Source organism: Lepisma saccharinum, chromosome 8 (assembly GCF_977018435.1).
Source record: "Lepisma saccharinum chromosome 8, izLepSacc3.1, whole genome shotgun sequence".
Lineage (NCBI taxonomy): Eukaryota > Metazoa > Arthropoda > Insecta > Zygentoma > Lepismatidae > Lepisma > Lepisma saccharinum.
The window spans coordinates 69,550,813-69,839,170 of NC_139236.1; the positions used below are offsets into that span (position 1 = coordinate 69,550,813).

General features: G+C 39.0%; 2 protein-coding genes across 3 annotated transcripts; one reads left to right on the forward strand and one right to left on the reverse strand.

The window, feature by feature from the left end:
• Positions 1–3,134: 3,134 nt before the first annotated feature.
• Positions 3,135–36,562, reverse strand: LOC145991101 (cilia- and flagella-associated protein 206). Of its 2 annotated transcripts, none has more exons than XM_083126839.1 (13): positions 36,402–36,562; positions 35,682–35,810; positions 34,624–34,798; positions 28,988–29,176; positions 28,341–28,499; positions 26,653–26,857; positions 19,717–19,846; positions 18,924–19,028; positions 17,936–18,112; positions 16,002–16,150; positions 13,721–13,819; positions 4,708–4,843; positions 3,135–3,831 (listed from the first exon to the last, which is right to left on the reverse strand). In XM_083126839.1, the coding sequence occupies exons 2-13, from the start codon at positions 35,790–35,792 to the stop codon at positions 3,610–3,612; spliced, it is 1,857 nt and encodes a 618-aa protein (XP_082982965.1). In that variant the 5' UTR covers positions 35,793–35,810; positions 36,402–36,562; the 3' UTR covers positions 3,135–3,609. The 2 variants fall into 2 exon arrangements, with proteins under 2 accessions (XP_082982965.1, XP_082982964.1); XM_083126838.1 differs by having other exon boundaries at positions 36,397–36,562.
• Positions 36,563–36,589: 27 nt separating this feature from the next.
• LOC145991100 (uncharacterized) lies at positions 36,590–230,180 on the forward strand. Its single transcript, XM_083126836.1, has 18 exons — positions 36,590–36,731; positions 189,805–189,902; positions 204,608–204,684; positions 205,153–205,228; positions 206,999–207,081; positions 208,721–208,836; positions 210,046–210,104; positions 212,243–212,407; positions 214,803–214,972; positions 215,641–215,856; positions 216,395–216,493; positions 218,200–218,359; positions 219,529–219,669; positions 220,274–220,446; positions 222,174–222,375; positions 222,881–223,070; positions 223,703–223,841; positions 226,237–230,180. The coding sequence occupies exons 1-18, from the start codon at positions 36,638–36,640 to the stop codon at positions 229,637–229,639; spliced, it is 5,661 nt and encodes a 1,886-aa protein (XP_082982962.1). The 5' UTR covers positions 36,590–36,637; the 3' UTR covers positions 229,640–230,180.
• The last annotated feature ends 58,178 nt before the right edge of the window (positions 230,181–288,358 follow it).

A 288,358-nucleotide genomic window follows, 5' to 3' on the forward strand; every position in this document is an offset into this window, starting at 1 on the left:
AAACTACTAGTACAGAGGGTGCTATTACATATGGCTGAAGAGATGGGTAGGTTTATGACTTTATGATGGCAATTTATGTACAAATATTCCTTCAGTTGTTGGAGGACATCCAGCATAGCTCAATATATGTCCACAGTGATTCTTCAGTTGTAGCAGGTCGAGTTGAAAGGATCCCAAGGAAATCGGTCAGTTTCCTGTGGACATGTTACATCAAGGATGTCCTTCAACGATTGCAGGAATGTTTCTGCAGAAATGGTCATCTACTTGACGTCATCTTCAAGTCATAAACCTGTCCATCTCTCTAGCTGTATGTAATGGCATTCTCTGTACTATTCATTTTCATTATTACATCTGTTACAATTATTTATTCACTTCCGTTTCAAAATTTTCCATCTTTTTGAGACACCCTTTATATATGTACAAAAAAAAATCAAACTGCAGTCAGCAACACTACTTTCTGACTACATTTTTTTAAAAAATTAACAAATTACAGATTAAGATAAAAAAATTACTTTTACTGACACTACTGGCTATTTCCACCCGTTATATTACTGTACATAGATTATTTTTCAAAATGTAAATTGGAATGTCAATAGGTGATATTGTTTATTATTTATTGATTTTTCTTAACAAAATAGAAGCTAATAATAAACTTGACAGGTGAAAATTCAAGGCCAAGCAGACAACTTGGCAGTGTTACTATCTACATTATCCCAAGTATTAGTTCAACACACTAAGTTCTTACAAGAACATTGATGATATTAGTCATTGTCACACAAAAACATTTTATAAGTGCTTCGTTTCTTCTCTAACCTAATCTTCCTTTTTATCACTAGAAATCAACAGCATTCAGTGATAAATTGCCGTGCGTTTTAACATTTTAGGAGATTTAAAACCTTATGGTCGTGTTATGATCAGTGCAGGAGGGTGAGCGGAATGGCAGGACTCCAGTTTCACAGAGCATTGGGGTCATCATTCTTGGACACAGACAAAATAAACCACTTCTCCAAGGAAGGTTGTGGCTAGATGTGAATGGTGGTAGCAGTGCACATATTTTTACAAATATACCCGATATAATAGCTACTTAGGTCACTGCCTCCTTACAGTAATTTCACCTGATGTGAACGTCGAGTCTCTGAGGTTAGTGAAATTATCCTGGAAACAAAGCTGTCTTGTCAGAACAACCAATCTACAGGGTGAAATAGAAGTCGCTTTCCCTAAAAAAAAAAAGTACAATGCTCATTTCCTTGGGGAAATACTTTTATCCCACCCTGTGTCTTTGCAAGAGCCTTCAGCAGGCACGTGATATGCTTTTTGAGATGAGATGTGACTTGGCCGAGTCTCTTGTCACGTTGGAAGTGCCTGTGTTGTTCTTGGTCTCATTTTTGGTCTAGTACCGATTTGTAAACATACATCTTATTATCTCGTTCTCAAATACATAGTACTATACCTGCCGCAAAATTAGTTTGGTATTGACGCTTGGGAAGCACGTGTTGAAATCGGGTCTACGTCACTGCGGGAGGGTGGGTTGCTGGCATGCAAGCCAATCAAAATCTTCCCAGGGCTTCACCCAAGCCCTGCTTACCTAGCAACAGAAAACGTTTATCTCGGTGTTGCCGCTTATCGGGCGATTCTTCCTGCGATCAGATTTCATGTTGGGAGAGGACGTGTTTGTTTGTTGAGTTGCGTTGCTGTAATATTTTAACCGGTCCGTTTGTTTAGTGTTTATTGTATTTAGAGTATTCTTTGTTGTATATAGCGTGTTGTTTTGGTGTGTTATTTTTTGTACATAATTTTCTGTGTTCTGCTTGAGTGTCTCGTGAGCTTGTGTGAAGAATGTCATGCACAGGAGGCAATACTCGAGGAGTTCCTCTCAAAGGGAAAACGTTTGTTCTGTGCGCAAATATTTTGAGCAAGAGAGAAACAATGGGGGTCCAATCATTTCTGTAAATAAAGTTCTGGACAGGACTGCTGCTGCTTTCGGTGTGTCTAAGAACACTATTGTTACCATAGGGAAAGAAAAAATATAATGTGGTAGAAATAAATAAATAAATAAATCCGAGGCTTCAAAATTGGAAACACCAGGAAAGAAGAGGAATATCAGTAAACGCGTGACAAATTTAGATACCTTTCAGCAAGATGCTATTCGTCGCCATATTTACTCTTATTATAGGAGGAAACATCATCCCACTGTTGGTACTCTGCGCGTTTCGTTGAAAGATTCAGGACTTTTTCAAGGTGGGGAAACATCTTTAAGGACAGTCATAAAATATCTGGGATTCTCATACAAAAAAATAATGGACGCAAAATAAATTAAAGTATGGAGGCATATGGGGATGTGGAGGTAAGAGCTCCACACATTCTCGACCTAGGCCATATTATGGAGGTGATGCGGTGATGTGCTTCACCAACCACCTTTACAGCAGGTTTGCCCCAGGTACTCACTTGGGCTGAGTCGACCCCGGAGCCAGCCGCTCGGGATATTTGAAAAAGTTCCACAAACCACTGCGGGTCTCACACGTGGAAGTCAGACGACCCACCAACTGGACTTTGTGCAATTCAGTTGCGGTATAATTGAAAGACGGGCAGACTTTAACGGCAACTTCGGAAAGATGATTATTGAAAAGGTAACCTGTAAACAATGCTCGTTTTGTTAATTCGTTCATGTTGTAAGGGAAATGGAAATGAAGAAAGGAAACAATAACACATTCATCATTGTTGTCATCATTGTTATTCTCTTTTCCTCGAAAAACAATAACACATTTCATCATTGTTGTTCCTTTTCATAACACGTTTTCCTCGACACAGCGTCAGACGGCTGCACTGCATACCGTACCGCATGATATGGCAACACCGTGATGCGTGTTCCTTCAGCTCTCAATACCAAACTAATTTTGCGGCAGGTATAACCAAATATATAGCATATTTTCAATGCAAACGGCTTTTTAAAAATAGTTTCAAATTATCCACATAGCCACATTAATCTTTAAATAAGTGTTTCTTTAATTTGCTCAGTGTTTCAATGAAACAAGTTCATATTGTTTTCTGTTGCAGAAGATGTACTTAGTCAACTAAAGCAGGTATCACACCAAAACAGCATTGCGACTTCATGATTTAATACAAAATACCTGTAGCATTGTTTACCCAACATGTATTGTTGATATTCTTTTTTGTCCATTATATTTACAAATCCTAACCTAAATACTTCAGTGTAATGGGAGTGCTCCAAAATTGTAGGATTTTCGGAAGTAATTCTTGTACAGAAATTATTTACAGCAGCCATTATTTTACTGGCCTAATGCTGCAATACCTTTTCATTTTTACTTCACAACATGAAATATATTAACATAAAACATTAACAAATACATTTAACAAGACAATATAAATAATAGGACAACTTGTAAATAATTTTCCTTTTGTACAGTGGGTTGTAAAGGAACCCTTTCCTGGAAAAAACAATAATAATTTACAAAATCTAACAATAACAGTTTCACTATAGAAAATACTGACACGTAGAAAAGGCCCATAACAAAATGGTGCTCAGTACAGTAATAAAACGTTTCTTTCTCTTTCTGAAATGGGTCAATTTTCATAAAAGCAGCAGAGTTGTTACTCATCAAATGGACGTGTGAGATTTATCACATGTTGTTTGTTATCTTTACGGCCACGAAGACCAAATATGTAATTGGCTGGCTTTGGTACATTAGAATATCCATCCGCTTTGGTTTGAGTCCTCTGCAATTTAGGTAGATAGACCTGTGTGTGGACTTCTTGCCGGAAGTGGCTTTTTAATGTCTGCATGCTGTGGGTTCGTCGCGAACAAATGTCAGCCTACAAAGAGAAGCAAATTTTCAATATTATTTAGTGCTTGGGAAGCTTTCACATGGAAGTGACAATGGTATATGGCACCGAGTAATAAGTGGTGAGCAGGCACGTAGTCAGGGGGATGGCTAAGAGGCTGAAGCACCCCCCCCCCCCAAATTCTACAATTATCTAATTTAAATAGTGTTAATTAATTTTACTTCCTTACCAGGATTAAACATTTTGTATAATAAGTTGTAATGCACTGAGAAACAAAATAAAATTCTGGCTATGGACCTGGTGGTGTGACAATTCATCACAAGAGAGACATCTCATCACACCAAACATTGTAAGTCCCGGAATCTTATGTAGCCAAAACGTGCATAAATAGGTAGAAAAAGTACATACACACTGCACCATGCCATAAAGGCACAGGTGGGAGCATGGAGGTATGCCATTGTCTATCTCTACCTCGGCCAGTTTTGGAGGTGACGTGACTACCTTTACCCCCACCAGGCACTCATTTATTTGATGCTGGTTGACTCCCAGAGCCACTTTATGCAGGGACAAGGCTGGGAAAATTTTGACCATGGATCACCCACCCCAGAACTTAAGCCCAGGTCTCATATGCCTTCCAACTAGACAAAGTATCTGCCAGTCTGGAAAAACCAAGCATTAATGAAGAGAGTTTGCTTGTTAAGTAGTGGCTCACTTCTTTTGTTGTTTTTTTAAAAAGGGCGCTAATACATTGCTTAATAATAATATGCTTCCTCCTTGCTACATGTGTTTGAATTTCTGAGGGATTTTAAGGATAATTTGGAAGTACCAGATCTTCATACTTATCACATCCATGGCATCATTCTCTAAGTACATAACAAAATCAAAATATAAAAGATATTTATGTACCAAGTGAAGTGCTCTTCTCCGTAGCTCCCACTCATTCCACGTGTAGTCTTTCTCAATGTATGAAGGAATGGGATGAAGTTCTGTTTGCACCTCGCAATCCTGCTTTATAATGACATCTTGCTTCTTGCTCCAAACACTGTAAGGAGTGAGCATATAAGCATCAACTACAATATGAGAACATAACTTGTTTACACACAATCTAGATACTGTTTACCCAGACTAGACAATTAAAGCTATGTAAGAAAGTTGCGTGGAATTCAGTTTTTAAAACTACGTGACATTTTAAATAATATTTGTTAAATAGAAAGAGCTGTGAAAACATATTTCAGACAAGTAACAGTTGGGCTGAAAAGTTCGTAGGCTAACATAGTAAAATATTTTTTTGACAAAATTTGATTTTATTATTCAATATAGTTGCCTTCGAGGGCGATACAACGATTATAGCGGTCATACAATTTTTCGATGCCATTTTTATAGTACGATTTCTCTTTAGCCTCAAAATAGGCCTCAGTTTCGGCGATTACCTCTTCATCAGTGCTAAATTTCTTTCCAGCAAGCATTCTTTTAAGGTATGCAAACAGGAAAAAGTCACTGGGGGCCAGATCTGGAGAATATGGTGGATGGGGAAGCAATTTTATTACGGTTGAATATCGCTAAACATTGCTCCGAATCATCAAAACGTTGTTGCTTTTGATCGATTGTGAGCACGTGCGGCACCCATTTTGCACACAGCTTTCGCATGTTCAAATATTCATGCACAATATGTCCAACACGTTCCTTTGATATTTTTAAAGTCTCAGCTATCTCGATCAACTTCACTTTACGATCATTTAAAATTATTTTGTGGACTTTTTTGATGTTTTCGTCGGTAACAGCCTCTTTGGGGCGTCCACTGCGTGCATCGTCTTCGATGCTCATTTCGCCTCGTTTAAATTTAGCAAACCACTTCTCAACGGTTGATTTTCCTGGTGCAGAGTCCGAATAATGTTTATCAAGCCAAGCCTTGGCTTCAATAGTATTTTTTTTCGCCAAAAAGCAATGCTTTATTAACACACGAAATTCTTTTTTATCCATTTTTTTACAATAACAAAAGCTGCTTCACTCACAATGCTATATCTCACGAACTAATTATCCGGCAGCTGTGAAATTTATACACGTATCTTTTGAAGGTTAGTACTAAGTAAAAATCACATGGATTTAATTCTAGTAACGCCATCTATGAGTCAGCCTACGAACTTTTCAGCCCAACTGTTATTAGTGGAATGTTGTTTTGCCCAGTTATATATATACATATACATGGTGTGATTGAAAAATTATTAGACAGGACCAGCCACTGTTAACTGGTTAGTTTTTGTGGGGGTTATGTGTGAGGAAAAGAAAGCTTGTTTTATCCTTGAAGGATCCTGAAAAGGTCACGGCTCTATCTTTGTTCAGATGCGAGCTACAGCCTGTTGAGTGAGGACGTGTGTAGTGTTGTCAGCAGATTTTTGTATGTGCAGAAAAATGGATGAAAAACTGAACAATGTGTGTGTGCGTAATATTTTGCTTGAAAATCAACTTCGGAGACCTATGAACTGTTGAAAATAACTTGCATGTAGGGCAAGTGTTTTTAACTGGTATAGTAAAATTAAAGATGGCCGATAACAGTCGAAGATGATCCTCAGTCCGGTCGCCCTTCCACTTCAAATTCTGATGATAACATTTCCAGCATTCTTGACTTAGTACATTCTGATCGTCCACTTACGGTCAGAGAGGTGGCCAGTGAACTCAATGTTTCTATACAGTTCAGTTAATTTTAACCAAAAAATTAAACATGCGTTGTGTGTGTTCAAAATTCATCCCCAAATTGTTGATGGAGGAGCAGAAGCAACATCACTTTGAATTGTGTCAGGAATTTTAAGTAATTGGGCCAAAAATGATCTGGAGTTGTTAAATGAAGTCATTACGGGTGACAAGTCATGGGTTTGACCCAGAAACTAAAGCCCAATGTTCACAGTGAAAAAGTCCAGGTTTGCTGTGCGTGAAGAAAATGCCAATGCTTGCTTGCTTTTCTTTTTCTCAATAGTACCAGTATTCAAAATTCATCCCCAAATTGTTGATGGAGGAGCAGAAGCAACATCACTTTGAATTGTGTCAGGAATTTTAAGTAATTGGGCCAAAAATGATCTGGAGTTGTTAAATGAAGTCATTACAGGTGACAAGTCATGGGTTTGACCCAGAAAAAGTCCAGGTTTGCTGTGCGTGAAGAAAATGCCAATGCTTGCTTGCTTTTTTATTCTCAATAGTACCAGTATTGTGCACCAGGAATATGCCCCTCAGGGGCAGACAGTCAAGTTCCCCAACCTCCCTATTCTCCAGATCTAGCCCCAGCAGACTACCTATTTCCAAAATTGAAATTGCTGCTCAAGGGGAAGCAGTTTGAGTCAGTTGAAGAGATCCAGGCTAATATGGCAATGTGTCTTAACACCCTCAAGAAGGAGGACTTCCAGGAATGCTTCCAAAAGTGGAAACACTGTTAATCAGTGTGTTCAATCAGAAGGGGACTACTTTGAAGAGGATTCATCACAATAACCTGTAAGTACTGTAATCTGAACCAGCCACAGCAGCTGTCATTAGGGCATCTGACTAATATACAACAACAATGAAAGAAGGGAAGCAGTTAATGTCACTGGTAAAATAGAAACTAAGAACATTGACAACAGATTATTTATAAATCTTACGGATATTGAGGTACCTGATGAGTATATAGAAATTTTTCAATTTGGAATGAAATTTTCAGTTGGTTGTGCTTATATACACAAGGAAGATTTTATGATTTCAATAGAGAAAGCACTGAATTTCTTAGATGATGAGGAGGAAAAGAGAAAATTACGAAGTCTCACACATGATGCTCTTGATGAATGGTTAAGTTTTGAATACAACAGAAGAAATAACAGAGGTTCAAAATACACAGAACGGGAGAAAGAGCATATAAGGTTGGGGAAATAAGTTCATGGTTTCAAGATCTGGTTGAAAGAAAACGACATTTTCTTAATATAATCGGACAAGGAAAATAAACCTGTCTTTATCCAAATTAAGGACTATAAAGAAAAAATGGAAGAACGTTTCAAAGTAAACAACTTCACAGAAACCTCTCGAAACCCTATAACTGAAATAATAAATGAGGTAAAGAAAGTAATTGAAAGCAGTATCACGATACCAAGAGAAATGAAGAAAAAACTCATTGTCAAAAATTCAACCCTGCCGATTGCCTTTGGACTACCAAAAACTCACAAACCAGGAACTCCAATACGACCCATCATTGCAATTTTCACACATCCTGCATACAAACTATCCAAATATTTAGTTGAAAGACTGGCTATAATTAAACAACAAACATCATTCAGTGTTAAAAATGCATATGAAGTGAAACAGAAACTAAAAAATATTGTTTGGAATAGTGAGTATCGTATTGCAAGTTTTGATGTTGAAAATTTATATCCTAGTGTCCCAATATAAGATGCCACAGATGCATTACACAGATGGCTTGTTGAGATGAAGGTTAACCCAGTAGAATCATGGGAAATGGTTCGATGGTTTACTGTATGTGCAAATTACAATTACTTTATATTTGATGGCAAAATCTATCAGCAAAGTAATGGTCTATCAATGGGAAACCCAGTAGCCGGAATCATCTCCAGCATTTTCCTTCATTACATAGAATCTCCAATTGTTAATGCGATAGGTGCGGACATCAAACTCTACATCAGATATGTAGATGATGTGCTAATTATTGCTAAAAATGATAACACCATCATGGACGTATTTAAATTGTTAAATGAATCACATCGTCGCATAAAATTCACTTGCGAACCCATGAATAACAATGTAATTTCTTTCCTTGATCTGCAAATTAAGACAACTGACTCAACAATTCAAACATCAGTCCATAGGAAAAAATTAGCGGGGGAAAAATACATCCATGCCAATACAGAACATTCGCGTATAACAATGGATAACATATTTTTAATTTTTTTCCTGAGAGCACAAAGACTATGTTCTAATAATGAGGGTATCAAAAATGAAGAAGAAAGGCATTTAATATAGCAAAAGAAAATGGCTTTCACACTAACAGAATAAACCAAATAAAAAAACAAGTCGCAAGAAAACTAAAGGAAAAGAGAAATACAGACAAAGATAAAAAATCTGTTGAAAAGAAATTTGTGTGCATTCCATTCCACAAGGGATTCTCACATAAATTTGCAAAAATTTTTAGAAGTTTTAATTTCAAAATTGTTTTTAAATCACCAAGAAGTTTGGAATGTACATTTAATGAATTCAAAATGAGGAACTCTCTACCAGATGTGGAAACCACAGGAATATATAATATAAATTGTTCATGTTCAAAGGATTATGTGGGACAAACAGCAAGGAAAATGGCAATAAGATGGCACGAACACGATTTGGACATTATAAATCTAAACCCAAGAACTCATATCATCGAAGAGAAGCATTTGATTAAAAAGAGAAGGGTTTTAAAAAGATTAATGGGAAACACAGAGTTGAATGTCTGGGAAGCTTCGTTCATTGCAGAAGAACACTGGAATAAATTAAATAATGAAAATGGTAACATAGATCCAGTATGGAGTTTTCTTTTTCACAAATGGAGTAAGCCACCATCTTTAAAATTTAATGTAACAGAAAACATCAAGAGACTTTGTGAAAACAATGATGAATTTGAATTACCTGATGATATTTGGGATTCATCATTTTTAAAAAAAATCTGAAATAAAAATAAAACAGACGGCTTTTTTCACAGTTAAGTTGCTATATTACAACAATGTAACATTGACAACATCCATTATATAACGGATTCTTTTTGTTTAAAAAATTACTAACCATTGTTATAACTAGGGCTAGGATTTTGATGACCTAAAAATTCGTAAAAAAATGCCCTTAAAAATGCATTTATGACCTAAAAATTGCCAAAAAATGACTTTAAAAATGACCTAAAAACCGTTAAAAATTCCAAAGTAAAATTTTATTTGCACTTCAAATTACAGCAACTCTAGTATGCAACTTTTGACAAATTATGAGAGGTTACTGTTCAGTTTTGAGTTGCAGTGTGTAACGAATATTTTCTGTAAATTTTCAAAAAGAAATGAATGACGATTGTCAGCTAGCACACTTTTATACATAGAAAAGCTCCTTTCAACATCAACAGAGGTAATAGGGGCATATTTAAAACATACAATGTCACTTGGTTCTAATTCGGTTTCAGAGTCTGGCAATGAAAACGTTTTCCCACACAATACGTCACGAATAGAACATATTATTGTGTATCCTGCATTTTTCCCTAGCACTTTCTGCATCTTTTCTCTCACTTGTATTCCAACAGTACCTGGAACTGCTTCCAAATTATCCTGAACTTTGTTAAGGACATTAACTTGATCAACCAATGTAGCTCCAGATGTCTCGAGTGAAGTTATGGCAGAAGGTAGGAAGCCAAAGTTGGACTTTATATAGCATAATTTTCCCTCCATTTCGGGATCAGCCAAGAGTTCCTGTGCTTGTCTTATACACAATGCTTCACTGCTGTCAAACGAGGTTACAACTTCTTTCACAACTTTATAATTTTCACAATAGTAACCACAAGCCTCTAACCATGAACCCCATCTAGTAAGAATAGGAGCTGGTGGCAAAGGCACATCAGGTGCATGAGACCTAAAAGCTAACACTCGTGATGGGGACTTGAGGAAAATCTTCTTAATGTTTGCAATCAGTTGGTCTACATCAGGAAAGTGACTTCGCAGTTCTTCAGCAATACGGTGACACGCATGTGCAAGACATGTTACATGTACCATTTTCGAGTACAGAGCTTTCAGAGAATTCCCTGCTTTAACCATGTACGGTGCCGCATCTGTTACGAAAAGCAACACCTTGTCATATTGAATGCCGTCGGGTCACAATAACTGCATCGCGTTATTGAAAACTTTGCTGATCGTTGAATAATTCACTTTTTCTAGATATTCACAATTTATTAGAAACACTTGAGTAGACTCGGATTCCTGCATTGTACCAATCACTACATTTGCAATGTACCGTCCGAGTGAGTCGGTACTTTCGTCAATAGACACCCATATTTTTTTACCATGAATTTTCTGCCGAATTTGATCCATTGTTTGGTTGTAGCATTTCTTGACATAATTTTTCCTTAGCGTGGAAGAATCTGGTATCGATTTCCCAGTATGTTTTTCCAAAAATGCTCGAAGTTTAGGATTATTTAGTTTACTTAGAGGAATGTCAGCAGAAATAAAAGCGTAGCACAGTTCTTCCGAAATAACAGAGGATTTGGAGGAACACTCACCCATTAACAATTGCACCGTTCTCTTCTGATCTTGAATTTGCTTCAGAGCTGCCTTGTGTTTTTCGCGGTTGACATTTTGCTCCACCGTGAATTTCTTTTCCGCAGCAACTCTTACACCACAAAGCTGACAGAATAATACTGATCCGTCCGTACTGAACGTATTTTCACCATACTGGGACACAAACTGTTTTAATTTGTACTGTGTACTTTGCTTGGTTTTTGGCATCTTGTCCAATGCTTCGAAAACCTGCTCTACTGAACACTGTACCAAAGTAAATTCTCGCAATAAACAGGAACTTCGACAATGGCCAGATCACACGTTCCATCCATTCACTTTCAAGGAACACAACAATTGGTCTGAGCAGATTAGAAGATAAGATTAGGCAGGGCAACGACTTTCTTCTCCTGGGGCAAAATTGCAAGCTGTTTTGAACTTCTAACAATTGAATTTCATTGTAAGGAAATCGTTATATTCGTGTTGTTTATTTTCTTCTGAGACGGATGGAAGGTAGCTGCGGTTTCATATATTTTAAATTGTCTAGGGAAGATATGAAAAAATAGGATATTTATTCATCTTAATCCTTTCACGTTAATGCTGCCCATGCACTCGCAGCGTACAAGTGCTCTGGAAAACTAAGAAAATAAAAAAAATGACCAAAAAATGACTTAAAATGCCAAAAAATGACTTATACAACCCATAATGGCAAAAAATGCAAAAAAATGCCCCAACAAATAGTGCTTAAAACCTTCAGCACGACATGAAACATATAAATATTAAAAGATTTGGGTTTCTTATTCACCAGAAAAAAGATGCAATTTCATCAAAATCCTAGCCCTAGTTATAACTGTATCTTTAGTCAAAATGAAAAAAAATGTCTGATGAAAGGAGCGTGTGTTCTCCTGAAACGTCACAAAGAAAAACTGTTTTCTTATGCTTGTAATAACCGTAAACTACAGGAAAATAATACTATGTGAGAGACCTGGGTTTGAGAAGGGTGGAGGGAAATGGTCATAAAGAGAGTTTACAGGATTCGTGTTTGGAAACCTGGTGAGAGAGACATGGATGAAAGGACAATGTTTATATGAACCACAAAGAAGCTGGCAAGGAAGGTGAAGATTGGATTGATCTAGCTCAGGCGATCCCTACCATCAGCAAAAAGAAATTGTTCACCTGTAGGTGAGTAAAAGGTACTCTCTTGAAATGTAGTGTTAGGCAGAAAGAAGTAGAAGTACTAGACAATGGATAATATTCAATTAACACTGCATGCTAATAACCTGTAATTATGTACAAAATTCTGCCATTTTGTTATTTTTAAGAATATAAATGTATACTTTGTATGTTCTGTTTCTACATAGTTAAAGTTCAAAATTTTCAGCCTCGGCTGGACCTTTGGCCGATGCCAGGGCAGATGTTCTTGAATTTTCCTTTCCTTTCGAAAAGCCAGTATGATATGTTAAAATCTTAAAAAAGATACATATGCTTAGAATTCCTTCTAGAGCAATCATGTCAATCTTCATTGGTTTGTTTTCACTGTTGTCTACATATTATCAATAGTTTAATAGGAATACATAGCCACAAAATATCTAAACAGTGAAAGCAAACCAAATGAAGATTAACACGAAAGCTCTAAGCATTCCAAGCACATGTAATTTTTTTTCAGATTTTGAATATCAGCAATTTTCGGAAAGAGGAAAATTCAAAAACAGTTGCCCTGGCATTGGCCAAAGGTAAAGCGAATGCACGGTTGCTATGCGTTTGGAAACAGGGAATTGTCACGGAATTTTGCAGATTGTCTGGAATTTATGTGCATTTCGGAGTCTGCAAGAGAAAAAGTTGCAAAATGATCAAGCAGTTTACTTCCACTTCTGGATTCACTCCTTGTAATTCCACTCCCAAAAAAGATTCAGTTTAGAAACTTGTTTCATTCATTCTTATGATTCTCAGTCTTGTGCAAAATTATTTCCTTTGAATTTCTGTAATAAATTTTCACTTTTATAATATTAGTTGTTAGAAAGAATATCAAGTAAATCTTGCAGTCCAGATATCTGATTGATAACTAAAATACATTGACAATATGATCATAATTATCGGGAAGGTTGGTGAAGATGAGGTTATCTTAGTCTTGTTGGCATTTCCTATATAATTCCTATATACAAGAAAAAATTCTCCAGATGCTATGTACTTATAAATAAAAGCAAAAAAGCAGCATTTTTTAAAACACTATAAATCAACCAGAAAATAAAAAAATGTGTATGGTTTATGAACTTTTATATTTTGGAGATTTGTTATGGTGAAATAATGTACCTCTTATACCTTAGTCTGAAGGCTAGATGCACGTGATTGTAGCATCCAATGCATTTGATGCCGATTGTAATTTTACATTTTGCTCTTCAAATTTTCATGAGTTCTTGTGTGTAGAATGAAACTTGCTAAAAAAAAAAAGTTGTGAAAGTGAATATTCATAATATAATTAACTGATTATATATTTAATTGAAAAACACAAAGTTCAAAAGCAAAAATCATGATGATAAACATGTCTAAAAAAAATCATTCTTGGACTGGAAAACCTGGAAATGTCGGGGATGTTCATAATAAAAAATCCGTAGCAACCCTGCAATGGCAGTCATCTAGTAATAAATATCACCTTGTAATCCAAAATTACTTACAGTCCCTGCTGTGTAATTTTGGAAAGTTCGTTCTCCATCTCAAGGAATGAAATCATTGCTGGGGTCTTCCTTATGGCATCAATGGCCTTCATGTTGTTGCTACAATAAAAATTACCCACGTAAGTAACTTAATATACCATCAAAATTAAGGTACACTTACACCATCCAACTATGAATGTGGCAGTATCCAGAGTAATGATTTTAGTGTTTTCTATGTGTAGAACAAAGAAGGTAAAGCTATGCTGGTTGACATTCATAAGTTATTTTCCTGTAGTTTACGGTTATTACAAGCATAAGAAAAACAGTTTTTTCCTTTGTGACGTTTCAGGAGAACACACGCTCCTTTCATCAGACATTTATTTTCATTTTGACTAAAGATACAGTTATAACAATGGTTAGTAATTTTTAAACAAAAAGAATCTGTTATATAATGGATGTTGTCAATGTTACATTGTTGTAATATAGCAACTTAACTGTGTATGGAATGTACATTTAATGAATTCAAAATGAGGAACTCGCTACCAGATGTGGAAACCACAGGAATATATAATATAAGTTGTTCATGTTCGAAAGATTATGTGGGACAAACGGCAAGGAAAATGGCAATAAGATGGCACGAACACGATTTGGACATTATAAATCTAAACCCAAGAACAGGTTTGTCAACTCATATCATCGAAGAGAAGCATTTGATTAAAAACAGAAGGGTTTTAAAAAGATTAACGGGAAACACAGAGTTGAATGTCTGGGAAGCCTCATTCATTGCAGAAGAACACTGGAATAAATTAAATAATGAAAATGGTAACATAGATCCAGTGTGGAGTTTTCTTTTTCACAAATGGAGTAAGCCACCATCTTTAAAATTTAATGTAACAGAAAACATCAAGAGACTTTGTGAAAACAATGATGAATTTGAATTACCTGATGATATTTGGGATTCATAATTTTAAAAAATCTAAAATAAAAATAAAATAGACTGTTTTTTTTTTGTTTTTTTTTCACAGTTAAGTTGCTATATTACAACAATGTAACATTGACAACATCCATTATATAACAGATTCTTTTTGTTTAAAAATTACTAACCATTGTTATAACTGTATCTTTAGTCAAAATGAAAATAAATGTCTGATGAAAGGAGCGTGTGTTCTCCTGAAACGTCACAAAGGAAAAAACTGTTTTTCTTATGCTTGTAATAACCGTAAACTACAGGAAAATAATTTTATCATGCAAGCAATACGTACATACAAGAAAAACTATGACATTCATAAGGCTACTTGGAACATGTCTTTGCATAGAAACAAACTGTTTTGTATATCAGATTAAAATAATATTCCTTATCTTTCAACATAAAGTGCAAAATGAGAGAAGATATAATGGGATATGAAGATGTTTGGAAGGGTAGTCAGTGCAATGCACTACAAAGCCAGAAGTCCCGGGTTTCAACTGTGTATGGCTTGGGTGTGTCATTATGTGTGATTTTATTTATTAGCATTCATTTCACAGATTAACCTGTTAAGTAGAAACCAATGTAAAATAAAAATAGAAAGAAAGATAATTAACATGTGGAATATGCATTTTCTAAAATAAGTATATATTGTTTATTTAATTAAATTGCATGTTCCTGTAAATAATAAGTCTGCATCCCCTATGGTGGTTGGAAATATTTAGCCCATACACATATACACCTATGTTTAAAAATAATTTACTGGAACCTATCCCACAGCAACATGTCTTATGTGGTCAAAAATGATTGTCGAAGCACACCATGTAATGTACAATGACATTCATGTGAATAACCCCCTCCCCCTCCCCTAAAAACTTTCTGGGTGCTCTTCTTTTGAAGCATAGGTATATATGCATCATTATGGGTATGAACATGGTTCAATAATTTTATTAACCTATTTTTTTCAAGCATAGGTACACTATGCACTATTTTCTTACCCATTCTGTCATTCAAAAAGCTTTTTTCTCCTTCAAATGTTGAACACCCGTGACTTCAACAGTGTTTCAAAGGCAACAGATCCCATTGCAGTAGCCCTGACAGACAATTCCACACAGGTTAACCAGCGACAGTGAAAAATCAGGTAAAACCAGGGCTGACTCGGTAGCTCAGTTAGTAGAGCAATAACATGGCATGCCAGGCATCCGGGTTCAAGTCCTGGTCAAGCCTTCATTTTTCACTGAAATTCCTACATGTAATATTCCTCTTAAGAATAATAACAATGAGGCCAGACATTAATGACCTAAATGCTGGGAGAAAAGTATTATATTTCATCGTTACCAGTCAATGTCTCTGGAGAATTCCTTGGCTGCTTCTGGTGAAGAAAAGACATAGTAAGTGTCTTTCCACTGAACCACGCCCATGTTTGGATTTGCTGGAAGTAGAACCCCTTCTCCTCTTGCAAGAGCCCAAGCGCAGAAACCAAGATACTGAAATAAATAGGAAAAAAATGTGTATTTTGTGTCTGTCCCATGTAAAGCCAAGTTTTTCAATCAGATTTCATCAGAGTATTGTAACTGAAGTGTAGTTACAACATTTACAGATAAGTTGGTAGGACTATTAATACATTTACAGCTTGTTAATGGCAATAGGATTTGTAATTACATGAATATAAACTGGAAGATAGTAATTAGTGACAATGGCAAATTGGGATGTTGGCTTTAAAACAAAGGTACCAATAGGTATAATTCATATTATAATTATATTTCCATAATAACTATTACTGAAGTTCAGAATTTTATCATTTTTGAATTATTCTTATGAACGCATCAAATATTCTGTTAATTAACTTTCTTATGAACATAAAAATTAGCCTCATCACTGTGAAGGATTTTCATTCCAGTGGAAGCATCACACTATTGTTGGAAACAACCAGTCACAAAATTCAACCCTTCGGGATTATCCGTGATTAAAATCATGTGTAATGGCATGCGAACTTCTCTCCCTAGACGTCAGTATGATCTTGATGCGCTACCGATGCATTAGAGCCATTTTAATGCTTTTATCTTGACACCTCGAAAAGGACCAAATTGGTACAATAATTCATTCATAACTTTGTACTGGTTAGAGATACGTTGAAATAACCTTCACTACTGCATTTCTCGGGAGATTCTAGCCTGATTTGATATATCATATCACCCCACTCTCATTTAACATTTTGAAGTTGAATTTAAGATGGCGGCCATCATCGTCATATGCCCATAACATTTTCCTCCCACCCCCATTACAAACCTGCAGTGTTAGTTTTGTGGAACACTATGTCATTCAACTTTTATTCGGTTGTCTCCACACTCTTGGACGATCTTGTATATTACAATGAATGCAAGAGGGGGAGACCTTCCATTTTTCGTAGAAAATACCTATCTGGTAAGATTCAAGTGGTATTCCCAGTATGGTGGTAGGGGGTTGTTATGGTCACACCCCCCTCCCCTGTACAAAAAAATCTGGGCATACTACTGTAAGATATGTTCTGGAAATATCTCAATTAGACATAACTCCTGCAATAAATACGATCTTAAAGTTGCCAGACAAAACTTGCATTTATAATAGTCAGAGACTTAATTGATTGATTGATTGATTGATTTAGTTTATTTTACTTCGCGTTTTGTGCCTCTTGGCTAATTTGCGAAGATGGGGATGAGTGATGAAATGATGAAATTGATGAATGGACATTCACAAACAACCAAGCCCGACCAGGATTCGAACCCGGGACCCAATCATTAATAAATGATTATAAATATGTGGAAATTTCTTTAGTTTTACTAAATTGTAAAAATAAATTGACTTATGTACTTGATTCATACTAATTACTTTTTTGATGCTTTTTGTATTATTTTTCATTGTACTTTTTATGCTTACTACCTCTTCTTAGGGGCCCTAACTCCACATCCCCTATACGCCTTAATGGCATGGTGCAAAAGCACAGGGGAGCACTTTACTTTTTTACCTATTCTTATAATTTTGATAATGGCTAGGGTTTAACCCACGAAGCCAAAATGCATGTTGAATAAAGACCTGCCTATATTCTTCTTTTGTGCATTATCTATTTGTTCTGCTACAGAAACTCAATCACATTCCTTTCATCCATTTGTAGAAATGTATAAACTGCAATATTCTCAAGATCTTGCAAAAATAGCTATCACCCTCCTTGCATAAAAAAATACTCCCAAAAATTGCTTACTCAGCGTAATGCTTCATTTGAAATACTATCTAACCTGAAGTGAAAGATGTTCAAAGTCTTTGATGTTGGCTGGGTCTATAACCTCACCATCTTCAATGTCAAGTTGATCAATTATAATCCCAGTTGTTTCTTCCAGTCTCCTTGCATCAGATAACACTTCCGTGTCCTCAAGTAATTCTTCAATGAGGGTCTTGTCCATATCATCAGCTTGCTGGGAAGAAAAAAAAATGCTTTCAAGATGTACACAAGTTTCAAGTCTTAACAAGATGCTTCCAGTCAAGTTAGAATATGAATATCTCCTACACATGTATTCATATGATACCCAACTACAGACTGGCCAGGTTTTAGCGTGTTAAGGTAAAAAAGAATGTACTCTCATGTGATGATGGCCATGTCGATTTGTCTGTCAGTCCATGTCAACTACTGGTATCTCAAGACTAGCAGAGCTATAAAGACAAAAATTTGTGGACTGATAGCCATAGCAAATAGTAGCTCGATGCAACATAAAAAACTTGATTAGGATGTGCCAACCCCAAGGTGGAGTGGTTATCACAGCATACTACAACACCAGGGGTCCCGGGTTTGATTCCGGGATGTGACATGAGTGTTCTTTTGAGTGCCCCTTCATCAATTTTATCATATCATCACTTATCCTCATCTTCATAATTAGTCAAAATTGGCAGAAATGTGAAGTAAAATAAATCGATTGGGATGTGTGTCTGGCCATAAGGTAACCATCGATCAAAAATGATCTATCGATATTGAAGGTTCCAATGTGAAGTTAAAGATCTACCAGAAGTTAGTATCGCACTATGCAATGCTGTCCATTGGATTCAATAAAAAATCAACAATTATTAAATTTTTAATGTGATAATATATCTGAAACCATTACAACATTCTAATCAATAATCAAAGCCAATGGACACAACTTCTCAGAAACTATTCAAAATGGAAACAATTTGGTGGAATGAAATTATTTGATGATAAAGAAAACCTAAGATGGAAACATGAAGATCACTCACCTGCATGTGGGTTTGAAGATTCCATGCCAAGTGGTTGATGTTGCTCAGCAGAACAATCTCATCCTGCATTCTGAACCAGGACTGTGATAAGTCAATGAATTGAGGCTGCAAGATGTACAATAAAAGCAATGATGTTCACTATACAATATTCCATACACCTATGTTTGCAATGTGTATAACCGTACCATACCACAATGCTTGCAAATATTTAAAAAAAATGTAAAAGAAAAGGCTTTCGTAAATGTAAATGAGAAAATCGTGACTCAACCAGGGATCAAACATGGGTCTTTGCCATTCCTTATCGATGGGAATTTTCAGTGAACATGGATTCTATATTATCAGGAGGCTAGAGGTTGCTTTGGCTCAATGGTAGAGCTCTGGTACCCAGCTTGATTTCTGCTTGAGCCACACAGTTTTTCAATAGATTGATGAAAGTGTAAAACTGTTCTGCAAAGCAGCACACGCAAGTCCGTCGAAGCTGCATGTTAACAAAAGCAGCACACACAAGCCTGTTGAAGCTGCATGTTGACAAAAGCAGCACACACAAGCCTGTCGAAGCTGCATGTTAACAAAAGCAGCACACACAAGCCTGTCGAAGCTGCATGTTAACAAAAGCAGCACACACAAGCCCGTCAAAACTGCATGTTAACAAAAGCAGCACACACAAGCCCGTCGAAGCTGTATGTTAACCAAAAAACATTGACCAGGCTACAGCTCAGGCCCATAACATATGGTTAGAATTTATGCTTGTTACAAAAACAGGAAATAGTACCAAAGCAGAGAAATTACTCACATAAACCTGTATTGTAGGAATAGCTGTTCTGTATAGAACTGTCTCATTAATTTGTTTGAGTCTTGTCTGGAAATGTTCATGAATTCTTGAATACTCTTCATTGCACAACTCAACAGCAGAGAGCAGCTTCCTGAAACACAAATTTCAATGTAGAGAGCTGAGGTGTATTCTTGCCTTGTACATGGTAACAAACATTTTACAGTAAATTGCTAATCATTTGTCACACCATATCACCTTGGCGTTGTTCAAATTTTTAATCTAAAGAAAAAAGCTGGATACATATATGAAATAAATATGGTATGTATTTGCTCAACAGCATTGCTGAATTTCATACAACTCAAGATAAATTTTTATTTGATGTTGTACATATTTCAACTGTAGTTATCTAATAATGATATTCCCATGCATAATTTTGTTCAAGACATTGCTTACTTTTAATGATTGCAATTTTCTTTTCAGTTTGTCATTATCTTAGATTAGCAAATAACCATCCTTAATGCCTCAGTGTTTGATGTTCTGAGCAACCAGAAGTGTCACACCTTTTTTTATTTTTACTCCTCTTATTTGTGTAAAGTGCATAGATATGATTTTATTGCAGTTTTAATGCACAATCAGATAACAGCAGCAATGTGATGAAATGTGGCAACCATGCATCATTTCATGAAAGAGCTGCTTAGCAGGCTCTGTCCCCCCAAAGAGTTGTTCATAGGCTTCAAAATTGAAAATAGCTATAATATTAAACAAATAAAAAATGGAATGTTGGACATCAGCTGGGGCGTTACCCCCACACAGTGGCGGCCGGCAGCAACTATGATGGGTAGTGCCAACGTGATCAAGTAAATAGAAAAAAAAACCTCCGCAATGCCCCTCGCCCCCTCCTTGAGGTTGCGCCACTAGCCAAGATGTTTGTCCTCGTTTGGTAACGTGGAAAACAACATGTGTTTAAGTAATAACGTACTAATCCGATTCATCTTCACTCACTAACCTATCTTTATACACTACAGGAAACTTCCCTAAAAATATAACAATAGTTTTTCTTGTATGTACGCATTGCTTGCATGATAAAATTATTTTCCTGTAGTTTACGGTTATTACAAGCATAAGAAAAACAGTTTTTTCCTTTGTGACGTTTCAGGAGAACACACGCTCCTTTCATCAGACATTTATTTTCATTTTGACTAAAGATACAGTTATAACAATGGTTAGTAATTTTTAAAACAAAAAGAATCTGTTATATAATGGATGTTGTCAATGTTACATTGTTGTAATATAGCAACTTAACTGTGAAAAAAAAAAACAGTCTATTTTATTTTTATTTTAGATTTTTTAAAATTATGAATCCCAAATATCATCAGGTAATTCAAATTCATCATTGTTTTCACAAAGTCTCTTGATGTTTTCTGTTACATTAAATTTTAAAGATGGTGGCTTACTCCATTTGTGAAAAAGAAAACTCCACACTGGATCTATGTTACCATTTTCATTATTTAATTTATTCCAGTGTTCTTCTGCAATGAATGAGGCTTCCCAGACATTCAACTCTGTGTTTCCCGTTAATCTTTTTAAAACCCTTCTCTTTTTAATCAAATGCTTCTCTTCGATGATATGAGTTGACAAACCTGTTCTTGGGTTTAGATTTATAATGTCCAAATCGTGTTCGTGCCATCTTATTGCAATTTTCCTTGCCGTTTGTCCCACATAATCTTTCGAACATGAACAACTTATATTATATATTCCTGTGGTTTCCACATCTGGTAGCGAGTTCCTCATTTTGAATTCATTAAATGTACATTCCAAACTTCTTGGTGATTTAAAAACAATTTTGAAATTAAAACTTCTAAAAATTTTTGCAATTTTATGTGAGAATCCCTTGTGGAATGGAATGCACACAAATTTCTTTTCAACAGATTTTTCATCTTTGTCTGTATTTCTCGTTTCCTTTAGTTTTCTTGCGACTTGTTTTTTGATTTGGTTTATTCTGTTAGTGTGAATGCCATTTTCTTTTGCTATATTAAATGCCTTTCTTCTTCATTTTTGATACCCTCATTATTAGAACATAGTCTTTGTGCTCTCAGGAAAAAAATTAAAAATATGTTATCCATTGTTATACGCGAATGTTCTGTATTGGCATGGATGTATTTTTCCCCCGCTAATTTTTTCCTATGGACTGATGTTTGAATTGTTGAGTCAGTTGTCTTAATTTGCAGATCAAGGAAAGAAATTACATTGTTATTCATGGGTTCGCAAGTGAATTTTATGCGACGATGTGATTCATTTAACAATTTAAATACGTCCATGATGGTGTTATCATTTTTAGCAATAATTAGCACATCATCTACATATATGATGTAGAGTTTGATGTCCGCACCTATCGCATTAACAATTGGAGATTCTATGTAATGAAGGAAAATGCTGGAGATGATTCCGGCTACTGGGTTTCCCATTGATAGACCATTACTTTGCTGATAGATTTTGCCATCAAATATAAAGTAATTGTAATTTGCACATACAGTAAACCATCGAACCATTTCCCATGATTCTACTGGGTTAACCTTCATCTCAATAAGCCATCTGTGTAATGCATCTGTGGCACCTTCTATTGGGACACTAGGATATAAATTTTCAACATCAAAACTTGCAATACGATACTCACTATTCCAAACAATATTTTTTAGTTTCTGTTTCACTTCATATGCATTTTTAACACTGAATGGTGTTTGTTGTTTAATTAGAGCAAGTCTTTCAACTAAATATTTGGATAGTTTGTATGCAGGATGTGTGAAAGTTGCAATGATGGGTCGTATTGGAGTTCCCGGTTTGTGAGTTTTTGGTAGTCCAAAGGCAATCGGCAGGGTTGAATTTTTGACAATGAGTTTTTTCTTCATTTCTCTTGGTATCGTGATACTGCTTTCAATTACTTTCTTTACCTCATTTATTATTTTAGTTATAGGGTTTCGAGAGGTTTCTGTGAAATTGTTTAATTTGAAACATTCTTCCATTTTTTCTTTATAGTCCTTAATTCGGATAAGGACAGGTTTATTTTCCTTGTCCGATTTTATTAAGAAAATGTCGTTTTCTTTCAACCAGATCTTGAAACCATGAACTTTTTTTCCCAACCTTATATGCTCTTTCTCCCGTTCTGTGTATTTTAGACCTCTGTTAGTTCTTCTGTTGTATTCAAAACTTAAACGTTCATCAAGAGCATCATGTGTGAGACTTCGTAATTTTCTTTTTTCCTCCTCATCATCTAAGAAATTCAGTGATTTCTCTATTGAAATCACGAAATCTTCCTTGTGTATATAAGCACTACCAACTGAAAATTTCATTCCGAATTGAAAAATTTCTATATACTCATCAGGTACCTCAATATCCGTAAGATTTATATACAACAGATTATTTATAAATCTTACGGATATTGAGGTACCTGATGAGTATATAGAAATTTTTCAATTCGGAATGAAATTTTCAGTTGGTAGTGCTTATATACACAAGGAAGATTTCGTGATTTCAATAGAGAAAGCACTGAATTTCTTAGATGATGAGGAGGAAAAAAGAAAATTACGAAGTCTCACACATGATGCTCTTGATGAACTTTTAAGTTTTGAATACAACAGAAGAACTAACAGAGGTCCAAAATACACAGAACGGGAGAAAGAGCATATAAGGTTGGGAAAAAAAGTTCATGGTTTCAAGATCTGGTTGAAAGAAAACGACATTTTCTTAATAAAATCGGACAAGGAAAATAAACCTGTCCTTATCCGAATTAAGGACTATAAAGAAAAAATGGAAGAATGTTTCAAATTAAACAATTTCACAGAAACCTCTCGAAACCCTATAACTAAAATAATAAATGAGGTAAAGAAAGTAATTGAAAGCAGTATCACGATACCAAGAGAAATGAAGAAAAAACTCATTGTCAAAAATTCAACCCTGCTGATTGCCTTTGGACTACCAAAAACTCACAAACCGGGAACTCCAATACGACCCATCATTGCAACTTTCACACATCCTGCATACAAACTATCCAAATATTTAGTTGAAAGACTTGCTCTAATTAAACAACAAACACCATTCAGTGTTAAAAATGCATATGAAGTGAAACAGAAACTAAAAAATATTGTTTGGAATAGTGAGTATCGTATTGCAAGTTTTGATGTTGAAAATTTATATCCTAGTGTCCCAATAGAAGGTGCCACAGATGCATTACACAGATGGCTTATTGAGATGAAGGTTAACCCAGTAGAATCATGGGAAATGGTTCGATGGTTTACTGTATGTGCAAATTACAATTACTTTATATTTGATGGCAAAATCTATCAGCAAAGTAATGGTCTATCAATGGGAAACCCAGTATCCGGAATCATCTCCAGCATTTTCCTTCATTACATAGAATCTCCAATTGTTAATGCGATAGGTGCGGATATCAAACTATACATCAGATATGTAGATGATGTGCTAATTATTGCTAAAAATGAGAACACCATCATGGACGTATTTAAATTGTTAAATGAATCACATCGTCGCATAAAATTCACTTGCGAACCCATGAATAACAATGTAATTTCTTTCCTTGATCTGCAAATTAAGACAACTGACTCAACAATTCAAACATCAGTCCATAGAAAAAAATTAGCGGGGGAAAAATACATCCATGCCAAATCAGAACATTCGCGTATAATAATGGATAACATATTTTTAAATTTTTTCCTGAGAGCACAAAGACTATGTTCTAATAATGAGGATATCAAAAATGAAGAAGAAAGGCTCTTTAATATAGCAAAAGAAAATGGCTTTCACACTAACAGAATAAACCAAATCAAAAAACAAGTCGCAAGAAAACTAAAGGAAAAGAGAAATACAGACAAAGATGAAAAATCTGTTGAAAAGAAATTTGTGTGCATTCCATTCCACAAGGGATTCTCACATAAAATTGCAAAAATTTTTAGAAGTTTTAATTTCAAAATTGTTTTTAAATCACCAAGAAGTTTGGAATGTACATTTAATGAATTCAAAATGAGAAACTCGCTACCAGATGTGGAAACCACAGGAATATATAATATAAGTTGTTCATGTTCGAAAGATTATGTGGGACAAACGGCAAGGAAAATGGCAATAAGATGGCACGAACACGATTTGGACATTATAAATCTAAACCCAAGAACAGGTTTGTCAACTCATATCATCGAAGAGAAGCATTTGATTAAAAAGAGAAGGGTTTTAAAAAGATTAACGGGAAACACAGAGTTGAATGTCTGGGAAGCCTCATTCATTGCAGAAGAACACTGGAATAAATTAAATAATGAAAATGGTAACATAGATCCAGTGTGGAGTTTTCTTTTTCACAAATGGAGTAAGCCACCATCTTTAAAATTTAATGTAACAGAAAACATCAAGAGACTTTGTGAAAACAATGATGAATTTGAATTACCTGATGATATTTGGGATTCATAATTTTAAAAAATCTAAAATAAAAATAAAATAGACTGTTTTTTTCACAGTTAAGTTGCTATATTACAACAATGTAACATTGACAACATCCATTATATAACAGATTCTTTTTGTTTTAAAAATTACTAACCATTGTTATAACTGTATCTTTAGTCAAAATGAAAATAAATGTCTGATGAAAGGAGCGTGTGTTCTCCTGAAACGTCACAAAGGAAAAAACTGTTTTTCTTATGCTTGTAATAACCGTAAACTACAGGAAAATAAATATAACAATTACAAGAGGAAAGGAAAAACAAATCCACTCACCTTCTCCTCCCCCATGCACACGTACTCTAACTGGATGTCGAAAATATCTTTGTTATGAAAAGAAATTGTTGAAATGCCAAAGGAAACTCGCATCATCACAGGATATTTTTAAAAAAGTCTGGATGGCCCTCTTGGTGCATCTATCTATTATCAAAAATGTTCATTTAACTTTGGAAAACTATTAGGTTCGTTTCTCCAAAAGTAGGCAGAAATTACTTCTCCAATGGGTCTTACAAACCAGTCGTATTTAGCAACTTTTTTCTGAAGGTGGCAACTGTGTCGTGTCAACACTGCGAAAGTTCCCTCGCCAGGCCAGGCTAAGACTGGCATGGTTTCTTATGGGCTAACCCCATCCCCTGCCACTTTGTTCTCGGCTCATGGTGGAAATGTTCCTCGCTGAGACTTCTTCAACCCTCTGCACGTGTGTCAACTTGGTTAGGTCCATGATTAGGCCAGCTCTTCCGTGGCACGGACGCGAGGGTACGAACGAAACAGCTGGCGATGCAGTGAGAAGGTTGGGGCGGTCGTCACGTCAGCTTGACCGATTGTAAGATTCAAATCTCCTTCTCTGTAAACTATCAATGTATTCATTTAACTTTACTTGGCGACGTATGAATATTTTCTGAGGGTAGTGCCATGGCACGGTGGCTCTACCCCTTGAGCCGCCGCTTCCCCCACACCCCCTATATGCCTTCATGGCGTGGTGCTAAGCACAGGGGAGCACTTTACCCTTTTTTTCTGCCACTTTTGACTAATCAAAATGATGACACACACGCACACAAAGAACACCATATTCAGGCAAGGATTCAATTTCAGAACTTTTGGTGATAGAGATTGCAAGTCCTCCACTCATTATTGGCCATCAAAGCATCTACCATGTGAATTATATGGATCCAATTTCTTATGGGGCCTCCCCGATGGCTTAGTGGTAATGTCATCACCTTGTAATCAAGGGATCTCAGGTTCAATACCTGGTGGAGGCACATTGTATATTGGTTCGGATCCCACTTTAAACTGTAGGCCCAGTCTCTATTAGCCTATCTGTGCATAGACTTAAAACAACAATTAAATCAATTCCTTGTGCAGGATAGATAACACACATGGAAATATTTTATTGATTTTAATGTACCACTGATCAGAAACATAATGAGCAGTTAAGAGAATTAAGTTTAGAAATACTACCTAACAAATACTTCATGCTGCCTAGACAGTACAAGATACTCCTTCATATAGTTGAGATCCTCTCCTGATGGCATTGTTTCAACATCCTGCAGGCAGTATTTCTCCAGAATGGCTGTCAGTAAATATGCTTTCATCAAAGTTTTCCCCAAAATCGTATGCAGAGATTGCCTGGTAGCTTCAATTGCATTGCTTAACATGGCAGGTACTGTGGGAAGCATGGGGAGAAAATAGTTAGAACTGACTCAAATACGAATTTTTACCATGATGCATATAATTTATCAAACAAAGCAGCATACTAAGTTACACTGATACAGTTTGGTATAAGTTTTCTTATCTGTAGTTTGCTTTCATTCATTTTCACTGAAAGAGCACATAACAACACAGACTATTCTATTTGACAGAACTATCGTTATAATTTTTTGAAGTAAAAAAACTATCATAATCGTATTATTTAAAAAAATGAACTCAAATATAAAAATCCATGAAATGAAAGCACTACTTATGAAAGAATTAATGGTAGTCAGAGAAACAAATACAAAAAGTAGTATAATAACAAAAACTGCATTTGATATGTTCAGTATTTTTATTTAGCATAATAGTTTATACTCACAATGTGAAGAAAACCCACTGATATCCAGGATAAATGTAGACATACTTGATTTTGGGCCTCCCCAGTGGCATAGTGGCAATGTTGATGGCTTGTAAACCATGGGACGCTGGGTTTGATACTTGGGGGCACATAGTGGTTTGGATCTTACTTTAAACTGTAGGTTCAGTCCCGATTAGCTTATCTGTGCAAAAAATGGACTTAAAAATAAACTCGACAAAAAGGGCATTATCTCTTTTGCAGTTTAGTTTGAATAATGTTACAGTTATAACTGTAACATATTAAAAAAAACTAAAAATAAGTGTTTGATGAAGGGAGCATGTTTTCTCCTGAAACATAAAGGTAAGAATTGTGTTTATTGTATATCTGTGTATTATTATTATAAAGCTTTTTCACATTTGTGAAAATGAAAAAGGACTTGTTTGCTTCAGTGGTATATTGTGAACGTCTGACCTGGTATACCACAACAATTCTTATTTATTGTATACGTGGTGTTTCAGATTTATTGCAAGTAAAATATTGAACTTACATTAATGAAACTAGTCCAGAACGAACGAGGAGCTCAAACAGTTTGTGTGTGTATGTTTTGTTCAGCTGAGAGTTTGTATCCCTGCTACTAGGTGACACTCAAATCACCCACAGTATTTTGTGCAATGTTTTGATCCCCAAGATCACCAGATCTTACACTGTGTGACTTCTTTTTGTGGGGTTTCATCAAAGACAAGGTATTCGTCTCACTGATGCCACGTGATATTGCAGCCCTAAGGGAGTGTATCATCGCAGCGATCGACACTATTGGCAGGCCCATGTTGATGCGAGTGGGAAGAAGTAGACTATCGTGTCGATGTCTGTCGTGTCACCCGTGGTGCACACACTGAACATTTGTAGGTGTAAAAAAAACTTGTTTTGAGTTCCTCGTTCGTTCTGGACTGGTTTCATTAACTTATGTTCAATACTTTACTTGCAATAAATTTTTGTAACCCCTTCAATTATTTCTAAAACACCTGATATATTTATTACACAAGCCATCTAGATTAATTAAATATATTCCCACAAAGGGATAAAAATTGAAATCACTTACCATCCTCAATACCTTCGCCCCCTTTCTTAGCATCTCGGTTATACAGCCTTATCCCTGCAGTGATCTCAGTCAACTCCTGAATCTGCTGCTCCTTGTCCTTATGCGAAAGGGAGATAAACTGACCAAGCTCCGCAATAGGAAATACACTCTGCATTGCAGCTGAAACAAAGACAACATGGTATCATATTTTAATTATTTAGTGTCACTATTCGAGATTTATTGTGATGATAAAAAGATGAATGATGAAATTGATGAGAGAACGCTCGTGTCTTGCCTGAAATTTGTCTATCGGAGTCCTCTGGCTCCACATTCCTTTATGCTACATGATTTGGAATGTTATATCAGACAGGAGTGTCTCCTCAAGACATGGCATTTTTCCATTTAGTTTCAGAATAATGTTTTTAAAAAGCCAGTAACTAATGAAATTTTCACACTTCACTGTTCACTGGAGAAGTGACTCAATCCCACCTACATATTATATCGATCATAGTCCTGAGAAAGTGGAGTAGCATGTATTGTCAACATAAAAGTGGGTCATTAAAAATTCATAATGCATATTCTAATAATTTTGCTACCACACAGGATGGAATTAAAATACAAACTCACGGCAAGTACTTTCCATATTCATGTGAATGAAAGCTGCTTACCCGTCGCTTCTCGCATCACAGGACCAACAGTGGGGTTTCCAAGCCTCGCCCTTAGAATAGCAGAAATAACAAGTCTTTTGTATAGTTTCTCCAATTCTTCTTTTGTGTTTGCGTCTGCTTCCATGATTTCCTTTGTTATTGGTGCAATACGCTTTTTGAAAGATTCTCTGTTTTCTTGAACTATTTCTTCTGAAAATCATTAAAAAAATATGTTATAATTTTAAGGAATGTTGATATCAAGGCTTGGGTCTGTGCCTTCAACATGGCTACCTACCATGTGAAAGTAAATACACAAATTGTTTTGGGTTTTTATGGTCAAAATGGCTGTAATTCTATTGCTTCAACCTGCTTTTCAACTTTAATCATGTCTCCTTTCCTCAGTACTTTTTTAAATGTGAAGTTATTGTGGTATTTCCACGAAATGAATGACTTGGTTTAAGTGATTTTTCTGCTTTCCTTTCTAATATGTGACCTGGTAAGGATTCTTGGGGCAACTACAAGCTTATGAGAGCTGCCTACTCTTTTCTTCACTGTACTTTTAGTTAAACTATGTTCTGATTTTTCAAGTCATTTCTCAGTGAAAGGGCTAAATTGCAAAATCATGGATAAGAAAAAATATAATCAGGACAAGATCAATATTGACCAATAAAAGTATTCTTCTTTATTGTTAATATTGACAATAATAATACAATATTTTTCCAAATAAAAACCATAAAGCAATACAGATAGAGCATGATGCATGGACCCGTGTGTCATGCAATGAAAAGTTAATTTACGAGGTGTATTTTTTTTTTAAATTCCACCGCTGTAGCGCTGCGGTCAGTGTCCCGTGCATGCGCACTGTGTACCTACATCTGTTGGCAAGCCACAGACGCCATTTCGGCAACAATCGATTGTGTATACATTTGCATTTGCGTATTAAAAATGCCTCTGCCGATTGAGAATCCTGCTGACTGTGAAATACGCGCTGTTATTTGTTTTCTTAGTGCTACAGGCGTGAAAGCAGTTGAAATTCACCGTCAGATTTGTGAAGTGTACGGACAAAACATTATGAGTGATGGAATGGTACGCAAATGGGTAAGAGCTTTCAAAGATGGCCGAAAGAATGTTCATGACGAGGAACGGAGTGGGTGACCCTCAGTGATCACTGACGATTTGGTGCAGAAAGTCGACGAAAAAGTGAAAGAGAACAGACGCTTCATGGTTTCTTCGTTATCAGAGGAGTTCCCTGAAGTTTCAAGAAGTGTTATCTACGAAATTGTTACCGAACGCTTAAACTATCGAAAATTGTGCTCACGATGGGTACCAAAAATGTTAACTGAGGCGCACAAAAGCGTTTAGGTAGCGCCTTGACTTTTCTTGTCAAGATCTCATCGCATCATTTGGCTGGGAACAATTTGATCATCCTCCATACAGTCCCGATCTAGCGCCCAGTGACTACCACGTGTTTCTGCAACTGAAGAAGCATCTCGGAGGTCAGCGCCACGATGATGACGATAGCCTCAAAATGGCCGTGGTGCAGTGGCTGTTAACTCAGGTGGCAAACTTCTATGATGACGGAATACAAAAACTTGTTGTTTGATATGATAAGTGCCTTAATATTGGTGGCAATTATGTGGAAAAGTAGATAAAAGTGGGGGTCTTTCATGTAACAATAAAATTGTTACAAAAAGTTTACTTGTTTTTTTGTACATATCAAAACTGTTATTTTCCTGTAGTTTACGGTTATTACAAGCATAAGAAAAACAGTTTTTTCCTTTGTGACGTTTCAGGAGAACACACGCTCCTTTCATCAGACATTTATTTTCATTTTGACTAAAGATACAGTTATAACAATGGTTAGTAATTTTTAAACAAAAAGAATCCATTATATAATGGATGTTGTCAATGTTACATTGTTGTAATATAGCAACTTAACTGTGAAAAAAAAAACAGTCTATTTTATTTTTATTTTAGATTTTTTAAAATTATGAATCCCAAATATCATCAGGTAATTCAAATTCATCATTGTTTTCACAAAGTCTCTTGATGTTTTCTGTTACATTAAATTTTAAAGATGGTGGCTTACTCCATTTGTGAAAAAGAAAACTCCACACTGGATCTATGTTACCATTTTCATTATTTAATTTATTCCAGTGTTCTTCTGCAATGAATGAGGCTTCCCAGACATTCAACTCTGTGTTTCCCGTTAATCTTTTTAAAACCCTTCTCTTTTTAATCAAATGCTTCTCTTCGATGATATGAGTTGACAAACCTGTTCTTGGGTTTAGATTTATAATGTCCAAATCGTGTTCGTGCCATCTTATTGCCATTTTCCTTGCCGTTTGTCCCACATAATCTTTTGAACATGAACAACTTATATTATATATTCCTGTGGTTTCCACATCTGGTAGCGAGTTCCTCATTTTGAATTCATTAAATGTACATTCCAAACTTCTTGGTGATTTAAAAACAATTTTGAAATTAAAACTTCTAAAAATTTTTGCAATTTTATGTGAGAATCCCTTGTGGAATGGAATGCACACAAATTTCTTTTCAACAGATTTTTCATCTTTGTCTGTATTTCTCGTTTCCTTTAGTTTTCTTGCAACTTGTTTTTTGATTTGGTTTATTCTGTTAGTGTGAAAGCCATTTTCTTTTGCTATATTAAAGAGCCTTTCTTCTTCATTTTTGATATCCTCATTATTAGAACATAGTCTTTGTGCTCTCAGGAAAAAAATTAAAAATATGTTATCCATTGTTATACGCGAATGTTCTGATTTGGCATGGATGTATTTTTCCCCCGCTAATTTTTTTTCTATGGACTGATGTTTGAATTGTTGAGTCAGTTGTCTTAATTTGCAGATCAAGGAAAGAAATTACATTGTTATTCATGGGTTCGCAAGTGAATTTTATGCGACGATGTGATTCATTTAACGATTTAAATACGTCCATGATGGTGTTCTCATTTTTAGCAATAATTAGCACATCATCTACATATCTGATGTAGAGTTTGATATCCGCACCTATCGCATTAACAATTGGAGATTCTATGTAATGAAGGAAAATGCTGGAGATGATTCCGGCTACTGGGTTTCCCATTGATAGACCATTACTTTGCTGATAGATTTTGCCATCAAATATAAAGTAATTGTAATTTGCACATACAGTAAACCATCGAACCATTTCCCATGATTCTACTGGGTTAACCTTCATCTCAATAAGCCATCTGTGTAATGCATCTGTGGCACCTTCTATTGGGACACTAGGATATAAATTTTCAACATCAAAACTTGCAATACGATACTCACTATTCCAAACAATATTTTTTAGTTTCTGTTTCACTTCATATGCATTTTTAACACTGAATGGTGTTTGTTGTTTAATTAGAGCAAGTCTTTCAACTAAATATTTGGATAGTTTGTATGCAGGATGTGTGAAAGTTGCAATGATGGGTCGTATTGGAGTTCCCGGTTTGTGAGTTTTTGGTAGTCCAAAGGCAATCGGCAGGGTTGAATTTTTGACAATGAGTTTTTTCTTCATTTCTCTTGGTATCGTGATACTGCTTTCAATTACTTTCTTTACCTCATTTATTATTTTAGTTATAGGGTTTCGAGAGGTTTCTGTGAAATTGTTTAATTTGAAACATTCTTCCATTTTTTCTTTATAGTCCTTAATTCGGATAAGGACAGGTTTATTTTCCTTGTCCGATTTTATTAAGAAAATGTCGTTTTCTTTCAACCAGATCTTGAAACCATGAACTTTTTTCCCCAACCTTATATGCTCTTTCTCCCGTTCTGTGTATTTTGGACCTCTGTTAGTTCTTCTGTTGTATTCAAAACTTAAACGTTCATCAAGAGCATCATGTGTGAGACTTCGTAATTTTCTTTTTTCCTCCTCATCATCTAAGAAATTCAGTGCTTTCTCTATTGAAATCACGAAATCTTCCTTGTGTATAAAAGCACTACCAACTGAAAATTTCATTCCGAATTGAAAAATTTCTATATACTCATCAGGTACCTCAATATCCGTAAGATTTATAAATAATCTGTTGTCAATGTTCTTAGTTTCTATTTTACCAGTGACATTAACTGCTTCCCTTCTTTCATTGTTGTTGTATATAACTTGTTCTTCTTGAATTAGCTGGTAAAATTTCCTATCAAGTCTCCTTTCTGAAAGCTTGCTGTAGTGTTCTACGGCAAGGAAAATGGCAATAAGATGGCACGAACACGATTTGGACATTATAAATCTAAACCCAAGAACAGGTTTGTCAACTCATATCATCGAAGAGAAGCATTTGATTAAAAAGAGAAGGGTTTTAAAAAGATTAACGGGAAACACAGAGTTGAATGTCTGGGAAGCCTCATTCATTGCAGAAGAACACTGGAATAAATTAAATAATGAAAATGGTAACATAGATCCAGTGTGGAGTTTTCTTTTTCACAAATGGAGTAAGCCACCATCTTTAAAATTTAATGTAACAGAAAACATCAAGAGACTTTGTGAAAACAATGATGAATTTGAATTACCTGATGATATTTGGGATTCATAATTTTAAAAAATCTAAAATAAAAATAAAATAGACTGTTTTTTTCACAGTTAAGTTGCTATATTACAACAATGTAACATTGACAACATCCATTATATAACGGATTCTTTTTGTTTAAAAATTACTAACCATTGTTATAACTGTATCTTTAGTCAAAATGAAAATAAATGTCTGATGAAAGGAGCGTGTGTTCTCCTGAAACGTCACAAAGGAAAAAACTGTTTTTCTTATGCTTGTAATAACCGTAAACTACAGGAAAATAATTTTATCATGCAAGCAATGCGTACATACAAGAAAAACTAATATCAAAACTGTACTTACTTAAAAAGTACGCCTCGTAGTATGTACTCAAAGAATAAACTCGGACTATCGTGGCCAGGATTTTCGAAAGGGAGGGGTTACGTACACTATTTTTGGTAGCCATCCCTATTTTGCCACTTTTCCTACATTTGATGTTCTTTTTTTTTAGGAATACTGGGCCAAAGGGGGGTTATAACCCCCACTACCCCCCCCCCCCCTGGGGCACGCCACTGATCGTGGCACAAATGACTACTCAAAGGGCTGTTGAAACACAGCTTTTATAAGTCTGTAGTCTACCATTTTATTTTTGTTTTAGTGAATATAAAAGCATAATTTATGTACTCTGGTTTTGTAAAATAAAGTTCCAATAAGCAACAACCCTATCTAGAGCAAAACATGTATCATTCGATAATTAAGGAAGAGAAAGAAAAATTAAGGTCTTCATGAGATACTACATCAGATCAATAGACTGGTGATTATTGGTTAATTTCCTTCGTTAACTTCATCAGGATTGGTAGAAATTTTATACAGGTCCATACCTATTACAAATATAGTATGTATTTCATATATGAGGTTTCGAATTTCTATTGTTACAGCCTTAATTTTATTTAAAATGATCCTAAAGCACAAAACTGGTGGTGAAAATAAATCTTAAAAGAAAAAACTTACTGTGTGTAATTTGGAAATTGAACTTATATGTGTGGATACTTGTAGGGTCCTATCAGTGATGTTGGGATGTGTCATCTCCAGATACAGGACTACTGTATAGCAGGCTTAGTGTATCGTGTTTTTAATTAGTGGTAAATACCTCTAGAAATCAAGTTGGTCTGGAAAAACACCTGCATCTTCAACGTGACTAGGCTGGGTGAACCTTCCTTGATAAGCATTCCGACACACAAATCTACCAATCGCTGAATGTCTTGTCGGCCCAGAGGAACATTTGGTTTGAAAGTGCTGTCAGGACTGAGCATCATAAGTTTCACCTGCAAAGAGAAGATTCATAACCCTGTACCTGGGATCTTTTGTGGCTAGTATGCTAATGAATATTTCAGTGGTGTGCAGAATGAATTACTATTTAATTCTCAGCATGCATTGTGAAAGCTTGGTAACAATACTGAATGTAAACAGCAATGAATAGACAGCAAGCACCATACTTTACAATTGAATTTTCATAATATCAGTATTGACATTAGAAATAAATAGTTTAAATGTTTACCTCCAGGTCCTGTAAGTAGCTACTTAAATTTAACAATAGATTTTACCTGATCTAGGCTACCAGTTGTTTTCTATACAGGGATCGTTGGTTATACATAAATGTTTGATTTGATTTAGTTTATTTTACTTCGCGTTTTGTGCCTCTTGGCTAATTTGCGAAGATGGGGATGATTGATGAAATGATGAAATTGATGAATGGACATTCACAAACAACCAAGCCCGACCAGGATTCGAACCCGGGACCCTTGGCATTGCAGCGCGATGTGCTAACCACTCGGCCACAGGGTCGGGCATTATACATAAATGTGTCTTTTCTCCTTGACACAGGATAAATAACTAAAACGTACATCAATTTCATAACAGTAGGGCGAGGCATTATGCTGTTCTTCTTTTTTATGACTGTTCTCTATATAGTATTACAGTTTGTGTTTTTTTAATATTTTTGTGAGCCTGAGTATGCTACTGGCCACTTTGTATTTACTATTGGATATTCAAAATGTTTCATTTTCACTTCAGGCAGTGATTAGCAGAATATATTGCAATCATGTAAATGTACAAATTCTTTTGATTTCTAAATATTAGTTTTTCAGAAGTTCATTAAAAAAAATAACTGTCTACTAATAAAACAAAACATTATTCAAGGCTGCTCACCATGAATGCTACACATGCCTCCGTCACATTTACACCTTTAGATGCACACTGCTTGGTGATTTCTCTGATTATTTTCTTCATTATACATTCTGTTTCCCACGATTTCAGCATCTTCACTGTTATTTTATTCTTAAAGAGAGAAAAGGAAAGATTATTACATGTCAACCTGTAGCTTGGATTGATTAGATAGGTAACTCTCGGCTGTGTAATTTCTATATTGCACTTCAATTATAGGCCTATGTAAAACACTATTATCGAAGTGATGTGATTTCATTGTTACAAAAGAATGAAGGTTTGCAAGACATTATAATATGACTGATAGGACAAATAACTTACGTTCAAAAAATGCACAATTAGCTCTGTAGCTGTTTTAGTTATGGTTATCATAAAATATCCACAGTTATATATTTTACGATCTTCTGTGTGAATATATCGTAGCTTATTTAGGTTTCATTATAAGTGGGACTAACGAAAATTTTTGAATGAAGTATAGTGTAATGTTTATTACATTATTGTTTCAAATTTTTACACATGTGCACAACTGGAGAGGACAGGGTTTTGGTTATGTATAGATACCCATGAAAAACTTTAGAGGAACCTGCGACAATGAAAGAAAAATCGATATTTACAATAATAATCTCATTCTAAGAAGAATTAGTGTGATTAAAAATAATCTATACAGTTATCATATGAACTTCAAAAATAAATACTCTACCTAACCTTTGGGAGTACACAGACAGTTTTGAAGAAGTTTTTGAGCGTTTAGAGTATTGTCTGCTCAGGCTTTTACTTTACTGTGTTTGTTTACGTTTTTGCACCATCTTGTATCTAGGAAGTGACGCAAGCATTCGGGACACCAGTTACACACAACGCCCATTGGCTGCAGCCGCCCTCTATATGAAAACAGCAGGATCGAGACGAGGAAAAATCGAGTCAGTTGAGGTACATGGAGGAATATGGAGAGTGTAGTGAAGTGGTTAGTGTTGTGTAATGTCTTCGTTATCATAATTCGTGTAATCAAGAGTGAATATGTGGACTTCAAGAGACCAGGTAAGATTAATTTGTTTGTGAAATTATAATTTAGTTAAACATTTCGTATGCACACACTGGATTATGTTTGAGTGGTTTTATTTATCGACTGTGACAATGTCTGCAGTGTACGAAGTAACTTTTTCAGCCTTTTTATGTAGATAACAAAACGAGTCACAGTTATAGCAGGCGAATATGTGAAAACAGTGTGTTAATTGCTTCACGTGTGTAAGAATCGTATTCAGACCGCGCCTTGTTTTTAACGAAGACTTGTTTTCTGTTTGAAACAATAACAGCATCCTTTGCGACAGACATGCGCCAAGGATGACAGGGGAAATAAATAACTTCTACTGTAGGCATCGTTTTTCTGAGCTTTCCTACTACACATGATCTGTTTCGGTGTGCTACATGAAAATCTTACATGCCAATCCGAATTTCTGAAAGTTTTCACTCAACCCAAAATCAGTTTTTTCAGAAGAAACTTCCAACATATGTATTTTAGAAGTTGCTGAATTATAATACACTTTGTTAGCCCCAAACATTGTGACAGTGATAAAATCGCGAAAATGAGTAGCAAGATCTCTGCTCCCAGGGTTAGACCCTATTTAGAAATCATTTTGCTAATATTTTGACTACTCGTACGTACTGTCGAAATAGTTGTACATCACGTAGAATTTTGTTACTATATAACTTGGTGATTGAACCTTGATTATTTTTATTTCTCCGCGGGTAAACTTAATTCATAATGTATATTATTCTGGAGTGCTCAACTGTGCGGTTGGTTTGCTCAATCTCAATTTTTCTATCAATTCCAAAATTCCATTCCCCCATTTTTTCCCTGCTCACCGCGTATTTCGTTCTTTTCTTGTTTCTTAGTTCCATTAGGACACATTTACTTTCTTAGTTTATCTACATGCTATTGGATGTTGTAAAACTTTCGCTTATTCCCATTAGAGGGCAGGTTACTCTGTTCAAATTATAATTTGTGTATTACTTGGAGAACGTTTATTTATAACATTTAATGGCATATTTGCCTACTGATTGGTATGCTTTTTCGAATTTCACCTCTTATGATAATCTGCTTAATCTTTATAGCAATTATATCCATTGTTCTATCTTGTTTTGTACTCCCATTACTTTAGGAGATATTATTTACATTTTTATCAGCATCCAAATGTGGAATGACTGATACTTGATCATGTTACTTATAATTAAGGTGTCGTTAATCAAATTGAAGGACCCGGGGGGGGGGGGGGCATAAAGGATTAGCGCATTAATGCACTTTTTGAAAGTGTTGTAATGTCAGTATGTGGCATGTTGTTTTGGACTGTGTGGTCTGGCAAACATGTGAATGCATTTCCTATTTTTCTGGTATAAGTAGGATTATGTAAATTTAAAATATATCAGGAAGTATGCATCAGATTCTGTTATCAATTTTCCTGATAATTACGATTAATATGAAGATATAAAAATTGGCAAAATTATTTGGAATTTAGCATCAGTGCACATATTTCCAATGCTCTAAGAAACATTTTTGTTATCCAAAAATTAAATTATGCACAGAATAATCTTACCATGAGCACTAGAAATGTATAGGAACGGTAAATTTGAAGTTTTTCATTTCATGCATACACATTATCTATTTTTAACATTTAGATAAGTTTTGTTATTATTCTGTAAATACACCTAGCTTTCAAGAATAACCTTGTTTCTCAAGTAATGTTAGTCTTCTACTCAATATTGAACTGGAAGTTGCATATTATTTGTATATTAGGTTATTTTGTTACTATCTATCTATCTATGTACTGTAGTGGTCCAAGAATGGTTTCAACCCTTGAGACCCGTGAAAATAATTCACAAAGCCTGCATGAATGTGGCTGCAAGTTGAATTTCAAATGAATCGGTAGCCGGTTACACAAGATAGCCTGCTACACTTTTTTCCCCTCTTTCTTGTAAGTTCATTGTTTATGACCTGAAACAAGGCCAATCAGGGGTGCTGCATGGAGAGGTTTTTTTTTAATGCAATGTAAAATTTAAGGTGTATATATTTCTGTAAAAAAATTATATATGTGGGATGGGCAGGGGAATCAGAATATATTTCATTAGTAATCCATTTAATTTAGCTGGTTCCAGGTCACTTTTGTTACTGGGTGCAACATAAACTGTTTGATGAAGAAATGGAAGAATTGAGACTGGTGAGGCAGATCAAGGAAAACATTCAATAATAGTAATAGACAGGATGTTATAATTAAATATTTTATTGGATTACGACATGATCTGGGAGGATCCGCCATTGGCCTTGGGAGAGGGGGCTGGATCCCCGTGACACCAATACTTACATAGTTACTTGTGAAACCATGTAAAATAGATTTGCAGCAATTTTCCATTGAAACATTTTCATGGTCACTCATGGCAAGTATTCACTTCTTTAATCTGCCTCTTCACAAGGGTCGAGGTAGTGAATCACATCTGTTGATATACGGGTTACCGATATATGTGTATTTTATCCATTCTTTCGACACTTTTACTGTAAATAACTCGTCCTTGTGCAGGGAAAATGCACGACTTAATTTTAACTCTAGGAACGTGCTTAAATGTATAAAAGGCTAAAAGGTTAAGATATCTCCTGTGGGTTGCACCATAGGGAATGTTGAAGTAGAGCCCCACACATTTCATCTAGGTCATACTCTTTTAGGATTGACATTAGGTACAGAGGCGCCCGCAGTGTTTTTTTCTCAGAGGGCAGCAGTGTTCAAAGTAGAGGATCAAACCCTCCAGTTCAAAATTAAGATCTTGTTCTTCATTAATAAGAAAAAACTCCTGTATTACCTTTTATATTGTTTTGCAAGTCATAAAATTGAAATTGGATTGAAAATACCTGGACATTGTTGTCAAGTTCAGACTATTTAAATTGGATTCGACTTACTTCATAAACATTTCGTTGATGTACTTTTTCACGATGCACAAGTATCAAACGGAAACTACAAAACTTGCAGTCTTTCATGGCACTCTTCGCCCTACACGCTACAATTTAACCATTCGAATTATGAGAAGTTTTCCTGGTGTCTCGGGGGAAAAGTTCCCCGGCCCCCACCTGTGTGCGTCCTTGATTACGCGCAACGGGAATTTTTAATTACCCTCTACCAGATTTTTTCCCCCAGCAAATACAATCGACTTGTATGTTCTCAGCAACTCCCGAGGTGCTTCGGATCTCTCTTTATACTTTAATTCTAGTCCCGGTTAGCCTGTCCGACAAACACATAGGTTCTCCTAAATACTCTCTACATGATATTCGTAAGGAGACGTCTAAATTAAGAATTTATAATAGCCACTGTATTTCTTCTGAATCGGAGATATTTTGAAAAATAATAATTTGTGAGGTGCGGTTGCAGCGGAACTCTGATGATCGCACACACACAAAAAAAACGCAAGGTCACATGTAGACCAGCGAAGAGGAGACAATGAATGAGGATGTGCGTTGTCGTGTTGGAAGAAATTCGTCGGGGAAAGAAAGCTTCGCAAATGCATCGTTGGCGAGGGAAAAATGCCATAGAGGTTTCTTTTTTTTCCAGTTGTCAGAACGGCACAGCACGCCCTTCGAGCAGAGAAACGGACAAATTGAATAACATTAGACAGTTGAGCATCGAATTAGGTTAACTCGACGCTGCTCTCGCTTCGGGCGGTGGCATTAGTTTGAATTAAAACCAGTGAAGGATGCGACTCCGCGTTTGGGCCCCGCCCAGGGGACTGTACTCAACTGCATGCTGCATTTTTCCTCCATTTTTCTTGAAGAGAAACGTTTGGGAATTCTTTTTTTACTCACTGTCATATTTCACTTAGTAGCCTGATTCTGCTCTGCAGATATTCGAAGGAGCCAGAGAGTTCCACACACTTTCTGGTGAAGAAATATTGACTGCCTATTTTTTTGGACTAATTACATTACATATCAATCCCCCCCCTCAACCTGCTTTCGTAGAGGGATGTGGGTAGCGAAACTTGACATAAACATGATGAAGACAATACTTAGACTGATAAGAGTCTATGATTAACGTTGCCAAACTTTTGTAGATGAAGTGGTTAAACCATGACTATGCGAGGATGGATCAGTAAGTAAAAGGACTACAGTGCAACTAAATATACTTGCACCTGCCAAACGTTTGTTTCGCTCTGGTTCCGAGGTTCAGAATATATAATAGAAGCAATGTATGTACTCGTGGGCAGAGGGCCCCCCCCCCGCTCTTTTATTTTTAAATTATGGAATTATGGTGATGAGAATCTGACTAATGCTTGTATAAGTATGTCTTTGGCCTATCGTTACTTCGACTTGAACCCTTTATGTATCTATAGAGTTCTTTCACGTCCGTGACATGTGGGTTTAATCCCCTATTTGCCCATCTTGCGCTAGAGGTTTGCCACGATATGTGTATGTGCTGTAAGCTCTTGCACAGTCCAAGGTCGAATGGGAGGGTCTGTCAAGAGGATGGATAGATAAAAATAATAATAATAATAAAAAAAATCCGCTTACACACTCCTCACAAGAAGTTTGGAATATTGTTACATTAGACAATAGGTGATAGACTCGGCCTTGGAATGCAACAACACATGGTATCTGTCTGATGGAGGTTCTCGTCTTTTCGCCAACATATGCCACCGTGCCTATCACTTATTGTCTAATATAATAACATATTCCAAACTTTTTGTGAGGAGTGTATTAATAACTTCCAGACGGTCTAATTATTATGAAGCGGAGGACGACGGAACATGGTTGATTTATTTTAGTAAAGAAAATATAGAAGTGATGCTCTAACTGAATTGGAGCGTGTGATATATCTTTGGAAATTTATTAAGAGACAATTTATTCACTTTTCAGGCGAAGAATTCCTCTTCTGATCTGGATAACAAAAGAGTAACGACGAATGTAACGCTTACTGCAGGACATTCATCCTCCGCACGTTTCATTCTCTCTCTCTCGCTTTTTTTAATTTCGCCTCCACGATCGGAAACACGTGTTCAATTCCACGAGATTTTATTCCCAAATTACTGCTATCGATTTTGGGCTTAAATTTCCTCCGCGTTAACTCTTCAGTTTTCGTTACCATGGTGATATCGGCAGAACTTCGACAGGGGGTGTTGTGCTGGGTTGCTAGGCGACGTAGCGGTAAACAGTGCCTGAAGTCTGGATGACAGTAACCAAGGGATGTGGTTTAGTTTTGTTCTTTCCAACTTCCGGTTCATTGGCATTTCTCTAACGCTCTCTTTTTCGTTCTTTTTGCATCGCGGTTGTTTGTAGTTATCCTTTTACCCCTCTTATGGTAATCGCGACGATGATGGTGATCATGAAACTGTTGAGGGGGACTAAGAAGGAAGAAACATGTATTCCCCGCAAATCGAAGCTAGGAAGTGCGATACATTGGACATTCAGCCATGCAGTAGCTAGCTGTTCTGGAACTACTACAGATAGAAAAATCCTATTTTATTCCTCTTTCCTTACACAGCCAACTCTACCTCTAGATTATGCGCGTCCCAGAGGAATTTTGACAAGTAGTTTTCCTGGTATGTGATGTGCGAAATAGTTTTGTAACATTAAAATGAAACGCTCAAATTGTGAAATATCGATCCTTTTATCGGTATCTTGAGAGTTTTTGATACTATACCATCGACTTAGATTATTAATATCACCCCCCCCCTCCATGTCCCGCATGTAAGGTGTGTCAGAATAGTTTGGTGAATGGCATTGTAATAATGAATATCTATTAATATCGCATGATATAGTCTGTGCATTACGGTAACATGTAAATGCCAAATCTACTATGAAGTCCTCCAACTGTAGACGCTCATAAATTGCGTGAGGCCGAATTTTGGTCCAAACCAGTTTATTCTGCACGGCAGTTCGATGTTTAGGCTTTCCTAGTGCAGAGAAGGGTTGCAGTGCTGAACCGCCCGTCCTATTCGCCAGATCTGGCTCCGGCAGATTAGTGCTTGTTCTCATTGCTAAAGTTGTCGAAGAGTACAAAAATTGTCGAGACATCCAAGTTTGACGACTTTACTGCAGTGGATATCCAATGAGTACTTTCACCAAGGCTTCCAGCATGTCTTATTAACAATATCCAAGGGGTGTTGCGAAGGGGATTAAGTGAAGGTCATTGAAGTGAATTTCCTGGATTGTTGCTGTACCTTTCCTGACGCCCAGTTCTGGTAAGAGCTTGACTCTCAGTATTTGGTACTTCACTGGGCAGTGGATTACTGGCACCGCTTTCTTTTTCTCTAGTACATACACTTCTCAACGTCCTTCACCTCTCCTGTCGCCCCCTTTTCTGAGAAACGTCGAGTGACCCATGGGGTCTTGAGGCATTGAGCACCACATATCTACGTCAGCAGACGCCTGAGGGCAATTATAGCTGGAATCAGGTTTCAGTCTTGCTTTCCACTGGACGGAGAGTGGAGACTGGAAAGCTGAGGATCGGATATTCCAGAATTGTTCTGTTTGGATTCTGTGAACTGAAGGCGATTATCGTTTACATAATCATGCAGGTTGTCACTACACATTAGTCATCACTCGGCATATCTTAGGGCAGGGCCTTTGGGTTTGAGTCCCGCTAGTCTCACGTGCACGGCCCCATACCTAGGAAAGTACATGCTTAAGAACGCTCTCGCCTTACGATTGAAGGTTCCCGGTTGAATTCCCGCCGGAGTCGTTACGTCACGGCTTCGTTTCCAACTTTAAGTTGTAATTCCAGTCCCGAGGATTAATCTTTGTTAATAGAGCTTACTTTACACAAACGTTGACGGAATAATTTGGTTACCCATCTTTGGTGCAACAATGCCAAAGGGAGTTCGCACAGTAGTTAATCGTTAATTTTAGGTCTCGAGGTGTAAGGAAATTCTTTTCGAGGGTTGAGTGAGCATTTAACTAATCCACCACCATATCTGGAGCTCTAGCCTGAAAGCAGTAACTTTGATGTCGATTGTGTAAGGCATGGGGGAGAAATTCTTGACGTGTTTCTTCCATAACTCAAGGGTACATTTCACATATAGTATTTTTATTGTTTGTCACTCCTTGTATTGTTTTTCTGTGTTTGAGATTGCGTGCATTTATCTTCTTCATTTGTTGGCGACAGGATTGTCCAGGGATATGTCTCCGTTAATTGTGTATAATTAATTCCATACACAATTCTAGTTATTGACTGCAAATAAATCGGTCTTTGTGGGATCCATAAATACAGAGCTTTAAGTAGGAAAATGCGAAAGTATGAATTTTTATACGTACTCACTATAAATATGTAGAACTTACTGGAATGTGTAAAGCGTTAATAACGGCGCCCTGCTAGTGTATTTCGTCGATGTTTCAGGTTTTTATGCAACCAAATACGCCTGAATAAAATATATCTTTGCTTTAATTATTAACAAATCTTCCTTGAAGGGAACACCCATCATAACATTTCAATAAACGCATGGAATTCAAAATGATTTAAGGACTGTCTGGCTGAACATTCTATCCCCACGTACATAATCCGCGTTACGCAAATAATTCATATCCAGATGGCCTTTTTCGTGTTATTGAATTGGGACCCTTGAGGTTTCGCGACCTCAGTCACGCCATGGCGATAAGATCGTCCCCTGGAAGCATGCAACCACGATTTACCTTCTGCGCGTTTTACAGCCCCTGGCTGGGTAGCCTTCACGCTCGGCATCTCCAACGTGCATGCGGCTGTGGTGGCAGGCAGGTGTTGCTTCTTCTAGCAGATGGACACTTAGAGGAATATTTTTTTTCCATAAGTTTTTTTGAGTGTTTTCGTTGTTTTCAACAATGTTAGGAAATATTGAAATGATCTATTTCCAGTGACAGACAGATATCGATAAGTGATGTTAATATTATTCATTGGTTACACCCCCTAATTTGAATTAAAGGGATTTTCTGTTTTGCATTACATTCTTGCCAAGTTTGAGTCTTCCTGTCTTTCACTTCCAATACTGACCGGTTTGAAATTCCGGGAAGAGTAAAAAAGTGAATGCAATCGAGCGTACTTAGTGGAAGATTGATTGATTTGGTTATTTTATTTCGCTTTTCATCCACTTTTGGCGAATCACGATGATGAGGATGAGTGATGGTATAATGAAATTGATGAAGAGACACTCATGCCCAGTACGGGATTCGAGGAAGAGACTCTTGGCGTCGTATTACTCATGCTAACCACCCCCACGGAGGTCGTCTGGTTAAGTGGAAAAAAAGGCTACAGCTTTAACTTCACCATAAAAATCAAGACGAAATAAATCAAAATAAACCTATAAGGAAATCTCATAAAGATAGAAAGTTGAGGCATTAGTGTTGTATAAGTACTTCCAGTGAATATGGATTTTTCGCATATGGTAAACCTTAATTTGATACAATAGGTTTCCTGGATGGAAGAGGACACGCACAACTATGTTTTTTTTTCATATGTGGATATGTAGAGTCGTTGCTTCCACGCTAAACATTATGCTGTAAATAGAGTTTGCGGACAAAGTAAGTTAAAATTTTAAGAGAATATTCTTATAAATTTATTTCAAAATAAATGCAGGGAATTTGGTTTGGGAAAATGATTGGGAACCCCTTTGAAACCACGGTTTGTTGCCTTTGAATTTTGGCTCCGGCGTCCAATTCAGGTTGCTTGTGATCGCAAACGCCTTTTGAATTGCACATGCGTAGCCGACGCGTCTTCCACTGCATCCCAAGCAAGCCCAACATGGCCTAAATAGCGCAGTCTGGGAGGCCTCTTTTCCCACCGGCATGCTTGCAGGACTCGGGGAACGATTCCAACTTCATTCTTTGCACGTTCGAGCAAATCCAGTTACATATCTTCCTTTGCGTGTACTTTGACGTCGCTGTGTGGTATGCTTTTGTTTTGTATGTATACTCTTGGATCTGCTCCTCCGTAAGCCAAGTCGCTGGCGACTCAATTTTGTCGTTCACACTTATGGTTCGATTGTTGACATATACAGACAAATGAAGAGAGCATTCTGGAAAGTTTTCTAGATTTGAGTTGTTACGTTTTTTATACACACACTACCGTTTGTGTAAATTTGCAATATCAGTGCAAATCGCTGGTAAGTGAAATTAAACGGTTAAGTAAAGATAAACAAATGAAGCACCGGATGGGGCAGTTTTGCCGACGCTATACCCGCGTTTAATCTAATTCTGAGCCTGTTCACAGAATGATGACTTGCAGGATGAATGAATATGATAGACATGTTGAAATGCAGAAAACTGAATATGCTATAATGGTTGATGGTCACATTACTGGCAGGTGTTTGGTTACTCGCAAGACTATTCTTCTTCCACCATAAGAACGAAGTTAATATAAACTAAACCACGTGGCTTGTGAGGGATGATACCTTTCCTATATCCTAGTTGTGGTGTTATTTTGTCCCGCAACTTCAATATAGCTGTTACGTTTTGTGGAATGGCTTTATCACATGCACAACATTCCTGGCCATCTGGCATTGGAACAACCAATAGAATTTCTCACAAGCCATGTGTTTGTTTACGTTGACTTCGTTTCCGCTGCGGACAATATGAACGGGCTGCACGCTAGTGATGCCATTGCAAGTCCTGGAAAACGCATTCGAGGCCTGTTGCTGGGTGGGATTCTCGGTTGAGCGATATGAACAGCGGCTGGTGGTCAGGGAGCAACTATTGTTAGTGTGTTTTTTTGTATTCCAGTCCCGTTCCCCGTAGAGACAGGCGCGCATAGCGTCACAATTGGGACATGAGTCACATCCGCGTCTGCCCCTGCAAGGATGAGTTCAGCTACCTCCTCTGTGTTAGCGCTGCGAGCCGAACTGAAAGTCAAGTGCATGTCTTAGTTTCCTCTCTTCGTGGGGTCAAATTCATGAAGAGTGCCCGTCGCTCTTTCGTACATCATTTTTATTTATTATCATTCATTTTCTGTATATATAACTGAAAAGCTCATGAAAGATCCCGGATAGCGATAGGCTTTTGAGTGTAACACTACCACAAGATGAAGAACAAAAGGAAAGTCCTCCGACTTCCAATATGGAAACTTGCTTAGCAAAGAAATATACTGTTATCAAGAAGGCTAATGCACTTCCCACGTGTGTTAAGATATGGCCATCAGTTTGTCGTAGGCGTCAAGATGTTGTGTTCTCTGCGGGAGTATTGAACCACTTCACCGTATGTTGTGGTTTGGTTGCAACAGGATTCTTACTTTGCTTTCTTCTTTTTTTAAAAAAAAAAATCTGCATGTTGTTCCAATTTTAGTTACGTTTTGGTGTGTTCTAGTTCCGAGAGTGTAAGGAATAAGTACCCAAATATCATGATTTGCTGTTAGAAATGATGAAACAACCTAACATGCATAAAGTTGGCTCAAGATCAAGATACTAAGTGCATAACCGTGGCGGAGTGGTTAGCACAGTGCGCTACGACGCCAGGGGTCGCGGGTTTGATTCCAACCTGGCTATGAGTTGTTGTATTCCATCAGTTTCATCATATTGTCATCACTCACCCTCATCTTTGCAAATAAACCAAATCAGTCAATCAATTAATCCTAAGTTCTGAAGGCTGTGTGTCATCTATCAATTAATAATGCATTATCCAACGTATAGCTGCAGCAATATATACTACAAAAGGTAGTAGAGAAAATTTATCACGCATAAATCGTATATGATCTTTTTCACTCGCTGTAATACGCGATTGATATTAGTAAATTCCCTTATCACAAATTGCCTGCATACTGTATATATTTTAGAGGTGATAATGAAATACTATATTGATGGCATTGTATCTGTTGCATTGATGTTTTATGTGTATGCTGCATACGGTACCCAATGTTTTAATTGAGATTTGTGAGCCTAGAATGCTTGCGAAAGACCAACTGCTTGGTACTGGGCGCATGCGCTTGAGGAACGAAAAGCAATGGTTGGGCGATCGTTTCTTTTGCGTCAGATGCAAGATGCGCAGTATATTTTCACGCCTGCGCAGTACAATTTCTACGGGCGAAGGAGACTATGGCATGGTAGAAACTCGAATCGAGCGTTGAGTGATATATGAGCAGGGAGAATATGAAGGTGATCCCATTACCTAATTTCCTGCCACACACTTGTTCAAAGGCATATTCCATTCACTTTTGTTGTTTTGTGCATTTTTCCCGAGGGATACTAGTTCAAGTTAACCCCCAGTGGAAGCAGTTATATTCAGTGACGTGCACTGAGGAGTAGCTAGTGTAGCAGAGATAGATCAATCAATCTCACATCTCGAATTATATTCAAATCACAATATTTATTGTCTTGTTAAAGCCACCACAGCTCATACGCAACACTTTCTTTTCCACGCGCTTCTCGTCCATCGGTGTTCTCCGCGGGCAAAGCTGGCTGGATACCCTAGCTCGCTCTTCTTCCGCCAGACCAGTTTTCAGGTAGAAACGGCCGGCCCAAGGAAAAGGAAGATTTCTGCCTCTACCTCTCTTGTCCCCTCGCCCCCCGCTGCAATGGTTGAAAGCCCAGGCTTTCAGGCCCCCCAGTCTATCTCCTATAGGACAGATAGGGGATTGGTTTCTCATAGATTTTTTGTAAATCTTGTAAAGAACTCAGGGTAAAATTTTCTGCAGTACTTATGTTCTCTGTATTTACACAACCTTTTACACGTTGTACAATATGTGCGTATGTATAATATGGGACGTAGTTTTATTATTTATGAAATGGGAACGTGTTATGTGCAGACAATGATGTTTTGCTTTCTTTCTTTTTTTCTTTTACAAATATGGAATATATAATGATTAAATTACAAATATATGCTCAGGCTCTATCTGACTCTCGTTTTAGTAGTGTTTTATACTACTCTTGGTCTCTAACAGTCATAAATACGGATGTATTTATTTGGACAAGAGAACGCGTGTTCATATTGTTGTTGGTTTCGTTTATTTTACTTCGCTTTTCTGCCACATTTGGTTATCGCGAAAATGAGGATTGAGTGATAATATGATGAAATTGGTTAAGGGACCTCATATGAACAATCCAGGCCAGGATTCGAACCCGTGATGAGTGCGCATTCTTGTCCTATGTGTTGCAGTGAATAATGAAATAATTTGGAATACAAAATGTATCTCAGAACTCAAAAAGTCAAATGAATATCATTGAAGAAACTACAAAAAAGTGTGTTGTGTTTTGTTACCTGTCACCAAATCAACCAAGCGTGGGGGACTGGTTATCATAGCGCGCTACGACACCAGGATTTCCGGGTTCGAACCCCGACCCAGGCATGGGCGTTCCCTGTGCTCGTCCCTTCATCAATTTCATCGTATCTTCGCAATTAACCAAATGTGACAAAAAAAGCGACGCTAAGTAACAAAAATGAAATCAAATCATTGATTGATTGCTCAATTTGGTTAATTTTACTTCGCTTTTCCGCCACCTTTGGTACAACAAAATAGATGAAGGAACACACACAAAGAACACAAATGGCCAATCCGAGATTCGAACCCAGGATCTCTGGCTTAGAGTCAAATCAAATAGTTTTTTACTTCCGAATGTGGGTGGGGGTTACGTGTACTTTTTTCTGGTACTCATTCATAATTTTGCAATCTTTTCCTGTTATTGACATTCTTCTTTTTTGTAGGAATACTGGCCCTAAAGGGAGGAAAGGTGTGACCCACACCAACCACCCCCTTGAGCACGCCACTGACTGCTACCTCAAGTATCGACGTCACCGCACGTCACTGGTTATATTCTTACTTGTTGCATCAAGGCCGCCAGCAAGATTTTTTTCTCTGGGAGCGGGGCAGCACTGCTGAAAGTGAGGGGAAGGGGTGATACTTTCCCCCAGTTAAGAAAATTCTCATAAAGCACCCCCCCCACTAGGATAATTTACGTAGATATTCCCCACCCACTGAATTTTCTCCATATTGATCCATACAAGCATCTCCATACCTTTTCCCAAACTGGACAAAGTATACCCAGCTAGGGATTTCCACTTCGCAGAGCAAAATTTCATATCTTGCCCTTTAGTCATAAAACTCGTATTATACCTTTTATTGTTATTGCTGTTTTACAAATCATTAAATTGAAAATACCATTGTGTTGTTGCCAAGTTCAGACTCCTGTGAGTCCACTATTTAAATAGAAACTGGATTCGACTTGCTTCCTCTCCATAACATCTATCAATTTTTTGTTGAACAGTTCTTCTTTTTGAACTTTTGACCATGCACGTATCAGATGTTTTTCAGACACACCCTGCCCATTTTTTCACTCTACAGTTTCACTATTCGAATTACATGAAGTTTTTCCAGGTATCTTAGGGAGACAAGTGTCCCCCTGGCCCGCCTGTGTGGACGTCCTCGTTCTGCATGCTACAGAGAAGACTGAACTGAACGGTGCAGATCCTGTCTACCTCATTCTTTCTCGTGTTGATGGCGTAAGTGCGCGTCGTCGATATAAAATAACGATTAGGGGAGAGGGTCCCCTGCACTTCTCGTGGCGCTACTGTGGAATTGATAGCACTTTGGGGAAGTGGTAGGGGAAGGAAGGAAGGAGATAGCGTTATCTTCCTTCTGCCTGTCCGGAGCAAGGAAGGAAGGGTCTTTGCCAGTGCTGTCATCTGTTAATGAATTTACGTGGCTGTTGCATGTTTACCCGCCCCATCGAATCGATCTGATGGCCTTAATTCGGTTATTTTTTCTTCCGTTTGTAAAATAGGGGAAGAGTGGATTGTTATTGAGTGATTTGTTTGTATTGCTGGGAGAATTGGTAGGAGAATGGTACGTTATTCTTTGTAGTTACAGTCGAAGCTCAAAGGATCAAATGTAAATCCTGAGATAAGGATACCATGAGGCTACTGGTGAGCGTACAGAGTGACTAAAATCTCAAGTAACCAAAATTTTGATCCTTAATAACTTTGAATGTGTAACCCCCTTCCCCTTTATACAGCATCGTCCGTGTACTTCGTCATCTTGCGCCGCACGGAAACTTCCACTAATTTTATTGGAACTTGAGATGCATTTTGCAACACGACTAATTCGTGGTGTTGTTGCTATTGCTCAACGAGATCCAAGAAAGTAGCCGGGATTGCCTGTGTCACATCTAATTCCTTTCTTTCTTTTTATTTTTAGGAGAGATTGTGTGGTCAATACATGCTGCCTTAAACTGACATACACATTTATACTCTGTTACAGTAGGCAAATTATCCCATTGCTATTTTCATTTTGGGGGGGAATGGGTATAAGTTATTAGTACGACTTTGAAAAACTCAATTATCCATCAACGAAGTCGATCTTCAACTATCCTATCCCGTTCCCGGCTAGGAAATAATTGGGGGTTATCAAATCCACCCCCACACCCTCCTGAGCACGTATTGGTGTTGAAGGACTCATTTCATTGTCACTTCACTTCCCTGTCGCAAATATTCTAATGGTACGAATGAATCTTACTAATTAAAGCATCCAGCTCACTTGCAACTTTATTGTCCAAAATAGAGCTTTGTTCAAGTTTTCCTTCTGGGGGCGGGGTGTAAAGCTTGTGTGTAGGAGACGTAAGTAATTTGAGTACAAATGATCATAAACTGCGTCTTTTTTTAAAAAGAAAAAATCAGGGTGTGTGTGAATAAATCACTGGTCCAAATCTGTTCCAGTTTGTACTGCTGGAAGGGGAGGATATTTGAAGCCCCACTTTACAGTTTTGTCAATACTACCGTAATAACTAGTCGAAGGATGGCTCTCAAGTGGCATTCTATGTTTCTTGCCCACTAGTCTTCTCCCTAAAGTCTCTTTCCCCCCTAAAAAAAATGTGTTGGTTGGCTAAATTTAGACTCCTTTCTCCCTTCCCCAAAAGACCACCAGATGTCCTTCCTCTCTGCGACTGACGCTCCTAAATAGTAACGGAAGTACCAGCCTCCACGTGTTGCAGAGAAACTGTAGATCCTCCAGTTTGGAAGGGGAGGAGCCACTCGCCTTTCCCAGGACCCCGATGACACACATGAGACACCATATGTCATTAAGCCCATGTAGTGCCAGCCTGACAAATGCAAGCCAAGTGCACCTGCTTCGAACAGAGGATTTTAAAAAACTTACAGGATCCTGTTGTACAAAAGAAGAAAAAAAAACATGCGTAGGGCCATCCTTGTTGAGGTACGCTATACTCAAGGCGAGCAGTGGCGGCGATTTGGGGGGGGGGGTAATATGGTCTACCAAGAAAAAGTAAACTGTCTTCCGCCCCTTCCCCCAGTTGAGGAAATAGCAGGTGAATGGGAGAAATTGTCAGATTCTTGTAAGGAGTTTAAGCGTATGTATGATTTCACGATTACACGTTAAATTGTTGCTGGACAATCGCACTTCCTTTTAACTGTGATTTCGGTGTTTTGCCATATTTTCGCCAATTTTGTACCGGAGAAACAATGTTAAAACTAGCCTTAGAAGTTTATTAATAGGGACTAGAATATATTCTGCCAAGAATACATCATCTTAGGAAGGGTTTGAGGTTACCACCAGATTACTCGTTAAGGTTCTTTCATTTTGCTTTCGCCGACCTCCGTGGCGGACTGGTTACGAATCCCGGCCTGGGCATGGGTGTTCTTTGTGAGTGACCCTTCATCAATTTCATCATATCAACACTCATAATCATCGTCGCGAATAGCCAAAAGTGACAGAAAAGTGACGTAAAATAACCAAATCAATCAATTTCTTTGTTTTTCTTCTATACGCAATGATATCCGTACACCATTTGCAATACACGATAAAAATAAGTAATCGTTTATCACACTTGGCTCTACGACTGAAACACAGTTGTGCTAGTAATGTAGGCTTCACATTGATAAAATCGCAGTTCATGTGATTTGTCTGACGCCAGTACTTCCCTAACATTACTGCAACCGCTGTAGAAGCAGAAGGCAAATCCGTTTTCTTGTCAGCCCCCCACCTACCCCTACACGCGCATCATTGCATTTGCTCCATTTACCAAGCTTTCAGGAAGCCACAAAAAGAGAAGGAGGCGGTGGTTGAGCGATTTTTGGGGCCACCTCGCGCCGTGGATAAATGTGTTCCTACTTTACAGACCCGTTTTCCATTCACGTGGTTCGATGAGGCATCACTGGAGATCCTTCTCAACGTCTTTCCCACAATTACGCAACTACCACCACTATGTTAATTATTGAGGGTGTGTTTAGGTTTGAAATGGGAGGAATCTTTGGAATTCAGAAATACGGGATGTTGGGCGTGACTTGGAAGACACACTGCATACCTGCTCCATTGTAGCAAGGTGTGTAACTAGTCTCGATGTTGGCGTCTGCCTTGATGTAGGGGTTAGCGAGTTCCTGAGCTCTCAATAATTACAATAGCCCAGTGTATTTCGACTTTAATCTGAACCAAATTCATAATAAAATGAAACTTCTTGCGACGTATTCAGCCTGAACGTACTTTCAACATGAAATCTTGAGGTTTCCAGGGAGCCTTGAAAAACACGCCTGAAAAGGTTTCCCTCCATTATTTTGTACAATTTTGTTGCAAGAACATATCCAAATGCACCGGTCTATGACAAGGAGATCTGAATGTGTACTTCTCTCTCCGTGAGTGTGCGTTTTCCTGCATTTTACAAGCGGCTACCGACAGTTACAGCAGCCTGGAGATTTACGTATAGTCAGTATTGACTCATGACGTCCCGTATTTATTGTGTGCTGTAAAAAATAAGCTAACGCACCAAACCCAACCTGCCTAATCTACTCAAGGATGCATCTAATAGCAGAAAAAAACAGGTCAATAGGTTAGGCAGGTTTGATTTGGTCCTGTTAGCGTATTTTTTACAGCAGACAATAAATACAGGACGTCATAAGTCAATGTTGACACATATCTCCCGAGTTGCTGAAGATGTCGCTAGCCGCTTGTGTATATTTTCTCCGTTCTGAATTCCTTTTGGATTATTGAGATGGGTTATGCCGCCGGAAAACGTAGAATAAATTGTCATTACTTTAAAGTTAACGGTAATAGCAGCGCCCTAACCCCTTTGACACCTAAAATTAAAATTACCCTAGGAAGCACTTTATCTAGCCTTCGTAAATCGAGCTTTTTGAAAGTTAGTTTTAACTCAATTTAATGTAAAATTTAGTTCCTTTATGCGCAATCAGGTTTGGCAACACTAGCAGGATGGCCGTAGGAGGCAAGGAGAAATGCGTTGGGCTTATGGGGGTATTACTTGATTTGTTCTCTTTGGAATATCAAACTTCGGATGACATAGAAAAAGATATGAACGGAAAGACGTCAGTTTGATGATGCTTTTGACCAGCGAAAAAGTCGAAACTTCCATTTGATTAGCTGCAACTTGAAGTTGTTGATTTTTTTGTCCATAAGGAATGCATGGGATTCTGAAACTTTCTACTCATATTTTTCAAGTTCCGTGTCCAGCTTAATAATCGACGCAAAAAAAAAAAAAAAAAAAAAACCGCTTCCACGTGCAACATGGGGAGAAAATCATACTCTTCCATACGCCCAGGTTTTTTAGTGGCATTGCCCATTCCGACGATATTGAAATAAATGCTCACATGGTACGTAACTGTAACTCCTCACCTTTAATTTTTCTTATATTCCTTGTTCTCGGTTTTACTGTTCTGTCCTGCTTCCACATTTTTTTCTTTTGTTCAATATATTTCCTTCACCTCATGTTTGCTTGAGTGTATTGACTGCAAATCCTACATTGTTACATAGTCGAACCCCAGAGGGAACCACTGACACTGAGTAGTGATGATGTGACGTTGTTTTCTACCTTGGACATACATTCCACATCGCATACATCAAAGTCACCTACCAGCGCATGAGAGACGAGGAAGGGAAGCAATAAATACCAAGCTCGTGTCACTGCTTTTGTTTCCGGTAAACGTAAATTTGGAAGCACCCCACTCGGTTTCGGGACAGCGTGTTGTATTGGACATCGGATCCCGTATCGTTCCTATTGTGTTCGTGTTGCATGCCTGGAGGTGCGGGGAGAAAGGGGGACGGCGCGTTGTTTAAGCCACGCCCAGTGTGTTTGAACAAGAGGAGGATCGATCCTTGTTTATTTATATTGTTGTTTGTTGTTCTTCCATACCGGATTACTCGGATGTTTCGTGTTTTCGTAACGTTGGACTAATAATGTCTGTTGTATTTGTATCATTATCATTCTACATTAATTATTATGCAATAGTGCTGTCGGATTGTTTGGGTATGCTGTAAAACGCTATATATGCCATTTAGTACAATATATTTCCCTATTCAAGACGAGACCGACATTTTCAACTCGAGACGATTTGGTTTGATTTTTGTTATTTTCTGCCACTTTGGCTAATCGCCACGATGTGAATGAATGACGATATGAAATTGTTGGAAGAATACTCACAAAGGGCCGGGATTCAAATCCTGGGGTCGTAACGGCAACTAGTGTCGAGACTAAGATTCTGCACTATCATTTCTGTTCCTATTTCCATGTATTCAATTTATTTTCAGTTCCCATTTCTCTCTCTACCATGCATTTACATTTCCTAATCCCTTATGTTTGCATATTTTTAAATTCCCGTTTCCGTAATCTTCTTATTTTCCTTACATTAAATATCTTAAGCCTTGTATTGATTATATTGTACTTACGTGCGTGGTGGTAGTGTTCATGGTGCAACCATTTCGCCCAGGATAATGAAAATAGTTATGAGAAGGGACTGAGAGGGAGAGTGAAAGTGAATGAGAGAGGTATACTGAAATCCTCATCAGTAGGACTCGCATTTCTACGGCCTAAAATTTTCGCAAATGTGCTTGATTTTATTGCCCAAAATTACTCAAATATGTCTCTTATTAAGCATTTTACGAAACAATTACATATTTTATTTTATAGTTGATGCCCTTCACTAACAACATATTCTTTGATTGATTGATATGGTGTTTTAAGTCCACATTATGCATAGTAAGACTAATCGGGACTGGACATACAGTTTTAAAGTGGGATCCGAACCACTATGTTCCTCCACCTGGTAACGAACCCGGTACACCTTGATTACAAGTCGACGACGCTACTACCACTGCGTCATCTGGGAGGCCCCACAACATATTGTTGACCCTATAAAGGGATAAGATACAAACTCAATAACATTTTTTTGGGAATGGTAAGAGGAAGAAATTTGAGATAGATTTTGTATACTCCTTTTCCGGAATGTCTGGAGTAAGAGAACGCGTCCTAGGCGCACGTTGCGGGTGTGTGCCTCGTTCAATCAACGCGCGGAGGGGGGGGCGCCTCGACTGGTAATTCGCGTTCCTGTAGTTCTGTAGTAAACATGACAGCTCGCAAGCCCGCACCCTTCCCCACCTAGCTCGCAAGCCTGCACCCTTCCCCACCTAGTCTGGCCCCGCCCACAAGCATTCGCCTCTGTGCGTCGCTACTCCAGACATTCCGGAAAAGTTTGTAATGGTCGGATTGACTATTACTGGTTTTTGTATATTGTAATAATTAATTGCTGGGTTAGGGTGTAGGGTTAAGTAATATCTTTTATGTTATTATTGCATGTAAGTGTATGTGCTTATTGGATTGTGCTTTACTGGATATTAGATTCCCCTGTTTTTTATCCCCCCGGTTGGGGGAGCTAACTGTCTGAAAGAAGACCGTTGGCAGTGGAATTTTTCCAACGCTACGGGGTCCACGTCCACGTACGTTTACCCCGACAATAAAAAAGACCAGTGGGCTTTAGCAAAAAACAGTGTTTCCCCAAGGAACGTCTCCTCAATTTTAGTCCATTTTTAGTGGCTGGACTTAATATAATAATGTAGCATTTGGTGTAAGTCAACCCTGTTGCTGTCCCAAGGCCCCTTTAAGAAAAAGCTTTGAATATGTGGATATTTCCGTATTGAATAATTGATGCCCATAAGAAAGAGTGAAGGCGCAAGGAAACGCATTTGTAATGAACGGAATATCATTTAAGCTGAAGGTAGGCCCGCAGAGATAGTTACGCTAACCCTGCGGTGAAGGAAGTGCCGATGGTGTAAGCCACAGGTGCGCAGTTATGTTGAATTAAGGAAATTGGTTGATTATGGAAATGCAGTATGTAACTATGTATATATATAACAACGTATAATAAACCAATATATCCTACTAGAAATGTTAACGATTCTAAGAACTACGGTATTGTCCTTTTAAAACCAGTTGTTTATTCACTCGCTGTACACGTGTAAATGAACCAGGGACTAAAAAATGTAAATTGTTATGTTAAACTCCCCTTTCGTAATTTCGGCGCAAATATAATCTGCTCGCTTGGCACCCAGGGTGAGGTAAAAGGACAGATTTGAGGGATTAAAGTAGGAAGTAATCCAGGAGGGCGGATTAAAGCAAGGGACAGGGGGGGGGGGGCTGAAGCTTTCACAAGTTGTATAGTTACAAATTTAATATCCATACCTTCAGCCAAAAATGTGCTTTTATACCGTAGGATTTCTATGACCAATTAAACCAGCATCATCGTGTCCACAAAGCTAGAATTATGTTTAAATTAACTCAGACATGGAAAAACAGAGCAGAAAGAAAGAATGGCGTCATAAAATCCTACTAATTAATGAACGAGTCTTCATAACAGAAGTATATAGCATACTAGAAAAGAAGTAGATTGTGATAAACGAATAGGAGAAGGGGAGGAATGGATAGAACTACAGTTTACTCTATTTATGCTGTAGGAGTACACATCCCTGTGTTTTGTGTATAATAAATGCCTGTTATTCGGTCTCGAAAACCAGAAAACAGCGGCGAAGGGACTCGATGAGCTGACCGCGGGTCACCCAATAAAAAAATCGCTTGGCAGTCTTTGGACCACGAAGGGTTGTTGCCCCACAGAGTGAAGTAAATTCCCTGTTCCGTTCTTCAGATTTATATTTCCCCATGGTTTTTGATCAGAATTTCGCTATCTTGTTTTGTTGGCGACTTTTAGCAGTGGAGGCGGTGAGGCCACTTCCCCGTCCTTGAGTCTTTCGGGGGCGGAAGGATCTACGGAACTTGTTTGAGAGGTTTGCAATCGCGGCACGTTCGGCGTGTAGGAAGGAAGTGTGTGATAGCCGCCGCAACGTTCTTCCGGTCGTTGATGGAGGAGGCCAACAGAAGTGTCTCTTTTCTGCCATGTCAAACTCTGTGGCTGAGCGCGTCGAGTGGTCGAATCACGATATCTCCACTCATGGACGTCCGCAGAATTTTTTCCCGAGAGGCAAACAAGGCACATTTTCCCCAATAATAGTGTTGTTCCGTCAGAAAAACATTGCCACGCCCCCCCTTCTGAAAGCCCATGTGTTCACTGTGTTCGAGTTCCGGCATGAGTGTGTGTGGGGTTTCTTTATGAATTATTCCATTCATCAGTCCCATGTAATTATCATTCATCCTCGTAATGAAAGCCAGGAAATGCATCCCTTCTGAATTTTTTTCCCATTTGAAAATTTGTTCAGACCCACAAAAATACCACCGTTTGAGAATATGTGTACTAAACGCCATTATTTTCCACCCGCTGCAAGAGCTTGCTTGGAGGGGATCAGGCCATTGATAAAACTTGAATAGTAGGAAATAATAATAATAATCAAATGGTCATGACAAGGATTGTAAACTGATAAATATACACAAATTTATTCCATATTATTATTATCATTGTCGTCATCATCCTTATTATCCTTGGGGGCATTCTTCATTCTTCTACTCAATCCACTAGAGGAGTGGATATGTAGCACAACTGTTTTTTTTGTTATTTCATACAGTTATTAACTTTTACACTATACGAAGACGAGGCCCAACATAATATATGTTCATTTTGGGTCATTGTCCTTTTTTGCCTTTTTCGGCGTTTTTTGGCTTATTGATTCTTTTTTAGCCTTTTTTTTTAGGTCTTAACGGCTTTTTTTTGCAACTTCACCTTCTTTCGACTACGTTTTTACTGCCCATTCTCAATTCGAATCATCATGAGTTCATCACCTCTTAAACATCCCTGAAACGAGAGAAAAACATTTTTGGACTGAAAGTAGATGCATTTCATTCATATAGTTTTTTCGCACTGCGTGTTGTATTTTACACTTAATTTTTCGATCTAACACAGTTTTTACTTTGGTTATTCCGTTCAAATACTAACCAAGTGAATTACATTTTTTATTAACAATAAAAATATGACTTTTTTGTAACTTGAAAAGAACTATTCCTATTTCCAGGGGGGGGGGGGTCGACGCCATATTTAAGTTGCCATATTTTTTCCAAGACTGGATATTTTTGTTGGACATAAAACTCTCTTTAGGTCATGCTACTTTTTGACGTGTCACAGGTGGGATCTTTCACCCCCCGTACCCTTAATCCATCCATTGCTGCATACAACAATATGGCGACGACAATTTGTCTACTGCTATCGTTGCGAGCAACCACACCAAGCGCACATTCTCCCACAGACAGTGTTGCTACATGAAGGAAAGTTTCCCTTTTGAAGGGAAATTCTAACAGAATTTTAAGCCAAAAGGGAAAAGGGAATTTCGATTAAAAATACGAAAATTTCAGGGACATTTCAAGATATCAGACTGAATAAAACACATTATATTAAGATCTACTTCCACATTCACAATTATTATTATTTTTTTCTGTCACTTCTTGTTTCTACTTCATTGAGTTTAAGCCTTTATGGGCCAGGCCTGATTATGTAAGATTTCAGGATTGTTTAACATTTTTCGTTTATACTTACATGGACCAATGAAAATGCTAGCCACTACCTGTTATTTATTATTATTATTAAACATGATTTCTTAGTTGAAGGGAACAATTAGTCGAAAAAGGGAAATTTTACCCCTTGCAGAGGGAAATTGTGCCAAGAGATTGTGGCAACACTGCCCACAGACCGCTGAACGGGATACATCCTCCTGCATCTGTGATTTTCCGCTCCCTGTTTTCTGTGTCGTGGGATCCTTCCCGAAGGGTACACGGCTAACAAAAATTCCCTGTTTTCACCATAAATTCCAAAACCCTTGTGTCTGTCAAGCTCGCTCCTGAGCTGCAAGAGAAGCCAGGAACGAACAATGGTCCTTTGTTGATTGTTGAAGCTACGCGCCCTGGATAGGCTGAGATGGGGAGAAGTCTGCTGGAAAATTAAATGGCAGGGTTTGTCTGCCTCCGTCTCAAATCACCTTTGTTCCGGAGGAGTGGCTGTCGAGGAACGGCACAGCAACGCGTTTTGTCCTTTTCGACGCATTTCGGTTCTGGTTGTTGCAGGAAAGTCTTTCTCTTCTCGCTGTTTTGGAGAGAAAACTATTCTTCCGAGAATCTTGTATTTACTTTTTTCCTGCCTCATATGTGGTATCTCTGGAAATGGTCACTTGATGGAATGCAATCGCTGCTTCCTAGAGTCCCTCTCTTTATCTCTATTCTCCACCCATTGTAAACAAAATCACACGACTTCCGAGAAATAATTTATATCCATCATGATGGTTCGGGTCATGTCTCGGTCATAAATATATTGCTGGTAACTGCACAGCTTATTGCCTTTACCATATGCACTATCAGTGTGGTATTTAAGAAATTTCCAGAGGGGGGAAATTCTACCGACTGTCTAGAGACAGATAATGCTTGTATATTGTTGCGTGACCCGATATAATATATATGTAATAATATTAATATAATAACAACCGGTATATATATTACACGTATGTGTATTTGTATTTTTACATTTTCCTTGTGCGAGCTGTACGCTGTACGCACTACATTAATTTTACATTACACACACTTTCTCTTCCCTCAAAGTCATGTATTAATATTGTACCTTCTTTACGTTAGTATACAAATAGCTCTTAGCAGTTGATCAGATACAAAAGAAAAAATTAAACATAATTAGTATATGTTAACAATCGAAATATTGCACATGCAAATAAAGTTGTGTGTCCGGTTCATTCGGCCTCCTGTCTGGAGACTTACTTGAATTTGAATTTCTTTGTTGAATAATGTGAAAAAACAAAACAGAACAGAACAAAACAAAACACATATACATTGCACACTGCTAGACCCACAGTACACGTATTACACGCTCGGTTCACTTTGTGCGGTTTCTTCGTTCTTATCGCTGTCCGCTAACGCCTTTCCTCGGCGCTCCCTCACCTCCCACAAATATCTCCCCACTCGTTGCACTATCTCACTTATGATTCCTCTTCTGTCTTCTACCACTTCCATTATTTCCCTCTCTGTTACGTTCTCAACCCACTTGTCTCGTAAATCACGCGTAGCGGGGCAGGCAGAGAGCAGATGCTCGCCCGTCTCTCCCTCCCCGCACAAAGAGCATATAGTTTCCCCTGCTTCATTCTTAATTTTTACTTGTTTCCAACCCCCCAGTCTGAACCATGCTATCCCTCCCCTTTCTTTTTTGCCTACCAAGTTTATGTATCTTGCTTTCCCCCAATCCCTTGATTTCAAATGATCTCTTAGTGAAGTCTTCGTCTGACAGTCGGCTAGTATTTCTTGTCTGTCTATGTCCATAAGTCTCCCTCTAATTTGATTTTCAACTGATGTATCTACCCTCCCTCCTGCTTCCCAAACCCACCCCATCCCAATAGAGTTCAACATGTTTTTTTATATCCCTCGCCCAGTTCCGTGTGTTTTCTTCTCTTACTTGCATTATCAGACATTGACCCTTAAGTGTCGTGTTACCCTCCCTTGCTAGCTGAAGCCAATACTTTAAAGTTCTCATCCTAGCTTGTACTGTCTCTTTGCTTAGACCTAATTCTTTAAGTACCCCACAATTGGCAGTACTTCTACTTACACACAACACTTTTTTGTAGTATTCTGTTTGAATGCTTGCGACTGTGCTCCCTCCTCTTGCCCCCCACAGTTCAACCCCATAGTTCAAAGTTCCTGTTATTATTGACGTGTACAAACCCTGAATCACTGAGAACGGCATTTGCGGTACTTTACTTATGGTACGTATTACTTGGTCTATTGCGAGCTTTGCTTTGCTTTTTCGTGTCTGTATATGTTGCGTCCAACTTCCAGTCATAGATAATGTTACTCCTAAGTACGTGAAACGCTTGACAGGCTCAATTACTTCCCCCCCGTAATTCCATTTTTCTTGTTTGCTGAAAGTATACCCATTTTTGAAAGCCATGATTTTAGTTTTTTTAATGTTAACTGTCATTTTGTATTTTTGGCACCCCTCGTATATGCTATTTAGTCCCCTTTGTAGCCCCTCTATTGTCTCCGACATGATGACTATATCGTCCGCATACAAGAGTACAGGTATCTCTTGCTCCCCTATAGATGGGGTTGCGCCCTGCTCCCATGATACTTCGTTCGCCACCCAATCAATGAAGAGAGAGAATAAAATTGGCGACAGTATACATCCTTGTTTTAACCCGGAATGCGAGGGTTGTAATGATGATACTCTGTGGCCATCGCATCTCACACAAAATTGTACGTTTTCATAAATAGCTTGTAGCGCCCTTATCATGCGCGCCGACATTCCTTTTTCTTGCAGTTTCCCCCACAAAATACCCCTGTGAACTTTGTCAAACGCCTTCTCGTAATCAATGAAGCACGCGTACAACTTTTTTCGTTTCTCTTTAATTCGCTCAAGTACTAATGTGTGCAATATGAATATATTATCTAGGGTACTATGCCCTTTCCTGAATCCTGCTTGTAAAGGGGAAATTTTATCAAATATTTCTGACCACTTTTGTATTCTACGGTTTAAAATATGCGTATATATTTTGCTCCATATTGGAAGCAAAGAGATACCCCTAAAATTGCCCGCGTCGCTCCTATCCCCCTTGCCTTTATATATAGGGCAAATTATTGATGTGGCCCAGTCCTTCGGGAAATGTCCCTCTTTGAAAATCTTATCTAGTATTCTACGGATATTTTCTAACATATTAATGTCTTCCCCAATTGCTTTAAAGAAGTCCGTTCCGATATTATCCAATCCAGCCGCTTTCCCTTTTTTCAATTTCCCAATCGCCATTCTTAGCTCATCCACTCGTATATCCTCATCAAGTATCGGTATGTAGTCCCCTAGGAAGTAACGTTCCCGTGCAATTTCTGTTCGAGATGTCTCCCCCTCCCCTCCAAGTAAAGAACGACAGTGAGATTCCCAAATATGTGGCTCAATATGCACCCAGTTGTTTTTCTGACCCCTCAATGTGCGTAGAACTCCCCATAATGCCGAAATATTCCTCTCCGAGATTGCCTTTCTAATTTCTTCGAATTTTTCAACTTGCCATTTTTCTTTTTCTTGCTCTAAAATGTTGTTATACGCTCTTCTGACCATGAGGTAGTTATTTCTGCCCTCTTCGCTATTTGTGTTTCTGTAGAGTTTCAAAGCTCGGTCCAACCTTTTCTTCATTATTTTGCATCTCTCGTTGTACCACCCCCCCTTAACATGTTTGCCCCCCTTCCCCTCTCCCCTTATCATATGCCTTCCGGCCCTTTCGAGAATATGATATCCTAATCCCACTGCTTCCTGTATATTATTTCCCTCGATGGCTGTTTTAAAACGCTCTTGCAACATTTTTGTTACGTCATCGGTCATAATTATCTTGTATTGTTCCTCCCCCTCTTTAGTCCACACGTATTTGCGTAATATTTTCTCGGGCTCCAACGCGAGTTTGGGAGTGTCTACGTTACTATGAGTATCCCACTGAACGTCGATTTCAAGTGGCATATGATGCGATTGCGTTTGCGCCTGGACGTGAAAACCCTTGATTCTTTGTAACAGTTCGAGGGAGCCAATAGCATAATCAATAGTACTACTACCCCCCGCCCCCACGTATGTGAAGTGCCCCGGACAGTCTGTGAAAAATTTCCCATTTAATATTTGGAGCTTATGTAACCCGCATTGTTCTAGGAGCTGCCTCCCTCCCGCGTTTACTATTTTATCCCTGCTTTGTCTAGGTTGTCCTAAGTACATGCCGTCATGAGTCGTTTGGTCACTATCTTGCCCCCCATAGTCGTCCCAGGATACCTCCTCTTCCCCAATTCTGGCGTTTAGGTCACCAGTCACCAAGAAATTGGCCCCAGGATGTTCTTCCGTCAGTTGTTGAATAGTTGCCCCTAAATTGTCAAAATGTTGCTCTGAATAGAACTTGGAGCTTGGGGGTTGTCTGTAAACTGCCAGCACGATTAAGTTCAGGGACCCCGCTGCAAAATGGATCCCCAGGATTCCCTCCTTATCTATACATATCTGTTTTATAAACTTTTTCCATTTTTGTTTGAAAATGATTGCCAAGCCCCCCGGGTACCGCCCTCTACTGGCCCTTCTACGCGTGATTTTTGAGAACCCCTCCCCCCATGACTCTGGCATGTTATTAGAGCTTCCCCACGTTTCTACGTAACACCGTATATCAAATTGCTCCACATACTCCCTAAAATTCTCGTCACAAAATCTTTTTGCTAGCCCTTCTACATTCCATACTACCACCCGTAGCCTGGGATCATCGTTCGGGTAAATTTCCTTGGGACCCTCCCCTTGAGACCCGAGTAAACTGTTCCTGCACAAACTTTCCCCCTCTTTAGAGACATTGACCCTCTTACCTTCTCTGTCGATTTGGTCACTCTCTCCTGCCGCCTGCAAGTTTCCAAAATTAGACGCCCCCTCCTCCTCTTCTTCTACGTCCGGCGATGGCCATCATATGTGCAACCCTCCGCGCCCCCTGCGGGTGGCGGGTGGGATCCTTTCTCCGTCATCCTGTCTTCGTTCCCTGAGGCGAGGGTCTCTTTGCGAGGCACTCCTTCTTTGTCCCTCCCGCTGTGAGGTAAACTGTCCACTTGATGTCGATCTCCCGTCCTGGTTGCTCGGCGTTGCCACATTGCAGTCCAGCGTCGTCTCCTTTGCCTCTTTCGTAGCTCCTCCAGAGTCCATGGCCGGCCGTTTATATATAATGTCCTGTATTTGAGTTGCACTTTGCTGCCTTCCTCGCGAGCTTGGGTCATGAATGTCTTGAGTTCCCTTCTGTGCTGGCGCGTGTCGTACGAGAAGTCCTCTGCCACGCTCACTCCCGCCTCCCGGATATCCTTCGCTCTTCGTAGCACCGACGTCCGGTCCTTGAAATGTCCGAATCTCGCGATTACGGGCCGCGGTTTGTCCTTCTCTCTTCTCCATCCCAGCCTGTGGACACGTTCGAAGACCCTGTCGTCCATGGCGATGCCCAGACTGTCATTTAGTACTTTTTTCAGGGTTTCTTCGGACTCCTCCCATGTTTCATTTTCCTTCTCCGGCACGCCATAGAACACAAGGTTCGATCGTCTGCTCTGGTTCTCCAGAGCATCCAATTTCCCCTCCATCTCGTGAACTTTGTCGAACAGCCATTCTGTTTGCCTCTGTGAAACCGCGAGTTGTTTTTCTAGTTCCCTATTCCTGTCCGTCAGTGCCTGCACGCTCTCCCTCAGCTTCTGAATTTCCGATTTTAGGCTTTCTTGACCCGATTGGACAAGGTTGTAAATGTCGTCCAACGACCTCTCCGGGCCCGGATTGGGTTCCACGCCTGCACACAGTAAGAGCACAAGAACCACCACGCCATACGCTCGAAAACAGTTCACTTCCTTTTGACCCTCTTTCTGTCGGCCCTTTCGCCCGAAGCCGCATAGACCGATTCGCATCCTCCAAGTGTTGAGGTCCACCCCCATCACGAAAACTGGCAACGTCGCACTCAGGAGCACTTTTCGAAACGTCCTTCTCCTTCCACCGCTAACACTCGAGTCTCCCACGTATGTGTATATATATATATATATATTATGTGATTGGTTGATTTGGTGTTTTAAGTCCACCTTGAGGCATGCACAGTAAGGCTAATCGGAACTGGACCTACAGTTTTAAAGTGGGAACCGAACCACTGTCTCTCCACCGGGTATCGAACCCAGGACCACTTTATTACAAGATGACAATTTTAATTTGTAAATGGAGTCACTCCACACTTCGTTTTATGTCGCTGAACTTTTTTAAGAAAAGCTTTATGTCACTGAACTTTTTTTTAAAAAAGCTTTGAACAAAAGATATTTTTAATAATATGAAAAATTGCCGATGTAAAATTGTATCTTGACAGAAATAAATGGCCAAATCTACTTTATGATCAAGACAGTTAATCGAGACTTTGCCTACACTTTTTAAATTGAGATTTTGACACCCACCGCCAGAAATCTAGTCTGGGACCTAACTTTTGGGGGGAGGCAGAATCAAAAAGTTTTCTACGACATAAAAAAGCGCCCAAGGCTACTTTGCTAATTTACCGTTACATTTGCCGAATCATAAAAATTGCATCTCAGGACCGGAGCTTAACATAAGTTCTATTAGCGTGTTAATTCTGAAAATTTGGTAGGTGAGCAATGAAAGGTAATGTAGCGGCCACGTAATTTTCCATTTGTTAAATCTCTCATGGGCAACAAACAAGGAAACTCAACACTTTACTGCTACCTCTTCCTTGTGTAGATGCACTTGCAAATTTTCAAAACCGATCCTTTGATCAACACAGCCTTCACTGCCACCAGCTTTATCAGATTTCGTTCATTTTGAAGGCAGATTCCTGATATAGCAGAGTCTGGAACTCGTAATGCTCACTTTTCCCACTAACATTCTAGCTTCACAAAGAAATCTAACTCATTATTAAGAAAAAACACACTGTTCCTTAAACAATGACTTCGTAAAGGGCTATCGCGCTTGCGTCAAAATTCCATGTAGGGTATCTTCGTGTACTATTGTTCCACTCATACAACTTGAGACGTTCTGAGGTGACAAGTTCGAGTCACGTGACAACTAGATTGTAACTTTCATATTCATTTTCCTACCAAATTCCGTGGACAAAGAAAAGGAAAGAGGGGAGGTAATCTTCAACTCTGGCCACTTGTTTGACAGTTCCAGGAATAGATCAGCGCTTGAGGCCACATCTGTGTTCGCCAAATGTAGCTTCCAGTTGTCTGGCATAAAATGTTGCAATTGAATGGCGACGTAGGAAAAATAACTAAATTGCCAATAATTTCTTGTTTCCCCCCCAACACCATTCCCCCCAGGGATAAAATTTATGAAGCAGAGAGGGAGAGACAAGTATCCTCCGTTCCCCTACAAATACCACACTGTGCACTATACAGGGTGATTCTAAAGGTATAGTACAAACAAAACCACAGATACCTCCCATGAAATAGAGACGAAAGTTCCCCTTCCACTTTGCCGAGAGATGCCTCCGTGAGGAGCTAGACAACGCCGAAAACGTGTGAAAATGAACTTCACACCTCTGTACAGCCAGTACCAGTGAAGGTAGAAAGGCGGAACAAACGAAGTCAAAAGGAACACCAAAGTCGCCCATCCGAAAAACGCTAGGCGGCAGCTGCGCAACGCATGCGCATGGGGTTCCACAAAGGAAATAGGAGTGTCCCGCAAGACAAGTGAAGGGAAAGGGTAGCGATCGACAACGGTAGGGAGAAAAGAAGCTATGAAGCATGAAGTAACAATTGCACAGCGGGAAACAAACACATGCAGCGCGTGGGGAGTCCTCAAACACAGTGGGGAGACACCGCAGCAAGAACAAAGCACGGTTCAACAAAAGAGAAAGAGGACCGGACGGGGAATGGTACCTGTCAAGGAGACAACAAATGCGGGACGAGGTATTCCCCGTAGCAGCACCTAGGGGATGTCGTGCGCCAGCAGGACAAACACAGCAACTACGGGCACAGGAGGTTTATTGCCACGCAAAGGTGCACTTACAGATAGGAATAGTACGTAGTCGTACCCCGGACTGACGTTGTTACAAAAGTTGCTCAAATTGACGACCACCACATTCAATGCAGGCATTGCAGCGTCGCAGGAAATTCTGGCGAACCCTATCAAAAATCCCTGGCATGGTACACACCTCGGCCGATGCTGCAAGTATCCGCGCTACCAATGTTTCCTTGTCAGGCACCGGGGTCTCGTAGACGAGTGTTTTCACATGGCCCCACAAGAAGAAATCCATTGGTGTGAGGTCAGGCGAACGGGCGGGCCAGGGGACGGGGCCCTCTCTGCCGATCCAGCGCTGTGGGTAGGTACGGTGCAAAAGGGTTCGCACTGTGCCATCAAAATGTGCAGGCGCTCCATCCAATTGAAACCACATACGATGTCGCACGTTGAGGGGTACATCTTCTAGCAGCTCTGGAAGGACTGATGCAAGAAAGGTGCGATAGAGGCGGACATTTAAACGTGGTGGCAGCAGGTATGGACGATAATCTGTTCATCGATGATACCTGCCCAGATATTCACTGCAAACTGGGTCTGATGGTGCACCTCGACTGCTGCATGTGGATTTTCATAATCCCACACATGGCTGTTTCGGCAATTGAAGATGCCCTCACGGGTGAATGTTGCCTCGTCCGTGAAAAGCGCATGGCGCAAAAAACGGGGATCGTCGGTACAAAACTACAACAGTCATTGACAGAATTTCACACGTCGTGGGTAATCCCCAGCCTGCAACGCGTGGACTCGCTGTGGATGATAGGGATACAGCAGATCATCATGAAGGACACGCCACACTGTCGACTGTGATACTCCCACTGCACGTGCAATGCTACGGGTGCTAGTGGACGGTGTGTCGTCCACGGGAGCAAGTACGTCCTCCTCGACCGCCGCGGTGCGCACATGTCTTGGGTGACCGACATGATGGCCTGCACGTAACACACCCGATTCACCAAGGGTACGGTGCACGTTCGAAAACAACCTGCTGTCGGGTTGTCGCCTCTCCGGATACCGTCCGCGATAAAGGCGTGCAGCTGCTCGGCCATTGCCATCTGCAAGGCCGTAGACAAAATGCATGTCCCTCAGTTCTACAAATGTGTAGCGTTCCATGGTACGGTGAGGATAGTGCCAATTATGGAATACTGTACTGCAGTGCACAGGTGGCACACACACACACACACTGGTCACAACGGCTTCGAAACAACGTACTCAATTGTACGTCAAGCACACCACCACCGCACCGGCTCTTTCACTGACACGCTCCCTGACGCTGCACTTCCAATCAGCCCACACGTCCGCACAGCGCTGTGGTACAATCAGCTGACGTTCCTGAGCCACCCGTGCCTGTGCTCTTCACTACCTGGCCACTGCCGTCAGGTGGGGCCATGTACTCTGGGGCCTTGTCATCGTGGAACACATGTAGCGTCCTTCATTCTTGCCCCATTCACCCACAACACGTACTTGGTCCGTCTTGCTCGAGCCGACGGGGAGCACTACGTACGATCGTGTGGTGTTTGTGTACAGCAATGTTGGGTAACCCAGAAGTTGAACAGACGTTCATACCCCCACGTAGCTTCATTACACGATTGTCCCACGCAGTTTATCTGTCCACCCTTGCTCGGCCCGGTCTCACACCCACGCGGCAGTGTGCGGTTGCGGTGGTGTGAGGCCATGCTTGGTTTCGGAGCGGAAGGCTGCGGCCGAGGAGGGACTCGAGTTGTTCGGCTGGGGTTGCGCTCGGAAGCAAGCAGCCGCGTCAGGTCTGGGAACGGTGGACCTGGTGATCGGGATGGAAACATTCCGACCTCGTCCATTAGTGTCGTCCACCGTACGGAGTGGTGGGGTCCGTACGACACTCCAGCAGCCTTTCGCCCGCTCACACCCAGCGATGTGCCTCCGGCTTCATTTCTAAGAGGCTGATTGGGCCCCATCACGACGTTTGTTACAACGTCAGTACGGGGTACGTGGTCCTATCTGTACGTGCACCTTTCATTAGCAATAACCTCCTGTGCCCGTAGTTGCTGTGTTGTCCTGCTAGCGCACAACCTCTGTGTGACATCCCCTCGGTGCTGCTACGGGGAATCCCTCGTCCCGCATTTGTTGTCTCCTTGGCAGGTATCATTCCCCGTCCGGTCCTCTTTCTCTTTTGTTGCACCGTGCTTTGTTCTTGCTGCGGTGTCTCCCCACTGTGTTTTGGGGACTCCCCTTGCGCTGCACCGCCAGCGCCGCCATTTCTGCCCCGAACCATGTACGCGTCTGTTGCCTGTCGAGTGTCACGGACCACTTTGCTTGCATTCTCGGTGTGTTTTTACATCCTACGTCGTCCTCCCGTGGTTCTGCAACCCCGCACTACTTTTCTCGACTGCACTGCTTCAGTCATGGTGTTTGTTTCCCGCTGTGCAATTGTTACTTCATGCTTCATAGCTTCTTTTCTCCCTACCGTTGTCGATCGCTACCCTTTCCCTTCACTTGTCTTGCGGGACACTCCTATTTCCTTTGTGGAACCCCATGCGCATGCGTTACACAGCTGCCGCCTAGTGTTTTTCGGATGGGCGACTTTGGTGTTCCTTTTGACTTCGTTTGTTCCGCCTTTCTATCTTCACTGGTACTGGCTGTACAGAGGTGTGAAGTTCATTTTCACACGTTTTCGACGTTGTCTAGCTCCTCACGGAGGCATCTCTCGGCAAAGTGGAAGGGGAACTTTCGTCTCTATTTCATGGGAGGTATCTGTGGTTTTCGTTTGTACTATACCTTTAGAATCACCCTGTATACTGGGTGAGTCTTTTAAAAGAGGCCCCGTGGAAAATGCGCTCCTTGCATGTAGGCAACCCTGGTACACCGAAGAGAAGAGCGGGTTAGAGAACAGTCCAGGATATCTGTGCCAAGCATATTCGACAACATGACGACATTATACAGGGTGTCATTTTAATGGCGCCCACGGACCACAGATTCGTATAGAGGACATCAAAACAAACAACTTTTCCCAGTAACATTTTTCTCGTTGGTGCGTCGATTCGACGCTACAGCCGTTCAAAAAAGACCGTTTTGCCGCCTGGATGCTGGCAACCCAACACAACATTTGATCGTACCTGTGACGTCATATCCTGCGACGAAACAGCGCACGGCAGGGTTGCAAGGAACACACAAATTTTGTGAAAATGACAAACTACTAACCACATTATTAGCTGTAAAACGAAGCGAGAAACGCGTCCAGCAGACCGAACACCATAGCCTACCAGCCAGAAGATCAACAGTCATCTCAGGGGAAGGGGGAAGTGAACCAACGGTATGAGAAATGGTAAAAAAACGTATTCAAAATGAAATGTCAATGTCGGATTTTGTCTCAGCCTACATCTAAAATATCAACAACAATACATTTTATTGGACTTACAGCTTACACGTGGCTGTTTACGCCCAACTACATGTCAAATATTTGCAAATCTCGTTGCAAAGTTGATATCTACAGGTTTGTGTCCAGATGCCATGCGGTACTTTTGTGCTGATAACGGAAGTATCCGAGGTTCACGTTGTTACATTACGGCTAAAACAAGTACAACCACACTAACCATCTAATGATGAATCAGTAGCGAATATACGTACTTCCCTGTTCACATTTGCAAACTATTACGTGTGTATCCGGTGCATTGATAAACACATAATCGTCTTAGAGCTTGTATTGCTACAACTTATATCCCTGTATTTTCAATCATTTTTGACACTTGCCTCATAATGCTCTGAATATATTTACATTATATTATCTGTTGCTTACCTTTGGAATTTTGAGTTCTTTCATTTCTATTTTGTCATCTGTTCAGTGTGTCACAGACAACTAGTATCAGAAGGACAAAGTGGATAAGACTAAATTGTAAATGAAAACTTGGTAACTAAATTTGCAAATATTTGAGATGTAAGCTGAGACAAAATTCGATATGACCACTTCCACTTGAATTCTATTTTCTTTCTACTATTTTTCGTATCGTTTGTTTACTTCCTGTTAGGTTACAGAACGTGTTTTCTCGTTTTGTGTTACGGTACATATGTGGCTGATTGTAGCTATGTCATTTTTCACAGAGTATGTGTGTTCCTGGCAACCCTGGAACGCATCGCTTCACGACGGGATATGACGTCACAAATGCAATAAAATGTTGTGTGTGGTTGCCAGCATTCAGGCGGCAAAACTGTCTTTTTTGAACGGCTGTAGCGCCGAAACGATGCACCAACTAGAAAAATGTTACTCAGAAAATGTGTTTGTTTTGATGTCCTCTATACGTTTCCGTGGTCCGTGGGCGCCATTAAAATGACACCCTGTATATATATAATGTCTGTGTGTGTGTGCTTGTGGAACCACAAGCAAAAGAGCCTGGGCAGACACGCGGCACCTGTGCACCGTACGGGGTGATGGCCGTACTCCCGTCAGGAGGGGAGGGGCAGATTGAAGCATGCTTCCTTATGGCCCGAGTTGAACGGAAGAAGGGGAAGGTGCGCGGAGACTTTTCGCAGAAGATTTTTTCCCTTGTGGTCGCTCTATACCTAAGCGCAGGCATATCTACAGAGCTGTCATTGGAATGACTAACTGGATTTCTCAAGCCGAGTGAGAAAAAAGAATAAATATCTTTCATGGGCGTAAGCAACTCAGATACTTTTGTGGCTATCTGAGGTAGGGATGGCCAGATCCGGATCCTGGCGGATCCGAAATCCGGATCCGGTTGGTATAGTACAATTTTTCGGATCCTGATCCGCGGATCCGGAATTTTCAGATCCGGATCCGGAATTTTCGGATGCGGAACTTTCGGATCCGGATCCGAAACTTTCGGATCCGGTACTTTCAGATCCGGATCAGGTACTTTCGAATCCGGATCCGGATCTGGAATTTTCGGATCCGGATCAGTTTTGCCATCCCACATGCGCTTCTTTGCAAAGTAAGAATGTGCTTATAACATATTGTTACCTGCTAATATACATATATATATAATATACATACACACATATATATAACTTGTGTGTGCGCGTGCGCGATTTGTAATTAATTAATACACTTACTAGGGAGGTCTAAGTCTCCCCCTCCGATTTCCATGAAACTTGGCAGGTGTATAGAGCCCCCCCCCCCTCAAATGTCAAGATGAGGAGAAATTGAAGTGGGGATCTGACCCCGAAACCACGTAAGTATGGCATATGAAGAAACAGGGGGCATAGGGCCTCTCTATACACCTGTCAAATTTCATGGGAATCGGAGGGAGACACAGGGGTCAGATGATTCCCACGTCAATTTGTCCTCATCTTGACATTTGAGGCGGGTTTTGCCTCCTAAAACAGTTTTTTTTAGCCGAAACAAAAAAAAACACGCATTTCTTCCTTTGGGTCCCTCTTTACACCTGCCAAGTTTCATGAAAATCGGAGGGGGGGACATAAATCAAATGCCCACTTAAATTTGTCCTCGTATTAACATTTGAGGGGGGTTGCCCCCTAAAACAGTTTTTTAGCCGAAACAAAAAAAACACGTATTTCTTCATTTGGGCCCGTTTATACACACACCTACCAAGTATCATGGGAATCGGAGGGGGACACAGGGGTCAGATCCTCACTTCAATTTGTCCTCATCTTGACAATTCAGTGGGTTTCGCCCTGTAAAACCGTTTTTTAGCTGAAACCAAAAAAAACACGTATTTCTTCCTTTGGGCCCCACTATACACCTGCCAAGTTTCATGGAAATGGGAGGGACACAGGGGTCAGATCCTCACTTCAATTTGTCCTCATCTTGACATCTGAGGGGTTTTTGCTCCCTAAAACAGTTTTTTAGGTGAAACAAAAAAACACGTATTTCTTCCATTGGCCCCCACTATACACCTGCCAAGTTTCATGGAAATCGGAGGGACACAGGGGTCAGATCCTCACTTCAATTTGTCCTCATCTTGACATTTGAAGGTTGCCCCCCTAGAACAAATTTTTTGACGAAACAAAAAAACACGTATTTCTTCATTTAGGCCCGTTTATACACACACCTGCCAAGTTTCATGGAAATCGGAGGGGGACACAGGGGTCAGATCCTCACTTCAATTTGTCCTCATCTTGACAATTCAGTGGGTTTCGCCCTGTAAAACCGTTTTTTAGCTGAAACCAAAAAAAACACGTATTTCTTCCTTTGGGCCCCACTATACACCTGCCAAGTTTCATGGAAATCGGAGGGACACAGGGGTCAGATCCTCACTTCAATTTGTCCTCATCTTGACATTTGAGGGGGTTTTGCCCCTAAAACCGTTTTTTAGCTGAAACAAAAAAAAAAAAAACACGTAATTCTTCCTTTGGGCCCCACTATACTGCCAAGTTTCATGGAAATCGGAGGGGGACACTTAGATAACCTCCCTTGTTAGTCTTACACTTTGTAATTATTTTACACTGCATATATTATAATGTTTTATTTTAATTTGTAAAACTGTAACTGTAGAACAATTGTATAATTTTTGTATAACATTTCTATCTTGTTATATGTGTTAAAGGTTTCATCCTGGAATGGAATATCTCACATTTATGTGTGTTTTCATTTCCAATACATTCGAATGAATACATATTCGTTTCAATGGCATTTACAAAATCACCTCGGACATTTGTGCACGAGTGTGTTAGCCGATGCGTAGCAAAGTATTTTAGGAACAACACTTGAAAAAAATTATTGTAGGACTAACGAAAAATTTCTTTGTAATCGAAGATCATAATACCTTTTAAGGTGTGGTAATATTATAATGGGATTGAGATACGAAACTCTCCGATCCAGATCCGGATCCATATCCGAAATTTTCGGATCCGGAACTCTGGGATCCGGATCCAGATCCGAAACTTTCAGACCCGGATCCGAATGGATACGGATTTTTCGGATCCGGATCCGTTTGGCCATCCCTAATCTGAGGTAGGTTTCACTAATATCATAAAACTTGATTAGCTTCTTTATATTCGTGTGAATATTGAATTTATTCAAATTGTAATTTTTGTAATTTAGGGAGATTTCAGAACGCACCGTACCGGTATGACAGGCCGCTCAAGCCTCCGTTCGACATGTCCTACAGCTACGTGTCGCCTGCCGCTTCGGTGTGAAAACTATATCTGATATATAAAATAAAGAGCTCCCTGTGTTTTGGACCACGCTATGAAGGCGTATAGGGGGTGTGGAGTTAGGGTTCCATACTTTCTTGATCACGGCCGAAGGTGGGGGTAATGTGACAGCACCACGCCCGCCTTTACCCCACCAGAGTTTCCTCCAGATACCTTACTTTATAGGATGCTGCAGTGCTTGAACAGGTACAAAAGAATCCCGGTTCTCCCCCCGCCGGGATCGAACCCGGGTCTCTCGCGTGGTAGTCAGACGCCCTAACGACTGAATTACCGCGGCTCACTATCTCTGATGTTCAGTAGAATAACGTGGAAATGCCATTATTGACATTCGTTTAGCCCGAGCAAGGGGAGGAATCCTTTACATCGTGTTTTTTGCCCTGGGAAATCTGGAATTATAGTGGCTATTGTCCCGCCGCGAGACCGATTTCACAATGTAAAAATCGAGACAAAAACAAGACTGTACATGATGCGAATCCAGAGGCCCCGGGTTCGAACCCTGGTGTTTTACTGTGTTTGCCCCCATCTCCCAGTTCATCCTTTACGTCACGATTAACCCAAGAGGTAGAAAATCGATGTAAAATAACAGAAACGGGAAATAGAAGACGAGACAAAATCATTCGACACTTGTCGAGAAAGTTACTACACGACAAAGTTATTTATAGAGAGGTTGTATGTGTTATTTAATGTGATCGTAAAATGAAATGGACAAATTGGATGTGTGGAGACAAGAACGGTTTGCGTCGCCATTTTTGACTATTCGCGACAATAAGGATGAGTGATGATATGATGAATTTCTTGAAGGGACACTTGCAAAGACCGCCCATCCCCAGGCCGACGTTCGAACCCGGGGCACCGAACGTGACAAGAACGAGACAGGGTTTAGAAGTGGAGGATGAGACAGGTATTGGAAACTCGAAACTTGCCTGAGCCAAGATCCAAGAGTCGCTGCTCTGTTGGTAAACTTTTGATGATAGTGAAAGGTCGATACCTTCGTGCAAGAAAACCGTGGCAATGTCGAAATTGGAAGAAAAAGTCATAAAAGTTACATTATGACAGCACTATCGCCCTCAGAATCTGTTCTCCTCCAGCGCATCCGACAGTCTGGAGATAAGAATCCAGTTCCAGCCACGAGCGCAGAGACAACATGGCGTGTTTCTGCACTCCACCCCAGACAGTCGAAAATTTCCAGTGTGTGGAGCTGGTGACAAGCTTACAAGGTACATCCGTGTTCCCAACCTCACCCTGACGATTCGCGTGCTCATCTCGTGGTTCCTGTTCATCCCACCATGCCCGTGTCTTATCGTCCGTCTGTTTTATTACGGCGTGTACTACCATGACGTTGTATTGCGGGTGGCACTTGGGCTACGCACGCATTCACTCTTGCTGTGTTCTTTGTTACTGGCTTTTCCTTTTGTACCCTTTTGATTCACAATGATCTTCCATCGTTGTTCTTTTTCAAGGGACGAGACCTATTAATCTGTGCTGTATCTAGGTATATCGATTTTGTTATTTTAATGAAAGCATTAATGTATAATGTGTGTCCTTTATACATTCGTATGAGCGTCGGAAGCGGGCTGAACCTGTTCGTCAACCCCCTGAAAATTGGCACATTCATTTCAAGTTACAAGTTATTGTTAGTAACATAAATAATGCGCACTAAGTATTCGAAGTTCGAACAGAATAACCAAAGTAAAAACTGCTTTAGATCGAAAAAAAATATTACATAATACAGGTAGCAGGTAATGTTTTTATATTCAACCGTTTTATCCAAAGAACCGCAGTTTTCAAAATTTCAGAAATTAGTTTTATGTAAGAAGTTGCACAACGAACTTTGAGTATAATTTCCGTCAAACTTTTAAAGCTTTTTCTTGAACGAGGTGTGTAAATGTTAATAACAAAGTGTAATCAGTTCACTAATTGTATGAAACGTGGAGAAATAACGAAAAACAGTTGTGCTGGATATTCATTCATCTGGTGGATCGAATACAAAAGTTTCCCCAAGGATATAATGTAACAATAATAAATTAGGAATAAAAATTGTTTACTTTTATTAGTTTATAGTAGTTTTTTGTTGTATGGTAATCATTATCGTCATATTATATTATGTATACTGTTCAAGTTTTGTCAATGGCCTGACCTCCGTTCCTACGAAAATTTCTGGCGACGACCATGTACTGTAATAATCTGTTACATACGTGGAGTAAAGGATGTTTTTGATTAATTAATTGTTGACCTTTAACAAAATATATTCGAAATATTTGTCATAAGGAATGACCACTCATATAAAAAAATGGCCATTGTTTAAGCACTATTAAAAATTACTCGCCCTAAAAAAATGTATTCCTTGTTACAGACAAACGACGCTGTGCTAAACATAAGGGTGAGGGTATGAGCTGTAGGAATTTCTGTGTTTTTTTTTCAAATTCTCATTTTCTTCCGGTTCCTGGAAAGAGCCTCAGCCTTCCTTAATCTTCCACGATCCTTTTTTGGTTGAAAATCAATTTTTATCCCCTTACGCTGTTTTCCGTATAAGTGCACGACGGAAGGAAATATGGTGATGATACTGCAGCAACCTCAGCCAGTTTATTAGGCTCTTACCATGTCCCGCCGACAGCTTACAAGTGCCATTTTCGTGAGATCTACCCGAACGACTGGAGGCTATAATTATTTTTACGCTTCCTCCAGGATTGTTTGCTTTGCCCTGTCATGCGAGACGCTCGCACATTCGCAGCAGCATGAATGCAGCAGCAGCATCCTGTTTTTCATTATTACTTGTCCAAAGTGACTTGTCTCGAGGCGGATCAACTTCTCTTTCGGTTTCTTTTTTTCAAAGGAAAGTTAACCATTACTTAACCTTCCCCTTTTCCCACATTGATCCGTTTGATTCATTGTTGAAATAATTGTCACATTGTTTAATATACTGTTCTCTGCCTTTTTATTACAGCTCCTTTAAGGTATCGTTTATTTTACAGCTCTTACTTTTTTGTACAGGAAAGCCCTTTTTGTATACATAAATAATGGCTTTGAATAGAGTGATTGTAATTTGCAATTTATTCAAAGCGTGCGCAAAAAGTAAACTGTCCAGATCCTGCTGTTGCAGTGTAGCCAACTAAGGAAGTTTCCAGGTTCCGGAAAGGTGCAAAGTTCATTGATACTCTTCGTTTGATTGTTTTATTTGTTCCTGGTGGATTCCCGATTAGCGTAACTTGGGGGTGAATAGTGTCGGGCGGGGATCCTCCGTTTTCTATAGCTGGCATACGTCTGAAACATCTGAAGAGTTTTGTTCCGTGGCTAGCCATTGGTGGAAAACGCGTCGTATGGTATGAGCAGTGAGAGAAGGTGGTATGAGCATGTATTATAACGTGCGCAGTAGACAGTTTCGCTTACGGAAAGCTGTGAATGGGAGGGACATCGTGTAGGAGGTCGTGATTACTATAACCAGTCCATTCAGATGCACTGTTATATGTGCATCAAGATTGGAAAATTAAATCTTCATTTTTCAGTGGGGCTTTTATTTTATTGCATTCCCCATAATTAATAAGCACTGATTCTGAAATTTCATCATTATCGGAGTTATATTAAAAAAGTTATTCAAAATTAAAATATTGGCTCGTATTTTATTTATTTTCATGCTCCATTGCAAGCATTGCAAAGAACGGGAAATTTTGTAGCAGTAATTCTTGCATTTTGTAAACAAGATTTTTCCATACATTTGCAATGAAAAAAGGCACAATTTGAAGTTAATTTAATATTTTTATGAAATTCGTCCAAGAAAATGCATAATTATGGTTGATCTTAGTATATGGCTATTTTGCAGTGTTGCCAAATCACTTTGTACAAAGATCGGAAATATCGCAAAAACATAAGGGCAATAAACATACAAAATATATTCTTTTGGGTTAGTAAATAATAGAAAAATGTCTTAAAATTGTATGAAACATAACTTTATTACATATTTGAACTTGTAAAATAAGTTTGCAGCAGTTTCTACTATTAAAAGGTACATTCGTGATGTAGAAAAAAGTAATGATTCGATAGTCTGTGTGTCCATATCACAACTTGAACGTGAAGGATACCCGGTTCTAGGCCTCGTAAGGAAAAATGGCTGCCAAAAGGGCGCGCAGATAAGTGTCGGGGCCATAAATTTGGCCGACATAGTCCAAATTAGCTTGAATAATGGACCAAAACAGAAATAGAGGTTCTTAAAAAGTTATATCATTTCATACCCTGGAATCTACAAGACAAGTGGTGGTGTATGAGTGATCTTTATATTTTGAAATCGGACAGATAAGTATTTTATAGCCAGCTCCAGGTAAGGGAGGCTGAAATCATCTGGTGACCTATTGAAAACTTCAAACAGTAACTACAATGAAAGGAACAAGTTTAACATAAGAATACAGATCCTTCGGATAGTACAAATTATGGCCATTTAAGTGTACCATCAATATTTAAGAAACTTCAAATATTGGTACGTTTGTGACGTACTCATAACATAGTACAAAAGCACTTGTATTCACCAATTATGTGAAACAAAATGTGTTGTTACATGCTGTGATATTATTGTAAAATTACACGTAGGTGTGGCCATGCAATAACAATAATCCTTATAATTTGTGACGAATATAATCTTCTTTAAAAGATAAAATACTGTTTTATTTGTGAATATATTTAAGGAAGCATTGTTTGGGTAGCTACATAATTCATCTGTTAACTTATTTTGAGAAATATCAAACTTGAAGCATTCGTATATATGATTGTAGCATTAAGTATGTGGTGGCAACTCACTTGGCATTAGTGTCGCAACGTGCTAGCTATTGTGCAAAATTTTATCTAGAACTGAGGAGAGGAATACATTTTGGTAAAGATTTAATACTCAATTAATTGTATATCCAACCAACCTCATAAATCACAGGGTTTCCCCCTGCGGTTGATGTAATATCACATCTCACATTGCGTTTTGGCATAATAGCAGTTTTTTTAAATTTTGTCGGAAATAAGTCACCTATAGCTATGAAGCTATTTGGGGGGGGGGGATAGGAGGGGATTTCTGTTTTTAAAGCTACACATAAGAGGCTCAGGAACTCCCATGTGCTGGCGAAGCGTCGTCATTTAACGAAAGACTTCGAAACGCCCACCACTAGATATATCCTCTGGTTTTGTTTAGTTTTCATATTTCTGATTTTTTGCGCACGACAAACACCGCACTGATAGTCATGATTCATGAATGATGCACGTGGCGTTAAGAAGCGAAAGGGAAACAAGTATAATGCCTGAAGAGAGTCCTTAATCCAAGGGCATGCCGAGAAGGGTGCCGGGCTGGAGGTTGGAGATTTATAAACTCCCCGAATCGGCCACGAAACATGAAAAATTGGCAATATTTAAATTGCAAAACTGTACGTTCTTGAGATATAATATCGTGGATGATCCACTTCCCCTTCAATTTTTTTCGTAAGTAACCCTCACGAACTTGAAAGCAGCAAGTCCTTTGTACTCTTGTACCTGGTGTCTATAGCCAAACATATGTCGGTTTTTGCAACATTGATGTTTCGTAAAATATTCCATTGTAATAAAATGTATCCTGTTAATTTGAACAATTTTGCAACCTGCGCTCTTTGATGTTCATAAACACGCCAAGTTGCTGTTATTTTGCCTGTCAGTTTTTTTCAGACAAATGAACCTGTGATCATAAAATTCTCAAGAAACTAGTTCCAAGTGACTTAACAGCACAAGTGCAAGAATACATTAATATCTCGTTTTGTTTTCCTCTTTTCTCCCTTCCCATCCCTTTTCTGCAACGAACCGTTGCAAAACATTCCACCGTAATTTAGCGTTAAAATACTGGCAATTTGAGTACCACGTAACATCACCCTATAACAGCGTCAAAATTAACTGCACTTCATCGCAACCAACATAGTACTCCACCGTAAGCGAACTGAAACACCATTTTATTGAAGTTGTGCATAAATTTAAGATATCAAACTAAATTGCAATTTAGCCAGCCTCCATAACGTACTGGTACCTGCATAACGCAAATCCAGGTAATATTTGGTTAATTTCTTTCATCACTCATGTTCCCGGCGAATAGAAAAGTGACGAAAGTAACCAATAATGGAAGATTTAGGCGACGTGATTGGCTGTTAGAAGGTGGATGGGACAGCTAGTCAGGCGTAAAAAGGGCTTAAAATACAGGACAGTCTGTAAAAAAACTGAAAATCACTAATAAGCGAAAAATATTTTAAATAATAATTAAAATTTCCAGTCATTAGTTTAGAAATAACATACTAATTTTGATTATTGATTTCTTTTACTTCGCTTGTTTGCCACATCTAATCACGAAGACGAAGATGAAATGGATGAAGGATATTCATAAACACACAAGAACAGCACATACACGTGCCCCACGCAGTATTATCCTGGTCGTGAGTCCACGCCAGAGCCTCGCTAGTCTGCAAAATGCTGCAGTTCAGTGGCAGGGAGGTTGACATTTGGGTGTTTTTTGCAAAGGGTCACTCACCCCTTACACCCTTAACTTTGATTGTTATATCTCCTAATATTTTATCAATTTTGCATGAAAAACCTTATCCCCCTCGCAAAGAAATTCTGGCCAAAAAGGAACATTCTACTTCCTCTGATGGAAAGCGATCCTCATTTTTTTTTCTACCGATGCCCTTTGTCCTTGGTTCGATCCTCGGCAGAGAAATATTGCACAGAGGCCTGTATGAGCATAAAGTGGACGCAAGACAAGCTCTGCAAATGAATTAGCTGTTCCACGAACACGAACGGCTCCCGGGTTCTTTAGGTAAGGCGATTGCAGATCTAACAAACTTTGACGCGGCATTCTGAATTCTTCGGTCAGACTTTTTGCGCGTGATTTATGGCGTAGGGGCTGGGGAGCCATGCGAGACAGTGGGTCAATGCTCCCACCCGAAACGGCGAGGCGAGCGCTCAGAATAAACCGAGGTAACGAGCTACGACAATAAAGACCCATCAGACAGACACGATGAAATGCATACGCGGTTGGATCATTTCCTGCCCGCTCGTGAGTCAACGGGTAAAGCCTGGAGATCATCGTGGTCCGAATCGAGAGCACACGCTGGAGAGAAGGATGTTTTTCTGGCTAATTATAGTAACAAATTAACTTCGACCATGTTGAAGTTCTGTGTTGATGCGCTAGCTTCGATCTCATCTCATGATGCAACTAACTCTACCGTTGAGTTTCCTCGTTGAAGAGATCTGAAGATTGTTCATCTTTTTTTGTTTTGTTCCCTTCAGGCTAGGTCTGCCAGACGTCCTGCTCGTCTTTCAATGGAGAAACAGAAAATTTTGAGATTGATCTCCGCGGGGGGTCAATTCCAACCTCGACTTTGGGACATACGTTCATGATTTTTGGGACCCTTAATAGAAATTTCAAATGCTCATATGTTAAAAATGTTTAATTTCTAAAGTTTTCTCGATACTGTAGTAAGTGTCGGAAATTTGTTGGAAATAACAAGTTTCATCCCAAAATTACAAAAATAATCACCTTAGGTAGAAGTTGCGCATAATTCGAAATTTTTCCAGTGTTTGAAAGTCTTCAACATTTCCCGTCCCGAACATCAGGTTCTTAATTTTGAAATTATCTTCTGTCCCGCACGCCCCGGCAGATGGAAAAGGCAGGATTTTCTCAATCACTTACGCCTCTTCCAAGATAGGTAACGACATATGCAGTACAACCCACGTTTTACACAAGGAAATAATAAACATTTCTTAAGTAAAACGTCAAACTCGGTAATCTGTAGAAATATAAAGACTCCAAATTAACCGAGAATGAGTAACGGACATCTTATATAAGAAAATATATTCACCTGGACTCAAGGAAGCGTTTTTTCATGATTGAATCATGCATAATGCCCATTATAATTGCACACCAGTGACGTAACGAGTGAATCAGGGTGTGGAAAATGTTCGAATGATCATTGTTCACGTAATGTATTTCTCATCATTATCTGAGGGAAAAGATTTGCACACGTAGATTTTATAAACGTGATTTTTTGCATTACATCGAAACTACTGACTCCTCAGAAGTAAACGAAACCAAAATCCATTGATTAGAAGGCAACCGCAATAGCCTTTAAATAATGGTCAGTTGATTTACTAAATGTACTATAGATTCACATGGCACAGTTTAAATACTATTTACTTAGTTATTAAACGATACAAAGTGATTATCGGCCTAAATATTTGGTGATATTTACCGATCTTGTGTTTTTAGAAATAGTCTCCCATTCTACAATTCTCATGATGTGTGTGTGTGTGTGTGTGTGTGTCTGAAAAAATTTATGATTCTATGTGAGTTTCCGAACATTTTTACTTCGTGTGCCTCCATCGGGTACCGAACCCGAGGCTCCTTGATTACAAGGTTGCAGAGTTACCACTTCGCCATCGGGAAGGCCCTGAATTGCAACAAATATGCCACGATCCTGTTCTCACGATGGCAGGGTCAAGATGAGAATCCTTAGGCCATTACCTTGATGACGTCAAGTCGATGACATGCACAAGGAAGAGTGATGGGTTTCCTTTTCTCCTCGCACTTACTCAGACGACGGTGATTTCATCGAAACGAAAATTTCTCCTGAGTGTGCGCTCATGACAAGAAGCAGATTCCAGCCACGAGCTCCACAAATATTTTAGACGTCATTTCCTGTGAACGGAATACGTTTCTTTAGTTTCACGACCTGGGTGCGAAGTGATTAGCGTTTTACGGTTTATGTCTAGCTTTGTGGCTCCATGCTATGTAACTGTGGAGGCTGGGTTACAATCAAAACTATACATTACAAAGTATATCTTCAAGTAAAATAAATGCAGGTTATTTCATTCAGTTTTTAACAAACGGTAACTCTGTTAGTATCATGTGCGTCCGGAAGGGCGGGGGTCGTGCCCCCTCCTGAAAAATGAAAATCAACCAAAAATTATGTATTTCACACATATAATTTCATTTTAGCCACAATAATGTGTATTAATTATTGCATGAACACCATAAATTCAAATGTAAGCAATTTTTTTTAGTGAACAACACTATTTTTGGGGAAAATGTGCCTTCTTTGCCCCCCCCCCCTTTCCGCCTGCAAAAAATACCTTCCTTGCCCCTCCCTGGAAAAAATCTTTCGGGCATCCATGGTTAGTATTAATATCAGTGCTCGAAGTGCGGGAGGGGAGGGGGATGGTATACCCCCGGCTGTCTCATTGTCACCATAGTATCCCCCCCCCCAGCTGGATCCAAGATTCGACCAAACATCCCCTCAGATAACATTTTTCACTTCATGGGGTGATTGATGTAGGTCTAATACAAATCTTGGTCCTACGCATTTTTCGAAGCGTTCAGTTTCAATTTTGCCGGCCTCCGTTGCGGAGTGGTTAGTGTGAAGCGATACCAAGTCAAATATGTTTTTGCCCTCGTCGCTTTCCATATTATCAGGTCACCATTCATCGTCATCGTCGCCATTAAACCGAGAGGTAGGAAAGCGACGCAAAATAATCGAAATATGCATTTGCTTTATAATCACGACAATGCTGTAAGGGTAGTAAACGTCGGCCATGCGGAAGAATAATATGGAGACAATATACTCTGTCTTACGAGTGGAGTCTGTGGAGCCAGGGAACGAAATCAAATCCTCTGCGCAAGTATTGTCTCTACCAGTGAGAGGGGAAGCGGGTGTATGGAGGGGGGGGAAAGGCTGCTGCAGATAGAGTCCGAGTGAATTCGGAACATCTCCAGCTGACTGCGCGAGTCTAGCCAGTGAGTTTACGAGCAGTGTACAGCGTGAGCAATAGAGTTAGCTATAGGCGCAGAGTAGATATGACGTCAGCGGTTCACTTCTTGATTGGAGGCGTCGGGAGTTATGATTCGCTCCCAAGGTGCAAGCGCAGAAAGGCCAGAGCTGTTCGGAAATAATCTCACTCTACCAACAGTTTGCAGCAGCGAGAAATGTTTTGCTGCGCAAACTCTCTCTCTCCCTTGCTCCACAGACGTAGCATAATTGAAGCGTTTGCGATGTGGATTTGGCCAAGAATGGAAATAAATAGGTGAATCGGTATGGAGCGAAATGAACAAGAACTAGAAAAAAACAAGACGGACTTCAAAACGATGGAATGAAAACAAACTGGGTAGAGTATGTTTTGAGAAAGAGGAAGGAATACAGAGACGGCAGGAACCTGCTTGCGAGTAGGATCCCAAATATCACAATATAAAATACAGCAATGCAATTTGAGAAATGGTGGTAACATATGCAAATACTAATGTCGTGATTATATACTCTACTGCCATTTACATTAACCGTGCCCTTTCGAAGTCTCAGTTTTTAATATTGCACGACCAGGAAGATTAGTGTCTTGTTTACATGGTGATTATTCGCACTCCACATTTCCCAATGTATTTAGTTAGTAAACCATGAAAACAAGAATGGTAGATGCAAGATAATATGGAAATTTTCTACGGCTCACATAAGCCTTATGGCGCATTTGCTGAAGGTGCGGCCCAGCAGAACGGGGGAAAAATGGTAGCTCATTTTGCTTTGTGCGGGTTTGTTTCAAACTGTGGTGCGCCGGACCCTGTGGCCGAATGGTTAGCACATCGCGCTGCGACGCCAAGGGTCCCGGGTTCGAATCCCGTTCGGGTTGGTTGTTTGTGAATGTTCATTCATCAATTTCATCACTCATCCCAGTCTTCGCAAATTTAGCCAAGAGGCACAAAACGCGAAGTAAAATAAACTAAATCAATCAATCAATTAAACTGTGGTTCGCAATTTTTGTTTTTTTAGGGAATGGAATGGTTCTGGAGCAGAGGTTGTCTGCTTATTCGTGCTTGTTGTTTCAATTCTGAAGCCTACATTGCGGAAACATTATGGAGATGCGTGTTTTCCATTGTAACTTCTGTCTTTCGCTATCAGCTGATTGTTTTCTCGGACAGTTTTCCCGTCGATCAGTTCTGTGAGCGGTTTCTCCTTAGCCAGTATCCAGCTTATTTCTTTTGTTGGTTCACTTCCAGCATTGCATTTTTCCCTCACCAACTGTTTCCAACAGAGGTTCATTTATTGCTTTGTCCATTTCACGCGCCCCACTTTTCGTAGGTTTCCAGGTTTTTGCGCCGCATTCCACACAAAACACCTCGCTATGTACTCCGTCCCAGGATTCTGTGGAGCGACCCCACGCATGACAGTAGAGAAGGGGAGAAAGCGAGTGTGCGGAACAAAACAGGACACGTTCCTGCAGTCGCTTTGCCTCTCCACATGCAGTCTCTTTCCCTCGCTTGTTCATTGGTCTACCCCTCTCGAGTCACTATCTGCGCAGAGAACTTGTTTTCGTTCGCTTGCTCTACAGATCCTGGGGCAGAGTATAGTCTCTTACTTAGGTTCACAGCCATTGCTATTCTCACTTTTGACTTCCTGACAACAGCTCATATCTTTCCTTATGTAGATACAACCTAGGTATCTGAAGCTATCATTTTGTTCAATTCTATGTTTCTATTCTTTTAGTCTCGGACAGTTAATTTCGGTCTCGTTCTTGTCTATATTTTTAAATTAAGGTCACCGTATCATCCACGCTAGCTGTGAAAGTATATCAAATAGACCAAAGAGAGAATTTTTCTACCTGGATATCCTGGTTTGTTTTTATACTGTTTTTTAGACACGTTTTTTACCCGTAGTACCTACTAATCCGACAGACTGCTTTTGTTAACACCGAAAAAATCTGAGCGTAAAGAAGAAATTTTGATCCGAACCTTGAGAGCGACCTAGAACCGCTGCCACAGAGCAATTCACCTTCGATTCCAATCAGTTACTCCAACGAGGTGGATAACGAGTGACGTCACTCGTGCGTGAAACCACAACAATGCTGTTTACCCAGTGATACATTACTCGCAAGGGCACAGTAAATGAGGAACCAGGAAGAGAGAAAACTGCGATTAAAGAGGTGGCAGATAAAAGGCTTGGTAATGTTTCTAAGATCCTTATAGAGGTCACAATGTAGGTCAATTGTTCCCAACCCTTTTTATTGGTATTCTTTCGCGTCACTCCTAATTAGGTTTTTATAGTGTGCGTAGGCGTGTCCAGAAATGTAGTTATTTGTAGTTGGATGTTATATTCTCGCTCTTTTGGTCCAACGTTCGTTCCTCTTTGCGAAAACTACCAAATGTCAAGGTCCCTCCCCGATTACGTATTGGTAACGCTGAAGGTTTGTGTCCCGGGTTCGATCCCCGATAGACACATATTGCACAAGGTTCGGACCCCACTCTAAACTGTAAGTTCACCCTGATTAACCACCTGAGTATAAAGTGGACTTAAAACTTTCACAGACTTTTTTATACACTAATACTGCGGAACATCGGCTCTGTTTTCAATTTTGTTTTTTTAAATTTTGTTCTAATTTTTGTGTCTGCACATTTAGCAAGCATTTCTTCAAATAATATAGTTACAGGTATTGTAAAACTGTTAGGTGAAATTTGAGACATCCTCGAAATATTTAATGATTCTGTTAGCAGGTCGTCATTATCCAGATTATATACACCCATTCACACACAAAATTGTAATAATAATATAAAGCACGTAATTATACACAATTATAAAAGCATACTGTCTCACGACAGAGGTTCCGAATTCGAATCCTGGCCAGGGCACGAGTGTTCTTTGAGTGTCCCTTCATCAATTTCATCATAAAATCATAAAATCTTCGCAATTAGACAAAAGTGGCAGAAAATAAAAGTAAAATACAAACCAAATCATTCAGTCAAAAACATGCGGTTTGTCACAACAATGCAAGGTAAACATGAAAATCAGTCAAAATCGTTACTAATTTTGCAATTCGACGACATTTGTAGTTTTTCCTTGGCCACATACAATGGAAAATATGTAATTACATGATAATCCTGTCCCTGCCAATAACTTGCCAACGAAACTAAGAACTATGTGTGTGCTAACTTGCATACCAGCAAGGGAGTGGGGCACCTTTCCCCGTCACGGTTACTTTTTCTTCAGGTAAACCAGCCCCGCTTTGGAGTGATATAAAGGTAAAAAGCCTGCGTGAAGCTCTCGTAAAATCGGTCCAGCAAGCGAATGACTCCCTCGTTAAAATGGCGGCACAAAGGGACGTCGGGTTTTAATACCCTTCCTCGTTGAGGACCACGTTATGTATACCAAAGTGGTTGTTTCTTCGGTTTTACGGTTTCCTTACTTGCGGCAGCCATCTTTAATGGCTCTGTTGCAACCACGCCATCACGTCGACTGCTGCTTTTATACACGTGATATCCATCCTTTCTTCAATTTTCCTCTCCTCCGCAACTAACTCGCGTATGTATAATATTACTTGGTATCAGATTACTTATAAGGTGCGCATTTATTTCAGTTTTATTGAAATGATCTCGGGTACTTAACAGAGCATCCGATATATTATAGATTATGAATTTCACCACATGTAGCAGTTTCACGAAGCCCCTTAAGTCGACTATTAAGCTAAATAACCTTTATTAAAAACGGAATTTTACGAGGCGTATTCGGAAAGTAAGTACCGAAAGGGTGTAAAGAATAAAGTAAAATTGTTTCGTACCTTTTTTATTTGCATTGCATTCTGCAGACGTTAAACTACTTTTCTATGTAGTTTCCACCATTGTTCAAGCATTTGTCGTAGCGTGGCACTAGTTTTTGTATCCCATCATCATCGAATGTTCCTGCCTGTGACGAAAGCCAACCATGCACTGCTGGTTCGACGTCGTCATCCTCGTCGAAACGCTGACCAGCAAGAAACCTTTCTTCTTCAGATGAAGAAAGAGATGGAAGTAACTTGGTGTCAAGTCAGGGCTGTTGGCGGATGAACAAATTGTTCCCAGCCGAATGACGTAATGACATTTTGAGTTTCTTGGGCCGTATGCGGACGAGCATTGTCGTGAAGCAACACAATGCCTTCGCTAAGCATTCCGCGTCTTTTGTTTTGAATTGCACGACGCAGCCGGATTAATGTGTCACAGCAGGCATCTTTGTTGGTGGTCTGTCCTCTAGGCAAATATTCTACCATTCTTGCATTGAGAAAACAAATCACAAACCGGACTTCACAGTTGGCGGGCCGTTTGAGTTTCTTGAACATTTCAAACCTTCAGAAAACTACGAAGAAAAATCATGACCTGCTCCCACGCGTGCCTGTGGCTAACTAACAAATGAAGGACGTCAGAGAGAACTCGCACGGTCGCGACTGCATCTCTACAGCGGCAATATTTGCAAACGGTACTTACTTTACGAATACGCCTCGTATTTTTTCTTGTATGTACGTATTGAATTGTAGAATTATTCGTCTTGAAGTTTACGGTTGTTACAAGCATTTAAACACACTTTTTTGATGTAACGTTTCGGGAGAACACACGCTACCTTCATCAGACTTTTATTTTTGGTTTGATTAATGTTACAGTTACATAACAATGGGATAAATCCAACCAAAGAAACAAAGAGAAGCAGTTATGTAATGAATCCTGTATTAAAACGACGATATTATTGACCCCTTAATTACGAGGCGACAACGTTACCACCAGGCTATCGGAAGGACCCGTGCTACGTCTCAACCCGGTACTATTCCCAATTGAGAGGACAGAAGATATATTTCCGATATTCATGTGCTGTATTTCTTAGAAAACAAAGAAACTCCTGTCGTTGCCTTGTAATGAAGGGGTCCGGGGTTCAATACTTGGTGGAGGCACATAGTGGTTCGGTTCCCACTTTAAACCGTAGGTCCAGTCCCAATTAGCCTTACTGTGCATAAAGTGGACTTAAAACACCAATTCAATCAAACCAACAAACAAACTTCGCGATTCAAAGTAGTCCGTGCCAAGCGGCTTTTAGTTGAGTTGGGTGACAGGTGGTCAGCGTATCGAGTCCCGTCGCCGTTTTCTGGCTTTCGAGACTGGATCCTGCTACTTTTGCTTTCAGGTAGCTTCCCAATTGCCGTCACGATGCTGGGTAAATACCGAAATTTTGGGAATTGAACACGGGACCGCTCGCGCCAAAAGCGAGATGGCTTAGCGGGAACACTTCTTGGAAAACAGAAATCCCGATATCCGTTATACAGATTTCTTGACCATTCATACACAGAGAAGAGAGTTTATTCAATACCCCCCCCCCAAAAAAAAAATCCGCCAACCACAAACAAATTATTGTTCAGCAGCACCAAATTATTTCAGTAATTGTCCATATTTGTGTATAGTTGGTCAAAATTACGAAATGTAGTCAAGGCTACCAACAAATCAGTTATTCTATGTAGAATAATCCTGGTGACCCATTGCACCCCTTTAGGTAAGGTGGTAAAGAAATTTATTAAATCTGGTAAGGAGGTGAAAAATACCATTGCTTGCATTGGAGTGTGTCAAGCTGGGGATTTTCCAGTTCGTCGCTCAGATAAGGCAAGAAATGCCGACACAGTGCTTTAACCTTGCGGAACCCGCTCCAAGGGTTTTTTGTTCGGGTCTTTGAAGCAGTTATCTGAACCGAACAATGTTTTTTTTTTCTCCTTCCCTCCTTCCAAAGCACAAATTCGTTCGAATATCTCTCATGTTTATTATCCTCCCAGCATTCCTTGTCGCTGCGTGAGGAGATCGAGCGAAGTGCGTGCTTTACCATTACGCAAGTGCGTTCCCGCCTATCGGGCCCATATGAAACGCAATTTCCCAGCAATCCGGTCGAAAATGCTTCCAATTTTATCGTTACAGCGGGATTTCTGCTGTTATTTATTTTTGCAATTAAATTAGGGGAAATGGCTCTTCGCTTGGAACGCTGCTCCTTTTTTCTGAATACATCTGAAAACGTCAGATATAGGGCGCAATTAAGCTCTTGTTCCCACGATGTCGAGGATGTTGGAGCTGAAAATACAAAGCCAGAAATGTCGTTGAACGAAAGCGAGCATAAAATCTAAAACGACATGGCAATGGATTTTTTTTTGCGTCCGCTTGCCTCGTTGTGTAGAAAGTTATTTTAAACTACTATAGTGTTGTTTGGAACAATCTGGTGTGTGAGGTGCATATACAGAAAAAAAAAATGCTCAGAGTTAAATAGCGACAGTTTTAAATAGCTATTTGATTTGTAAGCCGAAAGTATAGACGCTGTATAAAGCACTTTGAGATATCTCCAAGAAACTTACTCTAAACATTTGCTTTGTGTGGGATTTCCAAGAAACTGTGCCCTAAACATTTGCTTTTTGTGGGATTTCCTTGAACCCGTAAACATTTAGTTTTTGTAGGATGTCAGAGAAACTCTTGCCCTAAACATTTGCTTTGTGTGGGATTTCCTTGAAACTGTGTCCTAAACATTTAATTTTTGTGGGATCTCCAAGAAACTCTTGCCCTAAACATTTGCTTTGTGTGAAATTTCCAAGAAACTGTGCCCTAAACATTTGCTTTTTATGGGATTTTTTTGAAACTGTGCCCTAAACATTTAATTTTTGTGGGATCTCCAAGAAATTCTTGCCCTAAACATTTGCTTTGTGTGGGATTTCCAAGAAACTGCCGTAAACATTTGCTTTGTGTGGGATCTCCAAGAAACCCTTGCCCTAAACATTTGCTTTGCTTGTGTGGGATTTCCAAGAAACTCTGCCCTAAACATTTGCTCTGTTTGGGATCTCCAAGAAACTTTTGCCCTAAACATTTGCTCTGTGTGGAATCTCCAAGAAACTCTTGCCCTAAACATTTGCTCTGTGTGGGATCTCCAAGAAATTGTTGCCGTAATTATTTGCTTTGTGTGGGATCTCCAAGAAACGGTTGCCATAAACATTTTTCGTTATATGCGATCCGCAAGAAATTGTTCACATTAATTTCTTTACGTAGTAGAAAGCTGTACTACGTAGAAATTTAAACGAAGAATACAGGCTTCAGCAGGACTCGAACCCGGATGCCAGAGTCCAGTTACCGAGTGCGGGAATTCATAGGCTTCATCGACTGTAAACAACCGACACTTGTGGTAACTGCTAAATGGCTGTCGTTTTTCTTACGACGTGATAGCAGTGAAATTTTATAAAGTAGCCTTTGATAATTTTCGCTTTGGCCAGTCGCAACAGTCGACGCTTTCACATTTTCCTTGCTAGTTGAGACTAGATTGACCTGCTATGGAATGCCCGAGGACAAAGAAGAGGAACAAAATTGGAATTTTTGTTAGATCTTTGTGTGTTTTTACGGCACGCTTAGTTTATTTGCACCAAACGTTGGAAGAAGGCGGATGTTTACATTCTGGCGGATATACAAACACGCTCGGGATATTTGCAAGACAAATATTTCTCAGTGGAATGTTAGAAGGCTCTCATTGTTTCCTTTCGGTAGGCTTGTAATTAATGATGGATTATGAACACAGCCATAGTCAGATTTTTTTGTAAATGGGGGGAGAGCGTGTCACGCCATTGATACGAAATTGAATAGTAGAAATATAATTAACATTTGTTGTAAATTAATAACAAACTTCATTAATTGATAGTGATAGTAGATAATAATAACAATAATAAATCCTTAGGTATATAGTACTCGACACACAAGATCAGTGAGCCGACCACCGTGGCGGAGTGGTTACCACGTACCACGCTACGTCTCCAGTCGTTCCTAGGTTCGAATCCTGGGCTGGGCATGATTGCAATTTCATCATATCATCTCTCATCGTCGCGATATCCAAAAGTGGCAGAAGAGCGACGCTAAATAACAAATTATAACAGGCACAACTGTTTTATTTTATTTTTTCGCATTTCATACCGTTAATATAATGAAATGCAATTACATATTAGTAGTTTTTTATTAATTTTTACATATCTTGTTGAGCGAAAATCTTTGAAAGATAGAAAACTCTAGTCCCCAAGTTTTGTGTTGTGTGACCACTCACATTTTTTTCTTTGGATCAAGTGGTGTGAAATCGTGAAGTTTTCAAATACTACCACTATCAGAAATGATTAAAATTCAAGTAGCATGTGACGTGTTTGTTTCTAGTACTTTAATATTGCGAGAAAGTTATTAAAATTCGAATCCTAGACCATGGAAAAGTAAAGTTGAACTGTTCTCTCTCACGCAAAGAAATAACGAAGATTCAAACTAGGATTTGAATTGAACTCTTAGATTCTCAGCACATTACATAAACCTCATCACAGAGGGAGGCTCGTATTGAGTTGCAAGAAGAGATTTGATGGGGAGGCAGTCATATTTATTATGCCTCTAAATATTAACATGAAAAATGATCACCGACATTTACCTACCGTTTTTCTTGTCTTCAGGAGAGCGAACACTCTGACTTTGCGGGGGAGGTCCGACTCCCCGTCTGGCGCCCTCGCTGAGAGCGTGACCAGCTGTTGGTGACCACAAGCTAATCACCTCGCAAGGGCAGGCACTTTGCGCAATTACAAAAACCAGTCACACATGATGTTTGTATCCTTCTGGCTGCGAACTCGTCGGCCGTCGTGATTCACGCAGGAAGTGACGTCAAGGAACTCGAATGCACTTTCCACTGGCGATTATATCCTCGGCTTTTGAATTGGGACTACGTGCGATGTGCTAATCCACAGTACGTGCACTTGCAAACTCAATGCAGCTAGTCTTAGTCACTTCGTGTTAGCCACCCGCTAAAAAGAGCGAAGCGATACGTCATATCCTACCTCAGCATCCGCCTGTCTGTGTTTTTTCCAATTGTAACCAAGGTCCTTCCATGTCGACTCTGGAATAATCATTTGAATCGCTGCTTTGAATGGCAAGAATTCCTTGATAAGAATGATTGATTGATTTGATTTATTGTACTCAATAGTATGATGAAATTGATGAAAGGAACTCACAAAGAACACCCATGCCCAGGGTGTCCGGTAAAAGTTTCCAAGTAAAATTGGCAAACGGGGAAAAAAATGGCAAAAGTAAAAATGGGGACAAAAAGAAAGCAAAAGCAATTGATAAATAATTGATATAAATAATTCACATGTAAATTGTAAAGAAGAAACATTGATGCTGTATTAATCTAACAATATTCATCTTTGATTTCGTCGCTTTACCATACTGTATTTACAATATTTATTCACCTTTGATATTGTCACTCTACATGCATTGCAACTTTAGGATGTGTGCTAATCCTCGTAAGAAATCCTGCATTGTTCTTTTGTTAGCACTGTAATCAATTCTGCACAAATTTCGCAGTCTGTGTTGCATGTCGGCATAAATTTGACTTTATGTTGCAATCGACTAACAGCCCATAAGGAAATTCAATTAGAAAACAGACAAGTGTATCGCCTCAAGTATATTGCATGAAATGTTCTCTAAATGCCCAAAAACTAATCTTCTAGTGTTATAGGCTCACTTGGATTGCACGGACGTTGATTTCTCATAGTATGCTTACAGGTATTTTCCGGAGGCAGTCGTGCAGAAACACAATCTTGTTGCTCTTGAAGAATCTCTGCATATATTCGCGATGGAACACCGGCCGTGAGTTTAGCTCGATTCTTCTTATCATTACGACACTTTGCTATCTTTACAGCATCGTAATCGGGGCGGGGGGGGGGGCTGTTTGGTCAGGAACACGCAGGATTTTGGTTCAATCAATTTGTATTTAGAATTCCTCGCCACTTGAATTTGTTCCTGTCGGCACACCTCCACCTTATAACATTTTTGAGATTACACTGTTTTGTACTCGTGTAGAGAGAATAGCTTCTATCCAGCTTTCCGAGATTTAACAGTTTTCAGTTTTCATGTTGAAGAAAGAAACAAGTTCGTCTCCCTGAGCGAAATTAGTGGGAGGGAGGGGAGTAAATAAGGGCTGGGCTGGATTGAAGTCCTACTAGTAACAAACACGTGTGATTGGTCAGCAGGTGAGCGGAAGGCATAAACTTGTTTTTAGTCAATATGAAAACCCATGCTATGCTGTTCCACCCCTCCCCCCCCCCCCGAGTTTCATTACACATGCTTCAAATTAAATACAAAGGTTACCTTTTATTAACATGTGATTCTATAGCGGCAGTAACTCCTGCCAAAAAAATAAATAAAGGGCATGATAATTATTTTTGGAAACATAAAATAAAATGTATCCATTCAAAGGCAAATTAATGTTACATTACATTAAATTTTAATTTCGAACTGTGAAATGCGATATATATATATATATATATATATATATATATATATATATATATATATATAATTTCTCAATTTTCAAGTAAAATCATAATAATTGTATTTGCCACTTTTATTCTCGCCATTTCTTCCGTTGCCATTTTCACTTTGCCATTTCTTCCGTTGGCATTTTTTTTCTTTGCCATTTTTACCTAAATTCATGGCCAGGAGTCCTAGGGTAAGAATAACTACTGATTACTGTACATCTCTGCCGTGACGTTGTTTCGGCACATGTCCTACAATTAAAATCCAAAACCAATCGTCCATTATCACACTTTTCAAATCTTTTCTCTTCTATTCTTGAAGGCCGCTTTCCTCGGGCATGGAGCGCTTCTGGATGCGAGGCTGAGGTGCACACCCATAGACTCAGACCACCAGCCGCCACTGGGTCGTGTGTGTTGTTTAATGCTTAGAAACCAGGTTTTTAAGTCTACTTTTGTGACTCTTTTAATTCTAACTCCAGGCGAGATCTGAGAAACGAGACAGGCTTAAAGCCGCGTCTTGTCTCGTCACCATCGATAAACTTCGTTATAATATCGTCGTATGAGAACCAGAGGAACTTAACTCCAAAAATACGGTTTTCGATTTTGTTTAACGTATGTCCTCTGATGAGTTATTTAGAATTAGGCGTCATATCCACCCTTAATCCTTAGCAGTAAGTTGGTGTCACAGTCACGTATCTCCAATTTACAGAAATACGATTCCTCTAACACATTATTTCCTCTGTCCTGTAAATTTGGTAAATTGGAGTTACGTCCCCCTAGTTCCCACACGAATGAGTGAATGTAACGGAAGAAATTATTTTTGTTAGAGAGTGAGAGAGGTGGGAAATTGTCTTGGTAATAAAAGTGACTGTAAGGTTTGATCGCCACTAAAAGATTCTATGAGTTTATTGCATGTAGCTGCATTTCTTATGCGTAATAACTACAGTGCCGCTAATGGAGACATTCTCATGCGAAATTCCATGTTTACGTCACGAACACATCAATTAATTACGTACCGAACCAATTTTCCACGATCGAGACAATAAAATTGGTTTTATGTAGCAGGGCTTGCCCGATAACGATGTGATCGTGGGGTTAAGGAAGCCGCCGTGAGTATAGGAACGATTGCAAATACTTGCGGTGTTTTTTACGCAGTTAGCTCCAACTTTCTTTTACTGTTCCTCGGGTGAACGTCCAGTGTATGTTTTTCTCGAACTGGTCGTTCACTGTTCATAACGGGAAGCCTAAGAATGTAGCTTTTTTTATATGGCTTACCGTCTCAATTAGATCACGTTGTTCTTTGTTTGTAATTAGAAGGAAGATGAAATATCCATGTAGAAGAGGTCTTACGGAATTCAAATAAAACCGTGTAGATGTAAAGCTTTGAATACAGGGAAGTTGGTTGACCAGACTATATTTTTGGAAAGTGAACTCTGTGAAGGCTAAATCTTTATAGGTAAATTCCTTGTAGTCTCCATTTTTTAAGATTAAATTATGCCTGGGCTACATTTTGGAGATTATAGACCAAAACAGACGTGAAATCTAGGCCATCAAATCTATGGCGTAGCGGTAACGTCGTTGCCAATTAAGGGGTCCCGAGTTCGATTTTCGATGGAACCCACAGTGGTTCGGATCCCACTGTAGGTCCAGTCCCAATTGGCCTATCTGTGCTTAAATTGGGCTTAATTCTAAGCCATCACTTAAGTTGCACAATTTTGTAGTAAACACTTTTAAAATAGAGTGGGTAGTGCAAATAAAGCAAAGTGACAAACCTACATGCTGTAAATTTGTAACTTCGAGTTGAATTTTTGCGGTGCTTTTGATTTCCGACCTGTTCTCCGTGCAGTGCCAATGAAGCTGTGCATTATCTATTAGTATTTCAGTACTACTAGTAAACTAGTAGTATAGTGAGTAGGGCATATAGTGGAAGAATTGATTCCAAATAAAGAAGGGGGAGTGTGCGCTACAGTCTAAATCTCCTTACAGACTTAATAAAGTATGTTTCGGAATGTTTGTTCTGATTAGTTTCAGTCCATCCAGTGTGTTCAGATCCATTTCTTCTCCCCTTCTTCCGTAAGGTTGGACTGTTATCGCGTTTCCCCTCCATTGGATGCTCATTTCTTTGCTTCAACTGAGATACGAGGAACAGGTGGTCTGTTACAAGAGCCGTGAATGTGTCATTGCCACGAAGGTATCTGTAGTGATTTTGCAGTTAACGGCTCATTGTTCGGGAAGTTGTTAACAACTGAAAGTTAATCATTCCTTCTTTGTCAAGCTTTAAAAACACTTTCCTTGGTGGTTTCTCGTTATTATTGTTAACCTCTTCCTTTTGTCATGAAATATGATGTATTGCTTGTAACTTGGAAACTGAGTCATGTGTCTTTGTGTAAGTAGATATGTAAATCATTCAGCTAATGGTGCCCAATTGGAAGAATGTTTGAGTTAGAGACAGTAACACAGACGTGTGGTTAGTCGATGGTAGAAAAGATATAAGGAAAATACTGATACATGAGTTTGGGTTTGAGTTGGTGTTTTAAGTCCACTTTATGCAAAGTAAGGCTAATCGGGACTAGACCTATAATTTAAAGTGGGAACCACTATGTGCCTCCACCGGGTATTACTGATAAATGAATGGAAGGAAAATGTGTTTAATAGAAATGAATGCCAACACAGATAAAGACCAGTGCCTTTTCCCACCAATAATTTAGTTAGCTCAAGCTCATCTAAAACGGAACAAGTATTTAAAAATGATGACGTCTGTACGTGAAGCGGTTGCCTAAGTCTAAACTTGCAGCCACGCTGGGAACTATTTGCTCTCACCCTCCTTTAAGTTATCCTATTTTTCTTCACGATAGTAGTTTTTCAACTCGTGAATTTGCACAGTTTCCAAATTTGTATCGTCCATGTTTCCTTACACTGTGTGAGCAGGTGTGTGTGTGTGTGCGTGTCGGAAAATGAAGTGTGCATTGGAGAAATAGCAAGCGAATTAGTTTCCACGCTGCAGAGGGCTTGGTCGCTACTCTTCCATCGTGAGAATTGAGAAAGTGTGTTAGGGCGTTGGAGGAAGGGACGTAGGGGGGGGGGGGTCTTGTGTTCGACCACAGCACCGAAAATCAATAGACACTCTGAATTGGTCGCTTGGTTCGGAGAAAAAAAGACCGTGGCAATTGAGAGAGAGAGAGAGAGGAAAAAAAGAAGCGAGTCCCTGGTTTCTCGCGGATGATCCCTTTGGAAGATACCGAGCGGCGATCGCTTTCCCAGAGCCGACATTGTTTCCCGTGTGAGTCCGTAAGCAGGCCGAGGTCTTCACCATATGTGATCGCTGGCGCGTCGCTGTAAACGCAATTTCCATCCGCAAACGAATGTTTTAGACCGTGGGACGCAACTACTTTCATCTTCCCGCCGAAACCTCTTTCTGTTCGCTAATGCGCCTGTGGTAGCACGAATCGGAGCACGCCTCAGACGTAGAAGTAGCTGATTTGCTGCTTGACTCACGTGCGCACTGTTACATCAAAGTTTTTGGCGGGAAAGTGAACAAAGGCGAGGTGAAATTGGGTCACAGACAAAAACTTCCTTCCCTTTGTGCTGTTAGGCGGTGGGGGTTCTCTTGTAACTGTCCCTCATTTTGTAACCATTTCTGACATTGTTCCCGTTCAATTTTGGTCTTTCGCTTGAGTTAACTTATTTGTTTGAATTACTCAAAAACGTTTGCTCTGCATTGTTTTTATTATTTTTTTACTAAACAAATGGGCTTCATTTGGTCAGCTCAGAATCACTAATAAGATAATGGCTGCTGGTGAAAAAATTTTCTTTTTCGCTTATTGAAAGAAATGTATGGTCACCAGAACCTACCTGCCTTAGCCCATTCAGTTATCCCATCCCCCACTTCGTGCCCGAATTCTTACTCAAATAATTTGCATCTTTAATCAAACAACAACATAGGTAATAAACTTTTTTAAAATCACCAGAAAGGCGAAAGATAATGTTTTCTGTCTTTCAGAAATCTATAAGTGCTATTTATTAATCAGGGTATAACTTGGAAGCAAGTTTTCTTTTTGGCGACTAACTTTTTAACTTTGGCAACTAGGTTGATGTATTGGGGGTAAATGGCGCCCAAGTCTCAAGGTTCAGTTTCGAACACTGGGACGGACGCACATTGGACATTTTGTTTCACACCTGCCAGTGTGAACCAGGCCAATTCAGTTACGCGACTCGCAACCATCAACGCTCTCATTGATAACTATGACTGGGAATTAGGACTTTCTGCGACATCGGCAGTTCAATCGCGAAACATGTGCGTTCGAGAGGAAACATAGTGAGATTTGTCGTGGGAAAGACACACAGAGCGAGCGATTCATGTTTATGTCGTCACACGATGTCGCGCTTAATATTTATTCAGGTTGATTCAGTTCAGGGCCCCTGCCTTGGCATTCTTTTACAATCGACGCGTTTGTCATTTGTTTCCCACAGAAGGTTACGGAATGCGGGATAAAGCTTGAAGCTTGTTCGTCATTCAAGTATCGCCAGCAGAAGTTTACACTGTAAAGAATGCGGTCCCAGGGAACACCACGATGGTTTTACCAATATTCATACTTGATCTTTTAGCACTTTGTTAGAATGGACATTTCCGTGGGTAGTCGGTTACCAACAGTTTTGATGGTTTTTCAGCATGTTTTTTGAGGTTTAAGTCCACTTTATGTACAGGTAGGCTAATCGGGACTAAACCTATAGTTTAAATTGGGGTCTGAAGCACTATTTGTCCACCGGGTATCGAACCCGGGACCACTTGATTTACAAGGCAAGTACGCTATTTGGAAGCCCCTTTTCAGTGCGTTTTTGGCAGTAGCAGGGTGGCTACTCACCGGGAATTCCTTGAATTCCGGGAATTATGCGTGAATTATTGGCTCCGGGAATTATGCGTGAATTCTACTTGAATTTTTCTCCGTAGACGTGAAAAATTACAACTTTTTCTAATCCAAACCTATTCACATTTTATGCAAGTAAAAATTGTTTTCGTAAAATTTTCTTGCTCGCTTTGCTCGCAATTCCTGCTTTTCTTAGTCTTATCAAGTTTATAACCATAGCTAGGAGGCGGCGGGAGTCGGTTCTGGGCACCGAACTATCTAAATGAAAAATGTTGTAAAATTGATTGATTGATTTGTGGTTTTAAGTCCACTTTATGCACAGAAAGACTAATCGGGATTGGACCTACAGTTTGAAGTGGGATCCGAACTACTGTGCCGTGTGGAGGAAAATAATTGAAATCGTTTGTTCGAACACAAATGCTTTAGCACCAACTTCTACCCCCTTTTTGCATAATTTACGAGGATAATAACGTCTTTGATACTACTAGTACTACTACTACTACTAATAATAGTAACAACAATGTTGGTCCCGGCGGGTTCGAATCCTGGTTTGGGCATGGATGTTTGTGACTGTCCATTCATCAATTTCTTCATATCACTCATCCCCATCTTCGCAAATTAGCCAAACGTGGCACAAGAAGCGAAGTAAAATAAAACAAAGCAGTAATAATAATAATAAAAATGTTATAATATTATTATTAACACTATTATTCTTAGTAGTAGTATTAGTACGTTTATCTTGGCACTTTCTCCCCGCCCTCTCAGACAAAAATGTGTGGTTGCGCCTCTGATTGTACATACAAACTCAGCACCTTAAATTAAATATTTTAATTATATTACGTTTAATTGAATTATAATTTTTGGATGTTGGAATCACATAGACCCTTTATATTATTAAGATATTTGTGTGTGGATGTTGAGAGGCGGTAATACGTAAGGTTGAAATGGAGAATACGTCTGCTTCAATTTTTGGAAAGTTCGCCTTGAAAACCGGGAATTATACTTGAATTTTATCATGGTCCTAGAGTAGCCACCCTGAGTAGGAATGTAGTAAATAAATTACAAATAATATTTTTAAACGATGCACGCATGCTACGGTAGCTACCGAGGTGGACGTGCGCGTTGAGTGGTTGATCTCAGCACCGAAGTTTCCGGATTCGAATCTCGCCATGGGCATTGGTTGCTGGGCCTTCATCAATTTCATGTATTCATTATTTAGGTGCAGAAAATCAACGTCAAATTAAAATGGAAACAACAACACTGCGCTGTCTTGTACCTCGTAGTTTTCTGTCCCTTGGACCAATCGTGATGTTTCTCGGTGTTACCAGCTCGTCATCAACAATAGCATTTGAGCCGGTAATGGTTATCTTCGGCTGTTCTGCACGTGGAAACCTGAAATTTCGGCGTTGACTCATTGTACAGGATTTCATAGGGGATTTTTTGGTATTCTTTTTTAGAAGCTACTCCTAACATATCTTCCTGTATTATTATTATATTCATATGATACTGGACCAAAAAGGGAGGAAAGTTATCTCCACCAATCCTGTCACGTCACTAATCCTGAAGACCAACTGTAGAGGCTACTAGGAAGCCAGATAATAGTGGCTTATATAAGAAAAGCTGATAACTTGTATATTTAATTTGGATGTTACGTTATGAACTTTGGTGTATTAATTAACGTGGGCGATTTGGAAAACGAGTTCGTATGTTGCAAAATTGTGCTCATGTCCTCCAAGAGAAAACGTGACGAGAATGAACGAAGGTTTCACTATGTTCGGTTCAGAAGACTTTCATTCAAACGGTACACAAACAGACTTTTCTTAAGAAAAGCTCCTTTTGATCATCCTCGGTTGCCTCCGCCGCTTGATTAGTTTCTTTGGAGACTGAGCGGAGAAAGCCTCTTTCTCTCGCTTCTCTGCAAGAATAAGCCTTTGTTTCAGCGGAACACAAAGAACGCGATTTGATTGACGAAGGAAGAAAGTTTGAAGACATTTTTTCGCCATGTTCTTTACTTTGCACCATGTTCTTTTAGAGCAACTGTTTCTAAGAATCGCTTCATAAAACCACAATGAAGGCGGGTTTACTCAAACTGTAAGTTGGTCCTCGACCTCATATTGATTACAGATAAGAATGCACCCAGTGTGACCCTAGCCCGACTGTTGTTCATGGTTTCTTCGCGGTTGAATTTATGAATAATCGTTTTCGCGGTGCGTCTCGAGCCTAGTATTTATACGTCGTTAATGTTGACGTTGTTTCCGATCTTATCTTGAGAGTTTTTCTATGGACATCGCGCACTCCCTGCTTTTATTTCTGCGCAGGCGGTTGTGCGCATACTTAAAATGAAGTTCAACCCTTTTTGTTGTTCTGCGCAGGTGCAGAAGTCTCCAGCGCAACTTCCAAATGACAACAGGATGGAGGAGGATACTTGCCCACAGCCTTTGGTTCATTGCGCATGCCCAAAAGCATTCCGTTATGGAAACCGATCGGTATCGGCCATGAGGAATATTAAAATAAACCAAGGAAGAAACTGGCAGTAAGATGGCATTATGTGGTGGAATGGAAGTTGTTCATAAGCATCGTACGAACAACCGATAGTCCGTTACAGGAGTCTGTGGAGCAAGCGAACGAAAAACAAGTCCTCTGCGCAAGTAGTGACTCGAGAGGGCTCGGTCAATGAACGTGTCAGGGGAAAGGGATTGCATAGAGGGACAACGCGACGGCAGAACCAGCTGTTTGCAGCAGCGCACACTGTTTTGCTCCGCCCACAGGCTTCCCCCCTCCTCTACCATTATGCGCGGCTTTGCCCCACAGACTCTTTGGACGAAGTAAGAGTTTTCGTTCTCAAATTATATCTATATCCAGCATCATTGGACAGTCACGGTCACTGCCGGGTTGTAATGAATACACTGACTTTCAATGGAATTGTTACAACCCGGCAGTGTCCGTGACTGTACATTATTGGTGTCCGCTATTACTCTCTTTTTTTTATGATGTTAGTGTAATTCGCACATGCTGCGCACAGAAACACTCTTATCTTACATATATATTTGCATAAACTGGGACAATGAGTATATCTGATGATCATATTCATATAGTTAAAATATAAACCTCCTACGTAGTCGGTTGATTATCGTCCTCGCCTTTGGTGAAAGCTGTCCCGGGTTCGAGCCCCTAAATTTGTTTTCTTTCCTTCTTTCTTCTTCTAATATTTCGGTTATCTTTCCGTCGGTTTTGCTCCCTCTTGGGTTGATCGGGACGGTGAGGGTGAATGATGAAATGGTTGAAATGCTCTAACCAGGATTCGAACCTGAAACCTCTGATTTCGTAGCGCGTCTTGCTCAATACTGTGCCGGCTCCATGTCGGTATTTAGATTTACCCACCATCGCGAGACAGTTGCAGACTAATGCCGACAAAACCAATGATGGAACGTCAAAAAGAAAAAAAAAACACTTTGCATACGGTTAATGGACAAACTCAAATGCTGTGCTTCACCAGTGGCTCGAACTAAAGAGTTCTGGTTTGCCTGAGCTCGTGGGTAATGCAAGACAACGGGAACCGATAGATTCTTCTTTTGCGTGGACAGCGTGTAACTCTTACGCAATCCTTCCAAAAAGTGCGTGGAGGGACCACTTTCTTCTCTTCAGTTTTACCACATAGGCGTTTGCTAAATATAGAATTTATCGCTTCGAAACCCTTGTTCGCTTCGCTCCGGAAATGCATTTCCTCTGATCCACGAGTTCAGGGTTGCCAACTGCGTTAATGTAAAGCCCTTGCCTAGTACACATCTTCTCCAATTAAGTTTTCCCCAAGGAAATTCCTCAAACGTCACCATTTTCTTGATGATCCACTAATTGGATCGTTTCTTCAACCAGTAATAGTGCGTGTGTGTAAATAATAGGTTGTTCCCGTGTCAGTCTTCCAAACATTTCCGCCGGACCCTGTGGCCGAGTGTTTAGCACATTGCGCTGCGACGTGAAGGGTCCCGGGTTCGAATCCCGCTCGGGCTTGGTTGTTTGTGAAAGTCCATTCATAAATTTCATCACTCATCCCCATCTTTGCAAATTAGCCAAGAGGCACAAAACGCGAAGTAAAATATACTAAGTCATTCAATCAATCCAAACATTTCCAAAAATTATTTGGGTATCATCGCGCAAAATTTACAATTACTTTCGTTCGTTGACAGCCATGTTTCATGAAGTATAAAAATTTTCAATTTCTTTCTTAAAGCCAAATGGCATTTTGCGGTACTGAATTGTCATGGACTTATTAGCATAACTAAGAAATGTTTATTACAAAAAGCCATGGTAAATATTAAGATTATATATGTAGTCACTGCTTACGCTGGGCCCCACAGCTCAATTTAACAATTTAGGCTTATTCTGTAGGTTACTTTCTGTCTGTTCTGTGATTATGCTAATAATGATATATTTAAATGGTAGGACCCTTTACCATTCCCTAGTAGCTTGCTTCAGCCAACACCTGGACGCCACTATCCAATAACATCCTAAGCATGCGTAGTTTCCACTCAAACATAGCTTTTGTTTCTTTTCCGCGGGAAATTGAACATTTGTACAATATTTACGTGAATTGTGTTTTATTGGAAATCTTGATCTCTTGTTCGAGTGTGTAAAATTTGATGATTGGCTTTAGGTGTATGTACCAAATGTATTCGGGCTGTTACTACGTACTACTAATAATAAAAAAATCAAAGATTGTTAAATCAGAACCGTCATTCTTTGTATTTATCATAACGAGATAGGAATTTTTGTATTCGCTCTCCTTAGATGTTCAGCTTAAATCAAGTTGAAGAAGATAGATCTGCATTGCACTGCTACATGAATGCGATAAAGGCATTCTCGATCTCGGCCTAGGCAGAGCTGATGTGATCAGCACCACGCTTCGAGCACCTTTAAGCTCCCGAAAGGTTACTTCCAGGTATCCATTGTTAGGGCTTGAATGAGCCCCAGCGCCGCTATATAAGCAAGGGCATTATGGGCGAAGAATCAACGCCTCGTGTAAGCAATTTATTAAACATCTGTCTAGGATCATTAATAATAAATGCTCCATATAAACTTAATCATCTCGATGAAAAACGTTATAATTAAGCCACTTCTGGCAACCCTGGCTGAATTAGGCGGCCCGGCGTAGATTATGTGCAACAGAAAAAAGTGCACCCACCTACGACTGAGCTGCGCGCAATAAAATATTAGCAAGAGTTGTTAATGCGCGTGGAACCCGACAACGCTAAAACAAGTTCCGTCTCTTAATGTGTCACTTCCTTATCGCCCGCAGTCGGGAAGCGGCGCTGTTCGATGTTCCGTTTTAACTCCAAGTCACGTACCGTACACTGCAACGGGAAACCACAATTTCAGTTACCTACACACACACACATACATATATATATATACATGCACACCTCCCCTCATGCCCACTGCCTCGACGGACGACGTTTTTATTTGCTCTCTGTGGGCAGTTCGTTGCATCAAGCATTTCGGAGTTAATGGACTGGTCTTAAACGGTATCTCCGAATTTAAATGGTAAATTGATGCAAATATTATGGTATCTTTGCTTGCCAGTTTACATTGCTCTTTCTTTTTCGTCACTCGAGTGGTGAAGACTTGAAGTATAATCAGACCTTTTTTTTTATTATTTTTTTTAATACTATGTACTTTTAAACTGCATAGTAGTTGTCCTGTCTGTACACCGAAATATGCAGTCTTTGGTGAAGATAAAGTTCCGCTTTACAGTGATGCGTATCAATAAAACCTACAAGGTTAACCTACAATCCCCTTAGGGTTCAGGATAGCGACCATTTTCCAAAATGATGGAAATATTTTTTAAATTTTATGAATAGCTGGTGTGGGCTTGCAACGTAACTAGGCTTGTAGAACCAGTCAAAATCTCAACTGTAAAGTTAATATTAAAAGAATAAAACCGTCCCCAAAATAATGACAAAAATTAATGTATTAAGTGGACCAAGTATTTCATGACCCTCATATCATCGAAGCTGCCAAAATGACAGTTTGAGATATTCAGTACGCAACGTGTGAAGCTATACCTTTTTTCATCAGTGTCTGTGTATTGCTATTTTTTTTACGTGTGGCACCTGACTGGCTGCGGGCCTGGCGTTATTTCCTCTGATTGGCTTATCCATCCACCTGCTGTGACGTGCTTCCATAAGGGCCAATCACCGTATATTAATAGTGCCATAGCCCATGGCTGGGTGCGGCCGAAGCTGGAAGGGAGGTTTCACGCCAGTAACTAACGCGACACTGGTTAATTAGTAAATGTGCAACAAAATATCGTAATATCACCATAACATTGATTTTTGTTTCTGACAACAAACTGTCCGTTTTTTCTAGCCATTCTCCATTATGACTCCTAATTGGCTCTTCGCAAAGAGTTTTTAGAAAAAGCATTTCTCTCGAACAATAATATTGATATTCTAAATTGTGTTTAGAATTTTTCGAGACAATTGTGAAAAATCCTCGTGTGTCCTGCATTCCTTTTTCGTGTGTATATGTATTTTTAATACACCTAGACAGTAGGTTTACTGTCCCACAAACTGATTATAAATATCGCATCATCGCTCAGATTGTCATTTTACTTATTTCGCACGCTACTTTTTCAAATATGTAACAATTCGATTTTTTTTCCTTAACAGATATGTTTACAGATACAATTTGTTGTCTTTAGGCGACGTTCAGGCGATATTTGCAGACAATTTACATTTCAGTTCGCGAACGAGATGATAGTCCCGGACTTTCGGCGTCTCGGTCTCGTCTCGAACAGACTAGTCTGGTAATGGTACTGGTCGATCTCCGTGGCGGAGTGGTTAGCTACGACGCCAAGGGTCCCGAGTACGAATCCCGACCTGGGCATGGGTGTTCTTTGTGAGTGTCCCTTCATCAATCTCACCATCTTCACGATTAGCAATAGTTGCAGAAAATAAACAAATCAATCAATCGTAATGGTACTATCCGTGCTCAAGTAACAACTTGAGCTGGTCTGATTTTTTATAATTTACAACAGTTGTTTTGTTTCAAATTATAGATATTGTCGACAAATATCTTGCTGAGATAGATCTGAGAGGTGGGCAATAACTATCATTTATATTAAAAGATTGGTTCTCCTGTGACGAAAGCATTTCTCTTTCGATCCTCAGGGTGACGTTCGGAGGATTGAAGGTTTTTCCCGATGCGTAAGCAAACAGAAGCCCCGACGTGTAAATTGCCTGAGCCCTTCACCCAAGGTTAAAGAAGGCGACGTGAGAAGGTTCGCAATGTTCGAGGGCTCCGTGGCCAATAAGCCGTGAAATCGAATCCTCTCCTTCTTGTGGAGATAATTGAGTTCCGGGAAGCGCCAATGGAATAATCAACCGCGGTCGAAGGCGCCTTCATCGTCTGTTTCCTCATCGCTCATCTTCGTAGATTTCTGCACTCTGTTACCCAATCCCCACTTAAACAGTGTGAATGTCGTATTTACGCGTGTACAGGCCACATGAAGTAATACCATTCGAAATAAAATACGTATTTGGAATTTCGTCAAATGACAAATGCATGAACAGAAGTATTGGGATATAAAGCAAACTCAAATTACTAAGCTCACATCTGCCAAGAAAGGGTACGGGGTGGAACTAAGGGGTTGAAGCGATGGTTTCTTGAGTTGGCCGGTCATTGTGAAAGAAAGCTCAACAAATGAGTTACACCTCGAGATTTAAGTTCCATGTGCACACAGAAAACTCAATGCATCAATGCATTTGTTGCGTCAGAAATACATGGATTGGTGGGTGCACTGTAGTAGGTTTTTGGCCCTTGTCAAAAATCAGATTTTCACTTTGATGCACATTTGTAAAGTTAACGCCAAAGTGTATCACATGATGCAAGTGAGTATTTATATTCCGAGATGTACTTTATGCATCAGTTGATGCGGTTTTTTATGCACCTTAATGCATCTTTCTCGATGATTATCTTGAACATTGGGTCTGAGCTACAGAGTGTGCATTTTTTTATCTGATGCATTTACTTTTCTGTGTGTGGTTAGTGTTGTCCACGGGACGAGACGGGATAGGCTTTTAAAAATTCGAGACGAGACGAGATTGACCATGTGTCATAAGACAAACGAATATTTTCGAAACGAGACAGCATTTCCACGAGACGAGACAGGCCAAAGTCTCGTCTCGTGGGCAACACTATGTGTGGTGCATTATGCTGAAGAAAATTACTATTATTAGTAAGTGTTGTTCGTTCACAAATTAAAACATTGGTTATACTAATAGTTTTTACAAAGTAAGTAGTGCTAATTAAGAAAAACGTTATTTTAAAATTAATTATGACTTTTAGTTATCTCGAATATTGGCCTATTCCCACTTTTTAAAATTTTATTTGGGTAAAAAGTCCGGCCTATACATGATACGTTAGTCTTTTTACGAACAAACGGACAGGGGTCCAAGGTTCGAATCCCTGCCTGGACATGGGTATTCTTTGTGAGTGTCCCTTCATTAATCTCATCTTCGCGATTAGCCAAAAGTGGCAGAAAAGTGAAGTAAATAAATAAATCAATTTTCTGTGGAACAGAAACATCGTGTTTTATTTCGTTATTTATATGTATGTGGATGTTGGTTTTTATGTTTAGAAAGTTATCTTCCCTTTCTGATCTGACTCAACAATTTTCCTCTCGAGGTACGAAATCAACTTCGCCAACTTTGTTTCTGAGCCGCCATCGATATATCGGCTGTGAGGAGGTGGAGAAGGTAACATTTCAGAAAATGGCCGAACATCTACAACTGAACTGGACTGTAGGAGCCAATGGGGAGCATTAGTGGGCGTGTTTTCTCACGTGTTCAGCACCAGTGCCTCTTGGGCAGCCTGATCACAAATTGGAACCATTAAGAGTCACATTAAGGCTTATGCTATTCGTGATTGTTACTTTTCACTTGTTCTTCCTTTTTTTAAGTCACGTGTGATTTTTTCCTCTGATAACGCACACATTTACAACCCTTGCGTGACCGCTTCCGTTTTCCATTATTTTCCTTCGCTTTCGTCGGGCCCCTCTCCCCCCATTTAAACAAAAAAACCGCTTGCTTAGAGAACTCGCATGCGCCCCTAATAGCCATACAGACAAGTATAATTGTCAATGCTTTTTAACATGTGAATTTGTGGTGAGATTGCTGTGATATAGCTCCCAATTTCGCGATAAACCTTGATAGCTTTATGGCTTGCTGATGCCCGACATGAAAAGCTTGCGAGTTCCGTTAGTTTTTTTTCCGGGTGTATAGAGATAACTTTTTTCCTGCCTCAATGGGATACATGGATGGACTTCAGAATCTCACGGAGATAATTTGAGGCGCCTTTTCTCGCGGCGGTTTTCCGTGCGTGTAGAAAGGGTTTCCTGTGTGAAGCGTGTCTTTATGACTACCGTGTCCGTTTCCTGACACCTTTCAATGTCCTTGCCGCTATCTGAAAATATACGAGGTTTGATCAATAACTATTTGAAGGTGATCGTACTGGGAAATGCTCAATGACATTTCCCTTTGGGACATATTAACTCGTTGAGTGCATTGGGGGGGGGGGGCGTTACGGATATTTGCGTTACATTTTGACCCTGCTAGAATAATTGCAATAACGAGAGCGAATTAAGAACTGATGAAATACATGAGAGTGATCACAAAGAAACAGCCTAGCAGAACCTGAAACACGTGTCTTCTCAGGATATCACGTTAAATTGCTAGAGCAGGAAGAGTGGCAATCACTCAGCTGCCCTTTTTTAGAAGATACAGGACTTTTCATTTTGCCTAATCCCACTTTCTGCGAAATACGTTCCCCGCCCCATTTAGTTGACTCGGATCTTATTTTTTTCTCTAATCTCCCTGTTTTGTTTTTATTTCTCTCTCCAACAAATATTGGTCATAGTAGACAAAGAGGAGGTGCTTTTCCTACCATGCTCGGGACATAGACCAACCTTATTTACTTTATTTATTTATTGAGAAAGTTTCAGATATAGCACTTATGGCCATATTAACTACATTGAAATTGTCAACAATGAAAGTAACAAGATCGACAAAAATAAGTCAAAGATGGTATTATTTGATATTATTTAACAACATTTGTTCTAATGGAAGATCGAAAGGCATACTTGTCTAAGGAAACTTCATGGAGCCTGTATTTCAAATCTGGGTTTTTTTGAATGTAAGAATTTTGTGTTACGTGTTGTAAGCATAGGCACTCGGAAGTGGAATTTCTGGAATGCGTTGCAGCGTTCTTTTCCGTTGGCAATTTTGTACAGATAAATGGAATCATTCAACAAACGGTGCCGATATGGAGTCTGTAAATGTAGAGATGCATTGTTGAAAAATTTCGTAATGAGAGATCCTGTAACGAACTATAGCAAGGAAAAAGTGGAAAGCGGAATATACAGAACTGAGTGGGAGAGGGCATGGAGCAGACTGGAGAGCATGTATAGTCTTGAGCACCGAAAGATCCGAGTCAGTTGTAACACATTTGATATATCGTCTGGAGGTTATTTCATTCTGGGAACAAGTTATGCAAGAGCATTATCTCAGTTCGATTGCCTGTGAAAGTGTAGATCGTTTTGTTGCTGATGTATCACCCGGCTCCGATTGTGTTTCGCGGCGTCAGCTCCGTTGTGAGGAGCTTTATGAAACATAAGCTTTGCAGACCATGCATTTTTGTGAAAACACTTTCTGCCTGTGCATGTGCACAACGCCTCGTTAATAGCCTTTCGTATCAGCACTTAATGTTGGAAATAGAATGCCTACCATTATGTGATCGCTCCTTTTCGGAACAGCACCTGACCTTTGCAAGGATGGGCGGTGCCAGAAATTTATTTTCCGGTATGTCCTCAGTAAGGTCAATTTTTTCTTGGCGCTTGTTCTTTTGTCTGTTCCGTCAATTTATCATTTTTCTTGTCCTAGGGCTTTATACTTCTGTACATGAATTGCCTCAAGAGGAAGCTGGCCAAATCCTGCTGCTATTGCAGGAATTCAACATCTGTCTCTCCATCTGTCATTCCTCCATCTTCCCTAAATTATCCACATGTCAAACCGATTAGATACGTACCTGTATGGAAGTTGGCAACACGTTTAGCCATATTACACGCACTGCAACTGATTGATATCTTAAATTCTAAGAGTTCCCGGTGTTGCGATCGAGTAAAGGATAGAATATAATCAGATATAAGATACGCACGCGCGTGTACACGCACGCACATACACACATACAGAAAGAGAGAGATAATAGTCGAACAATTTCTATCCGAAAGATAAAATTCATCACACTCTACTCATCCAGTCCTAGCCAGTTAATTATTTTTCTTTCCTTACTAGCAGTTTCCTTTGCCCCATTTGTTCAAGAACTTCCCCCTTGGATACGAAATATGGCTATTCGTCCCATTTCCGCCCCCATGCCTGAAATAGATTTATAGATTCACACGCATAGTTGTTGATTTGGTCTATTTCGCTTTTCTGCCTCGTTTGGCTAATCGGGACGATGAGGATTAGTAATGATATGATGAAACTGATGAAGGGACACTCACAAAAAATGCCCAGATCGGGATTCGATCCCGAGAACCCTCGCGTCATAGCGCATACTATAAGAGGAACTATTTATAGCCTCTCATTGTTTGATATGTATTTTCATATTCCAAGATACATTTTTCACATTTCAAAATGAAGTTTTTTTGCTTACTTTTAATAGTTTTAACACCACACCTATCTATTCATATATTGATAATATAATTGTTTCTCTATCGTAGACAGTTTCATGTTCTGACTCTTCCCCTTGTACCATTGGAGCCCCACGTCTCTTCGGTGTTGAAACATTTACTTCTGAAGGAAACCGTAAACGGTGCGAGTGCTTCTGAGCACAGTGTATGGTGCTTGTATTGTTACACGTGCGCAACGGTGGAATGATTGGCGCATGCAGCAGCCAATGCGGAATCGCTCTATGAGAATGGCTTTCGGTTGCTACTACAGCACGATTGTTATAGTCTCGAATAAGAAATATATGTTTTACTCAGTCGTTCTCGAAAAGTTAATTTACAAACAGCATTACAATGACTGGGAGTACCATTGCACGTTTGGTAGAAATCTTCTGCAACGCTGACGATAACTGCGAATAGTCAGTCTAGTCCCCCCGAGTTGCCAGCAACCAACGTCTGTTGCACAGAAATACCCAAAGCGAAGGGGATACGCATGTAACATGATCCAACTCGCACTTGCATCTTGCTTTTCCTGCTTTTTATCCTGCGCTCGGTCATGGGAACATCCTTCAGTTGTTCAAGCCACGGAAGACGAAATGAGCGTCGTTTATATTTTTACCCATCCGCAAAACATCGTTTTGTACTCGTTCCGTTTCCTTCAATGTGTGTGTGAGTGTGTGTGACCTCTTTGCCCTCCGGCATGTGTCAATCAGAAATGAATGGGAATTCAAGCGGGAAGACGTTACGTCATGCGTGGATCTCAGGACAGTGACCCGTACTATTTTTTGTACATCGTGATTGAGATAATGTCTTGAGACTGCTTCCAAGAGCGCTCTTTTCGTTAGTGGGGTCCAAACTTACCGAATTGTTGCACGTAATGTGCACTCCCCTATTACAAGTAAGAAAAAAATAATTAAATAATAGTAGCTTTTCCTGAACGTAAAACATACAGAGTTTACATCAAAATTTATTCTTGATTTGAGAAACAACCATCTCGATAGTTTAGTGGTCGACTCACCATCTCGCAAACAAAGGTTCCGTGTTCGAGTCCCAGCTTGGACATAGGTGTTCCTTTGAGGTTAATGAGTGTGAGGGTCAGAATTCCTTTATTCCCCCCCCCCAGGAAAATCGTCAATTAAGGAAACTCTGGCAAAATAGAGGACAGATTTGTGAAAAAGAGAAAACGCATACATCTACGCAAATGATGACTATACAAATAATCGATGCCAATCGAATGCGAAAGTACCCGAAGGGAAAGATCTGGTTGACATAAGCAATTAGCGATCACCGAGTACGTAATTTGCGAATGTATTTGCAATCGTAATCGCATTCGTGAGTTCATTTTTCCAGCGAATATAGTCACTGATTCAACTGGACATTTTCCAGAATAATTCATGCTCTTTCTAGACGCGAAGCAAACTTTTCTCTCGCTGCAACCAGGTGTCGCTAGTCCCGCTACCCGACGCTCGGTAATTATAGCAAGGGAGATGGAAATGCCAAGCGACGGCATTTTGTCGCCCTTACGTCATATCCGCTCGCCCTATGATCTTGGGAGGAGGTAGAAAAAAATCGCAATTTTTTTTGTTTTAGTGAAGTGTAGCCAACCCGTGTAACAAGTTCATACTGCTAGTAAGAAATTATATTTTGAATATTGAACGAGTTTGATTTCAGTAGTGAAGATCGTTACTATTGTTATTATTACGCATCTCTCCAAAGGGCTAGAATATGGCAACCATACCGCGGGATGCAGTATCCGGAGGAATTCCCACATATACCCCTGTACAAATAACGCCCTGGTAATTGGCATTTTGCTTGGAGATATTCCATGTAACAATGTATTTTATTTATTTCTCGTGAGTTTATTACTTCATTCATTTGAATAACATGCATAACTATTTCAGTAAGACTTCCATTGCATTTTTGAAATCGGACAACTGATATTCTTTGCATTGTTTCCCTATTTTGTGTTTCTAATTTATCTTTTATCGCTTCTTGCATTCTCTCTCATTCTCTCACACGCTATCTCCTCTATTTCTCCAACATTATATCTTCTTATTCTCACACAGAAACTCTCTTTCTCACAAACATCTTTCTATCTCTCCGTCTCTATACCTTCTATATCTACGTTGTTGCACCATCTCTCTCTTTATCTCTCCGTCTCATTCTCATTTTCTTGCTCAGTCGCTCTCACTTCCTCCTCCTGCATCACAATAAGGATAACTTTTCGAATTCTGCGAAATCAGGTGCTGCATATTCCGCACAAGTTGAGCCGATCGAAGGAGACATTGATTTCTGTTCCGTGTTTCGCCATAACCGCTATAAGTTGCATCCAGGTTCGCTTCCAACGTGGAGCAGCATGACGCTTTGGGCAGATGACCTTCGGAGTGAGTCATTCACGTGTTTCGATCGCTCGGCTCTGGAAGGAGAGGGGAGGGAGACAGAAAACGGACAAAAAACTGAAAGCCAGAGCCAAAGTAACGAATCCCCTGGTGATTGGCATTCCCTGAAGAGACTTCTCCTTGTTGTTCACGGGTACTTTTTACCCAGAATCCACTGCATCTTGGCTTTTCCTCGAACCTTATCAACTGCATGTGATCCTGGGCGGCTGAAATGGGATTTCAAAAGAGCGGGCTGATCTTGAAATCTTATGATACCGCTGGACGTTGGCCCTGCCTCAGCTATAGCTGTTTCCAGAATGACCTCACTTGGAACTTTCAAGTTAATACATGTATTCCGAAATCTGATAAATTACATCTTTGCATGGGACGTTCATTGATCGCTTTTCTGCCACTTCTGGCTTATCGCGAAGATGAGGATGAATGACGACAAGATGAATTTGATGAAAAGACAATCACGAACGCACATGGTCAGCACACAAGACAAGGTCCACAGAGGATTATACTGGCTGTGAGTCCAGACGCCAGACCCTCGCTAGTTTGCAAAATGCAGTCCAGGGTGTACTTACTACGTGGAAGAGAGGATGACGTTTGGGTGTTTTCACTAACCCACTATGGAAGATAAGAATTTCAACCAGAGCACCGTAAGAATGACACAACTGAGTCACTTAAGGTGACATTGCATTTTTTACTTCAATTCTTATGATCTGTAATTTTTTTATGGCGTAAGCTTATTTATAATTTTACTCTTTAATATCTGTGAGCAATGCTAAAAAAGGCCCATTTTTGAGTTATAGTTAATAAGAAAATTATATACATACACAAAATTTATAAACTGAATTGAATAATTAATTGATATTTGGGATCTATAAATTAAGTGCTCGGCATGTTGGATATTAGAATGAAAGGTGTCCCGATATAAAACGTTGAAATACTAGTTATGTAAATAACTGCAAAAAAAATCACAACTCTGCAAATGTCTTATATGCTTTCTTCTCTTTCCATTGCAGGTGAGTGTAACAGCGATGTTGAATCTTGTCTTTGGATTCATCGTAGTTGTCTTGACCATCTCCCTTCAACATCAGTATCTACAGCAGTGCTTTGTCGCCCTCAATCCTATGTACAGGTATTGTACTGATAATTATAGAAGATCGAGTGTACTAGCGAAGCAAACAATTGGATGCATGGAGACTACTTTTTGCACTAAGTACTATACTCAAAATGTTTATCGTGGTGCAGTTCTCGCCACTGTTGTCTACTGGACGACCTTGACATCCATCACGTTGATTCTTCCACCCACAGATAAGCAGCGCTGGTGACAGCACGTGGTTTCTTCTCTGCCAGTCAGAGCTCGGCGTTCCCTTTGAGAGGGGAATTTGAACACTTGATTGCCACTTCACACCGCAGGGGATGGGAAGGCAACCGACACACAGGGAGCAGATGGTTACAAGAAAACCTACCAAAGAACTCATGTAACAGCACGGCCAGTCGCCATGTTTGCACGAAATGTACGTTTGGCATAAACCTTTTAGCCTTTTCGGGCTGCGCATTTTTTCCAGTCAACTTGTGAATGCGGTTTCATCTCTTGCTCTCTGATTGGCTGTTGGAAAGTTACGGTGCTATGATTGTGAGAATATCTTCTTTGTGCTGTACGTTAGGTTAGGTTAGATTACGTTAGAAATCAGCAAATTTGCGCTGAAAAATAGGAAATAAGATATTCTCACAAGCACCGAAACTTTCCAAAATACAATCAGAGAGCAAGAAATGAAACCGCATTCACAAGTTGACTGGAAAAAAATCGCTTCCGGGCTTTCTGCGTAGAAACAGTGTTGCTACACGTTACATCCTTGACATTATGCAACCCGATATTCATTAGTGTTGTGCGTGGATGCATAAAGCCAAGGATATGTACATTCGTGATTTCACCTGCCTTATTTATTGATTAATGATTACTAGGGACACAAATTTATGGTAAATAAAAACTGAGGAAAGCGGTAAATAAAATGTTAGATCAGCGGTATATACCAGCGGTGAAAAAAAATTGCACACACTTTTTCATTATGAGAGGAAACAACATACAAAAGAGCTATAAATTGATAAACTACTTCATTTTTATATAGTGTACACATGCACAAGTAGCTACTTAGCTGTCCAACCAAAAAGAAAACATCAACACAAAATCACTTCATTTCGAAATTGCATATCTCAAGTGATTTATTCATTGTATGTATTTAAAGGATATCCTTGCTGTCCAACAAATAAAATAATCACTACTGCACATACACAAGCACATGTTAAAAATCACATGATGATAAACAAAATTCATTCATGACTGAACACCAATGACACCATTGTTTCCCTTGATGTGCGGGAACAGACTAATCTTATCGCTGCTACAGCTAGCAAGTTCAATGAAAACGGAAGTTGAGTAGACATTCGGCGGAAGAAAGGAATGCAGTTTGACAGGGAACGAAGTTTTCGAACTGAGATTACGTGAATGAGAAATCCCAATTTGCAGCGTCTTCCTGATGTGATCGAAGATAAAACGTTCTTCAGCTGCTAGTGGTAGGAAACTTTAGGCAAACGTTTCCTTACAAATCGACAGTTTGCGCGCGCAACCTCGATTGCCGGTTTTTGCGTGTTTTCTACTTACTTTGATGATATTTCACGGTTATTTCGCGAAAAAGCGTTCATTTCGTGGAAAAACACACATTTCGCATTACTTCGCGAATAAAACTCCTGCATATTTCATCATTGGGGGTGTAGTTACGTGCAGAATGTTCAAAATTGAATATTTTTTTCATATTTCGCGATTTCGCGCATCGCGAAAATTCAATGTCCCTAAGGATTACTATGGCAACTTGTCTCGTCTCGCATTCGAATCGAAAGTTTCCGAAATAAAAGCCTGCCGTTTGTTCTCTCATCTAATTCAATCGTAAGCCTTCTTTATCATTGTCCTTATGAATCTCACTAAACACGCAGGAAAGCATCGAGAAATAACAAGGACACAAAGAAGTCAACATACTAGGTCCACTGAAGTGTGTGTGTCTGTGTGTGTGCAAACACAATGGCAATTTACATATGTTACTTTTAACCAGTGGCGGCCGGCGGCAATTATGATGGGTAGTGCCAACGTGATCAAGTAAAATGGAAAAGAAAACATCCGCAATGCCCCCCCCCCCCCACCCACCTCCTTGAAGTTGCGCCACTGGCCAAGATGTTTATCCTCGTTTGGTAACGTGGAAAACAATATGTGTTTAAGTAATAACGCACTATTCCGGTTCATCTTCACTCACTAACCTATATTTATACACTACAGGACACTTAACCTAAAAATATAACAATTACAAGAGGAAAGGAAAAACAAATCCTATCACCTTCTCCTCCTCCATGCACACGTTTTCTAATTGGATGTCGAAAATATCTTTGTTATGAAAAGAAATTGTCGAAATGCCAAAGGAAACTCGCATCATCATAGGATTTTTTTACTTTTATATTTTTAAAAAAGTCTGGTTGGCCCTCTTGGTGCATCTACCTATTATCAAAAATGTTCATTTAACTTCGGAAAAATATTAGGTTCGTTTCTCCAAAAGTAGGCAGAAATTACTTCCCCAACGGGTCTTACAAACCAGTCGTATTTTTTCTGAAGGATGCAACTGTATCGTGTCAACACTGCGAAAGTTCCCTCGCCGTGCCAGGCGAAGACGGGCATGGTTTCTTATGGGTTTACCCGGCCCCCCTGCCACTTTGTTCTCGGCGGCTCATGGTGGAAATGTTCCTCGCGGAGACTTCTTCAACCCTCTGCACGTGTGTCAACTTGGTTAGGTCCATGGGTTAGGCCAGCTCTTCGGCGGCACGGACTGTTGCCTCGCGAGGGTACGAACGAAACAGCTGGCGATGCAGTGAGGAGGTTGGGGCGGTCGTCACGTCAGCTTGACCGATTGCAAGATTCGAATCTCCTTGTCTGCAAACTATCATTGTATGCATTTAACTATACTTGGCGAGGTATGCGTTTCTTCTGAGGGTAGTGCCATGGCACGGCAGCTCTACCCCTCTACCCCTTGAGCAGCCGCTGCTTTTAACATTAATCTTTCGGAAAATGTACATTTTCAAATTATAATAAACTAAAATTTCAACTCTTAGTAATTTTGTAATTTGTTGTTTTTTGACTTCGCTCTTCTACTTCTCCATCTTAATCGCGACGATGAAGATGAATGGCGAAAAGAACCGGCTCGGTCATAGGTGTTGTTTCTAGATGTATCCTCATCAGTATCATCTAATCATCACTCATTCACATCGTCGCCATCGGCAAATGGTGGCAGACATGCGTCGTAAAATAACAGAAACATGAATGGCGAAATGACTGATTAGCTGAAGGAGTAAACTAGATGATGAAGCGTCCATTTCTTGCCCAGGATTCGAACGTAAGAAACCTGGGGTTTGTGGTACGTCACGATGGCCACTCTGCTACTGACGTAACTCCCATTGCGATTGGGCCTTCCCGATGGCATAGTGGTAACGTTCCCCCTTATTAAAGGGTTCCGGGTTCGATACCCGCTGGAGGCACATAGTGGTTCTGCTCCCACTTAAACCTTGAGTCCAGTCCCGATTAGCCTATCTATGCATAAAGTGGACTTAACAGTTTTTTTTAAAAAAAAATGAAATCAACTGGTTCCATTCGAGGATTCGTGCCAGAAAACCACAATTCTTAAAAACTCCTTTCCCTCATCACAACGTGTGACGAATATGGTTCAACGACATGATTCAAAATTCGCGTGCACAAACCATCAACACTGAGATTACATTTGGCAATTTTTAAAGTTTAACGCCCTCCAAAGACAGCCTACAAATCGCACACAACGAGCTGAATACAGCTTGCTTATTCTCCCTGAAGATGGCGGCCGTGTCTATGCAAATGAGGCAGGCAAGGTTCATTGTTTTCCCTTTCTTTAATAAAGAGACGGTTTTATCAGTTGCTCCGTGCTATATTATTGTTATACAAATCCCTTTGTGCTGTGTCTCTCTCTCACGAGAAAGTGAAGGACATTTAATATGCAGGGAAAATGATTATTTCTTTGATGCCACCGGCACGAACTGCATGTTGCGCAATATGAGAAGCAGGGTTGCCAGTGGTTATGTAAATGTTGTACTGAACTGAATTTAGAATGGGAGTTTGTCGGTCCTCCATACCTCAGGATCTTATTATCACTTTTAAACAATAACGTGTACTGTCAAAAGTCTTAAAACAATAATTTGAAACGGTTTGATTCGAAAATCATGAAAAGGAATGTGGCGCTTGATCAAGGTCCATGAGAAGTCCTCCATTACATTCTTCTAATATTAAAAGTCATGATGAATGTATCGGTATGTTGAAGCTATTAGATATTTTTTAATGCTTATAAATAATTCATATAGTAAATGCAATATAATTTTCAGATTAATATACTGTTCACACAGGCCTTTAGAAATTTTGAAAAAGTCATGAAATTAACTTATGAGTCAAGGATTAGAGAAAGAGAACAGATTTGACTTTCCTCCCTTAATCTGATTCTTAGTGGAATTGATTTAACATAAAAGATTTTATTCTTTGCTGATTTGTACCTGTTTTGAATAAAGCCTGATTATTTTGAATCCGATGTAGTCCAGTCAGGGACACGTCTGGGTTGTAATGATCCAATTGACTTTCAATGGAATTGTTACAACCCAGAAGTGTGCGTGAGTTGAACGTTTTAAAGCATCGCACAATGTCACGAAATTTGTTTAGAAATATGGAAAAGTCCAGGAGTTTGTTTTGTCCACCCTTTGAAAATTACACATTTCATACATTTCAGCGACACTCCACTGCATTTATGATAATTATAAGCAAGGTTAGGATATGTTTGCTACATAAATACTCCTTTGCCTACATACAGACCCCATAGACAAGTCTGAGGTGACGAAGATAACCAAGTGGATCTGATAAAGGGTTTTATTCTTGACAGAAATAAACTTGGGTACACAGAACCAAATATATGCACTTGCACGAGTCACCATTTTTGAGGTACGTTTGTACTTTGACGATGAACTTTTAGTTCTCGGTGCTTTCTAATAACATGGACAAGACGTAGAAATCCCCCACCCTATTTTAAACGGCTGTCATCTTCGATAATGACCATCAGAAAGAGAGTTATGGGTAGAACGAAGAAAAATCGTAATTTCCGACTTTTCTATGGGGATCTATGTTCCGACCATTTTTCATTGTTCCTTGATAAGAATACATTCCTATTTCACTCCCCCAGTCGTCATCGCACATCCACTTTTTCTCTATAGGACTTGTCAAACGGTACTAAAGTTATCTACCAGCACGAGAAATTTCAATCGCGCCCCATAATTTTCGTACACCTTGCAACCTTTCGTTGTGTTCGTCAAAACACAGGTAGTAATAAGCAGGGCGCTTTGCAAATATCCATTTCACACGTATGTGGAAGCAGGCATTTTTCACAGCCGCAATTAAGCAAGGGAAAGGATGGAACCACTTTACATAAGTACATTACATGCGACTTTAATCTCGTTGGTGAATGGGAGCTTTTAGTTTCGTTCTGGTGGGATTTTTCCTTATGCGGAGGTTAACGATTTGGTCGACCTGGAAGTCATTGCTTGAAAAATTGTTGCCTTAGACTCTTTTATTTTCGTGTCCTTCCCAGTGATACATGAGTGAAATAGAAGTTTTCGTCTGAGGCATTGTGGTAATCTGATGGTTGTGTACTCACACCACTGTGATCTCACGATCTCGCAATCAAATATTGCAGGTTCGAGTCTCGTCTTGGGGATGGGGGTTTTGTGTGTGTGTGTGTGTCCTCGTCACCAGTTTCATCTAATCATAATCATAACCCTATCTTGGCTATTAGCCAAAAGTGGTAGATAACAGTGATGGGCATTAGTCGACTAATATGAATCAAAAGATTGATTGACTCGGTGTTTTAAGTCCCCTTTGTGCACAGTAAGGCTAATTGGGACTGGACCTACAGTTTAAATTGGAATCCGAACCACTAGGTGCCTCCACCGGGTATCTAACCCGGGACCTCTTGATTACAAGGCGGCGACGCTACCACTGCGCCATCGGGGAGCCCTTATTAATCAAACGATTAGAAGAACTTTTTCTTTTAATTTTGCAGATGCGGTGTGGTACGTACTTATAGAGCATTCACATAGATCTTCATGTGGTTTTGCTTTCGCTATTGTCTAGATATTTTCAATAGTTTGGCGTACGTCATCACGAAACTATTGAGGATATCTAGGCAACAGCAAAAGCAAACCACATGAAGATTTATGTGAATGCTCTATAAGGAATTCTAAGCTGATGTAATTTTTCGGATTTGGGAATTTCGTAGCGGTTTTTCTAAAGGAAAGAAAATTTTGAAGAAAGTTGTTTTCACGTCGGCCAAAGGTTCAGCCGAACCTTAGCAGCACCTCAACAGCAAATCTTCTCTCCTCCTTCGCGACATCCATGGAAAGTACTGTAGAGTCGAATTACTTTCGGAACATCTCTAGCGGACTGCGCGAGTCTGTCTAGCGAGCCTAGTGGGCGTGTAGAACCTTAGTAAGGGGCTTAGCGATAGGTTCTGGGTGGAGATGACGTCAGCGGCTCGCTTGGTTAATTGGCTGCTTCGAGAGCTGTGACTCATTCCGAAGCTTCAAATGCATAACTGCCAAAGATGTTACGGAAATAATCTCCCTCTAACAATATACATACAATGCGTTTCCATCCTCAAAGTGTGACTCTTTCGCTCCAGCACAAAATCTCAGAAGGCCAAGCGCAAAATTTCTCAATTTCGCGATTGTTCCAGCGATTCACACGAACTGTTCCTTTCGCTCAATTCCCATTGATGCGTTATTTCACCCTAAGATCACAGACCACCCTCCTCCCGCCCTCAATCTGTTCAATGATCTTCCCCTCTCTGGTCAAACTCTGCCGTGAGAAGTTAAGTGCTGACATCTGGCGACTGGATCGAAAATTGTAATAAATCTAGGATGTGCCGCAGCACAGCTACTGCAAGGTCCTCATCTTTGCTCTATTGTCTTTTGATCTCTTTCTACGTCAGTTAATATTTCCTCAGTTTTTGTTGCAGAAAGGAGGAAGAAAGAGAGAGGAACTTGGAAGTTTTCTTGGAACTGTGCCAAGATTAATAGGTCAGCTCCTGCTACCAAGGGTTGCACATGACGGAGGGCTGGCTTCATTGAGTCCACGTCATTTATTACGACCTGCAAGAAAGAGGAATATGCTCCTCCTAAGTGGAAGCCGTCTCCATGGTAACCTGGAGTCTCTTTTTCACCATTCTCAAAGATTCTCTTCTCTAGGAGTGCCTGAAGAGCTTCTCGGATGTATCGTCAATGTCAAATGTGGCAGAGTTCAGATAAAGTTTCACCTTAGAAGATAGGCAACCCGTGCCAAATTAGAAGCTAATATGGTTGCATACTATATAAGGATGTGGAACTTCGAATGGAGCCAAAGCATGTGTGCGATACCACAGAATTGATATATTTAACTCCCATGTTATTTATGTGGCCAAAGTAAAGAATGTTAATGCTTTTTTTCCTGAAGCAAGTTTATCACTGTACAGAATGCGTGAGGATTATGAATACAATATTCCCAGAAAGATATATTTGTTTAAATTGAGAAGATACTATAGATACTACCGACCAACCATTTGTTTACATAGGTAACAAAGAAATTATTGTCTGTCGCACCAACATTTTGTCGTGACTGATCAAATCAGGCCTATCTCTTCAGAATTATTGAATAATTTAGTCAAAATTTCGAAATGTACCGTGCACCAATCTCCGTGGCGGAGTGATTAACACAGCGCGCTAACGTCGCCAGGAGTCCAAGTTTGAATCCCAGTCTGGGCATGTGTGTTCTCTGTGAATGTACCTTCATCACTTTTTTCATATCACTCATCCTCATCTTCGATTGGATTGGATTGATTTGGTGTTTTAAGTCCACTTTATGCACAGTAAGGCTAATCGGGACTGGACCTACAGTTTAAAGTGGGATCCGAACCACCATGTGCCTCCACCGGGATCCTCATCTTCGGGATTAGCCAAAAGTGGCAGGCAGAAAAGCGAACGAAAATAATAAAAATGTACCGTGCGTATTTGTATATGTTTACCAGAAAGACTAGCCATTTTTAGTTAAATGATGCCATTTTTTTGTACACACGATTTTATTGGCAGTCTTTACTAGCTACATATTTTATTTCCTTTATTTTTAGGACCATCACAATATGTTACAATCATATTATCATTATCGTTTCCATACGTAATATGTATATATGTAAGACGAACCAGTAAAGATGAGGGTCCCTATAAAATATCCCTGTGTTACGGTATCTGTACTACTGTTCATTTTATTACATAATAAGAATACACATTAAAGCAGTACGAGCGTACATATTACCTAAGACTTCGCTCTTGCACAATGCATGCATGCATGGTTCGTGTGAATAGAGTACTGTTATATTGTCGAATGTTACATTCCCTCCCCCACTTCCTTTTCAGTTTCTCCACAAACAATTCGATACGTTCTGGTGTCAGCGGAAGTGCGCGCTATCTACAACTTATTAAAAGGTCATGCATCGAATGAAATCGTCCATTGTACTTGGCTATATCTGGGTCAGTTTTTCCTCCGTCCCGTTTTATTCAACTGCTGCAAATCCAGAAGCGACTTCTGCACGCATGGGGGAAAGTGAAGGTGTTGTAATAACAGCAAGGATTGAAGGAGCTCAAGTTCCCAGAGAAAGCGGGCGCTATCCTTGACCTAGAAATCGGTTAAGATTCTGCAGGACTGTCTCAAGTGGCTACTGTGGTCGTTACGTGCGAAGGAGCTAATTGGTTCGATAGAAATGACCATGAAACGTCGGAATATATCAGACAGTCACTATTTTGATGATTGAAGCAGGAAGTGTGAAGGTGTGTTCTTCGATGTAAAGCTGATATAGTATTATGGCATGTACATCCTGCAGAACTGAGGAAGGGATCCTATGTAAATCGAGTTTCATAACTTTTCTCTAAAAGTTCCTAGTATGTAAAGTGCCATACTACTTGATTTTGCATGTTATCACGATGACGCCATTGATATACAATGGACTCTTTTTAATTCGAACTCCACGAGGGCACGAAAAAATGTTCTAATTATATAATACAAAACAAAAATATCATGTCATTAAAGATGTTTTGAAAGGGAATGAACTTCTAATTCAAATTATCCAAGTTCGAATTATATAGCCCACTGTACAAGAAAATTCGAGTAGACCCTAAATGAAGAAATAATAATATATATGATTGCATATTGGACACATTTGAAAATACAAAAATAGCCTGGTGGTGTTTTCGACATTGTGAAACAAAACAGCGCACTTTCTGTATGCCACTTATTTTGCAAGATAATGTACTGTATATATTAGAATTGTTTGTTTTTTGTAGTTGTCATTGATTTGACTCCTCAAAAAAATTGGAACTCCTTTTTTAATTAAGGCTTTCTTCAACTACAGTGCCAATGATGTCTAATATGAATTTCTATTCTTTGCAATCACAGAAATAAGTTTCATGCCAATTCTTTTGTATGCTGATTATTAAAGCATTGCTGTGCACTTTATGGAAGTTTCTGTCACACCTTTCAACTCCCATCATTTGAAAAATCAATATCTTTTTTACATAGAAAATTGCCAATGGTTAGAGGAAAGTTACGAAACTAACCTTTTAAGGGAGCCTACCGCACAGGTACATTTTAATCTAGGGTTGACCCGGGTGAGGGCATCCCAGTTTTCCCCACGCGGGTTTTTTTCAGAAAAAAAACACCTTGAAAAACCCACCAAGAAAACCACTCAAAATGTGTTTTTTTTTTCAGAAAATGTAAATTATTGCTTTAAATAATTGTGAGGTTCTAGAATTGTGAACAGTTTTAGAAAACTTGTAAAATAAAGGCTTAGCCAAGCTTATAATACTCAAAATAATTAATGTGGTACAACTCACAGTGGGTTTTTTCAAGGTGGGTTTTTCTCAAATCATGCTAGAAATAGACTTTTAACAGAAATAATACGAACATTTATCCAAGAAACAAAAACGAAAAGGGTCTGAAATATTTAGATAAAACATTGAACGAAAAACTTATAATTTTGAAATGTGGTAGCACTTTATCTATCAGTCACTTTTGTACGTGGGCAAACCACATAGTGTCACCTGTGACGATCAACTTTTACAATACATTTTTCCATGTATAAAACATTATAAACGAGAATTGAGTACATTTTATTGAAGTGTCGTGAAAGTAGAATAAAGTTAACTGTGGTATAATTAAACCAAACACTTTTCAAATGATTCATTTCATTTCTCAAAATTTAGTATGTGTGCAAATGTTCAGTCTTCTTTCCAATGCTCCAGTTCAGTGCACTGATTGTGCTAACCACTCCGGCACGGGGGCCGGCCCTCTGTATTGTCATTGGGACAAACGCAAACAACCACGTCCAAACCTGGATTCGAACCCAGGACCCCTGGCATTGCAGCGTGTTGTGCTAACCACTCTGCCACGGAGGTTGACTAAACCAAGGCCCGTCGACATTGTTTGCGGGGGAAACTAACGGTCGACGGACCTTGGACTAAACCACTACAGCTATCAAGTATTAGTATAGTATTTCAATGCGCAACCCTGGGAACTGATCACAGATCTATTAACTGTTAAGCCATCCAGGAAGAGTAGAATCAAACTGTTGGTCAAATTTTTCAGAACATGGTATTTTAGATAATTTAATCATTTATCCCGCACTGTGGCTGTGCTGTCATGCTTTGGCTCCGTCAATGGGACGTGTGCAGATTTGAGTCTCCTTGGGGAAATGTAACAGCTTTTCTCCTGATATTTCGGCCTGTGTATGAGACTGATGAACACTCACCGTCATGATTAAATTGGGGAGTTACGAATAGTAGCATAACCTGGTTATGAAAACCTACAACGACCACACGTCATCCCGTAAGAGTAGGATCAGGTGGGAGTGCGGGCGGCAGTCTATAGGTAGGCCTGGGCTCTCAATGGTCTGTTGCGTCACAGGTTATGTATGTTTTTAGTTTAATTATTTCAAGCTGAGACCTTGATTGTCAATTCTTAACAATGTTAACAGAAAATATTAAATAGTTTTTGATTCAGTGAACTAAAACAATACGAATTCAATGTTCCAATATATTACTATCAGGGGAAAATATATTTCATTTCTAAAATATATATATTTATAAACATAACCTGAAAAAAACAAAACAATAAAACCCAGTTTTGCCCGGGTTTTATTGGGTTTTAACTGAAAAAAAAACACGAAAAAACCCACCCGGTTTGGGAGACACGTAGTGGTTCGGATCCCACTTTAAACTGTAGGTCCAGTCTTGATTGAAGTGGACTTAAACGAACACACAAGCATATATTCAGTCTCGCACACTTTGGATGTGGTGTGATCCTTGGAGGATCACTCAACCGCCGGACCCTGGCATCCATTATACCGGGTTGCAAGTGTTACTCCTGAAATTTGTCATTTTACTTCGCGCAGCAGTTTTCATTAACTAATATTTTGCAGTGGAAATAGTCTGATTAATTGGATTTTTTTCGGTGTTCAAAATGGTAATAAACATCGGCGCTTACTAAATTCATTTAATGATGTTTCCCTCAATAAAGTACAAGGTTCCATTAGTGCCAGGGGTTGACAATTAATTGAATCCTAATTTTATATTTGTCAACAAGCCTCTTTATCCCATAATTTATTTATTGATATTTGATTTCAAGGATACTTATTTATTCACTTATGGAGCTTTTTTTTTTTTTTTTAAAAAAAAGCAAGCAAGAAGGAAATATAGAAAACTAGTAAAATTGTTGGGATCGGAGCATCGACTTTAAAAATAATTTACCGGGTCTCTGTCTGTGGAAGGTTGAGAACCGCTGGATGGAGGGTGGGTGATCCCTAGGGCCGTTGGACACGTCGGAAAAAAAATCCTACCCGAGATCACCCATGTGTAAAACGAACCCAGCTTTCGGCGAAGTGGACACGTTACTGAACAAGTTGCAGAAAAATATCTCAACAAACGAAATTTTAGTGACCTGAAGGCCACTTCTTTTTCAGTAAACAATAGCAAGCAAACACACGTCTCCCACTCGGCAGTCCAGTACTAACAATGTTGCTTCTTCTTCCTAAGCACTTGTGTAAACAGAAAGTGTGTTTGTCAGCGCTGGGTTATCAACCCTCTTTGTTTGAGGAAGCGAAATCGTTATGATAAGCTGACGCAGCGTGTGTAAATCACACACCTGCAGCGTTTCTCTAATTGCAAGTGCAGCTATTCTACGTTTCTGCGCATCTGGTGGTGAACGTTACATGATGCTCCCTTTGGCGCATTTGTTTTGACGTGCGTTAGCAACATGTACCTTGAATACACAAAGAGAATTGTTAATATTGTAACCATGTGCGGGGTATGTATTAACAATGTGTGTATATCGTTTCCTGATTCCCTTGCTTTAGGTCATTCAAAGTCTATGTGTGTGTGTAATTAATTTATATATAAGATGTAAGAGGTAACCCTTTCTGAAAATATTCAAATGTCAAATTACCTTCCACGTAGTACACCCTGGACTCACAGCTTGTATAATCCTCTGTGAGACTCATGTGTTGTCAATGTATATTTGTGATTGTCCTTTTATGTATCTCATCATATCACCATTCATCCTAATCTTCATGAATAGTGTTTAGCACAGCGCTCTACGGCGCCAGGGGTCCCGGGTTCGATTCCCGCCGTTGGTATGAGTGTCCTTTCATCAATTTCATATCATTATACATTCCCATCTTCGTGATTATCCAAAACTGTCAGAAAAGTATAATAAACTAAGCCAGTCAATTAATCTAAGCATGTTCTGCTTTTCGTTTTATCTTTCAGCTGAATTGTAGTACAAATTCACTTTTTTTTAAAAAAAAAACAATTTTCAAGGCGGTGTGCTTTAAAATGCTTTACCTTTTGAAATGCTGGTCCGGTAGGGTGTGAACACATTTTAAAGACCTTCAGAATACGGGAGCTTTCAGACCGAAGCGACAGGCGACAAGTGACACACGCCTCCATCAAGTCTTTAGAAAAGCAATCACTCCGCGTGCTCTACCAACAGACTGAGGCGACACGATATTCACGTGCAGCTTGTCGTCTTGATCTGAAAGCTTCCTACCAGTTTCGTGTTAAAACCACCAAACGATATCTGTAAAACGCAATTTATGTTCTTTTACACCTTTTGGTTACCCTGTTTTAGTTTCTTTGCATTTCTGTTATTTGACTTCGCCTTTTCTACCTCTGTACTGAAGCACCATCGTATTTGAAATCCTAACATGAAAACAATAGCGCTAGTGCCGGGGGTCACACCTGAGTGAAAAGCGGGCTGAAAAATAGAAGAGGGGAACCAGGAAGCCTGCAGTTCTCATGTTTTCAGAGGTTTTACATATATTGGCCCTAGTTAGGTTAATCACCTAGCTTTGTTTTTGAGTCTAAATTTTTGTCTTTAAGTCCACTTTATGCACAGATAGGTTAATCCGGACTGGACCTTTAGTTTAAAGTGGGATCCGAACCACTATGTGCCTCTACTGGGTATCGAACCCGGGATTCCTTGAATTACAATGCAATGACGTTACTACTTCGCCTTCGCGGAGGTCCCGTTGTAGTGTAGTGGCTAACACTGTTGATATGTAACAAAAGGGTTCGATTCCTGGTAGAGGTAATTTGGATTTCACTTTTTAAACTGTAGGATCTCCGGAATAGCCTATCCGAGCAGAAATAACTGCTTTGCCAAACTTCGTTTGCTACACTTGCATCACCACCGAGAAACTTCTGACCCGAGATTGTAAGTCGAACTCTCGGAGCTCTCGGTGACAGCCCGTTCTGGTAGCTCTGTAATCCGCAAAGGGAGTGTTGCTCCTGCAGCCTTTACCTCAGACCGAGCATTACGCCGAAATCCTAACGTGGGAATTAATAGAACAATCAGCCCTTGATAAGCCGCCGACATCGCCGATGGAATTTACCTACAGAGCGAGGAACGCGCGGAATCCGATTGACGCTTCCCGCCGCAGCGCGAGGATAGATTTCCAGCGGAGCATCTGGGTTTTCGCGCCGACCGACGGAATTGCATTACGAACTTGCTCGTAAAAATTTTCCCTTCCGCCGGGCGAAATTCGGTTGAGATTCCGGCAGGCAAGAAAGATACAGGCGTTGATGGATGGGGCTCGGGAAAACAGAGGGAAGGGAATTCTCGCAGGGGAGCCATCCCTGGCCGGCGATTTTGTGCGACAGTTAGAACTCTTGCTAGGTCTACAACACTGTTACGATTTGCGCACGGGATATGTATTATGTAGGGATTTCAGCAAAAACTTCAATCTCGACCAGTACTCGAACCTGGGTCCTTGGATGCCGTGCTTTGGGATGATCTTCTTGTAACACAACCTTACTTCCCCATAGTACGCCCCGGTTACTGCTTCTTGCAAGCCAACGAGGCCAGCATAATCCTCTGTGGAGTTGTCTTGTCCTGTTTGTCCTTGTGTGTGCTGAGTGCCCCTTTATAGCCTCGGCTTTTAATAGGTAAGGATATTTTACTCTTAAAGCCAAATTTAGCCAGGATCGCCAAATATTTTGTTTTCGGTTACCAAAAAGCATAACCAAGCGTATTGTGTTAATTGAAACAAGTAAATTATTTTTCGGTGTTCTGTGTCCTGTGTTTGTGACTGCCACCTTCAACAGTTTCATCTCATCATTCATCGCCGCTATTAGTCAATGGTGGCATAAAAGCGATATAAAATATTTTAAAAATTAAGGAAAGTTAGCGACGATAAACAAGAGAAGAATGCTTGAAATACACTGGTCAAAAAAATGTTGGGCTTTCCCTCAACAGATATAGTTATTTTATGAACAATTACGGCTATGGCAGAGCCCAAGAGGGTGTTTATGCTAGTGACATATGATACGACGTATTACAGGTGAGTATATCACGGTCAAATAAGTTGATACAAACCGTGATGTTCACAACAGAAACCGACCAATAGCTTACACTGCTGCACACTTGTTTGGCATAGAGTCAATAAGATTATCGATAAGTTCTTGGAGGGCTCTCCAGAACAGACATTCCCAGCCATTGAAGAGTTGCAGGAGGTCCCGGCCTAGCTGATATCCATCTTTCCAGGGCGTCCCAGACATACTCTATTGGCTTAAGGTCTGGGGAACACGCTGGCCAATACATCCACTCGATGCCATCATCCTGAAGCATGTCGTTCACCATCCACTCTCGGTGGAGGCGGGCATTATTGTCCATACAAATGGACGACTTGACAATTTCTGCAGCCAGAGGCAGAACATGAGACCTGAGGATGTCCTTCGATACCTCTGGGCTGTCAAGGTACTGTTCCAGATAACAGGAGGTCTGTGCACTGGGCATTGTTGATTCCTGCCCACACCATAATTCCACCGCCATACTTCATACACATTAGCTGGACAATGATGGGTTCCATATTCTCCCCAGGTCAGCATGCGTCTATTGTCTGACTGCAGACTAAAGCACAACTCATCGGAGAAGAGAAATGACCACTCAGCATGCCCCTAATCACGGTGTTCTGTGGCCCAGTTTCTATGGTCCCGACATGTTGTGCAGTCAAATGGACACAAACCACTGGCCTTCGTGCATAGAGAGCACCTTGCCGCAGTCTATTGTGAATGGTTTGGGTTGATATCCTGCATGCTGTTGCCGTGAGAAGCTCACGTTGCGGGTTATTTCAGTGTGTCGCCTATTCTGACAAGCCGTTAACAGTAGGGTATAGGAGGGTAAGTTCGCCACCAAAATGCTTTTCATTTTTTCCCTTCTAAACGAATCGGGGGAGAAGGACAAAATTTATACGATACAAAGAGTAGTCATTGCGGATTATGAGGAATATAACATAAATACTGTGTTACTTATACTTATGACGTAGCTAATATTCAAAATACTAAAATGAGAAAAAGTGGCGAAATTCCCACCACAGCTGGGAAATTCTATTTATCATTTTATCGTCAGTTTAAGTGTATGAAATACCAAGTTGTTGCCAATAAGTCAGACAACGGAGTGTAAAAGACCAACAAATGACAATACAAAACTGCTTAAAAAGATACAATACAAACATGTTTAAGAAACTTAGGCCTAAATGTTCATATGCATTGTGAACAAGTTATGTGTGAAAGATCGCCTGTAAGAAGGGAAATACGACACATTTTCTGTTACTCTGGCGAATTTACCAGCAAATGCATAGTCGAAAGAAAACAACTTATGTTTACTTGTACATGCACATTTTCCAAAGCAAATCTTTTCACGACATTCTTAAGGTTTGAGGTTACGATATCAATAATTAAAAGGAAGAAAAATAATTATTATCTGCCACGAAATGACAATTTCCAACATAGTATTGAAATTCAGCACCTTTTTTTGCCTTCTGTGTAGACGCAACTGCGCATTCCAAACTGTACTGCTTGCTTGCTAGTTCGCTCACCACGCTCATCACTCTGTAGTTTTCAGTGGAAACAAGGCACATGTTACTTGATTTTTTACAGTCATCAGTGAGTGTTTCCAACTTATAGTTTCTATCTACGATTACAAAACCACAAGTACGGCGAAATTCCCAGCATGGCGAACATCCCCTCCTCTTTTACCCATGTTTCTGGCTTCCGTAGCACATTTCCCGTCTCCTGAAAATGTGTCCACAGGCAAGAAATGATACTTCGAGACACATCAAGGGCTTCTGCTACCTGCCTTTGCGTCAGTCTCACCTCCCCTCCAACCATTCTTGTAAATTGCACTGTGGTGGTATTGTTGGGATTGAATTCTCCATTATTCAAGCCCACACAGTCTCTTATTGTCAGTATCGCACTACTCGGGTGCCCGTGTGGCTGGTTCATATATCACTTTTTGTGAGTCGTGCCTCGTGGCGTCACTCTTGATGCTGCTGTGCCCACACTCCAGTGTGGATTGTTACAGCAAGGACCATCGAGCACAAATAAACCATAGTTGCACAGTTTGCTGGGTTGTGTATGCAGTTTCTGAATTGCCCCCCTATTTTTTTTTACTAGTGTACAATGTGGGAATGTTTTGTGTGATATTCATAATTGTTTCTTCCAAGTAGAAATAAATAAATAAATAAAAGTCGCCAATATTACGAATTTTCATATTCCCCCGTTTGCTCGGGAAGTTCTTTCCCCGTCAGTGTTATTTTTAATGTAAAATCTCCGTAAATTACACTGGGGATGGAAACACTGCTGGTGTATTTTCTGACATTAGGCACAACGATCCTCCTCCTCTTGGCGTTGCTTGATCGATGAGTTCCTTGCCATCAGTCGCTATCTTCCTCTGCTTCTTCTGAAACCCACTTCTCACGGAATGAAGAACTGAGAAAGAAGGAGACACCCCATGCTTTAACTATGTATTACAATGAACCATTGGTTCTCTTCTGAATGGTTCTCAGCACACGATAATTATAAAAATAGCCCAGACATTTGAGATTGTTTGTGCCGAGTTAGTTACTTTCGACCTCCCCGAAGAGCAAATCTCAAGATCCAATGTTTGCTCCGACCGCCATGGTTGACTTAAATATGGCGACCGAGAAACTACACCTTTCGTCTTTTACATCCCGATAAAATTATTCATATTAGTAAAAGTACAGACTTGACACCAACAGCAATCTAAAGCTAAATCTTTATAGTGCTTAAGGATGACAAATTGATTGTTTAATTTTCCTGTACAATTTGAATTATGTAAATGGATATGTTGGAAGCAGAGCTGGTGAAGTCGGTAGGGCGTCTGCTACACAGGAGACCCGAGATATGTGATCTAAGATCGGAATGTTTGCCATGTCTCTGCATAAAGTTCCTCTGAGGGTTCATCTTGCCTCTAATAAATGGGTCCCTGGTTACAACCCTGGCGGGTGAAGGATGTCCGAGCGCGGTGCTGGTCACATTATTTCGTCAAATTGCAGATATCGTGAATGTGTGGAGACCCCCCCCCACCCATATGCTGTCATTGTTCGGTGCAATGAACACGGGATAATTTTACTTCCATTTTTTATTTATTTTTGAATTTAATCTCAGCAATATATATTTTTATATAACTACAAATATTGACGTCATCAAATACAAACCTGCTACTCAACTTTAAAAGCACACATCCTTGAATATCGTTTCAAGACATTTGAAGAAGTTAACTTTGCAAGTGTGACGGTTATGTAATGAGATATACATATAATGGAAAATTATAGTTAATTGCTCGTGAAATGGTGACACATATTATTAGCATAACATGTGTCACAGTCAAACCCTAAGTCACTGCAACGCAAAAAGGGAACTTGAGGGAACTGCCGCACTAGTCATGAGTTTGCCTCCTCTACCCATCCCCAAAAGACAAGGAATAGACGTGGTAATAAACGGAACTTTTCCTGAAAAGGTACATTTTATATGTAGTATTTAGAAGTACGTATAATGATTATGAGCTGCACGCACAGACAGGGTTCACACTGACCAAAAAATTCTGGAGAAGTTAGGAAAAACAGGAATGTAAAAGTTATGGCATTTTGAAAATACACTCCAAAACCAGGAAGGTCTCGGAAAATAACAGGATAATAAGAATTAATTCATTTTTATTTTTCTTGAACCAGTTCCTTGGTGGAACGCAATATAAAAACCCGTGGCTCGACAACCCTTGAAGGGCATATTCCGATTTCCCGACTGCCAGTCTCCCTCCCACAATCCTATCTATGCCCCGTGACAGGTTAAGTTTGCAGCAACATTTCACGCGCGTAGACCCAAACGTGCGCGCAGAATATAGTTCTGCTGCAATACTGTCGGTTTTCTCGCTGCCTGTGACATGAACAGCTCGGTAGTTGAGGCAAGATTGGCACGGGAGATGCTGAGCGCCGTTCTCGCGTGGATTAATACATAAAACTTGCTGCAAACTTAACCTGTCGCGAGGCTTAGAGGTGAGGAGATCTTCAACCGTAATGGGGTGACGTGGGGTCAGCACGTCGAGCCCCCAGCCGTTATAGGAGATTTCAGAGACCGGGTTACGCTACTCGCTCGTAGCTCCCCATTTTCCTCACGATGGTGGGTGGGTGCCAACCGGTCCTATACACAGGCCGAAAGCCCAGAGACTGAACCCATGCCGTCCCGCAGTCGGAGCCCAAAGCACAGCACCTTAGACAGCACGGCCACGGATGAAGACCCTTAATGGAAGATATTCTACATAATTTTTTGAGCTGAATGAACTTTATTATCTTGAATAACAAGGGAAGTTTAACACTTAAATCATAGTTATTACCATATTAAAGCACCACGGAGTGGTCTGGAAACTTTTATGAAAATTCCTGGAAAATCTTGGGAAGTTGGGGAATTTTTTGCCACAATATTTTTGTCACCACTTTTTTTTCTGACCACGCGATAGTAATGGATTTCAGGAGAGAGAAATGTACGAGAGAGGGAGTAACCCGCAAAAATAACGAACATTCCGCTTTCGTCCTTAATCTCTTGTGCGGTTGTTCCATTGAGAGACACCAGCTAAACAACCCGCCACGCTGGTTTTGACTTGCAGATCTCCGCGGAAGAGGCCTTTTAACGTGATTGGTGGCTTCGTCGATTCCCGCCACTCGCTCCTAAAGAGATTAGCCTTCGGTGGATGTCGCAGCGCATCAATTAGGCGGCCGGGGGAGATTTGTCCTCTTTCACTACAAGGGCATTTAGCATCGGTTAACAATTTCTGCTTCCCTCTTCACTGGTATGGTTCTTGCTGGAGTGGCGTTCCTCAAGGAGTGCGTTGCGAAAGCTCTCTTCTGTCGCCATCGTACAAACTTTTGAAGTATGTTCTACAATATACGAGGGCTATTCCATAAGTGGCTGCAACTATTTATTTTTCTCGAAAATGCAGCATCCGTGCATGTGCTGTGTTTGCCAGTGTTTTGCCGGCAACGACGAAATGAAATGTACTTGTGTAATGGAATAAAAGGGTGCAGTAATTTATTTACATGTACACAAGCACAGTTGTTTTCTACTGTGAAATTTCTGACAAATGGTTTTGTTTGTAAACAAGCTCCCCCCCCCCCTCCCCGCGCCCTTCCTTGAGCCCTCCCTGAAGGTTAAATCACAGATATGCTTAAGTGATGCTGCAATCCTGCTTCTCTCCGTAACTGATTCAGTAACAATATTGGAAAAAAAGCAAGATGATAGAGCGGGAAGGAGCGACATTTTTTTTCTGCACGAGCGTCGCATACATTCAATTGTATAAAAGCTGAGAAAATGCAATGTTCAGATCAATATATAGAATTTATTGAAGGAGGAACGTAAACATACCATGTTTTCGTTCAATTTCACAAATTTGTTCTGTTTTTTGGTGTGAGCTGATGACGAAGATGATGGATAATGTACAGGTAAAACTGAAGAAGGGACACTTCAGAGAAAACTCACATGCCCAGGCGGGATCTCGAACCCGTAACTTTCGATGGCGTGATCATGAATCGAGCACTCCACCCAGTCGTTCACTGAGGCTGTTCTGTAGCCGAACGTATTTCCCGAGTTCGAGTCCCGGCCTACGCCTGGGTGAATGTCCATTCATCAATTTCATATTTTTTTATAACCCATCCTCATAGTCGAGATGGGCGTAAGACGATACCAAAAGTACAAAGACATTTCTGTGAAGGCGATTAGATGCAAGTTATTTTGTTTGTATTGTGTTGTGGGAGGGGTTTGTCTGCTATAGGTAGGAACTCCGTCTGCCTACAGAATGCACATTCGCTTGAATCGCCTCGTGAGACAAAAGACGTTAAATGGGTCCTTGTAAAGTTTCCAAGTAATGTGTCCTCTCGGGCGGATGCATCCCAAACCTTGACTCGCTGTACAAGGCCTTGGGGACGCAGCGCGCCTCTTCTTCCTCTGCCACCAGCGTGCATACTTGAATGGAAGCCAGCTTGTGCGTTGAGTTGTTGCAAGGGCTGTGCAATAAGTTCCGAGAACGGCAATGCTCTCTTTACCTTCTACAACACACGACCAAACTGTTCAGACGTCCGTATGCTCTCTGTTTTTTTTTCTTAACCGCTTTTTGGCGGGCCATTCTATCTCAAATCATAATCATTTAACCCACCATCTCTAATTTTCTTCAAATTTGCTAAATTTGTTCCTCATGTGGTCCTTAGAAAAATGCAAATTTTTATATTCTTGGACATTTGGCTTAGGAGGGTTGTGAAGTTGGCCGAAACACATCCGACAGTTGCTGCTTACTGCATGCTTAGAATTTGTTGACATTTTGTATTTGTCGCAAGAAGTAGGCAATAGAGCACTGCATGAGACCACATTCGCTCTCTGGTACTAGTTCGAGTCTCCCTCGCTCGAGCGTATACAATTGAAGATCATTTGAATGTGACAATAATTGTAGACACACATATGTAAAATTTCCGTCTTGGTAGTTTCAGCCCATGATCATCTATTTCATTTTCATATATCACTGTGCATTGGTATTATAAACTGAACTATAATGAACATGGAGATGATGACTATGCTCACTTAAGTTTCAATTTCACTGCGTGCGTCTTTCACTTCACGATCCATATTGGATGCCTACCACAGACAAATTACAGCTACACGTGTACTACTAGGCTTCGAGTGCATACCGCTTGTTTTACCTGCTCGAGCGAAGAAGCTCTCAATTCGGTATGCTATCCAGCGTCTTCCGTGCGAACTATTTTGCGCTCGAGCGAAATCATCTCCTTCCTTGCAGCACTCTAGCAGGCAAACTTTCGTGATAACAAAGGAAACACCTGTCTAGGGTTAAAAAAATAAATTTCCAGTGTTCTTCCATTTTCAAGGTGAAAGGCTCATGGTGAAATTGTATTTTTCAAACTGACCTGTAAATATTTGGAAGAAAAAAATATTTTTCATTCCAACGTTTGAATTCGAATTTCAAGTAGGAGAAACAGAGGATCCTGTTGCTCCTGAGATAAACGAAAACAGGAATCCAGAACACAATGGAGGGAAGTGGTTGGATCTACAGTCCGTAGTTCTCAACCAGCTTTCATCTTATCCAGGAACCAAATTAAGCGGAATGAATGGTTCTGTTGCATTAATCACGTGCAAATTAAGTTAAGCAAAAGGTAGTTTATGAGGTCCATTGTCAATCTCAATAATATCGGCACTGTCGACAGCGATAATATCGGGTCATGGTTTTTTCTCCTGCAGATTTCCTACAATGCTACCAGTTCATAGAACTAAGCTTCGTTTTTTTTTGTTTTTGGCGCCAGTGTAATTAAGTTGTCGTGTGAATTATCCACCTCTAATTCTCGCAATCTGACTACTATCTACACATCTGCCAAAGTAATAGCTTCTTGCTTGTTATTATGTTTTATGTTTCTGCTCCTCAAGGTTAATCGCGACGATAAAAGTGGATGATCAAGTGACAAAATTGAAGAATGAGGACGCTCTGCTTACACGAAAGTCTCATCGTTTCCCACATAAGACGGCGCTGCGAGCCGCACCCTGTGCCCTGGCCTTGCTCTCATCAGCAACACATGTATCTCCATCTGCAACCATAATTTGAGTTTCTCGCTGCAAGAGAAAAGGACCTTGAATGGAGCAAAAACAATTCACATAGCGGCTGTCTGTGCATTCACTTCTCCACTGCAACCGTCTAGCTTTACTCCTGCAGGCAACAGTTTTACTGACACAATAATTATGGTAATTTCCAGGTGCCGAATACCTCATATGAATTGATCTTAGTGCTGCAGTTCTAACAGACTTTCGTTTTGTTCACTGGCTCTCCCATCCTATATCCCTTGTGCATTGCCCTATGCCTTGAAGGTAAGGAATGTGCACGTAGTCGATCTAGACATGTAGGGGGTTGGGAGGAGACAAACTGTTGGCGATGTGAAGATAAGATTAAAACAATAATATGAGTGCAATGTCTTGGCAATGTTTGGTACATTTGAGCTGTGGACACTGTAAGGTTTCGCAATAAAGTATAGAGGAGCATTATATATTTTCTGCACCAGCATTTATGCTTAGCTCTCTTCGCTTCTTTCCCTTTACGCTTTCCTTGGTCTGCCCCCTTCAGGGGAAACATGGAAATCCTCTTTCTACAATAGCAATAGCTTCTTCTCTCACGCCCTTCCAAGCCACCAGCATGATGCATTTCCTACCAAATGCATCGATCACGCGCCATGAATTATGACCAGAGTATACATATTTGCGCGATGCGTGGGCGGGACATATTTCCTTGACGATCATAACAGCCCTCCCCCTCGTCGATTTTCGCAGCGGAAGTGTGGAGGTTCCCCGTGAAGATAGAAGAGTCGCGAGACACCTCGGCAGTGTACACAGAACCAGTCTGGATCAACACGTACGGAGCGTGGCGATGCATATATCTGTCGTGCTGGTTTCCTCGAAGGAAGGAAAAACACGCGTTTGCGTCTCGTTTCTCTCGTTTAGTCTCTTCTGCGAAGTTAATATTGCTCCAGGAACGGCAAGGGTCTTCCCGTCGAACGATTTTGGGCCGAACAATTTCGAGCTATAAATATCTAGTGCTCGTTAATTCTTCCCACACCGTGTCGCTTTGTTTTGCCTATCCATGTTCACACTTGTGTGTGAATTTGGGAAATCAGAGAAACGAAATTTCATTCCTGAGTGAACCCGAAGGAAATTGACGAAGAGTATAGAGTAAATTGATCTCTATAAAGGGCCGGATAGATAGATTGAAAACTTATGTTGCTGCGGTAGTGAACCTTCGGGTTTAGGTATGCCAGAGCATTAGTTAGTACGGGACGAAATTATTTGTGAGGGAAGACCGAGACAATTAGCTCAAAGAGTCAGACGATTTGATGTTTTCTAAAATATTTTAGAAGTCCATATTGCGTTATTAACCGCATTTTGAATGCACCAGTTGTTAGTTATGTGGGATGCATAACTATTGCTCGGTAATTTGTCTTCGACTATTTTCGTGAATTTTTTCCCTTGCATCCTACTTGATTTTAAGCTTCTGGTTGGGCGTTTTATTAAAATTCTTTAAGCTCTCATTGACTAAAACAAAGAGAAAAAATATGGCTAATGTCAACTTGCTTGGTAATACTTATGCATCTCACTGTACAAGCTACTGATACGGCGACCTAGTGGTTAATTTTAACATAGCAGCATCTCTATCTCTCTCTCTCTCTGTCTGTGTGTGTGTGTGTGTGTGTGTGTGTGAATGGGCGGTGGATGTAAGGAAAGAAAGTAAATGACATCTTACATCTGACAACTTGTTGAAACGAAGTTGACTCAACACCACCAAATCGTACTGCGCTATGAAGCTGCTGTTGAATCAGGCTGATACATTGATGCTTCTTTGTTCTCTTATCTACTTCATCCACTTTATTACCGTCAGCAATACGAGAAGGTATACTGGTGCCACAGGCAAAAGAACCTGCGCAGAACCTCGTGTACTGTGCATCGTACTCGCGCAAGGAGGGAGGAGTAGAGTGAAGCAGGGTCTTTATGGCCAGAGTTGAGCGGATGGAAGGGAATATGCGCGAAAGCTTTTGGCCGAAGGTTCTTTGTTTGTGGTCGCTCTTTAGAATGACAGACGGAAAAACAGAACATTTAGGTAATAGCAGAATACAATCTCCATACTTCTATTCAACATAATTAAAGTAGGCCCTATCTATCCTCAATATGGATTTTGGTCTTTAGTTACCCCTAAAAGCTTGAGCTGATGGAATCAACAGTTTATAAAACGCTATTATTAATAAGGTGTAGAAAATGTAGTTTATTGCAGCAACATTGTTTACTTAATAATATTTATAATGTCGTAAGGTATTCTCTTGTTGAGTAATAACATTGCGTTGTGGCAGGTAACATTGACAAAACTTTCAAATGTTAAATCGAGTTACGAATTTTGTGGGATTCAATCGGATGGCCATTTACGCAGTTTCGGATGTGGTATTATTGTAACAGAATTTTTACTCTATTGAACCCAAAAGACAAGCAGAAACGCTGCATTAAGAGATTGAAAGATGAAACGAGAAATTAACTATGATAAATTTAGGTGCAATTTGCCTAAATCATAAGTAGAAAAAGGATTTTGAGGTGCAAATTTATGGCCGGGAAAGGAGGAAAAAAAAGGTTCTTAAAATGTTTTTAAAAAGGTGCTGATAAAATGCCTTTATTCAATGCTCTCTTTTTCTGCGCCTTCTGTATATAATGCGCGCGGACCGCATAGAGAACTGTGATTCTCCCGAATTGGTTTTGTTGAAGTTTGTGTTTTCTCTCGCGGGTTTTGCTACATTATCTTGTGAACTATTGGGGCTACAATGATTATATTATACCATTTTATAGCTCTCGTTCTGCTCTACAAAATGAGACTATAGGGTAGCTCCTCAAGAAGAGTGAAAATAATTTATTTTTCTGTCCAATTTTTTAAAATAAAACCTTAAAAAAATGAAGGAAGAGAGTGCTGAAGCATCAAAGACGAGGTAAAAAGAGTATAAATGTGCTAATCTCACGAGAAGGTGCCACGAAGTGTGTAAATTTTACTTGATTTCATGTCCTAAAAGATCTCAATCGATCGGTATGAAAACAGCTATATTTTTGGAAAGGTGCTGCACCTTAAAATCCGTTCCCTAATCATAAGTAATACTTGTTTTGCATATGCCAAGATTAAGAAAATAGTTTCATAGTGCGTATTGAATGCGAGGATTACATGAACGTGAAAATACCGCCAATTCAACTCTTGTAGTGTTCTGTTGCTAGCAGAGAGTTGGGTCAACTTTGCAGCTACTCCCAACCCAGGCAGGCTCTTTGTGACTCATGTTGCTATTTCTGCTTCTTTGTGTGCTCGGAGATTATTGACCGTGATACGGCGCCCGCACGACATCCATGCAACGCGGGGTGCATGCCTTCAGGATACACGCGAGGTACAGCTTGCGACAACTGTCACTCCAGTCGTAAACTATTCGTATTGGACATTCTGCCATCTAGGTAGGAAATTTTGTTGGTTACAGTACAAGTGGCGGCAGTAGTGGGTAATACTCGCCTAGGTTTCAAAACCGACGTGTCGTGACTAGCACTTTTCTTTAAATATTGGTTACATTATCGACGTGTCAATTATTATTGAAAGTTTTGATGCATTTTATTTATATACAGAATGTTTTGCTAAAGCGTTATTCTTTTTTATGTGCATGTTGTAATGAGATTAGATTTTTTCATTACGCAACACTAAGGATCAATGCGTGATTGGATAAATTTAGTCACGCGTTTTTAATCGGCTCTGTGATTGGTAAACTGTTGTTCTATGTGAACAAGTGTGAATATTTGATTGAAAATTCTATTCTGTTCACATGTGTATATTATATCCTTAGATAGTGGAATTTTGATACGAAAATCTATATGCTCACCTTTACGGGCCTAGCAACAATTGGTGAATTGTATGAAACGTAAAATGATTATGTATATTACTTGTCTTTTGGACAATTCTTTTTCTGCCCCCTGTCGCTCCTTTCTTTGTGGGTGTATGCTATGACTGTTTTCATTGAAGCACAGGGTGTTCATAATTTAATTTTTCAACTCAATTCAAATTGTTTTATGCTATAAACAAATTTCCAGCATTTGTGATGTCATGGAAGCAGTGGCGTCAACCCCAGAATCTGATACAGACTTACAACTCCAGTACGACGTGCCCAGTTATGCAAGAAAGAGTAGACTGCTGACAAAGCACTAGAGTTATTGGAGGTGCGTGAAGCACCTGAAGCCAACGAACGCATTGTGTATATATAAGAACGATCAAACTGTACCAATGGGAACACACAGAGTGCAAGTGCTGCAAGCGTTAGTAGGGAGAGCCATAATACGAAAGATAGATTCCAACACCACTAACACCCTAGAGACTTTCGTAGTGTGTATATGTTTGCAAAACTTACTGACTCCTCCTCCAGGCTGTGGTGGAATGATAATAGGCATTTGCATCATTCACCAAATAATAATCCATTCTGCAAATATTGTAATTGATCTATCTGTGACTTTGCTCAGCGACCAACTGAACGGACTGTCAAGGACATAAGGTGAACTTTTGGTATGAACTAAACGAAAGACAGTAAGCAGATTTAAATGCCGATGATGATGCTGACTGGATACTGTTGATCAACAGATGATCAACGTTGCAAAAAGCATAAGGCTTTCTTTGTTGACGTGGAGGGAGATGTGATGAAGTTATCGAGAAACCTACAAAGATAAAAAACAACGACAGGGAGGGAAAAAAGCCAACGCGACAACGTGTGTCGTCCGAAACAAATTGTGGCTTCTCAGGCACAACCCAACCGTTGGTGGTAATTTTCCAGTTACGCAAACAACGTTGCGTGCGGGGTTAATTACGCGTGTCGAACGTTCTCGCGCGCGGGATTTGAGGGCTGGAAACAAAGGAAGAAGTCTCCCTTCGCCATTGTTGGACGTTCTTCAAATGAAACCTCACATGACCACTCGTGTATTTTGATGCCTCGCAGCGCTGTCGGTTATGAAGGAGTCAAACAACCTCTTCGCCTCCTCTCTCTCTCTTCTCTCCCTCCCTCCCCCTTCGTATATTATTATTCCTTATGTGTCCCCTCACCATGCACCCTTTATCTCTCTTCCTTTGCTATATCACCCTCTTCTCTCTGCTCTCTTTTTCTCTTTCTCTAGCTGTTTTGCTTTCTTTCTTTCCTTCCTATATCATCGTCATTTTTCTCTACTCACTATATCTTTCGATCTCCCAGCTGTCTTTCTTGCCCTTCTCTTTCTATGTCATTATACCTTCACTCTACCCTACTCCCTCCCTCTCTCTCTCTCTCTCACTCTTCTTCCTTCCCTCTTCGTATATTATTATTCCTCTTCTCTCACCTCATCATGTCTTTCTCTTTCTTCGTTTCCTATAGCATTACCCCCTTCTCTGTACTCTCTTTATCTCTTCCCTTCCTATATCATTATCCCCTTCTCTATACTACTCACTCTATTTGTCTCCCTCTCCCTCTGTGTCTGTCTCTTCTCTTCCTACATCATTATCGCCTTTTGACTACTACTTTATACACCCCAGCTGCCTTTCTCGTCCCTTCCAGTATCCCCTTACCTCTCCTCCCTCTGTATTTGCCTTCTTCTTCTCTTCCCTCTCTCTGTTCCATCTCTTTTTCCTATATTATCCCTATTTTCATTTTCTCCATCCTCCCTTTTTACCGTTCTCCATATCTTACCCTTCTTCATCTGTCTTTCTTTCCCTTGGATGGTGTTTCCTCTATTCTCCAGACCTCTCATTCTCTCGTTCGTTGTGGGTTGCTAATTTACGCATGGCTGCTGCAGGACCTCCAGGGTAACTTCTCAAGCAGTCGCCAGTGCTAGTTTTTGTACGAGTCACGCCTATCATGAGATCAGAGATCCCTGGCCTAAAGGTATCAAGAATCGCTCACTCCTACACTGATCATTTCTGATTCCTGCTGGAGATTGTGGGCGCATATTTTCTTCCAATGTTAACGAACTACAATACGCTCTGAGGAGGAATGGAATGCGACGAAGGAACAAAATTCCAGAAATTTTTCCACGCGAGGTTGTTTAACGATTGTAAACTTCTTCATGGCCCGCATGTTCCCCTTTTGTTTTTACGTATTATCTATCTTCGTAAATGTTTCATCACAATTTATGGCTCTGCTTCTTTTTTCCTTGGCTCCCAATGATAGCTACTGATTATGTTCCTTCATTTTATTTCCCATCTCTTTGTTATTTATTTTATTTCACAAGTACACCGTTCAGTAGATAATTAACGCATCGGATTTGTTATAAGATCACAGGTATGTCGTGGGTTTGATTCTCATCACCCGCAACAAGAAATTGTTCCCCTGTAGTCAAGAAAAGAGGTGCTCTCTGAATGCAGTGTTCTAATAGCTAGCTAGCACTAGACGATGGATAATGTCCAATCAATATTGCAAGCCCATATTAAAAAATAATCCATTATGTATATTTTTGCACATATCGAATTTTATAAGCACAAAAAATGTGAAAGTAGTATCACTGAAGCATCTTTGTTCTCTGAACGGGGTGTAATATACTTGTGTTTGTATGATGGCATAATTTTTACAGCCATGTGAACTTAATACTTCACTTAGTGACAACGTTTAATTAACAATAATACTACCTGTTGAAGTTCTTACAACCAAACCGTATTTTGGTCAATACAACTGTATTAAGTTATGACATGATTGTTGTCTTAAGATTTTTAAGTAAAAAACATTTAAACTTAGAAATGGACCATTTCTGACGCTGAACGATACAAATATTAATGTACTGACTGATTCTTATTTTCTTCTCTTTTCAGGTGAGTACGATGGTGGAGTTTTCGGATTTCACTTGGGCTACACCTTCCATTGAATACCCGTGTTCATTCCTGAAATGGAGGCCAGCGCTCTCAATGTCTGTGTAAGATATATTTTCTCAGTAGCATACAACTATGCCCATGCCATATTTTCCTCGTAGATCCAGATGTGTACGACTGGGAGTCTTCACAGTCGTTTATGCATTTTCTTCAATTCGCACTTTTCTTGACTAAATAGCGACGTCTGCACTGAGAACGTGTTGCATTGCTACAGGCTCGGACTGCGTGTGGTATTTCGTATGCTACTGTGATGTCAACTGCTTTATCTAACCATATCGGAGATGGATTTACCATGTTTTTCATTGTTTGAATTTTAAATTGGTTTCTTATTTCGACATAGTGTTAATTCATCATCACTATTCCTTCACCCTCCGGCTTCTATTCATAGCAGCCTCCTTCAATATTTCGTATTGATTTCTTCCCATCAAGTCGTCCGGAAGTTTTGTTCTATTTTATTCCTGTTATTCATTCTTCTTCCACATGTCTCTATTGTCCTTCCTTCTCTCACCTCACACAAGTCCTATCCAGTCCCTCCTTCTGCCTACCATTTTTAAAATCTCTGTAATCTTTCAAGTATACTTGTTCGTCTTTCACCCTTTAGATGAACTTTTTTTTTTTCATTCTCCACCAAAACCACATCACAAAAGTTTCTAGTCTTTCCCTATCCCTCTTCCGCATTATCTAGTTCCCGATCAATACAACAACACACTTGATAAGCCTCTTTCTTAAATCCAGTCCGTTTCAGATCATAGATGATTCCTCTAAATTTTATCATGGTGGTGCCACTTTTTATCACAGTATCAGTGACTGGGTTTCGTATTGTTACAACCATATCTGTGAGAGCTCAGATCCTCTTTTCGACTTTATTACCTGCGGAAACGGCTATACCACAATTCTGGTTTCTCCTCTGGCTCATTTTTCTGCGATGTATATTGATTCACTTTGGTGAAATATCAGAATATGGGGACAGAGAGACCCATTCATCATTGGTCCCTTTTAAGGTCATAAAAATAACCCAAGTTTTATGACAACATGGCAAAAATTTTGTCTTAAGAAGACCAAGAAGACTTTCATCCGAAAGCATTGGCCACGAGATTGGCCAGTTTTCTTCGACACAAAATGCTGCGCAGCAAGAAGTTCTCAGCATGGATTCCACCTATGGTGTTTTAAGCAGCAGCGCACGTGATTCCTGGTTGCTTCGGTCTTATTCACGTGTGGATGACCTGGGAAACATACTTTCTTAATCCCCTCGTACCTAGAACAAGCTTCTGAATACATACACTTTTCACACGTCTCAAAAATGCTGCAATAATTTGGTCAGTTCAGGCACAGTGCAGCATAGTTTCTCAGAAATGCTATCCAACCCTTTCTTCCCCGATGTCGTGTGGATTCAATTCGCATTCTTGGAACAGCTCATTGCAATTCAACGGAAGATCATCGGTTTGTGTGTGGCGGAGGAAACATCTCTGTTTTCGCCAAGGCGTGAAAAATTCAACAGTTTTACCTCTCTTTTCCCATGATCCTCTACCGTCTCTTCCTACGTTTCCGCAAAGCATATTCACGCTGAAACACCAGTGGTTACAGAATTGCCATCTTTGTGGAAAGGGTCCAAATCTGGTGAAGATTTGCTGTCGGACAAAGATGGATAACAACTTACTTGGAACCCAAAACCTCGGAAAGTTGTAGATTGTGTGATGTGGCAAGATGCTACAGTTAGGGAAGCATTTCATGTGACAAAATATTGCATCTCTGAAAGCAAATTAACGGTGCACAGCCGGGGGAATTTAGCTTTTGGATTTTATAAACATTCTGAAATTCGTAGAGACAACCTTGTTTGGTATATTATCCTTAAAATAATGACACATTTTACTGTGAATTGGTCGGAGTAGTAGCCAAGGATGTTAGTCGTACGGCTTTTCGTGTACGTTTCAATTACTTCAGGTCAACGCAAAGTTTCTTCTGGCTTTACATATACTCAATATTGTCAATATTTTATTGATTTCATTTTATTTACAGTAATACATTTTATTATCTTTTTTAACAAGTTATTTTTAATTACCTTTATTTATTATATGTTACAGAAATACTTGTAAAGGTAACCGAACGTTCATCCTGTCTCTCTCATTTTCTTTCTTTCGTTCTCCCTCCCCTCTCTCTCTTTCTGTTCCTTTTATTTCTCTTTTCTTACTCTCCCCTCCTGATGCTTTTGACAAGACTTGCTATTGTGCCTTTTCATCTTCACGCGAATTGAACACTATTATCTTATTTAAAAAGAAATCTTCAATAATGAGTGGAATATAAACCCTCATCTGGGCACGCGATTTGTTTCCTGTTCCTGTTATTGCTTAGTAAGTTTCTTCTGCTTTTTTTATGTTTAATTGTAGTGATGTTTGCGCATCACGCGTTGGCAACATTGGTTCCACGCGCTGAGTAAACTGCTGGTGAGTCGGTCGTGACTTATTAATGGTAGAATTTTAGGCGTGTGTGGTCTGGGCTCTAGATGTTTATCCCAGCCCTGAGGGAATGGAGACTGTTTATTGGCGAATGTGACGTGAGGTGCGAAGGTAATAGGTCCCTTTGCCTTATTGCTTTTCCGGTTTCCGTTTCCCCTTCCTATTCTTTTTTTTATTTCCCTCAAGAAAAAGGAGAAAAACGTTTCCACGATCTTTGGCGAATGGGTACATTCACCCTCCTGCTTGTGCGATATTACCTGGACCGAATAAAATTAAGGTTCCTTCGTGCGGCTTCATATTTTCGTGCGTTTATTTTGTCTCTCTTCTGTACCGCACAAGTTGCGGCAGTGGGAATTGAAGATGAGAGCAAAACCAAGGGCGTACCCGCTGGTGGGACTGCAGGCATGAGGTAAAAACTGGATAAAGTTTGGGGAAAGTACGAAATTACTCTGCAGTAATCATGCTCATATTTATTCATTTTAATGCATGTTTTTGCCTTTATGTATTTCCTTCTCTCTCTCTCTCTCTCTTTTTTTTGCCGAGAACCACGCCCAAGTGCGGCGGAACGTCCCACAACTCACTTCATTGCATGTGCAATAACGTTTCTTTTACGCTAAAAAAATCTTAATTTGTATATGGGCATTAATACATGGGAATTGACGTAAAACAGCCTGAGCTCCATATTTACGTATTTCGTAGTGGTGTCTGCTGTGACAGGGATGTGCATGCGTTATTATTATAATTGAATGGTGATCAGCCTCCGTGGCGGAGTGGTTAGCGTAGGGCTAAGCAAACTGAGGCCCTAGATTCAAATCCTCGTGTTTGTTTTCTCATCTATTATATGATTTATCGTTGCAATTAACCTAGAAAGTAGAAGTGCGACTTAAAATAAGAATGACACAAAATGGGGAAAGATTGGGTACCTAATGTTTAGATTTTTCTCTCCACAAATAGTTTTCGTCGATCCTTATGTACGTAGAAAATGTTTGAAATTTATGAAGTGTGAACGAATACAAGAAGGGCCTATACAACTTTCCACCGAAAAAAGTTACAGTCATACTGAAGTTGGAACCTGATGTTATCTATGCAAACTACAAAGTTGTGCGATATGCCCACTGACCTCTATATTCAATTAAAAGCTGCGAATCAGATGTTGAGAGTGGAAGCATATATAGTGGTTCGGATCCCACTTAAACTGTAGGTCCAGTCCCGATTAGCCTTACTATGCATAAAGTGGTCTTAAAACACCACATCAACCAAATCAAATGTTGAGAGATTTGATTTATGAGTACAGAAAGGATAGATATCCACTGTTATTTTCCTCCATTTTTAATTTTTTATTTTTTAAACAAAATATGGGTATGCGGGATGCCCTTCTTGTGTTAACACCTTCAGTTTGACTATTTTCTTCTCGTCTTCGCTGCACACACGCGCATATACACACACATACTCGTACATATACATATATATAATGGTTAATAGTAGTAGATTTTTTAATGAGAAATTGAAGTCAATGTATTCACTTTTCAAAATATAACATTCGTGGCGCTTGACACACATGAAAAGTTCGTCCATGCACTGCCCGGAACAAGTTTTGGTACGCTTTGCCATATTCGGACGCGAACTTTAACTTCACTTGCCGAGATTTGATGTAGAAGGAAAGTACCGTTTGCGCTCCTTTGTCGCAAGGTAAGGTCGAACTCAGTTTCTTGTTGCGTGTGAATTGCAGACAACCGTTAGGCGACTTGAGACAAGCGATTCACTTAGTATCTCAGGTCTAACGGTCGCCCTGAGATTGAAGGTAAGCTTCTTTTTTGCTGAAGCGCCATCATGCGAGAGCGAAACATTAGCTTGTGGGATTATTTTCTGAAGAGGAATCTAACAGTTCAGCACCAGTAAGGTTTTCCAGCTAAGGCTGAAATTTCACTGTTGGATGCCACAAATTCCCTTTCCAACCTTAGAATTTCCCGTACACACACACAAACAAAACTAAGTTTTTCCCTATCCCAGGCGAAAAAGGTAATAAAATCCGAATTAGAAATCCTTGAAAGCATTGATGATGTCTAAATTTCTTCTTTTTTAATCACATTTTATATGAGTTGTATCCCCTTTTCTGGTAATTTTAGGCTCCAGAATTTTCTGCTCCTGGTAATTCTGTGCAGCATATTACAAGGATTATGAATGGAACTTTTGATACTCAGGGTAATGATTATCAGTACTCGAAATGGAAATTCCTAGGTATTGGATGCTTATATGATTCATTATGGAGATGATTTACGCCACTGCTGTGTTGTTCGGGCCTCATATGCTGGGGCTGAATCCTGCTGGAAGAGAGTGTTGTTGAGATTCTTGACTAGTCTCTCAAGCACTGTCTGCTGGTACACTTTGGCTGTTGTTTTTACCTCTTTTTCACAGAAATGGAGCGTGCCCTCATAGCAAATGTTCCAGACTTCATTTCTACTTCAGATTGGCCTTCCGCAAGTCCGGACCTATACCCTTTGGACTACAAATTGTGGTCCAAGCTTCAGGAGATGGCTTGCAAGAAGAGACATCCCAATATTGAAAGTTTAAAGCAGTCGGTCTCTTCTGAAGGCAGTTGCTGATTTTCCAGTCGATGTGTTGCGTAATTCAATTGATGGCGTGGCCACAAAGACTTACGGAATGTGTGCGTGCTAAGGGTGGCCATTTTGAATATTGATTTGTGATTTTGATTTGTCATGCATCCATTTCAGTAATGTTATTAGGATATTAAAATATCTCTCAGCATTTTGTGTCAATTTACTTAAAACTTTGTGACAGTATTTATGGCAAGACTAGGTATACCACGAATTGTCGCAATCGAACCCAGGACCCTAGAATACAAGGCAATAACAGTTTGTGGAATCATGCTTGAAGTCTTATAATATTGTACCATATTGAAACGTGGTGAGTGGCGTAGTTTATATATTTGGCGGAAAGCTGTAAGAGATTACATTATTCGTTTTGTAGAGACTTATTCAGGGTGACGACAAACCTGGAAAACCTGACAAGTCATGGAATTTCAGAAAATAATTTAAGAAATAATGTATCTTGCATCTGAAACCACAAACCAGTGCTTTCATGTTTGCACTCTATAAGTATACTGGAAACATTGTAATAAGTTAAAGCATTCCCAAGTGGTCTGAAAATGTTTTTCAAAATGCCACGATAAACTGGAGAAGTTATGGAATTTAAATTCTCATTGTTGTATCCAGAAAACCACTATTTTGTATGGCACAAAATGCAACACTAATACACTCCTCAAAGAAAGTTTGGAATATTGTTACATTGGGCAATAGGTGATAGGCACGGAGGCCATGGCCGTAGGCAGGAAAAATTTTCGGGGGGGGTTCAATCATAATTGTTCCCATGGGCGTCGCCAGAAATTTGAATAATAGAAATAATAACAATAATTGTACAATAATAATTAAAATTTCATAATAATAATAATAATTATTATTATTATTATATTATTGTCATATAATTGAGGGGGCTTACTCAATCCAGCAGATGAGTGAATATCCAGCACAAGTTTTTTTTTTTTTTTTTTTTTTTTACAGTGTGTACTGAAATGCACAATTATTATACTTCGTCATTAAACTTTGGATACCTTCAAGAAAAAGTTTTAAATGTTAGATGGAAATTTTAATGATAAGGTTTTTGTTGTTTGACTTTAAAATTAAGTTTTTGGAATTTTGAAAATTGTGGAACCAGTTATTCTTTTTAAAAACTTAGCCTGGTGCATGGATTGTAACCTCAATCGCGAGCGTAATGCGCTAAGGAACTGAAGATCTTAGGTTTGAACTCCTATCAAGGGGGATTTTCAACTTTTTTGGACAGGGAATTTAAATGCTGGAAAGGGAATTTTGGGACAATCATAAGGGAATCTTCAGTCTATATTCCTTGTGACGCAGGAATAACACTGGAAAGATAACAGCAGAAGTGAAAATGGAGGGGTCGCGGGTGGGCTACAATTCTGAGAATAAATCCTGTTTCACTCAACTTTCAGAATTCCAAATGTATGAAAATTCTAGCTCGATCGTTTCAACATTGTCTCCTTGTATTTTTGTAATGTTTCGAAAAAAAAATATTGAAAATTTGTTACACATTTTGGTTTCTGAACCTCCATTAATCCAACATGTCGAAAGTTTCGGGGGGGGGGTTTGAACCCTAGAAACCCCCCCTCTAAATACGGCCATGACGGAGGCATATGTCGGCGAAAACACAAGGACATCCAGCAGAGATAGGTACCATGTGTTGTTGCATTCCAAGGCTGTGCCTATCACCTAAACAATATTCCATACTTTTAGTGGGGAGTTTCTATTCAATACTGAACCCTCAAATAAGCAGTAATCATTATTGGCAAATCTTGATAGTTGGAATTTTCGTTTCCTCACTCACTTAATTAAAAAAAAACAAAAAAACTTGAAACTGTTTACAATATACTTCGTAAGTTGATAAGTGTGAAAACTGTCGCAGAAAAAAAAATGGATAAAAAGGTGGTAAGATTGGTTGTAATTGCTGCCTACACAATTGTACTTTGCGAATTTGGATGTTTTAGTGCTTTTTTTAATGCTGAAAAAAGTGTAGTTGTTTATAATGGCAGAACTACAGCGTCGTAAAGATAAAGTCGAGAAATTGTTAATCGGTGCTCTTCCACCACACCCGATGTAGCTGTCACGGTTATAGTGTTTTTACATCCTACGCTGCTGCACTCTTGCGGCCAGCTCCCAAGTTTCTGGTGAGCAATTTCCGAGCCAAATTACATGGTCAGCGTGATAATTACACCTTCAGCTGTTCAAGTGAATTAAATAGCAACGAGGCTTGTTCTCTTTTCATGTGGAAAGATGTTGCGTGAATGAATCGTTAAGTCCCATTATGTACTCGGTAGCTTTTGCACATGGCGTCCGAACACCCTTCGGCCATTTTTTAAATGAGATCTTGGGCTTACCTTGAAGGTGAACGATACCCTAAAATTATCCCATAGTCTAAGCAGTCTGTGTAATAAGAAGTTATAACTGTTTGCAAAACAATATTATATACCGACAGAAAATAATGATTGCTTTACGTAATATAAATCTACCAAAATGCGCCCATGCAAAACTGAGGGAAAGAAATGAAAAGAAATCCATAACCCAAATGCAAAACAAATGAAGGAGGGTAAAATTTTAAAATAAGGAACCCTAATTTTTACTACCATTACTCCATTCTCGAACAAGACTGGACATGCTTCACTCCGCAATCTCAAATGCTTACGAAAACCCAAAAATTCGATTTTGAAAAGTTCATTTTGCCTGATGATGTAGTGACTATCTCTCTCGTCCTGTAATCAAGGGGTACTGGTTTCGATTATCCGTGGATCCCTGGTCCAATGATTCGGATCCCAGTTTCAACGGTAACCCCAGTCCTGATTATCCTATCTGAGCATCAAATAGACTCAAAATAAACTTTTTGTTATGTAACGCTTCTTAAAAGCCGAACTCGAACAGTTTGCATGGTATCCGTATATTTGCATTAGTGGTTTGCGTTAAGCAAAGGCCATTATAAACCAGCAGTATATTATTTGCAAGGAGTATTTTTTTTAGACAGAAAAAGAGAAAACAAGCCTTCAGCTTCACATAGCTATTGCCAGAAGTGACCATATTTGAGACCTCTTACCTTGCAGTCATATTTGTATTGAATTTTGGGAGATGGCTGTGTGGTTCTTTTTTTAAATCTAAAATTGCTTCATTTCATTCAGGGCTTATTCAAAGTTATCAACATCCGGATGCCATAGCAGAATTTTTCCAAAACAATTTAAACGCAAATTTAAATCTTTAGTAGTGAACTTTACCACGGATTGTCGTTAGCCTACTACAGGGCGGGAAATAACCTTTTGCTAGGGGTCTGCAGGAAAAAGTAACAACAATTAAGAAATTATAGTAATACCAAATGTTTACTACGACAATTGTGATTACAAAAACAAAATTAAAAGTTAGTTCACGACAAAGCCCCTTGCTTCAAGGCAAATGCTAAAACCAAGACCTTCTTCGGCGAAGTGGCATTGACTTCTTCAGCAGTTCTGAATGGCCGGGTGCATCACCGGACCTGAATGCAGCGGAGCACTTTGGGGCTATTCTGAAGGACGCAGTTGAGTCCTTGATGATAGTGGAACGCGGATCGGATCGCTATTCCCGGCCAACACTCCTTGCACACCTGGAACAAGTCCTCCGTGACATGGAATGGAATACGGACTGTTTGCGAATCTTCTGAGCTCCTACCCTGATCGTCTTCGTGCTGTGAGATAAGCAAACGGCGGACATACTAACTTTTAATTGTTGTTACTTTTTACTGTGGACCCCTAGCAAAAGGTTATTTCTCACCCTGTATACTTCTGAGAGAAGCAGCAGTGGAGATAAGTGAAATAAACTGTGATGCCGTCTAGAAAAACTAGCCCTAAGTCCCAAAATAGCTGATTCAAAATTACGCTGAAATGCCTGAAGAAAATAATGGTCATCGCTCCTTCTGTCACTGTGTTCCTGTGTTAACAGTATATTTTTGATAAGTTATTTTTTAGAGCGTATTGTACAAATGTTTATCAATAGGTTTAAGGCTGAAGATTGACTTTGTGCATGTTTACATGTAATAATCAGGTAATCGAAGGAAACCGAAAAGAATAATATATGATAGCCTTTTTTGTAGGGAATTTTATGCTGGGCAGTTTTTGCCAATACAGTTCTTCTGTGCAGTCAACCGTTTAGGAGATAAATGGAAACAAGTTCCTTCTCGTGGAACGTCTCATCATTGAATTGTGGTTAGTACAGTGTGTTTCCAAAAGAATGAACAGATTTTAAAACCTTATATCTGTGCAACCACGCACCGCCAGTGAATGAAACTTGCACTACTTGAACCGCCGTGGCCTAGAGTTTTAAATGACTGCCGATAGATACCGCGTCCAAATAGACGCTAACTTTAGTCGTTCACAAGATGGCGTCTATGCAACAGAAAGAGGAATGTGAGCGCCGTTTTTTAATCTGCCATTTTGGGGGCTTCGAACACATGTTTTCGGATTGGCATCAAGTCTTATTTTGCTTTCATCGATACGAAGAAGCTGGCACCATGTATCTACTGTGCCCCATAGCCCACGGGAGCCATTTTAAGTCAAGTTCCTCCTTGACATGAAGATAAGAGGCACGGGAAACCAACCAACGTTCAGGAAATAATCGGATTATTTCGTGCAAGTTCATGGCAAAATCGTGTGCAAAAACCCTGCAGCAGTGTGCAAGGCTACAAGTGCAACGTACGTATTAATAGCGTTAGTTCCGGACAGTTGGCAATGATTTGCATGGTTTTTCAAGGGAGCCCGCAACTTATAATCAGCCATTTGACACAAAATTCCACTAAAGCGCTGCAAGCTCAAAATCTGCTGTTCATCTCCAGGACGCTGATATAATTAGAGCTGATTCATTAACGGTAATTGCTCGCTGTTGCGCTCCGAATAAATGCCTACCCGACGACGTAACTCCTTTTGTGTGTGCAATTCGTTGTCGCTAATATGAACATATAGGTTCACGTCGCGTTTCGATGAATTCCTGAACGATCCATTTCAGCGAGTCGTGTAATTAGATTCGGGATTTATTCTACGCGTGGGTGCGAAAATATCAAATGAAGTGTATAACACTCTATAAATTATCCGCAAATAATGTTTTGCGTCATCTCTTTTAACCACGTTAATTTCGTAAAAGAAAGACTGGGCAAATTGTTGCAAGTTCTTGCTTTGTGTTCGTTTGCCAACTGTAATTTGGCCGTGAATTGATTGAAATAATGGAACCAAATACCAGTCAGTCAGAATTGAGGACCACATTTTTCTAACATGGCGGCAAAGGTGACGAAAAAATTAGTTGTTATTATGATCCTAAAGCTGTGACCTAAGCATTCTAAAAATTACATATATTTGATTTTTGTTATTTAGCGTCGCTTTTCTGCCACTTTTGGCTAATCACGACAAAAAAGGCGTAAAAACACCTTATAATTATATGAAATTGCATGTAAAGTTACATTAAATATTAATATCTAAGCTTGAATTTTCATTACGTAATGAATAATTCAACACAACTATATTTTCAGCTCCCTGCAAAGTTTAAGTTTTCGATTCCTTCCTATTTGTCATCTTTGCCTTTGAGGCAAAGTAAAGGGGTATTTCCCATTGTGTGAAGTAGGAAAATGCAATTACAGAACTAATAAAACGACATAAAATGATAGTATTTAAGAATGAAAAAATTCTGAAAAGTCCAAAAAATATTTTGGAAAAGCATAATAATAATGAAAAAAAATTATGTAAATATGCTGACCAAGGCAGTAATTTATTTTATTAAAACATAAACTAAACGTAACGTTACGTTTAGTTTATGTTTTTAATAAAATAAATTACTGCCTTGGTCAGCATATTTATATTTTTTTCATAATCATGGAAACAAGGCTTAATGGTGTCATAATAATAATATGGTGTGTGGCGAATACTATTTTATTTATTTAGTTACGTTTCAATTTTGCATGAAGAGTGGTACCCGATAGGCAAAATTCTCAAAATGCAATATTGAACGTACAATGTATAGAAGCGGTTACAGTGATGTTATTAATTCGCCCGGGCCAGAATAGAATCCTGATCCTCGTGGATCGATTTTGTTTCTGAAATCCTCCAGAACACAAAAAAACAACTTAAATCGCCGAGTGCAAGCAATCTGGGTTAACGTAAACTTCTTGAGAAGTGGGGGAATCGTCTAGTTCCCCCTCCCAAGAAAATTACGTACGCCCGTGAACAACCCAGATAAATTCTCTCTAATCCGGTAGATCAACCTACGTCCACTCCCTTTCCAAAAACAATAATCACTAAATCTATTCTTGAATTGATCAAAATTTATAGTCCGTTTAAACAAACTTTTATTCATAAACAGATCGGTTTTTGTAAAAAGGGTAACCGTGACTTGGTTAATACAATAGATTCAACGTTATAATTTATGCAAAATGTAACAATCCAATGAAAATCCTCGGAGTTTATATTGTATACAAATTAGAATAAAACGGACCTCCAAGTACTTCTTTTACATTCATTTATCCGTTACTTTACCCTTTCTTGTCTATAGTTCCCATTTAAACAACTTACAATAAATAACAGTGGTCTCTCCCCAAAATTTAGTTCATCTATACACACATTTTAATCCCTTCCCAAATCTTCATCAAATATTAAAACAATTAAATATATATATACCTACACCCAATGTTAAAAAACGTCCCAACAATAGTGGAATGAGTATTTTGAAAGGTTGCCGAAACAAGTCGCTGATCAGGTTATCAAAAAAAAAATATATATATATAATAATTCCAGCCGGTTACGGAGTGGAGAGACAAAAAAAAATCAATGATTTAATACTACTTGATTTCATTCGTAATAACCAATTCAATACTAGTGCCACATCAAATTAGAAGGAATAATCTGTTATCAAACAATCCTTGTACGCGAACTGCAAAAATGAATTTGACAATTGCCCCATATTGACCTTCCGCCTTCCCCGTTACGCAACAAGGCAAAGATCCTGATGACTAGGACCATACGGCAGCTCAAACGTATTACGTTAGCTAAAAACCATGCCAAACGCGCAACAAAGGGGGAGGTTAAAGGTCGGGCACCTTTTTCGCGAAGCACAAATTTACCTGTCGTCTCTCCGCTCCGGCTGGTGTGTGTTTCTCCTGTGTCCTGGGTAACGCGTGTAAGAGATCTGTATCGTGACTCTTCGTTCTCTCAGCTCCCACCGCTGGTCAAACGACGAGTCTAGAGTACGCATGCGCGCGTGACGACGCGTGGCAGCAAACGGCCTCTGTCGAGAAACTACGCAACTTTATAGATTACGTAACGATGCATGACTTGTTTCGGCGCGTGACGTATCTCACTCTCGTATATTAGGAGAAGAGAGTGACTGTGGCGGGATGATATTTATGTAAACTATATCAACCGTCACAACCTCCCTCTGCTCCGAAAAACCTAGGTCACACAGGCATAAATTTAACAATAGACAACCATAAAATTACAGCCCTAAAATCACTAAATACATATTCTTGAAATTGCAGCAAGTAAATTTTTATAAATGTGTATATACTCTTTTTGTTTTTTGTTTTTTTTTTGTTTGTTTTTTTTTTGCAAATTTTCTCCCATTTATGAACTACAAAACCGAAAAAATTTGATACCCATAAAAATTGAATTAATTATATATATATATAAATGAGATGCCAATCATGATTAAATAGAAACCACTAATAATATAGAAATATACACATCCTTGTGGTAAGCAGTCAACAATGCATTAGAGGAGATCCACTCCGCAAATATAGCAAATAACACATTTTAATAAATATATCTAAAAATCTATAAGACAAAATTAAAATAAGAGCATATAGTTGATCTGAATAAACATTGGGAGAAGGTATCCCAAGATATAAATGACAATGAAGATATTATAATACTCTGATGATGAAGGACTGGCAATAATAAGAGGCAATATAAGCCTATATCTATACCTATATATATATATATATACCACTTATATATTTCAATGAGGAACACCTATATAACACCACACAATTTCATTATATCACTGAAAAAATTTAAAGAAGGTGTCCTGCTTTTAACAAAGTTTCTGCACTACGAATATATTTCAAGTTTATAAATCTCATTAATTCCATGGAGTTGAGATAAATTTTACCATATATCATATAATGTCACACAATAGAGTTCCTGGTGACAAAAATCCTAATAAATGTTCATGTATAATTACCATCATCTTCTAAGAATCCTTATGCTTCCTGCACGAGGTACACAAAGAAGAGAAAAACTCGACGAAAATTTCCATATAAGAAAAGGGGATGCTTAATCCTGTAAACGGAAACCTCCAACACAGTTCATGCATTTACAAGGCAAGACGTGTATATAATCCAATTCCAAGGAATCCTTAAACTATTCCATCTTCTTGAACAAGGTAATTTCTTTTTATAACAAATTACATACTTCAATACATGTTCATCAATGGAAGTATCATCACTAGAAGCTTTTTAGGCAGTACACTAAGGTCACGATGCGGCATATTTTCTTAAATTTTGGTCACAATGCGCACATTACATATCGTAATTTCTTCTTCGTCGTAAAACACTATCTGCAAAACATACCTGAGGAACACCAGAGTCAATCGGTACTAATCCCAAGTATCCGTACTAGAATCCTTATCCATCAGGGGTCAAAGAGATGCAGAGGTGACGATCTGTGTAGAAGAAAATTTAAATCCATTTTTGTCTAGTGCAGTTGATGAGCGAAGATCTCCAGATAGACGACGGTGACGTATGACTGCAGGCAAAAAGGGCAGAATCTGATAGCAGGGCACTTCAATGAAGATGTCGATATGCTCAATAGGTGTAGTAGGTCATCACGGTACAATTCTCCGCGAAACGATAATATGAAAATAAATACAAACCAAAAATTACTAATAAGAAGAGAAAAGAAGGAAAAACAAGAATTATAGGAAAGAAGAAGAAGAAGAAGAATACCATATGATTAACATATACACATGTGAATTGCTACCTGAAGGTGACATTATACGTCTAATGCATAAAGTTATTAGTTGTTTACATTATAATTAAATTGTCTACGATCATTATTACTGTTCTGATTAAATCTGCCTCCGGACCGTACATTGGCCGGTAATTTAACATGGCAGTTAGCCTTAACATGGCCCCATTTTGAACATCTATAACATTGTTTATTAAGTCTAGAACCACTAGAAGTAGGTATATTGCCTGTGACCTGATTTGAAGTTGTCGCCATCAACCTATGATTCTCATAATCCATCCTTTCATCATTTACAGGAGCGCGTGAAAAATTCCGCTCCAATGGGGAAATTTCCTGACTGGAGTCGAGAAGATTAATTAAACAAGCCCCAAGATCAATGTTATCTTCTGAAACTGTATCATCTAGATCATTTAAGATATTAATATCTGACGTGTCTCGAACATGGTAAGGTTTAAGATGCATAACATGCATCTTACGAAGGTGACATTCAGTTTCCGGGTCAACCAGAAGAGCGGTAACTGGGCCCACCAACTTCAATATTTTTGCAGGTCCCGCCCAACGTTCCATTAGTTTTGCGGCCACATGGTTCAAAGCATTACTTTTTGGAAAGACCTTATAGAGTACTAGATCCCCAGCCTTTAATTTAACTGCTTGGCGATGCGGATCATATTGGCTTTGACGCTTATTCCATGCTTTGACAACGTTCTGAAAAACCTCCCCCCAAAGAGCAGCACGATCCTGAGTAGGATCGGCACCTAGGTCCTGTTCACCCTGTAATTCCCAAAAAAAACCCAAGGGACCCTGAAGGTCTCTACCAAATAGAATCTTTGCGGGAGACGATTTGGTAGCCTCATGATACGCATTATTGAAGGCGAAGGCAATTTGTTGTAAGGTAACATCCCATTTACGGTGGTCATTTGAATGGTAACATATTAAAGCTGATTTTAAATTACGAATAAAGCGTTCAGCTAAAGAGGGGTTAGGATAATGTACACTAGTGTAAATATGTTTGACGGAATTTTCAAAAAGAAATGTATTAAAAATAGCTGAACGAAAATATGATGCGTTATCTGACACCAACTCACATGGGCTTCCAAAAGAAAGGAACAAGGAACGTAGTTTATCAACTATTTGGGAGGAAGTGGCTGCTCGAAGGGGAAACAATGAGACCCATTTAGAAAATGCGTCCACGACCACAAGTATATATACATTTCCTTTTGCAGAGCGTACCAGGGGTCCCACCAAATCAATATAAAGACGTCTCCATGGATGTCGAATGATTTCCGAAGAAAGAAATCCAGGTGGCTTCCCCACAGTCAATTTAGCCCTTTGGCACAAGTCACATGACTTAACATATTCTTTGATATCTTTATGTGCACCTTCCCACCAAAAGAGTGACATGATTTTGCGTAGTGTCTTAGCAATCCCCAAATGTGCACCACCTAAGGGAAAATCATGATAATACCTACATATTATGTTTTGTAGAATCTTGGGCAAAACAATACAGGTTGTAGTAGATCTAGGTGGTTTCCAAACAAGGAGATCCTTATACAAGGAATAATGCTTTACCTGTTGTCCTGTCTGAATTTGACGTCGAATTTCCTGTAATGTTTTATCCTGTAATTGTATGTGACGAATATACGAAGCTGAAAAAGGAATTAACGCTAATTTGGGTGCTAAACATACCATGGGAGTAGATTGAATCTGTGAAGAAGATAATTGAAAATCAACTGGAGAATACATTCGGGATAAACAATCCGCCACTGGATTTTGTTTAGAAGTAATGTGCTGTGTATTATAAGAAAAACGAGATAAATACAAAATCCAGCGACCAAATTTTCCATATTGTTCGGGATGCTGAAGCAACCAAGATAAAGCCTGATTATCTGTTTGGAGGAGAAAAGGTTTACAGGTTAGATACGTTTCGAATTTTTTAAATCCAAACACTATGGCACTACATTCGGCTTCATAAATGGATTGCTTACGGTCCAACGGAGTTCGTTTTCTAGAAGCAAATGCAATAGGACGCAAAGATCCATCTGGTTCCAATTGATTCAAAGAAGCGCCTAAAGCTAACCCAGAAGCATCACATTGTAAAACAAATTGTTTTGTAAAGTCTGGCAAAGCTAAAACGGTATGATTAATAAATGCCTCCTTTAAGGTTTTAAACTTCTTCTCATCTTCGTCAGTCCAAACGAAGGGAACATCCTTCTTCCGTTTGTCAGTGAGGAAAGCAGTTAATGCCGAATAATTAGGTAAAAACTTGGAATAATACCCAAGCATGCCAAGAACCTTCATTACTCCAAGATGTGACTTTGGAGCAGGGATATTTTGAATACTATTAATCCTGTCCGGATCCAAAAGTAATTGTCCTTCTTGAATAATATATCCGAGGTACTTAATACGGGGAGACATCCAAACACTTTTGGAAGGATTAACGGTGAGACCCGCCTCTCGGAACGTTTGCAGTACTAATTGTAAGTGTTTTAAATGTGTGTCCTTATCCGGGGAGAAGATAAGGACATCGTCTGCATAGTTAACTAAAAATTTGTACTTAAATTCCCCCAATATTTCCTCTAAGGCTCTACCCAATAATTGCGTTCCCAAATTTATCCCAAATGGGACCCTTTTATATCTATATAGACCCCACGGGGTACAAAAGGCTGTAAGGTCTCTGCTGCGTTCATCTAAGGGCAATTGATGAAACGACTTATTGAGATCCAAGACCGAAAAAACAGAGGCACCCTGTAGGTGCTGTAAGAGTAAATCAATCCGGGGGAGAGGAAATGCATCATAAGAAATCAGGGTATTTATAGATTTATAATTGCACACCAGACGCTTAGAACCGTCAGGTTTATCGACAAGGAAACAAGGACTTGAGTAGGCCGAACGGCATTTCTCCACGATGTCGTCCTTAATAAGGCTATCGACATTATCACGCATTTCCTGTAATTGAATTGGATTCAATTGATAAGGACGAGAACGAACCGGAATATCTGTCTTAAGAGGGATATTAAAAGGGCCAAGACGACACTTTCCCACCTTTTCAGTTACAACATCGTCATACATTGAAAAAAGTTTATTCAGTTGTACTACGTGAGAATCCAGGATGCACCCGTCCACCTTGGCACTTGCATCCTCAAAGCCATGTTCAGAAACCTCCGAAGTACATAATGCAACACCCTCCGGCCAGTAAGGGAAGGAAATTAAATTATCCGGAAAAGATATTGTAACTCGATGTGAGACTAAAAAATCACTGCCCAATATCAAGGGAAATGGTAAATCATCCACCACCCAAACATTCCATTTCCACGACAAAAATTCCAGTTTGATAGGTATTAGAACTTTTTCCGTTAAAGACAGAGTCTTATTGTGGACATCATTTAAAATTATGTGACTAGTTTGAGGGGGCGGTAATACATCACGAAGAAAATTAAATAACGTGCGAGACAACAACGAAACAGAACTTCCTGTATCGAGAAGTGTTCGAACGGAACGGTCACCCACATTTGCAAAAAGTACGGGACAAAAGGGTATCAAAGGATCCGAAATAAGCGGTGAATTATATGAAATTTGTGTATTGCGAGGTTGAGTGTCCCCATCTGAATTCGCAGGTTGTACAACAGTATCACATGATAATTTTGTTTTATCCTCCTCTAACACTGCAGGGTCGGAAGAAATATGCTTCGTTGAAATGTCCTGAACATTAACGCATAAAGGTGAAGGTAAGGAGGTCCGATGGGAACGCCCTGTATGACGGTTTAGTCGACGTTTTGAAACAAGGTGCTTCTTTATGGAGTGAAATGGAATCCCGTCTTGTAATTCGATAGTCCAAATATTTCTAGATATATCTAAGAATTCTTGTAAGGTAGAAGGTGTATGTTGTCCAATTAGTCTGGTACGTGTATCCATTGATAAATTGTTCAATATTTCACGAAGCAAACGATTGTCAGCCCATGCTAATTCCAAAACTCTGGAGGCATCAATAATTTCCAGCAAATAAAAGTACAGACTCTCCGCCTTCTCCTGATTACGTGTGACATAAGCAGAAATCAAGTCACTAAGAGCTTGACGTGACACAAAACGCTGCCAAAGAGCACATTTAAACATTGGCCATGGAAGCTTATTATGTAGAAAATCAAGCCAACAAAGACGTAAAGGGCCGCTTGTCTTTGGTATACATTCCAGAAGAATGGACTCAGTGTCCAAAATTTGTAATTTAATTACTCGTTGTACCATCAATAAAAATTTAAACAAAAGGTGAAAATTTGACCCATCTGTAACTAACAAGTCCTTTAACAAATATGCCACAGTGTTATAACGTAGCTGTAACTGAACTTCTGATAAATCTGGCGAAGGAAATGGTTTCCTAAGGAATCCCAAAAAGGGGCTTACATTTTCCCTTAATAACTGTGGAGAAGCTTGCAAAGGTGAAGCGTTTTGTTGCGGAGGATTAAGTACAGAACGTGGTGTTTGTTGGTCAGGACTTTGAGGTATGGTCTCCAATGATTTGCTACGGAAACGTGAAGAAATCAAAGTAGTAGGCAATTCAAGACTAAAGGTACTAGTTTCCAACATATGTGCCATCACGTTGCCAGAGAAAAAATACTACAAAGAATTCAAAAAAATACAAATTATGATAAACTAGAAAAATCTAGAAACACTCGGCAGTTTAAAGTTCTCCATGCCTGCTACCATCTTTTTGTGGCGAATACTATTTTATTTATTTAGTTACGTTTCAATTTTGCATGAAGAGTGGTACCCGATAGGCAAAATTCTCAAAATGCAATATTGAACGTACAATGTATAGAAGCGGTTACAGTGATGTTATTAATTCGCCCGGGCCAGAATAGAATCCTGATCCTCGTGGATCGATTTTGTTTCTGAAATCCTCCAGAACACAAAAAAACAACTTAAATCGCCGAGTGCAAGCAATCTGGGTTAACGTAAACTTCTTGAGAAGTGGGGGAATCGTCTAGTTCCCCCTCCCAAGAAAATTACGTACGCCCGTGAACAACCCAGATAAATTCTCTCTAATCCGGTAGATCAACCTACGTCCACTCCCTTTCCAAAAACAATAATCACTAAATCTATTCTTGAATTGATCAAAATTTATAGTCCGTTTAAACAAACTTTTATTCATAAACAGATCGGTTTTTGTAAAAAGGGTAACCGTGACTTGGTTAATACAATAGATTCAACGTTATAATTTATGCAAAATGTAACAATCCAATGAAAATCCTCGGAGTTTATATTGTATACAAATTAGAATAAAACGGACCTCCAAGTACTTCTTTTACATTCATTTATCCGTTACTTTACCCTTTCTTGTCTATAGTTCCCATTTAAACAACTTACAATAAATAACAGTGGTCTCTCCCCAAAATTTAGTTCATCTATACACACATTTTAATCCCTTCCCAAATCTTCATCAAATATTAAAACAATTAAATATATATATACCTACACCCAATGTTAAAAAACGTCCCAACAATAGTGGAATGAGTATTTTGAAAGGTTGCCGAAACAAGTCGCTGATCAGGTTATCAAAAAAAAAATATATATATATAATAATTCCAGCCGGTTACGGAGTGGAGAGACAAAAAAAAATCAATGATTTAATACTACTTGATTTCATTCGTAATAACCAATTCAATACTAGTGCCACATCAAATTAGAAGGAATAATCTGTTATCAAACAATCCTTGTACGCGAACTGCAAAAATGAATTTGACAATTGCCCCATATTGACCTTCCGCCTTCCCCGTTACGCAACAAGGCAAAGATCCTGATGACTAGGACCATACGGCAGCTCAAACGTATTACGTTAGCTAAAAACCATGCCAAACGCGCAACAAAGGGGGAGGTTAAAGGTCGGGCACCTTTTTCGCGAAGCACAAATTTACCTGTCGTCTCTCCGCTCCGGCTGGTGTGTGTTTCTCCTGTGTCCTGGGTAACGCGTGTAAGAGATCTGTATCGTGACTCTTCGTTCTCTCAGCTCCCACCGCTGGTCAAACGACGAGTCTAGAGTACGCATGCGCGCGTGACGACGCGTGGCAGCAAACGGCCTCTGTCGAGAAACTACGCAACTTTATAGATTACGTAACGATGCATGACTTGTTTCGGCGCGTGACGTATCTCACTCTCGTATATTAGGAGAAGAGAGTGTCTGTGGCGGGATGATATTTATGTAAACTATATCAACCGTCACAGGTGCCAACTGAAGGAAAACGTTCTACAATTATGTTCAGCATTGTATTAAACCTCTCTCCCTTAAAAAAGTGGGACCTTTCATCAACTTCTAAATCCTGGTTATTAATGATGTTAAAAGTACGATAGTTTACTTGTGATCTCTCACCTCTGAATGTTCATGTTTATTATTGAAGCGTATGATGAACGCTGTGAATGATAAGCACACTGGACAAGATTGGACCTCATTTGCACAATAATACCACGTTTTCCTTCCCTTTAGCGAATCACAGAAGCAATTGTTTGTGACAAGACACTAGAATTGTGTAACTTTAGGTGATATATCAATGCCAATGCGCTCGGTCATCAGGTGCTCCCGAAGCTCACTAAGATTGGTCGTGTCGGCAATTTACACTTTAAAGTTATACCGTGCGTTCATATCGATCTTCAGCCGAAGATCGGGAGACGCGTGGCAGGCGGCGCTGACGGAGATGCCGACATTTCCGGCCTGTAATGCCCGCTTATTTTTATGGACATATGCAGACATTTCTATAAATATTGCAAAACGAGCACTAACCTGTGTTATAAGAGTTGTTCAAAGTGATGTCCACCTACATTCACACATTCCTGGCATCGTTTGATGAAATTTTGATACACACGCAAAAGTTCTTCTTCCGTAATTCTTCCAAGTTCTACCCTTATATTGTCTTTCAGTTCGTCGATGCTATGAGGGTTATTTCGGTAGACTCTATTTTTTAAGGTTCCCCACAAATAATAGTCACATACGGTAAGATCTGGCGAACGTGAAGGCCATAAACCTCTAGAAATTATTCTGTCATCAAACACCTCCCTTATAGCGTCCAAATAATCAGCGGCGGTATGGGCTGTGGCCGAATCTTGTTGAAAATACCCATATTGTCTCTCATTATCTGATAACAACTGAAAAAACGGCGCGAGTATTTGTGTGCGGTACCTCTCTGAATTTATTGTGTCTTCAAAAAATATAGGCCCTATTATTCTTTTTGCACTTACAGCACACCACACACCAATTTTTGCATCATGTAACGGAACTTCGTGTATTAATCGGGGATTTTCAGTGCTCCAGTATCTATTGTTCTGTGAACAAACATGACCATATGACAATCAGTTTTTGTCACATACTTTTTTTTATTTTTATAAATATCCTAGGTTTTCATTATTTTATATTTTTCTGTAACCTTCGTATCCGCTTGAAGTTCGGTAGAAAAACACCACGTTTCTGAACCTTGTGTGTTTTTCTGCTTTTGTCGACTTTTCCCCCTTTCGGTCCTAGGAGCTCGGAACTAACAATATGCTGTGATAAATCTTTCACTGTTTTTGAGCGACTTTTGTGCATTTGGCGACGGAAAGTCCACGTGGGAGGCCAATTACTGGGGAACATGTTACGTACCGGATGAGGGTAGAACTATTCTTTTCACCCCATTCTAACGCAACACGTGTGCTTGAAGAAGCTGGACCTAGCAAAAGAGGGACGCTTGACCACCAACGTCGTAACTTCAGATTTCCGCGCCTAAAAGTCAGTCCGTTGTATTCGAAGTTTCAAGCTGTCTTTATATAGTGGCAGAACGAACAAACAAGTACAGTCTACCGCCAGTTTTTGAACCGACAACACCTCTGCGACAGTCGGAGTAAAGATTCGGACTTTGTCTTTTTTCTACCGCGCCGTGTATTTTATCCTGCGTGAGTGAGTGACAGTGACTAGTTGTACGAATACGCAGTGTTAATTAGTGACCTGTGCACTGGATTCGCGTTATTCGTTTTGTGACGAGGAACATTAATACAACTATGGCGGGCTAAAATCAAGAGAAGGAGGGCTATGGGTCTTCCTAGCCTGCATGAAGCCGACAACGCAGCAGATCATCGCTCAGCGTCGCGACGTCACACCACTAAAACGCCGCCACAAGCGCTACAAAAGCCACAAACGCAACGTCGCCACAAATGACGCCCCCAGCCCGATTAGAAGTCATGAAATGATACCGCCGAAAGCCGCCAGTCGAGACGCCGACGCCCGACGAGAATTCTACGGAGAGAGAAAGAGAGAGAGAGAGAGAGAGAGAGAAATTGGAAGATGAAGCGACACCAGCTCACACTTAGATCTACCGTCTAGAAGAGAAGATTGAGATAATGAAGCGACACCTACTGCGTCTTGAGACGACGCCGACGTCCCGCGTGAGATTAACAGCGAGAATCCACGAGTACCCCCGGTAAAGAAACTTCGCCTGTTTTCGCCGTCCCCCCAGAAAGAGAGAGAGAGAGACGATGCGAAGCAATTAATCGCTCCATTACGAGGCCGACAAGATTATCGCCGTGATGTTGAAGCGTAGAAGGAAGGTGTGTCCAAGAAGATTGCGAAGTGCCGCTACAAAGAAGTAATGTGGGGAAGTGTTAGTGTTGCAAAGAGGACCGCGGATCGACGTCCCGCCGCCGTTTAGAGGACTACGGTAAACGTCGCTGGAACGTCTAGAACGTCGAGATGGTATAGTATACTACTGTTAATTTTCTATATGTGTGAGTGATCATCTACCCAAGCCTCCAAAGATCGGCCGTCGGACGAAAAGATACCAGTATATAAAATTAAAAGTCGCAAAGGTATTGATTATAATTATTTCTCGCCAACATCATCTAAATTTCACGACAATTGCTAATTCGGAAGATATATTCACAGCATACTGTTGTTTTTCCACGCTCTGCGCCGAACTGTTGAGTAATAATTTTTATTTATGTCACCTTATATGCTTTACTCGGTAAAATATTTGATTAAAAACAGCATAAATCGTGTATCTCTTGCATAGATCACCTCTCAAGTTTGCTAAGTGAGGAAGTAAATTAACTTCGTGCTATTTTTAATGTATTCATACATCAGTGTCTTCATTTTTATTCTGTAAACATGTATGCCTTGCAGCTGATATCTAAGCCTAATGTTATTGAAGTTCCAAGGCGCATTAGTGATAATTCTACAACAATTATTTAAATGTTTTAATAAATTGCAAGAATAAAAAGTTTACGTGTCATGCCCGTTGGCAGAATGTAATGAACACGCGCAGATGAAAGTTTAGTATCTTTAATTCTAAGCAAATTAACGTCTTCGGGCGCAGTTTAATATTCATAAGAAAAACTAAATATCGCATGGTGTCTAAAAAAGGGCCAATGTATTTATCTTAATGTAATTTTTACCCCTGCGGTATGAGAGAGTGTGTGAATGCTGAGTGATAGCGAGGGGTTGTGTAATAGGTATTATTTTTGTGTGTTATATAATATACGTTTTTGTTATCTATGTTTGACTATGATTTGTGTTCATACAAATAGTATACTAATCCTCATAACTATTGGTATTTATATTTTAGTTCAACGTTAAGTCAGCAAAGCATTTCTGCTGGCTAACATCAATTATTATTATTATCTACGTCATTATTGTTATTATTGTTATTGATTATTATTATTATTATTCAACGTCACTTTATTAACGAGTCGGCTATTCGTCGGGGGTAAAAACCGATCCGGACACACGTACCCTGGATTCAAACCGTTTAGCTGGGCCCGGCACCTAGGAAGGGGACTTCGGTCTCCGGACTAAGTGTCAAACATAGGTCCACGCAAGTAAAACCATGCCTCATCCGAAAAAAATATTAACTGTGGATCAACAATACCATCTACAATATTCTGCAAAACCCAATTACAGAAATTTACTCTACTTACGTTGTCAGGGGGCCGTAATTCTTGCACTATAGAAACTCTGTACGGTTTTAATTTTAGTAGCTTAGTGGCTGTATGTGCTGATGATTTTGACACGACCATCTCCTGTGAAACACGGCGTAGAGGTTTGTTTGGAGAACGTTCTAACGCTGCACCAATTTCATCGAGTTTTGCTTCGGTTAGAATCCTTCGTTTTTGCTTAGGTGTTTTAAAATTTAACGATCCAGTTTCTCGTAATTTAAGGACAAGATGTCTAACCGTATGTGGAGGTGACACGCCTGGGAATTTCTGTACAAATTGCCTACACACGTCTCGACACAAGTCTGTTTTCACGTAAGTGTCATACATAAAAATTCTTTGTTCTAACGTGAACCTTGCGGCTGGCATTCCAATCGTCTCACTGACACAACACACATACACACTGGAATAACACAAACAAGTAACGGCAAGTAACCAAGAATAACACTCTTCCGCACAGTACGAAATTAACACGCTCTTGGTTTACATCTACACTGTATTCACTGCTCTGTCTTCATCTAGTCGCGAAGGAACAAAAAACTCGAGCTCGGAGATTTCGGATTGCAAGGAAGCTCACGAAAACCATTCACTTTTAACGGTTTCGTCTGCAGCGTAATCTTGATACAGTGTTGCACATTCGAAACCTCCAAACGATCCCCATCGACACAAAACTCTTTCAAGGATATAAACTTAAGCAGGACGTTACTGGTCAAAACTATGATTAAAATGTTTTATTATCTGTGGCTCTTAACATCGTTTCTAAAGCATATTTATTTGTGTGATGAATTACTGAAGAACTTTTGCGTGTTATAACACAGGTTAGTGCTCGTTTTGCAATATTTATATAAATGTCTGCATATGTCCATAAAAATAAGCGGGCATTACAGGCCGCAAATGTCGGCATCTCCGTCAGCGCCGCCCGCCACGCTTCTCCCGATCTCTCGGCTGAAGATCGAAATGAACGCTCGGTAGTTACACAGATATTAGATAGGGTTCAAATCTGGTGCTTTGTTGGCCATGTTGGTGAGCATGGAAGTTGCAGGTGTGTAATGCTTCATTAAAAAATGAAATTAAGTGTCATGTGAGACATCATCTTGAACTGAGGGTCGCGTTGAAATTTCGGGTCGATTTTAAAATCTACGACACATCATTACGTGGAAATTATTTACTGATGTATTGGGGTTTACATATCCAGGACACTGTGCAGAACCACGCGCCTTTTCCGTTAGTGATAATTTGCCTACATTGTTAGTTCGGGGATGCAGTCTGCTCATCTCAAAAGCTTCATGTTCCCTAGGGTTGTCCTGATCGATTTTCTGGATGAGGTGAGGGATATTAAATCTTCCTTCCTTGTCCAAGGAACACTCGGTATCTGCCTCCTCTGTCATGTTCTAGCTGATGTAATTAGAACACGGTTTGCGAGAGCCACCTACCGGCTATGAATTGTATTAATTAACTGCAAGCCAATCTCGGTGCGAGGCCAGCCTCGTTTGATCGAACTTGAAGTGCGGATAACATGTTGCCAACCATGGTGACATGTCTCTACGTTGGGCGATTGTTTTACGACGTAGGGGTGGATTTACATTTTTAATAAATGGCAAAAAGTGAACCAGAAATCTAACGACGAGAACTTTCTAGACTTAGAAAGACGATCACAATGGATTAGTCACCCTATAAAGAAAATATGCTTTTACTACCCCATTGTAATGTAGATATCGGAAAGACATTTCCAATGCCTATGTGTATCCTGTCCATTATCTGGCTCATTGAAGTGGCCCGCATACATAGGAAATATAATATATGTTAAATCTCATCTTTAATTTAGCCTAACCTAACCTATAGGTATTACATCACTTTTTTCTTATAACCTTTTTCAGGCTCATGACAGATTGCATGTCGTCTTTCTACTTCTTGAGTTGATCGCGACGATGAGGATGAATGCTGAACTGATGGAATACATAATAGGACAAACATAGCGGCACACATTATGCCTTTCGTAGTTAGAACCTTCGAATTTCTCTCTTCAAGTAACAAGTACAGAGAAGTAATGAAAGCTGAATTCGAATAATCAAATTCCCTTTTTTGGCGCGGGTGTGTTTTGGATGCTATAAGCAAGATAATATTCTGCATTTTATTACGTACATGCAGCGGTACAAGTTTCGATGTTACAACTGAATGTTCTTTAAATATACTAATATGCTAGTTTGGATTTTCTTCCACTTTGGCTACTGGTAAGGATGAGGATGAATGGTGATTAGAATGGAAGGAGAAGCACATGAACAGGACACAGAACAGAAGATTGTATTGGCTGCGGCTCCCGGCGCCGAAGCCTCGCTTGTCAACAAAAATGCAATTTCCGGGATGCACTGCGTGGAAGAACGTGCATTTATGGCGCTTTGCCTGTCGTGACGTTTTCATATGATGTATTCACATTCCTGCGTGCCACCATTACACCCTCACCATCACATGGCTCGACCAAGAATAAATAAGAAAGAAGTATGTGCACATGTTACACATAGGGAATGCGAGGTGGGCTGTTGTGTTCTTGTACCTACAAAGCTTGACTTGTAATGTTGGGTTGAATAAGGCGAAATGGGATTATTTTTTCCAGTTTTGTGATTCTGAACAACTCACTCTCTCTTTAATAATAAATCAGCATTTGGAAGTAACGAGTTACTTTTTGTCGAGTATAAGTTGCTTTTGCAAGTAGCGACTAACTAGTGACAAAAGTAAGCTATTTTGAAATAATTTTTGTATACGTTTCAACAACAACAATGAATAAAATTATGGTATGCTAAAAAGATAGAAATAAAATTTTAATATTCAGTCCATGCATGCAACGTGTTCTATGAATTATTATCTAGAATATGGAGTAACTGTAAAAGTAGCGTAATTACTTTATAGAATAACAGTTTTAATTGATTTTTATTATTTTACTTCGCTTTTGTGCCACTTTTGGCTAATCGCGAAGGTAGGGATGAATGATGATGCGATGGGTGAAGGGACAATCACAAACATAAATGAACGACACGACACGAGCTCCATGGAGGATTATACTGGCACCGAGGCCAGACGCCAGAGCCTCGCTAGTCTGCAAAATGCAGTCCAGGGTGTACTACGTAGAAGGGATGTTGACATATGGACCTAAGGTACATCCAAGGACTGGTATAAATAATTATTGGATTGTTTGATGGCTTTAGTCAACTTTATGGATATTTTAGAAGATTTTGTAAGGATAATGTGGAAAAGAATTGGCAACACTGCTGGAGATTTCGATTCGAACGGGGCTCTGGGACCCAAGGTTCCGCAACGATAATTCAGCACCTGTCGAAAACACATTCTTAGTTTTTAGAGCGAAAAAAGATCAGCCGGCTCCGGGCAAAAATGTCCGGCTGGAAATTTTCGTGTGCCGAAGCAGATGCGAAAGCAGGTGGAAGTCTGCAGTAATTATCAAGTGTCGCGATAGGCTTTTGTCTCGAGACGTGCTGAAGTGGTGTAGCACAGAAAGACGATCAGACACGCAGGTAATGTGGGTAAGTCTTATCATGGTACTTGTTATTATCAGTCTCTTAATCTCTCTTGCGTGCTCTACATTGTTTTCAGAAGGAATGTGTTAAATGCACAAGACCCTGTCACCGGTGTAACTCCTTGGCTTCCTTCACACGTGTTGACAGCATCAGTTTGATTGTTAAGATGAATTAACACCCTTTCTTAAGTGAAGTTTTTGAAGCATATTTTCCATGCCGCATCTACCAGTGCAATATTTGGCAAGAACTATAACATTTTCGAGTGTCTTAAACTGTTTATTTCCTTACTTGATTGATTTAGTCTATTTTTGCTTCTCTTGGCTAATCGCGAAGATGAGGATGAGTGATGAAATGATGAAATTGATGATGAAAGGACACTCTCAAACAACACCCATGCCCAGGCCGGGATTCGAACCCGGGACCCCTGGCGTCGTAGCTCGCTGTGCTAACCGATGTGGTATTTGTATCGTTAGGTTTACCACTGCCAGTACCTGATAATGTGCTTGTACGATCTAGATCAAACGTATAGTACAGAACATGAACTATTTAACTTTAAAAAATAGTGTATGCAGGAAGAGGAGGGGGGTATAGTTTTTTGGCAGATGATATAGCCTGTACTAAGTTTGGTAATTTTGAGTAAATCATTTTGTGCGAAACAAATTGATCCGAGGTAATCACAGTTACAGAAAAAAAGAAAATGGTTCTGGTAACACAACCAGCATCTATTTCACGGTTATTCAAATAAAACCTGTTTCTTTGTATGTGTGTTGTGTGTAATTATCCAAGTAGAACATCTTTTATTATGTCTTTTTGAAATAAATTATTTAAGATTGGTTTTTGTTAATGAATGTTAGAAGTCTCTCTGCGTTAGTCGTAATCACCAACTTGAAGTACGCATGCGCCAATTGGATAAGTCGAGTGGCAAAATAGGGGTGAAGGCTGCAAGTTGGGCGCAAGTAAGGAAGCAGGTTTCGTGAAAGTCGTCTGCTTCTGCGAGAATGTTGAAGTTTCAAACGTAGTAACGTCACCATAGTAAAAAAAGCATCGAGCGATAATAAACGCGAACGCAGCTTCGCTCATGTTTCTACCGACTTCCCCTTTCGAGAACAAGATTTGATACGTGAATTCAAGTGTCGCTTGTACACTGTAAAACGTTGACTAAAGAAATGACGACGGTCTGAGACCGTCAATTTTCGCTGCCATCCAACTACCTTTAAAAAAATGATCGTGACCGTTTTTAATGTAGTAACGGTCATTATAGTTTCCTTAATTAATCTAATTTGAATGATTCAGTTTTAAACAATATATTTATTGTGTAAGCAAGTGTAATTTATAATCACTATTTATCTTCATTCATGATAAAGCATTCAAATTGAAATAAAACACGGTGTGCACCGTTTTTATAAATTAACGGGCAGGCTGTTAAATTTTTAACGGTAAAATATTGTAAATTTTACGGTAACTTCTAACAGTGTAGGAAGTATGGGGTATCCCCAGAGGACAATGTATTTTGTGCTCATTTTTAGGAACCGTAGCTGTATTATCCTCTTGTTCCAGGAAGTCTATGGATTAAAATATAACATGTTCACGGAAGTTTTGAGTTACAAAGTGCAATGCTTTTTCATTGTTCCAACATCCACTCAACTCCAGCAAGATGAGATCATTTATGATGAATTTGAAGCAAATTATCACCTTTAGCCACCTCCAAATATTTCGTAACACCCACCTCAGCTTGATAAGCTACTGATGAAAGGACCACGCATAACGTCAACGAGTTGTAAGGGGAAAAAATGGCGAATTCCAGGTATCACTATCGCGTGCTTGTTACAAACCGCCCGTCTGTGGAGGACTCTCCACGAAACACCGAAAGGAAGTATCCATCAAATGTAGAGAAAGAGGGGCGTACCTTGGTGTATCGGCACAGGGAACATACATCACTCTCGAGTCTCCACCCACAGCGGCTATCTCTTAAGACTTTTACATAAAAAGAGTTCCGCCCTTTCAAGCCAAGAAGCTTTCACTAACTTTTCTTCAACTTCTAATACCTATACCTGGTTTTGGAATTATTTTGGCCGTCTCCAGAGTGGGACATCTGTTGAAGTTATCATTTGTAAAGCCAGTAAAGAGAATATTTTGCGCACGTGAAAATTCGGGTAGAAGGTGCAGCAGTGAGCATATGGCCAAAAATTAAATTATAAAAGAAATTGCAGAATCTTTAAGATAGAGCGCACATATGTAACTGAAACCCAACTCTTTTGCCTTTCACATGGCGGGAGACTTTGCCATGGAACAGTACACCCTGCCTGGACTGCACTTTGCAGACTAACGGGGCTGTGCCGTCTGGATTCACAACCAGTATAATGCTCTGTGGGATTTGTGTTATGTGCTGTCCATGTGTGCTTTTTAATTGTTCCTGCATCATTTTTTTCCTTGTCATAATTTATCCTCATCTTCACGATTTGCCAAAAGTGGCAGTAGAGCGAAGTAAAATAAATCAGATCAATCAGTCAGTCAAGGAATGAATTCTTGGACATCATCCTATTTTATTACAAGATCCTTTTTCTTTCATTTCGCCATGTCGTGCGTTAACATTAAATACCTTTCAAATGTTTATAACATACCCTAAAAGCAATGATTGGGATACATGAACATTATGAAACAATTGGCCTTAAAACTGTCAGGGCTTACTTACTTCACATGGCAATGGATTTAACTACATTACTATTAACAGTAATTTCTCCCGCATGGTTGAATTGGTGATGTATTGAAATTTCAATTTGGGGATGAAGGCAGAAAAATACCCATGAGCATGCTTCTTGCGGAATTTGGGAGGGGGGGGGGAGGGGACTAGATGATGTTAAATATAGGATTTATATTACCGTTTTTCTATGGGCTGTAGCGTCGGAACGAGGCCTCAACGAGCAAAACGTTAGAGCAAAGTTATTAATTTTGTATGCACCCTGTGTACAGGGGTGTAGGATATGGACGCCTCCCCAATAATATCCAGAATACGCCACCGTTTCCTGCCATTCCAAGGTACAGGAAATAACAAATAGATTCTTTACGGAAGTCATTAATCGTGTAGGGATTATGAATGCCCAATTCGTCGACTATCAGAAGCGATGGCCATGCAGAAACCATTGTTGATGGTCCCCATTTTGTTGGAGTCACGCAATCATTTTTCCGCCTGTGCACTTACCAAGTGCATCATGGGAGAAAGGCACCATGATGGGCTGTGTGTAAATTGTGCTGGGTAGACTGACTGCACGACCTTCTGTGCGAGCGAGGGCGGGTGACAGGTCGTAGACATGTTGTGTAGGGGAAAAAATGATGCACGAGATTAGCTGCACTGTGTAGGCTTTCCTACAAGGCGTCATCGGTTTGTGCTGACTAAGCTTTCACGCCAGTGTACGATTGTGTGTGTTGGACACTAGTACTGTTTCCTTGTTGCAGCAATGACGAGGTTATCGTCCAACAGAATAAACCGAATGTTGGTTGTTCATCACTGTACAAGTTTGTTCCAAACTGTGTGTAATGGCTGGTGGTCATCATAAATGGTATTTGCAGTTGCCAATGGGGAACGGGGTTGTGGGCATAAACGTTTTACTAGTCATTGCTATATTCGAACATCCTTTGACGTATACAACGTTCTTTTGTTGTACACTACGTCGAAGGTTAACCCCCATCAATCCAGCTGAGCACGCCACTGATTTCCCCCTCAGTTACAAGTAAATGCTAGTTTTTAAAAATTACCAAAATCACCATGTTTACAGTAAGCGTTAATCAATAAAATTCATTAAAAATTCTTGAATTCTAGAGCATGTGGAATACCAAAATCTTTTTGGAGCCCCCAATATGCAAATTACATGAATTAAATTAGAAAATAAATAATTTGCAATTCATATGTTTGTGTTACATTAATATTTTATCTTAAATACAAGTAACAAAATTCCTCATTGCATCAGTTCTTTCTATACCCCTTGTTTTTAGCCTTGACAGTCATTTCCACAAATAGGGCATGTCAGAGTCTAGACAACAATATATAATCTATATTTTTCTTTACTTTTTTTAAAATTTAAATCGAAAAATAAAAAATAGTAAGGAAATGAAATTAATTCCCTTGTTGGCAAAACTGAAGCGCCAAAAAATCTGACAGTGCATGTGTAAATGGAAATTTCAGCTGTTGTTTTGGCAGATGGATCCTGTGAATTCGTTACAAATGTCGCGTGCTGCCACCACGTGACGGGTTTCAAAACCGAGACGTCTAGTCCAGCCCCAGCGAATCCTTAATCAGATTGCCTCGGTCAAGTAGTCAAGTCTCCCCCAGTTGTCAGCAATAATTATATGTCTTTCTTTTTCGGTCGTCTCTATTTGAATGGAGCTGACATGCGAGTCTACTTCGCACACCGCTCGCCAGCGAAAAGGTGCATCGTATCACCTGCGACGGGCAGGTTGCAAGGTGTTGTGTGCGCGAAAATAAGAGGATGAAGGACGTTTGTGGGCAGAATGTGACACCCGACTAAAAAGTGATTTGTAAAGCTTTGGGGGCAGCCGATGTTTTTCTGCTACGTGTATTTCAGACCCAACATCTGGGGCTGACATGTGCTGGGATAATCACTATGCAAAACGGCATACAAGCTTTTCTGCACGCTTGTTTTTTTTATTATTATTGTGCGCGCGTGTGGTGCCACACCTGAACAAGTTGTTTGAGGATGAAGCAGAAAGCTGTTAGCCAGCCCCTGCTTTATGATTCACAGCGTAATTCACAAAGCCATGTCAACATTGCGGTTAACAATGAATTGCCGTGTCATTCAGATGACACGATGATCTTGAAAATACTGAATCAAGCGGTAGAAAATGTAACAATGAAGTATGACACATATACGAGGAATGTTCATTTTTAAGTAATCTACTAAGCAATGCTATACAGTCGACAACAAGGCTAATAGCAGACATTTTTTATTTTTCCATGTTTTTTTTCACTTTGTTTCAAGCAATTCTTAAAGAATAAAATCCAAAATAGCATAGGACACATCACTAATCCAATTTCGTAACAATTACATTCCATAAAATCACCCAAAAAGGAGTATAAAAGGGAATAAAAATAGCGATTATCTTTGCCCTTGGCTGTACAGGTGACTGGCATCCCCATTGCACTATGTAGTTAGTGCATGTCTGAGATATTACTTTTGATAGGCCATATGGTAGTCAAGAAAGCAGATGCCAAAGAATATTGGGTGCTTAGTCATTTTGAAGCATATTTTTTTAAATGAAGAATGACTTGATTGTCCATGATGTCCTATTGCTCATTTTGCTCCTAGGAATGTCTTAAAAAATAATATGTACGGTTTTGCTTAAAACTGATCATATTTTTAAAAAAGTCCCTTCACATGACTACATCGTCGGCTACCCCTGGTTGTCTCACCATCTTAATTTACGTCTCTTTGCTGCTACTTTCGGCTAATCGCGACAATAAGGGTGAATGATAGTAAGATGAAATTGAAGACAATCTCAAAAACTAGCCTCACAGAGAATTGTACTGGCTGTGGGCCCAGACACCAGAGCCTCGATAGCCTGCAGTTGAGGGTGTACTATGTGAGGGTCTTCTAAAATGGTCACGCCGTCCAACACGTTTGGCATATTTAGTGAGCGTAAATGATGTTATGTAGGGGACCTTTGGATCCTGAAGAATAATTTGTGTATAAGAATTTTTCACGTATAATTTTTCTTTGTGATGATATTTTCTCCTATTCCAATGTATTGGAATAATTTGTTAAATAATTTGTGATTAATAAATACGTATAACCTATAGACTATGTGTTAACTTGCGTTGAATTATCATTGGAAAGCTTTGACTGAAAGAAACGACATATTGGAATTGTTGTTATTGTGCCAATTTGTGACAGCCTTTGACCTACGCCAGAAGGAAATTTCCCAAAACAAAAAATCATCGTAGGGACGACCTGCTTCAATATTGGAAGCTACTGCATGCTCTTTTATGAAAAATATCTGAGCATATGACCGAAATGGGTATCAATACCAACTTCCTGTTTCAAGTCAAGGTGTCTTGGCCTAAAATAATTCAGGTGCCTACTGGGCTATTTACCTTTTTGCGCGAACAGTTTTCCTGTGTGCTGCGGTGTTCAAAATTTCTTCCTCGTGTTCATCGTAGTGAACATTTCCCAGATTCAGTTTCGGCACCGGAAGCCGGCAGATGTTGTTTTGAGACTCGAGCTCATAACACTGGATATCTCGACCTGATTTGTAACGCCAGCTGTGTCTAACTGGAGGAAACCGGAGGGAGAAAAAAGCTCGAAACAGTTCAGGAGGATCATTTTCGTGAAGAAGGTTCTTTTTAAATAAAAAAAAAAGTGAGGAGAGATTGTTTCGCAGCGACAGATGTTATTGGTGTACAGAGACATGTGCAAGGAAAGGTTGTGCAGTAGAATTTTCTAAAGTGTTGTGTTTCAGGACTCTTTGGCAGGCTCTGTATTCAAGGTATATATTGTAGTTTTTATTGGTGAAAATTCGTGAATCATTAACAATAGGAGTGTACTTCTCATCAGATGGACAACTTTCGCTTCTTTTGTTAGCTACCATGGCTTTTTACACTATACAATACACAAATTTTACACTATATTTGTAACTTATAAGTTTCACCTTTGTATAAAATTTAGGAAGACAAACCGACCGTGCTTCTAAACTTTATTTAAATTGATTGATTTGGTTTCATTTACTTCTCTTTTCTGTCACTTTTGGCTAATCGCGAAGATGAAGATGAATGATGATATTGATGAAGGGACACTAGCAAAGAACGCCCATTCCCAGGCCAGGATTCGAACCCGGGACCCCTGATATCGAGGTGAGACAAGATGAAACTTGGCAATCTCGGTTTCATCTGAAAATATAAGTATAAACAGCATAGGGTCAAAAAATCAAATAATTTAAATATTTCCTATAGTTTCGTTCAAATTTAAAATGATAGGTAATATTGAAACAAAGCAATCCTTTAACTATAATTTCCAGTAACTAATAATTTGTTAATTTCTCTTTTTTTTTTTTGCCAGAAGCATTTAAACCAACTCTGGATGACCCTATTCACCCTTAGGAGTTCGGGTGAATCGGGTCAGTTACTTAACGTTGAAATATGCATTATTAGTCTTTAATTTCCAGTACAAAGCTTACGTTCAGAGTGTAGGACCTTATCTTGTGCTCGCACGTCTTCCGCAAATAAACTGTATTCTCCCTTGTGCAGTCACACATTTCCTGTGATAACCATCTTTAGATTTTCTTTACACTGTACCCAATCAACTAATTTCACAGAAACAGGGTCGTTGTATTAGTACTTCACATCACAGGACACACACACAGTATCGTTTTCTTCATCACTGACTATTTCCGACTCTGAACATGATGATGATGCGAGCGTGAGGGCGACTTGATAAATTTTAATGCAACATTTCTCACATCACTGGGGTCGAGGCAAAAACCACCCTAATATAATTTTAGTAACTGCGATATCAGTTCATTCTTCTGCTCCACGCTAAAAGTACTTTATCCTCTTTCTCTTAGGGATTTGTCCTGGCTACTCTGCATTCTTCTTTGGAGATACGAATAAGGAACACCAAACAGTTATGCGGCATGTCGCTTTTTCCTACTTCCCCTAAATGCCTTAATCGCTTGCTGCATGTCCTTCTCATTCCACGAAGTTGACAATTTCCTCGTAATTTCTCCATCTGTGGAGACAAATTAATTTAGAAGCCTCTTTCAGGGCAAATGGTAATACCATGTGTTGACCCTATTCACCCGATTTTTTTGACCCCATTCGTCTAAAAATGCAACATTTTTCTGTTCATTAGTTGGATACACTGTATCAACGACAAAGATGGCGGTAAATCTTACAATCTCTTCTACGACAACTAAATACTATGTTATGCACAAATGGTCTTTGAAATATCGCAAGTAGTACAGTATAACGCAAATAAATACAAGGAGACATTTTTAAAACAGGCGTTTCCTGATTTCCTCGTCTACTTACATGTAACACGAGTATTATCTGTAGTTTTTGGCAGCTCCAAACACTACTTATTGGTAACTTCTATGTTCAACAGATACTAGAAGTTCCAAACTTCACTGCCAGATCGAAACATTTCCTTCAGTTCGTTTGGATTGGTGTTGGGAGAGAGAATTTCAAAAGTGACCCGATTCACCCTAAGTTACCCTACACAGCTTATCACCGCACATACTAACAGCGTCTAGAGGTTCTTACGCAAGCATCCTTTTTTTCTGTTTCTTTGTTTGACGCCTTGTTCCGATGCTACGAACCCTCGAGAAACTGAATTGTATCCTGATTGTATGCAACCGTGGAACTCAGGTACACGATGGATTGATTTGATTTAATTTATTTTACTTCGCATTTCTGCCACTTGGGCTAATCGCGAATATGAGGAAGAATGGTGACAAGATGAAATTGATGAAAGGACAATCGCAAACACCGATGGACAGACCACTAGTTCCGCAGAGGATTATACTGGCTGTGAGTTCACGCCAGATTCTCGTTAGTCTGCAACAATACCAGGATCACAATTGTCACTAGTACAGGGTGAGCACAAAAACAGTCCCTGGTTTTGAAAGCGTAGAACTTTAATACCAAAAGTAGTATTCTGCGGAAATGTTCACACTAGTTGCATAAACTCATAAAGTTTTTCGTGGTGTTCACTGGAATTACAAGCACTCAGTGTGCGCGCCACCTGTTACGAGACGGTAATCCAGCTCCAATCACACCTTCTCAAGCGTATCCGGTGTGATGAAGTTGACAGCTGCACTGATGCGTTCCTCATCAGAATGCGTTCCTGATCATTCAGGTTTATGGGTAGTGGAGGTACATAGACCTGGTCCTTCACGAACCCCCAATGGAAAATGTCACAAACTGTTGGGTCCAGCTCGTCCTATCCATCGGTGTGGGAGGTTGTTCAGAAAGCTGTGTACAGCTTGATGCCAGTGTGGGGGCGCTCCATCTTGTTGTAGAATGTAGTCAACTCTCATGGAAGGTCGCCTCATCACTAAAAATTATCTTTGTCAGAAAGGTGTCCCTCATTAAAGTGTGGATAGTCTTGGAAAACTCACGTCGCTTTACCTTGTCTTGTGGATATAACGTTTGATCCAATTGCAGCCGATACGGATTAAACCTCAAGCGCCTCCGTAAAATCTTGCTTACGGTTGTTTGTGGCACCTGCAACTGCCTGCTAGCTTGACGTGTTGATTTCCTCAGACTGCGTACAAAGGCTTCTCGTGCACGCTCCACAATTTCCTCAGAGACGGACGGTCGGCCAGAATGTTCTTTTTCTTGATCACAAACGTTTTTTGCCACTACAAAATGGATTTGTGTGTTGGATCAACATCAAAATTCCGTTTAAATGCACGCTGCACTCTCACAACACTGCTTGTTTTTGCAAGTTCTAACACGCACCAGCTTCTTTGCTAAGGGTGAACGTCATTTTCGATGTCACTGCCCTCTAGCTGCCGAAGTCACAACTAGCGATTGTGAAAAAAAAGATATGAAAATATTTTGAGTTATCTAAGCTTTGGATATAAATTTTATCAATATATTCAAGTAACTATTAATTTTATGACTTCTTGAAATCAGGAAGTGTTTTTATGCTCACGCTGTATATTGCCTTTGGGTATCTGGAATTACTATAAACAAAATATACGATCGATCTATAAATAATCAGGTAAATATCCACTTGGTATGCTTGAAGAAGTCTCATAGTAAATTAAATTCGAGTTAGGTATTTTTTTCAAATATCATACCAAAGTATCGAAGCAGATCGAGAATCTCTATCTCAAAGATTATTCCTAATTTTGTTAGAATGAAAGTCCCACTCTTCGTTGGCTTTTGTCTTAACTGTTGGTAAGGCTCGACATAATACTTTTTTATATCAGACAAAAATAGCCCATCGCTTTCAAGCACGTGATCGATTATGATACACGCTGGTACAGGACAAGAGAAAATACTTTTATCCAAGGGAAGAACAGCCGATGCCCGGTATGGTAGAAAGGAAATTTGTTTTGTCTGGCGCTGCAGAAGCTCTGCCAGCGTCGGGTCTCGGTTAGTTGGGTTTTCTCAAATACAGGCCGAGTGCCAGTTGGCATTAGTTTACCTTACTGCAGGATCTCATGGCGGCAGAGGCAGAGTTGCCATCCCTGGAGGCAATGAGCTAAATATGGCAAATCTTGAGTAATCTATGGAATTCGTAGACAAGTGGCGAGCTGCTACTTTCTTTGTCAAATTTGTACATATTTTCTGTCATTTTTATTAAACGTGACCATGAGGATGAATGAAGGTCAGATGATAAGGAACAGTCATGCTCCGATCGGAACTCGAGGCTGGTGCACTCGTTAGGAAGATCTGTTGTGAAATAAATATCCAGATAGTGTTGAAACTGTCTTAGGCACATTACCTGCTCGACTTTAGAATTCCAAATACATTTTAGCCCCGTGATTGTTTTGGTATACGCACTCCATTTGATGAGTTTTGTGTCATCAGAGTTGACAACACTGAGGCAAGAATTTCTTTGTTCTTCGTTGCAGCTAGTTTTTGCTCGCTGTTACTCGGTACTCGAAATTGTCACGAATACAATGTTTCCCTTTCTTTCAAAGTCTGAAATCAGAAACGTGTGGCGAACAATCTTGTTTGCTTATCTTTTTGTGAGTGAAGCAAGGTTCTTCTTGTTCTTGTCAGCTTCTGCGAAAAGACGAGACGGTGAATAAGACATTAATTCCTGTCATCCATTCCCTTTCTCCCTCTCTCGATAGGAACCAATCAATTTTAGATGTCATTTTTTTAAACAAGATTTGTCAATCTGTGTCTCCCTACAAGGACTGAAATTCATTTATTCCTGGCAACACTGCTACTGGCTAGGGCTTCTGCACAGCTTATGCCATACTAGTCAACGTACCCATTACAACTCAACCCAAATTTAGGAATGGTTTGCATGTCAACATGTTATATTTCATGTCAAAAGTCCAATTTTTTACACAACTGTGATTTACAATTTCTAGTGTCGGCATATTGTTTTCTGCTGTTCGCAATCCACAGGTAAATTTCTTTATCGGCGTGTCCAAATGGCAGATTTTCAAATGACGTCACAGCAATATTAATCGGATCCAACTTTATTCAGTAGTAGATCCAGTTCATTCAGTTTCTCTGAGCATAGTGTTGAAACATGCCTTGACTTTTCTTTTTTTCCAATTTGAAAGATGAGTGAAATATTATTTAATTTGTTTAAATTTTCGTGTCCCACGAAATTTAAGTATTGAAACTTCAGTTTATACCGCAGAAAAGGAAAGTGACTACCTCTTTCGTAACAGAGCTAGAACAGTATAACTTAGACTACAGTTCCCTTTTCAAAATGCAAAGGACCAATTTTCATAGAATTGAAATCCCTGATCATTAAAACTCCAGCATCAACCATTACTCATAGCAAACAACCTACGGAAACAGTGGGTTTGAGTGAATGAATGAAATAATGGAAGAAATAAAAAATGAAGATTATTGGTATCAAATTGTACATTGTGCGAAAAATAAAAACATGAAAATATTCATGCCAATAATTAACATTAGGTTTATACCAGCTGTATTATTACAAAAAAATTAAAAGTTAGGTAATGGAGAAAATATTGATTGTTCCCAAGCATGGAAAGGCTAATCAGGACAGGACCCACAGTTTAAAGTGGAATCCGAACCACCATGTGCCTCCACCGGGTATCGAACCCGGGACGCCTCGATTACAAGACGCCGACGTGACCACTACGCCACCGCGGAGGCAATGTAGCGTTCGTCTGCCTGCGCGGAACGTATCTGGGATCTGAGAAGGAACGACCAAAGCCGGAATGAGCTTAATCAGCGAGCACAGGATTGATTGATCGTAACTACCGAGAGAGCTGTCAGTCGTTCTTTGGTGGTGTCACAGCTGAAGAACGAGCCTCTATTGTTGAATCGTCAGAGCGAGTCTTTGTAATGTCGTTCCCTTTCTGGTGTCCTTTGTACGGACGTTAATGGACGGAGGCTGTCGCGGGCAGCAGTGTTCCATTCGGCCACTGGAGTTTAAATCGGTTTGCTGGACTGATGCTCAAAGTACGGCCCGTGTACCGGTAAGGGTTCGTGGTTAAAGGCGTGGTTTTAAATTCCTCTCGTATATTAATGAAAGTAGAAATGGGTGATTGTAACTTGAGACCATTCTATCGGTGGATGCTGCAGCACCTATACTCACTCAATATGACTTGTCTATTGAGGTTTTTTTTATTTGTATTTATTTCTATCGTTATTTTATTCCGTCTTCTGCCAAGTTTGACTACGATGAGAATGATGATTAGATGAAAACTAATAAGAACAACCATGCCCAGACTGGGACTCGAATCCGGCACACTCGGTGATATATTGAAAATCGGCCACCGAGGCGGCCAGTGTTCTACTAAAGTAGTATGTGAAATGAACTGTAAAATGTAATTTTTATACGTTTCAGTTGTTCACGAAATATGAAAAGTATGTCGCACTCTTCTTTCCAGTCACCAACAACTCCCTTTCTAAGTATCAAACACAATATCGCAATTACGCACGTAGCTATAGGAAGCACGTCTTTACAGGTCATTCCATGTCAAATCAACCAATGCGTTGAACCTTGACATCTCAGATAATTTTTGGTACAATGGTAATACCCGTAAAGTTGACAAAAACTGTAAAATTTCAGATATTTTGGGTTCTTAGTTTTTGGGTTAGTTATTTACTTTCAAGAACTGTTGCGTCACTAGGGGAAGAAGGTGACGTAAATTGTGTTGTGTTGCTTTTCCTGCACGTTACGGCAGGCGCACGAAACAGCCAATCAAAGGAGCATGTTTTCGAAATCTACCCGCCATGTCGGACTACGCGTATTTGGGTTTGAAAGTAACGCCGGCCGTACTGTACTTTTGTATCGTGTTTTTTCCTTCATACACAAAAAAAAACTGGCTTGTTGTAATTGACAAAACGCTTGGTTGGAATTTTTAGTAATCATAAGAAGAAAAAAACGGTAGCCTTTATTATGTTTGATAATTTTGAGCAAATTATTTGGTAACTAAACAAAAATTTTAAACGATTACTAAAGAAATGTTCCCGGGGAACAATAATTTGTTTGTCACTTGCACAAATATTTGTTACTAGATACTATTTTTTTAGTTATTCCAACTAAACGTTTTTTCTGTGTACGTTTTATCTTTCTTCATGCAGGAATGCGTGATTTTTTTGTTGCAGATACAATTTGTTTTCAGCTGGATACGCAGCACCTTTCCTCCAAAACATAGTTGTAAACAATTTCTTAGTACAGTTTATATTCTCTATGTAAACATTGCAAACTACAAGCCGATGTAATCTGCACGTAGTTCTTGTGATCGGCACATCGTAGTTTTTGACTGCAAACTTGCAACTTTTCATCACCCACAAGCGGTGGAACATCCCTTTGATTCCTGAAAGGTTTTAGCAAACACCCTCATCGCAATTTCGCTGCGTAGGTTCTCGCTCGCTCTGGGCCCGTACAGCAGTTGGTCCTCGGAAATTAGGGTTATCACGGGTCACCGTTGGGTAACGCTCCCCCGACCCCCTTTTCTCCTCGCAAGAAGGGCTCCGTAAATCTGCAGGAAGCTGCTCTAATTAAGGTCTTTGCTTCATGGCTCCCGCGGGGCAGCTTGGGTTCTGCAGAGTTAACCAGCTGCTTTCAGCCATTTTGCTTAATTTTTTCTCGTTCCGCGTTCGAACTTTGAATTACGGGAGGAATTCCCAGGCCGTGTCTGCATAAAGGGCTTTCTCTTAGCTCCCGACTAAGGTGGAAATTATCATCATAGTTCTTGGTTGTTTCAGCATTCGGTTAGTTTTAATCAGTGAGTGAATAAAACTGTTTTGCGCTGACCAGTTATTTGTGAAACACAAAACGAGACATGGTCAGAAAACTAACGCATTATTTGAAGTATTTTGTTTGTTAGAGGTACTAATTTGAATTTTCATCCAGTTCAACGAATGATGGAGAATGGAGAGTCGATTCTGTGCAGGACAGTCACAGGCTGAACCTTGCTCTTTAATAGATATGAATTGAATGACGCAGAGTTCGATTGAATTGAACAGGTTGTATAGAGTTCCGTTGAGTTGGACAGGTTATGTAGAGTTCCGTTGAGTTGGACAGGTTGTGTAGAGTTCGGTTGAGTTGGACAGGTTGTGTAGAGTTCGGTTGAGTTGGACAGGTTGTGTAGAGTTCGGTTGAGTTGGACAGGTTATGTAGAGTTCGGTTGAGTTGGACAGGTTATGTAGAGTTCGGTTGAGTTGGACAGGTTATGTAGAGTTCGGTTGAGTTGGACAGGTTATGTAGAGTTCAGTTGAGTTGGACAGGTTATGTAGAGTTCCGTTGAGTTGGACAGGTTATGTAGAGTTCCGTTGAGTTGGACAGGTTATGTAGAGTTCGGTTGAGTTGGACAGGTTATGTAGAGTTCCGTTGAGTTGAACAGGTTACGCAGAGATTGGTTGAATTGAACGTGCTGAGCAGAGTTCGGTTGAGTTGAACTATAAGAGGCTCATCTCTGGATGCTAGTGTTCTAATCTTTAAACCGTTTCACCCATACTCTAACACTGCTAGCACCCATTTCCACAGTTACGCTTAAATCTCTGGTGATTTCTCAAGCGGGCATTTCTTCTTTAAAGAGAAATTTAAAAAAAAACATCACTCTGACGAAACGAAATATCGTCCGTCATTTTGTTAGTAGTAACACTTACGACACTCAAGGATACATGCAGATGACGCCACCTATCCACATACTGCTCATTACTTTTCGTATGGCCCTCGTATCTATAAAGCATTCTTTGAATCCACCGTCAGTGGCACACTCGAGAATTTAGTTTTCGTCGTATTAAAAGAACTTGAAGTCCATGTTAGTAAGACATGCTATAGAGAGAGGGGAAAGACTTCATCGCGTTTCGCTACACTTCCCCTAGTGGGAAGAGAGCCTCAGTCCTCCAGCATACGTTTCGAAACGATGCTTCTTCAACGCTGGAAGATGTCTGAAACACTCACGGATTTTCTCCCATTGGAGTTAACTCGAATCAGAACCGAGAGTTTTTACCCCATGAATATTCGATGAAGAGCGAATTGGGCACGCGAGCGTGGCGCCCATTAAAGGGTAAAGACTGAGCCCTGCCTCGCCCCGCCCTCTGGGAGCGTATAGAGGGGCAAAGGGCGGATTAATAGGCACTGGGAAGTTCTAAACTGGGCAGAAAAAGGCACCAGAAGAGGGAAACCGGTAGTTACGCGAGAAAAACACCAAAAAATGTATTAAACGATGACAAGTTTATATTAAGAGGGGAATTAAGCAGACGTGTCTTTGTGTGTGCGTGTGTGCCGAGAGAGGGAGAGAGGGGAAATAAGTGTGCACTGTAGTGTAAATAGGTATTTAAATAGAAAATGTCTTAATGGATGGAATATGCACTGATACATGGAAAATTCAGCCGAAACAAGGGAAATGGATGAAGCAGCAACGTGCCCAGGATTTTCGGTTCCTTTGTATCCCTTCACCAATTTCATCAGATCATTCTCATCGTCGCGATTAGCCAAAATCGGCACAAAGGCGACTCAAAATAACAAAAATACAAAAGTAGCAACAAAGATGAATAGAAGGAAATGTGAAGTGAGGAAGAAGTAAATTTTTCGAATTCATAAGAGAAAAAGAGCTTGAGCAAACCAACTCAGGGTTGAACACTTATTAAGGAGATACCTTACCGTTTATCAAATAATAATAATTAATGATATATTATTAATAGCAAGAACGTTGAGTTTATGCCATGAGGTGGCAAATTAACGACAAGAAATGAAAGACTTACTTTTAAAATATACGGCGTGTGTGATTGTACTACTCTGTCCCACGAATCTCGGAAGCATACGAACGAAAACAAGTCCTCTGCGCAAGAATTGACTCAAGGGGGCCCGACCAATGAACACGTGAGAGATCGTATGAAGGGGCAACGTGACTGCGGCTATTAGCCGTTGGCAGCAGCGCGTACTGCTTCGCTCCGCCCTCTACCGTTATTTGCAGCTCCACAGGCTCCTGGAACAGACTACGGACCACCTTGGTTTGTTCTTTAGAAAATATTGTTCACGTCAACGATTTGCAAAAGACTCGCCGTAAGGAATAAAGTGTCGCTGCATAAAAGTTCCCTCCTTTCAAAAAATCCCTATAATATTCCAAATTCTGGAGGGAAAAAAACCTGTTTAGAATTCCTTCTAAAGCATTCACTCACGTGAATCTTTGTTTATTTTCGCTGTTATTTACATTTTTGTGATAGAAAATAGACCTGTGGTGCTTATAGACTATTACAGGTATGTGGACAACATACGAACAATCATTTGAATGCTCTAGAACGAATTCTAGGAATTTTTTTTCATAATTTGGAAATATCACAGCTGTTTTTCCAAAAGGAGAGGAATTTTAGAAAACGGCCCTAGCTACTCCAGGCCAAACGTTCGGCGCGGCCTTATAAATCGGCTTGGGAAGAAGCTTTCAGAATCCAGTTTGAAGAAACGAGTCCGAAACTTTTTTGAGCACACCTCTCTCGTCTCTCCGCTTCCCGTTATCTCCGGAGTGCCCTTTTCCTCCCTACGTGCAACGACGGCAGAACATGTTTCAAAGGGTTGGCAAGATAATGGCCCTCCGGGGAGAGAAAAATGGAGGATTTAGCGCAAATGAGAAAGAAAGGGCAATGGAAAAGAAACGTATGTCCTCTTTTGTAATCTCCTTCTATTTCCTGCGACCCTGCCGTCTCTTCTCTTAGTAGCTCTTCTTCGTCTCCAGTGTCACTGGCGTTGGACATTGTCCTATTTAGAAATTCGTTGCGTAAGGAGAGGTGATAGACAGTATCTTAATTTACTCTTTCATCATCATCGTTATTATAATATGAATTAAGAACATCACTATCTCGAATGATGAACACTTATAGATCTACCTACGATATAAAGAAAAGGTCTAAAACGAATGAGTTTGTATAGAAGTTATTGTCTTGAAAAGTAGTGAACGTTTTAAAAATAAATGTAGCTTAGATACCTAAGCAAAACGTGAGAAGCAAATAAGTTGATTTAGAGGTAGCAGATCTTATTAAAGATTACAGCGTGACATCGAAATGTAAGGAATATACTAAATATACAGGGTACTTATTGCTTTCTTTCTATCTTTCCTTTTGTTTCGGTGATTTTGCGTCGCTTTTCTACGTCTTGGCTTAATGGGGATCATCAGTGTGAATGATGAACATGTACATTCATGCATCCTTGCCTTAACCAAGGTTCGAACCTGGAATCTCTGGCTCCGTAACGTGTTACGCTAACCGCTCCGTTACGGAGGCCGGCGCCTATTACTGTGGATCTGTTTTATTTTCATTGGACTTAGTGCTGCATCTGGTTTCATGCTGTTAAGGTAACTGCCATCATCATCCTTACGCTACTTCTTTCTTACAGAGATGAAGAAAGCAAAGCAGCATCTTTGAAAGTTTACTGTTAGCAGTAAGAAAATATAGAAGAGCAGTGATTATTTTGCCACATTGATACCTCCGATATTTTAAAACACCAAAATAAAATACGTGTGGTGGATTTGTTCATTTTCATTAGTCACGTTGATTACACCTGATGTTAGATATTAGATGTTTTATGATCGATTTAATGACAGCATGCGAAAGTTTCCGGATCACTACAAAACACACGTTTGCAGTCTCATAGCCAGCAACTACTGCATACCAATTTTACGTAACAACCCCCCCCCCTCCTCCTCTCTACACACACAAACTGGCTGTGGTAGTGATTTATCATTACTTCAGCATTACATAGTATCAACGTAGTTCAAATATTATAATTAAAGCAGTGAATCTTCGAAAGAGTCACTTGCAAATGTTACCATTCACAGCAGCAAAATTCACATAACTTAAGTAAATTATATGCAGCTAGTGGTTATAGCGGTAGTAATATAACAGGAATAATATCATTTAAATATCCTGAGGATAAGAAGAAAACATTCTCCAACTTGAAACAAATTATCTTCTTAGACAGTGTTGCCTTTCTGGCGGATTTGTGGTACTCATTCATTGAGTTATTATTCCGGACATCGAGTGTCTGAAACTTGGTCACTACAGATGATTTTAAATTAATTACTTGTATTAATTTGTAACGGCAATTGTAATTGCTTTCTAAGCTAACTAAGTTTCCTTTTATCATTTCAGTCGCCGTTCCTGCGCCAGAATTCGCACGTCACACAATAGTGAAGCCACGCTTCTACCACGGAAGAGAGAAACGGGAAATAGCGTCCAGCAAGGAAGAGGTAAGAGAAGAGGAAAAATAATGTGTCATTGTTTGTTGGATCTACCCGATAGCGTAGTGACACGCTGCGTTGTTTTATAATCAAAGGGTCGTGGGCTGCATGCCCCGTGGAGACATTTCACAATGGTTCGGATCCCATTTTAAAGTTTCGATCCAGTCCCGGTTAGCCTATTTGAGCAGAAAGTGATGATTTAGTTTAATTTTTAACACTACTCTTAGTTAGCGTTGTTATCAGGGCGTTCAGCAAATGCAGCTCGAAACCCCCCCCCCCCTTTCCCTTCTCTTTGTTGTAGTGGACAAAATCTATCTTTGAATGACGACACTTGCTGGGTGATACGTCGAGATAAGAAATTCTGGAATCGAGAGGTTCCAGGCTCGTTCCATGGTAGAAGAACATTAGTGGTTCACAAAATCCGGATTTCAAATAATCCGATATCCGTTTCGGATGCAAAGGATATCCATATATCCGGATACACAGATTTGATGAAGGATATGAAAATGACGAATAAAGAAAATGTGGGTAACCCGCGTAAGCGCTTTTTCTTTTTCCAGTCAACTTGTGAATGCGGGTTCATTTCTTGCTCTCTGCTTGGCTGTTGGAAAGTTACGGGGCTCTGATTGTGAGAATATCTTATTTGCGCTGTACGTTAGGTTAGGTTAAGTTAGATTAGATGAGAAAGCAACAAACTTGCGCTGAAAATAGGAAATAAGATATTCTCACAATCAGAGCACCGTAACTTTCCAACAGCCAATCAGAGAGCAAGAAATGAACCCGCATTCACAAGTTGACTGGGGGAAAAAAATTCGCAGCCCGTAAAACGGATAAATGATAAAAGTATCCGGTTAATGCAGACATTCGGATATCCGTATATTTAGGATAATTGGGATATCCTGAAAATTCGTTTATCAGGATATCCGATATCCTGATATTTGAAGTCCAGATAAGCCGGTCTTCGTGGCGGAGTGGTTAGCACAGCGCGCTATGACGCCAGGGGTCCCGGGTTCGAATCGCAGCCAGGGCATGGATGTTCTTTGTGATTGTCCCTTCATCAATTTTACTCATCTTCATTTCGCGATTAGCCGTAAGTCACAGAGAAGCGAAGTAAAATATGTCAATTCAATCAATCATTTGAAATCCGGAAAAAAATATCCGATATCTTTATCCGGATTTGATCATCACTAGTTTAGATCCCACTTTAAACTGTAGGTCCAGTCCCGATTAGCCTATCCGAGCATAAGGTCGACTTGAAACAAACTTTGTCGAAATCCCGGCCTCTTTCCTTGGGGGTTGTTTGTCCCCGTCCTCGGGGTTGACCGAGCGGTGCCTGGTCGCGTGTGTAAGTGGGCCGATCAATACCAAAAGACAGAACTCCCTCCCACTGGGACAGAGTTCCTCTGGACAAAAATATAAATCGGTCGCCTGCATCTGCAAATGTACGTCTGGTGCGTTGTATGCAGTCGCTGCCGCGGTTCCAAGAAAACAACGTTTACGACGCGTCGAAAGAGAGTACACTTCTCCCTGACGAGTTATCCCCTCTTCCGTGTGTGTCGGACGAGGTGGAAACTGCATTGTAAGCCAATCTTGGACGAAAATAAGATCACACAGAGCGCCAGAAGCTTGTTTGTTTGACGTAAATGTCCTTTTCGGGGACTCGGAGTTGAGTTTGAGTTTATTGCGGTATATTGGCGTAACTAGTGCAGCGAAATCGTTGTAAATCTATTAAATTTTGGCAAAGTTGCTTGTAGGTTCACTTTATTCACAGGCACTAACTGCACGGGACTGAATCTAACAGTTTTAACGTATGAACCATTGGCGGATTAACGATCTGTCGTAGAGAGCGCATGCTCTAGCTTTTAACTAGGTCCATCGAAAGTTTGTGTGCATCTCACTTCCTGGGGGTGATATATTCATTTTAGCCCCCCTTTTTTTCTCACTGTGGGAAGACACCCCTGGCCTTCACCCCGTGGTTATGAACCGATCTGTACTTCAAGGAAATTTGAATCCTTTGCAGTGGGTGTCAGGGTGGGGTGGAATTTTCCTTCATCCCCCATACAAATACCATCTTGTTTATATCTGATTTCCAACTCTCTCTCTCGAGCGCAATTGTATATCACCACACCCAAATATATCTAAAACTCGTAAAGTGAAAATGAACAAATTAAATCATCGACTGAACGTTTGCACAAACTACCATTCCCCTCCACCATCTTGAAAGGCGCCATTGAACGGAAATTAGGGTTTCTTACTCAAATTCATACAAGTTTTTCGAAAAACCCAATGATGAATTTTGATTTGGTTAGGTTTGATTTTTAGTTTATGCACAGATAGGCTAATCGGGACTGGACCTACATTTTGAAGTGGATCCGAACCGCTATGTGCCTCCACCCGGGTATTGAACCCTGGACCCCCTTGATTACAATGCGACGACGTTACCACTGCGCCATGGGAGGGGGGGGGAACTAAAAATTAGTTTTCAGACAAATTTATAAAGGTATCACGTGTTGTAGATCACAATGCACTACTTAGCTGCGTAGTAAGAGAAACACCCAAATGAATATAGGTGCACAATATGGATTTCTCCATTGGAATTTTCAATTTCGATTACTATTTCGTTTAAAATTCTGAAGTTGAATTCAAAATGGCGAATGTTTGATAGCACTTTGATAATTTTTCATTACGCTTTTGATAAATATTTGGGTAGTTCCCGAACTTTTCTTTCAGGCGAGGGCAATCCATACTATCGCGTAATCACAACTATAAGAAAATATTGACCCCAAAAAGACTAATCAACTCTCTAACCTTCCTAAACCCGAATGTTTATGGCTGCAGCGACACAAGCTTTCCATCTGTTCCTATCCTGCACAAGAGGCCTCTCCGATGGTGCAGTGGTAGCGTCGTCGCCTTGTAATCAAGGGGTCCCGGGTTCGATTCCCGGTGGAGGGACAGTGGTTCGGATCCCACTTTAAAATGTAGGTCCAGTCCCGATTAACCTTACTGTGCATAAAGTGGACTTAAAACACCAACTCAATCAACTATCCTGGACAAGAGCAATCCAATCTTTTCCATCCTTACCGATTTCCTTCAGGTCCCTCTCAACGTTATCCCTTCGTCTTGGTCTTCCTACAGGTCTCTTACCATCAGGTTTCCCAACAAGAATTCTGTAAACTCTTTTTGTCTCTCCCATTCGTGCCAAAAAAGCATGCAAAGGAATAGAAAGGATATTTATTTCAGTCGAGGAATACAAAGCAACAGGCATGTATTTTTGGTGCCTCTATGGCCTAGATAGTTGAGTGTTCGACTTAGGGTCTTGCCTCATCATTCCGATTAAGCTAAGAAAACAGAAAGGCGATATACAATAATAAAAAGTAGGAATGGCTACTAGAGGAGCAGTTTGGGAACGTTTATTTTAGTGACTCAAGCGTGAATGTGATACACCGCAACCAGCGCCTCCTGCACTTCGTATTTACAAATACGACGTGGGTGGTTTGAAGAGCTGCATTATTCTGGTTGAAGACGTTTGCTTATCTACTTCAGCCACCCTTTGCCTTGGCTGCTCGGTGCTCAGCAGGCCAGCTCAAGATCGGAGATCGTTCTAGTTTGTGTTTTGCGACAGATGGATCTGCACGTCTTCGATCTCCGTGAAAATTGTTGCTTCAGTGGCTTTAGTGTGGATGGAGGGTTTAACGGGTCCAAACATCTCTTATTGATTTAGAAAACTTTTTTTATTTGATTTTTTTTATAGTAAAATTATCAAGAACACAAAAACTTGACATTAGCTGTACTGTTTAAAACGGCTCTGAAAATGTTAATTACCTAGAATGTCACATTTAGTTTTTGTATACGCCCGTTAAAGTGCCAAACTTCAAAGGGGGTTGTCGTTTGTCCCTTCTAGGACTTCAGCAATACATGTTTTGTTCAAAATGAGCACCTTTCACTCATATGCGCATGTACTGTATCAACGTAGCCAGCGGTATTCAAAACTTCCAGTCGGGGGTGGGTGATTTCAATAACTTATCTTAAAACATCGTAGTATCCCATCGAAATTCCAACAATGAACTGCAGAAGAGAGGGAGTGCAATTACGAGAGGGGGAATTCACCTTCATTCTCTTTCAAAACCCATCCTGAGTGAACGGCTAAAAAAGAATACAGAAGAAAGCACTCAGTAAGGACAAGGTGGGCTGTTAGAGGCTAAACAGCTTTAACCCCCTTTAACTTTCACTCCATTGTGTAAGTTGAATGATTGATTGGAACTTTTCCCCTTTCTCTCTATAAAATGTTTGATATGCATTTCGTACATTCTTATAGCCTATGCATTGTCTTTTGTGTCAATATTTTCCCCGCTTATGCGTTTAGGTAGGGCTGCACCCAGGATTTTTTTCGGAGGGGCTGGAATCGTAAAGGTGGATATAAAGGGTGTTCCGTATAGGACGCCGAATTAGAAAATTAAATAAAAATAGGGAAAGTATCATGAAAATAGTTATATTTCACATATATGTAAGCACTAACATCTCCCATTTACGTATGAAAGACAATGTCAGGCATATGCTCACCCCTACTGAGTCTGCATGCATTTATACGCTCCACAAAATTATTGATAACCCTCTCGCAGATGTCTGTCCTTCAATCACCCGTATGATTTCCGCCTTCAGTAGTGTTGCCCACGAGACGAGACTTTGGCCTGTCTCGTCTCGTGGAAATGCTGTGAAATGCTGTCTCGTCTCTAAAATATTCGTTTGTCTCGGGACTAGTGTTGCCCACGAGACGAGACTTTGGCCTGTCTCGTCTCGTGGAAATGCTGTCTCGTCTCGAAAATATTCGTTTGTCTTATGAGACATGGTCAATCTCGTCTCGTCTCGAATTTTTAAAACCCTGTCCCGTCTCGTCCCGTGGGCAACACTAGCCTTCAGTTTCAAAAGGGTTCGTGGTTTGTTGGCGTGCGCCTGTGATTTCACAAATCTCCATAAGTAGAAATTACAGGGTGTAAGATCACATGACCAGCCATTCCTGGTATTCGTCTTGTATCAATGTTAGTCTTTACAATGAGAATACGTTGCTCAATCGTAAACTGTTTCATATCGTAACCACAACAAACGAGTCAAAACAATTGAGGCTACATTAATCGGCATGACAACAGATACCAACATTGGTAAGAACAGATCTGCCAACCTCGAAACAAAACAATAGCACTAGATTCAAATTCGGCGTCCTATACGGAACACCCTATATATTACATGCAGTGCTTGAAGTGCGGAGGGATGGATCACCCTGCTAGCAACATTTTCGCAAAACATCCCCCTAGATGTCTCATTGCCACCATGTAAAACCTAGGAGCATCTCCTCAGCTAACCACAAGGCTCGCTCAAACATCCCCTCAGCTAACATTTTCCACTTCAAGCACTGATTTCATGGGTACGTTCTAGGGGGCGGGTATACTATAAACTATTTTGTAATTACCATATTGAACCTTCGTTTTTAAAGTTGTTTAAGGACAAAATTCTTACCCGGAGGTAATTTTAATTGGAGTTTGCATTTTTCACTTTGGTTTTTGCCGAGTTCTTTACTGTTTTCATTTGAAAATTGAGATGTCCTAAAAATTTCGGCAGTTGCTGTAAGCCCAACAGTTCTCCTCGACGCACGTCAGTGTCTGCAGCTTCATTCATCCCGCCCCCTTCTGTACCACTCTTGCTTAGTTTGAATCAACAACCAAATCGCACATGTATACCTAGCTATATGGAGGGAGAGAGTGCTGTCCATGTGAACCCCACCTTCATCAGCCACCAACCACCATCCTCAGGGGTTTCCAGACGGAGAAACAACATGGCGATGGTCGCCAATTACCCGATCCCGCCCAGGCGCGTGACGTTGTAACAATTGGAGGGGACCGCCCTACAAAGGCTCTGCTAATTGTGCTAGATTGTGAGCAAACACAAGTCGTAATGGAGACCCCGTTGTTTTCTTGTCTGCCCCAAGAGCAGCGAGACCTTGGAGTGAAGCTTTCGATGAGTGTGTACACATCTGATGATTTATTGCTGAGAGTCTCTGACGAAGTGGCGAACCGTGAAATGATGTGGGAGAAATATCACGACCCTGTTACACTTTGGGATGAGCAGAGATCCGAATTCAGACCAGGATTCGTTTGTCTTTCACTGGATTCGGATGGTTTGGGATTCATATTGACCCATTAAGGCGCCCCGAACCCGCCACTGACCGTTTTCTGCTTCTGATAGAATCAAATAGTTCAACGCCACCTACAGTGCGTCGCGCCGAAATGCATGGAAGCAGCTTAGAATTTCCATTTCTAATCTGTGTCCGAAGGTTTCTACAAAAAACAGGTTTCTTTTTCTTAACGCGCTCTCGTGTTATTCCGGCTGTCTTCGTGTAGTTTCGGCATTCTGTTTGGAAATGAATAAAGGGCAAATCCTGTAAGTTCCCAAGCCCAACACACGGCCGTTTGGAACATTGCAGCGCGCTATATGGCTGGACCCTCTCAATAAGACACATGTGATGTTCTATAACAGTGGTTCTCAACCTTCGTGAGATCGCGGCCCGGCGAATTCTTTTTTTAAAAAAAGTCGATGCCCCGATCCGAAAAATTGTACTCGCAAATACCTTTACATTTTTTAACTGTGTACATTGCAATTAATATGTACACTTTAACTATTAATGAATGAATTATGACAAAATCATAAAGAGTAATAGTTCGATTATGTCTGCACATGTTGACAAATATTCAATTATGTTTAAATTAGTTGTCAACCACTGATATAATGGAATCTTGTAGTTTCCTCAAGCCAACATCTTTAAATTGATTTGGTAGTGCCAATTTTCATTGACATGTTGCATTTTGAACACCGAAAACTTCCAATTTACACTAATTGGAAAATCAGTTAATATGAATATACTCAGAAAACTGATAACTATATTAATAATTTGATTTTGATGTTCGTTGGAGAGAAACACTGTTCTAGACTTTTTCGCATCCAACGAACTACCGTAGTTCTGCGTGGAACTGTGTGTGTTCGAAGAAATAGATTCATTTTACACCTGTTCTGGCCTTAGCAGAGGCAACAAATATAGGCTATTAAAAAAAAAATTGAATAAAAATCGGGGATTCCAAGGAAAATAAAGATTGTTCCAAGTGCTCGTACTTTTTTTCACTTGAAGACAAGGGAAGGACAAGCTAAAGGATTGTTGATTAATGTGATCAGTTGCTTATGTGCTGCAGAAGAAAGCTGGGCCTGTCTGGTCTTCCTCTTCTTGACTCGCAAGACCCTTCTTTTTTTGCTTGGCAGCACCCAGCATGAATCATATCATGACAACTGTGTTGTAAATGTGCTTATCGAGCCTCTCACCGGAGGGCAGCACGTGCCGCCCATAAACTTGCGACACCTGCCGATCGTTACTACAACATTTGCGAGCAGGCAGCCTGTTCTTGTAAACTTTTAATTATGGAAAGGCCAGCTGGCGAATCAAGGGACGATCGCGAGGCTCGCATCTGCCCTTTCGTAGAATCGTGTTGGCCAAAGAGTGGTTTGAACTTTTCGTGGTAAATTGTAGCTATGAGATAAGGCTCAAACTGTATGTAAAAGAATATGTGAAAATGCATCGGTGCGTAATTACGATGTGCCCTGTTGCTGCTAATTATGAACGTGTGTCGAATGAATATATTTGACATGTAACGACATATACACCTCCCCCCAGCCCTTCACGAAATATCTAGTGTTAGGATCATAAGAATGGTGTTTCTTGAGCCCAAATAGCGTAGTGGATACCGTTTCCGCCTTGAAATCCGTCTCTTTGGTTCGATTCCTGGTGGACGCAACACATAAACAGTTCGGCCCCACCTTAAAACCGCAAGTCTAGCCATAATACTCCTGTTGGATCATAAGCTTAAACAAACTTCGTGACATTTTTTGCTTCAATCTCGATGAAACTCATTTTTCAGCTTTCCTGGCAAAAGAATAATCCAAGTGATCGAGTTGTTGATCACGTGATTTCAGAAGTTACGGAATTTTTTAAAAAATATTTTTATTTTTATAAATAGACTTCGCCCGCTACTTCACTTCCCATAACTCTCCTGGCCTACAGTCCTAAAAATGCATTACAGCACTTTGTATTATGCATGAAGAATAGTTACCATGTCATTTATGGATTTTGGTTTAGAATAAAAACTGTGTATACTGGTGTGGCGGAATGGTTAGCAGAGCGCGCTAAAATACCAGGGGTCCCAGGTTCGAATTTCCGGCCTGGGCATGGGTGCTCTTTGTGAATGTCCCTTCATCAATTTCATCATATCACCACTCATCCTAATGGTCACGATTAGCCAAAAGTGGGATATAAAGCCGACGTTAAATAACAAATATCAAATCAAATCACGTTATTCTGGGTTCTACAATGTATTAATCTGGATCGGGAGGAGACCAAGATGAAGTGTGTAAAAGATATAGCATCTTTCGTCTCGTAATACATACACTTGTTTTGTACAAAATGTATGAAAATAGCTTTTTCGGAAATTAATTTTTACCTCGGTCACTTCGTTCACAAAATAACTGTTAAAGTTACAGATACGTACTCATTTTGAAAAGTAACTTCTGTAACATTTTTCATGCATCAACTGCAAGCACACTGTTCTTTTTTTGCGCTGATGGTCCATCTGAAATTAAAGTAATGTTTATAAAATTATAATTGATCTCATGTTTTAATTAGCCTATGAAATAAAGAAGTAAGCAAATTCAAAGTAATCGAAAGTTTCCTTCCGTATGAATTCATAAGGAAAAGTAAATGGAAGAGGAACTGTTAATAACTCGTTGCACTGGAAAGGGAAACCTCGTGATCTTTTGAGATTTAGAGGAAGCGCTGTGGTCCAGTCGGTATGGCGTCTAACTGCTGTCAGGCTGGAGACCAGGGTTCGATTCAGGTGATTGCAGGTGGGAATTTTTTCCGGCGATGTTCTTGCATACAGCGCCTCTGATACGCATTTAGGCAGCAGGGCGAGGAAGGGGTGTAAAGACCCAACATTGGCCGAGATCGAGAATGTGCACGCCGTCATGGCACGGCGCAAGTCTGTAGAGAGACAGAGGCATAAAAGACACATGGCGATTGGTATAGCCCAAATTTATGTTCTACCAAACTATCAGGCATCAGCTTCACGTCAAATAGCAGCTGGATGCATAATCTCTCTGATCTGGCCGCTACAGGCAGTACATAAATTACACACAGAATTATAAAAAGAGTCGTATGCGGCATGCGGTTCTTTCTAAATCTCTTTTGTTATTCAACACTTATTGAGCGCACTTAAATTGTGCGTTATACTCAGTATAATTGCCCTTTTAGCAATTATCGTTGACTGGTGAATTGTGGTGTCATTATAGTCTTTATTGCGTGTGTTTCGGGATTATAAATGTCCTGCCAAATGTTATTTCTCTCCATCGCGCAAGAAATAGGCTCGTGCCATCTGCTTGTGTGTTCAAAGGCCCTCAACTTCTGTCTCCTGCGAGTTACTCCACTTGAAGTTCTACAGCTGTCAAGAAGTCCAAAGACCTTGCATAACTATAATATAAGTAATATCCGTTTGGAGTTCTAGGAATGGAGGAGCATGTGTGTTATTAATAATAAATATTCGAACCCTCTTTGCTTTCATTACAATAACTGTCAGATTGAAAGTGAAAGTACAGTACTATTAATCTACATATACGTATACTGTATAACCTCACGAAGAAACTGAAATTAGAAGCTATTGAGCAAAGTAGATGTAAGAAATTGTATGCGCATGTATGCAATTTATTTGAATCATTGCATACCCTCTTATCTCCCAGGAATTGAAGTGCATCTACACAATTTGGCAGTAATAACTCATGCTTGGGTGGGTTCTCCATTATGATGTTACATTATCATTAATGTTTACTCTGTACTCACGACAGCATGCTATTAAACAGTAAAGTAAATTAAGTAATCGTATCCTATGGATACTTAATATGTATGTGATGGACTCTTCATTACAACCTTAACACCTTCTAGCATGCAAAGGCAGCTCTGCGGAAGAACATGGCCTACATGCGTGTTGACAAGGTTATCTTTCTAATATAACACGATAACATGCAAATACTTCACTTTGCATCTGCACATGTATTGGGTAGGAACAGATGGCGTAGGGAGAGTGGTTTCCAACCCATCCAAGGGGTCCATGCAATCATCCAGTACCTAGAATCATTGACTCATTACGTTAAAGACCTCAGTACTTTCTGAAATAAAAAGCAATAGAAACTAGGGACTCGTGCCTTGGCTCTTTACTCCTTAGCTTATTGGGAATCACTGTGTTAACGATATTTGTATAGAATTGGCGAAAGTATCGGGGTCTTGCGAATTAAGCAACTTCAAGAAGATATCAAGCAAAAATATCCACTCCAATATAAGAGACTGATTCTGCTTTAGATCAGGATGTAGTATCTTGATGAAGCTGTAGATACTTTTGGAAGAAACATGGTGCTACACTAAATTCCATGTGTATTTACGTTCATAGATAAAACATACCTGTTTTAGTAGCAAATTGATAAACGTCCTATACACATACATACATGCTGTACCTGTACATAAGATCTAGTAGTTTCTCCATTCGTTCTTTGTTCAACTAGTCATTGTGAAAATGTGTAATCTCTTTTACCCGTTTTGAGTATATAGCAAACCGGAGATGTATACAATGTAGAAATTTCAGCAACAAATGCAGGCTCGACCAGAACTTGAATCCCTTAGCACACCGTGCTCCTCTGGTAACCAGTGATACGGTTCGAATCCTCCTGATCGATCCTGCATTTTTCTCTGCAATTTCTACATAAATTATGATAACTGTTTTGATAAACTGCAGAACAATAGCTAACCAGGCCTAACGTCCGAATGGGCATATTTTGTACACTTGTTTACAGAAATAAACACTACTTTGTTTTTTAGTGATAGTTTTCTCAAACTTTACTGGCACATTTCCATGGACGTCCGCAGGATTTTTTCCAGGGAGGGGCAAGCAAGGTAATTTTTTTCCAGGGGGGGGCAAAGGACAAATATTTTCCTCCAAAATAGTGATGCCCTCTTAAAAACACTATTTCAGTCTGAAATTATCATTTTTCTTCAACGAATTTATAATAATTAACATAAATTACTGCGATTGAAATGAAACTATTTGTGAAATATATAATTTTTAAGAACACATTCATTTTCCAGGGAGGGCCGTGGCCCCCCCTTGCCCGCCCTTCCGGACGCCCATGCACATTTCTGTTCCCAACATGTGCTCTTCCACGCCACAACATTTTAGGACGAAAAACAATGCGAATGTTAAAATAACTAACGTTCAATTTCCGTTTGGCCTCGCTCTGGAGAATTCTATTTCTAACAAAGAATTCTGTTCAGCGATTTACTCGTTTGTCTGCGATGAAGGAAAGATAGAGACTGCTGCATCCGACAACTTTTTTTTCTGCATTTACTGAACACAATCCGTCAGTCTAGCGCAGTGGTTTCCAAAGTGGGTGCTGCGAAATGTTTCAATATTTTCACTGAAATTATATGATTGTTTCAAATATATGATTATTTAGACTTTTTACACATAAAATGTTTCTGAAATTGAAATATCTGTTTATTTTTTTAACTTAACGCATGCAACGTAACCACACTAACTGAGCGTTGCAAGTGTTAGATAGGCCTATATTCTGACTTGGGTGCCGCGGAAAGATCTTGAAACACTAAGGGCGCCGTCGGCTTCGTATTGTGTAACTAGCGTATCATTTCGTTTCACTGAAAAGTGTAAGGTCAACCGAATTCCGTGAGAACCTAAGAGATAGATGCAGAAAAGCCGTGTTCGTGAAGTGTGAACCAATTTAACATGCAAGTGCGTGTTTTTTCGAACCCTTTTGCAACCTTAATTTAAATTACAATTTACTTTTTACACCACCTGCCCTGAAATCCGCTCGTGACCAAATATCGTGCTTTTCGGGAGGGTGTAATTGTGCTAATAATGAAGCGGTAGATCGTGGCAAGAACGGATGTTTGAATATTTCATTATAGTCTCCAAGTTTATTTTGCATTTCCTGCATAATGCATTCATATCTTAATTATAACTTTCTTTTGGTAGACACACACGGAATTGTGTTAAATATATATTTCCTTCCCCCCGTTATTGTGTGTGTGTAGCAACCTGCTTGCTACAAGTTAGTTCGGTAGCTTGAAAATATCGTTGGCGCTGACTACATACATAGCTACATATAATATGTGTGTGTGTGGGTGTGTGTGTGGGTGTGGGTGTGGGTGTAACAGCTATTTCACTATGAAGCGTTTCATAATGGCTGTCATACGCAAATACTTCCGTAACCCACAAAGAAAAGAACCTTCGGCAAGCGCCTTCGCGCATCTTCCCCTCTATCCATTGAACTCGGGCCATAAGGAAGCTTGCACCACTCTACGACCCCTCCCCTCCATGCACGAGTACGATGCGTAAGACACGCGGTTCTATGTAGGTTCTTTTGCCTGTGGTCCCAGAATAGTCAGATGTGTGTGCGTTTTATATACTTCCACTGGGCAATCACCAGACGAGACTACATATACTACTTTATAGAAAACTTACCACGTTCAAGTTACGTATGTTGAAGCAATCGTGATAAAGCATTTAAGCAATGATATTAAGATTAACGACTGTGGAAGTTTGAAAGTGTGAGCTATATTGGCTTTTGAAAATATTAATATGGGCTTTGAAATTTGCAGTTTAAAACTCTTGAAAATTACTTTATGGAATTTTACCATCATTTGGTGTGGGTGAAGATTTAATTTTACTGTGCGCTTGCGAGATGGAATTTTTCACGTGACGTCAAGTTGTCGAGCGATCAGATACTCGAGCCACTGCCGTTTATTACGATTTCCCACTTGTACCTCGTATTAATTGCAGCAAGGTCAGGTTCTCGGTCGATATTCGAGGGGAAAAACTTGACTTGAACCAGTGTTTTCCCTTTGTTTTGAAACTGGATTCCGACTTCTTTTGTAAAAATTATTATTAGGCATATATTTCAGCCCCGTAGAACGAAAAAAGAAACCCTCTGCCTCCCCACAGGACTGGAAATACTGGATTCGGGGCCGAGTAGCCAACCTTTCCAGCATTGTTTTACACTCCTGCGGTTTTGACACTGGAAGAAATTTCATCGTCGTGGGCAGCTTTTTGGTGATTACGTCTTGTTATTCCGTCTGGCTGCTTCCCTTTCAAATACGAAATAATTGGCCCTTGCAGAGAGGGTGATGGGAAGAGAAGAACGCAGGCTCATTAATTGTTTTAAATAGCCCCCTTTCCTCTCATTGGATCCACCGACGCTAGGCAATTATATTTCCTTCCAGAATGAAGGTCAGTTCGTTTGTTCCAGGAGCTGTGTGTTCAGGTTGTAATATTAATAATTGTTCTTCCCCTCCCATAAATATATATATATATATATATATATATATATATATATATATTTACAGATTCTCTTCCATGGTGTTAATGTTTAAGAGAGGTGAGACTTATCAAGTATGAGATTCATGTATGAGTTTTGCTGTGGATTTAGAGGTGTCATTGAAACTGCGTTCCGAGAACCAATTAAAATTCTCGATACCCAATGCATATATTCAGTGGCGGCGATTAGGGGCGTGGGAGGGCAGTTGCCCTGCACTATTGCCTCTCAATGCTAGGCCTTTCCTACCAAGAGAAAGTAAACAGTCCTTGCTCCCCTAGTTTTGGCACCCAATTGCTGCTACTGCATATATTGAAAAAGCTGAAAAAGAGTGAAGTTACATTTTTGTACGTATATTTTTACTTTACCCTTTTTTTTCTTTCATACATTCAGGAGCAGTTGAATTTTTTCGTTTCCTTCTATTGTTCCTTTGTGCTCTTCAGTTCAAATAGAATGTGGTACCTTTCCCCTGTAAACTATTGAAAATCTGCAGCTATTCTCTGTCCGTTGAAATAAGTAAGTCAATGTAAACACGTGGATTCTGATAAATCCTATTGGCTGTTGGAGTAGCAGTTCTGCAGAAATTTTGCACTTAGGAGTATAGTGTATGTATGTGATAATACCATACCTACCACTCAACATAGCTGCTATATTGAATTTGTGAGATCTTATAAGCTGCAAGCTATGGTTAAAATATATTTATCAACAGGAAATGAATTATTTCTCAGAAGTCACTTCATTCTTACTGTGGCCAAATACTTATTGAAATCGCTTCTAGTCTCTCCCTATCCTTCTTTGGCATTGCCCACGTTTTTATCCTTACAGCAATGCACTGATTATAAATCTAATGCTCCTTTAACTATTTTATGTTGTTTTCCTATCTCGTAGAATTATCGCCACAATAAGGATGAACAATGAACTGATGAAATAGTTCATGAACAAAAGCAATGATACACACATGCGCCTTAACTAGGATTTGAACCTGGGACCCTCTGGGTTCATAGCAATTTAAACTGATCACTATTATGGTAGCTTTGTAGACCAATTCTGATTTCCACATTGTTTCTGTATCCTGCAGCACTGCATTGCATTACAGCATATCTTGGTTAAAGAATTAACCTACTGCTCTGCAGCAAAAGTTAAAATGTACATATACAGATTATACATAATTCTATAGAAAATTATTTAAAGTGTAAATATAAAATTCTTATGTGATTGTATGTTGTTACATCCATACCATCTATTTTCAGGAGGAGTATATCCATGACATCACTGTAGGGTTCAATGTAGATGGAAAAGACTTTGTTCTTGATCTCCAATTAAATAGGTAAGTTTTCATATCATAATGGTAAGTTAAGTGTATTTCAATGTGCTCTGGTAATTGCAAAATTGACAGATTCGCATTCACTGTATATTTTCAAATTTCTGGTAGGATTAAGGTCTGATCAGCATTTCATGTTTTGTATCTTTTTTGTACCAAGTAATTGTTGTTGTGAATGAAAACTAAAACTGAAATAGGTACGTGAATGAAAGTAATGAATTTGTTTGTAGCAGAGAAATTCACCGTTTATGTCCTTGCTATAGTTATAAGTTGTGGGCAAAACCTTAAAATAGAACAAGTTTCCCATTTTACACATTGCTGCTCTTTCTCAGTTGGAGACACCCAAAGGGAGACCAATAAGGAAACAAAAATTGTAACAAAATAATGTTTATTTACATAGTATAATGTTACACCTCCTAATTTACTAAAGGAAATGCAAAAAAGAGCTTAATTTGCAATATTCTCTCTTTTCAGGGATTTAATTCCAAAAACTTACTTTGAGAAATACCAGCACAATGGGCAACATGTAGTTAATAGACCCACAGGCAAGGTAAGTTTTGAATAGATCAGTGGTTCCCAAAGTGTGCGCCAGGGTGCTGCGGCTGGTTTACAGGCTGCACAGCGAAATATTCCAATGCTTTCACTGAAATTATGTGATTGTTCCAAACATGTGCTTATTTAGTACTTTTTACACATAAAATGTTTCTGAATTTGAAGTATGTGTTTATTTTTAACATAAGGCAAGCAACTTAACCACACTATACTCTGTCTCGCCTATCTCTGTACCAAATGAACAAAAACAAGTCTCTGCAGACCTCTGTGGTGGAGTGGTTAGCACGTCATGTTACGATACCAGGGGTCCCAGGTTCGAATCCCAGTCTGGGCATGTGTGTTTGTGAGGGTCCCATATCCTCATCTTCGTGATTAGCCAAAAGTGACAGAATCGCCTTGTAATCAAGGGGTCCCGGGTTCGATACCCGGTGGAGGCACATGGTGGTTCGGATTCCACTTTAAACTGTAGGTCCAGTCCTGATTAGCCTTACTGTGCATAAAGTGGACTTAAAACACCAAATCAATCAATCAACCAAAAGTGACAGAAAAGCGAAGTCTGTGCAAGTAGTGACACGAGACTGCTCCACCAATGAACACGTGCAAGAGGGAACGAGATTGCAGTTACCAGCCTTCGCAGCAGTGTGTACTGCTTTGCTCTGCTCATTCGATTCCTCTGCACCCTTCTCTGCCCCTATGTGCGGACATGCTCCACAGATTCTTGGGATAGAGTAAAACTGAGTGTTGCAAGTGTTAGATAGGCCTCGTTCTGACTAGAGTGCCACGGAAAAATCTGGAAACACTAAGGACACCATGAAACGAAAAAGTTTGGGAATCCCTGGAATAAATAAAAAAATTGTGTTTATACATTGTTGAAATTGGCTTAATAATAAATGTAAAATGTCACAATTTCTTAGTCTTCATAGGACATTTGTAAGTTGTGACAGTTGCTTGAAATTCACATATTTTAAAACAGACTGAATTCAAGTTTCAAAATTAACATCTATGTTCCAAGGGCAAGAATCGCTTTTTATCACAGGAAGTAGAATGTTCAGTTTAGGCCAGAACTGTTTACAGGGGGATCGGGTTGTTGATATGAAATTGATTAAGTAGTAGTAGTCATGGTATAAACATATTAGTATTGTTGTTATAAATTAATAATTGAAAATTATTATTATTATTAAATCCTTTTTCACTTATTGGTAATGTTTGCAGTTTTTATTGCATATTCCCTGTTTACAATTTCTTAACTGCATTTTACTTTTTCACAGTCGTTAGGTTCATTTTAGTTGCATTATTTCTCCCAAAATTACTATTCATGAAAAATTCAGACTTACATTTTGATACCTAAGGTAATTTTATAGTTCATTTTCAAAAACATATGGGTTATTTTTAAATAATGTTAATACATATTTATGAACTTTTAAATTGTTAACTTCTGTGCCCTACTTGTGAATATGAAGAAATTGAAGAAGGGGCAATTTCTCTTGTTGGCCCCTCCTTGCAGATGCTCTTGATTTGTTGGTGTAAAATATGTAATTCTAATTCTGAAATTGATTGAATTGTGAGGTTGATTTTAAAACATCAAGTTTAAATTTAATGGTTATTCAATTGCAATTTATCTATTACTCATCCTTCCATTTTACTGAATTTTGAAATATAAACAATGTTAATCTTTCTGTAGATGTCAATTCTACTGCCTATACTCCTCATTTAGTTAGTTTGTAGATATTTCAACAAATTCTTATCCATGTTTTCTCCCTTCGTGCAGGATGCTCAATTGTGCCACTACCAAGGCAAGCTCAGAGGAGTGGAGAACTCCTGGGCTGCCATATCAACCTGCAATGGCCTTAGGTGAGTCATGTATTAAATCACTTTAATGTAGCTGTAAACAGAGTGCTTGCTGCTAGAACAACCTCGCACATGCTAATTAAGCAACTTGTTCTCTTCTTACACAAATATATAATAATTCCCTGCGAGGTTCGTGAATTTTGGCAGTGAGTGACCATAATCAATAGTCAAGTATATTTTTTAAAAATCACATTAAAATATTGTATATTTGTGAAAGAAGTGAATTGAAACCATGTTTGTGCTGTGAATTTTTCAACATAAGCACATTGCCTTCATTTGAAATTTTTCAAGTGGATTCATAGTCCATGGACAGTGGTGCCAGAAAATTTCAACAGGATTAGCAGAAAGTATATGCTGATAAATTAGGGTTGTTAGGTATAAAGAGTATATGAGTTGCACAAATGTATTCTCTTCCCACTCTATTTCTCTGTTTCAACAATTTTCCTTTTATCTATTTCTCTGTCTTCCATCTAAGTCTCTCCTCTCAACATCTTTCTGTATCTCTGTAATTAAAGGGTTAGCTGAAAGAAGGACGTAACTCAGAAAACAGAGTTTGAAGAAAATCTATGAATACTATCTGCACCCTGTATGTCTTGCTGAAATATGACAATCTTTGTGTATTTTGTAGGCAAATATGCGTCATATTACAACAAGAGATGCAAGGAACACAGTATTTATCCAAACTCTGTTTCCTGAGTTACATCCTTCTTTCAGCTAACCCTTCAAATATTTCTCAGTTCATGGTATCCTCCCCCCACTCTCACTCTCTCCCCTCCCCATCTCCCTCTCTCTCTTTGTGGTTCTCTTATGTCCCATTCTTCAAATCTTCTTAACTGATTTCTTTATCCATATAATCCCTATAGTTCTCTGTTGTTCCCACCCTTTTTCCTGTATCTAGCTCGATACTCCTATTTCTGCATCTAGATTTCTCTTCCTCTTTCCTTCAAAATATTTATCTGTCTCTGAATTTCAACCACTCACTGTGTACCTGAATCTGTTGCTCTGAGGGTCTCCCCAGGTAACTCTGTCACTTTGTAATCAAGGAGTTCTAGGTTCAATACCCAGTGGTTTGGATCCCAGTTTAAAACTGCAGGTCCAGTCCCAATCAGCCTATATGTGGATAAAGTAGACTTTAAAAGAAAACTTCTCTTAAAGAAATGTGATATTGTGGTTAGCATGATGCTTTGAAAAGCCACAAGTGTTAAAAAAAAACAAAAAAAAACAGTGTGTTTGTGCTTTTCATCACATAATTATAAGAAACCTACAACTGTACAATGGGAACTCCAAAAAAAACTAAGTTACAAAATGCAGCATGTTATAGGTAAATATCAGCTGAGATGGGAATATTGGAAGAGAAATTGAAAAGAAAAACTGTTATATAGGTTACACTACTAAATAAATTGAATCTGAAAAACAGCCATTTGCAATATTAACATTATTGCCTTGGTAATGAATTATTTGTAACTTGGTGTAATTATTAATACATGTAGCTTTGCAAAACTAATTCAGCTACTCTGTTCCCCTGCCTCCATCCCCCTCTCATCTCTTCATTCCCAACCTCCTCAGCATATTATAACAAAATTATAATTGCCAGTTGAATGAGTAAAATGAATCTGCAATTTTAATGCAATGTCTGTTGCAGTGGTGTTGTATTTGATGGGGAAGAAATGCATTACTTGGAAAGAGTGCCTGAAGTTGAAGACGAAGATCTTCATTACGTTTACAAGCATTCCGACTTGAAGGCCAATTACACTTGTGGTATGTATCACCTTTTTGTTATTATTATTTCTTTGTTTTGGCTATTGTTTTGTGTATCATCAGTTGGCCCAGAATTTTATGTAATTATGTATTTTTCCTTTGTATGTAGTAAAGTATAAATTACATATGTTGGTGAGTTACGATGTTAGGAACCATATATGTGAATTTCATATTACATATTTTGAGTTTTATTATGTATTTCCCATTTATATTGCATATTTTAACGTAAAATGTAGTATTTGGGCCATCTTTCTGGATTTTCATTGAGTAAGGAGGATTGTGAGACAAACAGTCAAACTTTGGTACATTATTTTTTTTACCTCGCAAACCATTTTGTTCATTCAATGAGAATATTATTCAACATTGTAAAAATTTGAATCAATCTTACCAGTGAAAAATATCTGACAACACTGTACTCAAAACTGTTGTCATTCACATTATAATTTTTATCATGTTACGAATCTTCCAATGTAATTTAGTACATTATAATTTTATAATTTCAAGAAAACTTCTTAAAATATAATATTGAGAAATTAATTTAGTATAATATTTTTTTACTTCCAAGAAGCTAAATGACAACACAAAAATGAGAAAGAATACCCATATTAGACATTTTAATATATTTACATATTTATGATAGAAAATCAGACAAGGCCTCAATAAATAGAAAAGCTCTGGAAGTTTTCTTCTCACTAAGTGGGCTTATGCTGCTTTGCCGCTGTTCCACCAGGATCGCCAGTGTTGCAAAATGGCTAGTGACCAGTACAAGGTGTATTGTGTGTTGGAGGTGAAAGTTGATTCACTCACAATGGTGCAAAGACATTTCCACATGTGTTTTGGTAGTTTCACCCTTCTGAAAGATTTGCCAAAGTTACAACTGTAATTTTAGTGTCTTCGAAACCATGGACAATGACTTGCTGTCTCCTGCATAGCATGTACTTGATTATCGTTTGGATGTTTACCACATTACATGATTCCCATGTTGAATTTTTGTAATGTGAGTCATGTGAGTAAAACTTCCACAGTTTTTCTACATGTTGTTGCCTTGTCTGATCTTCTATCATATATATCATAATAACTGTGTAAAGTTGCACCATTAATTTTGAATTACCCTGTATATGTATATATTTGTTTTATTGTCTTTTATACACACAAGCATAAAAAGTCATGATTTGTATTTGATATAAAGCTTTTTCTATTTATTCCTAGGATTCTCAGGGACACCACATCATATCTTTGAAAATCAGGAATTTCATAGAATACTCAGGGTAAGTACAATACTTGGTTGGTTCAAGTCATGCATATACTAACCAGAGGCGAAGAATCCGGTCATCGGGAGTTGCGGCGATGACCAAGCAAAATAATAAAAATATTGCATTTTATCTATTTTAGAGAAGCAGTAAAAATAATAAGTCAAAATACTCGCATATTTGTGTGAAATAAGCCAAGCGATAGCATGAAACAGCTCGAAATATGGAAGAGATTCACCAATCTTAGCGCATCGAAATCAGGCCCCACGCCGAACCATCCCACAAAGTTTCCTATTGAAGGCAATGGTGCTCGTCGGCCCAGCTCATCACAGAATGGTGTGAATCTCTCTTGTCTCATCCAGTACCGAGAACAGCTGAACGCTTCCGAACAGGCAGACAGGTCCAACGACCTGTACTTTACCCCACTCTTGAAGGTCTGGGTCATAACAGCCCCTTTTTTCAGCCCCATCCCCATGTTTACAGCCACGGCAGGGTTTGTCTGGACTGGAATCATCAAGATTCTTCCGAGTGTCCAGTGGTGTGCTAAAGGAGTGGTTGTGAGGATCATAATTCTGCTTAGGCTCAATATTCTTTGAAAAAAAAAAAAAGAAGAAAGAAAAGGCAGGAAAAGATGGCAAAATGAGGACTTCAGGAATGACTACTAAAAATTGCACTTACCCCTACCCCCTTAAAAAATCCTGGGCACACCACTCGAATGTCTGCTATTTCCACTTGTTAAGAGGAAAAGCACACATTGAACTATATGAATCTGCTTTTCATTATCAAAACAACAATTGGCGGCGAACCATAAAGGTTCTTCTTACCTTTAAACGTGACAATTGAGATGTTTGCATCATATTTAATAATTCTCGTCGTATCGGATAGAATTATGTGTCTTTTGTAGTCATAAGGTCTGTGGTATGAGCTTTTACATTGAATTGGCAGTGACCTTGGTGTTTATAGCAGAAAATTATTGTGCCCCCCCCCCCCTCCCCACCTCTACATTGAAAGATCGACCCTGACGTTTGGCAAATCTTGCAATGACTACGTAAAAATGTCACGCTTCGCCACTGATACTAACCATTTTCCGGATATTTGGATATCTTACTTTCTTTCTCTTAACCACTTTTGGTGAGTTACAATTAATGGTGTTCATTGCTTCTTTTGCTTTTTTGCATTGTACAAAGTGAGAGAATACAATGTACATAGATGTATTTAATTAATGCATGAATACACAGAACTTAATATTCAAGACAAGAAATATCTCGTACAGATACACGACAAAATTATTGTATCATATAAAATACCACTTTCAGTAATCACACAAGAATCTTAAAAATTGATTTGCACGTGAATACTAAATAATGTATTTAAGTGCTGCACTTAATAACAACAATTTGCTATTTGTTCTTGCTTCATTTATTAAAATTCAGAAGATTTCATTGTAAAGTATTGGAACCACAAAAGTTAACTATTGTTCACAATGTATAACAGGAAAAACTGGTTCATTATGTGCAAAACTTATCGCCTAACTCTAGACTCAATGTAATTTTTCATTCTGGAGTTTTTCATTAATTGTTATTGTTATTGTTATAATTTAAATCTTTGAAAATGGTCCATGTGGCCACATTAATCTTATAATTAATTTTAACAAGAACTTTTGTTTCTTCAATGACTGAAAATCTTTGTCATATTTAACATTTTTTTTGTTATAACTGTAGCTTTAATCAAACTAAAAATAAATGTCTGATGAAGGGAGCATGTGTTCTCCTGAAACGTCACAATGAAGAACTGTGTTTTTATGCTTGTAATAACCGTAGATTACAAGAGAAATAATCATACTTAACATTTTGATGTATTGAACATACATCTTTTTCAAGAGTCAATATTACAATGAGATGAAATGTAATAGACTGATACATTTTACTTCATTGTATTATTGACTCTTGATGATAGATTTTACTTCATTGTATTATTGACTCTTGAAAAAAATGTTTGTGTGCATGTTGAACATCAAGCATATTAAAGACTTTCAGCCATTGAAGAAAAAAAAGATCGTATTTTCACCTCTTTTTCCCTAAATTTCTTTTTAAAATGTTTGTAGATTTTGTAATAAAATTGTTAACTTTATGCTCATTCTTCTGTGTCTTTTGCAGTATAAACGTAGTACACAAGTCATTCGTGGTCCATACAATGCAAACAAACAATCTCGATACGTGGAACTGGTCCTAGTGGTTGATAACAAGGAATACAAGGAGATGGGGGAAGATTTACCAAAGGTTCACAATCGCTGCAAAGAGATTGCTAATATTATTAACGCAGTAAGTGTACTTTACTGTACTCGTTTCATGTAAAATTCCACTTGTTGTTTCTATTTCTTCTCTATAAGAGGATTCATTCATGTTTTGGGACTTTAGACATGGTATGATATTAATCTACCAAAATTAATCAAATTCAATAAAGAAGTACACAGATACGTTAGCACATTTCATTTGTATATTTATTTATGATATGGCAGGATGTGGTAACTATTTTCATGTACTGTGGCACATTAATACTGTGCAATAACTTCACGTCAAAACAGTCCTCATTTCTAATTGTACTGTGCTTGCAGGATAACTCTTTGCTTTTACACTGCAACTATAGATACTTGTTTAAGTATGTGTATGCAAGAAGTCAAACAGGTCAATATAATAAATAATAAGTAGGGATGTGTCGAAGCCGGTTACAGATGTAGTAAAATCGGCCGAAATTGACACATCGGCATCGGTATCAGAATCGGCAAAAATCCGATATTTAAACCGGTACAGATTATACTAGAGTTTTTACCTTCTAATAAGTTTTATATTTTAATTTTGTAAGGTTTATTGAAAATTAGGTTATGATTCGTCATTATTGTAGAGTTTTTGTAATAAAATTAATGCAAACTCATTCAGAGGATCAACCTAACTATAAATCGGAAATAAAACAGTGCATTGCTGAACCAGGATCTGCTGTTGTATTGGAAATTCAAAAATGAGTATGAAGTAGGTTACTTCCTGAAGTGCTTCCAAAACTCGTGTTTCTGAAGTTGAATCTGACAGAACAGGAATTTGTTTTGCATTTCAAAGAACTGCTTGTGTACTAATGTTTAATCTCTTGAGAATCCATGTTCTTCTTAAAGGTTCACATAACATTTTGTAGATGCAAATGTACATTCGCATCTCTTGAGAATATATATGTATATACATATGGTATGCAATAGAAATGTACATAGCAAATTTATTTTTGTCATGCTGAAAATAACATCCCATTTCTGTTTAATAATCTTATGTATCGGAATCGGTTAGCCTAAATATCAGAATCGGTATCGGTTCCAAAAATTATCGGTGAGTACATCGGCATCGGTAAATTGTCAGCTTCGTCACATCCCTAATAATAAGTAATGCAGTTACTATAGTTAGCCAAGCTTGCCTGTGAAGATTTTTGATCTCTCCATATCTGTGAGTGTACTTTCTTGACATGCTTAATTGGTGAAAATGGAAGATAATATTGTCACTTCAAAGGAGCTATTAAACATTATGTTGTTGTTCATAGTGATTATCATTATCATTTGTTATTTCCACATAATCATTGACGTTAGTGTAGATATTTTTACCCTTTCAAAATGTGTCATGAGAAAGATAACTGGAGCCACCATCCAGAGGTCCTTCCTGGCCTGGGCATGGGTGTTTTTTGTGGGTGCTGCACAGTGGTAGCGTCCTTGCCTTGTAATCGAGGGGACCCGGGTTCAGTACCTGGTGGAGGCATATAGTGGTTCCAATTCCACTTTAAGCTGTAGGTCCAGTCCCGATTAGCCACACTGTGCATAAAGTGGACTTAAAACACCAACTCAATCACTCAGTCAATTTTGTGGGTGCCCCTTCATCAATTTCATCATGTCATTACTCATCCTTATCTTTGCGATTAGCCAAAAGGGGACACAAAAGCAAAGTAAAATAAACCAAAACAGTCAATAAAAAATAACTGCTCTCTGTGTACCAACAATAGTTTTGATTTGAATTATTGTTTTAAGTCCACTTTATGCACAGCTAATCGGGACTGGTCTCCAATTTAGAGCAAGGTCTGAACCACTGAGGAATGTGCCTCCAGCAGGTATCGAATCTAGGAGCCCTTGATTACAAGGTGGCGACGTTACAACTATGCCATCAGTGAGGCCCATAATGGTTTTGTATTGCCTCTGTTGCAGGTGGCTCAGGTGCCTTGGTAGCAAGCATATCAACTGATCATAATTTCTCTTTATGCTTCACTTATTTTACATTGCAATTATGAGCATGATGGGACAAACGCAGTGTTTTAATCTTGGATCATTGGCTTCTTAGCACAGTATGCTAACTACTCTGCCATGGAGGCTGGCTTGAGGGATGAACTCACAATCTTTCCACCAAATATTCTGAGTTTGATTCACAGATTATTTTATGTATGTAAACATTGCTTCATCAAATCATCATCCATCGTCATTGTGATTAGCGTGAAAAGGTAGACAAGGAAAGTAAAATTAAAAAAATATATAGTTGAGAATATCAGCAGAGCTATTCAAGTAATGTTGCAGTCATTGGTGGAACAAGGAGAAAACAGTTATTCCATACCCAGTGCAATAAATATTTTTATTTTAAAAAAATGATATTATTTTTGTGCCAGCACAATATTTTGATTACTTATATAATTTCATTGCAGCTCTATGTGCCTCTGAACATATTTATTGCTCTTGTCGGTGTTGTGGTGTGGACAGAAGTGGATGAAATTTCACTGTCTCCAAATGGTGACACCACGCTCACCAATTTCCTTCACTACCGACGGGAAAGGCTGGTGAAGGAGCATCCGAACGACAATGCTCAACTGCTAACGTAAGTTATCTGGAGTTTGACAACTTAATTCTTTATTCATTACAGTTGCTGAAATGCAGTACCTACAAAATTACTAAAATTTGTTACAGTATTTGTATTCAATGTGGTAACTTTGTTTGGAATTAATTGGTTTATCTTCCTAGGTATTAATATTGTTAGTAAAGTTTTTGTAGTGTACTAAATGTGAATGTTAAGGGGAGGTGTAAAGTATAATTACTTAATGAGGGCCATTGTGAACGATTTAGATGGGTTTTAAAATTTGGGAGTGTGTGGATAAATCCCATGTAATCATGTTTTCCAAGTGAAAAAAGAGCTAGTAAGGTTATTGTATTCTCTGTGATAGGGTTTCATGCATTTTTTTCCCCTTGCAGAAACTAAAGCACATGCCACAGTTAATATTAATCTTGTCAGTGTTCTCTTCTGTCCGGGTTAAAATTAACAATTTCAAACTGTACCCTGGCCCTTGCCTTCCTTCAATGGGTGCAGTCAATGAAGAGAAAGAGTCTTGGCAACTCAGGAGCAGCACCTCTCTGTCAGTGTTTCCTGAATCCAAAGATTTATGGCTCTTTTTTTTCCCTGGTGTATGTTAGACTAATTTTGTTGAACCATGTCTCGGAGAATACTGTTAACAACACAGACAATTCCATTGTAAATGTTGTTTGTTTCAGGCGAATACAGTTTGAAGGTGGAGTGGTTGGGAAAGCTCTGAAGGGACCTATATGTACATACGAATTCTCAGGAGGAGTTAGCATGGATCACAGTAACGTTATAGGCCTGGTAGCCACAACAGTAGCCCACGAACTTGGACATAATTTTGGGATGGAGCACGACACAGGGGAATGTGATTGTCCCAAGGATCGATGTATCATGGCACCCTCTTCCAGGTATTGTAGCACTTTATTCTTCAGGATGGTGGAATGCTTTGGAATGTCTTTATGTACGGTCAGGGAAAAAATTACTTCCTGCTGAGATTCCTATCCGTTTCCTAGAACACAACCTTTCTGCTTGATTTTTATCGTAATCTGGATACATTGTAGTAATTTTAAGGTGTGTTTAATGATTCCATAGTAGTGTAATTGTTCCTCATATACTCAAAAGCATGCTATTTTGCGAGTGTCTTGGAAACCTCTGTTTTTCTTTCAGTGTCACTAAATATTGGTTTAAATAAGAATCATTTTAGATTACAGACAGATATAGAAATATAGTGATAAATTGACATTTACATTAAAAATGTGAGTTAAACTTCTGCACATTACTGTCCATTGATCTGAATAGTAGAAGTTGGCTGGTATTGTCAATTAAATTTGAACCAAAACTTTCCGATAGCAATGGGCTCACTGATTCAGCCCTATTATTTTTATTTTATGTAACTGTGCATATAAATATATTCAATATTATATATAGTGCTATATATTTTTACAGCCCTGCAAGTCCTAGCCATTGGAGTTCTTGTAGCTTAGAGTATCTAGCCCTTGCATTCGAACATGGTATGGATTACTGTTTGCGAAATAAACCAGAGAGGTAAGAGAGAACTTGCTCTAAGTATCACATTTTATTAATTTTGTTTATTTGTGTATTGGCAAATGCCTTTGTTGTTCATAATACTTTGGTTCGCTATTTATTTCAAGACCATCTGTAGACAATAAACTGTTGTCATCGCTAATTATAACAACATATAAAGTAACAGTAATTTCAAACGGTAATACAACCCAGAAGGTAACCCTTTTGTGATCATACATTACTAATATCTTCTTTGTTTCATTTTTCTGCATTTGTGTCATTTTTTCTTGTGTATAGTGTTATCTGTAGATGTTGATAAGAGTTAAGTGATGAAGCAGCCTATGTAGCATACTTCAAAATCATTTCCTTCATGTATATATAGTTATATGAGAATCTTGGGGCAGGGCTGTATCTTGAGCTTTCATTGTACTGTATCTGCATATTCTTCCGCTGGTGCTTCTATCAAAAGATATCACAGCCTGTTACATAAGATTGGTTCACCCTTATGGTAGTAATTTTCACTCGCCAACAGAAACACTGCGTTTGCCACAGTACCCTATGGTGACTGGGTAAAAGCAGGCACATGCAATTTACTTCTGCCCTATTGATGGAAAGGATCACAAAAAGTGGATTCGCATGTGCAAGGAAAGTTTCCCAAAAATGTTTTATGGTAGTGGCAAGTTTCTGTTCCAAAGACAAGCTTCCCATTGAGAGTGTGTCATCGAATGTGAAAATTAATGCCACCTACTATATACTGCATGTGTTAGACTCCATATGCCGTCAACATGCCCCTGCTTTGTATGGTAGTGAGATGGCCAAAGTTTACATCCACCAAAATAAGGCCAGCAGCCATACTGCCATAACAACAGTGACCTACATGGCTCGTATGGAACAGAAGACAGGTATCAAGGCTATTCCATTTAGAGACTTCCTTGTTAAATTGCCAGATGCATCACTCATAGACTTCTGTGCCTTTGGCCTACTAAAACGGAACATCCGAAAACGTCTAGCCATGACACTTTATGGATTTTGGAAAACTTGCAAGGATGAGGGGCTAAACTGGATCAGGCTGTGCTGAATAGAAGCCTCCTTCAATGGAAGCTCTGACGTCATGCAATAGTTCAACAGGGCCATCACATTGAACATGATCAGTGGTGGAACAAGGGTTTCACGCCCTAGGACAGGTGAGTGAACATCACTACCATAAGGATGAAACAACCTTCTGTATCATTATCAAGCTGATGAATATCAAGGCTAAACCAGGCAAAAGCTATCCAAGGTTCACCAGTGACAAGAACACGTTAATATTTTAATAATAACACAACAAAATTTGGTTATGAATTTACGTGTAACAAGTTAATGCCAGATTTGTGAAAATATTTCTAAAATTTCCAGTTAGTTTTTACAGAAAAAAATGTTGATACAGAGGAATCCCAATTTTACATTCCTGGAGTTTTACATTTTCCCACATTTTACATTTTTCTGCATTTTAAATTTCACCTTGGTCCCCTGTAAAACATAAAATTGAGGTTTCTCTGTATACCAAAATGTAAAAAATAACGCAGTTCTAATTCACACATCATAATAATAATAATAGTATAGTGAAATGCCTTGAAATGTGAAGCTAATTTAATTTTAAATTTTTTGTTTCACCTCGATATGTTATTGCACGTATATTTACAGTTTTGTAGCTTCATTTATAATGCATGTTCGGTTTGTTTTTGTAGGTTGTTTGATAGTCCTGTGTGTGGAAACGGTTTTGTGGAGGCAGGTGAACAGTGTGACTGCGGACTGAAGGACCACTGTGATAATCCATGCTGCAATGCAACCTCCTGTATGCTCTACGCAAATGCATCATGCGCAACTGGAGAATGCTGCGATCTCAAGGTAATTAATCAAACACACAATATTTTTAAACTGTGGAAATGCACAGTTTGTATATATCTGCTACCATGTTTCCAGTCTATGTATTACCTGTAACATATTCCTGTTTGGCAGTTAGATGTAAGTTAGACAACCATCATTAGTTAAAGTAGCCTTTTGACTAACATTAGCTCAAAAAGTTAATGGAGTCAAAATATTAAAGCAATTATGGTATTTCTAATACTAATCAGTGGTTATTTATTTCAGTTAATGCATAATTATGCAACAGTAAAAAAAATAATTGCTTGCTCCCATTAATAGCTATTGGTGTCATATTCTATTATAATACCACTTCCTAGATGATAATGTTGTATTTTCCTTATTTTTGAGATGAAATCAATGAAGTAACACTTGCAAATGAACACCCATGCCAACCAAGACTCCATTCTGGATCCTTCAATTGCTAGATCATGTGTTAACCATTGAACATGCACGTTCACAGAGGCAGCCTTAGATAATATTAGAACCTGTCGCAGAGAAGTTGTAAAAACAAAATGTAACTTTCAAAATATTTTAGTGATAATATTAATTCAGAAAACCCTTTCGAATTGATTACTGTGATATAATTATTGAAGCTTACCTAGCATCAAAAGATGAAGAGGTTTTCTCTGAAAATCAACCAGGTGATTTCCGGATAGGCTTCTGAGCTTTCGAGAGCTAACGTCACTCTCATCTTCAGGGATTGAAGTGCAGATATATGTCAGGGTTAGGTTATATGTATTTGGTGTGGGAGGGGTCAGGTGTAGGTGGTGGGCCAATCAGGTGTGATTTCTCCAACGTCCGCACTCCCAGTCGACTATCGCTAACCAGCGTGGGTTCAGTTTGAGTCCCATGTCCCTGTTGAGGTTTTACTTTTCCTCGTGGATGGCTATTGCTTCTTTGATGATTCGGTTCCAGTAATTGGATGATTTGTTGATGATCTTGGTATTTGCGAAGTCTATTTGATGGCCCTCCTGCTAACCCTGATTTTTCAGGATGAAAATTCTTGATGTAGCTGGCATGTTCTTTGCAGCGTTGTTCGATTGTCCTCCCCGTTTGTCTGCTGATGATTATGATGACGAGTTAAAATTACCAGCATATGTTCATTGCAAGTATTGTATAATTTCCATTCTTATACGTGCTTCCGCTTGCAGACATGCAGGCCTCATACAGCTGGAACCATTTGCCGCTTGGCAGAGCATCAGTGTGATCTTCCGGAGTTCTGCACAGGCCAGTCGGAATTCTGTCCAGATGATGTCTTCAAGATGGATGGCGAGCCTTGCAATAGAGGAAGTGTATGTAGGATTTTACAAGTTATTACCTTTAAGAAGTTTTTATTCATTAGTTCTGAACCTTATTTGAAGGATATACCCTTTTAAATATTTAATTATGTGGTTATTTAATCTATACTGAAGTAGCTATCATCAGTTTTAATTACAAAAGGATTAGATATGTTCATGATTTCATATCTGCAGCATGCTCTGGGATAGCCATGACTCATCATGTGCCACTTCTGTGTGTATTTGAGAGCACTCCTGTCATATTTTGTCCATAAAATGACATAGTATGGTCATAGGAGTCAGCAGTTTGAAGCAGCTGATAGAAAACACCTTAAAAATTGTAAATTTTCATTTTCCACAAAAGTGGCAGAAGTGCAAGAAATAACTGATAAACTGACATGGTGTGTGTGTTATAAATATGTTTTGAATTTTCTGTTATTCTAACTTACGTTTTTTTGTTCTATAAACGGATAATGTGAAAAAGTGTTTTACAATAAGCAATGTAGTTTTTTTTTTTTTAATAAACTCACTTTGAAATTCAAACCCCTCTCAACAAATAGAAATAATTGTAATTTTTTGAGTAAATTTTAATATTCATACTAACAAATCTTATTTACAGGCCTTTTGCTACCATGGTTCTTGCCGCACTCATTCTGATCAGTGTAAATTACTATGGGGTCCTTCGGGGAAGAATTCTGACTACCAGTGCTATGAGAAGAACACTAATGGAAATAGATATGGAAATTGTGGCTACAATCGAGTCAACGAGTCATACTTCAAGTGTGACGATGAGTAAGTGAATATTGTTTACTAATTTTTACAAGATACTTTGTGGCTTTTGGGTTATGAACATAATGGAGTGTAAATTTTTTTAACCTCAGCTTTAGTGAGACCTGTAGGAAGGCCAAGACGAAGATGGAGGGACAACGTTGAGATGGGCCTAAAGGAAATCTGTAGGGATGGAAAAGAGTATATAGATCTTGCTCAAGATAGGGACAGATGGAAGGCCTGTGTTGCTGCAGCCATGAACCTTCGGGTGTAGGAAGGCTAGAGAGTTAGTTAGTTAGTTTAGTGAGTTCTGCAGTTATTTGAATTGTATTAGAGGCATTTGGTGCTAAAGTTGGGGACATTAATTTTGACCAATAATATTCTCAAATGTAGCATTAGGAAGAGATATGTACGATTTTTAATATTGTAACACTGTTGCATCTATATGCGAGGTGTCCTGAAGAAATTCCCGAACAATAGGCCAAACCACAGTATTAGTTCAATATATAATCCTTGAAGTTCCATAGCCAGAATTACAGGTGGTTGAACACACAGAGAACATAACCTGAGACTGTGACATGGCTTTCATCCTCGATCATAGTGCAGAGGTGGGTTAGATTGAGAATCTTCATGCTGCACACCAAGTGAAAAAAGCTTGTTAAATATTAATATTATTATTTCCTTCAATGCTTGCTTTGAAATGTGAAATTCACACAGCACTATGATTTCCACACAGTCCTGCTCCAACTGCATAATTCACTGCAACAGAGTAACAAAACACTGTTAGTTTTACTATTTAGTTTATGGTATGGGACTCTTTGGACACCCTGTAGTAACTTAAGGTGTAACTGTAAGGAATAACTGAACTATCAATGCCATCACAGAGTGAGGGGCAGAACCTGCAAGTCAATGTTTTTATGAGACTGCTCCCATTGCATGCCCTTTCCCTGTGTTATACCATGTTATTTGGTATACTGCCGGTAAATCAACTTTTTTTTTCTTGTGTACAGAAATTGCCACCAAATTTGAAGTTGTCAGACGTGTGTTTTTGTTTTACTTGCATGTCTGCGTTGGTGTTTTATTTCTATTATATCTAATTTTCAGAATATGCCACTGCCCTTACCTGTCTTCCTTACCCCTTTCCTCTTGTTATTCTCACAATTCGAGATCTATAATTCACAGATATCCTAGGACTCCACAAAGTCTGTATAATGTGCGTTTGCCAATTGTCAAGAATAGATTGTCATACTCCAGTAACATTATACAAATGTAGAGGGTAAAGTGTAAATGCAAACTACATAAACTAAAACTCTTTCTGAAAGGAACAGAACATTCAAGGAATGTCTTAACTAATCACTGTGTTACTTAAAATACAGGGTTATAAAAGCATAATTGTTCAAAAACTGTTAACATATTGAAACGATTTAAGTGTTAAAATGCTATAAAATGCCTGAAATTTTCATCTTACCTGAATAGGTTTTGATATGTGCCCCGTTCGCCACATGGCAGACCTCAAAAAAGTGTCCGATCTCATGCCAACTTGATTGGATCATGTCTGGAGTTAGAGCTGCAGTGATCTGTCGTAGGTATAGGTGCTGGAGATCCTAGCTTACGTTCTTGCACCCCCATTTTAACCCTAAAGTCATTTTGATGTGGATCACTGTTATTGAGTAGTTGTACCCTATCTTGAAAAAGAGATTGAATTATGTGCTTTTGTATAACTTGAATTGAAATATTGTCTTCTCATTCAGGAATGTGTTCTGTGGAATGTTGCACTGCAAACATCTGAATGAGCGCCTGGAGTTTGGTATGGAGTCTGTGGCTATTCTCTCGCATTCTTTTATCAACGCACAAGGGAGTATCATTCCATGTCGAAGTGCAATTGTCGACCTTGGACTAAATGAAAAAGATCCCGGCTTAGCACCTGATGGTGCAAGATGTGGTGATGGAAAGGTAAGATGCTGTTGGGATTCAGATTCAATGTTTTAATGTATATTGTAAAGCTTTATACTTTAGTTTATGTGTCCACGCATGCTAATTAAAAACAAAGTTCTGCCTTTGATATGAAGAAATGAAAGTACATCTCAAAACTTGCAGGTAAATATTTGAAAAGTATGTACTTACAAGTGATGTTTCATCAAAGTTTTTCTCGAGCCATAAACATTGAAAATATACCAACTTGAGGATATTTACATTAAAAAGCAAAGAAACTTGAACAAAATGTACTGTACTCATGGTTTCTCAATAATGCAATCTCATTTTTTTTTTAACATTAATAAGCAAAATATTTGCAGTTACGTACAGTATGTACCCAATTGTCATCACAATGATGGCTGAACACCAAAAATCATAGTTCCAATAGAAATCCTTCAAGTTCTCTATTACCAAATGAGTAAATATTTTATGATTTACATGATTTGCTGTACTTATTGATCCATCACCTCATTTTCTTTTGCAGATGTGTGTCAACCAGAAATGCATGGCAGTTGGATCCCTGCAAATGAGTAGCTGCCTTCACAATTGCAATGGAAATGGAGTTTGTAACAGCAAGGGTCATTGCCACTGTGATGTAGGATTTGCCCCTCCGTTCTGTGATTATCCTGGAGCTGGAGGGAGTGAGGATAGCGGGCCAGCCAGTGATCCAAATGGTAAGCAGTAAAATTGATATTTTAGCACACATTTGCCCATCTCCTCCCAAGAAATATACCACAAAAATGTATAATTAAACTAAACTAACTATTTGCAATCATAGTCTTTAGAGAGTTGCAACCTCCCAGGTTGACTTTGTATGGCTTATTTAAAGAAAAAAAAATTGGCTGTCCAACCATTTTCAACAGTTAAGGAATTAAAAAAGTAATATATATTGTAGTTAGATATAGAGAAGGAAAGATAGAAACTGAAAAGACTGGTGCAAAACCAATATAATTGAATTTTTTTCTCAACTAAGTATGTTTAATTAAGGTACTCAACATTTTCCGCGAAGATGGTTTACATTATTTTCTATTAATTTCGGTAGCCACTGCCACCATCCTCGTTGGAATTCGGAGTTTCCAACGAGGATGGTGGCAGTAGCTACCGAAATTAATAGAAAATAATGTAAAACAACTTCGCGGAAAACGTGAGTATCTTATTTATCTATTACCGTATCTCTCATTCCCATAGTATGAATAGGTATGTTTATGTTTTTTTCTGATCTCTTTTGTATCATTATATTATTTTTTTTTTCTTTTTGTGCGCAGACAAGTTCATTGAAAGTTTATTTTTGCTTCTTATTTTTCAGCTCGTCGAGAAGTTGTTACTGCAATGTACATCATTTTTCTCGGAATTGTCCCTTTTGTTGTGATCATCGCCCTGTTGACCTACTACACACGACGTAATGTGAAGCATTGGTGGAAGAAGGCTCCTGATGGAATAACTCAGTATGTATCTTACACAAGGTTCTCTCGTTGGATGAAAAACTTCTTTTCTTCATGCATGGGCAATGGGTGTGGTTGTGTGCACCACAAAAGCATGTGTTCTTTAGCAAAATCTGTGTGTTGTGGTGGTGGGAGATATTTGTCATGCATGTGTTGTGTCTGTGTTACTAACAGCGATCCAATGCTCACTGATCATAATGGTGAAAGAAGAATCGTAGAAATCCCACATGGGTTAAAATTAACCCAAAGCAAATCAGTCTCTCGTGAGGTATTAGTTTCGAATAGTTCCACAATAATTGATGAAACTGCAACTGTTGCAAATGTCCTATCTGTCTCGTCAAGAATTACACAATTTGAGAACTGTGTTAAGGTTCATTCACCATATGGAAGGAGAGTTATTAAGGTGGATGACGTCCTTCGCCGTAGTGATAGGAACGATGAGTATGTTGTGGAAGGAAAGAAGAGTAAGGGTAAAACTGGAGAAAAGAAACAGAGTTGGTGGTCGAAAGGTGCATTTAAAGAAGTAACTCGAGTAGAATACTGTCAAGAAGTGCCAGTCGACGAAGCTCATGTTCTCCAGAGTACGGAGATAAATCTGGACTTCAAGCCTGTCAAAGGTGAGATACGGACAAAGTCCTTTGGGAAAGCATCAGCACGTTTGGTGACAGAAATGATAGCAATTTCGCCAGTGAGTTCGCCAGAGCTTTCTCGGAAGATAATCACGCCACGGAGTTCCCCCAGAAACTCTCCCCTCGCTACTCGGAAGAACAAAAAAGCAGCACTTGGCTACTGTGCTTCACCATCAGACACTCCACTCTGCACTTCTCCGGTCGAGCCCATTGTCTCCTGGCCAGGCTCGCGGACGAGTTCACCCGAGTTGTCCCGTAAAAACGTGTCTCCTGCATCAGGAGTCATGCAGCCCTTGTCAGGATCAGTTTCGGCTACAGAGGCTAAAGTCTCGCTGGGTAGCCTGGTTGATAGACTACGTAACCTTCGGTTTACTCAAAAAACGGCCGAAGTTCAGTCAGAATACGATGATATCCACCATCAGAAGCATAGAAGAAGTTCTTCCGACTCCGATAGCAGTGGTGAAGAAAATGCAAAGCTGAAAAGAGTCCACATGTTGCTAGTTCCCCAGTCTCAAAACAGTAATCCCAAACTACTTTACATGGGCTCCAAACGCAAAGTTAGCTTGGTCGAAATGCAAGGTGATGGAAGTTCTTCAGATTCGGATCAGAACACTAAGATTCGTCCAGCTAGAAAATTGCAGCTTCCTCCACCCCCTCCACCACCACCGCAAACAAACAAGCCACCCATGGCTTCATCACTCGTTCCCCCTTTACCTCCTCCACAGCGAAATAAACCTAACACGTCATTGTCACTTCTCCCTCCTTTACCACCACCCCAAAAGGCTAAACCAAAGAGGCCTTTTGTGTGATTAAACATGATCTTGGTTTGAACTGGGGAAATTCAGTAATCGACTAATACATTTTAATAAGCATCATGTTTTGTATGCCAGTGAATAAACATGGTAGTTAGGAACTTTCCATGTGAATGTAATAAACCAATTTATGTAGTTTTATGTTTTTCCTTTACAGACAAATAATAACAAATAAAACTTCTTGACTTTATTGTGTTGTTTTAGATATCTTTAGTGTTTGTATACTGCTTTTAAGATTATGGAATGATTGTACAGCATTAGTTATTACTGTACCTACTTGTGTTATTTCCTACTTACCTCTACATTTGTTAACTATGATTTTATGTATGTTTTATGTGATTTTAATTAAAAATTGCATGACATCCTTACTGTTTGTACATTTAGTTCTGTTATTCCTTTTATATTTATGTATGTGCAAATGTGTGTTACAATATAAAGTTTGATGACTTACATGTTTTACAAGTAGGTGCTTCAAAGATTCCTAATTATGCTTATTGCTTTCTCTCTTTGCATGATATATTTCTAATATATGTTGTGCATGTATTTTTTCTTTGTGCATGCTTAGATGTAGCGAAGGGATGAATGTAAAGAGGATTCAGTGTGCAGCCTTATTTCAAGTGTGATGCAAATGTATTAATATTAATTAAATTTGTATGTGTGTGTTATAAATAAAGTTAAGACTTGATGATGATAATAGGTAACCAAATGACAGTATGTTTATTTTCAACAAAAAAAAATTCTGATTGATAAAATTATATAAAATAAACTGTAATCTGGATATGTTACATTTTTATGATCTGTATTAATGAGAATTGTCAACAATATTCAGTACTTTTGTATCATTGCAATTGATAAGTAGGTGTAGGTAAGAGAGAGAGATGACAAAATTGTATGCTTAAAGATGCTTCCTTAGCTTCTGCTTTGCTTTTGCTTACAATCTCCAATTTCAATTTGCAGATCAATGGCTGAAAAGACACCACCACATCGAAGCAGGCCTCCTTCATTTTCCAAGGGAGATCGTAACAACGTGAGGGGCCTGGAGATATCAAATCCACTGCCTTCTGACAATCTCAGCTCTGATGGTGCTGCTGTCACTCTGCTGCCGAAGTCCAGCAGCGAGGAACGCAATGGCGGCCTCAACTCGGGATTTGCCTCACCGTCAAGTGATGAAAATTCATTTACCCCGGCCACTGCAAATAATCCACAATCATTTCAGACCAACTTCTTTGGCCAGTTCAAAGGATTCAGCATCACTCCCCTTCCAACAAAGGCAGATCCACATGCTCCAAGTGCTCCTCCACTTGCCACAGCCCCTGCAGTGCCACCCCCTCCGGTTACAACAGCATCCAACACTATAAGTTACGCAGTGTCAGCTTCAGTAACGCCAGCCATTACTCCGGCTATTATATCATCTGCACCAACCCGACCAGTAATCAGCAGTCCTGTTTTGAATTCCACTTCCTCGACTGCCAAGGAGCTAATATCGCATGCCCTCGGAACAACCGGTTCTTCAAGTGCAACCTCAAAAGTTACCACAAATTCAACGACAGGTGTGAACAACTCGTACATCTTGAGAAAGGCACCAGATGCCCCGGTGAATGGATACTCAAACCCTCCGAAGACTGCAAACTCAAAGCCACGCCCCATATCATCGCCCAATGCTTTGGCTATCACGCATGCAGAGAACGGCTTCCCAGCTCCCTCCTCCACTGAACCTAGTCATGACGAGGCATTGGACCAGAAGGGGAAGGAAGGCGGCAGCGGGTATACAGCTTTGACCAAGCTTGCTTCCATCCTTCGCCCGACCGCGTCTCGAAGTCAGTCACAGAACCAGGGCCCCAAGTTGGAGAAGGGTAAGCAAGGAAGCCACTCCCTGCCCCGTAACCATAGCATTAAGGGCATGAAGATCGATCGGGACTCTTTAAGGAACTTGGAAATCTCCAGCCCAATACCTCAGCAGGAGATAGATATCCCGCAGAAAGCTGTACCAGTTCGGCCAGCCCCTTCACCACCTGGCGAGTCACCTGCAGACAATAATACAAATGCTAGCGTGAGCAAAGACAGTGAGACATCAAAACCTGTCATGCGTGCACAAAGTATGCGAGATGATTCAGTTACCAAAAGGCCTCAGATACCAAACTTTGGTTCCATGCGAGCCAAGCGACCTGTTAGTATCCCGACTGCAAGACCTACATCACCCCCACCAAGGCCTCCACCACCAAAACAAGGAAATGATTTTCAGAATGGAGACCTGGAAAACTGTTATGATGACTGCTTGAATCTGATTGAAGGGACAGCTCCTTTGGCAAACATAGATGAAGAAACTTCTCCGACAAGTGGTGATAACATATATGCTGTGATAGAAGAGAACCCAGTTCGCAGAAACGAATCTGGATATGCAGCACCAGTTACAAGTTCTGAATTCTCCAAAAGTTCCTCTCCTCCAAAGCTAGGATACACCTCACCTACTTTCAATGAGTACCAGTCACCAAAGCCTTTGGAAAATAGTGTGTCTGCAGGTAGTACCGAGTCTGTTGGTTTATTGTCGGAAATAGTTTCCGAAATACAAGCCAGGAACATTGAGTCAATATACACATCAACACTCGGTAGGAAGAAGAAGAAAGCAGCTGGAGATGCTGACAACGACTCTCAGACAACATCTACAGAGACATCAGGTTCGTACACAACTCCCCCATCTATCCTTTCACCAACAACTTCTGCTGGTGGATTACTAGATAAAACTAGGTCTGTGGCATCATCAAATAGTTCCTTAGGCACATACGTCAATGCTCCATACACTTCTAGTATATACAGACCAGGTAGCAGTACTTATAGCAATCTTTCGGGCAAATCAGGCATATCTTCAATTGGTTCAAACAGTTTGGCAAGCAGTGGTTTGCTATCTCTAACTTCGAAACCAAGTTCCACATCTGCAAGTGCATATCTGACACCCAATCCTGTTCTTACAACAACTCCAAAGACTTCAACATTTACCACCAACTCAACTTTATCTTCAACTGTACCAAAAACGAATGCACCACTCACCAGCACCACCACCAACTCTGGTGCATTCAGTACCTTTAAAGGTCCTTTGAAAACAATCAGTGCAACACCTTTGAAAACAACTCCTTCCATTACAACCGCTTCATCTTTAATAACTTCTCCACAAGAATCCAAGGTGGACACAAAACCTACAGTAACTTCAAGTTTTGCTGGTTATAAACCCTATAGTTCCTCATTGACTAGATCATCAGGCCCCTTGTCAAGCTTCAGAAATTCCAGTTTTTCAGGAAATTCAAGTACAGTGACTGGTAGCTCTGATAGTGCAGATAAAGCTAATACCACCACAACGTCAGCAAGTATTAATTCTATACATTCTAAAAGTAAAGTAGCACCTTTGACAGCAGCTAAACCAAATCTATCCAAAGCTATCCCTGCATCTGTACCATCAGTATCATCTCTAACATCCTCTGTGGGGAGTACTCTGAGTACCACCACCACACCATCACTCACGGCAGCCTCAAAGCCAGAAACCAAAGTAGCAGACTCATCATTGTCAAAAGCACCCATCACTTCAATATCAACACCGAAACCAGTGTTGTCAACATATACGCCAGCAGCAAAGCCCACAAGTGGTTTGGCGAAAGCAACACTTACCAACAACCAGGTGCAGAAGCCGGTGACTGGAACGAAACCAAATCCTGTCTCAAATAGCTCGGATACAATCCTCACCAAAGCTCCTGATATTGTTACCAGCTGTGGAACCAAAGCCCCAGGTGTGCCTAGTAACCCAAGTGCACCAAAAACGAAACCAGACTTGGTTAGTGAACCAGGGAAGAAGTTACCAAGTGGAACATTAAGTGCACAGCCTCTTACTAAGACTGCGACTCGTTCATCCTTAGGGAAAAGTGGATTAGGTAGTGACAGTGTAGTGACTAAGGGACTTTTGGGGGGAAGTGCAGGGGTAACGCGAGCTGCTAGTGTACCGAAGCAGCCACAGACAGCTCCAAAACCAGGCTCCAAAGCTGTAAACAGTGTTACCAGCTCTTCTGCTGCAGACAGGAAAAGATCGCCAAGTGTTGGTCGCCAAACAGACAAGACCAGCACAGACAGTAGTGGTAAACCGACCGTTGCGAAATCAGCATCAAGCATTACTAAAACTCCAGGCAGTCGACCTGCCGTTGCCAGCAAAGTGTCTCATGTTGCCTCTTTGCAGCAGAAATTTGAGACTGCTGCGGCTAATTCCAATAAAACCAGTGGCAAAACAGACATACCACGAGTTCCATCTAATTCAAAAACGCGACCTCCTGTTAGTTCAAAACCTGATTCTTCTGCTAAAAGTGCTGGTGTGAAAAAATGAAACAAGTAAACAGAGATTGAAGTCACTAATGTAGTGTCAGTCTTTTAAAGCATCACTCTTCAAGCTTAAGCACTAATGATACTTCAACTTTAATTCTGTGATAACTCTATGATGTTTCCTTGTGCTTGCCTTCGTAGTTCTTAAGCCTACCCACACTTGTACACTAATGGCTATTAATGTACATTTCATAGTATCATATCTTCATTGGAAACTCGTATCCACATTTCATTAAGTGTTTTCAATATGTTGCTTACAAACAGGAAAATGAACGAGATCTTTCTTTTATGTGAAATGATGTATGCAGGTATTATGATTTTTTGTATGAAACATGCTTATTATTTATTATAATTTTGTAAATGTACAGATATGTTTAGAATAGTTTGTAGTTATTGTACAACAGAATGTCAAAAAGTTTTGTTATTATACAATCATTTATATTCATCCTACATTTTTTCCCCTGAATGTGAGAGTATTATGTTTGCAAGATATTTTAAGATATTTATGAATACTGAAAATGAAACTTTTGCAAAGAAAAACTACGTATATATATAATGTGAATAAACATTTTTTTTGTTTTACTTTTTTGTGTTTATTATAAAGCCAATCATAGGCATTTCTTACAGTTTTCCTACTAAGCCATTTGAAAGTTTGAGAAAGTATTTATCATATATGTGACTAGTTTTCAACAGTATTTTTTTTAAATATAAAATTGAAACATGTTTTTTTTTTAATTTGAATTTGATTTTAAAATTTTGGGTGCGTCAGCACTTAGGCTATTTTGCACCCGTCACATTATACGGGGTCCAGCCCCTTACAGTTACAAATAACAACTCTAACGTTGCATAAGTAAAAACTTAAAGTTTTCTGACTTTCGTTAAAAGCTGAGGCTGTAAATGGGGACTCAGCACACATAAGGACAAAAACAGGACAACACAGAATTATACTGGTGAAACCTGTTTTGTACATGTTAGTAGGAATACTATTGGTGCAGATGTTCGACTGTTAAATTAAAATTTTTACATTTTGTCATCATTTATCCACAACATATCTGCTACCATTGCTTTCCTTCAGTATCATTTTGGAGGTACTGCCTGATGTCTTGTTCTGGTAACCAAGGAAATAGTTACATCCTCCATGTATAATTGTGTTTGTGTGTTCTATATACTAGGGAAAGTCAAAAATTATCCGCACTTTCACCAATAACTTTCTTTAGGTTGTCCACACTGCCTTCAGTGCTCACATGCAGAAAGGTGGTACTCTTGTGGTTACGTGACCGAGGTTTCATATTAATCGCTCCATTTTTCTTCCGTTTGTAACAGAGTAAACATGGCCGTTTTGCTGGCGGTGTGTGCCAAGGGAAAACAGAGGTCAGTGATCTGAAGCTTGTCGTGGATGATTTCACACACAGAACCATGACTAACAATGGTGTGTCCAGATTTTTTGAAAGGGGAGGGGTTATGTATATTATATTTTGTAGTCTCTCCTCATTTTGCCATCTTATCCTGCATTTGCCGTTCTTTTTGTTTAGGAATACTGGACCAAATGTGGTGGGGTTATAAACCCCCCTTCTTCTGGCACTACATTGATGACGAATTTGCAGATAGCATGCCACATCATTGACTGCCACCCTGTGACCCATCTGTTAGTGAGAATATAGCTTGAGCTTGTGGAATCTTCCAGTCAGTGGCGGAGGTTGATGGGTATCCTGCTCCCGCTTCGTGCTTCTCACGTGTCCGGACATTTTTAATCCTCTCGATCCACTCATACACACTTCTAAGTGGTAGAGCACTGTCCCCGTATTGTGCTGGATGGCTGCGATGAATTTCAGCCCCTGACACACCTTCAGACGAGAGAAACAGAGCACTGCTCTTAGTTCTTCCTTTGAGCACACTGCCAGCAGAGCGGCCATGTTTACTCTGCTACAAAAGAAAGAAGAAATGAGCGATTAATTTGATACCTCGGCCACGTAACCACAAGAGCACCAAAGGACTAAATGCCAAAATCAGGATATACAAAAGTCATGAAACTAACTGAAGTAATATGTATATGTGAAATTTCAATTGCAGTTCAAGAAGCTCATGCAAATATTCCTGCAACAGACAATGTCTTACTAATCAAAAATATAGAATCCAAAATTTTATTTTAATTTTCAAATGCATCTGTTAATAGGCTTGCCAACTTTAAAGAATAAAATTTCGATAGATTTCTTTACAGCCTTCAAAACCTTTAGACTAAAATGTTCTGGAAGAGTGATGCCCTGAATATCAGCTGGTATCCATTTGTGGTCTTGCTACTGTGAATACAAAATTGAGTCAACTTGATCAAAACAACCTAGCAACCACAATTTGTAAGTAAGCAAAAGAAAATTACATGACAACAACACGAACACTGAAGTATGCTTTATCTCAGTGTAACATAGTATGAACTAAATCTATATAATGAAGCAGTCGAGACATTGATGCAACAATGCCTTTGTTTTCATTTTGTGAAGCTTTATGTAGACGCTTTGGCACAACGATGTGTTTAAACATTCTATTTCTCCCTCCTCCCACTTAAAAATGACTCATTTTCGCGAGTCTTCAAAATAATGTGAAGTTTAATTTTTTGGTTTTGTAATAAATATTTTCACTCAGAAAATGCATACCAATAGAAAATAAAAAGATACTGTAATAAAAAATATAATAATACTTCTAAATTTCATCATTCTGGGAGATAACAAAGACAGATTGGGAGAGAGAGTTCAATTTCAGACTACTACTGGCTATTCTGGGAGGGTTTCTGCTTGGCTATCTTAAGCCAAAATCTTGGTCACATTTTGCAGCTTAAAACAGTAAATTTGGAATTCTTGTCCTCATATTGTGCGCACACCTATATTTCATGATGGCTGTGTAACATTGAAACATGGACAATATAAGTTTGTAAGCTGTATCACTGAAGGGCTTGTTGAATATAATTTCATGCACTGGAGGCAACATCCCACTATGAACTGAACTGCATCGTCACCACATCTGACTTTCTTTAATTTTGCAGGAGGTTCAATAATCAGCAGGAATTTGGGACGGATTAACAGTGTCATATATTATTAATTTGTACAAATATTTTTAAAGCTGCTGTGTTATAGTCCTGTATTCATCCAAGTATTCCACAACAGATAAAAGTCGACACTGATTGCAATTTCATTGAAGCAAATTAACATCAATACTCTTGTACAGGGAGGTTATTTCAGTCGTTCACCGCCAGCGTGACGGCCGTTCGGCGGTCTCTTCATGCAACAGGTCCCGGCAAATTGCGTTCAGGAAGTCCGTAACAGAAACCGCTTGTTTTGTAATGTTTCCACTTTTCACAATTACAGTTACAATTACAATTGAAATAAGCACGTACCTTGTCGCAAGGATGCTGGAAAAGGTGTCCTCCCAAATACAAATATTTCTGGCACCTTATTTCTGACAGAAAATCTTAGATTAGACATCGCTACTTTATCGTCAGTTGACAGAAAGAGAAAACAGCATCCTGGCGCATAAAGCAAACCGAAAGCGTAAAATGATATTTAAAAGTAATAATAATGATGATCACTAACCTCCTGTGTTATAAGATATGTTGAAAATGACCTCCTTCAACAGCAATACAACACGTTTCTTAGGTTCAAGAGATCCTGTCTCTCGTAATTGCCTGACCACTTTTCTGCAAGAATTCGTTTTCACGTAATTATCGTACATAAAAACTCTCTGTTCAAGACTATATTTGTTTAACGACATAAGTAATGAATGAATAACAACACACAATAAAGCACTGGCCATGAGTAGCACATTACAATAACACAGTATACGCAACACGCGTACTGATAAACGCAAACAGAAGTGAACATGAACGTACACTGACGTCTGGTAGCCGACAGTGTTGCTAACCATTTTTCGGCAATATCCCTACAACTGACCAAATGTCCCTACGCCAAGTAAAGCGACTAAAAAAATTATCACCTCATGAGCATGCAAAACAGAAGATAAAATATACACATTTACTTACCAAATGTTTCTGCTCGGTGCTTCCACAATTAATGAAGGAGCGAATTTACATTTGCCTATCCTAACTTAACCTAACCGTACTTGGAAGCGGCCCCGGCGCCTACCCCGCGTCGAATAACATGGGTACCTGGGGTAAACCCTGGGGGTAAAGGCGGTCAGGGGCGTGATGCTGATCACATCACCCCCAATCACGACCGGATCAAGAAAGTGTGGGGCGTTACCCTCACACCCCCTATACGCCTTCATGGCGTGGTGCTATGCACAGGGGAACACTTTACCTTTTTTGTACCTGAATGGTTCGTGGGGCTATCCGTCAATGGTTTGTTGGGCTACCCATTTTTCGAGCCCAAATTTTAACTATATTTGTCTTGCCTAACCTAACTTAACCTAACCTTACCGAGAATGCTCAGTGGGGCTATTCCTGAATGGTTTTGCGGTAATTGTGATAACGAACCGATAAAATATATTTTTTTCGTAGCACTTTAACATCATCGAAGACGCCATTTTAGTATCCTGCAATTTTATGATTGATGTAATGTTGCCAAATTTACCTGTAATCAAATCAGTTCTTCTACATCGTGATTGTCGCTGTCACATGTAAGCACGTTCTTTGGGCAATATACTGAAATGAATAAGTTTATTAATTAGCCCTCCTGCACACTCCACCTAACAATCTGTATAACATTAACAACTTTTTTACTGTTCTCTTCCGCTATTCTTACACAATCCATGCTCTCCAAGTATGAAATCAACAGTGTGGCAACGCTGTAGACAGCGTAACTAATTGTAATTTGTTCATATCAACAAATACGGCTACCATACTTGTATACGGAGAATCATTGCGAGAATTGAAATGCTTATTTTACAACTTCTACACGTTAATTAACATTTTTTTCCCCTCACCCCAACATGTTAACTTGAGATAAATCATCACGAATAATTATTTCGTGAGTATAAGACGTAGCATAGAAATTACAGAAGGGTCCGGTATTGTAAATTCTTGCCTTAATGAATAATAGGGGTGTGCGGGACTAATTTTTTGGGTTGGGATGGGATAGGGACGGTAATTTTTTTAAATCCCGACATTCGGGACTGAAAAATTTGCAATTTCCCGACCAAGTCGGAAAATTTTCGGGACGGGAAATGTTCGAAATTTCCCGAAGCACTGGAAATCTCGAATTTTACAAGTCATTTTCACTTTAAGTGATTGTTTTTGCATTTCTAGAATAAAAACTTACAATTTTCGATAAGTTCCAGAAACTTACAAGGCAGAAAACGTCGAGAATTAACGACTTTTTAAAGTAAAGGATCCCGCACACCCCTAATGAATAACGTTGAGTCGTTTACTGTTGATTATGTTATTTGAAGTCATACATGTTGCTGCTGTGAAGAGATAGATGTTGGTTGGTGATATATGCTGTATTTCCTGCAGTCTTTAACAATTTTGGTCCCATTTTATTTCCCTTTATTGTTTTTGTATCACTTAACATTGAAAATGTTCTTTCCGTTTCCGCGCGAAAATATTCTTTCAGTTTCCGCGTTAGAATGCGGCAATGTTAGCACTATTTTCGCGAGAGTGGAAATGTTTCAAAAAGGAACTTGCCTTGAAAGTTTTTGGTAACCGATAACATGTTCCAAAATTCTGATGGAGATTTGTTAGTTAGTTCTTTTTTCTCCTCCTCGCTAAAGTATCCAGATAAACTAATTCATAAAATCTCATTTACCAAGATTGGAAAAAGTACCTACGTTTTCCCTCATTTGGCAAATCTGTCCCTACGTTCCTACGTGGGCGAAATTTAGTGAAAAGTCCCTATGCGTAGGGACATGTCCCTACGGTTGGCATCACTGCCGACACGTTCATTATGAAGCGCCCTCTTGCGGCTGACAACTCACCCAACCCCCGATAAGCTGCCGGCGCTGTCGCGACAACTGAGGATAAAGTAGCGATGACTAATCTAAGATTAGATGTCAGAAATAAGGTGCCAGAAATATTTGTAATTGCGAGGACACCTTTTCCAGCATCCTTGCGACAAGGTACGTGCTTATTTCAATTGTAATTGTAACTGTAATTGTGAAAAGTGGAAACATTAGAAAACAAGCGGTTTCTGTTACGGACTTCCTGTAATGCAATTTGCCGGGACCTGTTGCATGAAGAGTCTGCCGAACGGCCGTCACGCTGGCGGTGAACGACTGAAATAACCTCCCTGTATATAGAGTCAGATCTGTCGAACTAGAGATTAGCAAAAGTTCTACAGGTATCCAACCCAGATTATCAACATGGATCTCCGGCATTGCAATCTCTGGACTACAAGAAAACTGTACGTACCAATTTTGTAAAGTTACTTTTAAAAATTACGAATTTTCTGTAATTGTGACTTTGCTCAAAAAGTAACTTGATGGCAGTTGAAGTTACTCATTTTGAAACATAACTCCAATACAGTTACCATAACTTTAAAAAGTACATTATCCTAGATAAGAATAATGACTGCAGGTGTACCACGCATGCTACATCGCTACAAGGTTGGCCAACATAAACTTTTTGAGTTTCTATCTGCATCAATTTTGTAAACCTGGATTCCATTAAACATTATTAATATATATTTAAACTCAAGTGTATCATTTGTGCTAGCTCTGTGTACAGGTTGTAACGAAAACATTGTACAAAACTTCAGAAATGGATTCTTCATGTAGAGAAGAAAAAATCTTAATCAACATGGTTCCAGAAATGCGTAATTTCTGAGTAATAAGATCTGCAAGCAGTGATGGCTGGCTCCTTTGTGAACCAAACTAGAGGGATGATAGGTCACAAATTCCGTCGACTTGTAATTTGACTTTAGAAGTCTAATTTCGAATTTATTTAACAGTCAAGGTGATAAGAAATTGTGATATTCGTGTTTGTCTAATATCATGCTTTATATGTTTGCACCTATTATTTATCAGTAATACAAACATCACAAAAGATGAAAGAAGAAATATAATGCTAGCTCATTTTAGTCATAGAATTTTCTAACTATCAGAGGGAAAGAAATAGAGAAGGTAAATTGTTATACAATATTGCCAAATTTTCAGAAATTTTTAGAAACTGTTTAATCAAAATGTATTTTAGATCTACATGATGTAGACCATTGTAATTCAAATGTACTTTCCACTGGACACATTAAAAGTAAAAGCAATGCATGTGTGTCCATAACAAGTCTGTATTTTTTTCAATCACTGACACTTGATTGTTGCTCATTGAGAATTACATTATTGCTGTGCCCATGTCATGGAGTGAATACAGATATGGAATACGGAATATTTTTTTCAGCTGTTGGTCTTTTTTTCCCTTATATTAACATCCTTGCTTCTGCCAACTCTACATTGTTTACAGTTGTCTGGGAAGATAGGCCAGCTTCAGCTAGGGATTAGGATTTGGGACGAAAAAACAATTTGCTCTCCTGTTAATGTTATATTTTCCCTATCTGACTCACCAAAAAATGCTCGCAGACACGTAACGCGCATGCACCATCAGACATTTCTCACTGTGAAAGTAAAGTTTTGTATTCTCGCACAGTGGCTTGTCAACTTCACAATTTTTGTGAATGTAATTAATTGCACATGGCAGTACAACATCTGTATCGTCCTTTCGAGCAGCTTCCCCTGCTTGCAAGTATGATCATAGTGTACATCAAGATGTTAATTTACTGGAATTATGATACAATCAGTTGACATTGCCTTAAAGAAAGTTCATTTCTGATGTTTTATCCCCTATATACAGTTATACATATTAACATGGGCTTGGCAATACATAATTTTTTAGTAAAAAAACCTGCAAGTATGATTGTGGCATGCTCCAATACATGAATTATCTGGCCTCAGTCTGCAAAATGCAGTCCAGGGTGTACTGCGTGGAGGAGAGTTTGACATTTGGTGCTTTCTGAAGGGATTTTCCGATACACCCTAGTTGAAAACCTGAAAATCTAATAGCGTTAGGGATAAAGTCATCCAAATGCTTAGGTCTATAGTGTGTGTGTGTGTGGGGGGGGGGGCGTTGGCATTATATGCTAATACACTGCGTTTGAGGATCAAGGTCTTCCAAGCTGCTTTTCATTGGATCACACACCTCTAGCAGCAGGGGCACTAGAGAGCGCAATTTTGGTAATTTTGACTCTTTACACTCCCATAAATACTAACTTACGCCCACCCCCACACGATGGAAAATTCTGGACGAATTCCTGCTTTGGGTGACCCATGATCAGCCCATCAAGTCCAATGTCTCGCTGTTTTCTGGCCTTGAGACCAGAGTCGGGTGCCATTGCTTTCAAGTAGCTTTTGAATTGTCCTCGCGATGCTGGGTCAGCACCGAAATCTTTTTGGAATGCCCAAATCAAACCTGGGACCTCTCTAGCAAAGGTGAGCATTAATCATTGGGCTAAGCAGTAACTCCCGTTTTTCTATATTACGAAAGGAAAATAATTATTCAATTTTAGTGAATCTCTGTGATTCACTATTGCACAGTAGTCCACGATGGCACAGTTGACTTCAGCTGGCCTCCGTAGTGGAGTGGTTAGCACAGCGTGCTACAATTCCAGAAGCCCTGAGTTTGAATCCCAGCCTGGGCATGGGTGTTCTTTGTGAGTGTCCCTTCATTAATTTCATAATATCATCACATCCTCATCTTCGTGATTAGCCAAAAGTGTCAGAAAAGCGAAGTAAAAGAAACCAAACAATCAACAGTTGACTTCATTCCACCAATGATGAACTTATAAACATTTCCTAATACATACAATAAGGATGCTGAGATAATAAAATCAGTGTCCTCCTCGAAATGAAATCCTAAACATGAAAGTGGTCCCATCGTATTGTGCATTGTGGTTAACTCAACATTTCTCAACCTAAGGGGCGCGACCCACTGCTGGGTCCCGAGGTGGCATTTGGTGAGTTGCGAGGTCAGGTTCGAAAATTTATTTACTGTGTCTTAAAAACCTATTACATTTAAATTAATAAATTACTAAGTCTTTTAAATTACATATTTACTTTTCTAGAATGAAGTACAGGCCCGTAGCCAGGAATTCTTTGTAGGGGGGGAGGGTGAAGTCAATTCTAGGGGGGGAAATTTTTAATATATTGTGTCGCATTGGCAGATATAGCAGGGTACACAGAGGCCCTTCGCCCTCCTTCAAAAGATATAAGTAGGCACGTCGCGTGATAATGTTTGCATGAGCACGTGAACACTCTTGTATATGTTTTAAATTACGTACATATTAACTGCACACACACACACATATATATATATTCGAAAAAATACTTTTTTGATGTTGGAATATATACACACAATTTACTCGGAGTTGATGTCTTTCATGTCTGATAACTTTTTTAGATAGTTGGTAACACTGACTCCATGGTGTTCCACGGATTGCGTTGAACACAATTGCTGTGCGTGTCGCATCAAACTGACAGCTAAGGGGCTGTTGGCCACTATACCGCGAAAATGTTCACTGGGCTGTGCGAACATATGGTGCCGCGAGCCCTGATTCAAGCAGCAATACTTCTTGCATTCAGCGCCAGAGTGCAGCATATACAAGACATGTCTAGGGGGACTCGAGATGGTCTGCACTACATAGTTGCAAACTTTAGTGAGAAATCGCTAAACCAGGTGGATTTTAAATTCCAGTTGGCGCTAAAGTTCACGGAATAGTGACGAGCGACTTTTCTTTAGAAACTAGTCTGCAGAAGTTACATATCTTTCAAGGTTTATATGATTTGCGCATGTGCGTCTAAGGACCATTCAGACTATGCAACTTTTTTTTTTAGTAATCGACGTTTTTAATGCAAAAAAAAAGAACTCTCACTAACTTAATTGCAAATGAAAGTGCAGACTATATTTACATCAATTGAACGTGCATTTTTCTGAACAGCTTTGGGTCTCTCTGCAGAACTGACTAAGGGAGCCCTTTATAAATCATGCATCATAATGATTCCCTCTAGTTTCCAGTACGCAAGATATTTACGCACAAAGGAATCTAACGAGAATCCAACAACACCATTGTATTGTGTTATGCAAGAAAAATTGAATTAATTAAATAATAATGGTTACATATTATCTACACACTGATGAATTATGTAAATATTTGTAATTCATTTCTTTGTACTTGCTAGAACATTTAAACATGAGTCCCTTAGTCCACCACGAACTCTATTTCCTTCAAAGGGGAGACTCTTGCATCACTCCAGACAACGTTTGCCTACTGGTTACATTAACCATTTTGCAAAATACAGGGCTACTACGAAAGATATAGACACTTTCAATGCTTTATAAATCCAAAACTATTTATGTTATCAGGAAACACTTTTCACTATTTTATAAATTAATTCTTTAAGTTTTGTTTCGGAACTCACAGATGTTCAATATGTGTCACATGGCACACATCAAGACGATAATCAAATTCAACCCAACCCCAGTGTAAGATACCTGCATATACACTTTTGGAAAGTTGTGGAATAAAAATAAATGTTTTCTGAATGTTGAGCACACACAATAATTTCTTGTGGCATTTGTAGTTCCAAACTTTTGTGGACTTCGCTGGAAAACAGCACGGACATGATCCACTTTCTCTTCTGACATGGTGGGTCTTCCCGGACTTTTGCCTTTACATAAACACTCTGTTCTTTCAAATTTTCTGTACCAATCGTAGATCGACTGTCTAGTAGGTGCTGTTTTCCGAAACGTGTTCGAAAATGTCGTTGTAGGACAGTAACAGAGTTTGTTTTGGCTAGTTCAAGAACACAATATGATTGTTCAACAGTGTTTGCAGCCATCTTAGCAATTGTTGCATCAGGACAACAATCGGTGTCGACAAATCACCAACAACGTGTCCCATCGAAACTTCCACAGTTCCTCAACCTACCAGCACAAAATTCATGTCGATATTACGAATAGTTTTTGTTTTATAAGACATTGAAAGTGTCTATTTCTTTTGTAGTAGCCCTGTATTGTGTGAATTATATTTTAGTTGAAATACATATTTTGACTCCTGATACGTACCCAATAGGACCAAATAATGTAAATAGTTTCCCAAAGCGGAACAGAGATGTCAGTACCAGGTGTGCAAGATTAAGAATTGGCATAATATATGTGAATAACTTTATAAATAAGAACAAAGCAAATTGGAAAGATGAAAAACAATAGAATATATTATAAGAAGACAAAGAATAAATATAAAAGAAATAAATTAATATATATATTCAATAAATCAAATCAGTGATCATATGTAAGTTCATATGAAAATTAAAGAAGTCAAAGCACTGATACAAGTTTGTGTCTTTGAACCGATATTGCATCTGTCTGATTGATTTACCATTCCCATAGTGGAAATTTTGTTCACATCAGTGGCGGCACGTTCCAGTCGACGACCCACAGTATTCTTTGTTGTGCGTTTCAGCCATAGCACCTACTTGGATGTGCCTGTCAGTCGTTTGGCACCAAGTATACACTCTGTTGTACCCAACTAGTGTTGGCGCATTCCAATCGCAGCCACAAGGGATGATAAGGGAAAAAGTTGGAGAAAGAATATATGAATTCATAAATCGTCAAAAAGCTGAAATAGAAGGAAGTCCAGATCCAGACCATCCATTAAGAAGGAAGTCCAGATCCAGATCTGTCCATTAAGAAGGAAGTCCAGATCCAGATCTGTCCATTAAGAAGGAAGTCCAGATCCAGTAAAAAAACATATTGAAATAAAACTTGACTGTAGCTGAGAATTATAGAAAAAAGTAGCTCATCATGTAAATATTCGATTTCCGTGTATTCTTGTTTATATAATATATGCATTTAAACATCTCCATTGGAAGGCATCCCGTCTGGTTTCATTGTCTACAAAGAACCCTACCCTGCAGATATTCTAGCTGAGGTTTAAGATTAATATTCATGCACCTTGCACCAAATAGAGGTACCATTATATAAATGGCGACCAGCTTTTGGGGCTAGAGAATTAGGAACCAGACATGCGAGGAGAGAAAGAATAATTGAAAATGGAAGAAAAGAATAAGGATGGAAATGAGAATGTAGAAGCTACAATGAAGGAAGACTGATAAAAAAGGGAAACTTTAATTTGTTGCGGAGAGGAAGGAAACAAAGAAGAAATTATTGTTTGTACCACATGTAAGGAAATGAGACACTGGATGTGCGAAGGAATAAGAAAGGAAAAATATATATCAATAAGTGAAAGGGAAGAAGGCTACATATGTAAGAACTGCAAGAAAGAAAAGTTGAAAGGAAAACAGAAGAAATAAACTTAATAGAATTGTTTCAAAAGAAGTCAATGCAAATAGAAGTTAATGCACAGAGAATGGAAGAAAATAGCAGAAGATTAGAAGGGAAATTTGAAGAGAAGTTTGATGAGAATAATAGAAAAGTAGAAGAAAAGTTAGAAGAAAGTAATAGAAAGGTGGAAGAGAACAACAGAGAATTAAAAGAAAAACTGGAGGAAAATAATAGGATTTTAGAAGATAAATTTCATAACAGGTTCGAAGAGAGCAATAAAAAACTGACAGATATGATAGAAGAGGGAAGGAGCAAAAGTAGAGAAATGTATGCAAGAATTGTTAACACATGTGAGGAAAACGGGAAGTTGGTGTAGTAGGAGATAGATGAGGCAAAACTGATGATAGATGATAGAAGTCTAGAGACGAATAGAAGAATAGAGGAAGAAGTGTCGAGGCTGAGAGAAGAAAAGGCACTAGATCTTCAGGAACTTCAGGAAAGAAATTTGATAGTGGAAAAGGAAATTATGGAAAATAGAACCAAACTGAAGGAAGCTATGATGAAAACGGATAAGAAGGAAAAAGGAAACAGACAGAAAAATAAATGGGCCAGTGTCAAGGATAGAGAAGACAGAAAACAAAGTAGATGAAGTAGAAAGGAAGTTAGGAAAGCTATTCGTCAAAGAAGGAAACATAAAACCTACGTTTCGAGAAAGTGAAGAAACGAATGTTAAGAACGATCTGAGAGAAGAGAGTTCAAGCGATGAATCGACGACGAGGAAGAAGAGAAGCATAAGAGATGTAGAATTGCGGGACGTCACAAGAAAAGGAAATGGAAGAGTAGCGAAGAGGGAAGTAATAATGAAAGGCTGTTAGATATATTGGAAAATGAATTCCCGAGAGACGAGAACTATAGGACCAGGATACCTAGGCCACAAGAATTGCAGCATCTTCCAAAATTCAACGGGAATATATCTAATAAATGTCACAGAAAGTTTTTAAGGGAACTAACAACAAATGTCAGACTTATGAGGATCCCCGAAGGAATGATTTTGAACGTCATAGAGACATGTTTTGAACAGTCGGCAGCAGGATGATATCAACTGAATCAGCACAAATTCAGAAATTTTAAAGAATTCAGCCGAAAATTCTTAAATTACTATTGCAGTGAAGATATAAAAGAAAGGCAGCTAGAAGCATTGAAGATAAGATATGTAGATTGGTCCAAAAGTCGGCAGCCTAGAAGAACGTACGTGGGAGACCCTTAGAAATTTTAAAAATCTGAAGGAAGGATGCAGCGAAGAAGAGCTGGTCAAACAAGTTGTCCAAACATTGCCGTTAAGACTACAGAGAGCTACAGCAGCGGTTAAGATAAAAGCAGTGGATGATTTGTTTGAATATCTAAGAACCGAGGATGTGCTAAGAAAAACTCAGAATGCATGGAACGATAAGGAAGGAAGATTCTGTGGAAAGTGGCAACATTCAGAAGAAGAAGGCCGTTCAAAGCCAAAATTCAGGATACAGGAATTTGATGTGAGAAGAATAGAAGTCAGAAACCAGAGAACAGATACAGAAAAAAGAGACGTAGGAAGAAACAATGGAAGATATGAAAGGAACAGGGAATCTACGGAAGAGAGAGAGAGAGAGAGACGATGATAGATATCGAGGAAATTGTAGAAACTTGAGAGGCCGAAAAAAATTCCGAAGATATGGAAGAGGAGTAAATCAGCGATGGAGGAACAGATATGAACAGAACGAAAGAGGATACCGCGAAAGTGTGCCCAATTAAGAAATGAAAAGACGAAATGAACCATTGGAAGAAAGAAACTAAGTAATAGAAATAACGAGGAAATACTTTAATGACGAGAGAAGGTTTCCGGAAAGATTGCAGGAAGAAGATAGCCAAAACCCACAAGATAGAATGGCAAACAGATGAAAATATAGTAATATCGTTAAACTGTAAATAGAAGTAATCTATAAGTAAATATTTGTAAATAGAAGATATTATAGTTAATCAAAGAATCTATATAGATAAAACAGAGATTTTGTTCGAAGAGGAAAGCATATGTTTAGAAGTTAAATAGAGGCCAAAATATTATTCAGATAAGAGACTCACAAGCTCACTTGAAGACATCAGACAAGTCATCACCATAGAAAGGGAACGTAATATCATAGGAACTGTTGATGGGAATATGAATCTCCAAGGAATAAGTTTCACTGACGACTCAACCTTACCAAAAAGCTGCATGCGTAATGCCAATGGTGGAACAACATTTTGAGAAAAGTAGGCTGGACATGATCTACGTTAACGAAAGAAAGGCGAGAAGACAATTAATGTAAATGATATGCTACGTGTTCCTATGAAAAATAAATTGTGAAGAGAAAAAATGAAAATGTGCATTAAAAATGAGAATCTTGTGTATAATATGAAGAAAAACATATGAGTTATAGAAATGAATAGTGAAAATGAAAGATAATTATAATGCTTATGTTGATTATACATGAGATAAAGATGATGCACGCAAGAATGTACCGAAAGTAGAGACAGTAGAAGCGAAAAATGTGCTATTTGAAACGTAGTAATTCATTTATGAAGAGCCTAGACTATCCTTAATATATGTTTGTCATGTACAGAAAAAGACTGATATTTGCCGACAAAAAAAGATTTGTGTGTTACAGAAATTATAAAAATAGAGCATCTTAGAAGAAACAAAAGAATAAAGACGTGCCAGTTCCTGAAAAGTGTCACGTATAAAAACTGTCACGTACACAACCTGCATTGTTGTTGTTTGAGGTAGAGCATCATAGATGGCAGCATTCCAAAAGGACGACTCTTATATTTGATGATGCATAAAGCAGTTTCGAAAGTGGGCTAGAGATGGCAGCACTCAAGAAAACTGCTACCATTGTAAAAATAAAAAAGGGAAAGCGCTGATGTGGTGAAATAATGATTGTAGATATTAATACTAATTATAATGGAATAAATAAATGAACTTAGCACAATAACAGGATATAAATAAGGTGGAAAGGGTAATTAATATTCAGTAATAGCATAAGTGATCATTATATAAAAGTAAAGAAGTCGAATTGTAATTACGATTCTGGGTCTATTACGGTTCCCACGAACTGAGAGTCTCGTGCGGCTTTAGGGTTGTTTTCCCAGGTGTAGCGCCATTTCACGGCAGGCACCCAAGCACTTTTGGTAGGCGCATCTATTGCAGCTCCAAGTTAAGGTTAGCGCCGGCCAGGCGGCGATATTTAACTAACCCCTTTCTCTTTGTATATCTGGGAGACAGATTTTCTTAATATTTCCGTCAATTTGTATAAGGTGAAGCCAAAGAAACGAGGAAAAAGAGGAGGCAGGAAAACGAGAGAATCTATACTGGTAAGACGAAGAAGGGAAGGAGGAGAAATCATCAACCTCCAATCATCAACTATGAACCACTGGGTCTATTGCACGACGTTTCAAAACAAGAGCGTGCATATAAGCTACAGAACCTAGATATACATACCGTTCCAGGAAGTATGTATACAAAGGGAAGAGTATCTAATGATCCACGTACAAGTCACAATCAATCCAGCCAGGATCTAAAAGGCTCATTAGCAAGACCAATGAACGAACCAAAAGATGTAAATAAGGAATAATTTGGTTTGAGTTGGTGTTTTAAGTCCACTTTATGCACAGTAAGGCTAATCGGGACTGGGCCTACAGTTTAAAGTGGGATCCGAACCACTTGTGCCCCCACCGGGTATCGAACCCGGGACCCCTTGATTACAAGGCAATGATGCTACCACTTTTTTTTTAAACACTTTTTTTTATTTACATTTCTTTTTACATTAAATTATCACAAACTATAATTCCTGTTACATTAAATTATCCAACTACAATTTGCAAATAATTTGCATACATATGTATTTTTCTCCATACACCGCAAGAGTTTGCATAAGCATTACAAAAGTCTCGAAAATTTCCTGAAACCGGATTTTCTATATTTTCATACATTACAAAAGTGGCTAAAAGCCACTGTAAAGATTGTTGTTTGGTAGCTGGAAAAAAATTGAACTCCGGCTTTAGGATATAGTCTACCTTAACACTAGTGGGTGACAAACGACAAATTCTACTTATACATTGTTGTAAAAATAACCATGCCTCTTTTATTTTTCCACACATAGTCAGGCGATGTTCGATTGTATCAGTTTCATTACACGTGGTGCATAATGCATCTATACTAAATCCTAATCGAGCTCTTTTTTCTTTACAATCTATTAACTCATTTATCGCTCTAAACCAATATGATCTTTGTTTTTTTGTGAGGTGGCGTGCATGTATATTTTTCCAAATTATGGTCCATTTATAATTTGGATATTTTCCCATAATATGTGAAGCAGGAGTTTCCTTGGCAATATTTTGTTTATAGATTTGACGTACAGTTTGTTTTGGTGGATCGTCATTTCTCATCAAAGCGTATATTAAATCAATTATCACAGGAGAGTAATGACTGAAGAAAGGTGGCACCTTCGGTTTGTTTACCGGAGACACCAGTGGAATTTCAGTGAACAATTGTCGTAAGAAATCAGCATTTGGTTCATTTACGCTGAACACCCGAGCTACAAACCGCTGATAGAACAAGGTTCTCGCTTTCACTTGGAAATCGATCAATTCAAGGCCACCCTGTACATAGGAACGTGTAAGACTAGATTGTCTAACTCTAAAAACGTTATTTTTCCACACAAATTTTCCAATCAGGCCCTTGATTGTGGCCGTATATTGAGGTGTTAATGGTAGTATCTGGCAAGTATACCATAATCTTGACAGGCCATATATATTTAAGAAAGTAATTCGTGAAATTAAACATAAGTCAAGATGATTATACATGTATAAATAATACCTTAAATTTGTACATAGTTTCTGGTAACTTAAGTTTATACTTTCTTTAATAGTAGGGCCAAACATTATTCCCAATATATTTAGCGAATTTTGCAATGGGAACACTGTTGTAGCTGAAACAGGCCACTGTAACCCTAAAGCCATACAACGTGTTTTCAAGGTGTTGACCTTGGCACCAGATACTCTCTCGTAATCGATAAGACAGGTTTTTAAGGCCAAAGCATCTGCAGTGTGTTTACAAACAACCGTTACGTCATCCACAAAGGCGCTGACCTTCATGTGGAATCCGTTTACAGAAAATCCTTGGACTTGTTCATTTACATGACATAGAAAGGGGGCCAAAGATAACGCAAATAGCGCCAGTGACAATGGATTACCTTGAGGTAAGCCATTACAAAGGGCTTAGAGAGAAATTCATTTACCTTTGTTTTGATGTGTATACCTTCCATTAAATTCCGAATTTGAGTAATAAGGACCGGTTGTATACCCATGTAATTTAACACCTGCCATAAATACTGGTGGTTTACACGATCAAACGCCTGAGAAAAGTCAACAGACACTAATAAAGCATCTGTCTTATTATTTTCACACAGTGAAATACAATCTCTTATGTTGGATAGCAGATGATATACTTTTTTATTACCTAGTACTCCATATTGAAAGGGCTGAACTAATGTTTCTATATTGTTTTTTAACCTGTTTAAGATACATCTAGTTAATATTTTATAATCCGTATTAAACATTGTTATGGGTCTATAATCAACTGTCTTCCGCGGATTCTCTTTTTTTGCTATGAAAATTGCAACCCCCATTTTACATAAGGTACTCAGTTGCCCTGTCGTAAAGACTGCATTTACCCATTCTGTTACCGTAGGTCCTATAAGGGGCCAAAATTGATAATAAAAAGTACCAGAAATTCCATCTAGGCCTGGGGAGGATTTCAATTTTGCCGCACACACTGCATGATAAACTTCGTCTATCGTAAATTCTGTTCCATTTTGTGCCTCATTTTCAAACTCAGCATGAGGACAATATTTTTGGATATATCCTGTGGGATCAGACAGGGAATTACTTGGAACATTATATATTTCACAAAGGTTTTCCCGTAATAAATTACGTACAGTTTCTTCGTTTTGACACCATTCTCCTTCATTATTTTGGAGTTTGGTAATTAATTTTTTTGATTTTCTTTTATGTATTTGAACTACATGATTTAAAGATACATTTTCATCGGGGTCAATATTTATTAATTTACTTCTTGCCTTTATGCTATTTGCCTTTTTGGCATATAACTGAAGTAATTGCGCCTTGACCTTTTTTATACGAGCTTGTGTCGACCTATCCATTTGTGCCTTATTATGAAGTTCTCGTAATACACAAAAATGAAAATTTACTAAATTTTTCCAATTTCTCGTCTTTTCTATGCAATACGTGCGACAAAGTCTTTGGAGGGATGGTTTGAAAATTTGATCCCACCATCGTATAATATCGGTATTTCTCAGCGTTCGTCTTTGCCAACCTTCCCATGCCGTTTGAAAGGCTTGAATAAATTGATCCTCCTTCAGTACTATGGTATTCATAATCCAATATCCCCTTCCCACATGTATATATTCAAATGGGGATCTCATTTTCATTACTACTGCATCATGATCGCTAAAAATTACTGGAATTACCTCAATGTCTGACACCAATTGTTGTAAACTATTATGAACATACATACGATCTAAACGCGATGCCCCAGTTTGTGTTTTATAAGTAAAGCCCAATTTTCCTGGTTGTAATTTTTTCCATACATCAACGAGATTTAGACCAGTTACTAAAGAGTTGAGTTCTGGGGAATAACTGAAGGTGGAAGTTTGGTCTTCTTTATGTAACGTACAATTCCAATCTCCAGTAACACAAAGTCGATCTGTGTGACCATCTAAACAAGGGGCTAATTCCTGTGTTATAAAATTTCTACGTCTATTTCTATTTTGAGTACCAGAAGGTACATACACATTACAAATACTTAAGTTACCCAATTCACCAATTATAATCCTCCCACCGGGGTGAAGCTGAACATTTAACATATTTAAACCATGACGTACCAAAATGGATGTTCCCGTATAATTTTGAACACAATTATTATATTCTTCATAATATTGATGACACTTCAAGGAAGGAACCCCCACCTCTTGAATACATGCAACATCTACATTATTATTAATTAAAAATTCACGTAAGGCCACAAGTTTAGTGTCACTACTTAACTTATTTACATTTATGGTAGCTAATCGGAGAACCGGATTGGCCATTTTACTTTGCAAGAGGAAAAAAAGGGGGCATATTAGTATAAATAATAACATTGCGCAAACATTTTTGGTCATTATACACTCAAATTTTTTAACCCTTCCTTTTGCAATGTCATGGCTTATCAACCATTGGCTGTTCATTACTATCGAATTTGGGGTCACTTGTTTTCAAACTTTTCGTCGTAGGATAAGCAAATGAAGCATTTTTTTGTTTATTTTTACGTTTCTGTATTGTTTTACTTACAGTTCCAGGCGATAATTTCTGCGAGGAGGATCGTAGTTCTCTCTTTCGCACACCTCTATTTGGAAGTAAGGAATCCTTTTCAACATCCGTTGATTCGTCATCCTCTTCATGTTCCATTAGATTTGCGTGGTCCATTTCTCGGTCTTCCACCTCTTGGGTTGGTGTGACGTCGATTTTTGGTTCCACTTGCTGTTCAGGGAAGGAGTCTGGTTGCTTCTTTGTAAGGGTGGACACGTTTCCTTCAACTGGAACGGTCGGAATCAATGGGGTAAGGGGTGTCTCTTGGTCGCTATTGTTATCATTCACTTTTTGGTCACAGGTCTGCTGGGGAATTCCATTTTCCATTCCGTCATCTTTGTCTTCCATGGATAACTGCAGTAGTAGGAAAGTATATAGGACTGGGACGAGAAAGTATGAACCCCCCTCAAGCAGATTTGGCTACACTTAAAACAAGCTCAACATGCCCATATGAGCTTTTTGCTCAAGTGTGGAACCCTGTCTAATCCAAGATTTTTGTAAAAATGCCCTCGGAAAGTATGAACCCCCCCTCAGATTGATTTGCCCATACTTACAAAAGTTGCATCAGCCAGATTTTTGTCCATAAACTTGTCAAAAATTGATATTTTTTTTTGGCTACACTTAAAATTAAGCCAAAAACCCACCCCCACACATATTTACTTCTGGCCTAAGTTTAATTGGATACCAGGCTCAATTTGCTTATCTAATATTAAAATATTATATGCAGAAACCCTCTAGAATTGTTCCGTGACTCTCTCATTTCTTACATCATAAACATATGATTTTTCACCTATGAGAATAACACTACATATGGTGTCATCAGGTAATGCCTCATGGAATTCACAGATAATTTTAATGTTTGTCCTGTCATTCACCACAACTTGTTTTCTTTTTGAAGTGTTGATGACAAACATGGGTCTCTGTGCTTTGAATTCATCTGGTGTGTAATACATGTCAGTATTGCCAATTCCGGTCCACTTCAACGTAGGTTGAAACGTTTATAGCACAGCTCTGTGAGAATTTTCATAGCAAAAATCAATTCTTTACATCGGTGTGTGCCTAATAATATCAAGGATTTGTACTAATAATATCAAGGATTTGTACCTAATTACAATAGCACAGGGATAGGGATAATAAGTATAGACTATTTAGAAATTATTTTATTCTTCAATCTTATTCATAACAGTTCTATGCTCAGCAGCACAGCTCTGTTAATTATATTACTATTATATCTATTGAAACATCTAGAAATTATTTTTTATAAACAAATCTTATCTTTATAAACAAATCTTATCTAATAATTCCATATTCATTTTCAGCTCTGTGTCTGGATTTGTACTTAATAACATCAGTACAGCATTGTTCTGTTAGAGTATAGATTTATATTATTATTGAAACATCTTCTTCACAAACAATCTCATCTAACAATTCTATAACAGCTCAGCTCTGTGTCTGGATAAACATCAGTACAGCACAGCTCTGTTGCTCATTTTTTCAGCTCTGTGTCTGGATTTGTACCTAATAACATCAGTACAGCACAGCTCTGTTAGAGTATTGAAACATCTAGAAATTATTCTTCAAACAAACAATTTCATAACAATTCCATGCTCAGCTCTGTGTCTGTGTGGGGATTTGTACCTAATAACATCAGTACAGCATAGCTCTGTTAGAGACAGAGCACATAGGTATAAATATTATTTCATTTAATTCTTCACATATAACATCTCTGTGTCTGTGTGTCAGTACAGCACAGCTCTGTTAGAGATAGGGATATTGAGTATAGAAACATCTAGAAATTATTTCATTCTTCACAAACAAATCTCATCTAACAATTCCATGCTCAGCTCTGTGTCTGTGTGGGGATTTGTACCTAATAACATCAAAACAACACAGCTCTGTTAGAGACAGAATTCAATTCTTCATAACAGTTCCATGCTCAGCTCTGTGTCTGTGTGAGGCAAGCACAGCTCTGTTAGAGATAGGAATATTAAGTATAAATTTAAAAATTATTTCATTCTTCACCAAACAAATCTCATCTAACAATTCCATAACAGTTCCATGCTCAGCTCTGTGTCTGTGTGGGGATTTGTACCCTGTTAGAGACAGATCACATAGGTATAAATATTATTTCATTTAATTCTTCACATATAACATCTCTGTGTCTGTGTGTCAGTACAGCACAGCTCTGTTAGAGATAGGGATATTGAGTATAGAAACATCTAGAAATTATTTCATTCTTCACAAACAAATCTCATCTAACAATTTCATGCTCAGCTCTGTGTCTGTGTGGGGATTTGTACCTAATAACATCAAAACAACACAGCTCTGTTAGAGACAGAATTCAATTCTTCATAACAGTTCCATGCTCAGCTCTGTGTCTGTGTGAGGCAAGCACAGCTCTGTTAGAGATAGGAATATTAAGTATAAATTTAAAAATTATTTCATTCTTCACCAAACAAATCTCATCTAACAATTCCATAACAGTTCCATGCTCAGCTCTGTGTCTGTGTGGGGATTTGTACCCTGTTAGAGACAGAGCACATAGGTATAAATATTATTTCATTTAATTCTTCACATTTATATCCATAACATCTCTGTCTGTGCGTCAGTACAGCACAGCTCTGTTAGAGATAGGAATATTGAGTATAGATCTATTGAAACATCTAGAAATTATTTCATTCTTCACAAACAAATCTCATCTAAGAATTCCATGCACAGCTCTGTTGCTCATCTTTTCAGCTCTGTGTCTGGATTTGTACCTAATAACATCAGTACAGCACAGCTCTGTTAGAGTATTGAAACATCTAGAAATTATTCTTCAAACAAATACAGTAGAGCGTCGATTATCCGAACGTCGGTCAACCGAACGACCGCTTAACCGAACTGTGTACTCGCTCGCACCTGTTACTCTCCCACCCTACCGTCCATCATCCCCCTCACTCCCAAACCAAGTTTCCCACAGTAGTCGCCGCACTGAGCCACCGCTGGCGGAATATTGCTTCTAATGGGGCCTTCATAAGGCGCTGTTGACCGGCCAAGCCGCCAGTCGCTGTGTTTCAACAATCAGCACACTTCTGTCGGTGTATGTATTGTTCATGCAAAATGCGTATGTAATATGTACATATTTTTGTTTAATAAACTGTACCACATACTATATATTCCTACTAAAGTTGCCTTTGTACGTTACTTTGTAATACTTAAAGAGATGCCTGTTTTTATGAATAAATTTACTGTACAGTACTTCTTTTTGGCAAATAAACATGTACAGTTCGATTATCCGAACAAACCAGTTTTCCGAACACCCATGTCCCCCAATTACTTCGGATAATCGACGCTCTACTGTATAATCTTACAATTCCATAACAATTCCACTCAGCTCTGTGTCTGTATGGGGATTTGTACCTAATAACATCAGTACAGCATAGCTCTGTTAGAGACAGAGCAATTCTTCACATTTATATCCATAACATCTCTGTGTCTGTGTGAGGCAAGCACAGCTCTGTTAGAGATAGGGATATTAAGTATAAATTTAAAAATTATTTCACTCTTCACTAACAAATCCCATCTAACAATTCGATAACAGTTCCATGCTCAGCTCTGTGTCTGTGTGGGGATTTGTACCTAATAACATCAAAACCTTCACATCCATATCCATAACATCTCTGTGTAATTCCATAACAGTTCCATGCTCAGCTCTGTGTCTGTGTGAGGCAAGCACAGCTCTGTTAGATAGGAATATTAAGTATAAATTTAAAAATTATTTCATTCTTCACCTAACAATTCCATAACAGTTCCATGCTCAGCTCTGTGTCTGTGTGGGATTTGTACAGCAACACAGCTTAGTATAGATCTATTGAAACATCTAGAAATTATTTCATTCTTCACAAACAAATCTCATCTAACAATTCCATTCAGCTCTGTGTCTGTGTGGGGATTTGTACCTAATAACATCAAAACAACACAGCTCTGTTAGATTCTTCACATCCATATCCATAACATCTCTGTGTAATTCCATAACAGTTCCATGCTCAGCTCTATGTCTGTGTGGGGATTTGTACCTAATAACAACAAAACAACACAGCTCTGTTAGAGACAGTCCATGTGTGAGGCAAGCACAGCTCTGTTAGAGATAGGGATATTAAGTATAAATTTAAAAAATATTTCATTCTTCACAAACAAATCTCATCTAACAGTTCCATGCTCAGCTCTGTGTCTGTGTGGGATTTGTACAGCAACATAGCTTTGTTAGATTCTTCACCTCCATATCCATAACAGCTCTGTGTTTATAATAGATAGGAATATTGAGTGCATCTTACAATTCTTGCCCATAACAGTTCCATGTTGTAGAAATATCAGCAAGGCTCTGTGTTTGTGAGATTTGAAACCTTGTTCCCAATCAGTTCCAAGCTGTACAGCTCTGTGTCTGTGAGATTTGAAACCTGTTCTTGTACAGCTCTGTGAGAATTTTCATAGTGCCTAATAATATCAGCACAGCTCAGTTAGGATCACATCTAACAAATATCAAGGATTTGTACCTAATTACAGTAGCACAGGGATAGGGATAATAAGTATAGACTATTGATATAGAAATTATTTTATTCTTCAATCTTATTCATAACAGTTCTATGCTCCTATGTGTCTGAGCAACATCAGTACAGCACAGCTCTGTTAATTAATATCTATTGAAACATGTGTCTGTGCGGAGATTTGTACCTAAGTATAGCTATTATTGAGTATAGAATTATTATATCTAGATCCATTTTCTGTGTCTGTGCAGGGATTTGTACTTAATAACATCAGTACAGCATTGCTCTGTTAGAGTATAGATTTATATTATTATTGAAACATCTCTTCACAAACAATCTCATCTAACAATTCTATAACAGTTCCGCTCAGCTCTGTGTCTGTGCGGGGATAAACATCAGTACAGCACAGCTCTGTTGCTCATCTTTTCAACTCTGTGTCTGTGCAGGGATTTGTACCTAATAACATCAGTACAGCACAGCTCTGTTAGAGTATAGATTTAATTATATTATTATTGAAACATCTAGAAATTATTCTTCAAACAAATATCATCTAACAATTCCATAACAATTCCATGTTCAGCTCTGTTGCTCATCTTTTCAGCTCTGTGTCTGTGCAGGGATTTGTACCTAAAAACATCAGTACAGCACAACTCTGTTAGAGTATAGATTTAATTATATTATTATTGAAACATCTAGAAATTATTCTTCCTAACAATTCCATAACAATTCCATGCTCAGCTCTGTGTCTGTGCGGGGATTTGTACCTAATAACATCAGTATAGCACAGCTCTGTTAGAGATAGGGATATTGAGTATAGATTTAATTATTGAAACATCTAGAAATTATTCTTCAAACAAATATCATCTAACATTTCCATAACAATTCTATGCTCAGCTCTGTGTCTGTGCGAGGACTTGTACCTAATAACATCAGTACAGCACAGCTCTGTTAGAGACATTTAATTCTTCACATTTATATCCATAACATCTCTGTGTCTGTGTGTCAGTACAGAACAGCTCTGTTAGAGATAGGGATATTGAGTATAGATTTAATTATATTATTATTGAAACATCTAGAAATTATTTTATTCTTCACAAACAAATCTCATCTAACAATTCCATGCTCAGCTCTGTGTCTGTGCGAGGATTTGTACCTAATAACATCAGTACAGCATAGCTCTGTTAGAGACATTTAATTCTTCATATTTATATCCATAACAGCTCTGTGTCTGTGTGAGGCAAGCACAGCTCTGTTAGAGATAGGGATATTGAGTATTGAAACATCTAGAAATTATTTCATTCTTCACAAACAAATCTCATCTAACAATTCCATGCTCAGCTCTGTGTCTGTGTGGGGATTTGTACCTAATAACATCAAAACAACACAGCTCTGTTAGAGACAGAATATTCAATTCTTCACAATTCCATAACAGTTCCATGCTCAGCTCTGTGTCTATGTAGAGCAAAACAGCACAGCTCTGTTAGAGATAGGGATATTAAGTATAAATTTAAAAATTATTTCATTCTTCACAAACAAATCTCATCTAACAATTCCATAACAGTTCCATGCTCAGCTCTGTGTCTGTGTGAGGCAAGCACAGCTCTGTTAAAGATCTTCACAAACAAATCTCATCTAACAATTCCATAACAGTTCCATGCTCAGCTCTGTGTCTGTGTGGGGATTTGTACCTAATAACATCAAAACAACACAGCTCTGTTAGAGACAGAATATTCAATTCTTCACATCCATATCCATAACATCTCTGTGTAATTTCATAACAGTTCCATGCTCAGCACTGTGTCTGTGTGAGGCAAGCACAGCTCTGTTAAAGATCTTCACAAACAAATCTCATCTAACAATTCCATAACAGTTCCATGCTCAGCTCTGTGTCTGTGTGGGGATTTGTACCTAATAACATCAAAACAACACAGCTCTGTTAGAGACAGAATATTCAATTCTTCACATCCATATCCATAACATCTCTGTGTAATTCCATAACAGTTCCATGCTCAGCTCTGTGTCTGTGTAGAGCAAAACTGTTAGAGATAGGGATATTAAGTATAAATTTAAAAATTATTTTATTCTTCACAAACAAATCTCATCTAACAATTCCATAACAGTTCCATGCTCAGCTCTGTGTCTGTGTGAGGCAAGCACAGCTCTGTTAAATATAGGAATATTAAGTATAGATTTAAATTTCATTCTTCACAAACAAATCTCATCTAACAATTCCATAATATTTATACCCATCTACTCTGTCTCTAACAAAGCTATGTTGCTGTACAAATCCCACACAGACACACAGCTGAGCATGGAACTGTTATGGAATTGTTAGATGAGATTTGTTTGTGAAGAATGAAATTTAAATCTATACTTAATATTCCTATATTTAACAGAGCTGTGCTTGCCTCACACAGACACAGAGCTGAGCATGGAACTGTTATGGAATTGTTAGATGAGATTTGTTTGTGAAGAATAAAATAATTTTTAAATTTATACTTAATATCCCTATCTCTAACAGTTTTGCTCTACACAGACACAGAGCTGAGCATGGAACTGTTATGGAATTACACAGAGATGTTATGGATATGGATGTGAAGAATTGAATATTCTGTCTCTAACAGAGTTGTTTTGATGTTATTAGGTACAAATCCCCACACAGACACAGAGCTGAGCATGGAACTGTTATGGAATTGTTAGATGAGATTTGTTTGTGAAGATCTTTAACAGAGCTGTGCTTGCCTCACACAGACACAGTGCTGAGCATGGAACTGTTATGGAATTACACAGAGATGTTATGGATATGGATGTGAAGAATTGAATATTCTGTCTCTAACAGAGCTGTGTTGTTTTGATGTTATTAGGTACAAATCCCCACACAGACACAGAGCTGAGCATGGAACTGTTATGGAATTGTTAGATGAGATTTGTTTGTGAAGGTCTTTAACAGAGCTGTGCTTGCCTCACACAGACACAGAGCTGAGCATGGAACTGTTATGGAATTGTTAGGTGAGATTTGTTTGTGAAGAATGAAATAATTTTTAAATTTATACTTAATATCCCTATCTCTAACAGAGCTGTGCTGTTTTGCTCTACATAGACACAGAGCTGAGCATGGAACTGTTATGGAATTGTGAAGAATTGAATATTCTGTCTCTAAAAGAGCTGTGTTGTTTTGATGTTATTAGGTACAAATCCCCACACAGACACAGAGCTGAGCATGGAATTGTTAGATGAGATTTGTTTGTGAAGAATGAAATAATTTCTAGATGTTTCAATACTCAATATCCCTATCTCTAACAGAGCTGTGCTTGCCTCACACAGACACAGAGCTGTTATGGATATAAATATGAAGAATTAAATGTCTCTAACAGAGCTATTCTGTACTGATGTTATTAGGTACAAATCCTCGCACAGACACAGAGCTGAGCATGGAATTGTTAGATGAGATTTGTTTGTGAAGAATGAAATAATTTCTAGATGTTTCAATAATAATATAATTAAATCTATACTCAATATCCCTATCTCTAACAGAGCTGTGCTGTACTCACACACAGACACAGAGATGTTATGGATATAAATATGAAGAATTAAATGTCTCTAACAGAGCTGTGATGTACTGATGTTATTAGGTACAAATCCCCGCACAGACACAGAGCTGAGCATGGAATTGTTAGATGATATTTGTTTGAAGAATAATTTCTAGATGTTTCAATAATTAAATCTATACTCAATATCCCTATCTCTAACAGAGCTGTGCTGTACTGATGTTATTAGGTACAAATCCCCGCACAGACACAGAGCTGAGCATGGAATTGTTATGGAATTGTTAGGAAGAATAATTTCTAGATGTTTCAATAATAATATAATTAAATCTATACTCTAACAGAGTTGTGCTGTACTGATGTTTTTAGGTACAAATCCCTGCACAGACACAGAGCTGAAAAGATGAGCAACAGAGCTGAGCATGGAATTGTTATGGAATTGTTAGATGATATTTGTTTGAAGAATAATTTCTAAATGTTTCAATAATAATATAATTAAATCTATACTCTAACAGAGCTGTGCTGTACTGATGTTATTAGGTACAAATCCCTGCACAGACACAGAGTTGAAAAGATGAGCAACAGAGCTGTGCTGTACTGATGTTTATCCCCGCACAGACACAGAGCTGAGCGGAACTGTTATAGAATTGTTAGATGAGATTGTTTGTGAAGAGATGTTTCAATAATAATATAAATCTATACTCTAACAGAGCAATGCTGTACTGATGTTATTAAGTACAAATCCCTGCACAGACACAGAAAATGGATCTAGATATAATAATTCTATACTCAATAATAGCTATACTTAGGTACAAATCCCCGCACAGACACATGTTTCAATAGATATTAATTAACAGAGCTGTGCTGTACTGATGTTGCTCAAACACATAGGAGCATAGAACTGTTATGAATAAGATTGAAGAATAAAATAATTTCTATATCAATAGTCTATACTTATTATCCCTATCCCTGTGCTACTGTAATTAGGTACAAATCCTTGATATTTGTTAGATGCGATCCTAACTGAGCTGTGCTGATATTATTAGGCACTATGAAAATTCTCACAGAGCTGTACAAGAACAGGTTTCAAATCTCACAGACACAGAGCTGTACAGCTTGGAACTGATTGGGAACAAGGTTTCAAATCTCACAAACACAGAGCCTTGCTGATATTTCTACAACATGGAACTGTTATGGGCAAGAATTGTTAGATGCACTCAATATTCCTATCTATTATAAACACAGAGCTGTTATGGATATGGAGGTGAAGAATCTAACAAAGCTATGTTGCTGTACAAATCCCACACAGACACAGAGCTGAGCATGGAACTGTTATGGAACTGTTAGATGAGATTTGTTTGTGAAGAATGAAATATTTTTTAAATTTATACTTAATATCCCTATCTCTAACAGAGCTGTGCTTGCCTCACACAGACACAGAGCTGAGCATGGAACTGTTATGGAATTGTTAGGTGAAGAATGAAATAATTTTTAAATTTATACTTAATATTCCTATCTCTAACAGAGCTGTGCTTGCCTCACACAGACACAGAGCTGAGCATGGACTGTCTCTAACAGAGCTGTGTTGTTTTGTTGTTATTAGGTACAAATCCCCACACAGACACAGAGCTGAGCATGGAACTGTTATGGAATTACACAGAGATGTTATGGATATGGATGTGAAGAATCTAACAGAGCTGTGTTGTTTTGATGTTATTAGGTACAAATCCCCACACAGACACAGAGCTGAATGGAATTGTTAGATGAGATTTGTTTGTGAAGAATGAAATAATTTCTAGATGTTTCAATAGATCTATACTGAATATCTCTATCTCTAACAGAGCTGTGTTGCTGTACAAATCCCACACAGACACAGAGCTGAGCATGGAACTGTTATGAAATTGTTAGGTGAAGAATGAAATAATTTTTAAATTTATACTTAATATTCCTATCTAACAGAGCTGTGCTTGCCTCACACAGACACAGAGCTGAGCATGGAACTGTTATGGAATTACACAGAGATGTTATGGATATGGATGTGAAGGTTTTGATGTTATTAGGTACAAATCCCCACACAGACACAGAGCTGAGCATGGAACTGTTATCGAATTGTTAGATGGGATTTGTTAGTGAAGAATAAAATAATTTTTAAATTTATACTTAATATCCCTATCTCTAACAGAGCTGTGCTTGCCTCACACAGACACAGAGATGTTATGGATATAAATGTGAAGAATTGCTCTGTCTCTAACAGAGCTATGCTGTACTGATGTTATTAGGTACAAATCCCCATACAGACACAGAGCTGAGTGGAATTGTTATGGAATTGTAAGATTATATTTGTTTGAAGAATAATTTCTAGATGTTTCAATACTCTAACAGAGCTGTGCTGTACTGATGTTATTAGGTACAAATGCAGACACAGAGCTGAAAAGATGAGCAACAGAGCTGTGCATGGAATTTTTAGATGAGATTTGTTTGTGAAGAATGAAATAATTTCTAGATGTTTCAATAGATCTATACTCAATATCCCTATCTCTAACAGAGCTGTGCTGTACTGACGCACAGACAGAGATGTTATGGATATAAATGTGAAGAATTAAATGAAATAATATTTATACCTATGTGCTCTGTCTCTAACAGGGTACAAATCCCCACACAGACACAGAGCTGAGCATGGAACTGTTATGGAATTGTTAGATGAGATTTGTTTGGTGAAGAATGAAATAATTTTTAAATTTATACTTAATATTCCTATCTCTAACAGAGCTGTGCTTGCCTCACACAGACACAGAACTGAGCATGGAACTGTTATGAAGAATTGAATTCTGTCTCTAACAGAGCTGTGTTGTTTTGATGTTATTAGGTACAAATCCCCACACAGACACAGAGCTGAGCATGGAATTGTTAGATGAGATTTGTTTGTGAAGAATGAAATAATTTCTAGATGTTTCTATACTCAATATCCCTATCTCTAACAGAGCTGTGCTGTACTGACACACAGACACAGAGATGTTATATGTGAAGAATTAAATGAAATAATATTTATACCTATGTGCTCTGTCTCTAACAGAGCTATGCTGTACTGATGTTATTAGGTACAAATCCCCACACAGACACAGAGCTGAGCATGGAATTGTTATGAAATTGTTTGTTTGAAGAATAATTTCTAGATGTTTCAATACTCTAACAGAGCTGTGCTGTACTGATGTTATTAGGTACAAATCCAGACACAGAGCTGAAAAAATGAGCAACAGAGCTGTGCTGTACTGATGTTTATCCAGACACAGAGCTGAGCTGTTATAGAATTGTTAGATGAGATTGTTTGTGAAGAAGATGTTTCAATAATAATATAAATCTATACTCTAACAGAACAATGCTGTACTGATGTTATTAAGTACAAATCCAGACACAGAGCTGAAAATGAATATGGAATTATTAGATAAGATTTGTTTATAAAGATAAGATTTGTTTATAAAAAATAATTTCTAGATGTTTCAATAGATATAATAGTAATATAATTAACAGAGCTGTGCTGCTGAGCATAGAACTGTTATGAATAAGATTGAAGAATAAAATAATTTCTAAATAGTCTATACTTATTATCCCTATCCCTGTGCTATTGTAATTAGGTACAAATCCTTGATATTATTAGTACAAATCCTTGATATTATTAGGCACACACCGATGTAAAGAATTGATTTTTGCTATGAAAATTCTCACAGAGCTGTGCTATAAACGTTTCAACCTACGTTGAAGTGGACCGGAATTGGCAATACTGACATGTATTACACACCAGATGAATTCAAAGCACAGAGACCCATGTTTGTCATCAACACTTCAAAAAGAAAACAAGTTGTGGTGAATGACAGGACAAACATTAAAATTATCTGTGAATTCCATGAGGCATTACCTGATGACACCATATGTAGTGTTATTCTCATAGGTGAAAAATCATATGTTTATGATGTAAGAAATGAGAGAGTCACGGAACAATTCTAGAGGGTTTCTGCATATAATATTTTAATATTAGATAAGCAAATTGAGCCTGGTATCCAATTAAACTTAGGCCAGAAGTAAATATGTGTGGGGGTGGGTTTTTGGCTTAATTTTAAGTGTAGCCAAAAAAAATATCAATTTTTGACAAGTTTATGGACAAAAATCTGGCTGATGCAACTTTTGTAAGTATGGGCAAATCAATCTGAGGGGGGGTTCATACTTTCCGAGGGCATTTTTACAAAAATCTTGGATTAGGCAGGGTTCCACACTTGAGCAAAAAGCTCATATGCTCATGTTGAGCTAGTTTTAAGTGTAAGCAAATCTGCTTGAGGGGGTTTCATACTTTATCGAGAAATTCCAGAGGGCATTTTTACAAAAATCTTGGATTAGGCAGGGTTCCACACTTGAGCAAAAAGCTCATATGGGCATGTTGAGCTATTTTTAAGTGTAAGCAAATCTGCTTGAGGGGGGTTCATACTTTCTCGGGTTTATAATACAGTCAATACAACTACTAACTGCACTACCGCTCCACTGTAAGATCTAATGGGGCGAGTTGGAACACGTAATACCGTTGTTTTCCGGCGAGGACAGTCCTGTTTTTTGTGAAGGTCACTAGCACAAATTTCACACGTGGGTGTCTGTCCAGTATATATTATGTGCGCCGTAAATTTATCGACCTGAAGAAAGGACGGTATGGGTTTTCTCAATGACATTTTCACTACACTGAAAAAAATAAAGGTGTGGAAACTCACCTTTTGGGGTGAGTTTGGCTTGTCACAAATAGCCGTCCCCAAAAGGTGAGTTTCCACACCCCATATTGGGGTGAGTTTTTCTCACCCTAGTATAGTGTGTGTTTTTCCTCCGATAGGGTGAGTTTTCTCACCCTAGTATAGTGTGTTTTTCCTCCGATAGGGTGAGTTTTCTCACCCTAGTATAGAGTGTGTTTTTCCTCCCATAAGGGTGAGTTTTCTCACCCTAGTATAGAGTGTGTTTTTCCTCCCATAAGGGTGAGTTTTCTCACCCTAGTATGGAGTGTGTTTATCCTCCCATAAGAGTGAGTTTTCTCACCCTAGTCTAGTGTGTTTTTCCTCCCATAAGGGTGAGTTTTCTCACCCTAGTATAGAGTGTTTTTCCTCCCATAAGGGTGAGTTTTCTCACGCTAGTATAGAGTGTGTTTATCCTCCCATAAGGGTGAGTTTTCTCACCCTAGTATAGTGTGTTTTTCCTCCCATAAGGGTGAGTTTTTTCACCCTAGTATAGAGTGTGTTTTTCCTCCCATAGGGTGAGTTTTCTCACCATAGTATAGAGTGTGTTTTTCCTCCCATACGGTGAGTTTGAGGGGTTCGTGAGGAAGAGGTAAATGATATTTGTTTAGTATAATAATGCTTACCTTTAACCTTGAAGAATCAGTCAGATCTTTTCTATCTTATCCAATATGAATTCAGAATAAGATAGAGCAATCATAACTTCATTGTAATTTCTTCCCAGATGGCAAATGTATCAAAGTAGAGAAATGCAATGTTAACTCTTGCATTGTATAATATACGACATCACAGGGAAAACAGTGTTTCTTCATTTAATGCGTTCAGATTTTAATGTGATTAATTGTCTTCTTTATAAAAAGAATACCATTCAATTCAGCATTAAATTTAGACAAAGCTTAAAAAACTTAGAGGAAACTAGATGCGGCACGCTCACCAAGGTATTCATGTAGAAGAGCAAGCCATCCATAAATTACATGAAGCTTGCAAGGAATATTATGTATCGATTTCTAAATCATACAAAAAAGCCGCAACTTTTAATGTACATACATATTTTCCAATAAGTCTTTTTTGAGACTTCCACTTGATGATTAGAAGCCAATTGGGACTGGATATATGTACAGTCACATACACTGCTGGGTTGTAATGATTTAATTGAAAGTCAATGGTGCTGTTACAACCCAGAAGTGTCCTTGCGTGTACAATATAACATGAAGGGGATTGATCTTCAGAAGTCACACCTGTTAATTAAAAAATAACAACTTTTTTCTGTACTGTTTGGAAAGCAACACTCATGCTCACATACATTGCTAGGATAAATAAATGACATACTTAACACAACAAAATACTGTATATTTGTATATCCGTAGATAAATTTTATGTATACGTTGGATGGAAGTATATACATACATGGTAAGGGGATAATCTCTGAAAAATACTACCTTGCCACTAAATGCATGCACATTAAGCAATAATTCAACCTTACCTTTCCTTTGCTGTTGGTTCTGCACACTCAGTTCAATGCCACAATCATTACAATGTGAGTGATTTTTGGTGCTTTTAGAACCTATTTCAGTACTTTAATAAATTAATTAGAAACGAAAATGTACATTCCTAAGAAGGCAGAGCAAATTTAGTAGAAGTTATAAATGTTCATTTACATAATTTTTAACCACTCTATTTCAAATACAGAGCTTATTTTTTTTCGCCCCAAAGATTAGGTTGAAGAAATAAAGTTACCAGTTAGCAAAAAATTCAACTTTATTTACAATATTCGTACATTTCATCTTGCAATAATTCAACATAGTTCTCACAATTTTATCCAAAAAAAGAGGATTGATTTTTCATTACCAATTTTACTTCATTGCTAAAAATATGCATGCTGTATTCCTTTAAAATGTCTGTATGGAAAGGCGTCCATGATCTGAAAGGAGAAAAAAATGTAAGAGTAAATAAGAATATAACCAAGAATGCATTTAGGTCAGAGTGTGATAGTTTAGAATGTACTTATAACATTTATGAATCTTAATACTTCCCTGAAAAGTATACTAGTGATGTGTGCATACAAAATGATTCAAGCTTAAGTAGCCAGCCTTCGTGGATGAGTGGTTAGGAAAGCATGCTAAAACGCCTGGGGTGTCGAGTTCGAATTCCAGCCTGAGCACAGGTGTTCTTTGTGAGTGTCCATTCATCCATTCCATCATATCATCACTCATCCTCATCTTAGCAATTAGCCCAAAAGCAGCAGAAATGCGAAGAAAAATAAACAAAATCAATCAGTCAAGCTGCTCAATTGATAGATTGAGTTGGTGTTTTAAGTCCACTTTATGCACAGTATGGCTAATCGAGACTAGACCTGCAGTTCAAAGTGGGATCCGAACCACTATGTGCCTCCACAGGGTATCGAACCCGGGACCCCTTGATTACAAGGCAACGACCTACCACTGCACCATCGGGGAGGCCCTGAAGCTGATCAGTTTCTACATTGAATGCAGTAGCGCTAAATTGGCAATTTATTTTACACAGCATTTCCCATAATATTTAAAGCTCGGGGGGGGGGGGTTAAACCCAGTAACCTCTCTTGTATACGCCACTGATTGAATGAACAGGTGGAGAGACTAAGATTATGTCACCCTATTATGCAAAGGTAATATAAACATGCATGCTTTTATTTCAGAAGCAAGGGCCTATACAAGGAGGGTGATGATGGGGCTATAAGCAGGCAGGAAAAAATAGCGAAATGAGGGCTGACTACTGGGCACGCCACAGCATATAACTGGAAATGGCACACTTTAGGATAATATTTTGTGCTGAAACATCGGTGTCGGGATGGAGGTGGAACATATCCGTTGACCTCCACCCCCCACCCCCTGGAATTGCCATCGGCCATTTCAAGTCACAAAAAGCAGAAGTTGTTATAACATAAATAATGTTTAGAAAGCTTTTATTGAAAAGTTAAAAGTTAAAGATAAAACAGAATAACTGTGCATTTCAGTACACTAACTGTATAAAATGTAAAAAAAAATTATAATAATAAGGAAAAGTTGTACTTGATATTCATTCATCTAGTAGTCCTCCCAAAGGATTTAATAATAGTAATAATAATAATATAATTTTATTTTTTGTTATAATAGTTATTACTGTAAAATTATTATCATAACCATGATTCTTATTGTTAATATTTGTTCTACTATTAAGTTAAGTCAATGGGTTGCCCCCCAATACACACACACAAATACCTTTCTGGTGTCGCCTAAGAGCTCAAACACTACCATTCAATGTTGGTGTGAAAAATAATTTTTTACTAATTTTTGAGTGTTTAGCTTTAGCATTCTTGTGTTTCTGTTAGTTCTGCAGGGTGCGAAATCCTGGGGGGACAGGGGGATTTCCCACCACCAACAATCTTGGCCTCAAAAATCCCCCCACCAAAAATTTCCGGGGGGAAGATTTTTTGTTATAACAAACGAAAGATAAGCAATTATTTTTAATTTCAAATATACTGTACTAAGAATAATATCGAACACACACAAATTAGTGTAGTTGTGAGTATTGAATGCTTTCTCTCTCAAGAGATCATTAACAAATCTACAATACGCACAATTAAAGTAAGACAAGAATGCAAGAAAATTATAACTATGAAATCTAATTGATTTATATTAACATAATGCACAAACAAAACAAAAACTTACACATAATAAAAGCACTTCAACTATTTCATAATTTATAACATCTTTAACCAAGTTACAAAGGAATTAGTTGGCTGCTTTACAATATCTGATATGTATAAAAGTAACAAATTAATTTACTTTTAATAATACACATATGTGGCGGAGGGGGGAATGTAGATTAAGAACTTTGTTCCCCCACCAGTTTTCAATGATTTCGCACCCTGTAGTTCTGTCCTGTCAAAGTGTATGTGTAAACATCATGTAGCGAAAAGGCAAAAAGATTTTATTTATTCTGTACATTATACTAGCATTTAACAGGCACAGTGCCAGAAGGAGAAGTGAGTGGATGCCTCATTCCATCCCTTCACCCAGCAGACAAGAGACACATACCCTTGACAATTTTAAATATTTTCTATAGAAACAAGACATAGCTATATGAAAGTTCAACTCTCCAAAAATAAAATCATGGATATGATTCTGTTTTCAAGTAGCAGAAATAAAGTTCTATTAAAAGTTTAGTAGGCTACGAAAGAAATACATAAAGATTATAATTTGTATATTTATGCTAAGGTGCATTTTGGAAATGCATATCCAAAGATTATTAATTACAAAATGAAAGGTGTGTATGTATGGTTCGCACACGCAGCATTATATTTTACGTTCCTAGTTCTATTTATGTGATTCTGACATTTTCAGATTACATACAGATTAATTAATTTATTTACTTACATTTCCATTTACAAAATCAGGATCATCTTCAAACATCAGAGGTGGTTATTTTAGTTAAACAGCATTCAATGCCTGAAATAAGGAATAAATTTAAATTAGATTAATCTTGAAAGTAGCAAAACTTTAACTTCTTCAATACCACAGTTTATTGTACAACTATATTTGTTAATAGATGGAAGACTACTTGAAGCGTTCAAGTAGATTTAACATATAAAAGTTAATTATCATGCAAAGTTAGTATCATTTGGATCCCCCCAGCAATTTAAATTCTCCTAAGGAATGTCTATACATACAGTGGAAGATTGAATGAAAGAAACCCAGAATGATGAAAGTTTAGATACTTTTCAAATAAGAATTAATTTCTTTATCTATTTGTTTTCTTCTACATAACTTCTCAAAATGAATTTAATTTCCAAAGACAAAATGTGTATGTAGGCTTTTACAGGGTAACTGATAGCCAATAAATGTAGCATCACAGACCCTCACTTTGCAAGTTGAAAAGAGAAAACAAATAAAATGTATGAATCACTTACTTCATCCCACATCTATAAGAACACTAAATTGTACACAAGCAGCAATCGATTCTCAGAACTTAAAGATGCTGACACAGAAGTATATTTGCTGTGTGGTCTAGTCAACCATATTTTTTTTTCACTAATCCTCCTTGAAATTAATTGTGTAACAAAGATATTAGGAAAGGTATGTAAAGAGGGAGATGCATAAATATTTCCAGGAAAAGTTCAATGCAGTTCAATTCCTTAAATACGCATGGGACGCCAAAAAATATTGAAAATTATGAACAACTTGCCTGGTAATATTTTAACATCTCGCTGTACACATTGTGTAATTAGTATGCCATATCAATTTCAAAATACTTCTTAAGACAGCCACAACAAAGTTTTACACTCCAGCCTACAATGTGTATAACTATTAGTACTGTCCTTCCCAGTGGCGAACACTCCCTTTGAAACAGAAAAGACCGAAGCTGAGACACCCACCCACTCTTTCCTATTTCCAGATTTGTTGTTTGAATTTGTTTTTTAACTAAGGCAAGTGTGTTTGTGGGCATTATCCGTATCCACTGCTCTATGCATGGCACATTCCTGAAAAGGAGTTGAAAATTAAAATAATGCTTAAAATTTTATGTTACACAACCATATTTATGTGTAAAAGAAATCTAAGACAACACTCTAAAAGAAATTCTAGCTGCTGCTTGAAATTGTAAGTTTCCTTAACTTAAATTGTTAATGTTTAGAATCCCCCAAGGACCAAAAATCTGAAGATACTATGGACGCACACTACAGAAAACCTCACGAATATCAGCGTCTGAGTGTGGGAAGGCGATCATTGCTCCCGAAAATTAATGTCATTGTCATGGCCGTAGGCAGGAAAAAATTTGGGGGGGGTTAATTCATAATTATTCCCAGGGCGTCGCCAGAAATTTGAATAATAGAAATAATAATAATAATTGTACAATAATAATTAAAATTTCATAATAATAAAACAATTTTATTCCATAATAATAATAATAATTATTATTATTATTATATTATTGTTATATCCTTGAGGGGGCTTACTCAATCCAGCAGATGAGTGAATATCCTGCATAAGTTTCTTTCTTTCTTTTTTTTTTACGTTTCATACAGTGTGTACTGTAATGCACAATTATTTTACTTCGTCATTAAACTTTAGATACCTTCAAGAAAATACTTCAAAATTAAATTTTTGGAATTTTGAAAAGTGTAGAACCAGTTATTCTCTTTAAAAGCTTAGCCTGGTGCATGGATTGTAACCTCAATCGCGAACGTAATGTGCTACGAAACTGGAGGTACTAGGTTTGAACTCCTATCAAGGGGGATTTATTTTCGACTTTATCGGACGGGGAATTTAAAATCTGGAAAGGGAATTTTGGGACAATCATAAGGGAATCTTCAGTCTATATTCCTTGTGACGCAGGAACAACACTGGAAAGAGGACAGCAGAAGTGAAAATGGAGGGGCCGCGGGTGGGCTGCGATTCCGAGAATAAATCCTGTTTCACTCAACTTTCAGAATTCCAAATGTATGAAAATTCTAGCTCGATCGTTTCAACATTGTCTCCTTGTATTTTTGTGATGCTTCGAAAGAAAAATTGAAAATTTGTTACAGATTTTGGTTTCTGAACATCCATTAATGCAACATGTCAGAAGTTTCTGGGGGGGTTGAACCCTAGAACCCCCCCCCCCCCTAAATACGGCCATGGTCATGGTATATTTAACTTTCACGCCCTTGCTTACAATGTGTCTTCTTTCCTTTAAAAAATTGTGATATTAGACGCAATCGACTACAACGAATGAATGAAGTGGGTTTATGCAGCACCTTACAAATCTTATAAACTCTTACAGAAGCCTGTTTTGTAAATAATATTTCCCATGGAAATTAACTTTACGTCCCACAGTATCCCACTGCATTATTTTGGCCTCTTTACTTAAAAATCAATTACAAATCCCTCTGGGGTACGTTCCGACAGCCAATAACGAAAGATTATGAATTATGCGCAACAAGTTACTTTACAACTTTAGGAACATCACACACCAAACGAAGGTGCCAGTCGCAGTCAGAATAGTCGACACCAAAGGGGGCTCTAGCCCACCACGAAATATTTTTGGCCCATCTCCTCCTAACACAAATAGCCAACAGTTAAAAATTAGGATTGCTTACAGCACAGCGAGAATCACACAAGGTCAGAAGAACACAAAGAAAGAGGGTGAAAGGGACCGAAAGATACATTGACAGCGAATGACAGAGAACAGAAATAGAAGAAGGAAATGGGAGAGAGAGAAGGAAGCGTAGAAAAATAAAGGGAAAAGGTAAAGAAGAATAACGGAAATGGAAACAGAGGAACCAAGAGAGCAAAGAAAAATTGAAACATATGAAAAATGGAGAAAGAAATAAAGATGATAGAGAATCCTAGTAACAGTGATAATTGTAGTACGGTCAACATTTGTGACGTTGTCCCCCCAAACATACACATATTCTGTTTAAAGTATGTCATAAGATTATCCTTTGTTTGTACCGGATTGTATCGCATTTACTTTCGTTTGCAACATTACAGCGTTCGAGTATTCACAAATTGAACTTGAGGTGGGGTGGGGGGCTTCGGGAAGCCCGTACAGTTTTATCCCAGCGCATTTTTTCGATTGTAACGTAACGGTTTGAGAGTAAATTAAATCAAAATTTGAAGTTCCCTCGCCCCCAATTTTAAAATGAAGGACAAAATCATTACGTTCTACCATTGAAATAACTAAACTAAACAACTAAAAGCTCCCCATCATGGAGGAAGAAAAATCAAGCAACTTCTTGGATAGAATTTCGTTTGTGCACTTGAAATTTTATTTTTTATCCTTATAGTTTTCCAGTTATTTCTCTCCAAAAATGGGAGTGGGAAGAACGGAAACGAACTTAAACCATGTTTTCTCTGTCTCCGTAACCATAGGCGTAAATTGGCGGGGACAAGGATCCCCAAAATTTTCACATTTGTTAAAATCTTCAAGTTAGGCGACCTGAGGAGCAAAGTAATAAAGAGTAATATTTGTGATTTCGCTAGTTATTTATGAAATAATCACTGGACTCTATTTTTATGAGATGGAAAATTTTTCGTGACTCTTCCCCTAATCTCCCAAAGTTAAGCCTCAGGTTTCATTCTTCCCCCTCAAAAGTAGGCTCCCAGGTTACAGGGCTCAAAGATAGGGACACCATGACGAATCTTAGCACGTCGAGCTGCAACGCCAGGGGTCCCGGGTTCGAATCCCGCTTGGGCATGGTTGTTTGTAAATGTCCATTTATCAATTTCATCATCTCATCACTCATCCCCATCTTCTCAAAATTAGCCAAGAGGCACAAACCGCGAAGTAAAATAAAACAAATCAATCAAATCAAATCAAACCATGACGAATGTCAATCCTCGGACGAGGAATATTGAAAGGGCTCACACTGTATGCTAAACAATGTCCTCTCACCGTGTACTGTCATTATTTCGAAATGTGAAACAAATTTTGGTCTAATCATTGCGGATACGACAATCTGAGCATATATGTATAAAGAAAACTTACAGTGTAAAAATATTGAAAACGTTATTGAACTTACTTACCTTTGAATGTTGCTTTCTTATCTCCACTTTCAAATACCCACTCAGCAGACAAACTATTCTGGCCAGTGGCCACCGCACAGACGACCTCACACAATGGCAAAGGCAAGCCTATTTTGGGATGACTTCCTGCTGGTCCCAGACGTCATTCGATTGGTCCCCACGAAAACCGCGCGGTATATGACGCGTGACTCGTAACAAAAGACGCTGAAAGTGAATGTCCTTCAAACAAAGCAACGATCTTTGGGGGTGGGGGTGGTTCAGATAGCTTTTACACTCTGTTGTTTGTGGCAGGCGCATCCACCGGGAGGGCGATGGGAGCAATCTCCCTTCCCAACTGCCAGTTCTTGGATATGATATTGTACCTGATATTTTTGAGACTCAGATGTTCCGCCTTTTATCCCCAAATTTAAAAGGCTCGAGAATATTTATAAAAGTAAACTTTATGATCAAGATAAGCTAATCGGAAAAGACACTACAGTTTAAATTTGTATTGAATCACTGTGCAATATGCTTCAAAATGAAATCGAACTGAGACCCCTTGAGGGAATAGACTTTTGTGTTCTCTGCGTATTCACTATATTTCTGATATGTGCTCATTCAGTTTACATTGTGGCAATAGGAGGTCAAGAGGAATTATGATACAATAATAACCACCTATTCCACTCCTCGACCTCTATTTTTGCAAAGGAATTCTCTATCTTCTAGAACACAAAAAACAGCGTCGTTCCTGTTTACAGTATAATATGTTGTTTATATATAGCAGTGCAAGTGTGTGTTAGAATTGAGGTTCTGTGAGGTGAGGCATTCGAATGAAATTCGCCCCTCCCAACTGTAACTTCTGGATCCGTCACTGGTTTGTGGCAATTTGAAAGCGCTCTGTGGATACCAAAGTTCTAAGAAAATAAAGGACAGAATTTCTTTCCTCCACAAATTGATTGAGCTGGTTTATTTTATTTCGCTTTTGTGTCACTTTTGGCTAATCGCGAAGATGAGGATCAATTGATGATATGATTAAATTCATGAAGGGACACTCACAAAGAAAACACATCCCCAGGCCTGAATTCGCTGCGCTACCCACACCGCCATGGAAATTGGCTTTCCTTCATAAGGTTAAGTACTTCATAATAATATTAAAGTAGAATATAATATTGTAATTCTCATCCAGAAACAGCCCTATAGAAGGAGGGGGGAGGATAAGGACAGTTGATTCAGGTTCCGCAACAAACAACTTCAAACTTCCCCAGAACTTATTAGTTAATAGTTGACATTGATACTTTCGAATACACATGATTAGTTGACCAAAAATCTAGATTTTTACCACCTAAAAAACTAATGTGAACATGAGAACGTTATTTTTGTCGCTTTTATATAAAGAAAGGTTCAAACTTAGTTTATTGTGTAATGCTGGTTATTATCAGTTCGTTACAATAATCTGTAATGAAAATTTGTATAATAATAAATGAGTATTTAATGTCTTATTGTTGAAAATATTGTCTTTGCATTTACTGTAGTGTCCTAATATACTGATTGGAACAAAGAACTCCAGAAAATATAACTTATATAGTGGTCGTTACCAAAGAAAATGTACTCTTCCTGTGGGATTTGTAAGCAATAAGTTCTTCTCAATAAGGGGACCCCCATGGACAGGGTGCAGAGCTGTGGTGCAACGCTCTCGCCACTTGGGGTCCAGGTTCGAGCTTGGGTGAGTGACTGTTGAAATAGCCATTTCCATAAGATAAATTATTTTCCTATATTTGTACATATTGCCAATGGACATGAGAACTTACGAAAAATAACATTTTTTTAAAAAATCCAGGTAGTTAATAACAAGCGTTAATGTGAAGATATGAAGGACGTATCATCCAAAATAGAATAAGTAACTTCAATTTTTTTTTAACTAGTCGTTGAATGCAGGGACTTGCACTACTAATAAAACTGTATCTTAGATAGTGGTAAGCAGGTATAATGCTGTTTTTTTTTTCTTTCTCACTGGTAGGCAGACACGTCATTCAAGGTATTACATATATCGATTGTCTTCGACTGTTGACTAGAATAATAGAATTAAAGCATGGGCGTCGCCAGAAATTTTTAAAGGAAGATCAGCCGTTGGTATAAAATTTATTATTATTATGATTATTTTGATTGATTGATTTGATTTATTCTACTTCACTTTTGTGCCACTTTGGCTGAAACCGAGCACAATTTAAAATGAAGACAAGACCGAGAGGGACAGCCGTCTGTATAATCGAGACTTATACTGTCCGAAAGCCTTGTATTTTACAAGGGTTTGGTAAATCGTAGTGTAAATTATTTTTAGAATTCGTTATAATCAAAATTTCTTTAATATGCAAATTGATTTGCTTTTTATTTAAAGATGTTTAATTTTCTAAAACTTTCGTTTTTAAGTCCTATTACTAAATGTCTTTAAACATTTTTTTATATATTTATCATTGAGATAATCTAAACGAGACCGAGGCTTTTCCTTCGGGAAAGAAAGAGCAACGAGAACGAGTCTGCTTACCGCGACGTCTTGCGAAGAACGAAAGAGGCCAGACAGGTTCCTTCATTCACGACTCTCGTCTCAGCTTGTAACCTAAATTAATGTTCCACTTTTATTATTTTTTGTAAAAGTAATCCTATGTTCAATTGCATTGATTCACTTCAGTTCACCATATTTGGAGAAATCTTACGTGCCAGTGTAATGCAAACTGTCTGTAATAAGTAAGCTGTGACAGAGCACGTTGAATAGTAGACTCAAGGATTTTTATACAGAATGCTTGACGATCAATTAGTTGGCTTATGAACAGGTCCACACATATATACAAACCAATAATAATAATAATCTCTTGATTTAGTAGGCGACGTGCGCGTGGATTACAAGGAAGAGGAGTTCTTTATAGGGGTGGTCAGGCCAACAATAAAATTTAAACAGTAATATTAATAACAATAATAATTATCATGCTTATGATTATTATTGTTATAAACTAATTGAAATAAACCAACTTTATTCCAAAAGTATTATCATTACTATTATTATTATTATATCCTCCTTGGGGAGAATTTTCTTCTCGATCCACTTGATAAATCAATTTCCAGCGCAACAGTAACTTGACTGAAATGCATATAGTAATTAAATGTTGTTATTAACTTCTATAATAATAATAACTCGTGACTCTACAGCCCTCGAAGGGCCTTGACCTATCTCCCGGCTGCCAGTCTCCATCCCACAATTCTACCTAGAGGTGTGGAGATCTTCAACCAGTAATGGGGTGACGTGGGGTCAGCACGTCGAACCCCCAGCCGTTATAGGAGATATCCGTGACCGGGTTACACTACTCACTCGTAGCTCCCGAATTTCCTCACGATGGTGGGTTGCTACCGGTCCTATGCACAGGCCGAGAACCCAGAGACTGGACCCAGGCGGACTCGAACCCATGCCGTCGGAGCCCAAAGCACAGCGCCTTAGACCGCACTGCCACGGACGAGGACAATTAACTTTTGTACAATTTGTTCAAGAAAAAGCTTTCAAAGCTAGTTAGAAATTTTAATCACAGCGTTTATCAGCGGAATATAATCGTGTACCCGAAATAAAACACTGCTTCGACTTGTAATGTCATTTCCAGGGAAGACTTCAGGTTTGGTGCATTGACGCGTGACGCGCACAGCAAGGGGTTGCTCGTTACAAAGGAGAGAAAGTCCAGAAACGGAACTTTGGAGGATATTCACGTGTGGTATTCAACACGTCGTTGCAAAATTTATTTGTTGCCACATCTATTTTAAGACTGGCTCAGAAAGGGAACCAACTTGCCTCATTCAATGTAGCGTATATTTGGAAATGAAACAAGAATAACAAATTGGAACTGCGTTTATGGTATTATGTGCTCATTGAAATTAATTAGCCTAACCAAAATTTCTTTTGAATATTTAGAAAAGCGGACTAATTTAGAAGCTTTTATGATTTTTGTTTGTGCTGCTCTAAAGATTTCAAAGATATGGATAAGCATTTTAGGTTGTACATTGACTGTGATGTAGGGGGTGGGGGAAAAATAATGAAAGTTGAATGTCTTCTGGAGTTGCGGTCCCTTGCAAGGATAAAACGCAAAGTGGGATGAAAGATTTCCTACTAGTCTATTTTTTGTTGGCGTTACCGCACTTAGGTTTACCTTTTGAATAAATGCAAAAGATAGTCGTTGGTGTAGTAAACTACGAAGCAGAGGGTTCTAGGTTCAAATTTTGGGTAAAGGTTGAATATGTCCTTTTCTTTGTCTCATCAGTGTTATCCTCATCGTTACAATTAAACCATTCATCAAATTGCAAATTGAAGTATTCGTCACATGTCATATTGGTGGCGTACATAAGTTGTTTGGCAGAGAACTTTAAAAAAAGAATTTTAAATGAAGGAAGGATGGGAATTCTAGGAACATGACTATAACACAGGCCCGTAGCCAGGATTTTATTTCGGGGGGGGGGGGCTTATCTCTTATCAGCACAGGCGTCGCCAGAAATATTTGCAGAAAGGGGACAGGCCATTGATAAAACTTCATTGGTAGAAAGAATAATGACAACAATAATTATTACCAGTTTACTACGGTTATAATTATCATTTTACAATAACAAGTATTATAAGTTATTGAAAATAAATTAATTTTAATCCAAATTATTTGTTATTATTATTATTATTGTGTAAATGGAGAGAGACTGCTACTCGATCCACTGTGTATATCCAACACATTGTCCATTTTTTCTTACATTTTGTACAGTTAGTTTACTGAAATTCATAGTTATTGTATTTTGTTATTAACCGTTACACATTCCGTTAGAAAAAGGCTTTAAAAGTTTTTCCCAAATTTTACTCATAAAGTTTATATTGTATGGCTTGTAACAAAGAAAACTACAATTTTTGAGAGCTGGTGGATCAATTTATTCTTTGGATAAAATGATAGAATATAAAAAAATAAACTGGTTCCTCTATTATACACTAAACTTTTTTCGATCTAATGTTTAATCCTGCTAAGTAAGAAAAATTAATTACCTCTATGCACTATTTAAATTAGATATTTGTAGGATTTCGGGTGGCTTCAGCCTCCTTAGCCCTCCCCCTGGCTACGTGCCTCATAACAAGAAGGCATAACCCTTCTCTTATTGTCATAATCCTTTACGATAATCCCAGTGACTTCGGAAATATTATCACATTTGAAACATTAAGTTTATTTTACATCTCGGCACAGAGAATTGTCTTGACGCCTCTCGTTAAACTTACTGTAAAGTAGTAAGGTTAAACAAATTATTTAAACGTTAAAAAATAATTCCAATTACATTGAGTACTCAGGATGTGTACTCCTGGTGTTATATCTGTAATCTGTGTTTTGCATAAGAGCTTCCTAATAGCCGAAAAAAATAATGAAATCAAGAAAAGGAAAAGTGTAATGCAGCCCGGCAGATAAGCGTTATGAATGAACACTAGAAATACCGACTCCAAATAACAAAATGTACTTCTCCAAGATAACACTGATAATGAAGGCACATTATATTTTCATGATAAAATAACTACAAAGATACAGTCATACCTTACTGAAGGTTCGAACAACAAAAAAGAAGAAATATTGTAAACAAAAACACACAGCTTTTTATGCCTTAATTTGTATGCACTTGCACAGTTGCATATGTCACACGTTCTTTCAGGCTATAAACATGTATTTCCTTTGTTTAAGTGCAGTAAGAAATGTAGCAGCAAATCATATTTTTCTTTCGGCTCAAATTTTGTTAATTACTGACGTAAAGCAGTGAAATGGTACTTGAAAATATGAAATGACTATTCAAATAGATTATTCCTGAAATTTACATGTAACATACAGGTATTTATTTCGTACACTTTTTAATTATAAAAACATCACAGGGATCTAAAAACTGATAGGTTTATTCCAAGGCCGTCGACCGCTAGTATCTCCCGCAGGAACAACGTCGACGGACCTTGGGTTTTCGACCCATTTTGAAAGTATTTCATGAGTTGGTCACTCGAACCAGCGCCACTTGCAGTACAGCGCCTCTGTTGAATATTTAGAGAACTGCTACAGGGTGGTAATTTGTTGGGAAAAGGGTTCAGCAGGTAGACAAATTGCTCGGATAGCCTGGCAGGGGGTCAAGGACCACAAACGTTGTCATGCCATCAAAATTCTTTCGCTATGACAAGGCCTGTGAGTGGATTTTCAGTGGGAAAGTTTGTACATGTGGCATCACGGTGCAGCCGAAACTCACCCAAAGAGGTGTATAGGGAAGGTTTTCACGACAGATCTGCACTCACCCTAGGGTAGGGAGGAGAAACTCACTCAAAAGGGTGAGGTTTCCGAGTATTCTGACCTTCAAAGCTTCCAAAGAGCGAAACTCACCCCAAACACACCTTTTTTTTTTGCAGTGTACTCGCACTCCGTTTTGTACTTGATATCTAAACTTCGTGCTCCATGTTTCACGTGTGATGTTATCTACTACACCGAAGTCACTTAATTTGGCACTTACATGTCTATCATCTAATTCAAGCGGGAGATTGAACACTCGAACATATTTCACTTCTCGGCCAGCATCACCGAGTTTCACTTTTGTCATCTGTCCATTTTCATAATGGAAGTTTACCTCACCAGAATATTTTTCTAGGATTTTATCCATTTTTGCTCGTCTTACTAATTTTACATATACACCGCGAACAGTTGTCGGTATCTGTATGGCGTATATTTCATCTAATGTCAATTTAAAGGTTCCGTATATAAATTCATGTATTTCACTAGCACTCGGTTTAGTTGTTCCATTCTCAAAGCTTACCTGAATGGTATTTTCACGCTGCATGATGATCGTATGTTGTCGTTTCAAGTCTATTCACAAATTCAGTGGGAAAAAATCCCAATTTGATCGCGAAACAGTTCACCACGGTACTCGGTTAACTCGTTTGCTCACAGCAGCTCGCAACACGTCTGTACTCTACCATGCCGTGGCACTGACATCACACCACTGCGCCATGGGGGAGGCCCTTAAATAAAGAATAAGGAAAGGATGATGTTACATAGATGAAGAAACTTAAGTAGCATCAGGAATTTGTAAATAAGGATGTAAATATACAGTATGTAATTATACGAAGAAGAAGCCTTAGTAATAATTACAAGAAGAAGAAGCCTTAGAAATTATAAGAAGATGAAGCGTTAGAAATTATAAAAAGATGCCTTAGTAATTATAAGAAGAAGATGCTTTAGTAATTATAAGAAGAAGAAGCCTTAGAAATTATAAGAAGAAGAAGCTTTATTAATTATAAGAAGAAGAAGCCAAGAAGAAGAAGCTCAAAGAAGAAGATTGGCAGCAATTAATAAGAAATAAAAATAGATGAAAAAATATTGTATGGAAATGTTTAGAAAGTTATCTAGTATTTGTACAGTGTCTCTCAAAAGTTTTAGGACAACGACATTTTAAACTAGGCAACCCAATTTACACAAGGCGTTGGTGGGTTGCGTGTAGAGTTAGGCTCAATTTCAGGGTTGCCACATGCACAATAGATATTTATAAAATACGCGAAAGAAATAAAAACAAGTAATATTGTATAAAATTATTAAAAATATCACTATTATATCGCAAGTGACAAAATACTTTCTGAAAGAAAAAAAATAGGTTTTCTAGTATTTCATCGCTGATGAGTCTACAGAAAGGAAAAGAGGTGAGAGAAAACGAAAGGTGACAAAGGAGAGGAGAAAGAGAAAGCGAGAGGAGAAGAGGAAAAGTAGAGGAGAGAAGAAAGAGAGGATAGACGAGGAGAGATGTAGTGAGGAGAATGGAAGAAGATTATAGGAGAGATGAGGAAAATGGAGCAAAGAAGAGAAAAGAGGAGACGAGAAGAGGGGAGTGGAGAGTAAAGTAAAGGAGAGAAGAGGAGAAGAGTGCAGTGGAGTCGGAAATCTAAGACAGGAGAGGAGATGCGAGGAGTGGAGATGAGTGGGATGGAGATAAGATGCAAGAAAAGTAAAGAAGGCGATATGAGATAAAAGCAGAGCGAGCAGAAGGAGGGGAGAGAAGAAGGAGAAGGCGAAGACAAGAACAGAAGGGACTGAAGAGAAGAGATAGTTGCAGAAACTATCGTCTTAGCGTCAAGAATTGATGCATTGGTCAAATTATCGACATGAAACATTCAATAACATTTTGAAATGTATTGGAGAATGTATTAGATCGGTTCGAAATGCCTTTTGGCTTAGTCCAGAGCAAGGTAAAATCTTCCATGTAAGATCTTTGATTTTACCTGCGATTATACCACTAAAAACATGAATGTAATTTTAATATTTATAAGAATTATCCAATTTTTGTCCACTTCTCGGTTCGTTGAAATGGAGATTTTGCAATTTAATATTTCCCCTCCCCCCATCATTAATTCCAAACTGAATCATTCCGTTTCACACGGCGTGGACAATGAACACAATGGGATAGGTCTAAAACTTACGAAAATTTTCTGCTACCGGAAGGGTTTGAACCTACGACCATCAGATTGACAGTCCTGAACGGTAAACACTACCCTACAAGCTTTCGCTCCTGAAAGTAAGTAGAAGGAGCTGACCAATGTGAAATGTAGATGCAACTCTTCTACATATAATGTGCAAAGAATACTTGTTTGTAACAAAGAAAGCGAAGGTAGTACGACTCGGCGAAAACATTTAATGGAGAATTGCACATGATGAAAACTTTTCATTCGATATTTGCGGAGGTATCCTTGCATTGAACTCGAGTGGGAAAAGGGATAAAATTAGTATGTCCTGAATTGCCACAAATATAAATAGTTATTTCATTAATATTTGTCAATGTGATGCTGATCACATCACCCTCACTCATGAACGAATCAAGAAAGTGTGGGGCGTTACCCCCACACCCCCTATACGCCTTCATGGCGTGGTGCTAAGCACAGGGGAGCACTTTACTTTTTACTTCTTTGGGGCAGTACACAATTATCGTTAGAGTATCATAATTCACGATCTTATACATGAAAATATCCCTTTGAATGTGTGTCAATTCATTTATTTGTTTATTTTTTTATAAATTCCATATGCAGAACTATATAGCCACTATACAATGCTATTACAAATAATGTTACCATGCTCTTGTTTATAATAAAAGGAGAATTAAAAAAATAACACCTAGTATGGAGGATCGAACCTGGGACCGCAATCAATGCTTTCAAGAACTCTAACCAATACACTACGCCCTTTGTTTCCCTTGGAGCAACAGTTCTTAATTATTCTGTCGTGTGAATATTGTAAACGTTATCCTTCAAAAGAAGTACAATTACTCTATACACATGTATTTGAAATTTAACTCTGAATTTATTTCTTCGTTGTTAGTATATCTAAGCTTGTGAATATACTTTATTTGTAATTTTATAATGGTTACATGAACATCTACGAAATAGTTCCTTATAATAACCTCCGATTGACCAATTTGCCAATATAAACAAATGAAATACAGATTGTCTTCGAGCTTACATTGTTAAAATGTAATACACGTATTACTATCCCAATATTTATTCAATAAGATTTCTTGTTTGTCAGAAATTATGACTTAAACTATTGCATGTTGAGCTAGTGCCCACCTAGCCGCCTCTGATGAAATCTATCATTCTTCAGCTTCTCTTTCAAATTCGACTCTGGTCACTTGTTACTTGCTGGGTGCAGACACTGTGCATCGACACACAGTGTTTTGCGATAAGAAGCGGCCTTGAATAGCGTGAGTGAGTCACTTTGAACGCGAGCAAGCTACGCTACCAAGCTTGTCTGCCTTTGAAAACAAAGTCATTTTTTTTCACAGTTTCCGAACGCGATTGCTATTGTAAAAGTATATATTCTCTCAAAAGAGCACGAAAGGAAATTTGACCAATATTCTCCCGTCGTTTAAAACCAATTATTATCTATTAAACGAGAAGTTCACGATTGTCAATAAACCTATCTGAGCATAAGGCGGATGAAAATAATAAATTTAATAGAAAGACTCTTCAAAATTTCTCTCCCACTGTCTACGTCAGGCCAGTACCCTGAAAAAATATTTAAATGTGAACCTATCAATAACTACGAAAATAACATCGTCGATTTTAGAAATGTGTAAAAATTTCAATTTTGTTCTTACATAAATGAATCTGTTTCTTGCGCAGAAGTCTTCAGGTTGCAATATTGGGTAGTTTTAGTTTTATAATCATTGATGCAAGGCTGCCAGACGTCCGATTCAGCGACTTAGTCAGGACAGTGCGTTACTTTCAATCCCTGTCCTGACTTTTTCGAACTGCAATCGTGATGCGAGAATGTCTCTTTATTATTGCTTTTTTTAACTCACAATTAGACATGTTCTTTATTGTAATAATAATTCCTAGTACGCAACATTTAATTTATAAATATATTATTTTCTAGACATAGAATTATCATGACTTTTCAAAGGCGCTCGCACTATTTGAACTATTTTGTAATATCTGTCTCTCTCTCTCTCTCTCTCTCTTATATAATAATAATAATAATCCTTTGCGCAACAGCCCCTCTCTCATATATATATATATATATTTGGGTCTGGCCCCTCCCTCAAAGAAATCCTGCGTATGGGCCTTGTCTACGTCAATGACAGAAATGCAAGCATTTATTTTTAACCCAATTAAAGGAACGTGGAAGAATTTAAAAGAAATAAGAAAGAGCAGAACGACTTCGAGAAAGAAAAATAAGAAGGATTTACTCAAGCACCTTAACACAGTGTCCCACGAGTCTCTCTTCACTAATACTGTCAAATGTGAAGTGATTTTATGAATAAAATTTTCCGCCCGTTGATGTCGAACGTTTGGTAGTTCGCAAACGGTGTAATTATTTCGTGTTACCTTACGCAACAGCAACTACATTTCATAAGACTGTTCTGAACACGACACTTGCGTCAGTAAAAAACATTTGCTCTGTTGCAGTATCCCAGGAAAATAATATCGTCCTGCAATGTTCAAGCCTCTAGATATTTTCCATTAATAATGTCTAATCACAATAATAAGTTAGAAGAAATAACTCGCATTTTCGCAACTACCAATATTCTCGTTTTTCTTAATCACTTCGAAAATTATTTATCGAAGATATCTGCTATACTACAAGCAAGTAATTCAAAATTAAAGTAAAAGTTCAACTACATGTATACCCAACAACATTTACAATATTTGAGGGACAGAATACTTAAAATTGTTGTTTCAATCTAAGGTAAGGGCGTGGTGTAGTGGTTAGAGTTCTCGATTGGGCTGCTACTGGTCCCAGACTCGATCCTCCATACTAGGTGTGAAGAGCATGGTAACATTATTTGTAATAGCATTGTATAGTGGCTATATAGTTCTGCATATGGAATTTATAAAAAATAAACAAATAAATGAATTGACACACATTCAAAGAGTTATTTTCATGTATAAGATCGTGAATTATGATACTCTAACGATAATTGTGTACTGCCCCAAAGAAGTAAAAAGTAAAGTGCTCCCCTGTGCTTAGCACCACGCCATGAAGGCTTATAGGGGGTGTGGGGGTAACGCCCCACACTTTCTTGATCCGTTCATGAGTGGGGGTGATGTGATCAGCATCACATTGACAAATATTAATGAAATAACTATTTATATTTGTGGCAATTCAGGACATACTAATTTTATCCCTTTTCCCACTCGAGTTCAATGCAAGGATACCTCCGCAAATATCGAATGAAAAGTTTTCATCATGTGCAATTCTCCATTAAATGTTTTCGCCGAGTCGTACTACCTTCGCTTTCTTTGTTACAAACAAGTATTCTTTGCAAGTAGTGTATATTGAGCGTTTCAAAGTCATCCTTTGTAGGTATGCATTTGTTTTATCAATTTAATATCATTTTTTGACATATTTTGACAACTTTTGTCGATGTTTTAGTGTTCAGCGATGTTTTTAGTACAATTCTCACTGCAAAATTTTTTTCCCCACTCATCCTTGGTAGGTATATCACGATCTTACGTGATACAACTTAACCTATCTTTTTTTTTCTTAAGATTTTTTAATTTTTTTACGATCTTACGTGATACAACTTAACCTATCTTTTTTTTTCTTAAGATTTTTTAATTTTTTTACGATCTTACGTGATACAACTTAACCTATCTTTTTTTTTCTTAAGATTTTTTAATTTTTTTACGATCTTACGTGATACAACTTAACCTATCTTTTTTTTTCTTAAGATTTTTTAATTTTTTTACGATCCTAAGTGATATAACTTAACCTATTATTTTTTTTATTTACGCACCGAACTAACCTACAAGGGACTCTGTTTGTTTTAATATTTCAGTATTTTAATGTTTTCACAAATTTTATATAACCTAAAATGTGTTGGATGTTGATTTTTTTTTAGTATGTGGCAATTTTTTTAAAACTGTTCCGTCACCCTCTCGTTCTTCACGTCGTGGACGAAGGACTTCTCTGCAATGAGGATGACGCTGCACACGGTATCGGCAGGCAGCGCGTCGTGGAACTCGCAGACGACCTTGATGTTGGTTCGATCGTTGACCACCACCTGCTTCCTCTTCGTGGTATTGATGACGAACATCGGCCTGCGGATTTTGAATTCGCTGGGAGTGTAGTACATGTCCACGCTTCCCTCGGTCACGCGTTTGTAAGCCGAGAACGCTTCGTAAAGTTTGAGGTAATTATTTTTGGTCATGTCGAGGTTGTAATTCTCGCGCGGGAACACTTCGTTCCTGCCATTCTTCAGATAAACGTTCTTGATCTTGCAGTCGTCGAATTCGCAAAACAGATTTTTCCTAAGTCTTACCGTTTCCAAGATAACCCCACTTCCGGTCGCCATTTTGGATTTCCGAACATAGGTTCTATTCACATTTTACTCACATATAGACGTACATGATGAATCCGCAAACAGTTTCTTGCTAAGTCTTACCGTTTCCAAGATAACCCCACTTCCGGTCGCCATTTTGGATTTCCGAGCATAGGTTCTATTCACATTTTACTCACATATAGACGTACGTGATGAATCCGCAAACAGATTCTTCCTAAGTCTTACCGTTTCCAAGATAACCCCACTTCCGGTCGCCATTTTGGATTTCCGAACATAGGTTCTATTCACATTTTACTCACATATAGACGTACATGATGAATCACCAAACAGTTTCTTGCTAAGTCTTACCGTTTCCAAGATAACCCCACTTCCGGTCGCCATTTTGGATTTCCGAGCATAGGTTCTATTCATACTTTTTCTCACGTATAGGCGTACGTGATGAATCCGCAAACAGATTTTTCCTAAGTCTTACCGTTTCCAAGATAACCCCACTTCCGGTCGCCATTTTGGATTTCCGAACATAGGTTCTATTCACATTTTACTCACATATAGACGTACATGATGAATCACCAAACAGTTTCTTGCTAAGTCTTACCGTTTCCAAGATAACCCCACTTCCGGTCGCCATTTTGGATTTCCGAGCATAGGTTCTATTCATACTTTTTCTCACGTATAGGCGTACGTGATGAATCCGCAAACAGATTTTTCCTAAGTCTTACCGTTTCCAAGATAACCCCACTTCCGGTCGCCATTTTGGATTTCCGATCATAGGTTCTATTCATACTTTTTCTCACACATAGGTGTACATGATGAATCACCAAACAGATTTTTCCTAAGTCATGAATTGGAGGATTCTATGACAACCTATATTAATTCTCGTAAGAGAACAGAAAACACACACACACACACAAAAAAAAAACAATACTGTGATCACTACAACAAATAGTCTTCTTCAACCCCTATCCAACAAACCAAAAAATCATCATCCTAACTAGAACAATGTAACTTGTTTAGCATAAAATATCCTGATCCTGTTTCTTCTAGCATGTGCGACGTTTGTTGTGGTGGGATCATTGGGGGAAATGTGATTCTCCCAATATGTCATCTGACTTACTAGCATATGCGATACGAAGAACAGGTGTGTATGTGGCTTACTAGGATTAGGCTCATGGTAATGAGGTCCTAGTAGCTGAAACGTTGTCGGGGTATTTTGCAAAAAATTTCCTTAAACAGTTAACAAATATAATATATATTTTTTAAATTCAGACATTAGATGGATTTTACAAATATATTTAAAAAAAATAGGTTAGGTAATTGTGGCTTCTACAGCTCGCCAAGCATGGTGCTCTTGCATAAGCTCTTATCAGTCTGTAAGTCAGCAACAAGCAACCTGCGCTAGAGATAGATGCTCTTGACATCATGAAAAATAAAAGCTTGAGTAAATTTAGCTACTTTTCGAGTATTTTTTTGTGTGTGTTTTTCTGATTAGTTAAAAAATACGTAATGTGATGATGACTCATATCTTCTGATTGCGCGACAAGTTATTACGTAACATTGTGATGACTCATATCTAATGCCCTTCGTTGTATTAACTATAAGGGAGTAAACTATTACACAACATGTTGCAACAAGTTATGACGTAATGTGATGAGTCATATCTAACGTGGCGTCTTCTGATTGGTTAATTATTACAGGTGTTTTCAATACGGTCCGCGCTTTTATTATATAAGACGGCATACACTGCACATCAGTCAGTCTCGTGAGAGCAGCCGAAGAGTACGGACGTCCTGTCGCAGCGCTCCTCGTTTTTTGTAAAAAAATAGGTATTTAACTTTCTTTGCAGCTACATACCATCTATTATTTCAAGTTCAAAGGTGTTTCACGTGGTTTTTCATAGTAATTTCGACCAGATTGAATTTTGACGTGATCGTGCGTTTTCTATTTCATCCCAAGAAATTCTATATAAATAACATACCTGAAAATTGTATCGCTATATACTAGACTTTGATTTCTGTGATTTTCGAAAAAGCAATGGCATCCACCACCAGTTTCAATCGTAAAAATGATAAAACTGAATGTGTCACTTGTGGGAAGCTAATCTCAAGGAACAATTTATCGGTACACAGGGCAAGATGTAGCGAAACAGGTTCGAGAATTAATCGTTCGTTACCTTCTAAGCCTTGTGCTCGATGCGGAAAGATGATCAGCATTCCAAATTTAAGTAGACACCTCAAAATTTGCAAACCATCGACCGGACAAGGAACATTGAAAAGAAAAATCGATGATCCAGAAACGGAAGCTTCCACTTCCAAACAAGTTAAATTATCCAATGAACGCAAATCGATTAGATCTGCATTCAACGACCAACTCCAGGATTTTTCAATTAAGTCAGAACCAGGCCGTGACATCCTTAGTTTCTTGGATGAAACGAAAACATCTGTACTAAATATTTTAAAAGATAAACTTGAAAACAACTCTATAAAAGTATACGTTGTTCTGTTTTCTGAATACGAGAAAGTTGATGGCACAACGAGTATTTTTTATCATCGTACAAAAAACCAGACACTTCATTTCGCTGACGTCGAAAATTTGGACAACTTCTATTATAAAGTTTCCAACGAGCTGGTTAAGAAACATGACGATTTCGAGGCTAAAGGGTCGGGATGGTCTCTGTGTGGAAGTCCTCACACGTTAACTGTTTACGTGAACCAATTCTCGCCTCTTCGTGCTTCCAGCTACGTTCCACTTCCAGCGAACATTCAACACAAGAGGGCTGTGTTAAATATACAGAACAGCGATAAAAAATGTTTCCTTTGGTGTGTGTTGGCTGCACTGCATCCTGTTCATTGGTCAAATAATCCAGAACGGGTTTCTCATTACAAACAATACGAGACCGAGTTTGAAAGTGAAATGTCTGGCATCGAATACCCGGTGACATTGTCGGATATAACAAAGTTCGAAAATCGTGCAGGAAAACGCATCGCTATTAATGTATATTCCTTCTCGTCAGATAAATATCTCGTGCATCCCGTCAGGATAAGCGATATTGACGATGACGATGCTTGTGTGATTAATCTTCTTCTCATTTCAAACGAGGATGTTCATCACTACACGCTAATTCGTTCTCTATCACGTTTGGTCAAAAGTCAAACAACCAAGTATGAACATTGCATCGAAGTTTGCCCGAGATGCCTAACCACGTTCGACGATCGAAAACAACTCGATTATCGAAAATACAGCGGACGTCAAATTGCTATCGAGAAACTTGTCGAACATAAAATTTATTGCGGCGACAACAGACCGGCTAGAATGTTAATGCCCGAAACAAACAAAGTCGAAGAATTCAAAATGCACAAGGCATTGTTGGAACATCCCGCAATCATCGTCGCAGATTTCGAGGCGTTCCTGAAACCACTCTCCTACTGCGAACCGGATCCCGAACTTTCCTCCACAACACCGTACCAGCTTCATCAACCCAATAGTTTCGGCTATGTTGTTGTGCGACGTGATAAAATAAATGAAGCATATATATACCGCGGGCCAAATGTAATCGAACACTTCCTGGAAAAAATGGTGGAGGAGGTTGAGGTAATTGGTAGCGTACTGCTTACATCAAAACCGATGGCACCTTTAACTGAAAATGAACTTCAAAATTACAATTCCACTGAGGTGTGTCTGGTATGTGATCAAAGTTTCACTGATGAGAACAAAAAAATATTCCACCACGATCATTTCAGCGGAAACTACATAGGTGGAATTTGCAACACGTGCAATCTTAAAATCCAGAAACCTAAATTCATCCCCATATTCTTTCACAACGGAAGCGGATATGATTTTCACCACCTGGTGAGACATCTTGGCTACGATCCGAAACGTATAGGTGTCTTGGCCGAGAATGAAGAACGCTACATTAGTCTCAGCAAGCAAGTGTCGATTCCGGGAACGAAAAATACAATCGAGATGCGCTTCCTGGATTCGTATAGATTTCTCTCTGCAAGTCTGGATGCTTTAGCGAACAAACTCACCGACGATCAATTCAAAATAACTAGAGCTAGTTTTCCCAACGTAGGCATAGAACTCGTTAGACGTAAAGGGATTTATCCTTACGAATATGTTAGTGCTGGTTCTAAATTTAACGACGACGCTCTTCCACCTCGAAGAGAATTTTACAGCAGACTCAGAGAGAAAGGAATCACGGACGAAGAATACCAACACGCGCAACTCATGTGGGAGAAATTAGAATGTAGGACACTCGGAGACTACCACGACGCATACTTAAAATTAGACGTGACGATACTCTCGGATGTTTTTCAAGCGTTCAGGAAAACGGCAACGAATATTTATAAATTAGATCCAGCGTATTTTTACAGTCTACCGGGATTAGCGTGGTCGGCAATGTTATTCCAGACAAAGGTCAAGCTGGAACTGATATCGGACGTTGACATGTTACTTTTCATCGAAAGAGGGATACGAGGTGGAATGGTGCAATGCGTACAGAGACATGCAAAAGCTAATAACGTACACATGAAAGAAGATTACGATTCAAATCGAGCATCGAATTACATCTTCTACGCCGACGTTAATAATCTCTACGGACATGCCATGGTTCAAAAACTTCCTTACGGGGGATTCCAATGGTTAGATCCCACTTCGATAGACATTATTCATTTTGACGATAGCGAGTGTGGTTTCTTTGCAGAGGTAGATCTCCAATTCTCCGACCACCTGCACGACACGTTTTCGGATTTGCCTCCGACTCCCGAAATCAAATGTCCACCCGACTCGGTTCAAGACAAGCTTTTGTTAACATTGGACCCTAAACAGAGATACGTCG

Bases quoted from the DNA above. Each gene is read 5' to 3' on its own strand.
- LOC145991101 (XM_083126839.1), bottom strand. From the start codon at position 35,792: ATGCTGAAATCGTGGGAAACAGAATGTATAATGAAGAAAATAATCAGA. The intron at 19,029-19,716 runs GTGAGTAATTTC...TACATCTTGCAG, and splicing joins TTCCTACAATACAGGTTTAT to CCTCAATTCATTGACTTATC. The intron at 13,820-16,001 runs GTAACGATGAAA...TTTTTATTGTAG, and splicing joins TTCTCCAGAGACATTGACTG to CAACAACATGAAGGCCATTG.
- LOC145991100 (XM_083126836.1), top strand. From the start codon at position 36,638: ATGGAGAGTGTAGTGAAGTGGTTAGTGTTGTGTAATGTCTTCGTTATC. The intron at 215,857-216,394 runs GTATTGTAGCAC...ATATTTTTACAG, and splicing joins ATCATGGCACCCTCTTCCAG to CCCTGCAAGTCCTAGCCATT. The intron at 223,071-223,702 runs GTAAGCAGTAAA...CTTATTTTTCAG, and splicing joins GCCAGCCAGTGATCCAAATG to CTCGTCGAGAAGTTGTTACT.